Source organism: Synchiropus splendidus, chromosome 8 (assembly GCF_027744825.2).
Source record: "Synchiropus splendidus isolate RoL2022-P1 chromosome 8, RoL_Sspl_1.0, whole genome shotgun sequence".
In the NCBI taxonomy this organism is placed as follows: domain Eukaryota; kingdom Metazoa; phylum Chordata; class Actinopteri; order Syngnathiformes; family Callionymidae; genus Synchiropus; species Synchiropus splendidus.
Window position 1 is genome coordinate 10,372,475 of NC_071341.1, and position 269,618 is coordinate 10,642,092.

A 269,618-nucleotide genomic window follows, 5' to 3' on the forward strand; every position below is an offset into this window, starting at 1 on the left:
TCCCTTTTCCCAGGCCTGTCATGTGTTCCCTTCAAGTGTAGTACCATTTTCGGGAGACAACAGGGTGAAAGCAGAATATGTTTCAACAATGGTGTCCGAGTTATTAGTTGTGAGGTTTCACTGAAATGGTTGTTCAAAGTGAGAGATTTCAAAGCAGTGAGTGCCAACTAGTGGGCACTGAAAACTGGGACACTGTTTCATGAAGCCTCATCTCTTGTTAGCAGCTTTCATTTTCAATGATTATAAAGAAGTACAAGCCAGAACAATGGAAGTTTGTCCAAATACGAATTAACAGAGGCAGTAATTATGTTGGCTCAACATGAAGTACAGTGATTTCATAATGCCAATACTGGGTTTGGAAGCCAGACTTCTCGTTGCGACGTCTTGCTGAAGTCGTGGCTCCTACATCTGACCACAGCGCACCTCCTCATTCATCTGTGGCAATGCAAGACGCTAAACACTGAATGACAAAGAAGGGGCTTCATGAAACAGTGACCCACTAGATAGCACTTTATGCTTTTAAATTGTAAGATTTTTTTAAAACCAAGAGCGCCACCTCTTGGTGTAAAAATGGTGACACTGTTTCATGAAGCCTCATCTACCCAATAATTTATAAATAATAAAAGAGTATCTTCTAAAACACATAGGAAAAGAAGCTGTAAATATAATTAGAGTTACAGAATTTAATCTGAATTAATCTTTTATTGCAGCACTGTCTTTACATGTTGGAGGTGAAAGGAGCAGTCAAAAAGCCAAACAGAAAAAAACAAATGTCAACTTTAATAAGTACAAACTCACACAAGCCCTTTTATTTCTTTTCAGTCTCATTTTTAATGGAAAAAACTAAGTCAAGGGAAGAGAGGAAAGCAAGTGGACAAATTGAAGGAGCAGCATGGATTCACAGAATGACTGACAGAAGTGATGACAGTCCACGTTTCAAAGGAAGAAGGTGGAGGGCGGATAAAAACACAAAAGGAGGGTTAGAAAAATTCCAAGAAGATCTCATCTTCATTACAAGGTAAAAAATACAAACAATAAACCATCTTTATCCAGTGTTATTGACAAGAGACAATCACATTTTAAATCATTGGGAAGGAAAAAAAAAAAAGTGGCGTCACACGCTCGCACGCATCTTCGGGAAATCATTTTTTTAAAAAGTGCAAGCAAGATAAAATGACAATATACAACAGAGGCTGATAAAAGTCCTTTAAAGCCCCTGGACTGAGTGGGCAAGTCAAGGCTGCTGACCGCGGCTCGTGTCCGTCATGAAAACACCCTTGATAGCGAGGCTCCCTCCCCATGATAGTACAATCATCACTGACTCCACCATGCGCCAGCGAAGTCCTAAGGTCAAGGCTTTTCACTTCTGCTCCAAATACACACATTTCTGCTTTACGCATCGCCATTTAAACACCCCTTAAAACGACCTCTAGCTCCGATTGGAATGTTGTGACAACTAATAAATCAACATGTCTGGCACAACCGGGGTTATGAGTGTGGTGTTGCCGGGCCGACTTCAAATTTACAATCCTAAATCAGGGTGCTCACAGAAGAATGAGTGTTGGCTTTTGTTTTCACCGCACAGCAGCGCAAACTGCTCTCACCCTGACTCTGTGCAAAATCGGACGACAATGCAATTCAAAACAAATACCCAAAGCTTTTTAAAGCAACGGCACAAACACTGAAATTACAAAACTTGTCTCGGGTGTCATTCATGCTTCAGTGAACTAACGTCAGGTACATTCTCACAAGCCATCTGATCGTGCAAATATTCCCCACAAACACGATGCAGCATTTACTGTGTCCATCATTCGAACCGGAAGGAAACAGAAACTTCAAAACGATGCGCTTGGATTTCAACTTTTTCAGCCACATTTTATGATTAAAGCTCAAATGTTACTGCATCTTTTTGTTCACATGTGCAGGGTGTCAACGCCAGGGAAATGAAATCCTAGGCCTTTGGGTTAAAAAGAACAACATACAGTCAGTGCAAGTTCACAAAGCACATGCTGGTTCATCCGTCCAACGAAAACGTCTCCCTGTTTTTTGCTTGTTTGTTTTTTGCTGGATAAATATATAAATTAAGGTTTGCTGCACAGAAGCTTCACAGGAAAATTTTAAAAAAATGTTGATAATTTGAAGTGTTTGGGGATTTTCAAGAAGATTTAGATTTGAGCCAAATTGAACTGAGATGAAAGTGTAAACATAGGGAGCACAGTTCGGTATTGCATCCCATATTATGCTAAATCACAATAGCGTAGTCATTTTAACACTTAACATCACCTTTTAGGTTTCATTTTTGAAAAATAAGTGCTACATTCCTCGTAGCAGATCCTTACAAAACTTGAAAAAGCATTTTTTTTATAACTGAAAATCTGCTAACACAACAGGGGAAACGTTGAAAGCTGCTACATTCCTGTCAACACAACCAGCAAGAGTTCCGTCTAACACAATTTACACTTTGGCACCCAGTCCAATCAGATTTGTCTGAATCACAGTGGACGTATCTTTGTCATTCAAGAGTGCTAGTAAACATTATATATGAGGGACTTTGTGTTTTAGAAAACATGCTAAAAACGTTTTGGTTCAGCAAATAGTGAAGTCATTCATGTTAGAGCGGTGTGTAAACACACGATTTGGACGCATTTTAAAGCAAAGTATCAGAGATTTAAATCTGTCCATGACAATATCAGTTTTTATTTATTATAATCGCAAATTTGAATTAAAGCGCACACTCTCTAGATTAGCTTCATGCTAACACTGTGTACACAGTATGCAGCGTCTGCAGCTCCAGAATTGAAAGTACAACATTGTGTCCTTTATATAAAAAGAGTTGTGAAATATTGAAAGCTTTTTTGTAATTGTAATTTTTCAGGTTTGACCATGTCAATGTATGATTTATAATAAGATGTAGCATATTGAGCAGCAGTAAGTTTAATAATAAAGACTTTAATGTTGAAATTGTTTGAGGTTGATATCATTGGCTTTGACATTTGCTGTTCCAATATAGGCGTAATGTTATCTTCACCTAAACCTCCCGTCTGACCTGTCCATCCCAACACAAGTATTCTTCAGTAACACAACGTTCATACAACCACACAAGGAGCATCGAACGTAGTCTTAATGTCACCCCACCAACACATTATTGCGAATTAAGTGTGCTTTTTTTCAATATCAATTAAAGGTATTTAAAGCAAGTGAATATGCACGTGAAAAAAATCAAATGTTGGCGTATAAAAAAAGAAGGTTTTGGGCCTAGTCACCGGCCAAAACACACATCTGCATTCTTCTCACAGCACTCCTACATTCTTCACACACAAACTACACACACCAGCACCAGGAGCGTAACAGACCTGCATTGGCTTCACAGTCATTGTTTTGGAGAAGGGGCGGGGACGCTGAGAATTTTTTATTTTTTTAAATCTTAGATACATCAAGTTAGACTCACTTTGATCATGAGAGAACTTTCTCCTCATCAATTCCAAACTGTTATTGATGGAAAGCCCATGCAAGGAGAGAAGACATGTTGAGGTGGACGTTGGGAGTCACCCACTAGATTGGAGTAGCTTTTTCCAGCCAGTACATGGTGATCCGTCAGAAATTGTACAAGCAACGTCTTTTCAAAGCTGCTGTGGGCAAATGACAAGTTCAGCGTCTCAGCTCTGCAGCGCGAGGAGGTGCGATTCTGCCGCGTCGTCGCCGTCCATGCAATCAACCAGATCTTCAGTCTGCTTCATTTATTCTCATTCAGTTCTCCACTGAGTTGCAGCTGAAGATCATTAGGGCCTCGTCTGAGGACCCTTAAGTGGGCTCCCATAGAGTACTGCGCCCCTGAAGTGCCCTTGCTGAAGTGTGTGTCTTGCTTACACCATCACTGTCGACTGCTGATCTCCTGTAGAGCCAGCGAGCGACAGCGCGTGTGCAGTGGTAAAGGACAGGGCCGAAGAAGGACAGCAGGACGGGATCTGAAGAAATGTGGGAGGCCGGGTATGGGTTTTGGGGTGGTGTTTAACGTGTGCTCAGCTCAGGTCGAAGGTCGTCGGAGGGGTCGAGGAGGGGGGGGCGATGAAGTTTGAGGTACCGTGAGAGCAGCTCAGCAGGTTAAATCAGGGTGATGTAGGCAGAGGCCTTCTCCTTCAGCTGTCTCAGACACAGATGACAACTCCAGCTCCCTAAAAAAAACACACACAAATCTCAAGTTCAATCACAGCTATAGTTAATCTGGAATAATCCCTCATTTGGTGTTTGGTTGGCTGTAAATTAAAGCTCGGCATTATGAAGCCACGGGCTGTCTGGTCGGTGTGTAGCGGCAGGATTTGACTCTTCATGTTTCAGATTTAAATGCAGGCCACAGCTTCGCTTTGGAGGACCGTCCATCTCACTTCGACACCAGAGGAGCTTCTGCTTTGCTTAAGATTGTCATGGAGGTGTAACAATGTACAATTCAATTGTGCGTTGTTGTTGAGATAAAGCAAAGAAGCCTTGGTGTCCTCCTCCGGTTCCTCCAGAGTGTCCCTGCTTCTTCCCAGACCCCACAAAACCTGATCAGATGAGTGACTGATGGGTGAATGAAAACATGTATTACCATGTAGGTAACTCAACTGTAGTAGTATCCTCATAATAATAATAATAATCGGTGGACCTTCACAACAAGGTGCTTATCAGGAAAAGGATCTTATTCTGACACTGATCGTGACAATCCACTCTTTTTTGACTGAGAATTGTTGTGACAGACTTGGAGGTGCTGGTGATGGAGATGACAAAGGGCAGAGAAAGAAATGTTTTCCTTAACCAGCTCTGATTTAAGTGGAACTTGACACTGAAATACCTGACTCCAGATATCTCCAGGAAGCATTTGCAATGGCTCATATGCACTGAAAAGTAAACCAGTTTTTTATTGCTCTGCATATAATTAAGTTGACCTGAAGTTGAACCTTCATCGGGTCAATGGACAAATGGACGATATGGCGATAAATGATAACTAATTATTACGAAAAATACATTTTCATTCTATTCCATGTGTTGGACACTGCAGTCCCTCTTGAAACTGTTTTATGATGAAACTCATGCCTGCTGTATCTCGTGTCCCTTAACAGTTGACTTGAACTATGGACCAGTCTGGACACATATCCTTGGTACTATTGAGGAAATATGAGAAATAATGTGAATAAAGTCATATTCTATTCTCCAAATCATGATACAAACTGTCAGTCATTTGTCTTGTGTGATGAAAAACCTCTTTACAGTTCTCTCCCCTAAAATGGTTGTTCTTCATTGCCTTATTGAAGATTTCACTAATACTTTGACGGCTTTAGAATTTGTTGATGGTCCCTAAACTGCATTTGCGCTGCCTGAGAGAGTGTCAGAAAACCTATGAGGACCACTCCATCTAATAAAATAAACACAGATCCAGAGACTCAGAGTCGACCAGTGTCATTATGTCAAAGGCTCCCTGTATTAAAAATAAGTTTAAATTTAATATTTACCAAAGTCCACCACACTCTCCACAACTGTCACACGCCGCTGTCGGCTGGAGAAGGCGGCGCGCCATTGTGGTGTCGTCAAGTTCATATACGCACGTCCAATGAAGCAAGCGTGCCGCACGTTTATCACATTTATCGTGAAATGCAGAATTGTCATCCCTACTGTATATACATACAAATCTGCCCCGTAGTGCTCAATTTGCTCTGCGGTGGCAGCTTGAGTTAGTGATGGCCTGATGAGGCTTCATGAAACAATGTCCTTATTATTGTAAAACATTAAATGAGTGAACCAAAACCTCACCAAGAGAGACACCACAGAGATGCTGCTGCTTCTTTTTCTGCGACCTGGTTCGTGATTTAGACCATGTCTAACATTTTGGCTCCATGTCTGATAGAATGTGAACCCTCGGTCCAATAACATGTCCACGCTGAATCTTATGCCTAGCTGTAGTATGTCTACTCCAAACCCCCGGCAAATGACTGGGCGGAGGGAAGAACTGAGCAGCCTTTGATGTGAGATGTGAGAGTCAGAACCTGAACACCTGAACCCAAACCAGTGAGTTTCTTTGTCTTATAGGTTTGGAACACAAGTGAACCTCTGAGATCAGGAGTCAGGTTGTTGTTCATTTCCTGTTTACCATGTGAGATGAGTGGTTTGTGTTGGGCGCTGTGCGTTGCCTGCCCTGGAAATGAGCTGAATCCATAGCAAAATCCATCGAACATCCCACGGCAGGCGTTTAATGGAAAACGTCCCCACTTGATTTAAACAGATGTTCCGACTTGATGTCAGTGGTCAGCATCCCTCCAGTGATGAAATAAACCTGCTCATGTCCTCTGTAATCCAAACAGCCTCACTTCATTTCTTTGTTTTCCCTCTCTTCCTCAAGTTCTCTCTTTCCGCCTGACATTAAAACAGTTATATAACAACAACATTTTCAGATAGGTTTTCCGCGTCTATAAATAAAGTGGCACGTATAGCCGGAGAAGTAACTCACCCTCCGGAGGTTCAGACATGGGCGGGTTCAGGCAGTACATGTGGTAGCCCCGGTCACAGTCGTCACAGAACAACAGCTGGTCCTGCGGACGCAGAAACGCAGTCAGCAACCTGGATATGTGAAGTGAGCACAGTCATGCCAGCCTTCTGCAGGATTGAAAGTGCACTCACGCTCAGGTGAAAACTGCTTTTTAGATGAGTCATCTCAGAGTTACTGTGGGGTAAATTAGACGTACCTTGCGACAGTGCAACACACTTACCAAGCAACTTTTTTAGTGAATCAGCAAATTTCCCAACTGATGCCTCAGCTTGACACACACACACACAGGTCTATAGAATCTATCTATCTATCTATCTATCTATCTATATATATATATATATATATATATATATATATATATATATATATATATATATATATATATATATATATATATATATATATATATGTCAAAATCATGTTTGATTTTTTTCCCCTTTTGCATAAATGTACAGTACAAACTAAACGCATTTAGGCTTGTAAAAATTAACTTTTACAGGATTTTAAATTCAAGATGGAGGGCAACAACATATCAGATTAAGCAAGTGACTGAGGCTCCATGATCTCCCCATCTGGTGCTCACTCTCTTTTGACTTGTCTCAGCTGACACTCCTGAAAACTTGGAACAGTGTCTGGCATCATCATGATCAGACACGCCCCTTAGTGGGTCCACTCTGCGCCTCAGTTTTTCTGACCTGCTGTAGCACTCAAGACGGTGTGTGACGTGACAAAGACTCGCCATTGTAAAGCACAACTACTCTGGTGCCTCAGACTTCACCAGATCGGATCCTCACCAGTGACACAAGCAGCTCTTACTTTCTTATTCTATTGCATCTTCCTTAGGTCACACTGTATAAACCTTTGTGGATCTGCGACAATGAATCCGCGCTAACTAGGGGGCTGTTGCCTTGCTGTGCTACAGAGGTCAGGGTTCAAATTGCAGCACTATCATGAGAATTTACGAGAGTATAGAGGGCGCTCTTACGTCGTTCTCAGAGGTGCCGCACAGGCTGCAGGACTTGCATTCGATGCACTGCCAGCGATAAGTCCTCACCGCCGCCGTCATGTTTACTGTGAATTGCAGACAGGAGGGGTGGCCTGGGTGCGAACACACACACGCACACACGCACACGCACACGCACACACACACGCCCACACAGTTTTCACCATCTCTTTCTGGAATGTGACGACTATCATCCAGCATCTTCCGTCTATCATTTAATTCAATTTTTACATGCAGGTGGCGCATTCATGTGTGCGGATGTGATTACTTATGTGCTTTTTTTTTAGATGCATCATATTCACATTTCTATGAGTCTCTCTCGGAATAAATGGCCAAAACGTTACTCCGACATTCCCAGCGATGTCTGAGCAATTAACCAAACTATCAAAGGACCATACCAGTGTTTTGCATGCTTCTGTCCATTTACTAAAAATCACATTCAACTTCTTTTCGTTTTCTTTTTTTTATTTTATAGTTAGAAAGAAACATATTTACATCACACGGGATCAAATGATAAATACATTTTTATCAGTCTCATCATGTATACATACATCCACAATGTACAACCACAGGCACTGTTATCCATCCAAAAAATAAATAAATAAATAAAAATACAACAGAAACACGTTTTCAGCCATACACAGCCAAATTCCACCCCGTAGAGTTAGTCAGGAGCTAAATTAATATATACACACATGAGTCATGGAAATGCATGCAGCATACAAAAAACAAAGATCACATTTTTCGTAAAAATATAAATAAATAAATAAATAAAATCACAGTTTATTGCCAAGATTTTCTGAAACATGATCATCATAAGGATGATTTTAAATCTTGAGCTAGTCATCGTGTTTTAGACAGATGCGTGTGTTGCTTTTAAATGAAGAACAGCGACTTGAATTGTGTTTGAAATGTTAAATATTGTTTTTTCAAGGCAGTGTCAATTAATTGATTAGAGAAAAAAATAAAAATAATTAATTGGATTTTTTTCCACATTGCATCCTGTAAGTTTGAACATAAAATAAGCAGCACATTTGTCAACGCTGCAGTAAATTGCCATTGTTCGATCATTACAAAGTGTTTCCTTAAGAGAGTGAGCTTTCATTTTGGGTTTGATATGATGAGATAAAGTATTCATTCATTCATAGGTGGGCAGTGTTTGGAGAGGAGCATTTTGGGGGTTCCATATCTAACAGCTACATGTATTTATTAATTTATGTGATGCAATACACATTAATACATTTCAACTTGAGAGTGATTTTTTTTTTAGACAATTCAAAATTCTACCAGCACACGCATCTGACATTATGTCACTGTGTCAGAACTGCGGTTTTAAAGTTTTAAAGTCACATATTACATACATAATATTTGAGCTCTGTTCGTTCCAATTTATTTATTTATTTATGAGGTTTCAGTTTGTTATACAGGGAAGTTTTGCAACCAGAATACTCAACCCATGTAGTATTTTATCTTATTTTGGTTCCAAAAACGGGCCTGTTACAAATCATTTTATTTGGTCAGTATTTTTGTCAATGAAATGTAAAAACGTGAACATCTGTGAAGATTAAATGTCTGTTGCGACCACCTACATTCACAGGGATGTTTATTCAATACCTGCGTCGTCATATTTATTGATATTTTATTTATTTTATTGCTCTGCAGAAGTTAACTGATGTGTTTTACGATTCATCTCTGACACTTCTGGCTGCTTTCAGACACCTTGCTTTGACTGAATTAAATCGAACATTTTGACATTCCACAAAAAAAGCCCAGCATCTGAAAACAACAAACGTTCTACTGTACAGGACAGGTAGGTGGGAGGCTTGAACAGAACAACATTGGTATGGTCCTTCCATGTTTGAATTTCACATCAATTGACACAAGCATTCAAACGATATGGCGCGTTTTGGATTCTAGTCTCAAGAGTTTGACTTTGACCGTGCATCAACAGAGGACCGCCTTTCTCCGGCCCATCATCCCCTTCAGCTTTGCCCTACCTGAGCGTCCACAGTCCGCACAGGAGATGAGATCTTCTGGACATCCGGTCTTCTTGGAGCCTCCCAGGCAGAAATCACAGTAGCCGTTGGCGATCACTGAGCCGTCTGGTGCTTTCTTGGCTGTAGGAAATGAAAGACAAAGACATTTTTAAAGTCTGTTATGCTGCCAACGGGAGAACGATACAGATGGGATGTTGTCTAACAGCTCTCTCTGGCCGGAACATGGGAAGATTACTTTGCCTGTAGTGAGGTCTGAACCAGTCAACACAAAGAAAATCAACCAGTTCTCTCCAAATCTATTTACACGTAATGTCGGCTAAAACAGCAACTAAAAGGCTCACTGATGGAGTATAAGTGAGCGAGGCGAGCCTTAAATGTACTTGTTTTTTACTGACTTACTATATAGCTGTCTGTCAATCGCCTGATCTATGTGGATCGTTCATGCTGGTAGGAGAGCAGTTCAAAGGTTATCCCTCAGAATATATTCCTTCCAGCACTGTGAACAGTTATCATGGTAGAAACAAAGCCAGTTTCTCAACCTTGAGGAGATACTGTCTGGGTGGACACAGAGGTCAAACTCACACACACTAAGTTTGAAAGTAAAGTTTGAGCAAGATGTTTTTTGTTTTTTTTTCAGTTGACATGTTGCACTCGAAAAAAGAAACGCTCAAGGGCAATACAGTCTGTTTCATCCTGCTTGATTCACTGAATTTTAAAATCATATTGGAATTAGTTTATGAATCTCAAATTTGTGTGCATGAATACTGTGCCTCCCTCTTGACCAGAAGCCTCTTACTGTCCATGGCTACTCTCTTGTGATTGGTCAGCGGTCCAGGGTCAACTAAGACATTTCCACTTTATTTTTATTACATTTTTACGGATGCAATCAAATCCAAACAACAAAATTAAAATTCAATTCAACAAAATGTATACATACTGTACATGAATATACGAAGCAAGTAAATAACAGTACATTACCTTTGACTATAATAATGAATGAATAATAGTTATAAATAAAACACCATCAATGAGCCCTGCTGAGGAGTGTTTTCATTTTTAATTTAAGCGATAAATTCATTGCCATTTTCCCCACTCTTGTAGCTTCAACCTCAATTTGCACGTCAATCTCTCCACTCTCTCTATATGTTCAACAAACTATTTCAACCAGTCCTGAGCAATGGCTTTCTCAAAGGATTTTCACCCAGCTTTGGCCACTATCACGAACAAAACCCTTCAATTGTCAACTAGGATACAGCGACATTTCAGATTATTTACAATTTGTGTATTGCTCTAGAACGATTGTATTAGTGGGCAACTCCAAAAGCTGTGGGAACCTCTGTGACTCTGTCTAAGGCTGAGCGTGAAGTTTAGCATTCCTTCAAAGCCCAGTAATAGCTGAAGAAGCAAAATTGTTTCATCCATTTGCGACTTAAGATGGTGTCCAGTCTGAAGTTATCTCTATTATATACCTCAGTGATTCTGCCTCATGTAAACAAAACACACCATGCCTTCAGAATTATGAGATTTTTTAGATACTACAAATGTAAATTATATTGTAAGAATCATTCACAGACACAAGTTTCACTTCCTTTCCGCTTGTACAGCGTTTCACTTGAGATTGGCGGAAAATCGGGCATGGTGCGTCCTGTTAATCCAGTATACCACACACAAATATTCAGTGCCAAGCCAGAAAGGAGATGGACATGAAAGGTCACATGGTTTTAGGTGAGCTTTAAATGGAAAAATATGACAGGTAGCCTCAAAACACAAAGCTTGCTCATGGCCACCGCATAGTTGCAGGAACTATCCGGAGTCTTTTGCTTGCTTAGCTAACTCTCATCATGGGAATGGTGCTTCTTTGCAATGGAAAGCAGCTGCAGAACCCTGGATGTTGACTGGCTCAGCAAAGTAGCATCATGTCTCAGTATCATTCAGTTGGCATCCATGTGTGTTCACTGTCTCCACTGTTGTGTTACGGTGGAAAAATTTGCAATCTTCATCTTGACTCTCAAGAATACTGTTCTTGTGTAGTCTTTTTTTGCAATAAAGAACATAAAGAACCAGAAAATGTGCATTACTCAGCATGTCTCAATGTTTGCACATGCAGATTGTATATTGGAGACTATTTCTCGCCTGGAAATGCCCCTGTTTTCCATCCTGTTTTCGACACAACCTTGAATGAGTGGTGTAAGATGGACAGATAATTTTGCTGAATTAGTAAAGAAAATACATGAAAGAAAAGTTTGTCCTGGTGAGAAAATGTTGGATGGCATTTAAAAAAAAACACTGAATTCGGAGAGCGCAGAATGTTGTGACACACCAGGCATTTCAAAGTAGTTTTCTTCTAAAGTGACAAGATGAGTTTCAGGTATATTTCAAGGCTGTTCTTCAATTAGCAAGCATGAAACCTCTGACTTACATGTATAAAATAACTTCATTCATACCACCCCCTTATCGAGATCATCCAGCATGTGTCCCTGAGTAAAATCATTTGAATTTTCCGGCTTATCTCTCTGTTGATAGTTGACCCTTGGTGATGCCTCAGCGACCACCAGAGGGCTCCTCACCAGGATCTCACCTCAGCAGAGACTGGTGGGACTTGTGTGTGCTTGTGTTCACATCACAATTGTGCGCTCAAGTTTCAGCTACTTGGACTCGAGCTGCTTGCATAATCTCTGCCACTACAAGTGCGGACAAGTTTGTACGTGCACTTTTTTTTAATCTGAGATATAATGCACTGGACAGCTCCATAACAATGATTCACCAGGCAGGACACGGCAACAGAGGATCTAACGGAATGATACACACTCACACACGCACACTGCGCGCGCACACACACACTGGTTTGTCCTCAAGCAAAAACCAAAAATAAGCACACACAGGCATGCAGACAGACAATGCTGTAGGTGATACAGTATGTGAGTGCACGTGGGAGAGAGGTCATTAATCCACCAGGGTTGGGTTTTGTTTGGCCGGAAGGAGGAGGGGGAGGTGAGGAGAAGGGGGATGTAATGGAAAGGAGGGTGAGAAAGGAAGGAGAGAGAATGAGAGATTTGGTTTCTCCTCCATGGGGTCTGGTTTTAATCCTCGGGGAGGTAAAATAATGAAAAAAAAAAGGATCAGACAGACAGACGGATGGATGGATGGATGGATGGATACAGGAAGGAAGGGAGGGTGTGAGGGACAGTAGTAGACAAATACCTGCAAATTCTACAGAATCAAGGAAGAGTCGGAAAACATATATCAGTAAAAGAGCTAAATTTGGGATCTAAAATGAGTCTTCAAACTGGCCTGAATGAACTGACGGACGTCTCCATCCTGATAGTTTTTAATAATCCCTTTCACTGTGATAAGATTATGAGTTGGTGTCAGCTCTTTCATTAAGGAAAATGTCTTCACCTGCTGGTCGTCAGGAACGGTGCCAAAGGTGAACAGATACCGCTCCTTTTTTTTATTATTATTAAAAATCACCGAGCTGTCAAACTATTTATAGCTGCGTATTATTCATGAAGGCCTGGCTATGATTAAAAGATGGGTGTGAGAGTATCTGTGCAGGTAGATTTGAAAGAATGAGGGAAAAAAAATCTCCAGTTGAACATTTTGATGCTTAGGAAAATGAAGGTATCACAAAGCTAATTCATATTAGTAATCATATAAATCAAATAAATAAATGCTGCTGAACATACTGAACATTAAAAAAAAGTGGCCATAGACTTATGAAACAAACAAATATTCATGTATTATTCATGTCACCACTGTTTTATGCTCATAAAACAGAGATTTCAGATAAGCGAATCAAGGAATATTTTTTCACCTAGAGTTTAGTTTGCATAAAATACAGTGGTTATTCCATGTAATTACACTTGTCTGTCTAACATTAAAATAATACAAAAACAAAATGTATTATTTAAATATTTAAATGACATTTCCAGTTGATTTAGGTGGTGTACAGTGGAAGTACCCAGATGTACCGATCACTTGAAGATTCATCACTCTCCGGAACTGCAGTTCTTGTTCTCAATGAGTGAGTGACACTCGCAACCCGCGCCAGCTCACTGCTATTGATGATAGTTCTAATACTAACAAAAGTTTCCAACTTCGTAGGCAAAAACTTGAACCTACAAAAAGACAATATGAATGTAAATGAGCGACTTGGGAAGGGTCTGCATTTCCTGACAACCTTTCAAATACCAAGACTTGGAACCTGGATTGGACATTATGCTTATGTCCTGATTCAATCTCAGCCAGACACAGGGGTGCCGTTTTGATTCAGATATACAAGTAACATCCGACTTGTGACCTGCTCGACTTACGTCCACCCGTACTTACGACCAGCAGATGCTTTTTTAAATTTTTTTATTCAGTGTCTGGCACCGCAGCACGTAGCAGCCCGGCATCGCGTACGACAGTTACGGCAGCACAGTATCCCAGCATCTCACTCTCACACAGAATAGAATAGCCTTTATTGTCCTTGTACAGTGTACAACGAGATTTGAGCGCTACTCCCTTGGTGCAAACAACGTAAAAAAGAATATATCAAAACAATCTAAAACAATCAAGCATGCAGAAAACATCAAATAGGAACTAATAAATAATATATACACAAGTAGCAGCAGTAAAAGAGCGTAATAACACCACACTACAGTAGTACCTATCACCCTCGCGTTGGCCGTTTTGAATGGCATTCAACTTACGTCCAACCTGACTGGTTGGTCGGTACTGAAGTCGGATGTTACTTGTATACTGATTTATTATTGTCCTCCTTCTTTACATTAAAGTGACCGCAGTGTGCCAATATTTAATGTATTCAAAACATTGGTTTTGTTTTTGTTTTTAAATCACGGTGATGGTCCTAGTGTACATCTACATCAAGAAACCAAGCCAGCCAGATGTTTGGAGAGCGGAGCAGATTGTCGTACAGCGCTGCAGGAACATATGTGGCTCGCAGCCCCGCAGCCAGAGCAAACACATTCCTCGCTTCTCGTTCTGGTCAAACAAATTGCTTTTATCTCTGCTGCTTTTATTTGCTGCTGTTGATTGGGCGTCACGATCCCTGGTGGCAGCAGCCAGACATTCGCACACGTGGAGGGACACATATTTGAGCATTTTTTTTCCTCATCTGTTTGCGACAGCGAGTGTGTCTGAGCGTGACATTCGTGTCCGCTGCGCTGTTTACATGCGTGTGTGTGCTTTCAGACCCTGGAGAATGAATCAGCAGGCCGGGCGGCGTGAGTCTACGGTGGGGATACCCGCTGGCCTGCCAGCGAGAGGGGGAAAACTCCATCAATGATTAAACGCCTGTGGCCTCATTCGGGAGCCGCCTGCAACCACAGACACGCCACCCTCGGCCATGAGGGATGTCGGGACGGGAGGAAACCAGAAAATTGAAAAAGAAAACAAAACACACATCCTCCACTTCCTCTCCTCACCTGCCTCCCACAGCCTTCTTCTTCTTCTTGGGCCACTCTCCATGTGTCTCCAAAATCTATTCTGCCGTGCTTCTCTTTTGTACCTTACCTCCCCCCTCTCTACCTGACCCCCCCGCCCCCCTTCCACACGCTCCTCCTCCTCCTCCTCCTCTACAGCTCTTCCAATTACCAGGAGGAGTATGAGCAGAACCGCACACTTCACAGCTTTCAAGTGCTAGAGAGAGATCCTCCTGGGAATTATCCAGCAAGAGATGAATCCTCACATGCTCCCTCCCCTCTTCCACCCACTCACCTACCCCTTGTATTCCCTCATTTCTATATTTATGACCCCGCATGAATGTCTAGCTCTTAGTGCGCCCCAAAATAATCGGCAGCGCCGTCCTCTAGCCAAAATAAAACCTGCAAGCGCTTGACAGTTGCAGGAGCATCATAGACTTATGAAAGGCACTCGCTCTCAACAGTTTACATCCAAACAGTTATGATTTAAAAACAAGTCTATCTTTAGCTTTGGTTTGGACTGAAGCCTACATATCTATAAACGCAGGGGTGAGCAATTGAAATCCTTAAGGAGCCACGTATAAACTAAGACAAAGTATTAGTACTGGAAAAGAGAAAAGTGTAATCACACCATAACATTGTATGCTTAAAATTTGTTACCTGGATATGTATCTATATTAGTTTTTTTTAAAACATAAATATTGGAAAATATCTTCTAAGTGGTGAATATCATGGAAACTATGGAGAAAACAATATGATGTAAAGGTACTTTTTTTCACTATTTTGGTTTTAGGGACAAAAAAATCTGTTAAAATGAGCATCACCTGGTGGTTAAGTCCAATTTAAATTAATATTTGAAATAAATAAATAAATAAATAAATATTGGAAAATATGTTTTAAGTGGTGAATATCATGGGAACTATGGGGAAAACAATATGATATAAAGGCACAATCTGTCAAAATGAGCATCACCTGTTGGTTAAGTCCAATTTAAATTAATATTTAAAAAATAAATAAATATTGGAAAATATTTTTTAAGTGGTGAATATCATGGGAACTATAGGGAAAACAATATGATATAAAGGCACAATCTGTTAAAATGAGCATCACCTGTTGGTTAAGTCCAATTTAAATTAATATTTAAAAAATAAATAAATATTGGAAAATATTTTTTAAGTGGTGAATATCATGGGAACTATGGGGAAAACAATATGATATAAAGGCACAATCTGTTAAAATGAGCATCACCTGTTGGATAAGTCCAATATAAAATAATATTATGAATAATATTTAAATATTATATAATAATACGATGTTATATCATAATAACTAATTTGTTAACATATAATGTATTTTGTTGCTTTGCCATGAGCTGCACTCTGTGTGCTGTGCTTCATTTAGCAGACTTCTTTCTGCAAAAGTGAATCTCTGTCCTCAACTCATCTTGAATCGCTCCAGCGATTAAATAATTTTGCACTTCCTAATCATGTGATACAGAAGAGCCAACACAGTGTCTATTGCTGCTAAGCAGAAAAACTTAACCAGAAGAATCTGCCTTCTTATTTCCTGTCTCCAGGCAGAGCCAACAAGTCTGGACGGCAGAATAGGGATTAAAGATTTCACAGCCATCCTCTATCTTCTGCTCATTTCCAGGACTCCAGGGGCCCGTGCCAGCCGTAGCTTCAACGGGGACACACTATACTGGCCACTAGGAGCAGATTTTCATAAGATGCGCCAACTTAAATGAACAATCGCTTTGTTTCCGGTGGAGATGTTAGAAAATCCATCGATTCCTGGTTATGTCAAGAAATATAGCCGCTATATTTTGGCGGTCAATGACACTTTATAAATGAGACATTTAAGTCAGTGAAGTCAAAATAGAGCCGCTAAACTGTTACTATTTTAATACTTATCGTTTTTGTGAAATACATTTTTGAATAAATAAAAACTTTGTTGCCATGGTTACCTTCAATCGCCACAGTTCTCAGAACACTAAGGAAGTATTCTTAATCAGCAGTTGAGTTTGAAGGTTGCTGTGGTCAAGGAGCAAAAATTCTGGATGCCAGCGTAAGATGCAACCACGAAAAAAAAGGAAAAGGATGAGAAAAGGATGGAAAGCAGCAGGAAACAGACAAAAGAAGGAAGGTGAATTAAAAATGGTGCTCCAGTTGTGCCAGAGCAGCAAAGTGTGCAAACACTCCTGTCGCCTTCCTGCTTAATGAGAAGAACCTCTCTGTAGTACTACACACACTCCTCAATACACACACACACAGATATAGAAAACACAAAAAATGCACACTAGATTTACAACCAAGCCCTTGCATAATAACTTTTGCTGTCCAGTTTCAGCCCCATCCCCCACTTTCTTTTTAATGTGATGAATGAGGGTCCTTGTGGCTACTGCTCGCCCAACACACTCCCAAACACACACACACACACTCCAATTATTGCTGTATATATTTGCTGGCGTTCTGAAACACACACAAATGGAATCAGGCGTAATTCACACAGACACAAAGCCAAAGCGCTCAAGGAGAATTCTTCAGGTTTCTTGGCAGATATGCAGCAGAGATGCAGTCAGATGGAAAGCGTCAGTCACAGATGAAAAGTCACTGCGTTTCTCCCTCTCATCCGCTCTTCCTCCCCTCACTCTCTATCTACCATCCTCTTCCTCATTCTCATTATTGCTGCTGCTCTCCCAGCCTCTGATTTCATCTCTGCTGTGTGCTTCATTGTGCTGCTGTTTCTGCTTCCCTTTCACCGATTTCTGTTTTTTTCATCCCAAAGAGGAAATTGGAATTTTTTTCCTTTTTTTTTTTTTTTTACTGCAATCCATCTGTTGTCCCTGTAATTCCTGCACCATTCCTTCTGCTGCCTCTTCTCACTTTTTTTTCCTCTGGCACACACACAACATACCCCACCCTTCACGCACACATACATCCAGAAGTACTAGTGTTACTTCCACTGTCCAGTCAGCAGGTTGCGTAACTCCCAATGCATTGTGGGTCAAGATGCATGCATCGATGTGTGTGTACTAGGGTGTGTAAGTGCACAGGGATGACATTGCAAATAAGAATACAGGGGCAGGTTTGGTGCATAATAAAACTTGATATATGGCTGCTTTTGTAATCGCATTGACCAGCAACCACACACATGCCACGAAACAACCGCTGACTGGACACAAATGTAAGCAACTGCAAACTATGTCTGTGCAAAATGACTTCCAATAACATTTGCATAACATTTGACATCCTTATGAGTACACTGGTTAAAAAAAGGGGGTGGGTAAATGAACTGATAACACTTTTAGCTGCACATCCACCGCCAATCCCAGAGTTCGTGGTTCGACAGTGCACACAAAGTACAGGTCCTGCAGTCTGGAGATATGTTCACAGTAAGCCCCTCGATAAATCAGGCATGTAGAGAAGCCCCGCATGTGCACACAGCCACGTCGACTCACACTTGCACTCTCTTGAAAAGATCCACTTAGCCAGTTCGGGCTTGCGCCCCAGTCAACAAAGAGTTAATATGCAAATTATTAATCCTATTTAGTTCCAGGGAGAGCTGGCTGAGAATGTGAGTGTGAAATCCTGTTTGAATTTCGCCAATTCTCACATGCATGTGTGTATCTGGGTGTGCGTGTCTCCGCACTTGCAAGCGCAGATGACCAGTTCAACTATCACTGATGGAGGTTCAGTACTCATTGTGTTGTTGCTGGAAATAATATGTTTCAATCAAAAAAGCAGACAAGAAGTGCAGTTTTTGCACTATTTGTTAGCACTTGTGTCTACTTACTGTTTGACAGGAAGTATGCCATAATGTGGACTATTAGTCTTCGGTCCCCTTTAGGTTGACACTAGAGTGAAATGTCAGGTGCCTGAGACACACAGGAGGATGGGTGAAGGTCAGCGGTGAACAAACAACTTCACATTTAGTTTTGAGGATAATGTACCAGCGCAAAGAAAGATTGGCAGAGCAGCCACAGTGAAGGAAGCAAGGCGAGAGAGCCAGACTCAAACCCGAGGTTTGAGGGCTAAATTCAACCCGCTGGGGTAAAAAAAGAGCTTATCTTGCCTTAGAAAGCATATGAAAGCCAGAAAACCAAAGGTGGACTCTGTATTTTAACTACTGAGATTTTAGTTACAATTGAGGTTATTACCGTGAACAATTATTTCAATAATGTATTGGCAACATATAAGGCTGTAATGAATCATAAATAACTACTGATGAGCATTTTGTTAGGCCTCACTAAATTTGACCCTATACTATTCACTGAAAGTCAAAACAACACTGTAATTACCGATTATTAACTGTGAATAAGCAAGTAATTAGCGTATTAATAGTTAATATGTCTTCAGTTTTTTATATGCTTAAACATGCCTCATAAAAAAACGAATTGTTATTGTCTTCAAAAGCTATAAATGACTTTTGACTTTCAGCCACTAGACTGAGTTTGGCGCCCCTCAGTTGGAGGACTGTGTTGGAATGCCCTCCACTGCGTCAGGATCCAACTAAGGATGGGCCGATGAAGCTTCATGAAGCACCGTCCTTATTGTTGGAGCCCACTAGATGGCAGTAGCTTTCAACAACTTTTTTTTAATGAAACCAGATATCTTTAAACTGAGAGCGCCCCCTAGAGAGCTGAGAAAACGAGGGCACTGCTTCATCAGTGCATTACTAGATAAAGCCACATCCAGGACAGCGGTTCTGGCACAGTTGGGTGGGCTCTAGCGTGCACGCAACAATGAAACGCCCGCACTTTTGTGTGCTGGAGCAAGGTGCCGACTGAGGCGGGGTTGTTCGCCACAGCGGAGTTTGTCTCCTCACTGTTGTCACCCAGAAAACAACTCTCATATCTGTTCTTCTGCTCATAAAAGAGGGCTCGGCACCCCACTGACACCGAATCTCTCTGTCTTTTATTAAAAGAGATTTAGTTTTGCACCACCTTTCCAGCATTCTACCACGGTGTTTACCATAGATATCCCCAGGGCATAAAGTGAATGTGCAAAAGCTGCGAAGAGAACAAATTCCCCTCATCCAAACTGGAATGAACTATTATAGAAGCTGTCTAATCTTTGAGTCGATGTTGTGCTCTGATGTTTTCCCCCTGCTAACAACAAGGAACACACATAAAAGAGTTGATAATGAAATGCTCAAACAGGATTTTACTTTTTGTTTTCATGAGTCACCGAAACACTAACAGGTGACAGACAGTTGATGCTGGATAAAAGTGAATATTGGTGGGTGGTGGGTTTGGTGTCGGGGTTTGTACAAACACAGGGAAGACAACTGCGGAGCCACAAAACATCCAGGCAGAAAGCCACAGCACCACATCTTAAGACAGAATAGCAAATGAAGCAGACTCCAATATTACCCAGCCTTCACTGCTGCTACTGTCTGGGGGAATCTATATGATGAATCATGAAGAGATTCTTATTTTTTTTTCTCCTTCTGTATAACTCGCTGTTTCTCGCCCTGTGCCTTTCTTTATCTGTTACTTCTCTCTCTCTCTCTCTATTGCACTTCCCATTCTTTATGTTATTTTTAATGAACTCCTGTGCCCTCACCGCCCCACACAACCCTCCACCCGCTCCTCTCTCCACACTTCCTTCAACTTATTCCATTGTTCTCTCTTTCTTTCCCCTCACTTCTTTCCTCCTTTCATCCTTCCGTCTCCTGCTCTCCTCCTACCATACATCTTATCTCTACCTCCCCGTCTGGTCTCTTTTTTCAATGTACATAACGGTGTAGTCTTTAGGAGGGAGCCCTGGCGGTAACTATGGCAACCTCATTGCTAGGCAACAGACGTTTCCCTTCCTTCCTCGTGTCATGCAGCCGTTGCAACAGTCGGCCAATCAACAGTCAGGGAAGCAAAAGTTTAGGTGCACAGCAGCTGCATGTTTGTGAAATGACGTTGGATTTTGCAGTGAAAGTGAAGTGCCATTGAGGATTTAAGTCTATTTATTGCAGTATGGGAGAATAAACATAAGAAAACAGAGCGACTATTGAGAGTAGAAGCTTTATTGACATCTTGAATGAATAAAATGACACTGTAAATGCATCAACTTTTTGGGTGTGCATCTCAAATTTGGTGGACACACCTTTTTTTTGTTGCCAGATTGAAGCTTCCCATCTGGTCCTGGATCTGCCCACAGATCCTGTGCCATTTGGACACACATGCAAATATGCCAATCCACCCCAATCTGATCCTAAAGAGAAGCATCCAAATGACACACTGGTGGCATCGCTTAAATCCAAGTATTCACTCTAATCTGATTATCTGACTCCTAATTTCTCCTTTACTTTTTAATCTTGTTCTTTTGGTCCAGATCCAGAGCTCCTGAAGCACTTATTTGGGCCCAAAATCTCCCCGTCAGGCGCCAAAAAGGGTGGAAATCACAAAGAAAAGTAATGTTAGTCCGTGCTAGCCACAGACTCCAAGGTCAGTCATTGTTTTTTACTGAGTTTTATCCTTTTAATTGTTCTCTTAACACATGATACATTTGCTGAAAGACGTACCATGTTGTTGAGGACGTGCGAGAACACGGCGCAGGAGAGAAGTGCAATGCCAATCGTTTTTGGACAGAATCTACCTCATTAGACACAACACTTTATACTGGGTATCTCCCCACAGGATTCTGTTGTCTGTTCAAGATAATGGACCTTGACTGACCTTGGACTCCTGCAGAGATGAAGGTTGATTGCAATATTTTTTGGGGGAAAAAAGGAAAAAACATAGCTGGAGAACAAAAACGCAGATGAGTTTGAAGAGATATGTAATTTATATTTTAGAGTATTCACTTTTTTGTCCAGTTATGTTATTTTCTCTGTATTTCTTTAATCTGAAATGTTGAAAATTCTGCGTAGGATTATCATAAACTGCACCTGCGTGCGCCTCATGTCGTCAGTCGAACAATTCAAATATTCAACACAACAGCTCGATGATGACCTGGATTCTAATAGCTGCGTGTGTTGTTAAAATGAAGGCAACACCGGAGGCACATGTGGACCTAAGATACTGCTGAGCAGGGAGTGGCCATTTTAGGTTTTCAGCAGTTTTACATTGGCGTTGGTTATTCCTCCAGACGACAGGAGGCCATTTTGAGGCACAGGACAGAAAGAAAAAAAAAAGATGAGGGGGAAGAAGAAAACAATAGTGAGTAGGAACAGAGGAACGCCGACCTTCAAAGGGCTCAATTACATGACACACACACATTTGCACGCACACGCACACGATTGCCCACACAATGTCGTGGCACAGAAAGACACGAGCAGCATGTACACTTTCTTAACTACACAGTGATCCTGCTGCTGCACACTGTAGGACCGTCTGTCTGTCCAGATAAAGTGGCCTCTAAATCACAGCTCTGATTTGAGAAGGGGAATTTAATGGCATCCACCCCCCCCCCCCCCCCCCCCCCCCCCCCCCCCCCACCCCCTCCGCTTTTTTGTATTTCTATCTCAGCCTCTCGCAGTCATTCACAGACTCTGTTTGTTTTATCTACCTTTTGTCCTCTTCCTGGCCACCTCCATGAGAAAGACATGCTGCGACCTCTAAAGTCAACCTGGTCGCTCATTCACTGGTGCATCCTCCAGCACCTCAACATCTCACTGTATACATCATTGCTTAATCGTAAAAATGAAATATTAATGCTTCTTTCTTTCCAGCTCCGAGTGTTCTGAGGGCATGTGGTGCCTGTCTCAGCCACACCTGCTGTCATCACTGAGCTTCTGCTTTGGGAATGAAGGAGGAAACTCAGCAATTGCTGCCTGTACATGGACCACTTGAATTGGAATCAATGTCTGATCTGTACACAAATGCGAAATGAATGGATTTGGCTAGTTCCCAAATGAAATTTTGAATGAGCAGCGTGGCGTATGCCGGTCGTTGATCGGGTCTACGCGCACATTTCTATGTCATTGTGCATGTTTACCTCCGGTGGCAAGATCTGTGAATCATCGTATTATTCTGAGCGAACACGACTCCTGAGGCATCGTCCGTCTCTGCGCAGTAGAAGCTCCGCAGACTAAACCACTTGCTGCCACCGGAAAGCGGAGATTTCAAAATAAAGCGAAACAACATGAATTAGACAAAATAAAGAATGAATCAAAGGAATACTGTAGTTTTCTTTGAGAGGAGATTCACTTACAAAGGAACAGAGGAAGTGGTGCAGCGGAAGAGACTCTATTTCAACGCTTACACTTGGCTTTACAGGGCATGTCTGAGGAGTTCAGTATATGTGTGAAGGTAAATGGTGAAACTGGACTGTGTGGGGACAATACACACCAATGAAAGAATGTAGACCATTATTTCAAGTTTGTCTTTCAATACAGCCATTCAAATTCTTTCACTTGTTTGGAGAAATAAATATATATCTACAGAGACTGAAAGAGGCAGTTGACACCGTAATTTAAATATATTTTTAAGACCGACCATCTTAAGTTTTTGATAAATTTCACACGAATTACGTATTTCAGTCAGCTAAAGAGCAGTCAAACTGAAGGCCCGTGGGCCAAATCCAGCCGATAAGTCATTTCACTTAGCCCACAAGAGCTTTAAATACAGAGAGTGCGAGCTCAAAATGATATCAATCGCAATTTAAAGTGCACCAGGCAGTTTTCAAGGCATAAATTATCTGGTCAAGAAGAAGCAAATTTGGACATAAGAAGGTAAAGATCTAAGAATGAATGAGACGTTACCTACATGGGATAAAACTAGCAACCTCAATTTTCCCAGTCATAATGGATATTAGCAGATCCCACTGCTGTATTCTCCCTGTGGCTTATGTATAAGGGCAACAGTAGAATTCAAAAGCAGTCTGAGGATCCTCCACCATTTTGGTGACCTGACCAAGACACTGAACAAAGAAATACCTTAACAGGAAAGAAGAAAAAAAACAAAGCTGGATGATGGATGAAGCAACATAAGCAGAGAACGAGATTGGTGGGTGGAAGAGGGAAGGAAGGCGAGGGTTAAATGAGGATGCAGAGGACGAGAAGAGGAGGAGAGATGGAGAGAGAGAAAGAGAGGGACAGAACATTTCATCTCCTGGTGGAATAATCCGTCATTTGTCACACTGATGGAAAGAAGAACAGGAGAATGGGGTGAAAAAGAACACAGACTCTTATAGTTTTAAGATGAGTTTTCTGTGTGTTTCTCTCCAGAAGCATTAACGGCTAGACCATTTTTTTTAGTAGCAATATATGATGAATTATGCATGCGGGGCTGCTCTCATTTGGGGGAGCCATATTAATATTATTACATATGTGGCAATATAGCGGGGGCTGATGGAGTCTCCGCCATGACACTCAGCAGATTGGGTCAAATAATAAGCACCAACAGTCACACAAAACTGCACACGCCGAATTGCGAATGCATGTGCATCGACATCCAAACTAAGCTTCTTCTCTTTCAATTCAGGGGAGAAGATTGCATTTTTAGAGTTCCGTGTGAGAGTATGTGTGTGTGTCCGTGCACGAAGGCATGACACTCTGTGTATATGTGTGTGTGTGTGTGTGTGTGTGTGTGTGTGTGTGTGTGTGTGATTGCTGGCTGTTTGGGGGGGGAGTGACGGGGGATATTAAACGATTCAAATACTGCCTATTGGCTTGTCTCTTCACTAGAGAGACCCAGTGCTGCAGCACTGAGGCGCTCACACACACATGCACACAAGCCCGGTCTGTTCACTCAAACAAGCCAATTTAAAAAAAAAAAAAAAAACACTGCCAATTAAGAGAAATGCAGGATAGTTTCTGGGCGGACGTGGTGGCAATGCGGTATCCTGAATATATGCAGTTATTTCCAAGTCCGATTGAGAAGAAGAGCAGGATAGACCACATATGTCTTCTTTGACAAATGACATGAACTGACTGAGATGGTTTTACTGATTGTTGACAGGGAAGAAAATGCAATCATCCACACGGCAAAAGCATTCTATTGTCTTTACATGAAGCAAGACAACAAACAGAGGAACGGCGCTGACAGATAACTGGCTCTGGAGGGGGAATTGAAGTCCACAAAGAAGACAGAGAAGCACTTGATGGCAAGCTCGTCTCTGAACAGGTCTAAATCCTGACAGAACAGAGCACAAACGCTGCCTTCCATGTTGTTCCATTACATTTATGGCTGTATTCTGCGTCACTGGCATTGCCGTGCGGTTTAGAATACAGAAGGCTTAAATTGTGGAAACATTCATGTCGTGCAGCAAATAGATCCATGTGAAATAAGCAATAAAACATGCACATATGCAGGCAACAGTGGGATCACGCTGCTGGTGCACAGGTTGGAATTCACCACGCCAAGGTTAGTCACCCACTGCACGAGGGCGCCTCAGTGATGATACTCATATTAATACATTGTAGGTTTGTTAGTGTTTTCCCTTTTTCCTATTTTAACGTATTATTATTCGTTGTTTTGCTATTCTTTTCTTCTTTTTACGAGGAAAAAGTACTTAATATTGGTGTACATTTTGATGCATACTATGAAATTCAAACTTCATTTCAATCAAATTTTTACTTTTATTTTGGTGCAGAGCTCGTATATTAGTTTGTGAGATTTTATTACTGATGCAAAAAAAAAAGCACAATACGCCCCTTTAACATTTTCTTCATTCTTCATTATTATTCATTTTATTTATGCCATTATTCGCTCATTAATATTCATTAATGTGTTATTACTGCAGTTATATATATTACAGTGAATTAATTGAGATTAAAAAAACATCACGGACTTCGAACAAAAATTTCGAGATTTTTTTGCTTTGGATTTCAAACGAAAACCCAGAACTCGAACGCCCCAGAAAGAGGCCGGAAAAAACATAACGTGTGCGGTCCGATCAGCTGACCCTCGACGCGCTTTGTTATTGTGTATAACGCAGCCTCTGTATGCAGATGTGTTCCGTTAGCTACACTACAAACTGTTTTTTTTCATACTGAGGTGTAAAACCTTTGGTGTAAAACCTTCGAGTGCCACAGGGGAGGTGCTCGCTCTCTACACCTCAGAGGCTGGAGCGCGCACTCCAGGGTTTGATGTCCCGTTGTGGGCTGGAGCTGGGACAGGGATGAGGCGAGTCTGGGACAGAGCGTTACTTGGTTTATGACTTTGTCACAGCCAAACTGCACAGAAGCGCACATTCAGAGCTGGACACGCACCGGGCACCTCTTCACTTCTGGAGAGACGTCACTCACTCGGCAACCCCTCCCACATGCAGCGGCCACACACATAGAGGAACAGCGCACCTGCAGCAGACACTCTACATTCACTTCTACAAAAGACTATTTTAAGGCTTGGAACGCATTATTTCTTTTTCCAGCCATTGTAATGGGAAAAATCGATTCAGATCTCGAACAATTCGCTTCTCGAACGGCCGCCTGGAACGGATTGTGGCCGAGAACCAAGGTACCACTGTACATGTACAAACGTTGCCTTCCACTTTGTAACTCACAATTAATAGCAAATGAATCACACATTTTGTTTGTCACTTCAAGGAAGATTTTATCAACAAAAGAGGAGCCAATAATGGCTACAATGTTTTTCAACCTCTTCAGTGCCTCCGAGGTTATTCAAAAGAATGTTATTGACGGTATCTTTTATGTTGGCTTGTTGGAGTAAACAAATATTTGATTGGGGAAAGCATTATTGGCTCCTGGTGTGATGCTAAAACCTTCCTTTAGGTTACATTTAGACCAGATACAAAATGTGTGATTCATTTGCTATTCATCACGGTTCACTGAGCTATGGTGAGATTAATTGGGATTAAAATGTAATCTACTGACAACCCTAGTTTGTTTGTATCTTAGTGAGAGCAAATCTTCTTAAAACTTAAAACTTTTTTTCTTTTCAAATCTGTTTTTCAGTATTGCCTGCACTGATGCAGCTCATATAATTGTTCCTAATGACACACTTACGAGAAAGTGTTATTTTTGTCAAGTACTATGAGTCAAACCACGTCAAAGTGTTGAGTACAGCTCGGTTCCATTCCAGCTTTTCACATTCAGTTTTGTGGTCAGATATAGACTCAGTATAATAAGTACAAGAGAGTACCATAGAGTGAGTATCTAACACAGACACTTGCTCAGGTGATCTTGTCACTTGAAGGTTAACCCTCATCCTGTCAGTGGCTTGTTGACTCTGCCATGACAAGTGCGTCTGACAGAGCCACGGTTCATTTGCCATCATTACCAATCATTGTGATGAATGAAAAACACCCCACGTTATGAATGGCCATTGTAATCGTAGCCATTGCGCCATGATGTTGCCATCCTGTCGTCTCACTTCCCAGAAACATCAACTTCATGCACCACTAACTTTTATCTGGTGATCAGAGAGCTCCCATGAAAAGCAGGAAATAGACTGACATCCCAACTTCAGGAAGTCAAAATGACAATGACACAAACTTCCTTGTTAACAGTTAAATTCATGTGTTAATGACCCGACGAAATAATTCGCTTGTTTAATCTCCATCAATTCATTTACATTTAAAAGGTCACTGATACGTGAAACTGTATTTTTTTAATGAGCTGTCAATCCAGGTGATGACTGACTGTAAAGGCGTTTTCCAAATCATCATTCATTTTACTTCAATGTCTGCAGTTGTTTTTTTATTAATCCAATAACTTATTTGGGTCGCTTTTTGTTTTTGTTCCTGTCTTAAATTTGACCCAGAATGAACTCCATACTATGAACTCCAAAAATAGTCCATTTTCATTCTTCACATGGGAAATAAATTTGATATTCAGACTCACGCTTGTGGTTGTTCTTGCGCTGGAAGGGTAGTGTGTGTCTCTCCGAGTCTTCCTCACCCTCTTCATCCGCCAGGTGTGTGTGAGTGTAATGATAACTCAGTCCGGGACGGTTCTTATAGCGCTTGCCACAGACTGGAGAACGAGCATGTAAATATATATTTATCATGAAATACTTGCCTTGACTATTTGACAAATCCATGCTGATGGAAGATGAGAGAACTCACTGTCGCACACGTAAGGCTTGTCTCTGTCCTCTATGGTGGGAGGCTCTTGTCGCTTTCTCATTCCTCCTACCCCATAGGCCTGAAACAAAGGCATCAAATGTAGACCTTCAAAGACACAACCTTCACAGGTATACTTCCAACTTCTCGCCTCAACACATCACTTCATGCGTCGCACCTCTCACACACACACACACCCATGAACAGTCCCGCGCTTGAATTCTAATCATCCCTTCGCAGTGTAAAGCTTCACTTCCAGCAGGAGGGGGCTGATGACACCTAGCAGGGGACCAACAGCTCCAATTAACAGGCATGGCGTCTGCGTGATACCGCGCGACACCGGGAGTGTAAAATAACTTTCAAAATACATACTTGATTGTGATCCCATACGGGAGGACAAGTGTCTGATCTAATCAAGGTTGTAAAAGAAACTAAGTGTCGCAGCTTGACTTTAGTCTCAAATCAGACGGAGAATGTGAAAAACAGATAAATCAAACCTGGAAAATGAGAAGCCAACAGGAATTTACGCAGCTAAAATGGCGACAGCTGGTGGTGTCCTTTGATTTAAAAGTGGAAATATATTGACATGCAGCAGAAGTAGACTTTGTGTTACCATTTAACTCGACCTAATTTACTGATTTATGTGTCATTCAAAATAATATTAGACCCCTATGAAACATAGTGCGTTCACAACTGTCTTTGATTTTTAATACAGAGGTACCTCGGTTTTCGAACGTCCTGAAATTCGAACAAATAAGAGGTCGAACAAAAATTTCCCATTAATTGGAAAAATGGATTCAGATTTGGAACAAATCGCTTCTCGAACGGCCGTCTGGAATGGACTGTGGTCGAGAACCGAGGTACCACTGTATTTACATTCGAAGCGTAAGCCCCGCCCATTGATTGAACACTTTGTTTCATGGTAACTAAGATCTCGTTCGTACACTCTGCAGTGATTGGTCAGGAGGGAACCTTAAGCCCGCCTCTGCTGTCAGCTACTTTGAGGAACGCCTCCCACATGACACAGGAGCTTATCTCCCATGCTGCGTTCCAGCAGGAGTTGGCAGTTATCAAAGTCGGAAAACGAAGAGAGTGATGTCATCAAAAGTTATTCTCACATGTGCTTAGTTTGGAAACTTCTTGAAAAATATACTGCGTTTGCAACCAGAAAACACACATTTGTGGAATGAGTTTGTTTCTTACGCCGTATTTCATTGATTCAAAACTTCAGCTTCCTGTTTACATCTTGGATCGCATACTCAGGGTGGTGAGAATTCTCCCGTTTACCCACATGGAAATCCAACATCAGTTGGCGTCACAGAGGGCCAGTTCTGAGCACATCTGGAACACTCCAACGGCACACATCTCTAACAATAATCACTCCCAGCCAAAGCCCCACTTCCTCATCAGTCCAAACAAGCTGACCAGTAATGTCCTATCCCGGCGCTTTCTACACCACTGTTTGACAACTGGGGACTTGCCAAGAAGACAGCTGAGTCACTTTTTATGAACAGACGGGTTCATTTAAGCTACGTTGGTGATTGATATTTGTGATCACTTCAAAGCAGAACTGACTCACAGGCACGTCCCCCATTTTTTTCATTCAAGCAAGGATGCCATACCTTTGCAAACTTCAACTTGACACAACTGTGAAATTCAAACATTTCAATTTTGATGCCAAGCTAGGATATTAGTTTACGACTTATTATTGCAACACATAAATCATTATTCATCCATGTGAGTGAGGACACCATAGGTATAGAGTGCACACACAGAATGTGGCCTGGTCTTTTGCAAGCCTTGTGGAAAATGCATCGTGGGACCAAACACACCGATCAACACACACTTCTTCATGCTAACAGCCAGGTATGAAACTCCAGTGAAAAGGTGGGCGTACCCGTGCTTTGGTACGGTTCTTGCGTTTTGGGACATCTTCTTCCATCTCTTCTACTTCCAGCTCATGAGGAAAATCACCAACCAGCAATTTCTGCAATGAAAAACACATAAATTGTGGATCTTAAAGACATCGCTATACAAGTCTTTTAATCCTAGTTAAATATCAGATTAGATCACTTATCGCCACAGAGGCCTGGTCATCTGTGAACTGTCCCAAGCTATTTTCCCATACATATCATACTTTTGTCCTCACAAGTCTGTACTTGGAAATACATTTAAATTTCATTCAATTAAGTTTGTCGGTATAAAAACATAATCTTGATCCAAGACGTCAAGATGGGAACTCCAAGTGACTAATCCGTTCATGTGAGGCTCAGCTGAACTCTGTGGGCGGTGAGACGAGCAGCAAGTGGAGCGTCTCCATCCTCCTCTGGCTCTCCATTGAGAGGTCCAGCAACCCATTGATTCCCTCTCTGCTGGTAATCATTATTATTGTCTGTGTAAATACTCAACTTGATGGTCCACAGTAGTACTGTGGTGCAACAAATGCCAAGCCTTTTGTTACACAGAACCGCAAAGGTCGGTCTCTAAAGTACACAACAGGGGAGGATACAATCGACTAGAGGAATACAAGGTTCATGGAGATCACTGACGTTGAGGCAGTTTTATTTATTTATTTATTTTTGTAACATAAAGTGGGAAAAACCAGTCTCACCTGACACTCGCTCATTGGCTCTTCTTCCTTGGTTTCTACCTTCTTGTCCAGGGTTTCACCGGCGAGCAGAGACTCCAACACGGGACCGTCTGGAATACCACCTTCTTTTTTCAGGGAGGCTTCATAGTCTGCAGAGTGAGACAGTTCCAATAAGGAAGCACTCGGAGGATAACATTACATCTTGAGTTAGTTTAAGTAGGATACAGGACAAACATATAATAGTGGCAAAACTGAGACCACATATTTTAATATGAACAGGAAAATAAACAATGAGAGAATTGGTGATAGAAAATAGCTGTCTACTATTTAGTGAAAAACATAACATGCACCCTCCGCCTCACCAATCTTGAATTCAATGGGGACAAGACGAGGGTCCTCCAGGATGTTTAGCCGTCTTTTCTTACGCCAGCAGCGAGCGGGATATGTGTACAACTGACCCGGAGCGTGACCTGAAAGATAAAGAAAGAATTGAGATTTCTTTATACAACAACTGCATTCTTAAATGTACCAGGCAAAAGCTCCATTACTATGATCAAATCGCCTCTATGTATTAGGACTGTGGAAAGAAACTTGAGAGGAAACACATATGAACACGAGGAGACCATGTAAACAGCATGTTAAAAGGGTATTTTTGGCAGGTTGGCTCTGGACTCAAACCAGGAATATTGTTTTAGAAAGACATCTGAAGTGCTGACTGTCACTGCACAGTATGTGTGCACGATACAGTGTCATTAAATGGTGAAATGTCGATGATCTGCAAAGTGATGAGATCGTATCGAATGTCTTGGTCACATTCTATAAATAGCAGTTTGATGCTCTCACTTGACCACACACCTTCACAGCAGAATGATGGCGTGAACACCAGAGACTGTCTGCATCAAAGAGCTAACTGAGCCAATGGCTGACAGGAGTTTCATTTCACCTCATTGTTCAAAAGTCCCAAATAAATACACCCTAAAATGAAAACAAACAGAGCAAACTGACATAAAGAAAGTAAAAGACTTGTTGGGAAACTCCCAAAAACAAAAATAAAATTATAAAAATCAGGTAATTTATAAACTTCATGCAACCATTTGAGCATTTATTGTAATTTATTGCAAGTCTGATTCTGATCATGTCATATTGTTGTCGAGGTCTCACTGCTGTATTTTCTTGTGCAATGGCAATAAAGGCAGTCTAACAGTCTAAATTAAAATCTTGCATTGAAACTGTCTTTAAGGAGTGTTACATAGAGATGGTTTGGTTGCACTGAGAAGAAAAAATTAGAAATCGGGACTCAACAAAAGAATGTGTGTATGATATTTTTGCTATGTCGCCCACCCATACTTCACAGCAACAAGGAGAGTCAAATAATATATTTCAACATCAGCTAATATCACTGGGCTGAAATACAGTTACTTCTCCGGAGGCGTCCTGAGGTCATGACCACTGTGCTTGAACAACTAGAACCAAAGACTTTTGACAATCATTGTGCGTCTCATCTAAACAAATGCTCTGCTCAAACTGCCGGTTAGCTAAAGAATACCATATATTGGAAGAGGTGACACCCCACACAAGTCTTCGAGGTGTGTTTCTCAGGAGAAGTCAGTGCCAGAGGCGAATTGTTGCCTACAGGGGAGGCTGGATCTCTGCCAAAGCACACTCACGCTACAAAGGAAGACGAAGCGATGAGGAAACACCTTTGGGGACCTGTGATAAAAGTTTCTGTCTGAGTCTGAAAAACTTCTGGATACCCAGCAGGAGAGGCTGGTGACGTAGAGGGGAGCTTTTCAGGGAGCCATTACTGGACACGCACCTGGGCCACGGTGGTTCTTCTCCATCCAGATGTAGCAGTTGCTCTGAGCCACACCAGTCTGGGAGTCCAGGAAGGGGAGTCGCATGGATCGCTCCGCACACAGACGGGCATTGTAGCTGCGGCAGTGTTCAATGGCCTCCTTGTAGAACTCCTCACCGAGGCTGGGGGCGGAGAGAGAGGGGGGAGAGTGAGAGTTGAAGGACGAGAATGTAACATCTATACGCTGGAGCATGCGAACGGAGCTTTCTGGGGGAGTATCAGGGACAGGTGTAGGGCACCTTTTATGGGCCCCGGTCTGCGAGCGCCACACATTTTTGACACCCAGTGTGTGCGATAAGTGCTGTGCCCGTGTGTGTGTGTGTCCCATTAACAGGTCACAATGGACCTCTACAGTTGAGTCAAGTCACCTGTAGGATTGTGAGCTTTATTAAGATTCACTGCCATTTTCTCTCCACCACCCGCCTCTTTGTATTTCACTTCCTCCCTCTTACCTGTTCTTGATGACTGCACCTCCAGATTGCCTGCGGGCGAAACAAAAAAAAAAAGAAAATGAATGTAGTGAGTCACTCCTCCACCGCCGCCCTCCACTTCACTCCCTCGCTCCCCAACTCCCTCCACAGCATCTTCTTTTAAGTGCATCCTTATTAACTTTTGCTCCGCGTCCACATTGAAAGCACTTTTTTTTTTGCATATTTGCCTCATCTCTTTGTCTTCTCTCTTTTAATCGTTCTGCTTTGGTGTCTCAGCAGACATAAAGGTCACATGGCTGGAGACGGAAACATAACGCTCCAATTTAGAGGGATACACTGTTTCCCGGTCTACTCATCTCAACACAACTCTCGCCGGATCTGTCAGGACGACTGAAATATTTTAATATCTTTATCACATGAGTATCATCATAAACATGATGCAGCACTTTTTTTGTTTATTCTAACTTGCCAATAGTTGCACATGAGCTATCACTACAACAACCAGCTGACCTTTACATAGAGGCTCCCACTTTTTTTTTAACTCACTACCTCCAGGTTCAACTACCACTGAATCCTTTTTTTCCTGCAAATATTTACCAGTGGACCCGAAGGCATCGCACACCATCTGATCTTAAGGCCACATAGAAAATGACTGAATGAATGGTGATCATGGGACTAGGAACAGTTGAGGTAAAAGCTTAAACAACTTTTCTTATTTACTGCGTTTATGATACAAGTATGCGATTTTATTGCTAAAATAATGTGGATATACACGTAGCAGGGATCTCCCCAATGCTTTAAGGGTCCCCAACTCTAGGGTTTTCAGCCCCTCAGTTGACTTGGCTCACTTGATACAATCCCTAAACTTAAACTCTAGATTTTCTCTAGAAAGAATACAAAGAGTTGAGAGTCTATTGTGACCAAATACTGTTTTAATGTACTTGTTGTTTCAAGTTTTCTGTCCATTTCATACACCATCATAACCCATAACATGATGGTCCACTTCCTATTGTAGGGAACCTGTTATCGCCAGCATGTCCCATGTCATCAGACAAAAACATTCAAATTAACCTATTAAGTCATGGAAGTTCTTGACTATCAGAGCTTTGTATCCTATATGTTAGTTGTGCAGCAAACCTGTGAATTTGTTTCAAGCCCCACGACAGGTTGCCTCTTCTGAAGAGTCCGGCACTGATGTTAATCCCCAGAGTTAGATGTGTTAAAGAAGGTAGCATGACAAAAGTTCATAGAAGCATGGGCTCTTCCAAAAAAAATCCAACCCAAAGTCTTGGTTCTACTTCGCACATGTGCCAATGAAGAAGGTCATGTTGGAGGTGACGTAGAGCAGACCACTGCAGAGGCATGACAGCCTTCCATTTCTGCTTTTTTTCCCACCTTATCATAAAGTTTTGTGATTGTCTTTTTGAGTGACTTTTTGCAACTTTTTGTCTCAACATGGATAGCATATCAAGAAGTAAAGATGCAGCCAGGTAATTCATTTGAGTTAAAGTAGCCAAACCACAGTCGCAATAGAGCAAGACAGCGCTTTGCATTGTGTGTCGATGCTGAGCACTAAAGAAACCGTTGGAAGGTTTAGCTTCATCCAAACTGGACAAGGGTGGTGACTAGGGCTGGACAATTAATTGTTCACCATGAATTTATCGTAGAAAATTTCTGGTCAATGACAGCTATGCACCCTGTTTACAACTGGGCATGCCCCCCCCCCAACAGAGAGGTTCAGGTATTCTGAATCCAGCTCATGATGATGAAGACTATGTCAAAATATTGCATGTGAATACTGTGGTCGAAGGGGTGAGATCACATTTAGTCGAGAAAAATTCTCCAACAAAGCAGCAACAACGCTCAAAAGGTTCCATATCAGACATCTGAAGGAGCAAATCGTTGTTGCCGGCTGGAGTGAGTTTTCCGATTCATGGTTTAAAAATAATGTTTTAATTGCCATCACTTCAAAAAAGTCAAAACTCTCTTACTGGATTGGCTATAAAACCTTCAGGACTATGTCAGAGGGTAAGTGGGGGGGACCCCACCACAGTTTCAGAAAATTCTGGGGAGCACCCTGTTTAGACTTTGTTGGTGTTTTTGGCAACTTTCTCCAGGAATCACGGAGTGACTGTAGCATTAGCCACCTGTCAGTTGCTACACGGCACATGACGTTTCTCCCACTCGCTTTCAGTGCGCTGGAAGCGTAAATGATAACCAGAATGAGCTACGGCGGACACAAGAGCAGGACGGATGCAGCCAGTCAGATATAGTGGGGAAAAAGGCATCTCGTAAAATAAAAAAATACATATCATAATATTTTTTTATTCCATGTTGCAGTTCAAAACACTGTATTGCAGTATACTGTGTACTGTAGCATGACTCGCATCAACCTTTTCAATTACATGACTCATTGGCCCTTATCACTCCATGTGAATCACAGCGCAAGGGTCGCGCTGCTTCATCCACGCACAGAAAAAAAGTAATTACAATGAATCATAGTAAGATTGACCAGTGAAACATTTGTAAATCTAAAACACAAGTACATATGTACAGGTTTTATCAGATTACACAAACCGTATGGCTTTTGTCAGAGCTTCAACATTTCCCCACTGTGAGACAAATAAAGGACATCTAATCTAATCTAACTGTTGCAGTGCATTGTGAGACAGCAGGAAATATAAATGTCAGAGGCATATAAACCTTTCACTTGGCAAAATGGGGCAGGTAAATGCAATAGAAAAGGATAAAACTTATGCAATAAATGCAGGTTAAAGGGCTGTATTAATAGAAAAATACATATTGTAATGTTTTAGTAAGATGAGTTTTCAAAGAATGCTGATAAATTCAGACAACTCTCATTTAGTATGTTTATAAAAGGCGATAAATGTAATCCTTTTTGTTTTTTAAATCAAATGGATAAAAGTCAATTCTTATGTTGCAGCATCTTCTCAGAGGCCCACCTGTGACAAATGCTGCTTTTCCCAGTTATGATCCAGTGTTTTGGTGATGATGACAGTTGTTCACCGCTGTGTCTGACTCATTATACATCTTAGCAGTACTTGAACATTCAACAGACTGAGTGTGGAAAGCCCCAGTGACTATTATGACCCGAGATAAGACCAAACCAGCAGGGTGACCAAGGCACACGTCAAGTGGAATCTCCCGGTCTGGTCTCAAATGAGGACAAATCGGAAGAGTTTGGAATTTCTGACAGCTTGTCTCAAGCTCTTTGAGAACTTCTAAAATGAAGCTTTGCAGGCTGAAGACTCAGGTCACTTTTAAGGATGTGATCAGGGCAACAATGTTGGGGACATGCTGTACTCGAAGCTAATGCTGAGTACTCGACTTGATGGAAGAGAAAATAGTCGCTGAGTACTTTTAGGATATGTGGGGGAACAAAACGTGGTCAGGTCATGACACAAGCAGACAAGGTGCAGACCCAGAGTCCCCAGAACCCTCCTCCACCTGTTAGGGTGGAATACCCATGCATTCCAAGGTCAACCTAGAGAGATCCAGCATGTCTTCACTCTGGCCAAAGGTCAGCTCCCCTGTGGAGGAAACTCATTTGGCCACTTGTTCTTTCTATCTCTACCCGAATCTTGGAACATAGATCGATCCGTAAAATCAAGAGACTTCCAACAGAGCTTGTTCTATACTTGTTCTTCACTGACTCATGAACATGAATGGCAAATCCAACCTCAACAGGATGTTATATTATTCGACAACCATGGTCTCGGACTCATTATTTATCTGATGTTTGCCTGAACTGTTTGTCTTTAAGATTATATTATGGTCCACAAAAACCTTCAACCTTTTTCCAATATCCTATCAACAACTATTGAGTGCAGACCTCCGCCAAGCAGCTCATTTCAACCCATGTTGATATTGCTTTTTATCCGAGATTATGGTGCGCCATTTACTCTAATATCACGTCCTTCCCCTACTTCTCCGGTGCCTTTAGATGAGCCGGAATCAGTTGGAAGCCCAGGATCCAAAGTGATTGAGAGGCTATCATGACTGTATTTCATAGTAGCTGAAAATGTTAGAGCCAGAGAAAGGGAAATAAAGATGGAGCAGTCATGAAAAGACAGAAGCGCAAACAGGCACAAACTGTGGCGGAGCAGCAGAGAGCGACAGGCACGGTGGTGGGGGACCAGTGGAAAATGAATTTCCGTGCAAGGACACAACTCACTGAGAGAATTTGTCTTCTTTTGACTGACTGTCATGGTGAGAGGCCAGCAGACACTTGGAGGGCCGTGAAACCCCATTAGGTGCTAATAGATCTTTTCATTTAGCAAATTCACCACCCCATAAACAAACCACACACACAAAGGGCAATATATACAAGACTGCTGTGCTAATGAAAAGAGTAAAGGGTTGAAAAACATGCTCCTTTTATTAGCATTTCAAACATACAACAAAGTAACGGATGAGATTTTAGTTATATTACCGTTCCATATTTCAATTGAAAAAATAAAATAAAACAAAATAAATGATTAACAATTTCTATTGTGGCATACAGATCCTCAAAATAAATCACTGTCAGAAAGTCGAAATGTCTGAGGCCTGGTCAGTGAGAGACCAACTGAATGCTGTCAAAAGCGTTGTTTTCATGTCATTCATGCTTTCATTTCATCCACTCATCGGAGGCATAAAGCCCAAACAAGGGGTGCAGCAGTTCTTGATTCACCAAATATAGTCTCTTCATTGCTGGCACGTTTGCCAGCAACAACATTTGTCAACACCAATACCTGATTTTTTAAAAATAAATGTTGTGAACTTAAGTCCAGCTCTTTAGGAGAAGAGAGAAGCATTGCCATGATAACTGTGAGTCCATCCTTCTACCATGATTTGCCCTGGAGATACCCCAAAGAGAAGTCTAATACCCCTCAGCTCAACTATAACTGAGAAGATAATAATGGCCCTCTCTATACGCAGGGGCTGCTGTGAGCCTCTCATAGATGACTGACTCTATTATCTGCCTCCAACTTCAGCCTTCCCTCACCTGAGAACAAGATCACACGATACCTGAACTTCTCAATTTGGGAGAGGATTCCACTTCGAGGTAGCAGTGGGAATTCTCGGCCTGATGGATCCATGTTCTCTTGTCTTGAATAGGTCTCTGCATCTGTCAATGTGGATTTCCAACTTCATGTCACTTAATGGATTCAATATACCACTTTTTTCTCTCGCTAGCAATAGTGAATTCGCCCGACTGTTCAAGTTGTATTTAAAATTCAGTGACTGAGGTACTCGACATTCACTCGCCCAATTTTAAATGTTTACACAGAGCAAAATTGTCAACACCTGATTTGTTTTCTGAATCGAAGCTATGAGAGCGGCGGCGCTGTGGCCTGAAGCCAGCAGACTCCAACTGCCACGAGGCAGCTGGAAACCACAGAGAGAGAAACCACACTGCCCACCATCGCACCACGCAGCCGGCGTGTAAAAGCTGATACCTATTACAACGCATACAAAAAGAAAAAGATATGGGCTTCATTAAAAAAAAAAAAATCTCTTCTCGGCTGCTATTTTATCCTCTGAATGATTCCTGTTTAGGATTGTCTGAGCTGGCTTTGCATAATGGAACTCAACAGACTCACAAGTGTGGGGTATGTGTGGAATACGAACAGATTTAATAATCGCCTGGCACTGTGCCTACTTTTAAACAAACTGGGACTGGATTCCAATATTGTCCAGGCAGACATGATGGAACTGACAATCACACTGCTCCACTGTTGAAGGGCATAGCAGCACTGCAGCACACATGTGTTTGCACTCTCACACAAATCAAAAGAAATGGTGCAGATGTGGATGCTGCAAATGCAACAGCGCCTGGACTATCACTTGAAATGAAATGTCAGAGGCAGTGTTTGTAAGAGCACGGCTTCAAGAGAAGACTCACAAACGCCACACACACAAGGTCAACGTCCACTGCCAGTGGGTCATCAATGGCCCCACCCTCCATCAGCACTCATACTGTGTCATAACACAGTTACGTCAACACACTCTGTACAGTACACACAACACGCTGCAAACACAAACATCAATACTGGTCCACACTGTGATTAACCACAATTAACACCAACGAATAGGAAAGAGAGAGCCCCCCCTAGAGGTCAAATCCCATCAGTGGAGAGGCAGCCAAGGAGGGATGCTGAAAGATAACTTCACAGTCATTAAAATATTAACACCGAGGAAGAAAAAGCTCTGGATTTAAAAGGTGATTTCTCCTGAAATGAAATTAGGTAATTAAACTGCGCGGGAAATTAAGGAGTAAATGACTTAATGAGAGCTGAGGGCAGATTGTACTGAAACACTTTGTTTGAAAAAACCCACAGTGTAGATTACTGTATAGCTTCGTGCTGTGTGTCTTTATGTTTTTCCATGAGCTCCAAAAAGTCTTATGAAATCATTCTGTGCACCTGGTCCGTGCACCTGTCTCCTCCACCATTGTCCATCTGTGCAGTCACACTCACACACACACACACACTAGTGACAGAAACACAAACAGCTAGTGGGTGCATGTATATTGTGCTTTTTTAGCCCAAGGAGCTTTGTGTTTCGCTGTGTGTGTGTGTGTGTATTCGCATGTGTGTGTTTGGTAGAACTAATATCAGACGGCCTTTCTGTACAATACCACCCCTCCCCCAATCCAAGCCCTTCCATGACTGAACTCAACAGATTAAACTATGCAATATCACCCGAACCCAATTCACCCCTCCTCCTCTTCCTCCTCCACCCCGCCCCACCCCTCCTCTTATCCACACCGCTCTCAATTCAATTTCTTCCCCTCTCTCTTCACTCTCTCTCACAATTGAATTTTCCCCAAATATTTGCAATATATATATATATATATATATATATATATATATATATATATACATATATATATATATATATATATATATACCGTAGCTGGTAGATTGTCTTTCAGATTGAAAAATTAACCTGATCTGAAGAATTATTTCATTAATTGATGCATTTTGTTATTACGTAGTTCAGTATTTTTTCACTGATATATATTTTTCATTTTAATACTTTCATATTTTTCTGTTAAATTTCTCCCGAATTTTGAATGTACTCAAATATAATTTAGCGCTGAGGTTGTGTAGTATGTATTTCCACACAAAAAACGAAAGAAAAAAAAAAGAAAGAGGTTTTGAGTGAAACAAAGATGATCACAGAGCCGTGACAGACAGACAGATGGACAGAGGTCCCTGTGCAGTAGTGAACCTCTGGCGCCGCAGAGGCACCACAAAACCGTCAGTTTGTGATGACATGACATGAGATGTGACACACCAAAAGGCAGAGTGTGGAAGGTAGCACAACACTGCCATCTCTTTGTGTTGTGGTTTTAATGATGTGCAGTAGGAGGTTACCCGCCATGCCTGTGCTGGATTACTGACCAGCCTTTGGGCGGAGTTGTTTTATATTATTCTAAAATGGATTTGACCCTTTAAAAACACCATTGGGCTGTGTTTTTTCAGGTCGTATGCATGACTGGTCAGTTGCACCAGCCTTGGTATGCTCGTGCTTGTGCGTGCTTCCCTATCTGCTAGGTGCGTGTGGGTGTGTATAGCGCATAGCTAGCTGCAGTGGGTATTGAGGGCAGTACATCAGGGTAAAGCAATCTGCTTCAGAACAGCTCCTTCAGGTGAGATTTATCACCACTGCACTTGGCCTCTTATTATGGCGATGGATTCCCTTCCTCTGTGTCTTGGTTGTGCACATGCACCGGTGCATGTATTCCTAGTTTCTAAACCCCACCCTCAGCCCCGGCTCCGAGTCGGCATTAAAGTGTTGCAGAGGGCAGAAGACATTGGATTGTGTGGACCCCACCCTTGAGAGGACTCATGATAAGGATCACTGGCCATGCACTAGCACTTGGAATACTAAAACGCAGAGGAGATGTTCGGGATTGTTTCCTCTCACTTTCCTCCATCAAACCCAGTCCAAAGCGCACCGCAATCATTGGCCGAAAACCAGCCACAACTGGCAAAATTCTTGGCTGGGAATCAGGCAAAGTCCTGGTGAAGTAAAGCTGACTGACAGTCAGTTAGGTAGCACTGGAGAAATGGGTCATAGAGCTAAAAATACTTATCTATGTCGCTCTCTCTTAGTCCTTCTCTAACCAGTCGTCTGTAATGAAACAACACAAAGTAAAAGGGATGTACAATCTAAATAAGGGGATGATGAAAGCAGTGACTGAAAAAAAGACACCCTTAGAAACATCAGACCTAAGGCGTGCTTTAATATGAGAAAATGAAAATTAGGAGCGAGAAGAGGAATGATGTCGCAACAACACGTATGAATGAGAGGGTGTGTGTGTATACATATATATATATATATATATATACCACCGGTCCAGAAATGAGCTAGGGAGGAAATAAGAGGGAGATGTAGAAACGGGTGCTCAGTCTGAGATCCAGCCATCATGCCATGCTGTTTGCACACAGATCCAGTTATTGCATGAAACTCATTTAGCTCAGCTCAGTCAGGCAGGGCAGGAGTAATAATCTACATTGGCCCTGCAACAGTCACTGCCAGTGCCTCTGCACACCATCCTTTTCTAGACCACAGACAGCTACAGTGCACTGCAACATGAACTCAACAAATTCACTTCTTGAAATCGCTGTTACTCCTACTATAAGCAAATGTTATTCCAGTAATGCTGGACAAAATAAGGGAGATTTTAATGAACATGCAATCTATTATTCATGAAAATGCGTTCTATATTAAAAGCTTGAGGAACAGGAGAAACGCTTGCCGACATGCGATGGGAATATCCCTAAATGTAGTGGCATTTTGTGATGTAAAGACGTGTGGTGGGGGGTTGGGAATTAAGGGTAAAGCCACATCGGGGGCTCGTATGGTTGCAGACACACACAAAAAAAAACGGAAAAAGAGAGAGAGAGGGGGGTGAGAGAGAGTAATGGCTGTAGGAGAGAGAGAGTGACGGATGGAGAAAGTGATGAAGGAGGAGAAGGGGGGCAGAAGGGGTGATAGGAGGACAGGAGAGAGGCAGAGAGGAGAAACTGAGATTAAACGAGTCTCTAATCCAAAGGAGATAGAGAGAGCTGGTAGGGAAGTGCACACGAGATTGGAGCTCGCTCTCCTCACACACGCTGCAGTTGCACACGCAACATGCAAGTCAAGCTCACACTTGACTGGGCAACAGAGGAATCCAATTTACATACACAGAATTGGATTTCAAAAGGCTCCAGATAGACTCATGTTGGTTTCCTGTTTTCTGTCGCCAATACATAACACCTTCATTGAATATTGGAGAAGACAATGGAGGACGCGACGTTTACGTGATCATCACTTAAACCATGGAAAAATGGTTGGTTCAATTTGAAGTGGGTTATTGAGCTGTAACCTGGAGTGTAACGGATGGTATTCTCAAACATGAAGATCAGAAGCAAGTGTAAAGCCACCACCTCCTCACATACGCCCGAACAACCATGACAGCGAGGACATAAGAGCCAGCGACTTGCAGTTCACTCCAGGTAGAACATATGTGCTGTCATCTCCCATGTAGTATGAAATATAAGGCAGTATAATACACTTCAATGATAGGGAGTAGTACATGAGGCTCTTCCATGTGAGACAAACAATAGAAGCGAGACAAAAATTCATTGCTTCCATTCAATATGTGGCAGGAAAGTGAGTGTTGAAAGAGAATCAGCAGAGGAGCAAGTTGCTTCATCAGCCAGGTATCTGAGGACACCTTTAGAATGTTGAGCACCAGAGACTCACTGGTGCTATTTGTTGGGATGTTCGATCTTCACTCTGGTTTTTGGAGAAGCTTTGATCAGCTCTAGAGGTAAAGGAAATCTAGTTGCTGTTGCCTTCAGATCTGAAGTTCACGTCATGTTTGACTGGATGAAGCCATCAGGATGTTTCCATCGCAATGTTGCTTCTTTATTCACTCAAGTTTCCTGTGACCACCACTCAGGTCTTTTCATTAAGCAGAGTGCTCCACTAAAATGCCATCACAGTCAGAGGAGCACGCCTCCGTCCAAACACCAGCGCGCACGTCCAGCGCAGCCCTTCACGAAAATGTCGCCAGTCTCTGACAGGGCGCAGGTGAAGCCGCTCCAGAACGGCTCTTTTGTGCGCATCAACAGACTCCGGCGGTACATGACGTCTGCTCTATTGTGCCTTCTGTGGTTACATCTCTCCAAGTATCCGCCAACAGCCGTCTGCAGTCTGACAAAAACAGAAGGCAGACCCCGACATAAAATCCGCACAAAGGGGGTGAAAGTTCCCCGGTAAAAGCTACAGCGGTGACGGAGAACGTGTCATGATTGTGCGGTGAAAGCAAGTGTGGAAGTTAAACACCTCGCATGTCCCAAATCTGAGCACCGGTACAGTAAAGCCATCTAATCTCGCCGCCTCCAGGCCATGCCGACACTCCAGCCGGGCTCTGACCGAGCTCTCGGCAGGGACGCACCGGGTCACTCGGATCCACCTCCAGCATTCCTCCAGTCTCTCGCCGCGCGCGCCACCGAGCACGGACCTACCTTAATTTTTAACTTTTCCCCCATCCCTGTCCCTCCATCAACATCCATGCAGAGCATGTACCGACAACAAAGCTCAGCGCTGACAGCATGCACGGAGACGGTCTCCCGGGTGGGAGCAGTACTTACGATTTGAGAGGGTTCTGTACCGCTGTGGCCATTTTGATATAGTGTGATAGAGTGCAACACTGCAGAGCCCGGTATTGTACATGTAATGTAGCAGCTATTTCAATTTCATTCATTCTCAGGGGCTGCGGCTGCAGCCAGCAGCCAATAGGAGACGGGAGCGTCCGTGACTCCGGTGGGGAAGTGTAGTTTTTTACGCATGTCAACACCAGAGCAGCCGGAAAGGGGAGCACTACAAGTACCGGCGTGAGTAGCGTCGCTTGTGGTCACAGTCCCGCCTCGGACCTGAGAGGGCAAACGGCATCTCCAGCCTTAAAATCAGTGGAAAAATACATCTGGATTCCTGTAAGGGAACAGGCAAGATGGCAACCGGGTGATGGCTTATGTTATTTATAAACAAATTCTCAGATATTAAGTATATTTCGTGCATTCCTGAATACTATCTAATGAAATAAAAATCTCAGCATAGAATTGGCCTAATGATCATGAGTCAAACCCGAGGTGCGGGGGCCAAATTCGGCCGTTCAAGTCATTCTATGTGGCCCACCAGGGCTTTGGATTCACCATTTTAAATTCAATGTCAGTCCCACTTCAAACAAACTGTTTCATCTAATCTTGATTTTGGGGGGTGGGAGCAGAGAGAGTAAATAATTCTTATTATTTCTGCCCCCTTTTTAATGTATTTTCTTTACCCAGACAGAATGCTGAGTTTTCTAATGAAGTCCTGTAAGCAAACGTAAGTGAAGCTTGTTAGAGCACAAATGCCAATTGCTATAAGTAATAAATGTGAGTGATTCATGAATCTTGTTGACCATGTCTTTACATTTCTTTGTCCTTTGACAATTAAAGAACATTTTCCTTTAACTCTCTGTCACTACTTCTCATTCTTGATTGCTTTGTTTACGTGCCAGTTGGTGCCTGAAGTGCTGCTTCTTTGTTATGATAGGCTTCCTCTGTGTCATCTTGGAATTGAATTTCACAGGGGAGAGAATGTGTGTCTCTGCCTTCATTTCAAGGAATTTCTTTCTCATTGCCACTTGCTTCTTTCTGTCTCCAAAGCATTTCAATGTCAGGACTTACTAGCAGTTCTGCAGCAGACGGAGGGTATAAATGTCAACAATTTATCTTGACACTTCCAAAGGTGGAAGGGAGTTCAAACTATCAACTTGCGCTTCGATAAAAAATGCCTCTGTAGTTAAACTTGAGACAGATATCACGTTTGGTTTCTTTTTTCAGAAAGTCAGTTATAGGTTGCTGTATTAAAAATAATACTGTTTTGATCGACAGGGTAGTCAAAAGGAAGCTTCAGGTTAATCTTTTAATTTTAATTCTGTTGAAAACGTGAATGTGTTTTTAATAACAGGAAAGACTCTTGAAATGTAGGCCCATGTTGGTGACATGCATTTTTGTCAGCTTTTGATGCCAATAACATCGCCTAACATCTATGGTGGTGGCCATACCTCTGAAGGTATATTACTCACCTATTACAAAGAAATAATAACAAATGAAATAGTGATCTCTATTATCAGCCTGAACTGGTCTGAACACATAAACATATTTTATAAGCATGTTTGTGTGCAGTGTAGTACACAATGCAATACAGTACAATACGACTCCTACCTTTTTCATTATAGTTTTACTTGGAGTTTGTTAGACAATTCTCTTCCTAAGGTAGCTTTGTTTATGACCTAAGTTTTTTTTTCTCTATTACATGGCTGCTTCATAACACAGAGACTGTTATTACTGCAGGGATGTTGGATGGGAAACCAGAAAGTCACTAGTTTACCGCTGCTGCCAGAACCCAATGTACTAAACCCATACCAGTGGTGAGAGGAATACAGCACATAGGTCGGCATACTGCAGCCCCTAAGCACCTGGCCTTCATTTAACACATGTAAGTGGTGTAGAGATTTGTAACCCAACCCTCTGTTAGAAGTACTTGGATTATCTTGATGTGAGTTGTCTGTAAAAGCCTCCAGTAACTTGATTGGCTTGCCATGACATTTAATGAACCCTAAATTATTCATCAACCAGTGTAACTAGATAAGATTGGTAGTATAATTGATTCTGCCAGGCATTTGTCCTTGATGGTCTCAAAAAAATTCAGATCCTCTGTCAGACTCTTCCCTGTCTTCCTTTCTCCCTTCTTTTAGCCGATTCTATCTGTCCTTTATGCTTTATGTCACTTTTCACCCTTCATCTAGTTTGTACATTGTAGATTTTATATAGTTCATCTTTCATCCTGTTCTTTCTTCCATCCTTGTCCCTTGTTAGTTCCATTATATGTATTGATAAGGAAGGAAGGATGGAGGGAACTGAAGGAAGGAACGATCAATGCCAGAAACGATGGAGGGAAGCCAGCCAATATGGACCCTAAAGAATGAAGTATGTGCCCTTTTCTCCTTCAGATTACCCCCTCTTTCTTCTGGCTTTTACTCTCATTCACATTCCTCTTGTACCTTTTCCCCACCTTTAATTTTTTTCTTCCCATCCATTCTTATCCGTCTGTTTTCTTTCATTTTCCTTCATTATTTTCGTCCCAGCATGTATGCTTTCCACCTATATATATGTAATTGCCCTAAGCTGTTTGTAAAGACAAACATGAAGCTTCATCTTCCCCGGACTTTAATTCTCAATCATTTTAAGTGCAAATAAAAAGGAATTAGTATTGGAGGATGTGCTCAGGTGGAGCGGTGCCAGAACTGTCTAGGTGAAATGCAGAGATTCCTCTCTTCATGTCATGTAAGCAGCAGTGGCGCCGCCCTCAAGCCATTCAGTGACATGTGATATTTATAGATCTCTGCTAACAAATATTTAATGAACATTTGCAAGTCGCTCTGACAGAGCAGCGATGAGCCCGTATAGCACTTCAGTATAATTGGACAGTGGTTTATCATAAATCACTGTCATAATAAACAAGAATTTCTCAGTTGTTACAGGCTGAGTTGGGTCACATTAATTCAAATCATTCTTATTAACGTTTTGCTACAAGTGCCATGTAGCCGATAACAGATATTTTCGCACTAAATCGCCCTATAAAGTTTTCTCATCTGGTGTCTGTTATGATCTATTTAGCCACAAGATGGGGCTCGTGTGCACCCGCTGACGTATAGTCTTTGCGTCATGACGTCAGTCAAAGCGTCAGCCACACGCGCTGTTGTTATGTTTGGGTAAACAGGAGTCATGTTGAAGTTTCCTTTTCAACCTGTCGCCACTGAAATGTCCTCGAAATAATATAGCGATGTCGGACATACTTATGGTTGGGATGGAGAGCATATCGATCAGTTCCACTAAATCCACAAGTCCTCCTAAAGAAGCCGGAAGCTTCCTGCTGGTGGACGATCAGGAAAACCTACAGGTAAAGCTAGCTGGCTAATAGTTAGCTGCGTAGCTAAAAGGGAAGCTAAATCCGCGTTGTAAACTTTACATTTATTCACTTAAATGTCAATACACAGGGCGGTCTCTTGTATAAAGTCTTATGTGATGTGGACAAATGGTGACATTCCTTTAGGAAAACAGTTTAACCAAAGTAACTCACTTCGTATTTTCTATAAAGTGTTTTGTTACCGTGGTATGTCACTGACGTACATTGTGTAAAAATAAACAAAAAAATACGATAAAATACATTGTTAAAGCTCCTCGTGACTCATGAAGTCGAAAGGTAAGATGACGTCATTGCTGTCACTGTCAAATACAAATGGTGGACATGCTCAACCTGTCCAAGAATCCCGAGTACAGAACATAATTTTGTTTCTGATCTCCCTTCTCTGCAGGTCCGGGAGGAGTCGGAGTTCATAGAAAAACTTGGATGCGGAGATGTTGCTGGTGTCAAAGTCCTCTCCATCTTTGGGAACACTGGTGACGGCAAGTCGCACACTTTAAACCAGATGTTTTTTGACGGGGAGGAGGTCTTCCTGACTTCCAAGGCTCCCAGCTCCTGTACAGTGGGTGTGTGGGCCTCCTACTGTCCCTCCCTCAACCTGGTGGTCCTGGATACGGAAGGCCTTCTGGGTGCAACTGGTCATCACAGCCAGAGAAAAAGACTGTTGTTGAAGGTAATACTCAACACTGTGTTACTTTTGTAAATAGAAGCTGCTACCAACTGAAAGCTCATTGGCTCACTTTTTAAATTTATTGTAACATACTGTGAAGTATGTGAAGTATTTCAGTCAGTTTTGTTCACTATTGTAAACAAAATTATTTTTTATTTTTCTTCTGCTTAAAATGATACTGAGGTCACAACCTTTATGGATGTCAATTCGTATGTAACGTAAATCTATTGGTGAACATTCTAACCAAGTGTCACACCTAGAAGGACCTATGAAGTACCCAGTTTCTGTATTTGTTGTGGTGTTGCTGTTTTTTCAGTATCATGCTATGTCTTCAGGTGTTGGCCGTTTCGGATGTAGTGGTCTATCGCACACGAGCGGAGCGACTTCACAACGACATGTTCCAGTTCCTTAGTGCAGCCTCTGTGGCGTACCTGAAGTACTTCACCCCTGAGCTGAAAGCTTTGTCTACTCGATGTGGACTGGACGTGCCTCTTTCTTTCCTTGGGCCTGCTGTTATTGTCTTTCAGGAGACAACTCACACCCAGCTGCTGGGGCAGGGTAACGAAAATGGCTTTGTACGTCTTTGTCTTTACAGTGACTTTGTTGTCCTTTGCTGTAGATTCAAAGGTGCCGGGCAGCGCTGATACTCAGCTGCAGAAGCGATTCCATGACCTCAACTTGGGGACTGAAGCCTTTAGTTCAGTACAGTATGTTGGCACTCAGACCATCACACCTCCCACTGACTACAGCCGGCTCCTGGAGGCCGTCACACAGCAAGTGAGGAACACTCACACTCGCTCCCCCAGACAACCTGGCATAGTGTTTCGTGCTCTGGAAGTAAGTTCATGGAAAACATGCAGACTTGACTTGGTGGCTGCTTTGTTTATTTAATTATTTAAAATAACACTTTTGCCTTCCCCTCAGGCTCTGAGTGAGCGTTTTTGTGGAGAACTGTCAGACGAAAAGGCCATGTTGCGCTCCTGCTTCTTGGATGAGTATTTCACCTGTTCGGCTGTGTGCCTGAGCTGCAAGTATGTCACGAAACATCATTGAAACTTAGAGAAGACAAAGTGTTTCCAAACCTAATGAAAATGCTTCATATTGCCTGAGATTTCCTATCTTCATTTATATAGATAGGAGACATGACATGACTTTTGGAAGGATTTTCTGTTATTAGAAATTAAGTTTGTATTTTGTGTAACTTAAAATGATACTAATGTGGCACCTAATGAACTCACATGATGTCCTTAGTGAACTTTCTAGAATGGCCAAAATGCTATAATGCTTCAGGAAAATGTTTTTATTGCTGCTTACTGCTTAAAAAAGCCTTTTTTAAAGCTTAGTAATAAAATATATATATGAATAAAATGCGCTGAGGACGAACTGAACTGAGTGCAGTCGTGTGGTGCAGCTCAATGGAAACCATTGTGGGAAACGAAACAGAAAGTGACATTTTTCACGCAGTGTGGGAAATCAGTGAGTCACTGAGGAGAACTAACTGGGTGGGGGGTTTCTGATCATTTTTCTGAAGCCCTCGACACTTCTTCGGACAAAGGAAACATTACTTCAGGCGTTATTAGGAGGCGTGGCCATCACCTACTTAGCTGCCATGCTTCCATTACACAGTGCTGTCGGTGCCTGGTTAGGTTTGTTGAGGATCCTACTTTTCAATTGTAAACATCACAGACAATCTCTTTCTCGCTCCACCCCCTTGGATTAGTTGCTTGTAACTAATAAATGATTTTATTTTAAATTAAAATGGCTTTAAAGGACATTCTTTCCCAAATGAACTGTTATATCAGGATAAGGTTTAAACAGGAGCCGTTCTTGAGTTGACCTCTCTCCTATGCATGCTGCAGTGTGCGCTGCAAGAAGGGAATGAACCACCATAGAGACCGAGTCCCTCACATGGCAGACGGCCTGTGCCAGTACGCTCACCAGTATAATAACAAAGTCCTCGTCTGTAAGGTATTGTCGATCGCTTTACTTGCTTATTACAACGTTTGCATTGAATTTTTTAACGTGTTTCAGCGGTGTTATGAAGGAGGCAGGGAGGTTATTGTTGTGCCCAAAACATCAGCCTCATCCGACAACCAGTGGTTTGGTCTGGCTAAGTTTGCCTGGTCAGGGTAGGTACTGGAAATGTTGCTGTTATTTATTCATTTTTTGAAATTTAAACTTCTGATTTCTCCAGGTTTGTGCTGGAATGCTCGAGCTGTGGTGTCATCTACCGCAGCAGGCAGTACTGGATCGGAAACCAGGACCCTGAAAGCAGCGTTGTGCGCTCAGAGGTCAAACACGTCTGGGAAGGGGTCAGTAAACCAGGACTTCAGTACTGCCAAGTACGGTGAAGGAGGACCTTAATGGTTTGGGATTCTCGCCGTTTCAGTCGGATACTTTCCTGAGCAGCCACCAGAATGCGGCCCAGAGGGTCCTGGATGGTGTGAACTACGTGATCCAGTCGGTGTCAGAGTACAGCAGCGGGCCCACCAAGACTGTCACTGCCTGGCTCACTGACCAGGTGGCGCCATCCTACTGGAGACCCAATACTGAGATCACGGTGGGCGACCACTAGATTACTCCACACATCCTCTTGAGATCTTCCACCGAGACTTTTAAATGGTGTGTCGCAGGCATGTCACGACTGTCAGAAGGTGTTTGAGGAGGCAGAGAGGAAGCATCACTGTCGCTCCTGTGGGGAGGGCTTCTGTCATCCCTGCTCCAGCCTGAGAATGCCAGTGCCAGACAGGGGCTGGGGGCACAGTCCTGTGCGGGTGTGCAAGGCCTGCTACCACCAAGGAGGGCCGCCCCACAGCCAAGGTGAGACAAGAATGTTAAGGTGCTGCACAATTCAAAAGAACTGGAAGATCTTTCACTGAGATGCTAAAAGATTGACATCTAGTGGTTCTACTTTCTGTGGTGTGATAAATTAATAGATAAATCTGTAGTGAAAGTTGATTTTTTTTTTTTAAAGACAAACACTCAGTCGGCCTGTAGTTGTCTTCGCAGGTGTCTGTCTGACAGCAGCAGCAGTGGGTTACCTCTCTGTCTGTGTTACATGTCATCAACATCTGTGTCTTTGGAATATAACACAGATTATGTCTATACACTGTACTGGCTAGATGGTTCTTTTTTATTTCGCACAGAGTAGTATATATTATGTCATTATTATATTGAAATACACTGTAAATACTGTTAAGATGGTTCTTTTTGACTTTATTTTTATTTTTATCTAGCATGTCTGTTTGAGTAACTTTCCCATGTTACCCACTCTCTGTTTCTTCTCATTATTTTGAGCAGGAGTGGTGGTTGTAACAAAAAGCAATGTCCCTCCAGATCACTAAAGTGTTTCTGATTCTGATAAAACTAGACATGTGTACATGTCAATGTTTCAAGTGAATGTGGTGACTTTGGTTATCGCAATAAAGAGCAACATTGTGTTCCCGTCACTCCCACGAGGAGCAGGAGAAGAGAAGAGAATGTTTGTAAAGCTTTGTCGTGTTTTTTTTTAGTGTCTAACCTGGAGCCTCAAGGTCTTCTTGCTCGCAAAGTGACGGAGGTGGCTCAGACCACTCTGGACATGGTGAGCACGGCTGTCGACTATCCACTTTGTGAGTACTGCTTTTCTTAAACCCACTTCTATGTTCGATAAACTGGACCTGTTTACGCATGTCACTACAGCAATGACCAGCCAATTTTTTTGAGGATTATTGAATTTAATTCAATAATTATTGATGACAAAAGCAAAGCCAAAATTGTACTTTTTGAGATGCATAACTAAAACTGTGTTAACCACACAAAGGCATATGTTAATGTTGCTAAGCTCTTCCCCTTTTGGCACCATCAATTATTGAAGCGATGTTTTCCAGTTATTCTGACACTTCACTATGGCCTCGGATTTAGCTATGTTTAGACTCCAAATGCTGTTGATGTTAAGAAGTCAGCTTCCCCGGGGGCTTCCCATTACTGTGCACTAACAATGGCCCCTTTCAGGTTTTGTGAAGAACGTCGCACGGCCAGATTACTGGGTGCCGGACCAGGACATCACTCAGTGCCACCACTGCTCGACGACCTTCACAGCCCTCATGTCCAAGCATCACTGCAGGTCCTGTGGGCAAGGCGTCTGCGGCCCCTGCTCCAGCCGAACGAAGCCGGTTCCCTCCAGAGGATGGGATCACCCCGTGAGAGTGTGTGACGGATGCCATGACGCACTATAGCCTTCTCCCCTCAAGTGCACTTAGGTCTTTTTGGGTGATTCATGAAAACACTGAGAAGCTTTTCCTTTATCAGACGTTGATCAACAACCGACGTCCTCGTCTTCAGGGATCACGTTCTTCTCCCCCTCATGATCCCACAAGTGGGCTGCGAATCAGCTGATCCTAAACTCTGGGATTTTTATGATTCATAATCATCTCAAACTGTTAAAAACAGATTTGTCTTCAATCACAAGTCTTTCCAACCTTTGGAGATCATCTGTAATTTGGACAGGATGGTGTGGTCAAGGAGTGTGAAGGCATGAATTGTTCAAGGGATCCCTTCAGCCCAAGAGTGTTAAAGGACAGCTTCATATGAATTTCCAATTACTGTGTAATTTTAGCTTTTTATTTCCTGCAATCAGTTGCTACACTTTGTGGCATCTGGAATATTCTCATGTTTTCCACATTCCGATTAGAACATGCACTTCATTAAAAGTGAAATCCCACTTGAGTTTTCCTGATAGCATGACAGAGTTTAGCTAGCACCAAGTGAGTACTGAGCACCTCGAGTGCAACCACTTCAGTGACAAGATCAACGGACAATCCTGCTTTGTTTTTCTTACTAAAATTGTGCTCAATAAATACACTAATGTGTATGGAATAAACTAATTGATGTCTGTCATATCTTGTCCAAAACATTTTAAATGTCTGCCTTGTGCAAACATCAACTATATACTGATATTGTAGCCATGTTTCGGACAGCTTTTTTGTATTTTTTTTTTTACCAGTCCCCTCCCCCTTTTTTAATCTGTCCTTTTTGTGAGTCTAATACATTGAAAGAATATTTGGGAAAAAAATGTGCCTTTATATCAGTTTACCTACATGTGTTGTCCTTAGTTCTTTTATGATTTGTGTTAAAATGAAAATAAACAGTAACAACTTAATGTCGTTTTATGTTGGGGTTTTTTTTTGTTTTCCTTTTCGAGGATACTCTTTTTGTCGAATGAAACTGATTTATATTTAATTTCATGATTAGTTACTTCATAATTTTTATTGTTTTGGTTTTTTTTTCACTCATATAAGTGACTAGGGCTGATGTTTCCTCTCTCGTGACGCTTACTGGTCGTGTCACTAATGGATTACTGGCTAACTACACTCATTTTCCTCTTCAAGCAACAATTCAAACGCTCATGTCATTGATTTTGAGCCTCCATTTTATTTCGCTACAGACTTTTCACTGAAGAAACAGAAGGGGTCAGCCGCAAACTGCTTAAAGGAGAATCCTTCCGCTGTCATGCGGCCTTAAGAGAGTGTCTACGACTCACAGTACAGCACTTTACTGAATGACCTTTGGCAGCGTTTGATCGTTTCTCAGCTGCTCATCCAACAAATGCAGCCCATTTTAAGATGAAAATAAAGCAGGCTTTCTGGCTTCACGCTGAAGTAATAAATAAACCTCAGAGACCTCCGAGAGCCAGAGGTGGACTGCTACTGGATCATCTCCAAGGACTGTTGAAACTAACTCCTGATGGGGATGACAACAGAATAAGAGGGAACTTCGACCCAATCATATGCCAGAAACACCTTAAAAAGAAATTGACTGAACTTTATCCGATGTAACAATTACGAAGCCATGTTATTTAATGGGCATTACATGGGCCATATAATGTGTTATGTAAGGTATTTACAATGTGTTAGAAGCGATTAAAATAAACATTCATTCATTATCACCTCACCTGTGGTTCATTCTAAAATATACCATAATTTGTTCTTTATTTCTTTATTTATGATGTGCTATATTGCGTGTGGCGACTGAATGCAGTGGCTGTAACGCCACGTTTGGACAGCAGGTGGCGCTCGTTGAGCAGCAAAGGTCTCGCCTCGCTGCCATGAATAACATGGAGCCCCCTGCTGTGCGCTGTACCGGGTTATTCCCAGCAGGGGGTCGCACTACGCCACTGTCCGATCTGGGAAGCCAATTCTGAGCCTCCTCCTCGCATGTTTCTGATTCATAATTGAAATCAAAGCTCGAGAGGGAGAATAAAAGACTCAGCAGAGTTTTGAGTTTTCTAGTCACCTCCGACTCACCGTGAGTCATGTTCCCGGTAAGAGACTGTGACACACAAATGACTTTATCACGGTTCCTGTGTTGTATCATATTAGGGTCTGATTTTATCAAGACTAGACTCCTACATGTCAGAATAAGAGCCTTTTTTTTCTTATTTTGGCGTTCATCTGTCTCTGTATTTCTTTGCAAAATAGCTTGATAAGTTATGAACACATTTCATATACATTTTGAGGTAAGGTTGCACTGTAATATTAGGGTTAGTAAGGTTATGGTGCTCAGGCTCACCATCTGTGTCTCACAGGTCTCATAAAAGGTCCCCAGCCTTCTGTTGGTCACATGCTTGATGCTATTGTCTGACAATGTTGGGTTTCATTCGAATAACAACACTGTTATTACACAGTCATAGATTTGCCATCTGTATCAGAGACCGGAACCCTGCTCTTTAACAAGTGAAAAGCAAATTTTGGAAGTTGGTTCGGAAGTTAAATTGTTGACTCATCTAGAGAGCAATGACAGGGTTGGACCCTTCTGGTCGAAGGTTTGTTTATTCCTGCACTTTTAAACTGACACAAAGAACGACTCTTCCAAGCTGATATTACGCCAGAAAACAGGGCAGCACATTAACAACCAGTCAGTATGTGTCACTCGGACATGACGCTCACACGCACCCAGAGACACCTTCAGTGACGGACGGTTTGCTTGGACAGACAAGTTTTAATGCCTCGCCAACACTTGGACCAGAGCCGACGCTATGTTGAGGCAGCGGTAGCCAGCAAGTGAATTAGCTTCTGTGACGCGGATCAATAGCAAACACACGTAATTATTCAACGTAATTACACTTCACCAAAGCAGCGGAGACCACAAGGTCACCTGACGCGTCTTTGTATGTTGTAATTGGGCTGCCGCCTCGCACTGACCCGTGTTGGAGCCTCTTTGTCCTGACTGTGCAGTTTGACCCTGCTGTGGTTGTGTCTGACAAGACTGTCTCAGCCTGGACCTTCAGTTCTGGTCCACTTCACTCTCTAACTGGAAATTCAACGAGCAGGACTGAAGTTGTGAACGAGGACTTGTTCTTGAGTGACTGACCAATGTGTGTGTGTCTGTGTACTTGTGGGGACTAATTCTTGGAGACACACCTCACCCCAGTACTTGACATTGTGTACATTATGGGGATATTTTTGCCAGTCCCCAGAAGACCAAGCCTCATTTTGAGGATTAAAACTTAAAAATAACAGGGTCATTTTAATTGGGTTTAAGTTCGGTTCAGAGTGTTGGTGAAGGTTAGTCATTAGTTTTGGATGGTTAGGTTCAGGGTGAGAGGCTGGGGAAAAGGGTTATGGCCCAACAAGGACAGCAATACAAAGTGTGCACGTGTGACAAACAGTGCTGGCTGTAATGTGTGTCAAAGCTTTACTCAAATCAGATAGCATTTGTCAGAGGAGCTGTAGTATAATACATCCCCGTTCGTAGCCAGTTAAACTCAGCACCTTTACACACGTGCACCAATGTTCAGCTGGCTTCACGCGATACAAACAAACCGGCAAACCCAGAGATTCCATCAGGATGATGTCATCATTTGAGGGGTGGAAATTTGCCCACGGTTTTTCCAGGGGCCAGAAAGAGCTCTGCAAACTAAGAGTATAAGTCCATGTCTACTCTTTCGGAAGGGATTTTTTTGTTTGTTTACAGCATCAAGGTGTGATGTATTTTTGTTTAGCTTGTGGATCTATCTCAAAGTAGTGTCACAATTTATTAAAATAACCAATTATATGTATTGGATCATTTTGAATGACATTCACATTTACATTATCTGTTTCCCTTCCTCATAGCTAGTAATGGCTGAAATGTAATATGATTTCTTGTACCTCAAAATAAAGTGTGCACACACACACAGACACACACACATATATATATGTACAGTATACTCCCAAAAATAGGGAAACAGACCTGTGTGTGTGTGTGTGTGCATGACAGAGAGTGTCTATAGTTTACATACCAGGCGTGTGTGTATGTGTGTGTATGCGGGGGCCGTGCAACATGCACACAGATGTGAGTGCGTTGAATGTTTAACACATCTGTAAGTCTAGACGCGCATGTAGTAGTACCTCATGAGGGCGCATCGTGGTAGAAAAAAGTAGTGTGTGCTCATGTGCGCGTTGAAAACAGATACATTATCCCACAATGATCTGACAGTGGAGCCAAGGTTCATTACACCAACACCATTACTGTGTGCGCTCGCATCTATCAGACTGTTGGCATCTCTCACACACACACACCCCTCTCCCAAATACACACACGCCCGTCCCACTCCAACGCAACTCCTCTCCATCTGTAACCACACAAGCAGCCATTTAAAAGCCGTCAGCTGTCACTGGCAGTAATTGGAGTTCCAACAAAAAGTGAGACGTCGATGTGTTTTCCATCCACGCACTCTGGGAATGTTGCCCGCTTTGGTCTTTAAAGTCAAACCCCACATAAGTCGCAGACCTTCACACAGAGTTATGTTGTGCTAAAGGTTCGACTTCATGGCGAGTCAACGCACTCGTGTAATAAATGTAATAATCTCCAACATACACCAGTATTTTTTGACTCGCGCTCCGCCCAGACTCAAGTGTGTTTTGGACTGTTATGTCGACCTCAGCACTTTTCGTATTATAAACGAGTACGTCGCCTGTAGCCATGGCAACCCATCATCTCCTGTGGGTGTAAACTGTGTAACTCAGCAAACATCTCTCACTTCCAATAACCTCGAGGACGAATGTCTTCAATTAGTTATTAAGAGGCAATTACACTCCTACAGATAGAGATGCATATTTAACCCACGGTTAGTCATTTATGGCTTTTTTAACCAGCAAGAAATGCAAATGTTGATCTGTAGAATATCGATGAAGCTGTTTGTCAGCAGCTCGGCTGCACTCAAACTGATGGTTCGGGGGCCACTTCTGGCCGACTGAGTCATTGCATGGAGCCTGCTAGTGCTATACATGCACAAAGTTAAAATGAAATTCAAAGTTAAACTTGAAGCGCTTCAAAAACTAGATACCTGAAAAAGCATGTTGATGTACGACGTACACAGATTTGTGTTGCCCAACATGTCAGCAAGTGGAGATTATAATTCCTATAAATTAAATAGTAAAGGGAAACTAGATGAACGATATTGAGAAGATATTGAGGAGCAGATCACATGTCAATCTGCTGGATGGATCTTTCTCAGTTGCCTCTTCTTGAACCTGAGCATCAGGAGATGTATGGAAGCCCATTTCTGCCAGCTCATTCGTAAAACGTTCATTGCTGATTCTTGCTGATACTGCCGATACAAATCGGAGTTCGGACCAAAATTCTGAGATTTTTTTGCTTCAGATTTAGAACAAAAATCCAGAACTTGAGCGCCCCCCAAAAAATGCTGGAAAAAACATAACGTGCGCGGACTGATCAGCTGACCCACGACGCGCTTTGTTATTGTGTATAACGCAGCCTCTGTTTGCAGACGTGTCCCGTTAGCTACATTTACTGACTGTTTTTTCTTCATATTGAGGTGTAAAACCTTTCCTGTCTCCGCACTGGACCGTGGTAGAGTGTCACAGGGGAGGTGCTCGCTCTCCACACCTCCGAGGCTGGAGCGCTCACTCCAGGGTTTGATGTCCTGTTGTGGGCTGGAGCTGGGACAGGGATGAGGCGAGTCTGGGACAGAGCGTGACTTGGTTTATGACTTTGTCACAGCCAAACTGCACAGAAGCGCACATTCAGAGCTGGACACGCACCGGGCACCTCTTCACTTCTGGAGAGACGTCACTCACTCGGCAACCCCTCCCACATGCAGCGGCCACACACATAGAGGAACAGCGCACCTGCAGCAGACACTCTACATTCACTCCTACAAAAGACTATTTTAAGGCTTGGAACGCATTATATCTTTTGCCATTCATTGTAATGGGAAAAATCGATTCAGATTTGGAACAAATCGCTTCTCGAACGGCCGTCTGGAACGGATTGTGGTCGAGAACCGAGGTACCACTGCATATTGTTAATAGTGTCAAAGCACTCAAAACATCTATGTGATTAGTAATATATGAAACATGATATCAATTTCACCCAAAATCGTGAGAGTTGCCACCAGATAATTATACCAAAACTGCTGAAGCAAAAAAAATGTTCCCTGAATTTCCTTGAACGCATCTTGGGTGGAACGCTTGCTGCTCCCGGTTGCCTGGAGTAGAAACAGGGTGTTTCATTCCCTCAAACATGTTTACATGACGCATTTTTATTCACTTTAGGTAATTAATCACAAAAATGTTCGGAGTGATTTGACACTAATAACAATGTACAAGTGACAGCAATGAACGTTTTACTAATGGGGAGTTTTTTCACCAACAGCACCTTTTTTTAATCACCACTTTAAGCCCATTCTCGCCATGTGGGAGAAAAAAATCCCTGAAAAAATCAAGCCAAAATCTTTTTTGATTTCTCCCAGGTTTTTTTTTTTTAACATGGCGTAAATGGGCTTCCATAGAATTGTCACCATGAAAAAAAGTGTCCCTCTGTGTGCATAACAAACAGAGAGGAAAGTTCTGTTGGAACGGTAGATGAAGTACACCCACACACATATGTAATATTATATTACTTTATTATCTTTTGTACAATGTACTTACAATACAAATATGTAGGTTTAAATACAAAAAGAAATTCTGTAAATAAAGGTTAAAAATAAACTCCTCTGGTTGTCTTTGTTACCACGGCTAAACTATGTCTTTACAATCATGTGTATGAGGTCGTTTGGTTTGCTCAACACGAAACACAATTCATCGTGGGCAGAGAGGTGGACCACCAACGCAGGAGGGGAACTTAAGAAAGAATGAGCGAAAAATCAAATCAGCCAACTTCCTCAGCCGTAAAATGAGTCAAGAACTGGACGATCCGGGCGTGAATGGCTGTAGGCGCTTGCAGAGTGGGTTGTGGTCTGTGCATGACCAACGACAGTTTTCAATCCAGAGTGACAAGATCAGAGCGTCAGTTTCTGTTATTTCATAACAAAGTAAAACTTACGTTTAATGGCTTAAATGAAGTAAATAGCAGTGAATATTTTTAACTTTAACATTTTTTGGACAGTTTTAATGTAAACAACCCAATGTCATGTCTTTGCCTCTGTACGTTTTTTATGCTCGTGTGAAGCAAAAAGATGAATTGATTCTAAGAAAAGGAAAATGCTCTGGCTTCTCATGTTTGTTTGACAGCAGCACTGACACAAAGACAAGGAGCAGAGTGTCAGAGTTGGAGATGCTTAGGTTTTTAATTGGGAGTGACTGTGAAGGACAAGATTAGAAACAAGCATAAGAGATGGACAGCTCATGTAGAAAGGTTTGGAGATAAAATTAGTGAAGTGAAGGGGAGAGACAGGTTAAATGGACGATTGGGAGATAGCAAAAATGCGGGAGGACAGCAATAGAAACATAAAGTTCATGTGACAAAGGAGGACAATGGAAACATCAGGCGCGACTAGGAAGGATGTGCAAGATAAGTTAAGGAGGACAAAGCTGCGGCAACCACTGGAGGAAAAGAAGAAAAAGGCATGTAACTGTGTCATATGGCCGTCATCTTGAACTGATGTATCTTCGTGAAGTACTCGCATAACACTCCGGAGCAACCCCTATGTGATGACCTTGTTCAACAATGAATGCATAGCGCTGAGTCAAGGTCCAGAAATAAAGAAAATAAGTCCATATAAATTCTAAACTGTGTTGTTTAAATGAATGCATCCTCTTAAAGAGTAGGTCTGAATCAAGGTCTTGAGAACTGTGTGCTGTCTTGCAGTTGAAACGTCGCCATAGTGATGCTTTACGCGCCTCACCTTTTCCTATCCACTTTCTTCTTAGCGATCTGTAAAGGTATCACATACTGCAATCCACTCCCTCTTTTGTCCACTTACTTCACATCCTTTTCGCGACACTTTCTCTCTTAATATTCTGGAACGTTTCTGTTGTCGTGGTTTGCTAAATGTCATGTTCGCCGTCTGATAAGAAACCCTGTTTGGAATTGTAAAGAAGTGGTGTTGGAGCTGAGACCGGTTTGTGAATGCTGCTCGGGTCGGAGGAGGACTTGTGGTGCTGTCTTCCTGGGTGGCGCAGCATATTGTATAAACAGACTTTTGTGTATATACGTCAGAGCTGATGGTAAAAAGTAACATGCTGCTATATACACTGAAATATCGCTTCGCTGTCAGACCAGTTAGTTTCACATGAATCCACTGTTTTTGCACGTGTGTCTATACCGCTCGGTCGTTCCTGCTCCACTGCATAACAAAATAAATATATCCCAAAAACACTTATGAAACACTGTCGATTTTTAACTATATATAGATATTTATAACGTGTTAACGTAAAATATAACAAAAATAAAATATAATAAATAAAATCATTTTGGCCATAATCTCTACTTTTGGATGGTGAGTCCTTTGTTTTGGTCACTGGGGTCTCGCAACTCTTATCCTCATCTGTTCATCAGACCTGTCAAACACATCCTGAAGAAATCAACAGCAGAATCCCTACTTTATAAAAAAGTAAAAACCACTCGGCCCAGTTCCATCCTCCAGGGGGCAGATGTGGTACATTCACGGACTCGGAGCAGGTACAATAAAGCTGAGTGAAAAAGAGAGGCAGATCAAGTCAAGCAATACGTCCAGTCCTTCAGAAGCCCAGTCGCGTCCTCACCCCCTGCAGCTCTGGCGGAGCTCAAAGGAATCGCTAAAGATCAGATTCAAGAGCTCCACGGGGAAGCAGCTGATCGACATTCAAAACCAGCATCTGATTCTCATAGAAGATGCTTCAGTTGGCCGAACGTCTTCTCAGTCTGTCAACTGTTCTGGAGTGGTTGACTGAGTTAGAGCTCAATCTCAAACGTCTTCTGCAAGTTGTTGGAGAAAGGGTTGGCAGCTGCAGGTGGTGACTTGTTCCCCGGCTGTAGAGGTGCAGGTTTGCTCTCCAAAGCAGCCCATTTGGCCTCAAAACGGTCATCATCTTGGGAATCTCCGGCGACAGGTGCAGTTAGCTGGCTCCCCTCAGGTGGCCAGTTACCGCTCATGCAAGCGCTGTTGGTCCCATTCTGAAGGTTCATGATGTTGCTGCTCTGTGGTGGGATGCCATTGATCGAAGCGATGGAAGTGAACGGTTGCGAGGGGAACCCCCCTGTGTGCCCAACTGAACCTTGTGCCCCAGGGTAACCATGAACACCAAGGGATCCTCCTTTAGGAGCTGCACTGGAAGAGCCAATGGAGGCTGCGCCGCCTGATGAGCCGGTGGCTGTGCAAAAGGCATTCGCAACCATTTGTGACGGAGTTATTCCAACCACGGGAACACTTGCGTTGGGGTAGGTCATGCTGCTCGCCAAACCTGGCATGTAGGTCTGCATGGGCACGAAGGCGGGTTGCACAGGCTGGGTGCCGAACATTCCAACGGCGGCAGGAGTACCATCAAACACTAAGGGAAAGGGTTGCATTGAGCTGGGTAGGGACCCTGGAGGCCCAGGTAGTGAGGGCTGTATCATAGGGGCCCCTGACATGCTCGGACCAGACATAGTGGGGATAGACATGGAAGGTAGCGACATAGGGGGGCCTGACACTGGAGGCCCGGGTATTAAAGGAACAGATGATATGGACATTGGTGGAAGTGTCGGGGGCCCAGAGATGAGCGGTTTTGTCATGGTGCCAAGCGGCCTTGAGATGGTCGACACTGGCGGGACAGACGCTAAACTGGATATCTGCTGACTGGACGCGGCTGGGGGACCAGGGATGGTGGGGATAGTTGGACCAGGGGGTGGCGTCTGTTGGGACATGACAACTTTAGAGACCTCCTCCAACCACCGCTCTGCCTCAGAGGGAGTCCGCTTGTGTCCGCTCTGCATCTGCACGGCCACCGACGCTGGTGGTGGCGAGTGCAGCGGAGGCTCCGGCTGCATCCAGGAGGAGGCACCTAGAGGTGTGAATGGAAGCGATTAAAACACTCTCTTTATCACCATGAAGTTCATACTGTGGTCTTTGACCGGACTCACCCTGCATTGGGGCAGGTGGTGGGGGTAGGATGGGTGGCACAGAGCAGGGTGGGGCAGCGCCAGCCAGGGAGCAAGGGTTGGCGTATAACTCTTCGGATGGTCTGGTAAAGGAAGTGTTGATCTGGCTGCACAGGGCATTTATACTGCTGTCTCCACACGCCAGCCCCATGTCCATCTCTAGTACTGGCAAGACACAGAGCCAGAGGAGCAAACAAGGAAAAGGGGAGAGAGGAACAAACAGATATTAAAGATGTTGACTAAGCTGTCATGACATGGTACTCAAGGGCTCTTGTGACCTAGAAACAAGATTCTGTGCGTCTGTGTTGCGATGTGACACAGTAGAGATTTGTCCTTTTTTGCACTTCCTCAACACATATTTGTGGGTCTCTTCTGTGGGGCCTCACAGTAACAATTCTGGAGGGCAGAATAGAGTTGGTTCTGAACCTTACCATGCCACACAAACACAAGAGGTGGTGTGAGAATGAGGTTTACAGTTCAAGCAATATTATAAAAATGCTTCAGGAAAACCCTACCTTTAACTTAACCCTAACTCTAACCTCACTTGCAGTACTTATTGGTGGCAAAGTCAGTGTGCATACTCAACCTGGGGACAGTTGTGTCCTCCCTCTATCATCAGAGCAGCAACTAGATTTGTAAGCTACACCAGGTCATAAAAAGCGGGCGTTTCTCAGACAGAAACAAACAGAAAGGCCGGCGACCAGAACATACTTCCACAACCACAGCAACAGTGTTCAATAACTTTCAATTAGGGGCTGAAGAAACAAAACAAAGACACATGTCGCAAGAATGTAAACAAGCTAAGCAGTGCCCAGGCGCCGAGCCCGGCTATCACTTCAGCCGACTTTATCCCCGTTTCCAGTCCAAAAGTAATGGATCCAGTCAGCGCGGATTAGGTGGTGTAATGTTCAGGTCTGACTTCAGCCAGGACGGCAGCATCAAAGCTCTCCTGCACCCAGCCCAGATATAAATAGAAACACAATCCCCATTGTGGTTCTTTTGTCCCATGATCGTTCTCATCATTTGGACTTTTGTACCATTAAGTGGTGACACAAAATGACATTTTCATTTTTAATCCATACTCTATTCTGTGTATTGTGAGTCCGCACGTTTCACTAGAGGGTGGAGGGATCATCTGAGACCCTCTGAATCCCCCACTCAGGAGCATCCCACCGAGTTCAGAGGCTCCTCCACGTTGCTGAGGGCCAGTGCTCATGCAGTGGACGGCTTCACAGCTCACATCATCCGGACAGCACAGATCAATGCACATGCAATTCCCGGGGTCACCACCGGGGAGACGCTGGCTTGTGATGAACTTGTGTTTTGATGTGTCAAAAGGAAATCACAGGGAAAAAAAGAGACTAATGCATGTGTAAAGAGAGCAGCGGTTGATTTTTCCTCTCTCTCATCTGCTAATGACTGTAATCAGACCTGCATGTTTGCGTCGCAGATACGCTCTCACTGTTGTTACCAGCAGAAATAATCACAGCACTTCAGAGAGCGGCTTTTATTTATTATACTTTACGTGCCTTTGAATCTAACGCCGCTTCATCTGGGAGGGAAAAAATGGCGGCAGTGTTTAAATACGTTTTTTTGTTTGACAGATGATGCTTTTACGGACGTGAATCGCAGTGAAGGAAGAAAGTGAAGGCAAATCTGTTGATGTGTGGGTTTGTTTTCTAGCCGTAGACCAATGACCTTCCTGTTCTCCTTTTGGGTTATTTCATCTCTAAGTTGCAGCCAGGAAAATAATGAAAATGGATCTGTTTACAACAAAAAGTCACCAACTCCTGGATGACTGACAGAAGCAGCGCCGCAGTACCATCCCTCTGGAGTCTTCACCTCTCAGCCGCTGTGAACTCACCAGGGTTCTTGGCCTGGAAGTCGGTCTTGCGTTGCAGAGTGGATGGCAGGTCGTTGAGGCGGAGCGACAGCTGCCTCTTAAAGGGAGAGTTCTTCTGGCTGAGCGCTGGGAATCCCCGGAATGAGCCCTGACGCACCAGCTGCTCGATGGGAGCGTGGCGACGGGGGATGGCATGCGGCCCGCCAGGTTCCGGGCGCTCCATCGGGGACGCCGCACCCTCGGGTGGGGAGGCATTGCCTGGTGGCATAGCTGGAATAGAGGGCGGGTCTAGAGGAATAGGACAGGCGAAAAGTCAAAATATAGAACTGTAGATTTATAACATCTCTCATGGCTATAAATAGAATGAATAGAGTAATGAAGCTATTACATACATTGTCGTTTCCCACCTTTCTTTTTGTCCAGTTTGTCATCTCGTTCGCTGCCGCTGCCCGGCTGGCTGCTGGAGGAGTTGGCGCGGAAGGAGCCCTCGCGTACGAATGAGGTGCGACTGGCATCGAAGGACGCGGTCACGCCACACTCCTTTTCTCTGCGCTGCTTCCTCTCCAGGCAGGCGGCAAACGCGCAGCCGACAGCATGACTCAGTCTCTCCCCCTGGTGGAAGGCACGAAAAGAAACAATTGACATTGAACCCTGCTTTATAACACCACAAAAATATCCACTTTACTCCCATGCTACTGTTCATATTACACAGCAGTTTTGCCCTTGCAGACAGCGATGTGAGTGTGTGTGGGATGGGGCGACACTGTGGTGGAATTAGAAACAGACAGAGATGGGCAGATAACTCTACAGGCTTCTGTCTAATCCCCTCTCCTAATCCCGCAGGTCTGTGCCTCGCTCTCCTCCATCCACATGAATAATCCAACCCTCTGTCTGAGCTGATGAAACCGTGGCAGGTTCTGAAAGCACAATGGCCCGTGACAGCATGGGCTCCGATCAGTGTCAACCTTCCATCTCTCAGGTTTAGTCAAGTCGGAATCAGCAGCAAAGAGACAAAGAGATTACATCCTTTTTTATATCCAGTCATCTGACCACAGGAGGGGAGCACAAACAGTCCACTCACCGAATCCTTCAGAGCCATAAAGCAGTGGCACATCCACCGTCGGGTGGTTCCGTCTCTGCAGATGTAGGAGAAGGCCTTGTCATAGTTGCGGTCGGGAGCACAGAAGGAGACCTTTTCGATGGTTTGGTCCACAATCAGATCCTGTCAGAGAAGCAGCACACAGTCAGTCACAGTTTCAATCCTGAAGAAAACTCTTATCAGTGACAATATGAGTCAGTCTGATGTTGTCGGTTGTTGTTGTTCAGGTGCAAACAAACAGCTTGTGCTGCTGCTATGGGACGCCGTTCTAGAAGAATGACACAAGTCAAGTGACTGGTTCACACGATAGCTCCGTCAGAACCGTAGTCAGATTTTGCTTCAACAACAGCACAACTTTCACACTTCAGAGTGCCCACGCAATTTAGCACTTCTTGGACCAACCATGAGGGTATTGAAAATGAAATGACATTTTTTTGACTCGGTCATAAAAAGGATCTCGCACCACATCAAACTTTCCCAGACAAAGCACTTTTTTAAACATTTTACCGAGCCCAGGTTACAATCAGGTCACGGGTCCACCTCTCCATTACGCATTAGCCAACTGGCTTGCTGCCCTGTCACTGCTGCTGCAGGGCCCTGTAGTACTTTGACTGCGTATGAGTTTGCGCCTTCCAAAAATTGAATCTATAGTAAGTGAACATTAAGTCGCAGGTAAAGAGTTGTGCTATCACGAAGAAGGGCGTTTAAGAAAACTATTGAGGACTATATAGAATATTTTTAGCTGAACAATTATTTTTTAAAAAGTAAACGACAAAAGGAATCACCTGTAAAAGGGAAAAACTGTATTCTTGTGTAAAATTCTAATGTGACATTCCAGTTAATAAAATTGAGACAATTATCATGATGTAATGACGGTAATTTAGGCTGGCAAAAATTTAAAAATGAGAATTTGACAAATGCATTAAAAAGCAAATTACTTATTTTTAGTGGAACAGAATATTAATATAAAATGAACATGTAAAAGCACGATGACAAAAATGACCAAGTTCTTCAAAGAGTCTCGACCTCAGTTAACCTGCCTCTCTCAAAAGAAAAAAAAGGGAACTAAGTCATAAAAGTGAGCCGTCTTTTTAGTAGATGTTTTCCACCACTTGCCCTTCTTTCAGTCATGAGGCTTATTCAGCCAGACTTGGTGTCTATAGCGGCGACTGAGGGGCCCTGCTCTTTCTTCATGTATATTAAGGGGCCCGGGGCTCACCTCTCTGACTCTCCAAAAAGTAAGAGCTGAGTGGGAGAAGAAAGACGGCAAAGGGCTCACACACTCATCCACTCACATGCTTCCTCTCTTTTAGTGCCGCGGAACACAAAGAGAGGGGGAGAGGATGAGTGCGGGGAGGGGAAGGACAGCGGGATGCTAAAGACCCAAGTCTTAGCGGCCCCCTGACAGCAGGAGGGCGTGGAGACTCAAACTATCATCACTGACGCTCAGCTTTTCCTCATCGCAGAAAAACCTTGAAGCAACTTGTGTCTCCACTGAAGGCAGATGAAGGTTGAGCGGCGACGCGTCTCGGATGAATGTGCGCTCTGTGCATTCAGACTCACATTAATTGCTGTGTGGGTGTTTTACAGAGGCTTTCTGATTCACCCGTCAAAGGAAGATTCAACACTTGTAGTGGGACTTTATTGAAGTTTGCGGAGGCAGAGACAAAGAAATTACATATGAGACCTCAGATTTTTGATCGGGATAATTAAGGCTAAGTACGGCCCAGGGGCCACATGTAACCGCTTGGCCCTCGAGAGGTCAGTGAGAAGCTATAACTTATAAAGGTCAAGTTAAAAGTTGCATTCCGTTTTTGTTTCCTGATTTTTATTTTCAGTTTTTATTCATATTTTATTCTAACAATGATCATCTCATGTCTTTTTGTTAGTTTTTCCCTCTCAGTTTGTTTCATTTCATTTCATCTACAGATTTCTTCAGTATAATTCCCATCCACGTCATGCTACTTTTTTCATCCTTTCTACTGCTCCTTTCCAAATACTACATACTACACAACATATTCCATACAATTAGGTGGAAAACAATCCCAGCAGTGCGGGTTCAAGTGAGTTTCATGTGATAATCATGTGTATTTTACATGTTTGTTTTGAATTCTCTCCTCATATGTTATCATTTGTAATAGAAAATATATAGTTGAAAATAGATCGCAAAACTTTGCTTTAAAAATGTCTTCATGATTTTGATACCCAAAAAAGGGGAGAAATGAAAGTACTCAAGCAGTGTCTGATTTTCTGACTCAGACTCTTCATCTGGTGCGCGGCCCCGAACACAGCAAAGCTCATAACAGCCATAGCAGCAGAGCTCTGAGATGGACTCAGCGGGCCAAAGTTCTCATAACTGTAGCTCAGTAGTGCGGCTCACACATGTCTTTTGTTGGCTGAATATGAAAAGCCCAATCCTTTCATATATTCAGATTCAATCATTGCTGAGAAAGACAAACAGAGGAAGGAGACTGGGGTGGAAGTGGGGGGGTGAGGTCATGTGGGTGGGCTCCAAACAACAGAAAACTGAAGTATAACAAAGGAGGGGCAGCTATACTGGATGCTTTCCTCAATCTCTGTCCTGTTCCACACCACCTCAAGTGTTACTTCATTTCCTTCCCTCTAAGCTAAACATCTACGGTGAGACACACAGAACGAACTGTCCAAGAAAATGAAAACTCTCATGCTGATTATATAGACCAGGGGAACCCAAACACAAATATGAGAGATGTATTTTATCAAGTCATTGAGGTCAGGCGGCATGCCAGACTGCAACACTTCAAACAACAACAAAAATAGAAAGCAGGAATGCCGTCATAGCTATAAAGAGTTCTAGCTATACATGCTAGTTTTTTCACTCCACTCTTCTCAGACTTGATGATAAAGCTGGAAGGTGAGTACATTTTCAACACGTGCTATATATTCAACATCACTAGCTTTTGACTATTTCTTTGTTTAAATGGAAACACCCCTGGAATTTTCAATTGTAAACATGCTAAGATCCCTAGAAGGACATGAATGAACAAATTAGAAATATAAGTTGAGATAAATCTGAACAATGAACTAACAAATGTTCACTCTGGGCCATTAAGAGTGTTTTTCGCAGGACTGAGCAGCCTGGTGGTCTCTCTCCCTCATCCCCAGTTCTGAGTCGCAGACTTGTTTTGGGAGAGTCTCACGCTAAAAAAACTAGCCGTCTAGCTAAAATAAAATAGTTTTCCAACTAATTTTGTAACGTAATAACACAGTCTAGCTCTTTTTTCGTAAACTCTGCGCTAAAGATGCGTGCATTTGGTGACTTCCTGGATGTGCATACATCACATGAAAGCTCATGTTTCTAGCTTGCATGAACCATTTTAGTCGCACTTGTCTGTTCAGTTCATGACTCTTGTTAAACTACGATGGGCAGCAGTAAACACCAGTAAATCTGCTCCGTGGTTTGGGCGGTCCTCCTGGAGATACACTGGGGACTACCGTAATGACAGTCCAAGGTCTCTCTTCCTGCTTGAAGAAGATTGAAATGTGTACATCAATCCATGTCAGGCTCTTAATAGAGGATTAAGGAACATTTCAGGGGCCACAAACAAGTGGCTAGTGGGCGAGAAGTAGCGCAGAGACCATGTATTGAGGTATAGAGTGAAACTCATAAATGAAGAGAGTCCTGAAGAGAGTCCTTCAGGATCTGGTCCTGTGCAGTGAGATTTACAGTGTCAAGATGAGAAGCTGCAGACCGAAACACACAACCACCGCAACATAACTCCATGTCTATTATTGATGGTCCGCTCACCCACATCAGCACCATACGACCCAACCAGGATGAAGAGAAGGCTTGTTTACCTACCTTGGTCTTATCATCCACCACCCTGAGTCCGTCCGCTGACACCCACAGAACCGCTTTGACTGTCTTCTTCCCACTCTGAAGGGACAGAGCAACAATGCTTTTGAACACTTCATCATTTGAACACAGTCTTCTCCAGATCAGGTTGCTCCCGCTGAAGTGTTCCACATAACAATGAGGTAATAGAGGGCAGCAGTGGAAACCGTGCCAGCTGGCATCGGCTCAGTAGACGAGGGCACCAGGCACAGCTAATAACACACTCAGCATGGACCTGCCTAAAAATACCGGCACTAAAAAAGACTCCACATGTGAGAGCTAGTGAGCCAGCAGAGATGTTTTTGCATGTGTAAGAGAGGGAGACAAAGTCGGCACAATAGAGCGACGCTTTGAAACACACTGTGACTCGACAAGGAGCCTCGATTGTTGTATAATCCCACTGAGGGGAATAGACAGCTGGCAATGACAGTAAGTAAAACTTTTTGAGACAGTTGAAGAAAGAGGAAGCGAAAATTATATGAATTCTGACAATATCTGACAATATATATCGTTGCAATATCGTAGTATATTTTGGACATCGCCGCTCTACACGTGAGTGTGCAGTGGACTAGCACCGGCCCGTGCTCCCAGCTCCAATCCTGCATCCCAGGGGGGACGCTGCGAGAGTGAGTCCCAAATCGTATTTTCTGCTCTGCTGGGCGTCCTAGAGGCAGATTGGCAGGAGACGCGATGGGGAATCAAACCCTCCACGCCGGACAGTATGTGGCAGGATATGGGTGAAGGTGAGAAACTAACAGGAGTGAGAGCGAGAACAGTGGAGGATTTTTTTTTTTAACAACCGAGTCTTTGGTCGATACTTCCAGCCGACTCTGTAATGAGCTCAGGGAAACCTGCCGTGTGTTAATGGTACTCACAACTTTGAGCTTCTTCACAGCTTCCTCACACACGTGCATTCCTCTCGACTCCTCCACCTCCACCAAGCCCAGGTACTGCAGAGAGCACACACAGATGATTACAACCTGAAAACATTATTACCATCTGCACACACACAAAAGCAGCTGTTGTGGTTTCAGAATGACTCAAATGTGAAGGAAAATGATGCCTTTTGTTTAAAAGTAAGTACGGACCATTAAATCTCATGCATGAAAAAATTTAGAAAGTTATTTTAGTGTTTCATTAGTTGTGGCTGCATTACACAGACAAAATACAGATAGAAATAAGAAGAGATGGACTGCATGGGTTGGAGAGAGATGAATCACAAACACATTGTTTTTCCTGAGAAGTAATGTAAAGTAACCAATTCAGTAAACATAAAAAAATGAAAAAATTCCTGGCAGAATCCCTGCAGTATATCAGCTCTTAACATTGTGGGTATCGACAAACAGAATGAAGAAACCATCCCATCATCAAGTTCAGCACACAGTAGCAGAACACAACTTTTTTTTCCACTACTGTACTTTATTGATCTGTAACACAACAAGATTCAATCTGCAGCAGCCACCTGCTACAAAGTTCAAGGTTATTTTGAAGGGTCTGTGAGTCAAGTGGAGGATGGGTGCTTTTCAATGATCTGCTCTGAACCATCAGTGATGGTGAATAAACCTGACAGATGCCTCAGCAAGCTATATTATACACAAAACACGCTGCAAGATTACCCCTCAACTTGACTTTACAGCAGTGTGTTGGGTGGTAATAATGAAGACGCGAAGCAGCAGAGCACCAAAGTCATTTACAGCCTGGTATCCTTTTGTGTTTGAGGCACCACAATGTGCGCCAAACCCACCGGGACACAATTAAAACCAGCGCGGCTGCTCCAGTCAGGAGTCGAGCGGAGAGAGCTAAGTGATTTCACACGATGTCAGGGACGTCCCTGAACTCACGTTCCTGTAAATAGAAATACATTAAAAAGTGCATGCAGTGGTTGTCTATTGTCTCAACCAATTTCTGTAAGTAGTGTTGTATTCCTCTCTAACTCCATCTCATCTCCCCACCAGTGTCTCTCCATCTGCTCCCAGCATCCTTCACACTGCCATTTCCTCCCGCCCGTCTAATCCATAACAGCATCTCATCATCCATGCCCCTGTGGACTCCATCTTGTCATAGTCCCTCTGGATCTGCAGCGAATCACTTGGACTCTGAGAGGCACATGTGCACGCTCCAGCTGCGTATCAACAAATGAGACCATCAATAACAAGAAAGCTTGGGCAAAGATCTGTGTGTTTCTCTGTGAGCGGTGGCCTTTATATTCCCACACTGATGCTGCATCATTTTTCTTTTGCAAGATGCCACAATGACTCCAGTCCCCTTGTTGGTAGACAAACCGATTCACAGAGCAGAAATAGCAGGGTCTTTTAATAACACTGTCTTCACACATCCAGCACACGCAGTTGAACCTCAGCAAATGTGACACTGAACCATCATTTTCTGGCCAGAGATGAGACGGATTCAAGACATGACTTCAATGTGACAATCATAGTAGTTTACCATGCAGAATTATCTTGCACATTATCACGCATTTTTTCATTGTTTTTCTATTATTATTTTCTAATACTCTGTTGCCAAGAGTTCTATCATAACCTCAGTGCTGAAAAAGGATGGTCAGATGTTCACAAACAAAAAACAACCTTCAAAGAAAAAAAAGGCCACGTACTGTACAGGACACCTGAAATTCCTACTCTACAATTTTAACACTACAAAATCCATCACAAACCATATCCAAAGCTACAGCACGGTAGACTTACATTTATTGAGTATTTCATTCTTCCATGCCTCTTCTATCACTTGAAACTATTGTTTAATGTGCATAAATATTTTAATCTTTTGAAAAATAAAAATAAAATAAAAATAATAATAATAATAATAAAAAAATAAAAATAAAAATAAAAAACTTGACCATTATTACAGACTTCCAAATTGTGGGCAGGCAGATTTAAGAGAATGAAATCTAATATAATCTTGTGTAGTTTAGTCCATAATATTTGCAGCGCTTGTTTTTCCTTTGGTCCTCTTTAGTTTGAGTCCTTGTACTTCTGACTCCACACATTTTATCACGGAAAATTATTCAGTGAGCTAAATCACATGCCAAACTCGAGTTCTGGGGGCCAAATCCAGTCATTCTGTGAGGCCCACAAGACTTTTCTATTCATATAGCGGGCCCAGCATGAGTCACCATTTCAAGTGCACCTGAAGCCTTCAATGCAATTTTGGCCTTCAGCAGGAAGTTTTTTTTTTTGCCTGACAAAACTTTCGATAAAAAAAAAGAAGAGACACCAGAGTTTTTCTCATAGCTGTGAAAGAGACATCACTATCTGTGTGGACTTTTCCCTCCCATTAAATCACCAGTTACGGACTAGGAGTCCACTAGTTGGTGACTAGACCATGGAAAGATCTCTCAAACCCTTAGAGAATATTTCCCTGGTGATCTGATCATTTGCCTCCTGCCACATTGTTCCTCTAGTAACAAGAGTCTAGTGGAAGAGGTTTGATAAGTCCCACATCTTAAAAACATGTGTCGCGCCTGAGGCGCTCGACGTGGCAATAAGGATTCTTCAGGCCACTTCCTGCTTCGTCTTATCTGATCTCTGATCATGAGAATATCAAAGAAGGAATTCATAAATGAGTAACTGTTGCTGCTTGTTAATGAGATGCCATTCTGCAGGGAGCGTACATCAGTCAGGTGGGAGATGAGCTGAAATCTTCGGTTTTCCCTCTTGGATTTTACCATGCAATTACTAGACAGAGCAGTTGAGGGATTATTGTCTCGCCCAAGGCCACCTTGACTGTTGCTGGATCCGCTCCATCTACCAGCCCCTGGTGAGTGGGCGTGTCCGTCACAGGGACATTTTGCCAAGTTTCTTACCCTGAAATGTATTTCACTGGGTAGATTTAAACAAAGCTACACACTGTAATCTGCATCAACCATGCCTTGCATATTCAGATGCTGTATCGCTTTAGTGCAGTGGCGGCTCCAAAACAAGCCTGATGGGGGGAGGCATTCAGTCAATGTAATGTATTATTATTATTTTTATTTTCAATATAATTTGCATAAGGATGAAAATGTCATGTTTCTTGAAAGATGACGTTATTCATTTTGGGTCACGAGTCACAGCAGAACAATAAGAAGCAGCGGCAGCGTAAACAATCATAAACATGATTCAACATTTTTTTTTATTTGTCATTTAATCGTGAAAGTATTTGCATTATTAAATATAAACTATATTAAACAAGCTGCCTTCCGAGGGGCATAACCTGTCACTAGAGGGGGCAATGCCCGTGAATGCAAGGTGCCCACTGTGGTGCCATGCTGTTACTTCCTCCAGACAGTAAATTCCCAATAATTGAAAGCAAAGACCGGATCAGCTTCTGCCCAGACTCTGATCCTCTGTCACACGGCAGGAGACGTCAGCCTTTGGTGCAATTTTCAGATCCAAAAATAATGACTTCATGTTGCAACTGTAATCCCTCACTTCTCGCCACCGTTTCACACCAAAACGGAAAGGTCAGTGACCTCCTGAAGCCACTGATCATCTGTCTCCTCCGCTGGCCTTGCGACACTCACCCTGACCGAGAAGTTGCATTTGCCCTTCCGAACCGCCTCCTCGTCCGCCTGCCACTGATGCGGTCTGCTGGCCTCTGGCACGTAGGTGGGCTTCTTCCTCCGCAGACTTTGGCGAAGCTTGTTCATCTCCGGGGTCACGTGCTCCCTGCTGCTGCGGACGAGAGCAACACTGTTATCGCATAATCACGACTTTTTCTTTTCTTAACCAGGCTCAGTTCTGACTACTGAAGCAAGGCAGAGCTGTATTAACATGAAATTCAGAATGTTTGGCATCATGGTCACATGTTTAATGAGGGAACTATTCACTTTATTAGCAGCTTTAGCAGCAATCGCGGGTAACAACATCGAGATTGACATTAGTGCCACAATGTTGCTGTCCACAAAATAACAGAGGTGAAAACCACTTCCCATGTTCAATATACACTGACTCACTCAGTCTGTGAATAAACACACTCCCCCTTGATAAGCACGTCCGCTGTCTTGCTCCTCACTGCTAATTCTCCAGCATATTGAAACGCATAAAAGCATGACCTGTTTTAAAATGGTAATCAGCGCACCATTCCGCCGCACTCACGTCCTCCCCTCACTCAGGCTCTTTTCCCTTTACAGCATGTATCTACAGCAGCGACGTCCATCATCTGCCTTCAGACAGGTGCATTTGTTTAAGGTTTCCTCATCATGGAGCTTTGGTCTTTATTTCTCTTTTCGTCTTTGTTGTGGTTCCGTCTTTATTGTCCGCCCCCAAAGGTGTGCGGACTTTATTCTCATATGAACGAGTTCATAACTTGCACAACTCAAAATAGTACACAGAGACACTGAATGAACTATTAACCTACTGCATCTAGGCCAGCAATGAAACCTCATTGATGGCCCATCATGCAACAGTTAGCTGAAAGAAACATGTATAATCCACCATCATTCTCAGGCCTGTATTCCTGGATTAACAAATTTGGATTTTAAGATTTCTTCTTCTTTCTCTTTGGGCTTCTCCCTTCAGTGGTGGCCACAGCGGATCATCCTCCTCCATCTCACCCTGTCCTCTGCTTCCTCTTCTCTCAAACCTACAAACCTCATGTCCTCCTTCACCACCTCCATAACTCTCCTCTTTGGCCTTCCTCTCCACCTTCTGCCTGGCAGTTCCAACCTCAACATCTTCTTACCAATGTACTGGCTCTCTCTCCTCTGTACATGTCCAAACCATCTCCATCTAGCCTCTCTGACTTTGTCTCCTAAACACCTGACATGTGCAGTCCCTCTGATCTACTGCTTCCTGATCCTATCCATCCTGCTCACTCCCAGAGAGAAGCTCAGCATCTTCATCTCTGCTACCTCCAGCTCCGCCTCCTGTCTTGTCCTCAGTGCCACTTTCCAAACCATACAACATTGCTGACCTGACCACTGTTTTGTACACTTTCCCTTTCATCCTTGCTGACACCCTTTTGTCACACATCACACCTGACACTTTTCTCCAATGATTTCATCCTGCCTGCACCCACTTCTTCACCTCTTTCTCACACTCTCCATTGCCCTGGACAGTAGAGCCTAAGTACTAAAAATCCTCCACCTTCTTTATCTTTACATCCTGTAACTTCACCCGTCCACTTGGCTCCCTCTCATTCACACACACGTTTTTGGATTTTAAGATTATAACACAATAAAAAATGTAAACAAAGAGCAATCTTTTGAGACGTGTGACTCGCTGTGTACGCCCAGACAGACAAAGCATTTTCAGCTTTCACTATGACATCCTTGGCGCTCCTCCGTCAATCTCTTCCTCCACATTCTACTGCGTGAGAAACAAGTTGGCTGCTTCACAAAACAAATCTGGAGGCAACAGTCTGATATGCAAATCTCCCAAGAAAAAAAAGGATGAAATTGTGTTAAAAAAAAAAAAGTGTGATCCTCTTGGCATCGACTCCTCCTTAACCTGATTTCAAATGCATGGAAATGTAATTTCAAGTATTTTCTCACCGCCTGGTCGTGGTAGAAATCGGCATCCTCGGTGTTACAGCCTGGGAAATTTAAACTAATCCTACAATGAAGACGTGAAGTCAATGAAAATCATTGACATGTGTCCTGAGGAGGAGTAAAGCGCTGTGATTCTGTACACACTCATATATACCCACACATTCAGCCATCATATCTGGGAAGCAGTTGTCTGGTCTAACATGCCGGAAGAGCTGGCAATTCTAGGTTCTTGTCTCACACACATTCATTGTGTGTCATGCCGAGCATTCAAACTGCAACTGCTGCGGAGCAGCTCCACTGCTTACTGACATGCACTGGATGCCAGGGACAGTCACACACACACGCACACACACCGCTCAATGTATACACATGTCCCGGATTGTGCCAGTCGTTTCTGGGCACAGCACCAAGTGACACATGGCACCCGAAGGTGAATGAGAGAGCGAACGACTGCTGGTCGGTGCGTTGTTTCCGACAAAAGGAGACAGCCGGGAGCAGTAGTGAGCGGCGGGTGGGGTAGAGGAGGTGCTAGCTGGGAAACACAGACTGGCCTCTCACTGCCCTCATATTTAGCACAGCGGGGGAAGAGATTTGAGCCTGAGCTTCTGGGACAAGTGACAAATGACTGGCCAGTGAAGAAGGACAGCTCAGAGGAGAGAAGTTTGAGGATGAGGCGAGAAAGTCTGTTCATCAACTGTTAGTCAGCAGTGAACGACATTTAGGCTGAGCGATGAATAAATAAATAAATGATGAGGATGCATATTTCAAACACATTTTTAAAACTAAGAGAATGTGTTTTCTTTCTTTTTTCTTCAATGTAAATATACATCCTAAATTATTTCTCTAACAGGATAGCAAAAATTCAGTTCACTTATGTCATTATATTGAATTATTATTGTGTATTTATTAAAAAAAAGAACACAAAATAAGTTTCTGTTCTTTTTTTTATCTGGAAAATACTGCGCTCATAACACCTGCAGACTTGAAGCAAAAATAATCCCCATGCCAAGTGCCATGGTGTGAAGGAATTAAAAGGTGCTTATATAAATACTTTGATGGAGTCGCTTGAGAGACACCAGGGTGGAGTTGTTGACCTGCATGCGATCTGACACTGTTCGACAGAAAACATCTGAGAGGAAAAACACAGAGCTGGCAGGAGACGTTAAATCTATAAATCAGAGTTGAGAATGGACTTCCATGTAGACTACACAGACATCAGGCCGGGAGCCAGAACACGGTTTGTGCTCGGTCCAGTCTTTTGAGGAAGCATCAATCTGGATGGTGTTTGTGTTGCGGAGCTAAGTTTACAAGCAGATGAACACACAACAGTCGACTTTCAAGCTGCTTCCTTCCTGATCCCCAGGACAACTATGCAGCTCGTTTCTTCTTTATTCCTGAAAGCAGTTTAAACTGAAAGGTTCCAGATCTCCCGGAATACACACCAGGAACTGGGCCGCAGTTCAAAGATCGTCTACAAGGACTAATGAAAGGCGAAAGAAAATGTCCTACATTTGCATCCGCCTCATAAACTGCTAAATTCTGAGTGGCAGGGCTGGATAAAGTGGACAAGCAGTCACTCGGCAACATGTCGGTCACCTCTGTGTTGCCTCTTAAATAGTCTGTGTGAAGACTGAATGAAGTCATGTGGGCCCAGCTGTGGCGGCCAGATGTGAGTCGGATTGATATCGTTGGCGGCTTGACTCGCACACTCCACAGACAGAACATTTCTCCCCGATCCAGATGTTCGGCATTCAACAGCAGCTCAGATATTTTGGCAACCAGGACTCACTCCTCCCTCACACCTCTTCCCCACCAGATGTTTTCTAAACACACTCCATCCGAGGGGGAGGAGTCGACACAATGGTGCATATTTCAGGCCAAAGGTGTGAGATAACGCAGAGTTGGAGGAGATTGGGGTTTTCGTGATGAGAGATCATGAACTGCTGCGTCACACAACACAGATCTATGAAAATTGAGGACATTCACAGAGCGTTAAATCTGCCCCAAATGAATTGGACTGCAAAGATCCAGGAAAACATTCCTTTAAACAAAAACAGTTTTTCCTTTTTGTTTGCTTTATTTTTTTAAAAATTCCAAATACCAGGCAGACTGCTGACCCGGGGGTAAATACATGGGCGCAATAAACCAGATGCCTCGCTCTTTGTGAATTCACACAAACACATCCAAAAGTGTACGTAAAGAGGTGTAGATCTTCAACTGAAGCTACATGTATTTGACGCAGTCATAGTGTAAAGACTGCTGAGACCAGAAAAGAGAAATGGGCTCTGTTCAAAGCATTAAAAAGTAACCTTCATAGTTTCTTCATAAGACATCAAAAGCATCAATAACACTTAATAAAATATGTTATGAATGTTTACAGTCATGCCTGATGGAACTTATACCAAGGTTTCTGAAGTACGATATGGTGCAGAATTTGACAGAGTAGTGCTATTAGCAATAACTGTGTAATAACTTTTTTAAGGTTCAGGGGCTCTTGACTCATTACAACTAGATTTAGTCCACAACTTATTATACTTTACAAACCTTGTCATGAGTTACCATACATGATTATGAACATGCACAACATGTTATATAAAACCATACGAATGCATTATGATGATAGATATGAGAAGAGGAAGCAGAGGACAGGGTGAGATGGAGGAAGATGATACGCTGGAAGAAGAAGAGGTGAGAGCTGAAAGTAAAGTGCTAAGAAAAAAGGCACATAAGACTGTGCTGAATGAGGAAAACTGCAGTCTTGGTAACCAACAGACAATAATAAGCATAGTGAACATAGTCTTCGATGACTGGTCCGTTTCGAAACAGCACAACAAAACACAAATGAAATTTGCTGTGAGTGTTTCTCATCATCCGAGCCACGGTGCAAAACAAGCCCTTTCAGTAGAAACGGAAGTGAATCATATTTTGTAAAGTTTTTCAGGAAAGGAGGGGCGTCTGTTTGAAGGAAGGTCAGTGAGGGAATATGTGTGAGGAACACCATCCATACCTATGAGCTGTAAAATGTTTTACTACTGTATATTATTATTGTTATGGTGTGTTACAGGCTTGTGAACTGACCCTGTTCCTCGGGGCAGATAGTGTGCAAGACTGTCACAAACAGACAAACATACCCACTGTCACCATTCAAAACAACAGTGGACAGCAAATGGCTATAAACGGAATGTATCACAGTGAAGAAGTAGACTGGTGTTGATGCTGCCTTGATGTTGCGTTTTGGCCATCAAATAAGAAATGCCCAGTTCATAGCCAGGGGGCCATTTGCCATCGTCAATGAGAGTTCATATGGCTCGGTCAATACACAACAGTTGTGGCCTTGAGTAAAAAACAAGGTCAGTAAAATGACCTTGAACAAAATGATGAGCCACCTATTGGTTATTCTTCTGATGATGGAAGCATTGCTCTGTTTTGGGTTGGTCCACACCAGTTTAAGATACATATGCACATGGTGCTGTGTTTTAGACATGTTATGACTTGTCATGTTTACAATTAACCAGAAATACACTTTATATTCAGCCTTCTTTTCCAGATATAAAAGCTAGTTTTGTGTCTCTTTTAGTTTGAATGTAGCATGACTGTGTTGCATTTGATTTATATGGTTAAAAAACAGGTGGCAGGTAGTCACTGAGATTTAGTTTCTGGCTAAATTCATGCAGCCATATTGTCTAGTTAAGTGTTTGTGAGTCGGCTAAAATGGACTTCCATTCCAAGGTCGGCTTCAAAAACAACTCATTTATGTAACAACAAACATGTTTCGGCATGAAGCCAAATGTCCAACAACAGTTACGTAAAAACCACGAGAGAAAAGTTATTTTGAAAGAACCCTCAAGATGCCTTTAAACATCCAAAAACATTTCTGGTGCTATAAAGCCAGTTTGTCTCAGTTCACAACAGAAGTTCTACAGTGATATGTTCCATTTCTGACTGGGAGGGAAGGAAGACAACACACTAGCAAGGACGCTTGTGTGTCCACACTGCAGCCACCTTGACCTCAGGAAAGCAACACAAACTTATTATCCTGCTCCTGTCTTATCAGCGAGCAACGTCGCGGCGCCTCCTGCTTCATTTCCACCCCTCAGAGTGTGCGAGAGAGTGTTCACGCACAAACGCCTGTTGCAGGGTTTTTTTCCCCCCAGTTTTTTCCTTTTTTGGTGAGAAAAACAATTTGTGTCCTTCAACATGTGCGTATCCAAATACTGAATAGAGAGACAGATTAACGCAACAATATCCAAATCCCTCTTTGTCCTTGGAACAGCAGGCGCGGCGGCTGCAGCCAGATTTACACACGACAGAGCTGTGCGTTCGTGGTGATGTATGTGGTCTACCTGCACCCATGATGGTGAGGCTGAGGCTTTGTTTGTGAGAAGATAATCACAGCAGGGCAGTGATGCGTGAAGTGGAGCAGCGAGGTCAATATGTTTCACTATCATACTGTCTATGTTCCCAATAGGCTCTGATCAGCTCAGAGCCCTGGGTCACCGTTTGTCTTGGAAACAGGTCACTGTGAATGAACTAGAAAGCTCATGGTCAGAATCAAAGGTTTATATTTGCGCTTTCAGGATGCATTTTAGCTGAACTCTTACTTCATGGAGGAAGTCAATGCTGGGGCTGCGATAGCTCAACTTCTTGTCAACCCCACCCTCGATTTGAATTTCCCTGGTCGTACGTCAGACAAGTGACCTCATGGGGCTGAGACTCGCACGCTTGTGGAAAGATGGGACTCTTTATATAAATCGCTGCTCAGGTTAGACCAGAGGATACGCTGGTTTCTGATCAGTCACACAGACTTGCATGAACAGTTCATTTATAGAAAGCCTCTCAGCAGTGACTCTAAAGTCTGATTCTTTTTTCTACCACGGACTTCTCCTCACATCAGCCGCTTCAGAGTCAAACTCTGAGAGGTCTGACCAGAAATAGCTTTGACAAGTGTCCTGACTGTGCTCATTCAGCCGCTGTGGGAATAGATGTGCTAACTTGGCTGATACAAATGTAAAACGCCGGTTTGGCTTATTAGGTGTTAAGGGCTTTTAAACACAGGTTTGGTTACTGGGATGAAGACAAAGTACGTGATTTCAGCCTGCTTTTAATTCCTATTGGTTGAATTTAGCTTCCTTATCTCTGTGATTAGCTGGTAACAATTCTCCTCCTTCTACACCTGCTACCCACATAACACTCAGATTTGTTCCCTCTAAATAGATTGCCATCTACTGTCTGTCAAAAAACAAGCTGTTAAATTGTAGATCGCATTTGCGGCGATATACATATCAAGCTCCTGTGGGCCAAATAAAATGACCAGCAGGGCCAGAGCAGGCCCCTGAACCCGGAGTTTGGTACCCACTCTTCATTATCCAGTACTCATCTCTTCAACAATCGAAACATCATGACATTTTATCGCAGTTTTAGTGTCCTATATCTGAGCGAAGACTCACTCAAATGTCAACAAAACCAAAGTCACAATATTTTTCAAATGACTTTGCTCAAGTTTATGTCAGTGTGAAGAGAACAAATAGCTCACCTTCGAATACCGAGTTTTAATTTAATAAGCATCTCCCTTTATAGGTTTATAGGAAATGAAAGCAACACATAAAAGCCTGAAAAGTGAGGTTCAGTGCATGTAAAAAAAAAAACTCCTCAGCTTGGGAACACAATACCTGAAAGCTTTTCCCATCCCTTAACATAACATAAACAACATCTGGCTACGTGGGTGTGCTTATATTATGTGCGGTTTCAATTTCAGGCTAATAACGGATTCAGTCTCCACCAGCTCTCCTCTTATGAACTTCACATATCTTCTCCCTCAGAAATTCTTAATCTGCCCTCATTTCAGTCTCCAACACTCACGGCTTCATTCGTTTTCACTTAACACAAGGGAGCTGGTCCTTTCGTCACGGCAGAGGGAGCGAAAAAACCCAGAAATATTTAATTTGGGAAGAAATGTAAGCTGCAGACTGACATGACGATACTGCACAGTAGAAGTTGGATGTTTGTATCAATTTAGCAGATTTAATCTCTTCCATATTGGCACGGGGCGAATGCATCTGCTAAGGCTATTAGCCGTGATGAGCCGTTTGTGGTCGGACCTGGCAGAACGTGTCACTGTGGACAACTAAGACAACAACAATTGCTGCCACGCAAACCAGAGGTGGTGTGTCGGCCTGGCAGATATCAGCCGGGCAGAAATAAGGTCAATGTGATGGACTGAAAAATAGCCGGGCAGTCCTCCAGCACAGGGACTGATCCCCGACTGGATACATAAACTATGGTCAAGAAGCACACTTGGACTCACCTGAGCTCGATGGCCTCCCCCATCTCACCACAGGAACTCATCAAAGACCGGACGGACGGATGCAGATGAAGAAATGACAGGCAGAACTCGCTCAGACTCTCGGCTACAGCGACAGCAGAAGATGGAGCGAGAGTGTGTGATGATATTGCAGGCAGAGAGAGGAGAGGCAGCTCCGAGCGAACCACACCTCTTCTTAAGGGATTAACTTGGAAAAGGAGCCTTCGCGCACTCGCATGCACGGAGCGGGACGCAGCCAAACAATCCAAACTGCCCACGACGCGACGGCAGAGGAGTCACTGGCACTCACATGCTTAATACCGGACACGCAGGGATGCCGGCAGCTGCGCTAAAAATAAGGACAAATCAATGTTTGATGCTCTAAATCCTAGGAGGAACGAAGGGAGTGGGAGAAAGAGAGAGAAATGAAAAGGGGAGGGGTTGCTGAGCTAGTCAATGCGGGTGGTGACATAGTTTTCTTTGCACTCCATCTGCCTTGGACGCGCTGGTCAAGAGTGCACTAGAGGAGAGGGCGAGGAGTCTGCCACTGCAGGGAGGTTGTTTACACTGTGAATATGGATTCATCATGACACCTTTGAGCGTGTCACCAGGCTGAGCTGGGGATAAGTAGGGTGGAGGTGCCGCCGCGTGGGTTGCAGAGTTCTTGGGGGAACTTCATTTGTGTAGAAGAGGGAAGGGTAGGAGTGGATGTGAGGGCAGGGACTTCTTCTCTAATGTATTCTCTGAAGGCAAGTTTCTGCTGTTCAAGCACGGCCTCTTCAGACCACAGCAAGTGGACCTCAACCTTTCACACAGGCAGTTGTTCAGTTGACTTCTGCAGCCTATACTGACGCTGAAGTTCACCGCTGCATGTTGCCGCATAGATGTTTCAATGGAGAGAAGCATCCGGTCAGGACACTCAACCAAAAGTCCACTTATAAATAGCCGCTATTTAGCACACTGGGAATAAAAATATCTTTTTAATAAATCAATTAATATGTATTCATTGGTTGATAGGTAGGGATTCTGATTTTACATGATAAAGACCTCAAATTTCTTATAACCTGGACAGGAGAAGTGAGTCAAACTCAACCGCACAAGAGGCTAAACTTCTGAACACAACCCAGTGGAGCAAAAATTATTGAATCAAATCACATAGTTGGTTTCATTTGATTTCTCAGAAGTATTTAGATTGATGCTATCTCCATAAATATGTACTGTAGTACTACAAACGTCAGTGATTTGTATAAAATTTTGAAGCATTTACAGCTCTTGCAGGCCATACAAGAATCACTTTGTGGCTAGGATTTGGCCCCTCAGCCGTGAGTTTGACAAACACCCACTAAAGCACCTCAATGAAGCCCACTCTTTTCTGTAACCCAAAGATAGTGTTTTAAGTAGTAAGAAAATGAATCATGATAAAGTTGCACCTGAGAAAAGGAGCAACAGCCGACACAGTGCCGGAGCAGAGCATCTTGAAGTGTCACTTGAGGTTTGCATTATGTCTAAATCTGTCTTGTCATGGTCTCCACCTCCTGAGCTGTTTAACCTCCAACCCCAAAGATCAACAAGAGGATCAGGATGAGTTGTGTCAGAAGGTCACACAAATGTTTGGTACTGACACAGCCCACATGTCCACCTGTGGACATCAGCTGAAGAGATCTGATGCCACTGACAACACTGATGTCTGACGCACCTATAACTAATCCTTTAGAGAAGCTCATGGAGGACACAAGAAAACAGCATTGCAGTTACAAAGACTGAAAAGGAGTCAACTCGTGATGTTATCTGACTGTCATGACGTCAATGTAGACGCCAGATATAAATGTGTTTTGTTGTTTGCATCACTGCCATCAATTCAATCTGTATTTTTCAGCTTTTATTATCCTAATGGTTACCAAGGTTACCATAAAGTCACTTTGTGTAGGCCATTCTCTTTTGCTGTTTTTGTGATTTAAGGATTATAATTTATTCATAAATAGTAAGACCCGTTTCATAGTTCTTCCATGTGCATTTGGCATCCTTATTAATTTTACATTTTTTTTATTTACTTTAACTTTTGTTTTTGTTTTTTCCCCCCTGAAAATTCAAAGTGATATAACTCCATTTCTTTGCTGCATTCATTTTGGACTGAATTGTCAGTGATCGATCGATGCTTCTTCAAACACAGCAAACAGATTGGAAGTTTTATCATTTGCACTGGCACACACACAACCTCTGCTCGACTCAGGTCTAATGCCTCCACCAAAAACCCTTAAATCGTTCTCTTTTGTCTCCCTGCCGTCTTTGCAAGTTCTTTCTTCTTAAGCACTGTTAATGTGTCCTCCTCTTCTTCTGCCCTCCTACAGGAGGAAGAGGAGGGTGAGAAAGAGACAGATCTAAAAATAAGCTCAGAGGGAGGACAAGGCTGCATCAGAAGACAAAAGACTGAGTCGTGTACAAGTCAGAGGGATGTCAGTGCTGCAGGGAGCCTTCACGTCTGTGTGCACGACACTCTACGGCTGTCCATCTTAATGCTGTGCTGCAATACATCTCTCTTTAGTGGCTGTGATTATGGATGTTAGTACTGGCACATGCTGGCACATCAACATTTATGTCTTCATTAAACCCTGTTACAGGTAGTAATGAAACATGATGATATCAGGTGCGAGCAGACTCCGTCACTGCAGCTTTATCACGAGGAGCTCGGCGCTTCCCACTGAGCTCCTCTGACTGAAACAAAAGCAAGTCTGATCAGCAGCTGCCTTTTTTTAAATTCCACAACTCGACCTGAAATAAGGTCAGAAAGAACTTGTCTCAGCAGAAACATGATGTTGACAGCTCCTCTGGTCAGCGTAAAAACTGGAGAGCAGTGCAAGAAAGAAATGTTGTGTTTATCAAGCAACTGAGGTAAGAAGCTCGGCAGACCACCGTGATGGATGCTGAGATCACAACTTACATGAGCCGGGCATATTGATACTCCATATTTAAGTGAGTCAGCTGTTTACCTTTTTCTCATTTGCAAGACACTGTAGTAATGTGTGTGTGTGATATCCCGCTCTGGTTTAAAAGAAAGAAGAGTTGCAGCCAGTGTGGAAGAGAAACTCCGTTGGTCAGCAGTGGTAGTGAGCCAATGAAGATAGGTGTGACAAGTAATGAGTGTATCAGAGGGACTGCTCATGAGGAGAAGGTTGGAGAGGAAGTTAGGGCGCTTTCACACTACGGGTTCTGTCTCAAGACAAGGCTGTTTCGGCTCAGAAGTCAGAGATGTGAACACAAGCGAGTTGGGTTTTGGCCGTGGACTTGATCCCAGCTGTAGAGCTGCATCTAATCTCTGGAAACTCTCAGCGGGTGGTGAGCGACTCGCCTCAGGCGACTCGGCCCTCGATGCCGGAAACTACGTGTAAAGCGCGACTCCACACAAACCTGATAAATGCCCGGCAGTAAAGGGTCTGATCGCTGTCTGGGCGGACAACATCTTTCAAAAACAACTTCTCAAACACCCAAAACACTGAGGTGTGCAGCTGGGAGCTGCAGGAAAACTGTGCTTGGGAACGGGAGCGCAGCGCAGCGGTTTCCTTATTTAATAAACATGACAACACTGTTTCATGCTCCGTCATCAGTTCATATATGAGGTGAGGATGACTCATATTCTGAAGAAGTGACAGAGAAATAAGGAGGTCAAGCCGGTGGTGGTAAATAGGTTGTCGCGCGGCTGATGACGACTTCCTTGAGACGTGCTTCATCGTGGGTCACAAACCGGCTATTTTGCACAGAGCACCACCAGCTGAGGAAGAAAAAAGGGACATGGCCTGAGACGCAGAGGTGCGAGGCTGCACAGCAGGGGGCGAATCGGACTCAGGCCACCCGAGACAGAACCCACAGTGTAAGAAGCCTCTTGGTGTGAACATGCTAGAAAGAGGATGTCACAAATGCAAGGGGCAGGGGAAAGAGGAAGAGGAAGACAACCAGTAAAGTACATGGATGAGATGAAGGAGGACATGAAGAGAATCGGTGTGATAGGGAGGATGATTAAGATAGGCTTATATGGAGGAGGTATTGCCACACTACATTATCCACTGTCGTCTCTAAGTCTTAGTTACAGTTACAAGTTACAGTTAACTGCCAACTGCCATCCAGATTTCATGAACCAATACAGGACAGCTGTCTCTCCATTTTGATTCTGGCACGATTCCGTAAGATGGGCTTTCTCTTGACTCTGTGTTAGACATGATTCCATTCTTGCCCCCCGAAACTCCCAATTTGTCTTCTCCTTTGTAAATTGATCAGAGATATACACACTGATCCGGCTCATCATCATGTTGTCTCAGCAGTCAATAAAGCACTGCCCCTCCAGAGCTACACTCAGAGACGCACCGTCCAACAGTCAAGTGTAACACTCAAATGTACCGTCTTAACCTGACAGGCTGAGTATTGACTTCTGTCAGCGGTCAATACCACTCTCTGTTGTCTCTCTGCTCCTGTATCCAGCACCTTCTGGCTTCTTCCTTCGCTTCAAATGAACTGGTTTTGAAGAAAGTCACATTAGACGAAGGTGCAATTCATCGGCATGAACCATTGTGAACCATTCAAAAGGTTGGTGAAAGAAAATAAACTATATGTGTGTATGTGCGCGTGTGCATGCTTTGCCATACTTGGAAGTCTTGACAAGCCACCTTCTTGTTAGGACATTTTACTTTGTGGCCTGTCCTCACAAGGTTTGGCGGGTTAAAACCTCAGTAACAGTAGTTAAATATAAATATAGTTAAATGTAATTGGGTTTAAGTTTGGTTCAGAGTCCTGGTTAAGGTTAGTAGTATTGTTTTGGATGGTTAAGTTAAGGGTGAGAGTCTGGGGAAAGCATTGTGTCAATGAGAGGTCCTCACAAATGTTGTGTGTGTGTTTCAATCCAACTGGCAGCCCTGGTTTTCAGGCCTACTAACTCAGCACCTCTCCATCCTAATCAACACGGCATCCCGACTCCGTCACGCCCCGGCAGACACACGAGGATCATATGAAACCCCGGCTGCTGCATGGTAACCATGTCCCATAGCAACCACCCGGGTAGGGGGGGGCAGAAGAATGGAAAGGGAAGGGGCACAGGAAGGACATTTAGGGGGAGAAAAGTGGAAAACTACAGTGGGAAGAAAGACAAAGCAGTTCTTTCTCGAAACATGCTCCTTGTTGTTTCCCATGAATCAAACACTGCTGAGGCCGTATGAGATGTACTGCTACATTTGACTAGAAATATACATTTTCATTCACCCACTTCTTCAGTAGCTTTTTCATGTCTCAAAATCTACATCCAGATTGTTAAAAAGAATATTATTCAAATGTCATACTGAAATCAAGTCAAGTATTTTCAAGTCCATGAAAGCATGGACAGCGTTTCTTGTGTCAAAGGGTCAGATGTTTTTTTCCTATGCAACAGCACCCTTGGTGGACAGTAGTAGAATTACACCCAGTCTGTCTCCCTGTGATAAAAGTCTCCAAGTCTCCAGACGTCTGACCAGAGTCTCTGATCAATGTATGGTGTCATCTTAACCTCCATGTCTTTAAAAAAACAAAAGAAAAATACAAAAAAACACGTTTCCTCACATTCCAACAGCATCCTGTCAATAGTACACAGTCGTGCATAATGGATGTTTATGCATGTAAAGCAGCAACAAGGACAGAACTCTAAAATCAATAAGGCTTTTAAGGGCTTTTATCTGCACTTGTGGTCTGCTGACCTTCATTTATCTGACTACTCTGTTTTTAGTGAAGACAAAAACGGCTAGAGGATGTTGATTTCTTTCATCACATATTCCGATGTAAAAGAGTGTGTCTTCTCGCTCTGCTCATCACTCTTCTTTTTCTGGGGTCTGCAGCCCATCTGCCTGTCAGTCAATGCATTTGCCTCAGTGACAGCAACCATCTGTCTGTTCACCCTGAAGTCTGTCCGGGGGGTTTGCAGCAGTTTGTGGAGCAGGTCATTCTAGGCAGGAAGGTGAGGGGAGAATGATTGACAGTTTACATCTGCTTCAGACGTTCACATCCAATGAATGAAATTACAACTTCAAATCTTTTTTTGAAGGGCCGCAGGTGCAAGGTGAGATAGCGTTTGTTGGAGGGTGTAGCTGGGCGGTCAGGTCTACTCTGGGCCCCTACAGTTCCACAGTGACTATTGACAAATACACTCCAAAGAATTTCACATGTTAAACTGTGAGGAAGTTCTGCAGTGTATTAGCCTATGATGCATAAACAAGATTCATTGAGATGTATGTCTTCTAAAAAAACAAATGTGTTTTAGTATTGTGTTTATCACCAACTACTATTACCATAAATGTATTTCCTTTTTTTCTGAATACTTTGTTACCTGTTTTAGCATTTGAAATGTCATTGATAGCGGTGAGCTCATTGGGACAGCAGGTGGCAGTGGCATGACAGAAGTCGCTCGCACAGCACACACAATCGGAAGAGTTATTTGAGCTCAGTCTGGAGACCTGACAGAGCACAACAACGTTCAAGTGTCTAAAAGTCAGATGGGCAATTGAATTTCCTAAGGGGCCACATTATGTATTTTGAGTCTTTTGAGGGGCCATCAAGCCAAAAGGCAGAAGGACAGAAGATAGTGTGATCTAGAGGGCTCTGAACAGGAGACACTGTTTCATGAAGCCTCATCAGAGCACCACTCGCAATTGGACAGACAGCAGACATACTGCACAAGAGGGGAACGAAAATAAAGACCAATATATTGCCAATTAAAAAAAGTACTTTAGTGTGACAAAGAAGACTATTTTTTTTTGTTTACAGTTTCACTCTGACATCATGTGTGAATACAGGTAAAGGGCCGTATTTGGCCGTCGGGCAGTGCTTTGCCCCTGTCTGGTTTGAAGCAACCTGGACAAATGTGGATATCAGTCGTAAGGTTCTCCAACAAAAAAAAAATCTTTGAGAAGAACCAAATTCAAGCCACAAAAAAAGTTTTTATGGAGTTAAAAGATAGTCTGCCACTGTCTGCCACATACCAACTTACAACCAATTGCGAAAACAAGCTGCTGGTTATAAAATAAAGTGAAATGAATCCTAACAAAGTGGGGCAAAAGTGAAGTTGAAAATCTCCCCACAGTGATTGAGCCAAACATCCAACACAGACATTCATGGTCACCTCCGATTCTCAGAAACGGCTTCCTTAATAGGAAGTTGTGTATTAGTTGGACGGAATGAAGTAAACAGCTCAGAGGTAGAAACCCTTGAGCCAGCGGGGTCAGGGAGACAAGAAGGAGACAACAGGACCAGTGTTTCCTCCTGTCCTCAGGAAACTTGTTTACATCCAGCAAAGATAGGAGATGAATGGAACTTCAAATGAGAAAACTTATCAGCGTTCCAGCTTCTGCATCCCTCTAAGGCAAAACAAAGGGCCCCCCAAGAGTAAAGGGGATCCACTTCAATTGGCATCATGCCCTTAGAAAAGCACAGCCAGACAATGAGTGAAATTCTTTTGGAAAGTAAGAAGTGTGTGTGCGGTGGCCCATCAGTGGCGACAGATTATGGACAAGGCACCACAGATGGCCAGCGCGTCTCGTCTTTTCACCGCCACCACCGACCAGAAGAATGGCCAGCGGTGCCCCTCCTCCGCCAGCGCACCCTTTTTTTCCTTTGTCAGCACGTGTGCCCGTCAAATGGAAGCGTGTGTCGGGGACAATGGCGGCCAGACAAAGAGGCCGGCTGCCCCCCCACCAGGAAGCTGAATGGGGGGGGGCACGTGGGGCTTGTCATCGAGGGAACAATGGCGGGGAGGAGAAGCGGACAGAGGGCGTGGCATGCCATGGCGACTAGTGAGGATGAGGAGCAGCATGGGTGGCCCAGAGTTCACATTTCAACGTGCAGTCCTTTAGGCGTTTCCTTTGATGACTAATGAGTCGCATAAAAGGACGGCTCGTCGTCACCACCAAGGTCAAGTGGGTTTACCTTAAATATAAACATAAAAATAAACTATTTTAAAGTCAACTGCTGTTATTTAACTTGTGAGGTGTTCTACGTTAAAAGTTCACTAACTAAAGTGACACACAGCTCATAACAGTGGTGTCCATTTTTGTTTGGTAACTAAAAATGAAAAATCGTGTTACTGTGCGTCTTAGAAAGAATCTCATGAAGACAGCTTCAAACATATACCGCCAAAGATGTATGTTTATTAAACTGAACTGCTTTAGGGACCCACGTATCTCTGTGAGTTACTAAGAAACAGATTGTATAATTGATATCTCATTTTAAGCTGTAAATCAAGTTCATATCCGAAAGGATGTGTGACAATTCTCTGATGATGTCAACATCCCCCAAGAAGAATGGCATGACCCCTCACTCTCTGAAACCCATGATGCTCTTTAGTTTGTATCTCTGTTGCAACATCCCGTGTCAACACATGCGTCAGTTTGTGGTGAAGCAATTATTCATAACTCCCAGCGAGGGGCGTCATAATGTGAATTTCATTTCCCATCCTTGTCTTGGCATGTTTGTATCACATTACTGTGAAAACTCCGGTAATATATGAGCGGGTTGTTCAGGCGGCAGAGAAACGGGCGCGGCCTTCGATACACCACATCTCCGGAGACACTTTTTGATGAGCCTCACTGGATTACTGCCGACCCAACATTAGATGCTGATGCAGCTCAGGAGCGCACACACACACACTTGTTCCTGACTCTCCCTCCAGCAGCCTGCGTGGAGACCAGAACAGCTGGAGCGAGTCCACTGGAGGACCTGACTGAGGGAGTGCTGGGGGGCAGACAGATAGAAAGAGGGAAGACAGGCATCAGGGGGATGGCCCACGGCTGCTGACGCTCTCTTTTTCAGGCAGCAGCTGGTTGGGATGGGGGTCTCACCAGCTGTGGCTCCTCTGACCTCTCCCCACACTTCTCCACCTCCTCTTCCTCACAGGACTCCCCTCCCCCCTCTCACCAGAATTTAGGCAAACATGCATATGGCCATCTGTCTGGAGGAGGAGGAGACGTGTGTGTGTCATGATTTGGCCATAAAGGCGTGGAGAAAGTCAAATTCAGCCCCGGAGACCCCAAACTAATGGCTCCCCTGATGGATGACGACACCTCAGGAAGTGGACTCAGCAGCGAGCTTCAACATTTTTCAAAGTCAGGCAGGTAAATTGAACCTCATCTGAATCACTCGGTGGTTTCCATTGTTTACAGTCTTTAAATACAGAAACAGATTGTGATGTTTAGTCACATTATTAGGCAGTATTGGAATTAATATTGCATCAAAACACCTGCCAGTGATCAAAAGTAGCTTCTTAGAATAGTGATAAAAATGAAAAATGTAAAATGCCATGACAAACCTGATCCCATACTAAAGCTACTTTTCAAATAAAACACTCTTCCATCGCTGTGATGTATTCGTTCTCTTTTATTGACATTTCCCGACTGCTAAATTTCCAGGTTTTACACAGGCTTCCATCCATCTGTGTGTGGTTAAAGTGTTCATAAGTTTATGTGAAAGTGCTTCATGAAACTCAACATCCAAAGTACTGGGGAGATAAAACTATTTTGGAGATCTACTAACCGGGACCTCTCAATAGAGTGAAGTAGTAGAGTAAAACGTACTCCAAACTCTGATCTATTTAATGCTGTCACCACAAAGTCGTTTTGAAAGAGAGCAGGGCAGAGAGACAAACCTTTCCTTTCCCTTTTTATTCCTCAGTGAGCCATCTGAATCCAGAGCTCACTCATCTGCAAGACACTCAGAGTAAGTTGCATCAAAAAGCTAGGTGGTCGAACACTACACGCAATTGCAACAATTTTCATTTAGAAATGAATCCAGAGAAAATCCAGACCCTGGTCATGGGGTCCTGCCATTGCCAGTGAGGCGACCAGGTGACACTTGTGTGAGAAGGTTGAACTAGTTCAGCTGAGGCCCCCTCACCAATGAAAGAACTGCTTCCTGACAGTATCCCGACTGCATGTATCCTTGAGCCCGCGTCATGAGCCGACAGAAACTACAGATAAAGGGAGAGCTCTAACACGCGTTTAAAGATCATTGACGGATCCCAGATCAGAGGGAGGAGTTGTTAGAGCGGTCCCAACCACTCTGCTACTTCAGTTCAATCAATTAGGCGCACAATCTGATCCCTCAGATCATAATTCTCACACATTAAAGGAAAAACGCTGACTCATCAGTCGACAGAAGATCAACTCAGATTTGCTAAGAAATGACAAAGCTGTCTCCACATGGAGAGTGTGTCTCTGAAAACGCTTCTATAGTTACCAACAAACCAGCGCTATTATCGGCATGATGTTTCTTACCCTTCTGTTCATCGGATGTTGGAAAACATGAACAAAAGGAAACAGGCGGAGAAGAGATTCTCCAGGCCAGAGTTATCGATCGCGGCAAAGGAGTCGTGCAAAACATTCGAAAAAAAAGTCACATCAGAGACAAACAAGATTCCACTTTCTCGTTGTTGTTAAAAACAGCCTTCAAACCACACACTGAATCATTTAGGAATACAAGCCCGGTGTATTGTCGGCTCTCCCAACAATACACCTGCACATGAAATCTGATCGACTATTGATCTCCTGCAGCGCGGCCCGGGGGCCACATGCAGCCCTCCGGCTGAGTGCACTGGCCCTGATGAGGAGAAACTGCAATGTTCCTTTGATATGTTGTGTGAGAATTTCAAGTCCTTTGATGTTCTTTTGTTTTCCATTGAAATGTTTTACTTTTCTGTCAGAAAAATAAAACATTTCTATATATATATATATATATATATATATATATATATATATATATATATACTTTTTTTCTTCTCCTTCTAATATTAATCCCATTTAACCTCTGTATTTCAAGTTAATATTAAGACTTTATTTAACTTCACACTTCATGATATATTATTATTATTACTGTTATTATTATTATTATTATTATTATTATTATTAGTAGTAGTAGTAAAGGTTTACACTAAAATTACTGCACAATGCCTATTTATTTCATTTTTAGATTAATATTCCTATCATGTGTATTACTCTATATTGGCAATTTTGACAAAGAAAATGTATTTCCTCCTTGACAATGATTTAAAAATGGTCCTGAACTGTAAGTAATAGCTGAAGTAGTCCACTTTAAGAATAAACTATTTAAAAATATTCTTTCTGATCCTGTCAATCTGTTTTCTTGTTCCAGAGATAAGAATGCTTTAATTTGTTCTTGTTTCTGTATTTGTTTTATATATATTAAGATAATATTTCACTATATTAAGAACAAAAATCTCGTTTCTCAAATAATTTATCTTATAATATTTATATATGAATATATTTTCCTCAAAAACAAAATCATTGGCAGTAGCATAATCACTAACCGCAACAGCATTTTTATTTGGTCTTCTCTCCCTATCGATTTTCTTCTTTATATTTTAAACATTTTTAAGCGCCTCATTCGTGCTTCTTTTCTCCGTGTTAAAAACTCAAATGGCATTTTGACGGCCACACAGCACAGTCCGCCTTTATAACCTCGCCCCCAGTGAAGTTTATGTGCCCACCCCTGTACTAGTAAACGCTCCAGTCTTGGCTCTGGAAAAGTAGTCTTGAAGCTCCTGATCAATAATAATGATTGTAAATTCACACAAAATCCAATTGTTGACTTACATAAGCAGCAAAATTGCATGAGCTATTGCTCCAATGCGGCCGTTACAGCTCAGAAAGTGTGTGTCTCGTGCGTCTCTGTGTACGTGTGTGTGCTAAATGCGCTGTGAGCAGGACTCGCTATTAAATTCAGGAGACTTCCAGGAAGAGTTCTGTTTATTGGCAAGCTCTCTCCTCTGCCCTCTTTTCCATTCTCTCCTCCATCCTGTGTTCTCCTTCCAATCAGCCACCCTCCTCTCCTCCCTTGCTGCTCCCTCCGGCTTTGTCAGCGTGAATATTGGATGGTGACAGATTGCACAAGATAATACAGACCTACATACAAAGAAGTCTTGGTCACACATGAACAATACAGAGACACGATATGGCAAGCAGGTGTAAGTGGAAGTAGATTTCTCAGCCCAAGGAAACATGCGCCCTTCATTGAAAACTCATATCTGGCCAGTCAAAGCTAAACATTCCAGTTGTCGGGCTGAAACCACTTTGAATTATTCTATCATTATTTACATTACAACACGCTCATACTACGCAAATGCTGCTCTTTGGTTGACATCCAACCTCACAGAGCTGGTAAATTAATCCCAGGCAAAAAGACAGATTCATTGCTTATAAACTTTCTCACACATTTTTCAGTCACCAAATCCAGGTGCAGCAAATGATAGAATGTGATGTCATCACCAAAACATCCACGATGAAGGGGAGTAAAAGAGATTGTGCTGAAGGATGGAATATTTAAGTTTTAAAAAAAAACCTTCAGAAGAGAAGAACAGAATATTAAATAAATAATACAAATATTGTTAGCACATAATAATAATCATCATGATCGAATCTCACCCCGAGTTAAAACATACAGTACTAAAGTGAAAGTTTACCACTTGATACAATAAAATTAACAACACCATAAATTAAACTGCTCATGATATAATCTCAGATTAAAATTGTTCAATGACAGATTGTAGAGCTCAGAGAAACAAGTCCATGCTGCCTTCACAAGAGGAGTCGGAGCAGCTCCCGTGGGAGGGACAAGCTCACACAGCGAAAACCGGGAAGTCTCTTGAAATCTCTAACTTGACTTCAAAAAGCAGGAACCTCAGGCGAACACTAGGACTGTAAAGGATTCATTAGGAGAAAATTACTGATGTCAGTCTTTTAAAAAAGTGGCTAGAAGATGCCATTAGAGTGCAGGAATTCCAAATATGTGATATTCTCCAACACACTAGTGGTGTCCAGAATTTGTCTGCTTGCGTCAGTTATTCAGAACATCGACCCTCGAACAAATTTGGACGTGCACATTGATCTGGAATTATGGGACCTCGGCATAATGGGATGAAAATCCAATGACAGCCAGCTCACTAAAATACGTTGGTGATGTCGAAGTGAGGCAGCAGACGCCACACTCGCATCCATGAACTGTTTTTGTTGAGAGAGCCTGCCGTCATATATATTTACCGAGTTGCATCAGAGAAAATTTGCCTTGACTAAATCTTCCTTTCGCTGTAGTCGACAAAGTTGGACAAAGCTGCAGCTCAGCCAAGAATATCCCACAAAACTAAAACATTATGACCAGAGGAAGGGGATTTCTGCTAGGTTGAACTTTCAAACACTCCAAATGCTTCTGGCATATTTGGCATCACTTTAAACACCACAGCACATCGGATGGAGTCAACTACTCCGCTCAACTTCGACCCTCTGGAGCATGTGGTCACTACAGTGGTCACTTTCAGAGATTTTCTTTGTAAGTGTAATTTTGAAACATGCATTTCCTCAACTATTTTAAGTACATTTTACATGAAAATACCATACAGTGTCTGACAACAGATGGTGTCAGAAGTGGGATGCAATACACATGATGGACCAGCAGGATGATGGGACCTCTGCGTGAAGGATCCTAGAGGAGCTGAGGCAGACACTGCTACAAATGGTGTTGGGTAAAGGATGGCTGACTGAGTGAATCACATGCTTACGCAGTTTTTCCAGAGGTAAACAAAGGCTGGTTCAATAGGGACATTTCTAATGTGAAGATACGCGTGTTCCCACTCACAGCGGAGAGAGAGTTTGGGAACTGGTCTGCAGCTGAGATGGGGTTAAAGAGGTTGAAGTTTTCCTCAGGAATGCAGCACTAGAGCAAAAACACATTCCCCATACGGAGAAGAGCGTGCAACAGAGTGCGTAAACACATATGGACACAGAGATCGTGACTCGGCTCTGCAGCTCCTCCTGCTCTTACACCTATCACGGAGCCATCTGGTCAAGTGATGATGGAGTCTGAATGCTGTCCAACCATTCCTCTCTCACCGTCGCCAGCTCAAAGAGAATAGCTGATGCGAGCTAACCGTCCCTGATGTAGCGACTTCACAGAGAGAAAAGTGTCAGTACAGGAGGGGAGATGAAGCTCCACTCGCTGAGCTGTGGCGTTCGCAGCGAATGAAATGAGAGTCGCTCATCTCTGCGGTATTAATACAGTGTCAGAGGTCAGAGCAGAACTATGGAGCTTTACTCTTTCTGTTCATCTCATTGTCTTCATCCAGCAAAAGAATGCAGCACACTGGTTTCCACCTGGATTTCATCACACTTGCCGTCGAAGCTGCAGCTCCTGTCATCCATTATAACATGCTGTGCTGTTAAAGGCCAAATAATTAAGGCATTTTTTCTCAGCCTCTTCAGACCAACTCAATTTCCTCAGCGAGCTAATGTGATCAGACACAGCATGATGACGAAGGTTCTTGAAGCAGCGACTGACATGTCCCACTGGGTAATAAAGGATGAAGATCTCACCACAATAAGGTGCCGCCGATCGGAAAAAATCATCACAAATGGTACGTTGTTGGAGCCGCAGCAACAAAGGTAGAAAAGTGAAGACATGTTTAAAGGATTCCTCAGTTTTGCTGGCTCTCAAGCAACTATTTGTCTTGTCATATTGGCTGAAGGCAAAATTCCCTGAGATCCAGTCGCCACAGCTTGTCAGGGTTTTACTGAGTGCAATTCAATAGACTGTGTCCGTTCACAATTAAACCCACCGAGCTGAGTTCCTGTTGACATTTTATGTCTCTGAAATACACAGCTTCCTCTCGGTTTCCATGAAACACTAAGATCAAAAGCACAGTAGACGATAAAGGAAAGGAACCCACTCAATCTTATATGGATATTTTTCAGCTTAGAACACTGAGCCAAATGAAGCCAGGCAATTCTTGAACAACGACGAAACTCTGGTCCATGTTTTGCTTGTTTCTCACTGCTGCTGTCTCTCCATCCATCACAAAAAAAAAAGAAATCTGGTCTTGTTATCTGCGGCCGTTACAGTCTGCAAACCAACACAATCGGGCCTGTTGTCTGACATCTCCATCCGTCACGTCCAAATTACAAACCTTTATCTGCTGTTTATCCTGCGTCCCCCGGACCACCTACACAATTAAGTCAATGCACAATTCATTTCCGCTCAGGCAACATGACAGTAATGTCTGCAGGCTCGGTCACTGCCTGCCAATCCGCTGCTCTTAAGACCCTGGAGAGACCATATTACCTGACTGGCCGGCTCTACACAGCCGAGAGGTTTTGGCTTGAGTGGTCGGCTGATTTACAATCTTTATGGGTGGCTGGCTCTCAAGTGAAAAACTCTGACTCCTTGGCTGGGCCGGCTACTCATCCTCCTACAGTGGAGCCAAACAAAGGGAGGTTTGTTCCTTTGAGAGCCGGCGGGCAGCGACTGCCACTTCCTCTGACTGGGAGAAAAGGCAAAACCAGAGAGAGATGGAGAAAATGTATTTTGAAAAGAAGGAGAGAGTTGAAGGGAACAGGGGCAGAAGTTGAGAAATGAAGGGTTCAGGCAAAGTCGGAGGAAAAGAAATGAAAGTGTAGAAAAGGTCTGGGTGCTGCAGGACACCACAATCTTTATCTCTGTGACCTTTTCACCAAGTGATGGTCTCACAAGCCTGGAGCAGTTCTGGGAGGAACAATCCTCTTTCGGTGACAAAAACAAAATGCAGCCCTCACTGAATTTAAGCTTTGGTGCACCTTGAGAGCCATTCCGCTCTGTTTCGCCGGCTCCACGCCGCGCTCCACTCATCACAGCCATCTGCACAAATAAACGGCTGCGGCCGTGGGAAAGCCTTTGGAGATGATGTGGATTTCTCCTCGCACAATCTCATTTGCTTGCACTTCTGTTTCCAGTTGCATTATAATTGATTTTCTGCACAAACTGTCTAATTTCAGGCAAATAAACATCAGTTCCCCGGGACTGTTCGACAAGACAGAGGAGAAACCGGTAGGGAACAACAGATATTTGAATAAATTATTTGGTTTTGACATCTTCAGTGCCTTTTTTAAAAGCACACATTTTCTTTTCATATTTGTTCATGCAGATCTGAATTTCATGCCTTTACCAGGGTTCGAATCCACAACCTTCTGTGTCAGTAAGATGAAGAAAAGGTAAGTGTCTTGTTCACTAGTCTTGTTTGAAGATTTGGAACATTACGGTTCAGTTACAAGTTACAAAGGCCTCCCATATATCTCTCTCATGAGTTCACCTGCACTAAGTCTATGATACTAGGAATTTCCCCTCCATCTGCTCCATTCAGCAGAGAAGCAGGGGCACAACCTCTCACCAAAGGCACAACTCTTAGCTACTGTGGCTTGTAGTTTCAGGTGGCACCCTCCTACACTGGGAAAACACATTTGAGCTTCTTCTTCAAAGGCAAAACGCAAGGTCCACGGGCCAAACGTGGCCCACCACCCACCACCAAGTAGCCTCTTCAACACATCAGGTTGAGTCAAATAACCATAAATCTCAGCATTATGACCCATGAAGGTGGCGGTGTTCAAGCCTTTCCTGACAAGCCGACACAATAAAAAGGGATTCAAGGAAAGATCATTGACATCATATCCACTAGACTCTTTCCTGTGACCGGTAGTTCAAAGGCCTCAAACAGTGACTATATTCTAGTGGACTGTGACACAGAAGTGAGCCGTTAGAGTTGCATGTTGTGAGTACGCTTTCAATTGAGACACGTTCCACCTTTCGTGGCAAATCCTGACGTGTCACATAGAAACAAGACGGGTTGGGTTAAGGCAGAGGTGGGCAATTAAATTAAAAAAAAACAAAAATACAGGCATCGGGACGCATTTTGCCCAGGTCTGGGTTAAGGCATGGGATGGCGCTTAGTTGGTGACTTTTAGGGCACCATCAGTGATGCATAGAGCCACATGAGCCACAAGCAAGACTGCACTCCCCACAAGCCCCTACCAATCCCCCCACTTTTGGGAACGTCACACAGTAGGAGAAACGTTTCACTGAAACACCTATGCACCAGCACACAATGCAGAAGGCTGACTTCAGAGTTGAAAGTGCACTTGCTGTGATTTGAGGCCTTGGGAGTGAGAATGTGTTGTTCGGATTGTTTGACAAACATATGTTTAGCCGGGACAGCGACGTGTGACTGAGGTAGACACCATTGTTTAAAGGCAGTTGCTAGCCACATGTGTCGCCAGGAAGAAAATCACCTGCTTAACTACTGTATGTGTTTATGGCAGTATGAAACGGCTTGTCGTTGCTTGTTCTGGATCTGAATATGGAAAACAGTTGCAGAGTAACGGCAACAAATTGCCGACCAACATTCTGATTTCTTCTCTCTCTACTGGTCTTTTCTCTTCCTTGTCACAAGGGAGCATCCCACAATGAGCTGCAGACATCCTAAAATCCTTGGTCCCGCTTCTTCAGAGAAGTATAAAATTTGCATGAACAGCTCTGCTTTCCGATCTTATTATATAATTATACGTCTCCTCGCGCAACTCAGAAGCCTCCAGTGAGTCCCGGCGCGCGGGTCTGACATTCAACAACAACTTCCACAAAGAGAAGAAGAACACTTTGTTATGGAGCGAGATCATTCCATTACATTCTTAACTTTTCCATTAAAACACTGCCAACAGCTGGAAGAGGGAGACACATCTGGCGCACAGCTGGATGACAGAAGAGAATGTGCGATGAGAAGACGTGAGGCTCGGAGGATGGAGGTGCTGCAGCACAGGAGGATGAATCTGAACACGAAGGAGGCGAGAGGTGAAACGGAGAGGTTGCCAGAGACTCCATGAAAGCAAAGACACCCGCTGCCTGAGAGCGAGCCGGGAACAGTCATGTGGAGTCAAATGCTCCTCATCAGCTACTCTGCTGTCAGAGCCTCTCGCCATAGCAACCATGAGTCACAGTACCAGTAAACACAGCGTTTTATAATACAGCGATGATGACATCGCTTCACCGGAATAGCAGAGCGGCAGATGTTTTCAGCCAGGTTGCTGTTTTTATAAATGGATTAGCGCTTATTACATGTTACGCCGCTGCTTTAAAATAGACACTTGGAAGCACAGGGAAAACTCCACAGAGAGAAACACCCCGGGTGGGATTTGAGCGCAGGGCGGATGACATCACTAACCACTTCTTGACCACACTAATAGCAGGACAGATGTGGAGCTTATCTAACAACCACAACACAAGTCACTGCATTCACAGCATCCAGCAATAAAAGAAACCGACATATGACTGCGGTCGTCACCACTTTCTTATTTACACAGCAAGACTTCACCCACTGCAGAGGCAAAACTATTTTAGCAACAAAGGAAAGGGCTGTTTGAAAAAGTACACAGTCGTAGCAGTGTTAGGGTCCTTCTATAAAATCCACTTTCCACTACAAATCATCCAGGACAGGCCATGACTGACAAGATTCATTCTGAGTCATAAAATGTCCTCAGTTGGATTTCAAATTATAGGCATAGAATCCCAATACTTTATGCTATTTATAATGCGTGAAGAGGCGGTAAGGTTAAGATCTCATCGAGTGGGAACCTGCCTGGATGAGACCTTGACTCATGCGAATGTTTCTGTGATGTCATCTACCATCAACAAACTGCCTTTTTAGCCAAAGAATATAAGCATTACTGGTGGTATATCCACCTGTAAGATGTGTATATATCAGGATTTATATATGAGAAATACTCGTATACTTAGATTAGATTAGATAGCATATAATATAGCACCAAGTGTGTTTAATGTGAAATGTGAATGTGAAAAAAATGTGAATTTTGAATTAATATGGGTTGTAAACCTTTGTGTAACTTTCTGTACATGAGGAATTGTAATTTTGCTGTTTAGCTGAAGCAGCCTCCTTTAAATAACTGTCTTAGCTTCAATATATATATATATATATATATATATATATATATATATATATATATCATATGAATGATATCGGTATCGGCAGATTCATGTATCAGGCTAGAATTGGAAGCTTAAAATGTGGATCAATGCATCCCTAAGTTTGATCCTGGTTTCGTGGAATGACAGCATTGTATAGCAATGAGCAGTAGTAGATGTAACAGGCAGTGCAGGTAGAATGAGAAGTAATAGCAGAATGCTTTGCTCTGGCTTCATGGGATTTCCCTCTGAGTTGTTGAGGCAGACTGACAGCTAAATCTTTCCCACGTGTCTCTGTTCTTGCCAGACATGGTTGAACTTCACATTAGTTCCTTGATCTATTTGAGTTTGAGCTTCTTCTTTTAGTCACCAATACACCAGTGAGCCGCGAACAACGTGGATGCAGAGTGACAAGAGCCATGTTTCCTGCAATGACTCACACTTTGTTCAACTTGTAGCTGCTTCCCCATAGATGCACTCACACACACACACACCTCCACACACACACACATTTTATTCCCGCGCTTGTCCATCTGCGCCCATCAAGCTAAATGGCTCCCCAACACAGACGTATGCCATCAACCCTTGGAAAAAAAAAGCCAAAGTGTCGTCACCCTCATTGCCCCCACCTCAGTCCCAGCCACCCCCCTCTGCTCTTCAGCTCTTCTCTGAATGGGTCCCTGTGTGCTCTGGAACATTTAACTCAGGCTCTGTCTGTCGTGAGCGATCCCTCTCCTCCTGCATCACTGTGAAGCTGTGCAGCAGGAAGCAAATGTCATGTTCAATAGTGCGATTTTTCTCCCAGACTCTGAGTTGCGATCACATGGGGTGGGGAGGGACTGTGAATTAAAATCGTACGTGAGCTGTCACGTCTGTAAATGAGGCAGGATTAGACGGCGACGCCTCTCTGACGCTCTGATCCCGACCATCTATCCCAGCTAACGCACCTCCCTGTAGAGATCAAATCTCAACACAAACATGATTACATTTTAATCGGGACAGCAGTCGCGTGCTGTTGTTGCGCCGAATAAACAGTGTTCCTTTAGCTAATCTGAAGGAGAATACAAATAAGACAGGCGCGTGACAAATACCAGGCTAAACAGGAGCAGATGAAGCGCGCAGTAAACAGGATTTACATTTCCTGAACTATGTGAAATCTCCTAGCTTCATCAGGAATACAAATGTGATCTAAATATTTGGCCTTCGTAATGTAAATTATTGTGATAGTTGCATCTGTTGCAGTGCATTATGGGATGTGCTGACTTACCAAATGGCCACTATGTATTTGCTGTTTGAATGACATCAACTGACTTCATTTATGTACAGTCCACTTGTACTTATAAAATATTTTTACCACCATCTTCCAATTGCTTTACTGCTGTTGATGTTTCCTACATGACCATGCTGCGGCCCCCATCCCACTTGTGACCTGCCTTTGCCCGAAACCCTGGACCATGGTGTAGAGTTACTCATTGTCTTTCCAGGCGTAGACATCTTCCTGTCGCGCGTCGCTTCAGTGCCAGAACCTTTAGAACAAGGGTCTGAAACTGATCCACAGAAGGGCTGCAGCGGGTGCAGGTTTTTATTCCAACCACTCAAAAGAACACCTTTTCTCCAGTCAGGTGTCTGCAGAGTTCATTGTCAGGCTGGTGCTGCCTGTTTCATCGGTTGAAACTTAGATGTTTTTGTTTGGTTGGAACAAAAAGCTGCTTCCACCGCGGCGCTTCGTGGGCTGGTTTGAGACTCCTGGCTTAGAAGAAACGCTCATAAACACACAACACAGCGGAGTGAGGCTCTGTGCAGTGATCACACACGGGTCAGATCTGAATAAGGCGGGACGCTCATCAAGACACACGATTCAAAGATGCCAGTCAAACAGCCTGTTTCAATTGTTGCATCTCATTCATAAAAAAAATAAAAAACCTTCACATACCAAAGAGAAAAATGATGTTAAACATGAAAAACAAGTCTTCAATATTTTATAACTGTTGTAATGTTTTCAGGATGCCGTTTTATCAAGTGGCATTTTCGCGACACTACTAAACCGCTGTATTGAAATGGGTGCAGAAGGGAGAGTGGTCATGTGACCGACGGTGCCAACGGGTGACCTTGACCTTGACGACAGAAGTTAATTGCAAAAGGAGTCCCAGAGTAATTTCACTCTAGGCACCTGCGTCACGCACTGTAGCTGAAGGCAGCACGGTCTCTCAAATCCAAAACCCAGAGACAGGTCTGATGAAATCACTTTTGCTGAAGTTTCATTTGAGAAAATTCCTCTCATGAAGTCAAATACATTTTTAAAATAATGCTTTATTTACTTCATTAACAGACTGACATCCTTTTCTAGATCCAGCCGCAGCGCGCACCACTACTCCCCCGTGCTGACTACAATGTAAGAAAACCATTTCAGTGGCAGGGATGGAATCAAAACCACAGCAGTGGGAGTTGCAGCTTGTAGGAATCATTTTCTCTCCGCCTGTGTTGCAATGAAACAGGGTTAAAGCTCGACTTCATCAGGCGTTCGTAGTAGGTGTTGGGTCTAATTCGGGACGAACCATGTGAAACCAATCACCGAACAGGCAGAGCGGCTGCTCCGGGCCAAAGAGTTTCAGATTGAACCGGCGCAATGAGGAGTCAACTGGGAGCTTCACATGGTTTGAAGTGTTTGTTCATCCTGCTACACTCCTGTCAGATGCCGCGATCGGCTAAAATGGGTCACCGCAATAAATAAAGAGGAGTTCAAGTGAACGGAAAAAGGAAGATGGCGTGGCGTTTTTTTATACAGTGACAGTTATTAGCTGTGATGAGCACTCTGGATGTTGTCGGTTGATTTACTCATAAAAAGTAGTTTTACTACGAGAAGAAAAGAGGCAAGAGCGAAGCCGTCAATGAGTGACGTACTCACATTTGAACTCACACCAATGACCATCACTCTTCATCGCATCCTCACACTCCAGACAGCCCACATCGCTATGTTCACATTTTCATATCCATAAAATGCTGCTTAATTCAACACGCATTCAACAGCAAACATGTGGAGAAGTGAGTCCATTTAACTGGCCTGCAGAAATCGGATAACGCCACTCAGCACATATAGCATGCACTCAGACACCAGACAGCACTAATGGTGTGTTTTTTTCAGTGCGTCCAGAAGATGGACAGCAGCATTTTAGGCTCGTATATAACTGCATTTATTTCTATGTTCTACAGTCAAATGAAGCCCTCTTCATCACGATGCTCCGTCTCTTCTGAAGTTCATCTAAAATCATCACAAAAAAGTTGGCTTACAGCAAAAGTTGCAACACAAGACATGAAAGCCAGGGACGTCCACGGCTTGTCACCTTACACTTAGAATCAGCTCCGCCACGATTCAGAACTACATCCCTCCTTTATCTCGTCTCCTCAGAAGCCTCACTCCTTCGATCGTCCTTGTTCCACCTTCACCTCTATTACCCAGCCTGTCACTTCCCTCTTTGTAATTCGCGGCCATCGCTGAGCCCGCCCGCCTGTCATCGTCTTATCTTTCCCCAGATGTGTTGAGCATGAATTAAAAGCTCCCAGGTAGAGCTCAGCCTGAACACCAGTTTCCTCAGGTGCGCGTTCCTCAGCAGCAGTCCAATTCACAAATGGTCCATTTAAGTCCGGACATCATTGACAAACAGGCTGGTGTGAATGACTTTGAAATTTCATCAGCGACCTGCAGACGTCCACCATCACTCAGCAGACTTCTCTGAATGCAAAACACACTCCTCTATGAACACTCTTCCAATAAAAAGCTACATGACCAGCACCCTCTTATCTCACCAGCGGATCTCTCTCCTGTCACAAGGCCATGACTATCATCTAATAGCTGATCCTCATTATTGACCAAACAGACTTGTAGTCGCCGGCCATCATTACTAACACGTGGGCATATATTACTAAAGCAGACAGCTGTGATCAATACGCCTCGGTCACTAGCAAACAGATCTCCCTTGGTGCCCAGCAAAGGTCTGGTGCTAACCAACAAATGACACCAGTGTCTGGGACCAACAAACCACTGAACAAGCGGGCCTCACCTAACACCCCACGGACTTTGAATTCCATCCAACAGACCGGTGGCTCTCCACAGGTGGGAAGGGAGCTGGAAGTGGGGCCTAAAGCTGTTTTTAGTGGGTCTATTATTCTTTAATTCATCTGTTATATTGCTTTATAAGTGAGTTTCAAACTGATGAACAGAATGAAATGAATTCATGACAACTATAGGTCAGGCTTTTAGCTAGGAGGGCGTCCGATTCTCGACCATATCTTGACCACGAGATGCTGCCATATACCAGCATTTTGCAGACACCCTCCTAGCTGAAACCCTGCTATGATTCAAGGCCACTAACATAAACTAGACCATCAGACAACAGGCCATTTTACGTAGTAGCCCAGCATTACTCACCAGCAGACCTCTGTCACTAACACGACGGCAACTATCAGGCAGAAAACCTCTATTTCCAGCAGGTTTCAGTTTGTCCTAAAAAGCGGAGAACTTTCAGTTGTTGACCATAAAGCATCTCTCGCCGAGGTTAGTAACCTCCACCGTGTGCACGGAGGAGACTAACCTTTTGACTTCAGTCTCTACCCTGAGGTCATCACCAACCTCAAGGCCTCGCATGTGAAGCTGCAGACACTAACCCACAGTCCTGTGAGGAAGCTCTGAATGGAAGCGGAGTTGCATGTTTAGCAGACCCACCCAGACCAACACAAAGGGGGACTACACCCTCACTTGCTACCGGTCACCCCAGACTGCACTCTGATTGGCCGACTGGATGACCTTTGATCCCCCCCCTGCTCTCAGCTGGAAAAAACCCTCCCCCTAATGTGGGTCTGTGTGTGTGTGTGCGCACAACAAAAGACAGCGGTGTACTAATGCAGCAACGAGAGCTGTGGAAGACGGAAATGGTCTGAGGGGACATGAAAAGTGCGAGTGTGTCGCTGAAAGGGCAATGTGATGATGCTGTGCGTGTCATAACCGACTTATAGGCGAGACTTCATGCCAACAAATGTACGGGCCACACTTGTTCAGGCCGGCCAACATCTTGATCGTGTGGAGGAAGTTTCAAAGAACAAAGCTTCCGTTCTGATCCTCGAGTCTGGAGCGTCTCCAGTGGATCTAATAGGGTCCAAACTAGCCAACTACTTTGTCGTGTTTATCAGTCGGACAGAAAAGGGCATCAACCACGCATCAAAAGCGAGGCCATCAGGATGTTGCATCCATCACTAAGCCAGATCTGATCCACGCTCCTTCTTCAGCCACATGCTCAGAGGCACGTCCAGTAGCCGACGACACAGGAGGTCCTGGATCTCACCCTAAGCTGTGCATCTCTTGGCTTAATGCGCTCCATGTGACCGAGGGAAGCGGTGGGTCAGGGCAGACCACCCCCTAACAGCTTTACTGCCTGTCTGAGGAATGCAATGTCATGGAACAGATGGAGCTCCAGACAATAGAGGTGCACACATTACTCGGCCTCTGCAGGAAGGCATGTGCCCAGTGAGGAAGTGAGGAGCCTCCAGATCTGTGTGGAACTTCTACTCAGCCAGACCTTGACGGAAGACTTTCCTTGGAAGCAGATGGAGATGGCTATAATTATACAGTCATTGTGTCACAACCAACTTCATTCTTTTCAACCATGAATGTGCCACAATATTCTCAGTTAAAAAAATGTTTACAAGCGCAGGGGGTTCTTCAGTGAGTGACTGATTTTAAAGCCACAAAGATGTAGCCGTCTTCCTGAGAGGATGTTGCACTTGTTATCTGATACATCCGTGATTCAGTGAAAAAGCCTGGAAGTAGAAGGAAGGAAGCCGGAGAGGGCAACTCACCCAAGAGAAGAAGGAGGTCTGGTGCTCTGATCCCCACCGCTCTCCTCTGTAAATCCACTCAAAATAAGGAAGAAATAAAGGTGGGAATTCTCAGAATCCTGCTCATGCGGACGATCGACGTGAAGTCACGAAATCGCGCAGAACATCGAGCGCAGCGCCGGTCCGGTCCCACTCAAGCCCAAACAAAAAGGTGGTTTCAATGGAGATGTCGCAGAAATCAGAGGATCTATAGTAATCTCGGATGCTTCGGTTGTTGACTGTGCACTTACTGGACTGCTTCCTCCGGCTCCACCCGCTAACCCAGCCTTCCCAGTGATCCCATTGGCACAGACGGCCGGACATGCAAATCCACGCTTCCCATTGATGTTTTCCATTCGGGGGAAAAAAAGAGAAAGAGTCGTGTCGCTCAACTGCGGCATCTGTTGGTCAATGCGAGTACTGCTCCAGTGAGTGGGACCAGCGAAACTGTATTTTATTTGTATTTAAATATTGACGTTTTGATTTAAAAAAAAAATGCAAAAAAAAGTTTTATGATGGCTAAAATGTGAAAATATATTTCACTTTCATTGTTAATCTAATAACATGTTTTTTGTTTAAAAAAAAAGCAACATAAAAAGAAGCATTTGTGTGATGAGAACACGTTCATAATGACAGTGTAAGACAAACTTCAGTACGCCAAAAGCTTGGTAAAAGAGCCTATAAAACGATGGAAATTGTATTTATGTAACCAAATACAACCATGTTCTGAAGTGATATCAAGTGCTGGGCCAAGAACTATGAATGATTGACACAAGGATGTTTTTTTTCACAAACAAATAAATACATTAGAAGGACTACAAACATTCCCCAAAATAATGTTGTTGTGAAAATTATTAGAAAGAATTCAATACATTAAATAAAAAAAAAACTGTTAGGGAAAAAGTAAATGGGAAATAGGTATATAAAAAAGCCCATTCATGGAAATTTGGAGAAAAAAAGAGTATTGTAAGAAGATAAAACAATGCAACTCAATTGGTCCAGGCAAGGCTGCACATAGCTGCATTTGTAAAAAAAAAAAAAAAGCACTCACTAAAAACTGACGCTGTGACACAAATGTGGTTTCTCATTTATATTTACCCTTCAGATTTGCCAATTTTGTTTTAGTGTATTGCTTTGAATCATCAAAATAATCACATATTTCTGATACCAGAATTTCCAAGCCGAATATAGAAAACAATTGTGTTTTGATCGGCTCAAGGATGTGACCTTTGTACAGAGAAGGATTTTTTTATACAACTTAGCTTCCTTGAAACTTAAATAGGCGTCTCAAAAAATATAACCATTTGCTTTGTTTTGACCTCATGTGGGATAAATCTAGTGGACCTGATGCGTCTCTGTCAATAGAAAAGAGTGCTGGGAAAGTCAAATACGACCTCAAGCTCAGGGGCCAGCCTGAAGTGGTCTGTGAGTGTAATGGACATGGATCAATAGAGAGCTGAAGACATGATGGTCCGAGGTCCTCGTCTCACAGGCACAAGCAAAAACTAATTTGGGATACAACAGGAGATATAGAAGTGAAATGTTTTAATAAAAAGACAACGTCACATTTTAACTTAAACCAAGCAGTCAGCAGCAGAAGGCAAATCGTTGAAAGCTGTCACTTAAACCACGTATTCTGATCTGGGGTGACCATTGACTTAACTGTACTCGAAAAATTCATAAAAATAACAGGGCTGCAGGTAACAGCGTTCTTATTACAGTCCCTGTCCAGATGACTTCTCGCTTCAGAGTCTTCTAACGTGGGCAGCAGCTCTGAGGATTTAATTTTAGAAACCCACATGAATTCCTTATCTTATCCAAAAGCTTCATACAAAGTGCCTGTGTGATCTGACAACAAATGAAAAAAGGCAAATATATATTCTGTTCAGACTCTTATTTCAACAGTATCATTAACTTTGAGCCTTTATTTATTTACAGTTTGTTGATGAATGAGAAAAACAGTCAGGCTCATGCAGACTGCAGCCGTGGAAAGGCAAATAAACATACATCTTCATGGTCAGTTATATACTTGAATTGCATCATCTCTTTGTCCAATTTTTTTTGAGAGTCTTCTGGTAAATGGCGATCAACTCCCTACACTGCGGCCCGAGCCGCCTGCTGCGCCCGCTTCCTTTGGTTGTAGGCATTATAGACGTCCAAAAACATGTCCCTGCATGCGATTTTGGCATTGAGTTTAGAGCAGATGAGGAAGGAGCCAGCCATCTTGCGGTGGAGAGAGTATGACTCCTCAGGCGGAGGTGTTAGCCGGTGGCGGAGCATGACAGGGATCAGACTCTGGATGCGCTGCGTGGTGCTCTGGGTGCCGAAGTCAAAGGGCTCGGAGGATGCGAACGCTTCACCCAGAATCATCACCGCCTCCACATGAGCGTCTGCGAAGGCCTGGACAAACACACGGGAGAGACTTTGTCAGTGGATACTGTGAGTGTACGGACACGTTTCTCATCAGATCTCAGAGCTCCGTGAATAAATCATGAGCTCAACATTTAAGCGTGAAAACTAGTGTCTTCTCGTAAAACTTTGCAAGAACAAACAAGACAGGTTGCTGTAGCTTTTGCAACACAAAGCTCTGCTAGTCTGTTTGTAAACTCATCACACAGATGTTGCATTTTTTGTGTTCACAGATTCAGCACTGCATGCAGTTACATGTATTGATCCCCTACACGTAAACAATAGTATTGATTGTGATTCTGATATGACATGTATTAGCTAAGCTCCAGATGGAGTGACACATCTTTCAACGCTTGTCCTTTGGGGAATGAAATGGAAAGACGCCATCGTCTCAGCAAACTCCACTTCTCAACATATGTTTAACAAGAAAACAAGGGGCAAATCGTAATTCCACTCGAAAAGTCCTACAAATAAATGGAGGAATGAGTGTGGCGCTGTGGTGAGATCATGTATGCAGACACGGATGAGTGGACACAAGCTCACAAATTGCCAGTTTTCACTGAGAACCTCAGGATCAGGGAGCACATCTGTCTCATCATTAAAAAGTCATGCATGCATTTTGTGGAACGAAAGGAGAAGCACCAACATCTGAACGCCACACCTTGTCTTGCTAAGGATGCTATCACTTGAGAGATCAATTTAAAGAGAATTTGAAGCTGCAGATATTACATTCACAGAATACTAATATAGGTGGAAAAACACAGGCATAATCCAAGGATTTGGTCATTCACTGTACGCAGCAATGAGACTGCTCCATCATTAATTCATGAGGACTGAAGTCTAAACATTTGACACGTTCCAATAGTCAAGACTGCAGCAGACATGTACGGAATACACAGCAAAAAGGGAACCTGCCGGTGAGATTCAGCATCAAAGACTGGAAGCAGAAAAAGTCAGAGCAGGTACAAAACCATATGAAAAATGAATAAGAGCAACGGCCTTAAAATTTCATACCTTCGCTTCGAAGCCTGTGAGGAATTTGAGGTCTTTAGATTTGGAGAGAACGGTGGCTCGATCCCCCACGGAGGCGGCATGTACCACCTGACATACATACAGAATGGAGGTTTTGTTGTTTAACCAGCACAAGGAAATCACAGACTGTAGTTCATCTTTTCATCATTTCAGCGACTCTCACCCCCAAGTAGTCGTCCGTGAAGGACTCTGGGTATTCCCTGCACGCTCCGAAATCCAGCAACACCACCTGCAGGCAAGTGTTTATGAATAACTGTTTCGGTACTGTTTAACACATTTGCTCCTTTACCTTGTTTGTTTCTGAGTTGTAGAAGAAGTTGGCCCAGTTCGGATCGGTCTGCATGAATCTGAATTCGAAGAGCTCCCGGAGACACAACTGGAGGATTTTGTAACAGATCTGGAGGGAATTTCATAGCGTTAACTTCAGGTGCAGTACAAGGCAGTACAAGACAGATGGCAGGAGAAATAATACAAAATAGTTCAACCACAGAATTTCATCTCTGCTATTTGCGGACGATGTTGTGCTGCTGGCATCATCGGACCAGGACCTTCAGCATGCACTGGGGCGGTTTGCAGCCGAGTGTGAAGCGGCCGGGATGAGGATCAGCACCTCCAAGTCTGAGGCCATGGTTCTCGGCCGGAATAAGGTGGTTTGCTCTCTCCGGGTCGGTGGAGAGTTCTTGCCCCAAGTGGTGGAGTTTAAGTATCTCGGGGTCTTGTTCTCGAGTGAGGGAAAAGGGGAGCGTGAGATTGATAGATGGGTTGGTGCAGCGGCAGCAGTGATGCGGTCGCTCGTGGTGAAGAGGGAGCTGAGTCACAAGATGAGATCGCGGATACAAGCGGCTGAGATGAGTTTTACTCCGCAGGGTGGCTGGGCGCACCCTTAGAGATAGGGAGGGGGGGCTCGGTCATCCGGGAGGAGCTCGGGGTGGAGCCGCTGCTCCTCCACATCTAGAAGAACCAGCTGAGGTGGCTCGGGCATCTGATTCGGATGCCCCCTGGACGCCTCCCTGGGGAGGTGTTCCGGGCATGTCCTACCGGGAGGAGACCCCGGGGAAGACCCAGGACTCGCTGGAGAGATTATGTCTCTGGTCTGGCCTGGGAACGCCTTGTGATCCCCCGAGAAGACCTGAAGGAGGTTTGTGCGGATCGGGAAGTTTGGGCTTCCATGCTCCGAATGCTGCCTCCACGACCCGACCCCGGATAAGCGGCAGAAGAAGGTGAAGTTCAACATTTTTGAGACAAAACATACATTATTCCTGGTCTCCTGGTCCAGGTCGACACAGCGATCCAGTGGAACTCCTTGTATCAGGTCCATGGCCAGGACCCTGCGCCCTGACAACTCATCCATGATCTCAGGAACCTGGAAGAACTCATCTCCTTCCAGAAGTGCCCTGAAAGCCAGTGAGAAAGTGAATATTATTTGTTGTGATGTAAAGTGCTGGGCTTTATACTGCATTATCCTGGAATCTATCTGCTCAAGGATCATGATGACTATTTATACTCTCGATCAGAGCGTCCCTGCAGGCAGTAGGAGGCAGGAAAACATCTGGCACCCAAGGATTTTTTATTTGGCAACACCACCCAAACTATATCAATTATTCAGACTAGTTGCTGATGCGTGTTGTAGTTCTTCCACTACAACTGCAGGGGCAACAGTTAATAAGGTCCTGATGTCAGCATTAAGTAGAAGAAGTAGAAGAAGACTTGTATAGAAGACTTATATTTTTCCACTGAAAAAGCAGGTGGAAGCCTGTGTATTGGCTTAGTAAGGGAACACGTGCAAGAACGTAAAACAGTGGAGACATCACAACTTTGATGCATCTCAGTTTGGGTACAAACACATTTTATTTGAGGAACTTAAAGATTTACTTGATTGTTTAGAGAATTTATTTCACAGTGAAATGTAATTCTGAGTTTATATTCAATTCTGTAGTGCAACTAAAATAACCAAAAGGCCAAATTAAATCAGGAGGTCACTAAAAGCTTCATTGTACCTGAACTTTTTGGCGCACTCTGCTTCCCTCTTGTAGTTACACTCCCATTCCAGTTCTCTCTGAAGGACCTCAAGGCTGCTCTCGGCAAAGAGTCCTGGAGATGATGGACAGACAGCATTTAAAAAAAAAAAAGAATTGAACAATAGCACCCGTTTCACATACATTTTTCAGTAAAGATGAAGTTGTTGAGCATTTGTTTTTAAATGAAGCCATAGCACCACCTTGTGGTGAAAAAGGGAATAATATAGACTATATAACATTACGCTATATATAAAAATATACATATACATATACATATATATATACATATACATATATACATATATATATACATATATATATACATATACATATATACATATATATATACATATATATATACATATATATATACATATATATATACATATATATATATATATATATATATATATACATATATATATACATATATATATACATATATATATACATATATATATACATATATATATATATATATATATATATATATATATATATATAATATACATATATACACACACACATATATATATATATCTCAAGAATATATAGCAAGAAAACACTCTGGGAATGATGTCAATGAAAACTTGAAAATCTGTGTCGTGTTACCTTCGGGCAGGACGACACTCATTTTCAATACAGACATCAGGTTGTTGATGTCACTGTGGATGCTCTCCGCCACTCCTGGGTACTGGAGTGAAAACATGAACAACACAACGTTATGCACAGGTCAATTACGTCTTGAGCATGAGCATGAAAATGTTATGATAAATGTACCCTTCAAAGATCTGTAAGTTTATTTTCTTAGGACATAAAATGTTACAGCACAGCTCACAAAAAAAATCATACGTGTACCTGGATCTTCATGGCGATTTCCCTCCCATCTTTCAAAACCCCATGATGTACTTGGCCAATAGAAGCAGCAGCGAATGGTTTTTCTTCAAAGGATGCCAGCTTGTCCCTCCAGTTTGGTCCAAGGTCCTGCTCTAAGACTTTCTATAGAACAGAAAAATGCGTTTTTTTAGTCTTGAAGCAGAATACAGGTGCTTTCCTGAAAGAAAACATGTGAAATGAGCAATTTCTGTTTCACAACTTTCAACACATTTGCGGCCTTTAATGAAATATGATGGGACATAAGCTTCCATCATACCATTTTCACTTGTTACACTCAACAACAACAGCTAGAAAGGCACATGAATTCATACTACATAGCCTTTTGATGATGTTAGACATATTTTGCAAAAGCAAGCTTCTTACAGTCATCTGCCAGGATGGCATGAAGTCTGCGCTCTGTCGGACTCGCTCAAAGATCTTCTGCAGTTGGGGGTTGATGAAAGCATTGTCTGTGGAAAATAGGTTCTGTTAATACGTTGCTGTTTACCATGCAGAAGCCTTTTGTAACAGTATGTTACGTGCAGCCAGCACAGACTGACAGTGACGGGTTTGTAACCTTGAATACTGAGCATCTGTCCAATCTTGAGGGCAGCTCCGCGGACTTTACACAGCGTATTGACGATTCTCTCAGCGTTGGCCTCTGACAGGAGAGGAGAGTCTAGCAGGGCGCTCATGTCTGCCAACAGGATAACAGTAGATTGAGCCAATGTAGTCAATCAAATAAACAAAAAAAAGCCCACGACTCGCCATAATTAAATCCAGCCAATTTCTGCTCAGAAACACAGCTGAATGTCAAAAATGTTGGCACATTCCCTTCTTCCTGATGTTTTTATAACCAATATATCTTGTACATTTAGTTTTAGAAACGTAAACGTGGAAAAATAGATGAGGTCAAAGAGGAAACATTCCCACCTCCTTTCTGTTTTCCTCCTATTGACTGTTTTGCAACCTCTGCAATGGCCCCGATCCCAAGTCCAACTGCCAGTCCTGCAGCACAAAGTTGGTTCTTTTAGTGGAAACACAAAATCATACTCCAAAAGCTTTGTTGAGATTGGATGGCGATGAAGCTTCACCTCATGATTTCACTACTTGGAAAATATAATCCCTTCATCCCTACACAACTGAATTGCCACTTCTTGGTTATACAAAACAGCCTCTCCAACATAGGAACATCTTGCAGTTTGACTGAGGAACCTCTCAGACAAAGATTATTTTTGTGACTCAAACAGCAGTGTTGTTACATTTGAAACATTCCCGGCCTAAATACACAAGAAACAAGAATCCAGTGTGTTGTGATGAAGAAAAAACTGTTATGGCTTTGTTCTAACATTAGCCGTACGTCTCGTTCTTACCTCCAAAATTGACCAGTCTGCTGATTCTTGTGGCAGGTACCTTCCGCTCTTTAGCCCGTTCACTCAGCTGAAAGTAGACCCGTTCATTTTCAAATCAGAATCCATGTGTATTTAAGAGAAACAAAATGGCATTTGACATATTTGATTGATTTTCCTCAGAATTGAAGCCCAATAATTGTGTGTTAATGAAGGCAATATTACCAAAGTGTATTTTGCATTACAGAAGAAGTGATTCTCAGACCAGGGACAACTGGTTGTAAGACATAAAATTCATACCTTCTGTCTAACAGGTTTAGCCGCAGATTGCTTGGCCTCCCGTGCCTTCTTCATGTCTTCTGGGGTGAGCCTGGCCACCACAGTGTCATGAAGTGATCTTGTTTGCTGGTAGTACCGATGGAAGCAGGCTGAGTGAAGGAATCGTGTGCTCTGGCCTGGCCATCCAGCTGAACCAGGAGGTACCCCTGAACTGGGACTCATTCCTTTGTCCGGAAAGAAAAAAATAAATTCATAAAAGTGGGCAAAAAAAAAAAAATGAACATAGGAGGCATGGAAAACTTCTTTCCTTTGACATATACACAATAGAGTATATTACAAATATGAGGTTATAGTTTTATTTATATATATATATATATATATATATATATGTGTGTGTACAGTGGTACCTCTGTTATCGAACGTCCCGGAGTTCGAACAAAAATTTCGAGATTTTTTTGCTTCAGATTTCTAACAAAAATCCAGAACTCGAACGCTCCCGAAAAAAGCCGGCAAAAACATAACGTGCGCGGACCGAACAGCTGACCCATGACACGCTTTGTTATGTGTTATGTGTATAACAATAGCACATTCAGAGCTGGACACGCACCGGGCACCTCTTCACTTCTGGAGAGACGTCACTCACTCGGCAACCCCTCCCACATGCAGCGGCCACACACAGCACGCAGCAGACACTCTACATTCACTCCTACAAAAGCCTATTTTAAGGCTTGGAACGCATTATTTCTTTTTCCATTCATTGTAATGGGAAAAATGGATTCAGATTTCGAACAAATTGCTTCTCGAAAAGCCATCTGGAATGGATTGTAGTCGAGAACCGAGGTACCACTGTATATGCTTTATATATATATTTTATTAACCAATCTTAGTTTTCTACAACTCTGACAATGGCCACATATTGAATATCATTTAAAAGCAGTGTACATACGTGTAGCTCCTGCATCTGGCTGGATTTGCTCTGGGGGAAAGTCTGACTCAACTGCCCATTTGGCAGCCTCTTCTGGGTCAATACTGTCCCAACCCTCAGCATCTGGAAACACGCTCTCATTCACAGACTTTAAAACAAAACAAAGAAAACATTAAGTTCTTCATGCTATTGATTCGTATATATTGAGACATTCTCAAGGTTTTCCAATGGGGAACTGAAAGACACTTTATTGTCTGTAAATAACAGTTCTCACCTTATTGCCACCCATAAAGGTGCTGGCCAATCCTTGCACCATGTCCTGAGCAGCTGTAACTCCCGCACACATTGAGGAGTTACATGCCATCAACCGAAGCTGCTCTCCCTGGGTGTTGATGAAGGCGGAGCCCACTTTTCCTGCCCCGCGAAGAACCTGCATAACCTCTGACATCATCACTGCAAAACAGAAGGAACAACTTCCGTTACTTGATAACCAACCCCCTTACGCACACAATCAAATCAGGTATTCATAGACAACCAATGTCTTCTTTCCATTAATATTACGATAGCATTACTGCATCACAGACAGAAACGACATGTGGAATGAAAAGAAAAGCACACGGACAGTCTAACCTTGAACAGTTCAAGCGCACCAAGACGTGACTTCAAGTGAACACTTTTCTCACATAACAATCTAGAATTCATTAGAGCTTCAGAGCTCGGAAACAGCAGAATTTACAGATTTTTTTCATGCTTACTAATATAAATCTCGCGTTGTGTAACGATAGCTGCTAGCATGAGGGAGGGTACACTGTACACATGTTCTGACCTAACAGTTTCAGTTAAGTTCAAATTTCACGCGTGCACCACCGACGTTTTATATAACTATAAGACTGTAGGATACTTACTTTTTGAAGCGGTACAGGACGCTCTTTCAATTCCTTTCTGTCACCAACACCTCCAACAGCAAGGAGATGGCTCGTCCAGTGTTTTGCAACGAGTCCACAAGCGGAAGTCGGAAACGCTCAGAGAAGATCCTCAGCCAATCAGTATTTAGACGCGTGAACGTATTGGCAGATGTTTTTCCTTCAACCAATGGAAGTGGTGCTAATCTAATGATTGGCGTTTCAAGCTGCCCAATAGTTATTTTCCGATCAAATGACGATAACTAGTAGGCGGGACTAGTTTATAACACGTCCAATAAAAATGTAAAGGGCGTGGTTATACCAACGCGCACGTGCAGCTGGTACGGTTACTATGCAAGGCATAAGCGACAATGTCAAACACATTTAGACAAATAAATGTTATTATTCTTGCATATCTAAAGTGGAAAAAATGAGGACCACATTAGACCCAAACACACGAGTTTGTTCTACGTCAAATGCGAAATGTGTAATTCACCCGCAAGTGGTGTGAAACTAAAACACTCAATAAATAAAATCAAATTTGTTAGGTATGTCTCATGGGGCATTTTCTATAATGCAACAATGTCAAGGACAACATAAAGTGACTTTGAAGCTTCAGCCCACAGACGACAGTCAGTAGAAAAAAAGTCCAGTTTAATATAAGCCTGCATTTATTTCACATTATTCATAATTGACAAACATTATCAAATAGAAAACAATATTGGATGAAAATAAATCTTAAATCTGTATTGGTGTATGCATGCAATTTCCACATCGGAGGATGCATCTCTCCTATTTATTTGATTGATATTTTATTAATCCACTAGGTGAATATGTAAAGGTGAATTTTATATATTTAATGTGATTTTCTAAAACAATATCAACAAATATTTAAACCAAGAGCATCTTCAGTGTCGATTACAGCACAATAACTGATCTACTTTTTTTACATTCATATTATTAGCAAAGACTGCTATAGTTTTAGTTGTCAATAATAAATCAAGGTTTGGGAGAGTGTCTGATCCTGCGTCAGTAAATGCCATATAATTTCATGCATAGCAACCGATAGATAAGAGCGCAACAGTGAGACCAGTTGTCACCTGTCAGCCACACAGTGACCTTGTGCGTGGTGGACCGGTGGAGGTAGAGTGGGCGGTGTCACGCAGCTTCCATATATGGGCATAGCATCGACTCCGTTCTACCATTGGCTGCGGCTTTGATGCAGCTGCTTGTCAACAAGGTTGCCCCTCCCCCCTGTCGTTCTGACACCGATTATTTTGGTCTCCCCGAGAACATACCGTAAAAGCTGGTGTCACTTCCAAATAGATAGCGGGCGAGGGGCCGCGACGAGCCCAAACAAGGCGCACAGTCCAGCAGACCGACTCCAGAGAGGTGACAAACCTGGACAGCGGCCGCCTCTGCTCAGGCTTCATAATAGAGAGAGTCTCCTGGCCTGCGAGCAAGTTAGCTTAGCTACGTGGACGCGGCTAGTTAACGCGTGCTACCTGCTATTCACCGTTAAGGGGTTTATTTCGAGCCAACTAAGGCGGAGGAACTATTGTCACCGACAGTTAACAGGTCCAAGGAGCCACTTGCAGAGAGAAACACCACCGCGGTAAGACAGTCCGAGCGTTTGCTCCGTTTTTCTTCTGAGTTAGCCTCCTAGCCATCACTGTTTTGTTTACCTTCTGCTCAATAGCGATCAGATAAAAGAACAAAGAATACAGAGGTCCATTAATAGCATCACTTTGAACTAAGAAAATATCTTATATTGACATGAAAAGAGCCAAAGCCCTTCAGATTCAAAACGATCGACAGGGAATTGAACATTTACTCCGGCGCAGTGTGAGCTAATTCGAGCTTCTCCCGACGTATGGCTTCGGATTTTAAGTGCTACGGTAACTTTAAATAACATTTACTTCAGCGTGAGCACAGTTTTGTTTGTCAATTTGAAGTTCTTGAAGGTTGTCACGTAGCAGATTTTATGTGTTGTTTTAAACGGCCTGACTGTTGAAGTAAGGCTCGAAAGTACGGCGAGTAAAATAATTTGGTTGACGGTGGTTAAAAGCTCTTTTCAACCACTGATTCTTACTAGAAATGAAATTAATCTCGCGTGTGATCGCCGCAAAATGTATTCTAGTCACGTCATTGATTTTGAAATGTTATTTCCTGGTAGTTCCCAAAGGTGTGTAGTATTGATTTCTATGAGCGCATCATGAGATGACATCTGAATGCAGAAAGGGGGTCGTGGGTTCCAAGGCACGTTCAGGTAGCTTAATGTTGCGTGGTGTCCCGGTTTAAGTACTGAATTGGCTCGGTTTGTCCGATCGGCTCCGACGTCCTGTGATGATGACGTCAAACCACGATGACGCAAACCACGACATGTTTATAGTGTAGATTTTAATAAACTATCCAAAAAAACAATTAAAATCTTGTGAAGTTTGTACATAGCCGGTAGGGCTTCCATTGACGTTGGTCACAGTGGACGGAGAGGAATTCGGAAATACTGTTACTCCACTGGTTAGTGATCACGTTACAGATGTATGGCCAATAATGTAATCCAATGTCATCATTAGTGGTCGCCTTGCGCCAGCTGAACCCATCGGGTCCTTTGACTGGTATGTTTTCAAGTTATAGGTTCATCATATGAAGAATAAGAAAGTAATCATTGCTACTGTGTACAAATAAAATTATTTAAAAGACAAAGTAAATCACTTGATAGCTACAAGATCTCATTGCCTAATATCAACTAGATCTCCTTATAAATACACCAGAAGCCCAGTCCACTTTTTAATTTGTGATATTTGTTATATCTTTGTTGGATATTATGTTTCTTTGTTTTCATTTGGTATATTTATTAACTGTTTTGTCGTTGAGGACCAAAGTCTTTTTGACAACGGACTTTGATATTTTCCAGGACACACTGAGTCACTCGGATCCTTTGTAACATTGGTTGCTGGCCACATAGTTGCTCTGCTGGAGGTCTGGCCACTCGTATTATCTAGTGGAGTTTGAAAAGATGAATAATCCTTTTTAAATGGTTTTCAGAAAATGTTGTTCTTCGACCTAGTTTGCAAATATTCCATTTACCTGTTGGAATAATTTATTGGCAGAGCCTCTCTCGTGATGACCAAATCAAACCTTTAAGTTGCAAGTTCAGTCATCAAAATGCAATAAAACATGTCTTGTTATGAAGATTGAAAGTTATATTGTACATTGTGTAAAAAAAAAAATCTTTGTGGGGTGTCTTGGTTTACACTTGTTCGTGCTTGTCTTTGTTTGAGACGTAATCGAACATGGGACATTGGTGCCTGTTGTTACGCAACACCATCAAATGTATCATAAAAATTAAACACTTATTTTTAGCCACATTCTACCGGGCTAAACATTTATCACTGTATCATTGCACTGAGCGGCTGTTTGGGTTTTGGGTTATTATTTTTAAACAAAAAGGGAAATGGCAAGTACAATGTAGATGAGGCAATGAATAGGTTCATCAAACAGCAGTGTGGCCTGTTGAAACCTGTTCTTCTAAATTTGGTGTTCATCATGTTTTGTGATGGAGCACTTCATTTTGTAGACCTAGCTGGGTGTCAGGTCATCATTTTTTAAGGGGTGAATAAGTCTGACGTATACACTTTGTTTTGCCTATATTGACTTAATTATATTCACACAGAGTTATGAAGTCCACCATCCTCTGGCAACCATTGTGGGTAGACATTGTTCAAACCCTCCAGTTTGAAGGGAAGGCTAGACTTGGGCTTCATGTTGGGGAAAATGCAAAAGGGTCACGTTGAAAACAGTTGGTGGTTGCTTTCTGTGTGGAAGGTTTTTCGTCCTCTCACTTCCAGGTACTGTGTGCGAGTCTTTACCATGGTGTAAATCGGTGTAAGACCACTATTTTTCTCATACTTGTATCATATTTTAACTGGATTGGATGATTGAGACTATTGAGGCATGTGAAATGAGGTTGTGGCGTTGATCAGGTTTAGATCGCATGGAGAAAGGCTAAGAATCTTAAAGGTTCTGAAGTTAACACCAGCTTTCTTGCCAACCCTTTGGATAAACATTATCTAGAGTCTTTAAAAATGTTTTGTGCTTTATAGCGGCTCTGCACGCTGCCCTTTACACCAAGGAAGTAAAGTACAGTGATATATTGCTTGGTGACTCTTCAGTTTATAATTCCCTTCTTAACCTTTTGACAGTGTGTCATACCTAAGGTTTGCAGATTGCTGTGCTGTGCTGGTGTAGCTGGCTGGCGCGGTTCTTGGGTGGGATTTAATGGATTAGATTTATGTAGAAAGCTTACAACCAAAGTGTAGCCTTACTTTGCAGGATTCGTTTCAAACGAAGAGTGGTAGAAGTTGCTTTAGGCTAAAAACAAACGGCTATGTGGTGCAATAAAAAGGGAAGATTCCGCCCCTGTGAAATACCTGACAAGATGCTACTCGCTGTGTCTTAATAAATGCCTTGCGGGAATTTATATCCCTCATACAATGCAGTTTTACATGATTTCGGGATTTTTGGCTGACAAAAACTTTAAATGTTATTTAAATCTCATTGTTTTAAAGGTATCTGCACCATCAAGCTTCAGGAGCCTGTTTTATCATCTTAATATGCAGATATGTTGCCAAACTATTTGCATTATCTGAACGGCAACCCAATAACAATTTACACAAGTCTACCCCTGAAGTCTAGCTTACTTGGCATGTACAAGTAAAACGCTAACATCATCATCAGTGTCATCCGGAGCATGCACAAATATGAAAGAACTCTCAGAAGAGCCACAACCAATACTGTTCATGACCACAGACCACATTTGCCATTGAGATACCATTAGTATGCTGCATTTGATGCTAGCAGTCAAGCTAAGAAAGAAATAAAGCTAATGCTAGTGTGCGCTGTTCGCTCTTATGAGTACTGAGAGCGAGTGTCCGTTTAGCTTGACTGGACATGTAGTAGGTGACAAAGGAAGTTACCCATCTAGGGAATGGCTTTTGTTCACAAAAACTATCATTGATTGACAAGTGACTTCATCTTGTTTCTACCTGTTGACGTTTGACATGCTGCTATTTTGTTGAATTTTTTACATTTATAGTAAGAATAACTTTGGTTATTTATAAATTGATGTTTTAATATTTAAAAGCTACGTAGGAGCTGCAATTGGGTAGGTTTTTCTATTTGCATTACAATGAAACAAGCAACTCTGGACACTTTATTGGTGGTTGAAAAGGTTTTGACAGTTTGTCCTCTAAATTGTACTATAGGTAACCATCCTGCTGTCCTCCTCCTTAGTTACATTTCTCACTCCTCGAAACTGCATAATGAGACGTGTCGCTTCTAGTCAAGTTCCAGTAGTCACGCTACTTCATTTTTTCAAGTGCCTTGCTGCACTGTTGACATGTTTTGCTGTAAACTATGTGACGGAAGTGGTAGACTAACAAGTTAGTACACGTTTGTTCAGGGTTTATGACAGTGTAACTGTACCAAAACCACCAAAGGACCACCAAACATGCTGCGCAACTGTTTGTGGTCCTCATGTCGGAGTAATACAGTAAATAATTGAGTTGTGTAACTTTTAATATATTTTTAATAAGGTCAACTCGGGTGTGATGGATGTACTAGTGGAAATTGGTTACAGCCATAAAGGTGATAGTTGCTTGAGCGTGAACAGTAAATGAAATGTCACCAGTTGGAAAGTGGTCTGTTGATGGGTTTTAATTTTGCCTCTGGTTACTTTTGTCTGTGTTATTACAAAGTGAGTAGATGGTGTATTGAACTTCACACTGAAGGTCCTACAAGCATTTTAGAATTAACTTCATCTTAATGAATATTTCCATGCTGCCTCGAAAAAACCGGTAAATAACATGATGTTCTGGAAGGGAGTGTATTTTTGCAGAAAGTCTGGTGGGGTTGTACTGAGAGTCTGAAGCAGATTTGCTTCCCTCTTTGCTATAGTTTAATCTTCCTGCTCCGAGTTCAGCTGCTACTGTGTGATTAAGCAGAAAGCATTTGAACCGGCCAACAACACTTGAGTCATTCCATTAGTCCAAATGAACAAAGCCCCACCCATTAAGACAGACAGAAGAAAAGCAGTGACCTGTTTTTAAACTCTGGAATGGAGGAGTTCGAAACTGTGTCTGCAAAATTCAAACAGCAAAACAAATATTGATGCCCTGAAAGTCAATGTTGTCCTGTTTGGTTTTGTATCCTATGCACCCAGGAGTTGACACTGCAATACAGGGAGCCTTTCATACGTAAACTATTCCCAGTTTCGCAGTAACAGCTGGATATTTCTTTATTCATTTTTTTCCTCACTGCTCATATGTTTCTCATGCCAAACTCATTACACATCTTTTCAGCGTCTATCTCATTCAAAATGTAACCAGGCTTGGTCAGTTGAGATAGTGTCAATATTGGGTAGATATGGGGTCACATGCTTTAGGTTTTAAGTGTGTTTTTTGTAGGTTTGTTATTTTCCATTCTTCCAAGTCCATTTCCCTGTAGAAGCCAGTATTTCTGCAGTTTATGGAGAAAGGTTTGGAGGCAAAGTTAGGGAGGCTACACGCCAATGGTTTGGAGCATGCTGTTTGAAGAAAGCTAGAAATGAAAGCACGGGGCATTTTGCCCTATTTCCCAGCCCTAGGTCAAGGGGGAGAAGGCAGATTTACTGGGGCAACCCCTGACGGGACATGCTGACAGACCAAGAGCATATTTATTGACGGATATGATGGATAGATAAAGGCCAAATTCCAGAAGCTAGTTATCATAAATGAATGTGAATTGCACTGAGAGCAGGCTAAATAAAAGTAAGCATTGCATGGTGTTGGGGTTATGGGTGTTAGATGGGTAGTCTAAAGATAACCACTGACATTACACATGACATTAAAGGAACTGTGTAGTTCAATGTTAAGTGATTTTAGTCTCAGCATTTTTGTCATTTGTTGTTGCCCCTGTTGTTCACTTTTAAATGTGCTCACAACCATAAAAGCATGGTTCCCGACGGATTTTGTACTTGTGCGTTGTTTTAAAAAGATATGACTTGTGGTTCAGAGTATGCTCTAAATATGTTTCTCGTGACTAAGAGAAGCTTTGTTGTCCAAATTGTGCTTTTTCATTAGTAGATGTGTGAGAAGATTGATTTTGTGCTCGATTAAATTGTTTTCTATTGATATTTATTTTGAAGAAGAAGCTGTTGTTGAGCAACTCAGTCAAATAAAAATGCCCTTTTTTGACAGCAGGTATTTAGTTTGAGTCGAGTCAAAAATGATTGTCTTGCTCTCATGTCCCAGTCTTGTGTCTTGTCTCTTAAGATGAGCACCTCATCACACCCTGAACTGTTTGTGCTTTTGGTGACTGTGGGTAAATTAAATACTCTTGTCATTGCTTTTTGTTCTCTGTCTGTCAGTTGTTCAATAATAGTAATGATAAATAATGAATAATGAAGTAAATTCAAGAGATATTCATATGTGTAATTCAACACAGCCCACAGGTCTGACCTGGGTGCACACGTGCTCTTTTGTCTGTAGTGTGTTGTTGAGGAAGCACTTGTGCGCTATGGGCATCAGGTTACCTTTCAAATCATTGTAAATAATTCAGATATTTTTCCCTTGTTTGTTGCTTGAACATGCAGAGTTACGTTGCTCGTTTCAAATGAACCAGGTGCAGGTGACTTCCCACGTCTCTGAGTGACTCTTGAATTCTGACGCTTGGATTAGAAAAGTCACATCTTCACACTGGTGTGGGATCATCAGCACATGTTACATTTTGTTTTTGGCTTCATAGAAGCAATAAATGTTCAAGATCAGACCTTTGCAACTGTCTTATAAAACTGATAAGACTGGCTGGTCAGTGAATTTGGTTTTTTTTTTCTCTGAGCCATCCACAGTGCTCCGAAACATTTTTCAGTCCAATATTTTGTGTAAACAAAGACAAAAAATTGTCTTCTTGCTTCAGAAATATTCTTGAGATTCTTGGACAAAATACATGAATTTACCTTCACTGTCCCAGAAACCCGTGCTTCAAGCATTGTGAATAAGAGGTCAGTCTGTGTATATGAGCAAGTGGTAGTCAATGATGCTTCGCAGGTCAAACGTGGCGTGAGCCCAAGCGGTTGTTGTCCCGATCAGACTCCTGAGTCATATTCATGATGACAGCTGTTGGCGTTACCCTGTCCGTCGATCAGAGGAGGCGAATCAAAGAGACAGGTGCTCGGTCATGAGATTCTCGCTGTGTAGGAAAGTTTGGGACTTAAAGTTTGCACAGCAATAATATGCAGTCGTGCATTGCCAACCAAATGATGACCAAACATGTTGCAGTCACTTTCATAATTGTTTTTTTTAACTAATTTCTTTGGGGGCTTTAAGCTGCACTTGAAGCCTGGTGTGCCTTCTTCTCCTTCCGACCAGATAGGCATTCTCTCAAAAGCAAACACACACGTGCTAGGGCTTCCCTCTCCAGCCTTTCTATTTGGCGTGTGGAAAGGGGCGAGGAAGGGTTGGACTACGACAAATCTGACTGCCACCCCACCCCCCCTGCTGCTTTCTAAAAATAGGTCCAGCATATGTCTCCATGCTCCTGCTTGTGTTGCCTCCTATTAACCAAGTCGTCTTTGAAGCATCAAGATGCAGGAGAGTCCATTTGGAGCCATTCTCTCCTCCCTTTCATTAGCCCGCCACGTTCACTGTCCTTAAATGGATCCCCTCCCCCTAATTTCATCGAAGGAGTCTGAGCCTTCCAGGGTGGGATCAAAGCAGTGTGCTAGTTGCGTTGAGCAAGACAGAAGCAGCCCCGTTCTCATGAGGCTTTTTGATAGTAAGTGGGGACAAGGGATCGGATAGCTTTGAGTCTGAAGTTGAAATCATTGAAGACCTAGTGGAGAACTGGGAAAAGATAAAGCTATTACTGCGTGCTCACTTGTATGAGCCTCCTTTAATGCGGGATGACCTGATGCCACTTTTGTTTGCTGATATTTGAGTACTTCCTCATACAAGTCATTAATAATACCATAACAACCATTCTGCATCGTTTTTTGTTTGTTTTTTTTAAGCACACATTCCTTAGGCCACTGCTACAGATTTGTCCAGTTTTGCCTGGCAATCTATACATATGCTGATGTATAATATCTAAGATCCTTGTGCCGCTGGTTTATGTGTACTGAGTTCCCTCGTGTATTGCAGGTGTTATGTTCCAGGACCACACATGATAGTTGAAGCACTATGATCTGAATCTAGTGCATAGTGAGGGTGAAACGCAATATAGCCCTGATACACTGAAGTGTATATTAATATATGCCATGTAGTCATTTCCTTATACGCTACCCATTGTGAAACACTCCCAGTTGTTTATGTTGAACAGACGTTCATTGTGATATCAATTGATTATAGATTGTTTGGATTGATTCTGACACTGATGACCTCTGTTTCTATGGAGATAAGGACTCTGTTTTATCTCTCTCTCTCTCTCTCTCTTCTCACCACCCTCCCCCGTCTTCTGTCTGCACTCTGGCCCTCCACATTTTTCTAAATGCAGGTTTTATGACTGGTGTTGCTGCAGAGGTGGGTGGTGGTCAGTGCCCATCAAGTCGGCACTGGGGCGCAGAGCCAGCAATGGCAGTTCTGGTTCTTGGTACTCGCTGGCCTGCATAGGTGCCGGGATGTTCCGGCAGTCTCCATCCTGATGGACCGAGACACTTTCTCCCACATCCGCCTGTGGTGCCCACGCCCCTTTGGCACCTTTTCTCAGAACAAAGCTCGGAGCCCAGGCTCGGGGGGCAGTGGAGCTGGGGATGGAAGTGGTGGGGGTGTGGGCTCACCCTCCCTCTGCAAAGGTGAACCTTCTCCAAGCACCAGGAGGACGATCGATGGAACCGAAGATGGAGGGGTCTTAGTAGGAGTTCAGGAGGTGATCGGAGAAAAGGATGACGTGGGCTCGGAAAACACTCCACCTGAGCCAGAGCATGTTTCGAGCTCCATCACCCAGCCTCCTGCCAACTCCGCTGCCCCTGCTTCGCCGCAAATGGAAGATGGCCGTGTCATGCTGGACACCTGGTATGTCATCAAACCTGGGAACACCAAGGAGAAGATTGCCTTTTTCGTGGCACACCAGTTTAGTGGTGCAGGACAACCCAGGCCAAGCGCCATGAAGGTCAGCAGGGATTACGCTGCAGTCTTTCTATTCTATGACTTGTCCATAAACATGTTCCTTTTCTCTACAGGTTAAAGGCAATTGGGCTACTGACTGCAGTAAAGCGAAAAGACGGAGACGATGCTCTTCTTATGACCCTCCGCCTCGTTCTCAGTCTGCTGCCTTGCACCTACGTCGAGATTCTCCTCTGGCCAATGCACCGCCTGGCCCTGATGATTCGGCACAGGCAGGAGTGAATGAAACAGACCTTCTGTCAGTGGCAGAGATGGTTGCCTTGGTCGAGCAAAGGACCGCCATGGCCCTCCAGGGCATTGTGGCAGTTCATGGGAACCAGCCCCTCCAACAGACCCCAAGTACCACTCATGACCCGAGCCTTACCCCACACCAGCACACTCGACTCCAGGAAACGGTGTCAGACCCCTCGCCTATGGTGTTTGCGACGGACAGTTTAAATAGCAAGTCCTCCAAAGAATCTTCATCTCCCATCCAGACAGACCAGGAGCTGGAGGAACAGTCTTGCAGAGTAGCCGAGGCTATTGCACACTTTGAATCCCAGAACCTGGAGAATCGGCTCCATTTAGATGCTGGTTCTGGAATGGACGTGAAACATCGAGCTCGGGAAAGAGATAACAGGATGGGAGGGGAGTCCGGCAGTGTAACCCCTCCGCCTGCACCGAGCCACAGTCACGGTGAGGTAAGAATAGCTTTCAGAGTGTCTAATCTGGACCCACGGTCTCAACTGGAGCCAGCTGGCAGGTCCCGCTGTATGTTTATGAGCTGTGGAGGAGGGGCCAATCAAGCGTCGGCAAGGTCCAAAGAGAAAATCACCTGTGACCTGTATCAGCTAGTCAGCCCTTCCTCCAGAGACCCCAACAGTCTCCTGCTTGCTGCTACTACTGCTGCCCCCAAACCAGATGGGGACCATCACCACGACAAGCAAGCTACCAATAACCTAGACCAGGCCCAGGACCTGCCATCTGCAGAGAAGAAGGCTGCAGGTGTCGGGAGAGAGCGGGTCACTGGCTTTCACGTCGAGGTTGTGGTGACGGGCGCTGTGGACCAATGTGTGTTTTTCGGGAAAGATAGTACTGAGAATGTGCAAGAGGAGACTGTATGTTTTGCGTTGCCTAGTGGAGCTGGCGGGGCAGTTAACAGTTCCACTGACTCTACTTCAGATGATCCTCCACCTGGACAGTTGTTTTTCCTTCAGCCTCCTCGGCGGGTAGAAGAAGAGGCAAAGGAATCAAGTGCTAGTCGGGGGCTGGGAATATGCTCTTTGGACTGTGCCAACAACAACAACAACAGTTCGGGCTCCGGGATGGGAGTGGGCTCTGGTGAGCGGGTGACACGGCCAGATTCTCCTCTAGGCAACATGGGGGATGACTGCTCAGACCCATCGCTGTGTCGCCTCTACCGCCACGTATCTCACGATTTTCTTGAGATCCGCTTTCAGATTCAGCGGTTGCTCGAACCCCGGCAGTACATGCTGCAGCTCCCCGACCACATCATGGTAAACATCTTCAGTTACCTGCCCACGCGTTCCCTTGCCGCCCTTAAGTGCACCTGCCACTATTTCAAGGTGCTTATCGAGACGTTTGGAGTGCGAGCGATTGACTCGCGATGGAACCAAGACCCTCTCTACAGGGACGACCCCTGCAAGCAGTGCAAGCGGCAGTACGAGCGCGGAGATGTTTCACTGTGCCGTTGGCACCCTAAACCTTACCACCATGACCTGCCTTATGGACGTTCCTATTGGATGTGCTGCCGGTGTACAGACAAGGACACACCTGGCTGTCGTGTTGGGCTCCATGACAACAACTGGGTCCAGCAACCTGCTGATGGCTCTCAGCCAATCCGCACCAAGCGGGAGGACAGAAGGGAGGAGCCCAGGTAGATGAGTGTACACCTCCGTTTTACCAACTATCATCTCCTCTCGCTGTCATCCTCCGAAGGACACAAGGAAAGAGAATGTGCTCTCTAGGTCGTGTTTTCTGTCGCGGCACTCCTTTCCTGTAGGTGACCTCTTTGGAGGGAAGTTGAGTTCTCAAGAAAAAAAAAAAAAGAGTCACACTCCTTGCCTTTTTCAGCCCTCCAGAATCCCTTTCTGTTCACTCCAAAGTGGCACCTTTCAAATGTACCATACCAGGGTTGGGGTCCTCTCCTCCTGCTGCTGCCTCTGACTGATCCTGGGTTCAGTACAACTCATCTTGGGCAATTCATGTCAAACCTTTGCAGTGTATTTCAATGAGATTAGCATTGATTCAGTGAAGCATAGAAATGTAACGCCCCGGAGCAGCCTGCTAACTGATCCCACACTTCTGTTCCATTTTCTATCACTCTGGATGTTTGTCGGACTCGGCACGGCTGCCGTCGGGAGGGAGCTGCTCCGAGTTCTGACAACAGATGTACAACTTACTTTGGTGGAATGTTCCGTGTCTGCTATAGAACTGTGATTGTATGAAGCAAACTTGATTTTACCGTCGTACAGATGCCATGAGTCGCCGTCCTGCGTTTCTATCTCTCTGAATGTGCTGTAACTGTCAGTCCCCTGATGATGCTGCTGCTGCTGTCATTGCCTGTCTCACTCATGTTCATAGCCAAACCATCGGTGAACGGCGGACACTCCGCCAGAGATCGGACCCTGACCTTGTTGACTAGCCATGAAAAGGAGCCACTGAGAGGGGTGTGGATTACTGATGACTTTATATATATATATATATATATATTAAGATTGGGATGAATAAGAGAAACTTGATGTCACTTTGAAAAGGCCTGATGTCACTTTGTATGGTTTGACTGCTTGTTTGCCCGTTTTTTTTTTTTTTTTTTTTTTTTTTTAGGGGGGGCTTCTGATTTATTGGGATGTGTGTGTGTGCGCGTGTATCAGAGAATGTTTGCTGTTCTATTTACTTTTATCCTCGGATTGTGCTCCATGTATTGGTCTGTCCACCGATTCCACTCACAAAGATGACTTTCTTTTTTTTCCTTTCAATTCATCTTTGTCCGGGCGCCCTGGTCCTCCTCCCTCCTCTCATTCCGCAGAGGGCAGAGTTTGCCAAAGCCGCCGTTCATGCTTGAAAGTTCGGACCTTCAGAGGGGGAAATAAATCAACACCAGCTTCCAGCCTTAAAGCCCCTACCTCTTAACCCCTGGCGGGAGAACGAGGCTCCAGAAGCCGCGCAGATGGTCGAGAGTATTGGGAGAAGCACAGGACCCCGGCAGGAGCTATGTTTAAACATGACAGACACCACCAAGCTCTGCTGGATCCACCCATGGCTCTCGTGTGGGAGAAGGTGAACAGTGCCCCTGCTTTTAAACTCCCTCAGCCCCCATGACCTGACAGACTGGACTGAAAAGTCTCTGCAGTGGAGGTGGGGAGGAGGTCTGGGTCGTCATGGGAGAAGGTCGTAGGTTTGCGGACACGTACAATGCTAATGGGAAATATCTGCTTCAATAAAAAAGTGATGATTAAAACTGGTATTATGAATGAAACCCCGGCCTGAGTGACGCCTGATCTTTGAACTGCCACGACTGTGACTCCGGAAGCTGCATGGCTCACGCTGCTGAAGGTGCTGTCGCAAGATGTAGCCGGGCCAGAAACTGGAGCCGCTGTATGTGAGACAGACAAATATTTGACTCTCAGTTCGACAAAGTTTGTGAAGAACTTGAAATGAACAGTGTCAGTGGGAGTGTCTCAGCATCGCTGGTTAAGTAAGCCATATTAAAGCATGGTTGTGAAATGCCCCTGAGCTGCACAGCAACTTCAGGTTGCCATCCAGTCCAATACGATCCTAAAGTATGATACAACTGCCTCAGGTTTGTGCTGGTGCTCGAATGAGGAAGTGATGGGCCATTTTCAGCAGGGTGTACGAACATGAAACACTGTGGGCCAAAAGAGTCTCTTGCGCATCAGCGTTGATGTCTTGCATTTTATCTAAATTAAACCACTCTCCTCGCATGTCTGCAGGAGAACAGCTTGCAATGTACTGAATATATAGTTGTATGCAATTTGGTTAAAAAAAAAGCCTTTTTAAATTATTTGTTTACATTTCTTTAATAGTAATTTAATTTACAACAAATTTTGCTTATGACACCAGCAACAGGCAAAAATCTTTTGCCTTGTTTGACAGCGTTTACTTTATAAATTAGAGAAGATTGAGAGAAGACATAGGATAATAGTACAAATAAATAGAGCTCATATTTGCGTGGAATATGCAGTGACATACCCTCGCCGACAGGTGGCAGCACTCGCCTTCTGATACGTTCCAGCAAAACACCGTCGTTTGTCCCGCGTGCAGACAGTCAACTCTGTTGTCCGTCACCTGCTCCACGTTCTTTCTTCCTGTCTGCCGCAACCCAAACGCTTAATAATCTGTCGCTGTGAGAAGACTCAACTATTTGTATGAGCAGGTTCACTTCCTATAACAAACCATCACACAGGCGACTGTCTAGGGCGCCGTCTGCTGGAGGTTTGTGTCACTAGAAAAGATGTCCGCCCCAGTCCTCAGGTGAGCACTTCCGGGGGGCGGGGTGTCACGTGATAATAACCTGGATGCCTTTCCTCCGAGGAAGCACGAGAAACAAAGCTGTTATTTACGTTATTTATGACACCTGTGGCACCTCCGCACCAAATGACAGCGTTGCTTCGATGATGTCCTCAACCTGTTGTTTGGATCGCAACTGCGATTGAAGTCAAATGTGTCTTGTGGAGGCATAATATTTTATTACAATATTAGAATTTATACACGTCATCATTTTCTCATTCTGGGTTTGTATTAACAAAAATATTACATAAATATATTCCATGAATAAAACAATTGTAATATACAACTCAAATAAAGACATTATTAAGATCGGTGTGACCAACAGACATTTTAGGAATGTAAAAAAGAAAAAAAAAGCTCATTAAAAAATAAGTCACAATGTTATTCTTGACAGGGCTGAACAAAACCCTCTGTAATTCCTGCTCTGTTTAGCTGATGGGACACACTATAATCTGCATTGTTCCTCGTCCTAAACCAAGTTTGATGTGATACAACACCCGGAGATTAATTCTCAAAAATGCGGCGCTAACAGATGAAAACTAGATTCTGAAAGTAAGAAAAATAAGCATAACGGGTGCAACCCACAGAAGACGTCACACACTTCCTTCATCCAAACGCATGCACACACACACACACCCCAGAACATAAAAACATGAGTGTGAAATAGAAACTTTCAATATATTTGTTCATTAGTTCCAGAGTGTAAAAATAACTTGTCAGTTTTAACAAAAACATTTCAATGTAAACTCATGTGACGCCCCCACCGAGCACGTGGTGAAGTCAAGAGACCATGTGATCCGTGATAGAACCCGCAACCTTCTTTTCAAAGTGTTCTGAGAAACCGCGAGTGCGAACCGACTCGCAGCAGAAGTCGAAGACATTTGCTCCGTCTCCGGCCCTTTTCTTGTGAAGTCGTCCCAGTGAGTCGGGGGTCGTGTGTTAAAAAGAGTCTTTCTGGCTGTCCATGTGGTCCTGCATCCTCTGCAGCATTTCCTGCATCCGCCGCAGCTGTGACGACACAGAGACAGAGTCAGAGGCACGAACAGCGGCGACACAGCGCAATACATCAATAGCACTCTGGTCATGTGACGTCGACTGCGTGAGCAGCCAAGCAAATCAATCTTCAGTTTGTCACTGAAATATGATTAAACAGTGAAGTAGGTTAATATTTATTATCATTCCAGGGCAATAACAAAGAATATATATATGTATATATTTATTTATAAATCTGCATCAGGAGGTAGATGAATGTGAAACAGTATCAGTTACAAATGTCACACGTTTGACACGTTAAACGGGACGGGACTACGAGTGTTAGCTCTCTGATGCCAAGGTGGTGCCAGTTAGCTCGGGGCTTGTGAGATCAAAACACAGTGAAATCCTCACACAAACACTCTGAAATGAGTTTATTCTGACTGGTTGTAGGAAGGAGGTTGGAGTGGACGGGTGGCTAACTCTCGCCGTGACTGCTCATGTTTTCGGGGTTACTCATTGTCAACCTCAGAAACATGGGCGCACCACGATCCCAATGATCAGGGGAAGGTCAAATCAAAGCGCTTCATCTTTCAGGTACATGAGCTTCTCTGGTTTGTAATTGGGGCCCGAAGGCACGTGACGTTCACAATTGAGTTCTGGTTCAATCTCTTGGTGCTGCTGGAGTTCCGGGTCAAAGTCGTGCTGCCGTACCTCCTCGTCTTTCTCTCGGATCAGCTTCTCTGTCTCGCTGTCCTTCACGTCGGCGACGGCCGGGATGGGGAAGTCAGTGCCACTTTCGCGGGTCAGTTTGCTGAAAAGATGATGGAGCATTGAATTGTTTGCAATGAGGGGCGAACGGAAACATCTCACACTGGCTCACAGAGAGTCTGACCCGCTGCTGACCCTGGAAGTCAAGGAGCACGACTGAACTTCATGATGCGGAAACTCACACAGTGGTGCCACGGGGCCACAGTGGGCACAAAGGTCCAACACAGAAAGGATGGATGGATTGAGAGACAGGGAGGTGGATGGATGGATGGATGATAGATGGATAGATGAATGGACGGACAGGCAGATGGTTGGGATGGATGGATGATGGACAGACATAAAAGTGGATGGAAGAACGGACAGACAGTTGTATGTATGGAAGGATGGACGGAGAGTTGGATGGATGGACAGAAGGATGCATCGTGTTGTCATGAGCTATTTCTATGAAGCTAGGGAGAAGCTCTACACCAAGCCTCTGCTTGATGACACAGCTCTGCAGTACATCTCTCATTTAACAGAAAAATAAACCTGTCTGCTGTTTACTTGTTCCCCACCTCATCATACAAATTCACTCACACTCCTACAGTCATCAATAACTTTGTCGCTGCTCTATCAACACCAGCAGAAGCTCATGACTACTGCTCAGGACAGGAGCGTGTCCTACTTGCGGTTGCGTTCCTTGACCACCATGCGGGTCATGCTCTGGATACACTGGGCTCTGTAGTTCTCGTAGTGAGTCTCGCGGGTCACATCCTTCAGGTCCTGCATGTGAGTGCGAACCAGCATGTTCCTCAACTTCACGAAGTCACAGTGCGCCGAGTTTTCAACTGCAGAGGAGAGAGAACCGATGAAGACCAGACTACCTCAAGATGATGCCGCCTTCGATCAGACATGAGAGGAGCCCCAACCTTCCACGATCCCCCAGGGGTACAGTCGCCCTCGCACCCTCTTTCCCTTGGCCTCCACCACCGTGTTACTGCCGATGACTGCAAATGGAATACTCTCCTGGAGATGGACGCAGACATGAGAACTCTTCTCTCAATGGCTGACAGATCCCACACGTTACCTTCAGCTCGTGGTCCTGCTGCTTAAAGTCCTCATCCTCATCTGAATCACAGTCGGGAAACTGATAGATCTTGATGCCGTACTGCTCGATCTCCTCTCTGATCTGTGGCGGAACAAAGGCCGTACTTTACATTCGCTGGACCTCGGCCTTGTGATGGAGAAGAACTGGCTCATAACTCGCCTTGATTTTCTTTTTCTTGACCTCACTGGGCGTCAGGGTGTCGGCTTTGGCCAGGACCGGGACGATGTTGACCTTCTCGTGCAGGGCTTTCATGAACTCCACATCCAGAGGCCGGAGCCTGCGCCAACACAACACCTTCTTCAGATGAGAACTCAAAAGCAGATTGACCTGGTTCAGTGGAGGTCAACGATGGTTCTTCTGTAACACCTGGTGGAAGTATGTTTTGAGAAAGGTCGACTCAGCGATCTCTCCGGGCGTTCTGTGTTTACTGGAGCCAAACTACCAACTGGATTGACCTGGATGTTCCTCATGTCCCACAGAAGTGCCTCTCAGATCTGGTAACTTCGAAGGTAAAGTCAACACCATTGAACCGGTGATTCAGCGTGTCCTGAAGAGGACTCTTAGCAGCGGGGCATGACTCTTACTCTGCCTACCGATGCCACACGCTGTAGATTGGCAACACCTTTCCACCATGTGCAGAAATGCACCAGTAAGAAGCTGAACATGATGAGCAGCTCCACCTTCCAGAGGTGCCATTACTGACTCATGATAATCCATAAACAGTGGTCCGACTTCTGTGACAAAATCTGGGTGTCATTCATATTTACTTGAAATGAAAAGTAATGTCGAGCATTGGCCAACAGGGGGCGACACTTGTACATTAGAGCACCATCTGGGGATTAACGGTAAGCACCCACAAATATTTTGAGCAAGGCATTAGAGTCACCTGCCGACATCTGAGAGCGTGTTCCAGTGCCGCACGAGCAATTCATGAGGCGGCACGTGCCGCACAGCCAGATCATTATAATCCATGTCAATTATTTAGTGGGGCTCGGGACAGAGGCTGCAGAAGTTCTCTGCCCCCAGGAGCTGCAGCTTCCACTCTGAGGAAACGCTAACACCAGCAAGGGCTTCACTGCAGAGCCATCCGTCTTTGTCATACCCGTGTCCGAAGGGCGAGATGAAATAGAGGCAGCAGTGGACGCGGTTGTCCTGGATGTTCTTCCGATTCAGTCCGCTCTCATCTCTGAAGTACTGCTCGAACTGCTGGTCGATGTAGTCGGCTACGGACTTCCAGCTGGAACAGATGTGTGGAGGTGTAAGTGTGAAGGACGCGATCGGGGTGTCAAGTTGGTCTCCTACCACTCAGTGTTGTTGACGGCGTCCCCAAAGCCTGGCGTGTCCACGATCGTGAGCTTCAGCTTGACTCCCTTTTCTTCAATATCCACAGTGTGCTTGGTGATTTCGACGGTCTGTGTGATTCGCTCTGGAGGACACAAGGCTCAGTCCCATCAAAATGGCTCGGTTTAACTTGCTATCATGCAGGAGAAATCCAATTGGAAACACAGATGAAGGAAACCTAAAGTACAAACCTTCAACTACAGGGAACATAATACAAACACCAAAAAGATGGCTTCAATGACCCTTCTCTGACAGTCCGAAACCAACATTCAGCTTGTTAAACACACACAGACACCTCTAGCCAAGTAAAAGCTAGAGGGTGAGCCAGTCAAGAGTCACTCAATGTTTTGGTTGAGGACACACACAGCCAGTAGTAGAATAAACAAAAACAGTTTAAGGCAGTAACGGGGCGATGAGGTTTCATGAAACGGAGGCCACCGGATGGCGCTGTCTGCTGTAAAATGTTTGGTCTAGCACAACGAATTCAATGAAACCTCATGCCAGTGGTTCCCAACCTTTTTATTGCTGCAGACCGGTCAACACTTGACCACTTGTACGGGGCATGGGGGGTATGAAGTTGCCACTTTGAACCGTCATATAAGGCCTGTTTGTGTGCCCGCTGAGACTCACAATCTCTCCTCCTCTCAATCACTCATTTTGCGAGCATGTGGGTTGGGGACCACTGCCTTACACCATTTCTCAACCAAGAGCATCATCTGGTGGCCTCTGAAAATTAATAAATTCATGATACCTCATCACTAGTTCAAGGTCCTCACCTTCGGCATTGAGTAGCTTGCGATCCTTGTAGAGGTCCGTGAGGAAGAGACTGTTGACCAGGGTAGACTTTCCCAAGCCGGACTCACCTGTGGACCACAACATTTAAATGAATTCCAGAACCCAAGCAAGCGACGGAAAACTGTGGACAGCAGTGTGGAACAAGAGGGGCATGTGAAGACACAGAAGAGAAGCATACGAGTGATGAACTGGCAGCACTGCTGAGTCCTACCTGCCACCATCAGGGTGAAGTCGAATCCTTTCTTGACAGATTTGCGGTGAACTTGGTTTGGCAGAGTCGCAAAACCCACGTATTCCTTGTCCTGGTCCTACAATCCCAGAATTCAAACATAAAAATGAATGCTCATGTGGAAAATGAATCACATTTTTTCAAACTTGCAGAAGAAAATACCTATTTGGTCAGAAGAATTCACCACAAACAAAAACAAACTGCATTTTTATTGAGGAGCTGAACCAGACTGCAGCATCAAAAACAGCACCAACAAAACGTCCCAGTCCAGACACTATCTTATCCCCACGTCATTACCTCATTGTTGTCGTAAGGGTCAAACCTGCCCCAAGGGCTTTTTGGTCTGGACGACCCGATGGAGGACAAATCAAACTCCACACTCCTGCTCTGCGGCAAACTGATGTCCGAACCTGAATCGGACAGAGCGCTCCCTGCAACAGGGGGTCTCAAATGTGAAGGAGTGTGGGGTGGCCCTTCACTCTCTGCCTCCCTGTCTGCTGCCTGAGCGTCGGGGTGATGCTGGTGGTGCAGCGTGAGCTGGTGGTGGTGGTGCCCTCCGTGGTGAGGGTCTTGCATTATGTTCTCCACCTCTGAGTCGTCTGAGTGGCTCGAGAGCTAGGGATGAGGCGGGAGGAACACCAGGAGTGACAAGGGGGGAAGGATGAGATGAACCTGAGCACGTGAGATACAAAATTCTCCAGCAAGTGGAGCCACGGTGGAAAAGTTATATGATGACCGCGCCAAGAAAAATCATTGCATGAAGAATGAGAAGGAGCAAATTGACACAATTCTGGGCTCCAGTGACCACAACACTCCAACTTGCATGTACATCAGAGCTCTGCTGCCCATGATAAATCATGTAGCAGTGCAGAGATGGCACTGAAGACCTGAATTAACTTGCAGATACAAACTCTGAAGTCAAGAGGTTGTTGGACAGCAATATGCAATGGTCGCACCAGTACCTGCTCCGTACTATGGCCTCTGTGTAGAGGAGGAGGAGGGGTAGGAGGACAGGAGTCCTGCTCCTCTGATGAAGAGTGGACCTCATGGTCGCTGTCTTCCATTGCCACTGGAGCTATGCTGCACTCTGCAATCTCCAACCAGGATAGAGCATGTATGGGAAACGGTCAGGTACAAAGGGGGGCCACATAAAAAGCAGGATAAAAATAAGGCCGGGTCACGTGACACAATGGGAGGGGAAAAAAACAAAAGTTAAATAACGCAAAATGACAAACAAAAATTGAAACAAACAAACAAAAACCTTTTCTTTTGCACTCTAATGTTGCCAGTACCAACCCCAAATATCTGTCAATCACCCGCAGCGGTTCATGGTTCCGCCACGTAGCTACGACGCTCTCGGGGGACATTGATATTTACACAGTGAATAAGCAGTGACCTGCTTTTCTGTTCTACAACCATCTGATCAATGTGGTTCATAGTTTGTCCTCTGACCCACATAGACAAATGAGGTTGATCTAAATCCAGAGTTCTTGGTGACTAACTCGTCTAAATTTGCAGTCCATGCTTAGTCTGAACAACAGAATGTCTTCAATACATTTGACAACGCAACAACATAAAATCACAGACGCCTCTCTCCAACTCCCAGGACCTCATGCAGATAAAGGGTGCCGCGATGGAGCGAGCTTTCACCTGAGGTGAACCTCACCTGTGGTACCCTGGATCAGAGTGTAAAAGCTTGTCTTCCTCTCAGAGCGCGGACTCCTCCACATGCCCACAGTAGCAGACGACAGGAGGCAGAGAACACGACCGGGTACTTATATACGCTCCCTCAACAGGACACAACGCCCTTCATCGCAATTGAGCCGCACAACCCCTCAGGAAACTGATCAGTAGCATTGACAACTCGCCCCATCAGGACACACACACACATACACACACACAATGGTGGGCGAGAGCACTCTTGGTTTGAATGGCAGCAAGTGTGATGAGTAAAATATAGACTCCGTCAAATGTTACTATCTTTAAAGAATTAAAAATATAGCAAAGAATGAGGATAAAAATCTAAATCAGACAACGCCACGTTTCCCTTCGTTGAACCATGAAACATCTGCAATGAAACACACAGAGCTGTTAAACACTACTTTTTCAAGGACTGATGACCTCCAAAACCTCTTCTTCCTAGTCTAAGTTATTTGCATTAAACACAGCAGAATGTGAGAACAGAGGTCTGAAAAAGCACGGATAGTGCCGTACAAACAGTAGCAACAGTTCAGTGCCTGTTTTGGCAACTGAAGAGGTGCACATACTGTATATTACTGATAATGGAAACATGGCTTTGACACAGAGAGAGAGGCACCATTCTTCACTTCAGCACAGACTAGTTAAACTACCTGGATCTGTAAATTCACAAGTTCTCAGAGGACAGCAACAGCTCAGATTAGCACAGTGCGTGGTTTTTGTGTCAGTCGGTTGTGTGTCACTCCTATCGATCAATACAGTTACTCGGCATGTGACTGATTGGTCAAAGAGAAATCCATTTCTCTATGCAGGGCCACAGCAGATCCACAGTTCGGTGCTTTCCAACACTATCCATTTTATTAAAATACTTCTAGAGCATTTGATTTGCCAGGGATCCAAACTATCCTGTGTTTTCCACTTAAAATGGCAGTACCTCATCAACCACTGACACAGATTTCCTCTCAGAGGATCCATCTCAGATGAACTGTTTTAATATTTAATTGCCTGAAGTGACCTCTCAGTTCCTCCAGAGGGTGGTTTCCTAACAGGGACCCAGCGGGCCACAAATGAAGGCTATAATTCCACACAGAGCTGAACTGGATAAAGTCAGAAATGAGGTCCGACCAAGCTACGGTTTGTACTGCACGACGCCAGAGGGATCCCCAGGAAGAGCTCTGGGTTTGAATGAACTGGCGAAGGGAACATGATGGACAGAACATTATACTATTTGTATTGAATCACACACATTTTCAGCAGGGGGAGGAGGCAAGAATGGATTGTTGTTCATTTTGCCATATTTGATGGTTTCATAGTGTCGACACTAGGGGCAAGCATTGACAAGATCCTTAAGATACGATACGCATTATGATACGTGGATCACGATATAATAGTATCAGAAAATCAAGATATTCTACACTCACATTCTACACAATACCAGTAAAAACTGAAAAGATGAATAACATCTGACAACATTTGATTGAAAACTTTTGTTTTGATTTTATTTTGTTATTTTTCTTTTGGCGTACTGAGAGCATCCTCTTATATCAGAGGTCATGGTGTTGTGATATGTTGCTGCATCAACACACCTACGGTCAAACTGGACCCACATTGTTTTCAGTATTGACTCTTCAAAAAGTCAAAGAGTCAGTGATATTGTAACAGACAGGCCAAAACAAATTTCTAAAATACACTATGAAGAAAAAAATGTGTCATTATGTAATACAACAGCAAAAGTCGGAACAACTTCATAGATCTTTGGACCCTCTGTTTAATATTAAGGCTTGATATTTGTTCCTCGGAACCTCAGAAATCACAGTGTATTCCTTTACGAAACATCTGAAAACTCACTAACATAAATGCCCACATTATTTATTTATTTATTTTTACACATTTTGTCATATAATTCTAGTGAACAATGGAAGATAGCACTGAACAAGAACCGGTCTCCTTGACTACACCCATTTATTGTGTGGTGCTGCCAGGGTTCAGTGCAGTGACAGCTGATGACTTATTGCTTCCAGGGACCCTGCGCCCCTCAAAAGCCATTTGTATATCATGGGAACTGAAATCCAAACTGACATAAGTCATGATGTCGCTATACAGTAACTGCTTCTCATCCTCTAGTGAATGTTTCAGTTCATAAAAGCTAAATCTACTTGTGTCCCGGTTCACCCAGTGGCACAATGTTTTTGTTTTCCACACGTGTCAGTGTGAGTGCATCTATTTCCAGGCCCAGCATCCCCAACAATGTTTGTTTATTCCTCCTTCAAATGTGACGCCACTGGCTGAATATCAGTGAGGCTTTCCCTTGTGGCGCGGCCAGTAGCAGGTGGTGATGAGAGACATGTGCGCTCTCTGTGTCAATGCTGCGCTTGTTTGGATTGTTTTAGCAAGTCTCTGTGTGAAGCTGGCTCAGAACTGAGAGGGAACAGACAGAAATAGCCCTTCTCACCACACAGCCGACAGCCGCGCAGCTCAGACAAATTCACCCGTGACCAGAACTCTGCACATGGAGGCGAAGGAAAACAGCACTTATCGTACAGTTCCTGCTTCCTATGCCAACGTGACATAAAGAAATGACAGTCTACATTAGCGGCAGCGCCAAGACAAACATGTACGAATATCCATGGTTCCATGCAAAACAATCATTTAATTCAAGATGTAAGCTTTCAATGCTAAACACTACCTGCTTATCTTGTATGCTGCATATTCCCTCATGTGAAAGTCATTTCAACTGGTCACCAATGTTCCATCGCCTTCAGCAATGAGTGTATAAACTCACCATTTCCTAATATTAACGGTGCCCAATACACGCGCATGTTTCTTACAACCAGTTGAACTTACCCATTTTAAATGGGGTTAAAGTCACATAGTGAGATTCCAGAGCTCAACTTTGAAATCTCTATGATCAAAATTGTGGTTTTCACTATTTTACCATGTTTCAAGAACAACAAAGGCACCGCTCCTCCAGTTACCGAATCCACTTAAGGACACAGAAACAATGAGCCATAATTCCGAGATTTAATCTCAAAAGATCTTTGTGCTCGATACTTCTCATGCTATGAGGATTTAGTGATTATCCAATAACCTTGGAGCGGCGCTGCTATGCGTGACTCCTGTGTTTTCCCTTGCTGTAAAAAGAACAATTTGGGTCTGATGCAGAAGAACAACAACCACCGTGAAAACATTTTGTCTTCAATGGCAGCGGCAGAAGTTTGTAAGCTTGTATTACTCGATGAGGTCGCACTCCAGTTCCATGTTTTACTGGACTGAGATCTGGCCAGTTGCGGTGGTTAAATAGTTTACTCCGTTCATGATCCACATTCATCACACGGACCTCAACTTTTAACTATTTCATCCTTTCAAGTGTCTCAACATTAAGATAGACTTGAGGTACATTCCTAACCGTGTGCATTTCAGTAGCCTCTAGTTCTGAAGGGTTCAAGTCTAGTCTTAATAAAAAGCATATCATTATAAATGTCACACTCCAACCACATGAGAAGGTAGAAGGGAACATATAACGGATAAAATGCAATCTTGCGCATATTATTTTTGCTGTCTGAAAAGTTGAGTCATAATCTCAAAGGCTTCAGTTTCTCCTGGACCAACTGGCAGGGGTTTCATCTACCATTACATTGCTGGTGCTGTAAAACCTGTAGCCAGCAAATCTCTAAATCCTCCCTGTGTGCGACAGTTGTGCAGTAGCACATCACGTTATTTCCTGTAAGTAAAGACCAAAGCATCTGGGAGGCGACTCCAGATCGGCTCTAATCTCTTCTGGCTGCTGTTCATCTACAGGGTGATAATTCCTCAGCCACCAAGACCAACAGAATTAAGACAATAATGATTTGCTCGACATGCATGTAAGAAAGACGCTACAAGATCTGTGAAGATATGACAAACTTCATGATGCTGCATTGTCACATGCAAAGAAAAAGAGATCAGAAACAGAGATCGCTCCACTGCCCCCTGCTGCCTATCAACGGATCCCACGATGGCAATAAACTGATATGTTTACTAAATCACTAAATAGTGTAAGTAATAAAGTAGAAGATAAGTAATAAAGAGAAAAACTGTAGTGAATATAATAGACATTAAATATTGAAAAATATAATAAACAAACTTTGAAATACTATTAAAGCTAAAGACTAAAAGAAACAAATACACTGCCGACTGTTGAAAGATGCAAGGTAGAATAGCACAAAATATTTTAAAACAAAATGAGTTCAGCACCAGAATCACCAAATATTATTCAGACGTGAAACTTTTACGGATTGATGACCATTCTAAAGACATAAGATGACGGAAAGTATTTGAAATACCAATCAAAAGGCAGAATGTGACGCTGCTACCGCACTATGACCACTTCATTCTCCTGATGTTACTGCACTCCACAACAATAGATGACCAAACATTTGAGAAAGTACAAAGAGATACAGAAGAATGAGAGTGAAAACGGACCACTGCACTCCATAAATTTAATTTAATTACTGGCTAAACGGAATGTTACAAAAATGACCAGCAACAGTGACATTTTCAGACAGAGACGCCCAAAGCTGCTGCAGGAACATAAATATTATTGCACAGCAGCAGGTAGACTTTGAATGACTTGGAATTACACTTCCGACACTTCCTGTCCTATACAATTAAATCCCCTTATCGGACGAGGAGAAATTCCTGTTGGAACAGAACTTAAGGATTTTCTCACTTTGTTTTCCACCTTAAAATACACAGCAACAATGGCTGCGGTGATTCGTGTGAATGAGAAGGCGTCCACAGCTTTTCTCTGGTATGACTTATTTGACTGAATTTTCATATTAATAATTTACAGGGCGCATATGATGACAAAACACATGACACCCCACAATGACGGAAAATCAATATTAAGACAAAAAGAAGTGCCACCAAGGAGCTGCTATTCAAACAAAAATGAATAAAGCTTGAAAACTCAACACATTGGATAAAGCAGAAATTTTTAGTTAAAGCTGCTTACTGTACAGTATATCAACAGATTTGTGAGTCAAAACATGAAAACCTCCTCCTTTTGTTGTCCATTTAAATGACAGGTAAAATAGGAGGCAGAATGTTTCATGAACTGGCTAAGACGTCCCAAAGTACTTTTCCTCTTGTGCGTGAATATTGTCTAAATTATGGATGATGCCCAGATAGCCAGTGGAGGCCCACCTGTTCAGGCTGCATAGAACGTTACCTCAGACCAGGCCACCGTCTGTTATTTGAGTACAGAAGTAAAGCAACGATATTGAATTTCTACAAAGAGCAATGTCAATATTATTCTTCTCAGAGCCCCGCGTGAGATTGACTTCAGTTCAAATTGCTTTCCTAGGTAATTCATGTTTGAATCATAATTTAAAAAAACAATATTTCATTAAGAAGGTCATTATTTGTGTGAAAAAATTACTTTGAAAACCATAAAATGCAAAATGCAATTCACTAAATAATGTGACACCAGACACTAGGAACCAGCAGCAGGGAAACCAACCTTTTCCCACAGTCACAGTGGGTTGTTGTGTGGTCTCCAGTCCACCTCTCCAGATTTCAAACCCGATGTGATGTTTGGCTGCTGTTCTGTCTTATCACAACAGGTCTGAGGTCAAACCTGAGACGGGGATCTGCTGAAACAGTGTTTGCATTGTGTCCCCAGCAGATTGAATAAAAGAAATTACATTATCGTCTGGACTGAGCTTCCTGTTTGGTAAAAGGTGCCAACTGAGTGAAAACAAACTCTAAGGAGGTAAATTACCCTCTGATTCATTATCAGGAGACTATGAAACCGCACTGCGGTGAGATGCAATCTCACACTTTACTCACATTGAGCAACGTTCAATTGTTGACTGGATTTATTTTATCGTCTTAACACGGGTTCATGGGTGCGATTACTGGCAGGCTGGCTAATATTCCAGCACAACCCGCTCAACACGTGTGTGAATATGGTCAGATCTTTAACTTAATAGAGTAAATGTAAATTACATAAGAAGAATGAAGATGAAAACACGAAAATAACTGGGTCATTACAACTAGGTTTAAGTTTGGTTAAGGTTAGCCATGTGTGGTTAGGTTTAGGGGGGGAGGCTGGGGAAAGCAGCAAACATGTATGTGTGTGTGTGTGTGTGCTTCTTCCAATATACCAAAGGACAACTCATCCATCAGACTACACTGCCCATACTCCAATGGTTCCTCACAAGCATGCGTCATGCACTTGCATGAAAATAAATGGGTGAACTTTTGACAATCTTGCCTTACTATCCCAATTCTGGCACCATATGTAACAGACAAAACTCTGAAAGTGGCAGTTTTTATGATGTTTCTGAAAGTGAAACATCATAAAAACAGAAGTCTGTTGCTCACAGAACTTAAGTTGTGCATTCCGGATGGACATACGAAGAGAAGGACGGCTGCTGGCTGGTGAGAGACTTACTTCTCCGGGTTAAAACATTTAACAACACATAACAACATTTGTCTGGTCACCAATTCAGTAAAAGTCAAAACTTTCCCATCTGCCTCCTTGTTTCTCTATCACTTCCTCATTAGCTGCCTTCCGTTTCCTGATTTTTTTTTTAACCCTGAAGCCACTTTCATGTGGTCAGGTGCTTAAATAGAATCATATTTAAAAGAGATCTTTATGAAGGATGATCCCGGAGCACATTTTCATTCCAAGAGGTTCCAGATGATTGTGCTGAGGATATTTCATTGAACAGTGCTGCTTCCATCTTACAACAATGAAACGAATAAGCAACAAAACTAAACACTGCTGCATTAAACACGACACAACTCACACTCCGCCTTATAGGAATAGCAGCGCGATTAGCTTATAATGGTTTGTGCATGCTCTAGGCTTTGGTCTTCACCTCAAACTGACCCTTGAACTTGATTTATTGAGCAGGTTTTCCAGGTGTAACCTTCAAAAAAGGCCCCCAGCACGCACATCTGGACTACACCTGTGCACTCCACATCATGTGCGGCTGACCATTCTACATGTGGCTGCTGTGTCCAAGTGATTCTGAAATTATTAACTTTTTCATTTCTTAATACCGTGAAATAAAAAAAGAACTAGTTTTATCCAGCTTCTAGGCATTTGCCAAATAGTGACGTCATGAGATCATTGTCAGACTGGATTAGTCTCAACACACATGTCCAATTCCTTTGCGTCTGAGGGTTCTAATCCACTAAAGCCCAAAGACCCATTAAGCCAAATATTACACATACACCGCTGAGACATATGGCAGTTGAAGCAAACACAATTAAAACCCCACTGTAAGTTGCAGCTGCTTCATAGTATTCACAGCTGGCAATTTTGCTACTGGCACTTATACCGTCTCTTTGACCTTCAGCTCCAACAACACCAAAAAAATGACCACGCTCCAACATTTATGCGGCATTAGAGCACAAGCTGGTTTTGAGGATGACAGGCTTGAAGGAACAGCTATTTTCACAGCGATCTTCCCTGTTCAGTTGAGCTAATCTGATGTCTCACGCACCACTCACCATAGCGCCGACAGACTCGCGTCCCGTAGAGGATGACTGCCAGCTGCTCCAGGTTTCTGATGTCAAGCCTTTTACACCTCTGGCACCGTCTCACAGACAGACATTAATAGCCTCGCAGCACACAGAGTCATGCTGCATCCTGAGCTTGCTGGTGAGACTGCAAAAAGTGGAGCAACTGTGCAAGAGGGGAGGGAGGTTCCTCTACTACAGAGAGAGAGTCATGGTGTTGTGGGATTGAGGTGTTTGCAGGACAAGAAAAAGTGCCACAAGACAAGATGTAGATTGATTTCAAACAACTAAAGAGACACTAGAGAAGTATCTCCACTGTTATAGCCAACGATTATACCACAGACAGTGCCATCTAGTGGGCTTTGAAAGCAAGTCACTGCTTCATGAAACCTCATTCATTCTCATCACTACAATTTACTCTCACACGCGCCCATAAAATTTGGGTCTGGATCAGAGGACAATGTGGGAAATACTTCAGTAAAAAGGTCAAATTATGGGAACAACGTTCAAATTATGTAAGGAAGAGAGCAATTATAAGACAAAAAATAAAGTTATTTGAATATGTGTTTTTCATTTTAAGTATAAATTAAATTTAAATGATGACAATGCATTTATCATTTAAGTGGCAGATGTTTTGTTAAAGAAATATATATTAAAAATATAAAACAACGATTTCTTTAACATTTAATAAAAAAAAAAATACAACCCAACACTACAACTGTGACCCCCAGGCCAGACCAGAAAAAGGATACAAGCAGCTGAACGTGCTACTTCAATTTCTTTGTTTGTGCTCAGTCAGTTACGATCCTTTCTTTTTATTGAATGGGGCAAAGAATCACTGAGATCTGAGTGTTTGTCAGAGCCACATTGTAGCTACATCCCAAAATGTGAATAGCATTTTTTTCGCATTTGAAGTCCCACTATGACAGTACAGACTTCGAACAAGTCTACTCATGTTTCAATGCCGAAGGTAAGTGCAGCGTCACGGCAAGAATATAAAAAAAAACTTCGATGTCACTGAAAAATACACTAGTATAGTGACATAGAATATATACTCAAAAAATGAGATGTGGAATGGGGGACATATGCAGCATCACTGAATATGAATCAAAACACATATTTTGTTCCTGACAAGTCAAGATTAAATGAAGGCCATAGTTGGAAGGCTGGAAACCAAACTCACGTTGAACTGGTCAATAAAGCACCTCTTGACTATTGGGAATATGGAGCCACTACGTGATGTTTGATTACCAACATTGAGACAGCTTGCTAGACACCACACCCTGAATGACTGACTCACTAGAATTTGGCTGTCTACAGCAAATCATTCCTTTGGAAACAGTCAATCAAACCAAGTTATTTAAATTCACCTCTAGTCATGAACAATGCACCAAGTAGTTTTCTAAATTGTGTTAATGAGCTAAAGTTAATCTGCATACTGCTTTCCATGCAAAACATTAGTTTAAGGTATAGTTTATTTAGCTTTACAGAGGGATGTATTTGAAAATACGCCTTTGGCTGGAAACAAATACTTTTGTGCTGTCAGAATCTCATCAGGAGTACTTTATAAACGCACAAACTGAAGAAATCTCTGTTCTGAGCTCAAATGGCTTGCAACTTTCCTCCTAGTTTTCAGCCATCATTCATTCTCATGTGCCCTCAGCATGTCTTCTTACAGCTGTGGCTCCGGCCACCGAAGGAAATTTAGAAACCCTCTATGTTTTACATGGCTTGAAATATAGTACTCATAATCGCTAATTTTAACTTTTCGTGTTTAAGCGTCAGGTAAAATAAACACAATTAACAAGCAGGGCCCTTAAAGGAGACACCTTAAAAAGGTAACCCATAAACGCCCAACTAAAATTGTGCTGTATGACACTCAATTAACCAATCGATAATGTTGCTTACGTGACCAGTGACTGTGCTTAGCAAAGCCTGCCGCTCACACTACCAGACAAACTGGCACTCAGTGTTTGAGCTGGACGACCGTAGAGACTCACACACATGCAGCACTCCTGCTCTATACAGACGTGAGTGAACATATTGCTGACAGAGCAGTCACCATCCCGCCAGCAGCTGTGCACAACACAATAATCCTGGCAGCCACAACGCTACTGTAAAGAAACCGCTGCTTGTTAAATGAATGAAATGAATGGAATATCATCGGGGCAGCAGCTCCACATGTGGCCAGCAGACTTGTTAGACTGTGGCAGCCTGTAAACCAAAATTAGCTTCTTAAAATGCTCAGGCAACAGTGGCTCACGCGGTTATAATGACAGAAACAGTGAGTTTAATACTGCCTAGATGTGAATGCATTATCTGTGCAGCGTAAAAGCCCAGTTAACACCCTGTAATAATAAAAAACCTAATTGGGCAATAACCCATTTTTATTTTATTAGACCGTTGAATAGATCAAGGCCACAAACAGGCGTTATAAACCCTACCCTAAACTTCCAATGTGGCACGGAGCACATCCAAGTATAAACTAGTTTTCATCAACAATACACTCAGCTCATGTTATTATGACAGACATGATCATTTGAATTTCACATTAAGGAGATCCACAAATACAAGCCTGTGAATTATGACACTCCTGTGCGACCCATGAGAACCTATGGCTAAATCAACAACAAACAGCCAACACTGAAACGTATGTTTTAGCGAGAGAAGTATAATTTAAGATTCTATTCTGCTTCTCCCCTAGCTCCAAAATAACATGCATGAATAGTAAAAGCATTACAATGCAAATAATGTAGATCTAGAGGACAAATATAGTCACTGGTTTACGCAATGCAACTCAATCAACACCTGTAGTTCAGTCCACGTGATACACAAAAATAGAATGCTGTTTTCACAAGACTGGTCCGTCTCACTAGTAAGGAGTCGGAGAATGAGAATGGTGACTATAAAATGTAATTCTCAGGCTGTCTCTATTAATAACACCAGCACCAGCAGGCGCAGTGAGCCTCCAGACCTTGTCTTACTTCAGCTCTCCATTAACTTGAGTGCTTATTAGGAAGAATAAAGGAAGCATTCAAGTCTCCCTTTGCTGCAGTTATCCTCAAATTCAGCCGATCTTTAAACATAAGGGTCAACATTTGGGATACCTGCCACATATTAGTCTCCGTTCTTGTGCCGCATGAGGAAACGCATCAGATCTTCACCCTCCAAGATGATCCTGTGATGCTGCAGATGGGAGGGGACAAGTTCTGGTTTGGCTCTGTCCCCAGGGCAGCAGAGCGCTGGATTCAGTTATGCAATGCTAAAGCTATTCATCCAACGAGGTAAAACTGCGCTTTTGTTTTCAATGACAAAAACTATGTTGAACGTCCGCAGAAGAATTTTGTTTACAACCAACACCACTTTGTTTAACCAACATGTGTTATTTATAGAGCTATGTTTCTGCCACATGCCATGAGAACTGGAGCTGCTTATATTTTGCTGTTTTCATGTTAAAGAATGATTGTTCTCAACTAAATAAATGGAATATGCCACTCACAGTTAAAGAACTCCCCTTGTTTGTTCCCAATTATAAATAATTTAATAGGTAGCACAAGTAAGCAGCTGTTGGTCCATGGTGAACAGGAGAAGAGCAATAGCTTCTGAGAAGTTATAGAATGTCCTTATTGTAGTGGGAGACTACCAGGTGGGACAAAGGTGGGAGTTAAATTCCTGGCATTCACTTCACACATTCTCTAAACACTTCATCAAAAAAATAACAGAATAAATTATAGAAGATACATTTGAGAATTATAGAAAATAAATGCATAATAAATCAACAACGTTGCGTTCAGGATGGACAAGGAAACACCAAATGTGAATGAATCATAAACTAACTTTAAATCAGAATCAGTGACAAATATAGGCAACAAAGCTGCTGGACACTTGCTAGAAGTGGCATTTGATGGACCAGTTTGAAAGCAGTCTTCTTCTCTAAACACTGAGACTCTGCCACGGTAACAGCTTTTATTAGCGGCCACAAAAAAACTGCCAATGCCACCAGCGTAAGCCTCCTTTGAAAGGTTTCTCTTAGCAACCTCGAACTCAGCTAGTAACTACCGGATATTTTTTGGTTCTGCTCACTGACCAGGAATTTTAAACTTTTAAAATTGTGAAAATGAGGAAGTCATTAGGTGCTTAAACAGTAGAGCTGGCACCGTAAACCAGGCAGTAATGTGTGACCTCACAAAGCTTTGAAGATTCAGTAAGCACTGGAAGACAAACCGTAGATACCTGTAATTACAACCACAAGGAGCAACAGTAAACAAGCATGTTATTTCTTACCTTATAAAATCAACAAGACCTTGAAGTCATACCACACTAACTGACATGAGGCAGAAGGATATGAGGAACCGAAGCCAGTTGGACTGTCATTCACCAACAGTCCATCCACAGCAGGCCGCAGACAGACAAGGTTCACACCTTTGGGCAATTTATAGTCACCAATTACACTCATTCCTTGTTATTTGTGTTGTGGGAGGAAAAGGAGTGGTCGCGGAAACCCATGCGGGCAGCACCCAAGTGAGAAACTGAAACCAGGTTTGTCATGGATGGATTTGGTTCTCGCCAATAAATCCACTGTGTTGGCTGAAAAAAGTAAAATTTGTCATGAGAGCAAGGATGACAAAACATCTCAAGGAAGTCTACGTCCAGATGAAGTTGAAGGTTTTGTTGATGAAGGCTGGAAATACGAGACGCTTTAACCTCCAACAGAGTGAGGTCAACATGCCATAAGCACTGTCCAAGAGTTTATGTGGATATCAAAGACACAAACCCTGAGGCCGGAGGGAAGAGATTTGCCACTGGCAGGGTGTATTTTGGACTAAGCCAAGAGCTCCTGTTGCTCCCTTAGAGACAGGAAGAGCCAGAAGAGAAAAAAATAAAACTCGAGGAAGGGGGCACATAAAAGTACAGAGATATGAGGGGCAAAAGAGAAACAAGCTCAGGGGATCACAGGACGCTTGGGCAACATATCTGCTCTTTGATCCCTGAATGAGACACACATGTTGCGGTGTTTGCAGGACCCCATTTCCTACATTTTACAGGGTTGTGTTTGAGAACTCAGCACACACCTTCTTTGTTCAGAGATGCGCGAATAAATTGTTTGTGTTCATCTCTCACCAAGGCAGTGATATTTCTGAGTCTCGTCTACAGTTAGCTTCATCGTCAATCCAAACCTGTCTTTGCTTATGCGTCGCTGATTTATTTGACTAGTTGATTATTTGATGCAAACAGAGCCATCAACTGATCTCAAATACAGAGGGTTTTGATGTTCAATGCTACCTGTCTTATGTATGCAATAGAACCTCACATTTAACCTAAAGAATTGATTTTAAAGTTCTTGTCTCTCAGTACCTAGTAGAGCCTTTAACCCCTTATGTTGCCCTCCCTCCCCATGTTAGACAGGCACCATCACTGTCCACTTTCAAAACACTTCTTTGAACATACAATTGACCCAGAGGTGATGATAGTCCGTGCGTGTGTGATTGGGTTTTGTGTGTCAAGATTTCAAATGAATTCATCAGTTTTCTGCTGTTCATGTTTAGAGTATCTACAGATATTTTTTCTATAAACCACTTCCTGAAAAACCCAACAGTAAAAACCCTTATGCTGCCTCCACACTCTCAAACCTTCTGTTAGCGTTCATCCATGCTAACCCAAATCGGTTTTACTCACACACTAGATCCCTAAATCTGATACCACATCTGTTATAACAAATGCTACACCATGAGTGACTGTTTTATCTGAGCTGCTCGCTTTGATGGTGGAAAGAGAAAAAAGGTACCGTGTGAGTTGTGAGACAGTTACAGCGCCTTACGATTGTGTCTGTTAACTGTAATACAGTTTTATATGAGAAAAGCGTATGTCTGAAAACTTGAAAGCTACAGTGTGAAAGATACCACCCCATTTTCCCTTAGATTCCTGAGTATAGTAGACAAAATCACATTCTTCCACCTTGTAAAAGGGATTTAATCTTGGCTACAGAAATTGAAACAAACCAGTACAAGAGGCATTTTCAACTCCGGCTTTCCTTCAGAAGAGAGGCTTTGTTTGCAAATAAGAACAGAGGGATGCAAAATTAATGAGTGCAGACGAAGGGGTTCCTTTTTACTCTACAAAGTGATTCCACTTACTGATGTATGTACTTCTGGCTCTTGACCAGAGAAATTACAAAACACGCTCCCCTCCTCTCTGGTGTTCATTTAAAGAAAACAAGCTTCCACACAATAAATCGATTTACAAGCGACTGCTCAACAGACCCTCAAAAGGTAAGAAACCTCAATACAAAATACTTTCAAACCACGTTCCTAAGCTATAAAGTGCAGAGACAAGCAGGATTTAGACCAATGCTTTTAGATAACTTTTTCCTTTTAAGGAACTGCTGACTATACCATATCTTTGAGCAGCCACATATTACACCCACTTATCCACTGCTTCTCCCTATTTATACTTAACACCCTGATCGTCCAGATACAGAAGCATTTGGCTTTCATTTTGTCTCTGCCAGAAAACGGAAGTCAGGCATTTCACATCTCCAGGGACTGTAAGCATCCTTTAACATATCAAGTATCCTCCAGCAGATCTCTAACATCTCTGCTGCTCTTCCTTTAGAGTTGTCTGGCATTTCCCTCCAGCACAGTGGGAGCATCTGGACATACTTTTGAAAGGAGCTGGACAGAAAGCTCATGTGAGACGCTGGCCCAAATACTGACACACAGAGACATGGCATGACACAAAAAGAGAATGAAGAGAGGTCGTACACTTCAATAATCTGGTGAGCAGCATAAACACTAGCTGAACATGAGCTGTTAGCATAAATGCAATAATTATTTACAGGATCAGACAATGTCAACAGAAACAGCTCTTTACAGATGCACACTTAAACTAGCTCAAATAAACACCTCTCCCATTGTCTTTTAAAATGACACTTGAAATCTCGGTTTTGTCTCCAGACAGAGCTCCTAACTTCTACGTAGGAATGACTGAATTATTGCTTGCATGACTTGTTCAGAGTTTTAAAAGCAGGATCGTCTCCACCCAGAGTGCTCAGGCAGACATGTTTAATACATAGTGTTCCTTGCAAGGCCTGAAGTGAACTACTCCCTGCATGCACATCACATACCTGCTACTTTTATCAGATCTGGCAAACCTATTTATACCAAGTAATAATGCTGGAATTCTTGACTTGAAACGAGTATGGCTCAACTAAAACCTGTGTATATTTTGAGAAGCTTAAATATCCACTGCTTGAAAACAGACAAATACAGATGGTGAGTTTTTCCTGGTTATTTATTGCAAATAATGTACCACCCCAAAGCAATGTGTTCTCACCATTACGCAGAAATATTCCCTTCCAATTGAGCATAAAATGTGGAATCATTGAGAGAGTCACACTCATGACTGAGATGTACGTATCCTGACCACACTCATAACGTCACTGTGCACATCTTTACACGTGTTCTTTGAGTTGGTATTGCTGTTCACCAATATATCCACCAAGGACAGAAGCCCAGAGTCAAAAGTTAATGACAACATCAAACTCCTAAACAAACATGGCGACTGTGGAAGAAGCAGTTATTAATGTACCTCTTGCACAAAAGACGAAACAGAGGCAGAATTGTAGGAACCAGTAGTCAGTGAACCGGTTAAATATATCACGACTGGAGGACAGAGAATTTCCGCTATTGTTATGTTTTCACCGTGTCTCATTAGAGCTACGTATCGTGTAATAACAGAAACACTGCCCCCATGGTTTCTAGTGGTACTGCTCCATTTGGTATATTTATATACAAATAAGGACGACATGAAACCAGAGCACGGATCCAACGTAACGTAGAGTATAAATGCGCCTTAACTCTATACCACCTCTATAATTTGTTTTGTCTTTTGGCCTGGTCCTCTGCTGACAATGCTGATGACTGATTTATGGAGGCAAAAATGTCCATTAAACGGCAGAAATGCCTCCAAGCCTCAGATAGAAATACTCCAGGAATGTGAAAGTTATCCCATGGAGGTTGGAGGTTAGGAATGTACACTGCAAAAACTATGACTATGTGAACATAAAATCGGAGCGTGCTAAAAAAGGAACCAACCACAGCAAAGCTGTGAATAAAGACCCATTACATGCTGCAGGGCCAGTTCCACTCTCCACAGACGATGACTGAAGTCTCCCCATGTTGCTCTCAACACCTTAACAGTTTTTACAGTTTTCCATGGAAGTGGGGGTGAAGTTTTGTTATTTCTGAGGAGCTTGTTGGGGGCATGGGAACTGAGCCGAGCCTATTTTTAGCAGAGATTGTGAGGGAGTATTTTAATTAGACTATAGTGGAATGCATTTGGTCACAGAGGAAGACGTCTGTGTCAAATAGGGAAGTCGGTGAAACAGACTGAGAAAGAGTGTTAGATATTAGTGGAGTCAAAGAAGTTGACAATAATTTGAGATTTTGGACAGACAGATTCCATTGTTGCCAGCTTCCATCAAGGAATAATGTAATCGACGGGAGGTCATGAACAAAAAGATTGGCATGTCATCTAGCAAACGTTCAGACAGCTCACGCCCTTTAAATGACATTTCCTGGTCAGAATTACTGCTGTTGTAGTCTCAACATTAACTCAGTTGCACTTCTCTACAATAACAGAATAGTAGCAGGGAGTGGTGTCACATATCTACCATTCCAGCGTGCAATAGAATACAATGCACAATGCAGCACACACTGGCACTGATACCGAAGGAGAAAAACAGACTGGCTGCTTCAGAAAAGAGCCACCGAAAACCGACAGCAACTTCAGCCACTGGCAAGCTAATGGGCTAATAAAGTCCAATTATAGAGTCGGTGTAGTTTTGCTGCAAAGGCAAGCAGCAATTGAAGGCACAGGAAGCTAATGGATGGTTGAGTAAAAGCCACAATGAAACCTATCACTTTAAATTTGCGCCCAAGGGAGACAACTTCTATGGTTCTTGGACCGTAGCTGCCACTGTCGTCATCACGTGTCTGCATATGCATATGTGTAAGCTTGTGTCGCATTTTACGGCTAACAAAAGGAAACCCAAGCCACTCTCTCGCCCTGCCACACCCCACAGCCCAGTGTGGTTTGCAGCCGCGGGGTGTAGGCACTGGGAAGGGCACCAGTTCTGTCAGATCCAACTGAGTGGAAGACTTCAGACAAGAGACAGTTTTTGTAATCAGAATCACTGACTACCATTGGTGAGAGCTTGAACTTTGCTGTAAACATCAGCTTTGATAGCGTTAATAAGGTATTACGCGGGATTCATTCCTGCAGCGCAGACGGGGGGGGGGGGAAAATGCCCCGGCACATGCTGCAGCTTTGTCACATAGTCTTGGAATGTTGCTGAGGAAGGAACCAGGTTATGTCACACCCACACAAATCCAGCCCTTCTACCGGACTGCAAACTGCTACTCAGGATAGAAAACAAACATTCACACTCCAGCGGGGCAAACACAGCTGCTGAGCTGATACAAACAGAGTGGAGGGCCCCGTATGCGGTTCAAGACGGAGGTGAAAGGCTGCTGTCGAACAATTTATGACGACTATTTTAGAACAGGATCACATGAGCCTCATAAAAAAGCTCCTTCACCTGATGTTAAAGCTGACATTGAAGCAACTTTTTGGTCTTTCTCTTTGCAAAGCATAGTCTAGCACGTCACTCAAGCCCACACACATCATCACCCAGTCACATGCCTCGCATGTTTAATGCCTCACCATCTGCTGGCCCCTCCACTCAGGGATTCAATTATACATGCGGGCACTTCATGAAAAGGCTAGGTGCCTCCTGTGGCCATCCCACTTCCGGCACCATTCGTCACAGAGAGCAGAGAAAACCTACAAGAAGAGTTTGCTGTGGTGCTTGGGACAAGACCAAGCGGAGAGACCACATCTCCAGACTTGATTCAGAATTCCTTCATTCAAAGCAGGCAAGTGAGGCAAGAGAAAATAAACCCACTATATCACAATATTTTTGTCAAACCAAGGCGTCTAACCTGACACCGATCATCTTATTGGGCGGGAAACAGCAGTATATTACAACCACCCACATGCTGAGCTTCTTAATGAACCTATGAGAGTGGGGATTTAAAACTCAGCCTTCTGAAGAGGGAATGCATGTAACAGAAACAATGCTAACTTTCAGCATGCAGAAGATAAACAAACAAAGAAGGCAAACCTGAAGGCAACTGTCATTTCGTGACAAGTGAAACAAGAAAATCTGGGCTTGTAGAACACACCTGTCGAACACACCTATGCTGCGGCTTCCATTAAAACACAGGAATGGAATTAAATAACCTCTTTCTGAAGACACTTTCAATGTGTCACTTCTTCAGTTCTTCACTGAGGTCACAGTCTCATTGTTCTGTGACCTCAGTGATCTGTTCAACATAAAACCATGAAAAATACATTTATTAATAACATTCAGTTTTACATGACAGTGAGAAATGAGATCATGCAGTACACTGTGATGTACATATATATATTTTAAACGCAGATGATAGAACTACTTGAAAGTTTTCGAGTTTTAACAATGGATGACTCAGTCTTAAACAGCTCCACAATGTCAACTGAGCATCACCAGCAGATCAAGGAGAAAGAGTTTCTTACCTCATCCTCTGTAGATGTGAGCAGGAAGATGCAACAGTGATGATTAAATAATCCGCGGTGGAACATGAAAGAGAATAAATAATCCTTGTTAAGTTCATTACAGCAAGCAGCGCACATGTGCTTCAGATACATAAATAACAGTGCTATGGTTTATTCTACTTTAAGATTAATGGCAACATTAGTGTCAGTTGTAGTTAGGTGTTTCAAGGGAAGAACTTCCAGCTCAGCATTTATTTAGACCACATATCAACCTTCATCTTTTTCCAGAAAAGGTTTGCCCCAGGAGGAAGGGAAGAACTTCCAGTTCAGCATTTATTTAGACCACATATGATCCTTCATCTTTTTCCAGAAAAAGTTTGCCCCAGGAGGAGGAGTTCAAGTTTCTCAGACCTTGTTTATGAGGGATGGAAGTGTGAGAGACTGACAAGTTATTGGTGCAGACTAAATAACGGAGATGCTTTGGAAGGAAAAAGCTGAGCCAAAAGCCAGGCGTTGTCAATGTCCTCATCACTGGACCCCAGCTATAGATAGTGACCTGAACATCAAGATCGCAGATATAAGAGGCCATAAAACGCTTCTAAGCTCTCACAGACAGTTCGCGAGGTTGTCCCAGAGATGCTCGCAGTAGAACCACTGCGGATAAAAACCACATACTAATGCAGATTGAGTTTATGAATTTAACTTGCCAAAACAAACATGGCAGGCAGACAAATGTGTATATTGAATGACATACTGGGATGAATCTATAATAGGAATATAAATAGAGACAACCTTGTAATAAAACGAGAGAATAAGAAAACAGTCCAAGATCATGTAGATAATGAAAGTCTGTTTTGTTGGGTAGCATTTGCGTGTCAATTATTGAAATGATCAGAAGCCAGGACCTTGTAACTCTGAGATAAAGCCAGTCCGCGCTTCAGTAACTAGTGCATGTTCGCAATATATAATGTATGAACTGCACATTGCTAGTGCTGCTCTTGACAACAGCTGGTATCAGTTTGCCTTAGTCCACATGTGCAAAAGGAAGAGGCTTCAGAGGAAGGGTCACAGCCAAATACAACTCCTGTCCTCTGTTTAGTGAACAAACAAACAGACCCATGAATAAACATCCACAAACGTGACGATCCATAATAACAGCCCGAAGACAAAGGCATCGTATTGCAGCAGTCACAGGTTGATGTCCTGAGGTGCGATGATTGACACGCGCTGCAAGTCACTCCTGGAGGTCCACTGAGGTCCAACGCTGGAGATGCCTTCAGCAGTGGCCAGGGTGGGACCGTTTCTCCACAAGGCATTCACTGGGGAATGTAAGATGTTGCTGACTGTGCCACCCATCCACATCTCCCGGGTTCTAACCAGGATCCACTTACAGCCCTGTCTCACTTTTGTTGTTCCCAGTTTTGAACCTGTTTCATGTGACTTTTTCTGTGATTTAGGGATCTGGGTCACCTACACAAAGCAAGGATGAGGGACGCCAATTTCCTATTACTGGTACTGGAACAACAACACTCTCCCGAATTTATTACTAGGTGTTCTTCAGCCGTTGTTCATGCTTCTTCATAGGAGTAGAAAGTCCCACTCACTCCAAACCCTTAGCTTCAAACTTTCACTGACATGCATTTTAACCAATACAGAATGAAGATTCTCTTTTTTACCCCAGTGTTTGTATTATTGTATGAATTTTCAGAGCAGAGAGACTGACACGTTCTGAGATCAAGTAACACTGAAGTCATCAACCCCAGCATTACACATGAGATGCCCACTGATAGTTGTAGTCCAAGGGTGATAAGGACTACATGATCTCCCAAGCACATATCAACCTCTGGTCCTTACAATCCCTCCTCTCAGCACCAAGCTATTAACGCCCCTTCTTGCAGACTTTTTAATGGACTCTGAAAACTTCTGGTCCATGAAGTATTGATAATAAAGCAGTTGGGAAAAAAGTTATCGGAAGAAATGGACTTCTTCACTTTCGCTCCCTAATGTCACTTGACGTTCAAATGGGGAAAAGGGTATTTTTAGCAACAATCCTCCAGCATTTGAGTTTTCATTTATTAACCATTAGATTTCAGGACTTCACGTCAGATAAAAGGCTCCTGATGTGACACAGGTTGAGCGCTACAAGTTTTTCCTCCTGTCTAAACTCTCACAAGGACGTTCTAAGCCAGAGTGAACATACAATCTCAGTCTCAGGTAGATGACTCTCACTTTGTGAGATAACACGGTTTTCTAACTATATTACAACTTTTATTCTACATAGCACAACTTGTAAATTATCGCTATCTTATTAATGCAACGTAAGTGTTCTGACAGAGATGTGTAGATGTACAACCACCAATACAGGCAAAGCAAAAGAGTACGTTGGAGTCTTCCGTCAGTGGTGCTTTTATCAGTTCAATGCAGTTGAATGAGCCAGTGTGGATTCAGCCTCCAGTCCTTCTCATCATGAGACTGAAAAGTTCTGAATGAAGCCCCTCTGTACTCTGTACTTGTGGACTGCCAGCTCACAAAGTTCCCATGGATGATCAAATGCAGGTGACCTCTGTCCAATACCAGTGACAGGAACCTCTGAAACGGTCCCTAGATTGTGATAACTGAAAGCGACGACACATGCTATATGAATTATGTTTGTCGACTCAGTTCAGCATATTTTATTGTGATGATTCTACGCTTCACATTATTAGGATCCAGTACACACACTCAGGTGAGGTGACATTCACGGATAAATGTGTTTAGTGTTTTATTTCTTGAACAATTGTTTTTAAAAAAACAGAAGTTGATCAAGTATTTTGCAGGGAACTACTGCAAAGATGCGTCATTACAACTGTCTTTGTGATATAGCTACGAGTCGTGTCTGGTCCTGAAAGAGTTAAATCAATGCTCATAGTTTCTACTAACTGGCTCAACTTTAAACACGGTTTCAGGCCGCCAATAGTCGGAGCAGGCTGAGTCAGAGCAAGTCTTCCCGCAGCAGCAGCAGCAGCAGCAGCAGCAGCAGGGTAAATACTCACAGTGAGATTATCTCCTTCACACAGCATCCCGGAGCAGCACTCGCTTCCAGTCCAACTGGACCTGACGATTTATCCGTCGCTTCTTACATAACTGAAGCTTGAATGTTTTCAGCGTCCATGTATACATGTAATAGTATGTGTCTTAGACTCACAGAAAAGAATTCCTGACGCATGAACTTTGATAACCTCCGAGGGCACAGATGTAAAATACCTTAAGAAGGAAATGTTTCTGGGTCTATAATGGAAAAGACACCAGCATCTTAAGAGCCGGGACAAGTCGGTACTCACCGTGGTTGAACATTTGTGACCGCAGTCGGTTGTTGCTGTTGGAAAAATGCTCCATCTTCGAAGTTAGTGTTAGCTTCAAGCTTCTGCGGCGTCTCCTTCACTCCCCAGTATTTCCGAGGTCGGGTCGAGCTTCGCGGCGGTGTACAAATGCCTCTGTGTGCAGCGCTTGACCGGACAAACCAGTCCTCAGCCTCGCTGGCTCCGTCTCCGCGTCTTTCGGGAGAATGTGAGCTGCTGAGGAGCAGCAGCCTCCTGCCAGCCCGGTGACGTCACGACGAACCAGCAGCTGCAGCGTCGGAATGAAAACAATCGCACGTGGTTGTGACGATGAGGAGGTCACGTGCACCTGCGACCAAATGCGGATGAAAAGACCGCTTTTTGTTTATTTATTTACCTATTTATAGCAGAATAGTGACTGTAACGTTTAGGGACACCAACCAAACATATATAGTCCTGGTAAATATTATGCTTCTTCATCATTTTGTTATTGAAAAATAATATACTTCTCAAACTAAACTAAACAAAACGAGTCTTAGAGGTCAGCAAACAAGACAACAGACTTATTGTTTACGGAGAAACAGTTTTATTTTATAGCTGACAAAATAGAACAAAATATCATCTCCTCAGAATCTACATGTTTAAAAGATTAAAGTGCAGAATTGTTTTCACAGCTCGTGTAAAAAAAAAAAGTTAAACATGGAAACAAAAAGCTTAAAAAAAAAACAAAACTAGACAATAAAAATATGATACAGGACAGGTATCAGCAGTGATATTTAATACACTTGAATCAGGCTAGCGATCAGGGAAACATTTTAAAAAGGAAACTGGATTGAGTCGTTGGCAAGGCTAGCTTACAACAAAGGCACAGCATTGATCAGAGGTATTGATCCTTTGCAAAGAAGTGCTGCGGCAACATTCTCATCCACCATCCAGACATCCTCACTATCATGCTCAACATGGCTCAGGTGAGGGCGGAGACAGACAAAAAGCCACACAGTAACAGAGAAGCTCACAGACATCAAGACCCAGAGCTACCAAGAATATTGGCTATTGGTTAGTCAGTCACATGCTTTTTTTTAAAGATTCTTTTTTTTTTCAAATAGCCAAAGATCACAGACCTGAGCCAAGGGTGTGATGAAACGGTGAGACAGGCCATTTTAAGTGCTGTATTTTGAGGTAAGACCATCTTTCAGTCAGGTAAAATTGAATACAGAGGACCAACCAAAAGGCAGCGACATCAAATCATCTTTATAACTGAAGTTTTGATCGTGTTTTATTACAAACAAAATGATCTGATTAAAGCCAAACTTCATAAAAAGGCTCTTTCAGTGTCTAGCATTCAAATATCATCCTGATCCAAATAAAAAAACATCCGTATCACAAGTAGCCCAAGAGTGAAAAACGAACACGGCATAAAACAGCCATATAGTGCAAATAAAAGCACATACATCTTTACAAAAAGATTTCACTAGTTTCATACCAAAGAAAACTGACGCTTCTCTAGCCTCATTTTCTTTCTCTGCATTCTCAATTTTGTAAAAATCACAATATTACAAAGGTGGCTGAGTTCAGAAGCTGAAAACCAGACCTAGCTTGTATATCATGCAGCTTGTGGAAGCAAAAACAATTTCAGACAAGAAATTGGAAGGTGCTAGAGCGGAAGAGAGTATTTCTGAGGAGTGCTATATCTATGCAATACACAAAGACAAAATGCCAGAGTCGACAGTTATATATATACTGTATATATAGATATGTTTACACACATATTTACAATGACAATTCCAGCAAACATTAACATGTAAACAAACAGTGGTGGACAGATGGTGAAAACATTGAAGGTGACGCCACACTTAGAACCATTCATTCAGAGTTCAAACCCAGAATAGTATTTGCAAATAAATAGAATTAGGATTTCTGAAAATTTGATCAACAGACATACAACTTATGAAAACAGTCCAAATGAATGCAAAGATGGGCCAATGGACTTGTAGATGAGTGAGTGGCATCACACCAGGAGGCAGACTCAAGACGATGAAGACGCAACACAGGACCAAGTAGACACAGCAAACACCTTCCAAATCTGAATACCTGAATCCTTCTGCAATTTAGAAGTGGAATAAATCAAACTATGAATAATCTATGATCAGATAACCAGCCATCAATCTGTCTCAGACAAACTCCAGTTACACTCACCTGACCGCCAATAAAAATATGGCAATGTCGTATAGAAAATATGTCTGTACAATATTTAAACATTTACAACGTCACAAGCTATTTACACGAGACAGAATGTGAAGGACAATAGTTCCATCAGTGAGTACCAGAAGGGGCTTAGTCTGTCTAATACGTACAGAGGGGATGTGAGGAACCGGCATTTGACCTGACAGTATTATTTATAGCCGTGCGCTCTTCATGATGCGGGCTGAAGCTGGAAACACAGGGGAAGCGATGGGCCTGTCATGACCATTGAGCCAGGTTTGTGACATGGGTGGGGCCGTTAAAAACGTTGGGGGATCAGGAAGATAAAGTGTCCTTTTTTATGTGAGTTTCCCCACAAAGTCCTCAGTAGACTATTATCAAGAAGGTGGAATATGACGATAGAAGAGTGTGGTATCAATCTGATTGCATAAGTCATATATTCCCTCTCATCTCCGTGGGCAGCATCAGGCATAGTTTTTGTCCTTCAATTTCACCAACTCTAAACTCGCGCTTCGCACTTGTGGCTTCTGAAATCCTCATGTTCCACCTGAGTTTCTTCCACTGCGTCCGCTTGAGCAACAGACGAGCACCAACATGAATCGTCCTCTTCAAATCAGCACGGTCCTCAAACACTGTTGACACTATGGAGGACTGTCGAGAGGTGATGTTCCGGTTCTTATGTGCTCATTCCGGCTGCTCCGGGTGGACGTGCAGGCCATTTTCAGAGGGTTTCATGCTGTTGTTTTTCCAGAAGTCCTTGTGGAGCTGATCCACCTCTGACATGAGAGGCAGCCCCGTGTCTAAGTGCATCTTCAGATTCTCCAGCCACTCCTCTAGTTTAGTGAAAGCAGGGCTGCAGAATTAAGATGAAAATAGGTATTAGATAAACATTACTGCACAACAAACGTGCAGCAAAACCATTGTTACCGTTTGTCAGCGTCAAGGTCACAGCAAACAGCAGCAAGGGGGAAGAAGGCCGGCGGACAATCGGTGGGACAGTAGTGCTCCAGGAAGCCAGACACGTTTAGTCCGAAGTCCAGAGCTCTGGGCAGGTAATCAGGGTCTGCGTTGACTCTGCCGATGATCTGAGGAGAGAAATTAAATTACAGAGTGTGAAACCAAGATCACATCAGACCCTCAATCCTCCAACCCCACAGAGGTTTAGCTTCTGGAGGAAAGCTCGGTCTTCTCTCTAATCAGAGGACCATTTTCACTCTAACAAGTTCCATGTGACAGAATGTTGAGGCCCAAACTGTTTTACACTCCTTTAATCTTTATTAGTGTATAGAACTCACAGCATTTATGAATTGAATATAAAAAAAAGTCACTTTTAACTATCAACTCAAAACTTGGAATGAAGACGAAGAAGCTGTCTCACCTCACAAAGCATGATACCGAAGGAGAAGATGTCCACTCTCTCATCATAACTCTTCCCTGCATCATTCAAAAAAATCAGAATTGGACTTATAGACTTCATATATTAAGAGAAAATCTCTGTTCAAGTCATACCATGGATCATCTCGGGTGCCATCCAGTAGGGGTTCCCCACCACAGTGTATCTCTTCCTGCGGTCAGGCTTCTTCAGACCGGGCAACTTGGCGTGAGACAGTTTTTCCTGTTTGTCATCGATCATGAGACGAGCCAGGCCGAAGTCTGCCACAACCACGGTGTTGTTCTACAAACACGAGGAATTAAACGGTTAGTTTCCTTCAAAACTAAAGATGGGAATCTATTCTGAAATCATCAAATTAATAAGATGTTCCATAAATCCATTCCACAAAGAATTGTAAATCTGTGATAAGCAAACTCTTCAAGTGTACAGAACAACATTTTTTCTTTTTATTCTGATGTCCTTTTAACATAAATTCCTCGTATCATCTCACTATTCTTTATCACAGATATTTTTGGTTATGACATCACATTGCATAATACTTTGCACCTGGAATTGGTGCACAGAGAATGTGTGAAAGAAATTTTATACGTGATTATTCTGTGAGCGTTGGATTGGCAGTCCTAGTCTCAACACTTTTTCTTTATGTGTGAATTCTCCTTCGAAAAACACCCCATTATTGATGAGTATGAAATGTATGTTTATGTGTGCAGTGTTTAATTGGAACAAAGCTGGTATTGTTCTTGCGTCTGAACCGATCTCTCAGCCGAGTGACAGGCAGCTGAGTCCACAAACAAAACCTACTTCATCCATCCGTAGTTCTTACCTCTCGTACGAGACAGTTGTGAGAGTTCAGGTCCCGGTGGATAATGTTCATGGAATGTAGATATGACTGGATGATAGGCAGGCAGGAAGACACAGGATCATGAAAATAAACAAAAGAAACAGAATGTTTTAGAGGCAATCTAAACCCCCTCAGGTCAAACAATCGTGCTTTGTCTTAAACTCGAGTAGCTGGTGTTGTAATCCAGTCACACATGACATCCGTCATTGTGCTTCTATCAAAGGAAAAACAGTGGAAGTCTTGGTCTAATCCTGCAGGAATTCGTGCTCTTGCTTCCAAAGTTGGCAAGGAAAATATGTGGATGTTTTAAGCACGACCACTAGAGGGAGACATCTTCACACGGCGCTATAAAAAAATAATATCAGTCTTTGAACTCACCATTCCGGCAGCGATGTCCTTGGCAAAACTGACCCGCTGGTTCCAGGGATAGCTGCAGTCCTGCACGACGAAGAGCAGCTGTTATCTCAACTGCGATTTCACCTCAATGACGATGAAACTAAGCATAGTGTGAGTGTTGTCACTACGGATGGAGACAAGTCACTCACCATTTTCTTAATGATCTCCCTCAAAGTTCCTCCTTTGATGTATTCAGTGATGAAGTTGAGTCTTTTGTCTTTGTAGAGGACCCCGATGAACTTCAAGACATTGGGGTGATCAAGGCAACGCATGACCTTCACCTGAGGATAAAATGTCAAGCACAGTTGGAGTATTAAAACCACCTCATTATGTTACATCTGACCTTGGTGAAGCTTATTAAATTGAAGTCTTTAAGACAAGACGACCAAGTCTTTTGCCTTCAGAGACACAGCCAATAGCTCTGTACCTCGAGTGTCCAGGCTGGTCTCAAGTTGAAAAACCAGCACACGCAAGACAAAATCAGACTCTTCACTTCAATTCAAGTTCAAATTTACAATAAAATATTGTAAATTTGAATTACAATATGTTTTACAATAACATAGAACTTCACAAAAACACATATGAAAAAGAAAATCTGATATGTTTTAGGAAAATTTGTGGGAAAAAGTGCACACGATTTAAAGAAGGAAAAAAAGTCACAGAATGACTTTCTGTTTCTGTTCTGGCATGTTGCTCATGGAGGCCAGATAGGGGCCCAAAGGGCCACACACACAGGTTTTCAAGTGACCCATCAAAGGTTGATCATATTTCATTTAGCATCTTCACTAAACATTGTACCTCAAAGCACATATAACCAACACTGACAGTGAACTTAGTTATTTGTTTGGTTTCAGTTCTGTTCATTAATATCAATTGAAATATGCATTCTGTATATCAGAAGCACAGCGATGCTGACTACAGACCAGACATGAAAACAAGCTGAAGAATGTTGATGCTTCCAGTGCACTCCGGTGCAAATGGCTAAAACCTCCTCCCAGAATCATCACGCGAGTGAGGGACGACAAACAGGGAGCCAACGGTCTGATTATGGTTAGGATTTTGTCCCAATCCCTCTCTCTCCACACAAAATTACAAAGTGATTTACTTCTGAGATTATAATAAACCGAGCCTCACGAACACCGTTCAAACGCAGAGCCACGTGGCAATGATTCCAAATGCTCTAATTACAAGTCAGCAGCCAACTTCAAACACTTGCTGGGGACTAATGAGGGCCTCAAGTGCTCAACTGTGAGCGAGAAAACAGAGTCTCACTTAAGTTCCTCGTGTAATCATGCCAGGAAACTTGGAACAGCTTATGATATCCCAGGATTTAGCGCTTCCTGGGAGTCGCACATAGGCGTCCATGACCGCCTGTTTCTGGATGTGCCCATGACTTAATGTCAAGTTAATCCTTTTTTATCGTCACAGCACCTATTGATCTGAAATAAATGATGGCACTTGACTGCTCAATGAGTGAGACGCAGACAGGAGGACCAGACAGTTCAGGGAAGGAGACGCACCTCTTTCAGGAAGGTTCTCTGAGTGTCATCATCAAAGCGAATGAGCTCTTTCATCACCATCACCTCCCCCGTCTCCCGGTGGGTCACCTGTACCAGACGCATGGGGCCCAAGAGGTCAATAAAAAGTCCATGAAAGATTGAATAATGTGTGCAGTTCAAAGCTGAGATCAGGGCTGCACGGACACAGTAAGATAGCAAGTTTGGAAAAAGTGTGAGTTCAAGGTTTATAATAACATAGCTAGCTAAAGTCGCCATCTAGTGGTCATCGTAGGTATGACCTCACTACAAAGCTCAAAGCCAGTAACACAAATTGAAGAGTGAAAGCTGTCGATCAAAAGTACCTTGATAGCCTGTCCGAAGCAGCCCTTCCCCAGAACCTCCCCATGGATTAGGTCGGACGGACGAAAGATTCTATGCACCCGATTTGAGGCCACACGGAGCGACCCGGATAAACTCATGTCTTTTCTTTGAGACACCGGGGACACAGCCGTGCTGGAACCTGGAGACTTGTCAGTGCTGCAACTGCGCCTGGATTGAGAATGGAACATTATCACTACCAATGACTCGAGGGGTCTTAAACTGAACCAAAAGACAAAACCAAGTACCACAGTCAGCTTTGACATACAAAACTGCTGATAACAATAGAGCTTTTTTATAGTAAGATAATATATGGAATAATTTCCTTACGTGATGATGTGCGACCGCAGACTACTGAGATCAGTGATAGGGGGCTGGGTGATGGGAAGGATGGGGCCGTCTGACAGAGGGGAAAACACCGGGGCGTCCCCCAGCTCCTCTGCCTCTGTGCAGTGTCCCTCATGCTGCAGACTGTGAGGGTCGTGTTCGATCGTCAGCTGAAGCCGTCGACTTGTTTCCTGAATCATAAGGTCGATCTGTAGAGACAGTGCGTGTTAAAACACAAGGGACGAGTCATAGGTTGTAAAAACGTCTCAGAACAGGCCTAGAGTATCTCATTGGGAACGTGAGTGTTCAAGAAGAGTGGGGTAAACAAAGATTTTATTTGCAATTGTTTCAGCGAGGTACAAATGAGGTCAGAATTTTGAAGTAGTTCTGCGGTTGAACCTCAACAACAAAAACGCCAACGGGAAGTCAACCGCGTTTGCACTTATTATTACTCTCCACAAGGGGGCGCTTTGGAACTACAAAAACTAATAAAAACTTCACAGAACTATCTTGCTTTGTTCCACTGTCACATTGTTTTGGCATTAAATACATTTACACGGTTATGTTTCCTACCATATCATCACAATGCATGATGTTTTGGTTAAAGTTAAAGCTGAGTTGTTGCCTCAAACGGGGAGTCGACAGTTTAGTGAGTGTACCTCGTCCAAAGGAACATTATGAATTGGGGTCCCATTTATTTCTAGGATCCTGTCTCCAACATGAATAGAATTTTTCACATCTGGACTGATGCAGTCTGCATCCACCCTGGAAGCAGAAAGACCAATAATCAGTCTCAGAGTGACAGTGACAATGAGAATAATCCATGAGTCTGTGACGGCGACACTCACTGCGAGACTCTGACGGTGCGTCCGTGATCAGGATTGAGTCCGTTAGTCGGGCTGAGCGGCTGGTCGACAGCCACAGAGAACCCCCTCCCTCTTCGCCCGTTGTTTCCCTCGGCAGAGGCAGGAATCGACACTAATGTCACCGTGTGAGGGATTTTGGAGCACGGGGAGTCCGGCAGTGACACCGGAGACACAACAGTCTGGTAGTAGCAGTGACCACTGAAGAAGAGGAGACAGCATGGAAAGAAAACAATGAGACAGGGTTTAAAAAGTTCCAGAGGAGAGTGGTTCTGATTAAAGCTGTTTATATGACATCACATGATGTCACTAAGGCCTTCCTTTGGCTCTGTGATATATTTTGCCTTACAATAACTTCAAAGCGCTTGCAACACAAAAGCAACCCACAATGTAACCCAAGACGAAAGATTGAAGTTCTTGACCACACAAGGAGCAAAACCAACAAACCACACAGCATTTATCATAAACCAGAAACCAGTGGTTTTTAAACTACATGATTGTGACAAAAGTATAAACATCGATGCAAAGTGGCACAATTTTTCACATGGAAATACCTCACCTGTGATAACCCAGATTAAGAGTAATTACTCAAATGTGTTATCATTGTCTTGAAAGAATATTTAAAATAAGGTTCAGTAACCAGCCAGAAAAGCCTTCCCAGAAACAAATGAATAATAAATAATATGGTTATATTAAAATATAAGAAACTCATTCGATTGAATTCAAATACATCTAAGTCAATTTAGAACGCAAGACACAACATTGTAAAACAAATAAATGTGGACAACAACAAACACGCATGTACATAAAGTTAAGTTAAAATAATTGTACAACCCAAACTGAAATGCACTGAACATGACCCGGAGTTGAATTTCAGACCCACCAGTACAGTTTGGATCTCTCCACAAGAGCATACGTGTCTCCATCGCCGATGAACGTCCTGCAGTTTAAACACGTGAAGCACTCCGGGTGATACTTTTGTTCCCCTGCGACCTGCCAAGGAGAAAAGAGAGCAATGTCAAACCAACATTACACAGCATTGCACTGGAGAAGGATAAACATATTCTTAATAACATCATGTCAGCATACATATTTTGCCATTCGGGTTTGATACGAACAGAACAGTAAGAAACACCAGGCAGCAGTAACTGGTCAGAGAAGTAGGGCGAGGTCTGAGGCTAACGCCGCCAGATTGAGTTAACTGGTGCCAGAGCTCTTGAGGAGCTTAAGGCTGTTTTGCAAACAAGAGGGGAAATTGAGTTGAGGCCAAAAACAGAGCCAGCAATGACCAAATTAATCAAAGTGGAAGGCAGATGTGTTGATGGAGTTCCTGCTCTGGGCCCTCAGGGTCTTATCGGGCAGAGAGCCGACTGCAGCGTGAGCCGCGTAAACATCACACTCATCATCACCCATGCAGAGCTGCTGTGAAATCAATGAAGAGGCTAGACTCTCACGTGCTGACCCTCTAACATTAACCCCAGCACCCTGAATACCATCACTGTTAAACATAAGCCAGACTCAGCACTTTAGTGGAAATCCAGCACATCTCCAGAGACCACACCGGTGCTCTCACTGTCTGTCTGGAGCGGCAGAATATATTGTCGGCAGCGGGCCCCCGGAATGATCTGCAATTCTAATTCACATGAATGAGTGGAAGGTCTGCATAAAGAAGTGCCGAACAAAAGATGGTCAGCTAAAGAGGCCAGAGTATAATGACTGAAAAATTCATTCTCAGGCCAGAATGTGGTGGGAAAATAGATTTATAAGAGCAAATGTAATAGTACTAAGTGATCAGATATACAGTATATTTGCCACATTAAGGACCCTTACGTCTATTCAGACATAGACATAGAGCAGATGCACAATGTAAATATTTTCAGGATCTGTCAAGATGGAGCTCAGGCTTCATCTTGACAGATCCTACAAGGAAAATATGTTCGATTAAATAATCGATAAAAGACAATTAGTTCCAAATGTGAACATTAATGAGTCAAAATAAAATATTTTTATTTTCACTTTTGTTTATATTCCATCCAAATTGTATTCTACTGTCCAATTCAGTTACCAGCAAAGAATGAAAAATACACGATGTAGGAACCATGTAGTTCTGCATCAAAAAGGCTTACTAGCTAAACTTATTCTCTGGCGTCGGCAATGAGCACACAAAACTGGATCAGCCACAAATGTGTTTAAAAATAAACCTCATTGAAAATTAAAGTGGACTAGCACTTCCCCTGGAACAAGGACAGAATGCACACTGGTGTAGAGGGAGGACAGCAGAGCGTGCTGATAAATGGATCAATCAATTGGTCTTCACAGCAATATGGCTGCTCAGCTCCGCCCACACAGGAGGGCAGCGCCAAAATACATGACAAGGAGGACCCTACGGTTGCAGGAGCAAAGTGGGGAGCAGCCTCCAGTCACAGCTGAGAAAACACCGACACTTAAAGACAAGAGATATCTGGAAAAACATGGCGACCTGGACACCATTTTTCAAATCCGTCAATTTGAAGTAAGGTGACACAAAAAGGAGACTGCAATGAAAGAGAATTTAAAGAGAATGGGCAGCTGAACTAATGAATTCTGAAAAATCAGTCCACGTTGGGCAAAAAAAAAAAAAAATCACTCAGAACACTGAGTGTCCTGAGAAATTCCTCATAAGTAAAACTGAGGAGAGAATAAAAATTGAAAAGCACCTCTTCCACACATGCTTACTATTTTAGTATTTAATTTAATAAGTGAAGTCAGCGTCAGCTTTATTAATGCACACGCCGTGCGTAAATATGTTACGAGCGTATGGACAAAGAGTTGGAACAGGAAGAGTGGACAGCTGGCAGAGATGAAAAGGGTGTGCGACTTGGGAGAACCTGACACTCGAGCTGCCATTTGCCTGCCAGGGAGGATTCTCAATACACAAATGTGCAAGCAAAGAAACACACACACTAAAGCCACATCCGACAGGCTGCAGCTGTCGTCCTTGTGTTGACAAAAAAAACACCCATAAGTGTGATTCTGGAGGTAAACAAGGAAACAGGAGAGAAAGACACAGTGGTAAAGCTGCAAATCAGAATCATGATCAAGTCTGGCATTAAATCACAAGACACCAGCACTTCCACATTTTATCGCCCCTTGACCCAGAGGCTGCACGCCTGCCTGTGTTGAATTATTGTGCATTAGCTCATTCCTGTCTTGAGGTTGTGACTTTTGTCTTATCCGGTTACGAAGACTCGTGGCTTTTTCTAATCACAATAAACCACAGGCACATGTGGATGACGAGGGGTCAGCTGCGGTAAAAGAAAACATAGAAATATAGAGCATTTTTAAGTGACATTTAAATGTGTGCAAGTCATTCACAAGATTTTAACGGATCCTACTGGATAATGGCGATCATTATCATTTGACTGCTTCAGTTTCTATAGGTTACAACAAAGTTGAACATCTCCCCAAAGGTTTTTGAGGATCACTAAACCAAAGCATAATTGACGAACATTCTTTGCTGTGATGTTTAAAAGCTAAAAAAAAAACAAATAGCAAACCCATGAAAGCATTTGCGAAGCTGCCCTCAACACCACGTTGTATATAATAATACTTTTTTTTAATAGAAAATGGCCACAATTACAACCAGGAATTGAACCTTATTCCTTTTTTCTGACTTAAACGCCCGTCATCTATTTATATTTTGAGGATGACTACAATGTGACTTGCTTGAGGTTATGAAAAATAAAAGTCCGCTCACACTAAATGATTTAAGTCACCGAGGGCCTGAGCTCACTTCTGCTGATCCTTCCTGACATTTGTATCCCTCAGTTCAGCCACCATCCACTAAAACCAGCCAGCACAACGTCAGCTGCAGTTTCACTGCTCAGATTTAGATGTACTTGACTTTATGTATAACAGCATCGAGTGTTTCCTTCCATACTGGCTTGTGTGTTTATCTGAAACACAGCGGCTCATGCTTGTAATGACATTATCAGTGGTTTCACACGAGCACGCTTTTTTTAAACTCTGAATAAATGTATGACTATGAGCTCATCTCTTCGCTCACCAGGCTAGAACATCTAGTTCTGCTCAGCCTTTTACTGTCTCAGTCCCTAATGTGAGACATGATTCGGACCAGAAACAGGACTAAAAGTTGAATTACAATTCATTAAAAATGAGTGACGATCTGATGCTGTGGTTCCGTTGCCATTATTCTTGTCATTTTTCACCACCACGGCTTGGGAAATTAAAGTCACATGCGGTCATCATCATGACGACTTCACCTGGTTGCTCACGTGGGCTTTTTAAAAAAATACAAAACACGTTTTCTAAATTCAAATGATTCAGCTCTTTATAATCATGTTCATATTTTAAGGTTTAATGATCCACATACAGACACATTTTTAAACACTCACGGGTTATGTATTTGTTTATGTGAAACTTTAATATTAATGTCAGTTTAAGAGGGAAACGTGTTAAAAGCCTCTAAGGTCGCTGAAGTTTTGCTACGTACAACAGAACCAGATGCAGTGCTTCTATTTTCATATGCTACACATGCATGTTGGTGAATGCACATTTAATTTTTAGTTTAAGAATGTGTTTTTTTTTGGGGGGGGGGGGTGAAACATTTTCAAAATATTATTCAAGTTGCGCTGCTGATTTTGTTTTGTTGTATGAGGAGAAACTGGGTCAAATTTTAAAATTGTGTCAGCAAGACGACCTTTAACAGTACTCCATCAACTCTCATACAAGTCCATATTAAATACATTTATTAAATACTCGTATGTTGATGCCCACAAAGTACACAACATGTGTGACCTATTAACATAGGTGAGCATGTGGCACGTGTACTGGCCCATCAAATGTACCAAATGACTGGGAGAAAAGAGAGACAGCCACTGCAGACATGATGCTGGAGCAGAGATCATTTAGGGAAATACAATTAGAGAAGCAGGGGACAGAAGGCCACATTGATGCTGCAGATGGAAACCCCCTTCTGTCACTGTAGCACAGTAAACACAGGCCTCACTCTTCTCACTGACAAATGAAGGAAGTGTCCATCTACTTGGAAGCAAATATTAAAAAACCCTCCGGTTTGAAGCGGATGGAGCCAAGTATCTTATCATAGCTTGCTATAAATACCTGCGCCCAACACCTCAGTCAGTCTTTCACCAACACTGAACATGAAAAAACAGAGTCACTCTCTTTCAGAATGCGCATTATGAAGCAATAATTTGACCCAGTTCGGTTGAAACTCATCTGAGCAGCGCTGCAGTGTGAATCAGATTAAAGATGCAGCAGCAGCAGCCGGTGAACATGTCGGCCGGCCGGCTTCTTGCCTCAGCATCACCGCTTCCTTCACTCACCTTCTTATCTCGCTTCCACAGCCTGAGACAGCAAAAGCTCCAGAAAAACAAGTCACCGACCATGTCAGCGGGAGCCGGCATCTCCGATCATACTCCCGACGGGGACGCTTCTCCTCCGCGGGTGACAACAAGCTCTCTAGCTGCGGTCAGCGACGGCCAGGGAGGAGAGAAGCCCACGCCTTTGCAGCTGAGCTCATCTCTGAATCCGTGTCAGCGCTCTCTTCTACCCCCCCGCCCCCTCCTCTCCACTCACTTCAGCTATGACCTCATCGCTTCCTGCTTAGCCCCGCCCACTTGTACGCACGTGCCGACTGGCTATTCCCCTCAACTCCGCCACCTCCCCCTCCTCCAGCTATATCCGCCTGTTTCCGACTACACACATCGCCTTTGTTTATTTATCAACCTCTTTAATGATTTCATGTCATATTCTAACGCAGTTTAATTTCATCGGGATTAGTCAGTCACGTCGCTGTCGCAGATGATCGTTCATATTTTGATTAATAACATAAACTTTTAAAGGTAAAATAGAAGTTAAATAGAAGGCACCAACTATCTCATCCACAGATTACACTGTATTTAAGTTTTAAACAGTTCATGACGTATTAACCCTGGGAATCCCTCAGTAGTCACATCTTGAAATTTGATGTAAACAAGGGAAAATTTGAAAAATACGACAGGGGGCTTCCTTTTTTTAAAAAACACTTTCGCAACATTTAACTCATGACAAATATTGTCTGTGGTTTCCACTTTTGGATGTATTTTGTGTATGAAACAGAATACATCTTATTGCATTATAATAGACAGAAAACACATTCGTACAAGGAACTTAGTTGATTTGTTTTTCATCTGGTTTCCATGTCTACGTGGGATGTGTTGCAGTTGCATCACAACTTAAGTAAACTAAGGATTGTAACACTGCAGTGAAACATCGATGTTAATCTCCACTCCTTTCTTATCACCCTGTCACACAGTCTTTGCTGCTGCGTCACTCCTCTGTCAGCTCCACTCGTCCTTGCTGTTCCACATGCCTCAGAACCCCTCCCCTGGTTACAAGCCTCCTGCTGAAGGTCATCTGAGTGGGCAGATATTAATAGACAGTCAGACGACTGACAGTTCTCCAGTTAGAGACAGAGCAAGGGCTGGTAGGGAATCTAATCATTGAACACTTAGATCTGCCTCTACAAACACAAGAATAACTCTCTTCAAAGGAGTGAAAATATGACACACAAAGTAATTGGGTCAGTCGACTGTGGGGAAATACACTACTTTAATGGTTCAGAATAGATTTGATTGTAAACTGCTCTTCACCGTGTTTTGGTATTATATTATGTCGAACGTGACTAAAAAACCATCACTATGTCCAATATGATGTCTGACCCACATTTGCATTCAGGTCACAGTTAGTCCACAACTTAAAGAAACGCTCCAAAATCTTAATGTTAACATGCCCTTATTTTAATACCAGCAGGATAGAGGTCTTTAAACTTATGTCATTTTTTTTATGAACCAACACTCACATAGATAAATTCTGGAATGTTTGGTGCTCTAAACAAGGGCACACTAGAAAAAGTTTGATGCAAAACTAGAGCTAAAAACTGAATTAAATAAAACTTTTGTGGAAGTTAGACAACTTCACTTATTTGTAAATGAAACTAAACCACCTTTAGACAGAAGTGAGATTCAACACGGCATGTGACTAGGCAAGTATTCTTGACAGTGTTACACATTTCTTTATTTTTAATTTCGTCGAATTCTAAAAGGGTCGAGATAATACACACACAAGCTTTCACTCATATGATCCTCTGTCCCTTCCAACAGCTTGAAATGATTACACATTAATGAAACAACTATGGCAGATCTTGTTGCTTTACCTACGGCAGTCTCACTGTCAAAACATCATTATCAACACCTCCCCACACAAACAGTGTGACACATTCACCACAGCGACAAAAATAATATTCATCTGAAAAAGATTCCACTGAGACACAGTTGTTCCTCTTCACTGTGGGAGTCACTTTGGTAAGACATAGGAGACGGGTTTTTCCTTTAGTTAAAGAAGAACAAGATCTCAGCCAGAAACCAAGTGTCGGAAAGTACCGGGCGTGTCGTAATCAATAATGCAGCTTTTACTTTCAAATTCATTTTATAAGAGCTACAAACATTTTCTGATCATGATATGAGAGCATGTGTAAATAAATATAGAATATTTGTTTGAGCTAATGTGGTTGGTTTCCAACTGTTCTTCACACAGAGAGTGTATTCACTGCATTTTGTTTGCTGTCTGGGAAAATATTCATGTAATCAATCAATTCGCCTAATTCAAGTGTAACACAAACATCATGACCCATGTAGGCACCAGTTAGCACACACACACACAAAAAACAAGTTTGCAGAGGTACTAAAACTAACAACAACCAGACTACAAATAGAAAAAGGAAGCTCACAGAAAGTACTCTGTACTTTGTATGAGATAGTGTGATCACTCCAGTGAGATATGTAGCTAACTGTCTCACACAGACAAAATACTAGTATAGTAAAGATTTAATCCATAACAATTTTCAAGATGAATGTTGGTCAGTTACTTAGTAATGTCAGTGAAAGCAATACTGAATGTCCCACCTACAAAAGCACATAAATTACCATTTAAAATACATTTTGACTATTTCCCACAGTTATTAAATCAATGAGTCAATAAATAGCAAGGGCAGTCAATACATCTTTTCCAAGAAGCAATTTCCTCCATCCTGTTTTGTGAGTTGAAATACAATACCAATCTGATATTTAAAAAAAACGAAAGCAAAGAAGCAAAGCACAGTAGGTTAAGCACCAGAATATTATGAGACGAGAAAAATAATCAATTGTTTAAGTCAAAAATGACATGAAAAATGAAAATGTATAACAGCAATCTCAAGATGCTCGATAGCTATGATGTGCAACAATGGCAGAATGCATTCATATGGAAAGATATGGGGGTTCTCAGTCACAGAGACACACACCACTAACCTAAAATAGTGAGCAGTGATATGGTTCTCTGCATTACAGTCAGCAAAGGCCAGCAAAACAAATAAAGAGGTTTCAATACAGACTAAATAAACGTCAAGTCAGAGAGATGGCTGTTTGTGATTCGCCCGTCGCACTGCGGACAGACTGCTCTGGAGTAAATCAGTGCTAAGTCAGTCCACATCAGGGTTCTCTCCAGGATTTGTCTAAGCGTAGCGTGTGTCAGGTGAAGGAGAGCATTTCATGTTGATGGAAAACCACACTATTTCGAAATCCTTGTAAATGGCTGCTGGTAACAACAGCAGGGACTTTGTTGCTGCAGAACCTGGGATCTATAAGTTCGAGGGTTAAGGAGATCACATCAGCCTCAGGATTACATGCTCAGCTCACTGGAGTAATTCAGCAGGTAACAAAAAAGTAAAATGTAATAACTGAGGTAAAATGATCATAAAAATATATTGGTTATACTTGATTAAATTCATGTTTATGGTCAAGTGATTCTCTGAACTTTATCCGTAACATACATTCTGACACTGCACTGGTCCACACAGTGATACACTTCACTGAGGCCAGATCAGCTGATCAAGTGAAGTGCTCTTACGTGTGACGATGGAGTTGGCAGGTGCGTATTTGCTGAGTAAGATGAGCAATAAACCAAGAGAAGAAGATGTGAGGGAGAAGATGCTCCATCAATCCACTTCAGACATTTGTTAATGTTTCATTACTTAGACTCCAGCGTATAGGGCGAGCAGTCTCAGTGCAGGATGATGAAATGCTAACACACACAAACATGCCTATGCAAACTGGGAGCAGTATCTGACCAGGAGGATGCTTTATGTGCTACGAAAGCACTCGGAATTCCAGTTAACCAGGTTTCAGCTTGAAAGATCCTTGAGAAGTGATGATTAAAAAAAAACAATTCCCACCCTTCAACAGATGACGCTCTACCTCGATTCATCACCTGACCTGTGGGCTGCTTTTTCATTATTGAACAGCGCACAAAAACAAAACCATTTACCCCGACTGTCAGCGAAACAAAAGCCACTCTAATTTCCCTCACAACAAAACCCCCAGCTTTCACTGTTGGTCTGAAAATACAGACGTTGCACATCCTGGGTTACACGACTGGATACGATACTACATGCAACTAGGATTGTTTGAACATGCGCAATGTGTTTGTTGTGTGAGTGACATTTCTCTAAACTGTAGAGAGATGTTTGAGTTCTAGCACAGAACCAAAGAGGGAAAGGCTTACCATGATGAGGCCGGTGGTGATGGGATCATTGCAGCCGTGGCACAGCTCCCCATATTTAGCCCAGTAGTCTTCCTTGCAAAAAAGGTGTCCATCTTTCTCATAGTACCAGTGTGACAGTGATGTGCTGCACTCACAACACCTGAGAGAAGAAAGCATGAGACATTAGTATTTTAGTAAGAACCAAAAACACCATTTGACTTCATCCACTTCTTTTCCATCTTGTTTCCAAATGGAAAAAGAACCACACATCTGTATTTGCAATACATGGGTGTTCAATAAAGACAGAACATGCTGTACTGGGTTCTGTAAATGCTTCTGTCAAGCGTATAATAACGGCCTGTGAGGTCTTAAATTACAGTTTTCACAATGCTAGAAAACTCTCAGCAGTAAGATCACACAGAAGAAAAAAAGAGTGAGATCAGTGGACGCACACCATGATTACAGTGTTCTTAAAAAACAACGCTACTGAAACACTCATCAAAATATTTGTGGCAAAGTTAAACAGTCATACAAAAACAGCTTTGCATGTGGATTCACGTGTTTAGTTCATAGTGAAGGAGGAGAAGAGTCACAATTCATGAAAAACAGATTGAGCTAGAAATATAAGCGCTTATTACTGCATATTACATGGACTAATAAGCATTAATATACGCTTATAACTAATTACTTACTAAACATCTCACCAAAGAACATTCAAATGGTGACCTATTTAGTTGACAGTTTTCACCAAATTCCACGGAAATCTATAAAACATTATCAAATGTAAGACTTCGCTTTACCCTCAGTTGAATCCATAGCGACCATTCTGAATACAAATTGCAGGCGCAACTTATTTACTTTTAAGACATAAAAAGTATAGTAAATAACATGTTATTACAATTGTGTAATAGTTTGAGTGAAAAAGGTATTTTTTGGAGACAAGCTGTGAAACTTCACTTGGAATAAAAAAGTCACACGAGCAGAACTGTTTTCAGCGCGTTTATTCACAAGCTGTCAGATGTAACAATGCGAATGTAAGTATTACATTTATGATCACATGGCCATCCTGTATATCTGCTGGTGGATTAAAATCTACTGGTAGTGGCATTAAACATGCATTTTGGACTCTTTGAACACTTCATGTCCATGTGAATGTTCGGATGCACTCTGCGTGTGTCTGACAAAATATGTGTTAATCCCCACTTTATCAGGAGAGAGTGTGATTATAAGCATTTGCAGGCAGGAGTGTGCTTTTTTTGTAATCTGCCTAAATCTCAGTCCCACAGCCGTCTAAGTGCATGACTCCCCCGCCGAGTTTCCCTGTCATCAGCGCAAACGTCTCACGTCGTCCCGACTCCAGGGCCAGTAAAAATCTGTTCCTGACACCTCTGTTGTGTCTGTTGTTGTGTTAGTGGCAGTGTGAAGCGCATCTCTTTCTGTTTGGATCCAAGTTTAAGACAGTTAAAGACATGCAAAATAAAAGCAAAAAATATATATTCTGAAAACGTCAATGTTTAGTTGGGAACCCAACGTTCAGCTCAAGTTGTTGCATTGCATTATGGGGCTTGTAGAATCTGGCAGGTGTCATTTTCACATATGATAATGACAGATTATACAGTATGAAACTATGTTACACAGTATATATCCTTGTTCGTAGGCCATGTGTTGTCCACAGGCCTTTCTTTTAACATGAAATGTTTTAGACATTTACGAAGCAAAAAGTGGAATGGCTGTCTGATTTGTGACCTACACATTAAACATGTCTACACCACACTAAGGAGCTCATCAAGTAAATCTTGTGGCAGCCTGCTATTGAGTCTTATACTTGTTGGCACAAAGAGGCATCGGACCCATTCACCCCAGGAGACCCAGAGGTCAGTCTCTGCCTGAAACATTGTCTATTTCAGTGCATCAGTTCAAGAAGCTGTCAATTTTGGTCCTTCTCTCCATCATCTCCTGCACACAAGTTATCCTTCCCAGCTTCTTCAGTCTGCCAGCAAACCAGTCCAATAATATGGCAACTGAAGTGTGACTGAACATTTCAAGTGGTCGTCATTCCCTTGGTGGCCAGGGATCACCAAGTCCAGCAGCTTTCCCGCAGAAAAGGCAGTGGCGATCGACTTGGGGGAAGGAGGTGGTGTCGAGTGTGATTAAGGGGGTCAAGAGGGTCACAGACACTGTTCTGTCCGTTTTATTTTGGGGATAGTTAGTGGTGGTGTGAGAAAGTGGGTGAGATCGAGAGAGTGATTCAGTGTGCCCTGACGGGACGTCAACAGTTAGGGAGAACACAGTGAAGACGGGGGCAGCTGTCAAGGCAGTCGCCTTAACCACAGCCCTGGGTGAAGCCCTACCCCACCCCACGGTCCCACTGATGTGTAGTCAGTACACCCTCACATGAACTTTTCCACACCTCGACTGTCATCCACCTTATCTTCATCACCTATGCAGCTTGTGATGGTGTCGCAGACAGAGATGTTTTCTGAAGATGACACATTCCACACGTAGGCAACCTTTTGTATATTTGCCAAATTACAAAAACAAATTGTGAATTAGTCGGCACATATTAGATGATATTATTTGTTCTTCATTTATTTATATTTTAATATTCCCATGCAGTGGACACACAGACACGCACTAAAGCTACTTGCACATCATACGTGCATTTTTCGTGCATAATTTTTTCACAATTTCATGCCGTTTATTAGCGTCGCCGTCGGTGTGCAAGGACCTTAAAACACCCAGCCTCCTTCATATCCACAGTATGTCAGCAGAAGAGCTGCTTCAGTATTCAGCGTGTTTGGGGGCGCAAAGCGACGGGAGGGGGAGCTGGAAGTGGGTCAAGGCTTTTTAGAAGACGCCTGCATCATCAGACTAGAAGCTACTCAGCTGTCCTGCCGCTGCCGCTCAATACCCAGCTTTCAGAGAACACACATGCACACAACCTTCAGACCCCTGCTGGGACAGAGTCATACCTGGGGAGCATGCATGTGCACACACCATCACTGCTCTAACTGAGTGAAAAAGGGAGTGGTGTCGCAGTAGCAAAAATGAAAGTGAATACATTACAGAATCCCAGATGAAAAACTTCCAGCTCCAGGACAAAAACATAAAAGAAAACATCATGTGCAAAATCATGTGCACATTTGTATAGTGTTTGGATGCAGGAGTGTGCATTTGCATAGAAGCATAAGAGGATTATGACAGTCCAAGTCTCAGAGAGGCTCTGTTTTGTAGCCTAAATTTGACTAGATGAAAGGCTTAGTCTCTCACTGTCACATGCATTAAGTAAAGAAAGGCTTAAATTCAACAGTTTTGTTAATTACACACATTGATAATGCAAAACAGGATCATACAGATGTTTGAACAATGAAAGAGAGATTCCAGACAGCAGCTGGAGTTGCTGCAGGCCTAAAGATCAGAGCTGGTAATTCACTACAGCATCCTAGAAACCTTTAGGGAATGACCTTAAAAATGTGTGCCAGACTCATGAATTTGTTTTCGAGGTCAAGAGAAAGCCAGAGTACTCCCCGGACGCCCCTTTTTTTCATTTGAGTGCACATAAAACTGAAGTTAAAAAAGGCCAGACAAGCTTCTTCCAGTAACATATCAGGAGGCAGTATAACTTGAGGATTAAAAGGGGGCATGTTCAATGACCTACATGCACGTGTGAAGAGTGACGTTCAAAATGTTTGATTTCATGACTCGCCACAGTTCAATAATAAGTGGTAGGTTTTTCTGTAAAGAGAGGCTTTTCTAACAGCGGGGATGAATGAAAGTGTTGTTAGTACAAGAGTTTGTTATTTCTTTTGCAGTACAGAAACAACCTCAGGGAATCACATCGCTGTCAGACTCATTGACTTTAGATCATTTCGACTGCTGTGTCTTTTATACATCAATTCCACAGCAATTAAATCCTCATAACTAGTTGCACTAGCAATTCACGGATTGATGCAAGACACTTTACAAAGGAAGTAGGTGCAAAGGAGACTGCTGACAGAGGAAAGATTAATGAGCCACGTGTCTTTCACACGTTTTAAAAGCTTTTACATTGATTTATATTTATTCTTCACTCTTGTGATCTTGACCTTCAAGTCATCACCTTTATCCATTCCATTATGTGATTAATATTGGCCTTTCCTGAACGTATGTTCACACTCAGAGGCTATGAGACTCATTCAATATTAACAGCATGTGTGTGTGTGTGTGTGTGTGTGTGTGTGTGTGTGTGTGTGTACTTCTGATCAATACCTCAATACACGTCGACACACGACTCGCTCCAGTGACATCCTGTGGGCCATAGGGAGATTGCAGCCACAACAAAAGCCACTTCCGACACAACATCACTATTTCCCCTATCTGAAACTGAATTTGCTTGAATGAATAAACAACAATATTTTAACAAGATTCAACTGACTCAACACCCAGAGGCCCCATTCAAAGGCATGTAAATGAAATTCATGTAAAGCAAATCGGGGAGCATTTGGGGAAGACCCCCTTGGCCAGAAAACAAAAACAGACACATGCTGTATGAGAGATATCAGGAATCCCCAAATCAAGTTTGAGAAACCTTGCATTTTAAAATACATAATCACAGTAGATATAACATCAACCAGAACCCAAATTCCAAACCAGATGCCCCCTGTGTGCCCCTCTTTTAACAAAGCAACCCCCCCTTCTGCTTCACCATGGCAACAGTGAATGCCACAGCAGTGATGTCACCCATCACATAAAAAGGCATTACCTCATTTTGCTGACCCCCACTTTCTCACTATTGGGTGGGCCTCAACCAGGAAGTCTCACACCCAATGAGAGTTCGTTCCTGTGACACCGTCCAAATCAAACATACCTTTGTTAACCCCTTCAGCTAATGAATTAAGATTGCAGGGTGAAAGAGACTCATATATTTTAGATACCGCGTGAAGGTTTCGGTAGATCTTTCCACGGCAGATCTTCCACACAGCTGGTGAGCAGGCTCAGACTAGATGATGGGCACCACAGCACAGCAGTTTCCTTTGTCACTGTTAAGCTGTTAGTTAGACGGTCTGGAACGTTCTCACTTGTTCCACTGCAGGGGGGGTGATAACCGTCTCTGGGAAACACGATGAGTTCAGCTCAGTGTTATCCAAAGAACTGTGCAGCTCCTGTTCAGCAATTTAGATAAGAGTCTGACTGTAAAACACACTGACATTAGAACCGGAAGAGAGTTGTGGTAAAAGCTGAGGAGTTAAAGGAAGTATTTAGACGCTGCATGGTGAGTATCAAGCATGGCTGAAGCAAATGTTTTTCAGTTCAAACAGAAGCTGTTCCTTAACGTCCAAAAACATGTTGACAGTCCTATCACCACTAGTATACTAAAACATTAAGAGGTCATTCTGGGCCAATTGAAGTATTTCAGTGTTCCCAGAACACTGGGAGAGATCCGGAAGAGGATTAGGGCCAGTGAAAAAAAAGAAAAAGGCAGATTTCTGACTTTAAAGTAAGACTTTAATCTCAGAATGCTGACTTTAAAGTGAGAATTCTCACTTTAAAGTCAGCATTCTGAGAAAAAAAATGAGAATTCTGAATTCTCACTTTAATTCTCACTTTAAAGTCAGAATTCACACTTTCTTCTGCAAATCTATTTCCATAATATGGTCACGTCAACTTAAACTAAACTTAATTCTGCAGCACACTATTTACACCAGGGGCGGCGACTTCAACGACTTCAAGGACAAACACGAACAAGACGAGTGTCAAGCAGAGTTTTATCCTTCCCTAGGTAATCGACGTCAGGCTTTGAGTCACGATCTGTGAACCAGAAGAAGGAAAAAATGAAAAGTGGCAGTGAGTAGATGATGGCTTGACACAAGGAAGATTAATTTAATAGGCGGAGGGTCAGAGAGACTCCCGTCTGCCCTCTGCAGGTCTTATCAGCTGCAGTTCTTCCAGGCAGTTCTAGAACCTCAAGCAGTAGAAATTAGAATGGGAAAGAAAATGAGATACACTTGAACTGATTCTCCGCCAATGACAGAGTGGTGAATCAGGTTCGTATTGAGCCAGAAACGGCTTAACTTTGAAGAGATTTGAATTTGATGGTGTTCTATACATTCATTTTGATTTATAAAATGTCAGTAAACTGTGCAGTACTTCCAGTCACGCAACCATCTCAGAGGCTGAAAAACGACATTTGCTATTCTTAAACACAACACGCTCATGTAACTTTGGCTAAAATGTGGTTTATACAATGTTAGGATGGTTTTCTCTTTCATTCCTTGCAGAATGCACTCTTCTTCACGAACATCGAATTGGAACTCCGTAGCGCTACCGCCATTTGTTGTCTGTTCAAGCTCATTGCACTAGGAATATTTAACACATATTATAGTGTATTGATAGAATACATACATTATAGAGACAACAAGATTCCATAATCATCAGACACACTGTGAATGCAAATCAGAGGATTGGTGTAGGTATGTGCTGAGTCAGTACTTTTCTAGTTCATGAATGTTTGTTGAAAGAAAAATACCAGAACTCATCACAACCCTGCAGTTTTTCAGGTAATATTATCACAAAAGTCATTACGACTATTGCTTCACAGATTCACCCAACTAATGAGCTAGTACAGCTACGCAACACATGAAAATACTGCTGTCAATTCTAATAATTGCAATCCTTTTTTATGTTACCTAAATAGTTATTTAGTACTTATGTTTACATAAATATTGAATGACGTGAGCCACCTTATTTCAGGAACAAGAGACTATGACTATAAAGGAAATTCTCATTCTAACTCTGCCACCATCACATGCTATAATGTCCACCATTGCCACAATGGCCAAGTAAGTATCAACAATCCATCATTATTTGCATCTCCATTAGCAATGCAGCCGCAACTTGTGATGTGTGACAGTGACACCGCATTATCACAAAAGCCACCTTGACTACTTGTACTTTCTTTTAGCTTCCATCCCTCCACAGAGACCAATAGACCCATAGTATTAATGTGTTACTCCAAAAATTGTATTACCATACTTGCATACACATAATGCACCACGACCATCATCACTGCTACAATATTAGCACGTTAATTTATCTAACTAGATGAAATTAAAGGGGTGAATTACAAGTAATAATAAAGCCGGTTGTATTTTTATTCAAATAGCAAGCATGGTTTAAAAGAGTCACCACTTAAAAGTATCAGTTTTATTATTATCATTCAAAATTCAGCAACTGAACACAAACAATAGAAGCCCTTGATGAGCCCACTTACTTTGTGTCCTTCATCTTGCTGCTTTGGTTGTTAAATGACATGTCCCCAGAATCCCCTGGCGGACCCTGGCTCCTGCTTTGACAGTCATACAGACTCATGTCAGCAGATCTGATGGTACCAGCCTCCACGCCCAGTTGTCACAGCCATCAATGTTTCTGGCTCTCGGCACTCGACGCTCCCTTCCTCCACTTCCGCCCTCAGAGCAGCAGCCTCTTTATTTCCTGTCATCCTAGTGTCTTCTGGGAATAGAGGTCAACTCGTGACATCACACGCTTGACCTCAGCAAGCATCTCTTGCTTCAGAGCAGCACTTTTACAGCACAAATCAATATGTATGAACATAACACTCTTCACTCACATAAACATTATTATGACCATTTCAAGTAATACAACAAGCGTCGCGATCGGCAGCTCAAAACTGTGTCCTGCCATCAGACCTGCTAATACGTCCACCACCAAAGTGAATATCACCAACACTACAAGGTAGACCACTGTTAGAGACCACAACTGTACAGAACAAGACACTCTTCAGAACAACTTCAAGCACCACTACAACTTCTCCCAGTGGTGTAATAAAACATGTCTGCTGTATTACTACTGTTACCACAAGTTAAGACAATAGCTGCAGTATGGCGCTGCTGAATTTCTTCTTCATCAGGTGTGTTTAGCTCAAGAAAGTTCTGTAAAGCTACTGCCACCTGCTGCTCCAAATCAGCTCACTTGAATTTCTCTTTTATTATGGATATTTCAAGTGTAAACGAATGTGAACAAAACTTTAAAGCCAATATCTTGACCTCAGCACTGCAACTCACAACTCCTCACCGCCAGGAAAACTCAATTTAAAAGTTCATCTTTAAACCCTCCTCTCTTCCTGATGCTGCAGTCTCCAACAATCCGGTTCTGACTCCACAAATCCAGCTAGCTTCCCGGCCCTCACTGACAGATAGCTCATGCCGCTCCACAGTCTGGCTTCAGATACACGTTCACTATCATCGCAGAAACCAGAACAGATCACCTCCATGACAGCATGTTTGAGATCTCCCACGTAGTTTTGGCTTCTTCGAAACTCTCCTATTTACATGACGATTCAGTGAAGCATGTTGCTATGGAAACTGTATGTAAAAAAAAAAAAAATATTAAAAAGCAGGCTTGATAGAATCGGCAAGCTAAATAGACTTCACTTGATGAATTATGTTGTTTAATGCAGCTATTTGAGGCCCATTTCATATATGGAATTTATCATTATAGATAACAGATAATAAACGATATATTCTTCACATCTTCTTGTATCTTCTCGAGCTTTTTCGTGGATGTCTTAACCGTCTCTTCTTTATGACTGCTGAATATTAATATTTCCATTGATTTCTGGTTGTCATTTTGAGGGATACACCACGAAAACATTTTATCCCGTCATTCAGATTTGTGTCCTGCGGCTTGTGTTGCCAGGCAGAGTTCATCTGCCAGTCGAAAGCCGCTGAGTCACTGCAGACTTTTATATTCCAACTTCACCGCATGGATCAGCGTGATGCAGGGCTTTTTTTTTCAGATTCATACACTTTTGTTTGCCCAATTGTAATTCAGTGTTTTCATATCAGATGTTTTCATTTGCATCATCACTGTTGCAGCCTCCTGTGACTCTGCAGGTGAAGCAGCAGCTTCATGTTGTGTCATGGTCATGCTCACTTGCATTTCATGCAAAAAAAAAAAAAAAAAAAAAAAGGAGAAATGATTTATTCTGCATTGTCAGCCAGCACACATTTCAGCTGAAGTGCTAACAAAGCATGGCTCTAATCAGTCCTGCGGGAGGTCTGTGCACAGCAACTGTCCTGCTGAAGTTATTTCATTCGGGGCAGATTCTCACTGCATTCCACTGCAGAGAGACTGCAGCAGGTTTAGCACAGGAGGGGATTACAAAATTGCAACAATCACCGCGTTGGATTCCAGGACTTAAAGTGCACAAGAGTAAACACGAGTAAACGCCGTCGAACAAATGGCTCGTACAGTTAACAAACAACTTCATGGGGTCAGACCTTTCAGCTACTAAAATGCTAATAGCTTCTTCATCCACCTCTTCCTCCTGCTGACAAACAACGGGAGTGCTGTTAATAAACTAGAGTACCTTATCTCAAAAAACCTTTGAATAAACGATCATTAATAATGAAACACATTTTTGTAGCCGTGAATATTTTATGAGATTAAAACAAAAGCTCTTATCTTTGTTTTTGCATTGTATTTGGAGCTACGTGTTCTTATGTAATTGTAGTTTGTGCAATGTTGTTGCGTTGAATCAAAACGCCAAAAGGACGCTGCACTATATCTTTTCATGTCAGATATAGTTTGAATATTTGTGTCAAAAAAATGTTAAGAAAATAAATAAATATAAATACATTGCAACAATGTACAAAAAACAAGATGAACAACTGCAACTGTGCACCAAATTTCCCGTGTATGGGAAAAAATGTAATGTTAAATCAAAATATCCAATTGTTTACAAGGTAAGTTAGTTAGTTAAGAAGTAAAGAAGCAAAAAGGACAAAGCACTGGGACAGCGAATACTTCCGCGGCGCCACTCATTTGTAGCCAAACCCTTTGGAACATTTTGGAAAAATCACCAAAACAATATTGTTCCTCATCCAATTTCCTGTCCATTCCATCTAAATCTGTCAATATTTATGACAGTTTTTGTACACAAACAAACCAACACCTTAGAAAACATTCAGTGTAGTATGTGTAACTTTCAAAAGTCAATAGGCAGCAATAATTTACATGGCACCTGTTGCAGTCACATGTATATTAATGGATGGGTATTTTTATGAGCAAAAGATAGACCTGTTCTCTCATTTGCATGTTCAGCCAAGCAAAACACGCGCTCGCTGTCAGTCCTCATGAGAGTGAACAGTGGGCCACAGGCTGGCTCTTAACTCTCACTAGCTTTAGCCTTAGATTGATTGCAAGCTTCAAGCACAGCGCGCACTCAGCGTCGTGGTGGTTTCTTCAATGGTGAATGAATTTTGCTTTATTGACTGATGTGATTGTGGCTCCTCCACAACTTAGGAAGTAAACTTTGCGATCGACAAGCTTGCTTGAACTTGTGCCAGTGTTTCAGAAAACACAATGTCTGCATTTTTGGGGACTGAATTTGAATCTGTTATTATATTTTTTCTAAGTAAATTACACATGAAACTCAAAATCTTGAAATCTAAGTGCACGTGCCAGAGCCCGAAACCCAATAGGATTGGAAGCAGCCAATAAAACAACCTCAAAAAGATTCTGTTCCTGGATGGACAGATGTACAATAGATGTCTCGTTCACACTGAAACACATAAACCAGGAAGGACAAAATGAAGCTCCCTGCTGAGATTGATACAACACACACACACACTTATCCCCTCCTCACATTACACGCTAAGACTTCCTGCTGGGGGAAATCATTAATGAACACTGATAGTTCTGCCCTCAGCAACAGGCTCGGGTGGACACTCTGAATGGAGACATGACACTGATGAAGCTCGGGACCAGGAGGTGATGAGACGGTGGGAGGGCCACAAAGATGGAGCCACATCGGCGCTGAGCCCTTCAGAGCATCTGCAGAGGCTCCTAAGCAAATGTGGGATCTGGGACTGTATTAACATATACTTTAGGATGCCCAATGGTGCCGGATGATCGACAATGTTAAAACAACCTGGTGCATTTGTAGCATCTTTACAGCAGTGAACAGTACAAAGGACGTCACTGGAGCTAGTCATTTGACGTTGAAATCTCACCTGAAACAGATGGTGTGCCAGTCGGTGTTGAGGGCCTGTAGGTACTGCTCGTCGTAGATCCTTAGTCTGCATCCCGCACAGACAGGCAAACTGCCTCCTGCTTTCAGGAAAGAACAGTCACAACAACAACACAACAACAGTCAAACCATGGGAATAAAAGACAATTAAGAACAGGCTAAAACACAATCACTGCTTCTAATAATGCCACGATGATAGTCATAAATCATAGCACTACATGTGAACAAGGGAATACAAGAGATGCTGAGATTGTTGAAACCAGTTGCAGTATTCTGGATAATTCTTTAATAAAATAACTTGCTACATGCTGATAAAAAAAACACAATTAAAAGTGACACCATGCCTAATATTGTGTGGGTCCCACTTTGGTAGGCAAAACTGCAGCTGTCCTCAGTAGTGTGGATCAAAGAGAGTACAAGGAGGCTGTGCGGGAGCAAAACGGTAATGAATGCACAAGGCGAGTGAATGCCGACCCTTGTCTCTTCTCACTGGTAATCCCTTTTCCTCCATTGGATTTGTTTTGATCACAGCAGACAAGAGTCAGTCACAAGTCAAAAGTTGGTAGGATCAATATATGAGGTTGGTGGTCATAAGTCAGTTTATTTATTTAATCCTTTGAATGGCTACAAAATAAATGAAAGTTAAAAAATGAGCTGACCAAAGTGAGTTTCTCCTGATGACTTTAAAAGCATCATTAGAAAAAAGTTTAATCAGAGAAAAGCTCTACGATAGCAGCCAGAATGGAAGACAGACATCCATCCAGTCAGAACATTTAGAAGATGCTGATGTAAATCTTCATCAGCAGGGACGAAGAAGCTACCAGCGGACTTAATACGGCAGTGACTTACTAATTGGTTTTAGAAGATTGTGTCTCCGGACTGTTGACGGAGTTGAAAAATGAATGAGTCATGAGATACTGAAGAATAGCTCTGTCCTTGTTGGTTTAAATAATGGGCCATTTTGTTGACAGAATATATATGACGTCGAGGTAAACATAAGAGAAGGGGGCAGAAAAGGTGGCTCACAGGTTTCAAACTGTACCATGCTAGTATATTTTTTAACAAGTTTCTTGGTCTGTAACTCATTTCCATAATAATAACCGTATTATTATGCTGTTAAAATGTCGCATCAATTGACATGAATTCGAATTTTGAATGCTTATTTCTTTCATTTAATCAAACCCAGAGAAATATCAAAGAGTATTGAGCTATAGAAGTATAATGTTTAGTTAGAAACACAGCAAGACTTGAAACGATGATCATGCTCAGTGTGCAATGATAACGGAACAAAATAATTGTTGGAATTATTCATGAATTGATCACATTGACCTTAAACTATCAGCGGGCCTGAGGGGAGCTATTCCAGGTGGGGCAGGGGGCAGTCTGGATGGGACACAGGGAATAAACCGGAGTGTCCCGGGAAATCCTGCAGGCACAGTATCAGCATAAAACCCCCATTGAAATAGACCCTGGTTCATTTCAACCCCTGGAATTGTTGCCACTGGAGGGATTCCAAATATATAACCTTATTTAATTTCCCCAAATAATTCCCTTCATCAGATCAAAACATTGAATCACAAAAATGTCATATTTTGAATGGAAAATAAAGAGGAATGAGGAAGTTAAACCCAACGTGTTTACATTCAGCCACTAAGTCACTTGGATGAATTGACAGTGCACTTGACTGTTAACTGGCTCAAGTGAAACACCATTGCTTTATTTTAAGACTAAATTTAAAGGAATGGCCAAGAAAAAAAAGCCAAATCAATGACAGCATTGCACTATTCAAACACTAGTTTCACAGCACCCCTCGCTGTCTCCGGGGCTCCTCCTCACCTTCCTCCTCACCCATGCGTTCCTCCTTCCAGTAGCAGCAGAGCAGCATCAACCTCATCCACACCGCCGAGCTCCGGGACAGAGCCGGTCGCCTCTGTTCGACAGATGACCGCTGTCCAGTTTCCTCCAACCGGGCTGAGAAAGTGCTGCGGCAGCGGACACTCCTGAGGCGGATGTTTGCTCTTGCAGGAGGTCGCTGCGTTCAAGTCAGCCGCGAGCCAATTAGATTGCAGGAGCGCACGAGGTATTGGCTGGAGAACCAATCAGAAGGCGGTTGGTGTTGGGAGGCGGGAAAGGGGGCGAGGAATAGCTGACTGTTTATTTTATTTTATTTTAGGAGACTGGAACTCAGTCATCGTCTGACATTCAGTTTAGAACTTGAAAATCATATAGAATTCTGTTCACACGACCCCTTTACAGTTGAATGATTTATGAATAAATTAAAATCGGGAGTTATGTTGGGAAAATAAGTTAAATACAGTTCCGAAATAAATATTTTGTTTATTAATAATGGCTATGATTAGCCTGATGAAGTGTTGAGTGGAAGCAGCTTTTTGAAAGTTTAAAGAAAGTTTTGGAAAGTCAACCAATTTCTCTGTCGGTGGGTTGGTATAAAACCAGACACTGAAGTCTGCAGTTCTTTGCAGTTTTTGGTGAACAGAAGACTGATGATGGTGCTACAGTAGGTCTCAGGGGATGCAACATTATTACTACCACCTGGAACAACAGAGTAGAATCTGGGGCCACTAAACCCTCTTGCTATGGAATGCAGAATGCAGACAGAAAACGTTTTCAGGACAGCTTTTCCAGCCTTGTGTTGTTTAACATATTTTATTTAGTAATTTAATGAAGCAAAATAAAATGCCAGGTTATAGCAAGTCACATGTTTGCCATGGAAGTATATCAAAAGTGCAAAACCACACTGTTCCTCCATATAAACAGTTTTAAATAAAGATTAAGAGCATCCCACGGCACATTAAGACAAAGTTTGACCCGGCAAGGCTTCTGTAGTTCTTACACAGCACCAAGTGGAGCCGGCGACACCATCAAATTAGTACAAAATACAGTACAGGTTTACAGGAGGAGTTGGGGTCATTTAGCAACACCGCTCATGGACCTTTGGTCGATAAAGCTTTTTGAAAAGCAGCTCAAGTAAATGAAGAACAACGCAGGCCTCCACATGATCAACAAAAGGTCGAATTTTCGTTTCAGTTTTGTCAGTGAATAAATGTTTTACCTAGTTATGTTCACACATTACTGATAACATTAGAGCTATGAGTCGATGTATGGTGCAAAAGAAGCTGGAATAATCTTGTAATGACACGTTACATTAATGCCAATAACTACTAAAGTAGGAAGACACTTTCACTCATTGGCAACCAGCTTGCCAGAGGAGGACTGAAAACACTATACAAGAGATTTAACATCTGTGTTCTGAGCCTCAGAGCAGATCCTGCTCTTCATAAATGATATTTGGCTAAATTAAAAATGCTGAGGAAGCTGAACTGCATAGCAACTACTGAGCTCACGGCGTTTGGCAGGAGTCCCACTCTGCTGCTTCACACAGACTCACGAGAGCATGCAGAGATATCACTGTCAACAACTCTTCCTGCATTAGATCGGTGTCAATTCCGTGCTTTCAGGATGAGACTGGAGGAATTCAAAGGTCCCACTGGCTGGTCGCACACTACACATCACGCAGAACAGTACAGACGCACACATAGAGCACACACACAGATTTCACTCGGTGACACACGCGGAGTAGAATCTGGTGCGTTCAGAGGAGATGGAACGAATTAAACATGTTTGAAAACAATCACATTGGAAAGTCTACCAATTTCTCTGTCGGTGGGTTGGTATGAAACCAGACACTGAAGTCAAGTAAGACAAACAAAACTTTACAAGTTGTCAGATGGGGATTATAAAATGTACATTCTAGATCATGCAGTAGCACCATGGTTACTTGAGGTCACTCCAGAGCTCAAGAGATTCTCTATTTCCTTCTTCCACAGGCTTTTCCCAGGCAGGCCCCGGCTCCACCTGCAGACACACAACATGTCACCATTGGGCACTGCATTGCAATGCATTGGTGATTTTCTTCTTACCTCTGTAGACATTATCGCCCAGGAAGCCCTGCAAATGGCCGTACTTGGCTGCTTTGGCTACAAAACAGCAAAACAAATAATTCAGAGGGTTGTTTTTTACATTTTCCTGTTGAGGTTGGTTCATTTTGTTTTCATATTTCTCCCTCCAACAGCTTGGCTTTTTAGAATCTTCCCTCAATGACCAAAACAAAATAAAATGTTTTACACACGTGTCTGCGCATCTATATCTCACACAGAACATTGCTACAGTTTTTAGGCTCAGTACTGAATTTAAAAAGTGTCTTTTCTCATATGTTAAATACAAATAGTACTTGTGTCGAATTAAATGCATGTTAATAAATAATAAAAAGCACCCATTCCAAGTCCATCCAATCCTCCCATTGTAATAGAGCTATAACTACCTGGTTCAGATTCATGTTGCCCTAAACATCTACAGTACAGCTCAGGAAGTTTATTGTCCTGCTAGCAAACAATAACCCCTCCACTCAGTAAGAAGAAACCACATGACCTTTCAGACCCGTACACAGCCTGACGTTATCTAAACAGACTGAGTTCATGCACATATTTTTCTTATGTCTTTTTGACAATGACGTGAGTGTATAGTACAAGTTTGGTACCTTGTTGAGGTGTCAGTGGGGCAGGCACATATCCACCCGCACCTCAAAGAGAGTAAAGGTAGATTAGTAAACATGAGTGATTTATTGCACCACCAAATGATATCAAAGATTTTGGGCAACAGCGTATGAAGTCATCAGGTGCCCAGTGAGCATTAGGAAATGTGCATTAAATTTGAAATGCTGTTAAGTGAAACAGATTCACCAGAGATAATTTGGAAATCCATTTCAAAGTTCAATTGAATTATCAGCTTTTCAAATTTAACCATGAAGCTACTTTTGGTGTTTCGCGTTAGTTTTGAATCTGCTTTGCTGGAGGAGTCTGCAAGGGTCAGAAACTGGGGTTAAGGGTTCTGTACATAAATACAACAAATCTGGAGGAACCGTTCGGCATCACAAATTCCAGTAATTCGCCCCCTTTATCCTCGAGCCGTGAGCAAGACTGGTAAAGCGGTGCAGGGTTAAGTAGCCGCCGTCATGGGGAAGCTTTACCTGGCTGTCTGCAGAGCGGTAATAATCCTGCTGATTTGAAAAAAGCATGAGATATAGAAAGATCATCTGCTGCAAAATTAAAATTCATCACCCCAGCCAGCAGCAGCTGCACTATAAATATCCCACCATGTATTCGATTATAAACTGCCACCATCTAGAGCCCTCTTTTTCATGGGTGCCAAACCTCTGCTTTGTCCACAGGACAAAGCAAAATTTGTGAGATACAGCGGCGATGATCATTAACCAAAGATACAGTTGCACTGAGGCTCCCATATCAACAGCTACGCTTTGACTTCTCCCACATCTTTCGGCTCAAATTCCTACCTGGATAAGCCTGCCATGGGGAACCGCCTCCATAGCCAGGTGCTACACCTGCACAAAAAGAAAAGGACACTTAAATTATGAAAACAAATTACGCTGAAGTGAATCAACAGAATGCTCAGAATCAGTTGTTGCAGTAAACTTTAGCCACTTACATGTTAAAACACACGCATATCGCTTCCAGAATGCCCACAAAGTTTCCTCATTCGCAAACAAGATCCCAGGTCTCAACCTTGCTGACTGATAACCATGGGTTTATGCTGCTAGAACCTGAGCCTCATCTCAACCATTTCCCACAGTTTCATGCCAAACTCTATTCACTTTTCTATGGTTGGACAGAAACAAATGAAATACACCTCCACGGTCAGCATCAGCTGCCAAATCACGCCACAAGACAATTTAGGACCACTTCTACTACTTGTGGAAGGATTAGGGTCATGAGGTTCTGGATGATCGAGGTCTTGATGCTGGGTGGGTGGGGGAGCTGCGGCTGTGTGATTAAACTCATTCATCACACAGAAATAAGGAGGGAGAGGGCAGAGACTGAGAGTGGGAGAAGGGCAGAGCTGCAATGTAGAGAGGAAGCCATGCCACGATTCTCACCTTGTGGATACCCCCAGCCTGCTCCCAGGTTACCATAGCCTGTCAGTGGATAATACAACAGAAGACATGAAAAAACAAACAAACATAGAATAGCATAAACAGAGCTTTGGACTAAAAAATGTCTTGTGGCTCTGGAACGTGACTCTCTGCTTTGTTTACCAAGTCAGGGGGTTAGTGTTATCTCCCAGAGTCACACTTTGATCTTAATCACGTTCCACTGGGAACATGAGCTGGGAGACTACAGAACTGCTTAGAATCTTCCACATCAGTTGGAGAATATTTTCAAGTCAATGGCTTCAGGGGAATAAATAAGGCTGCTACAAACATCAAATTCAGTGTGTGAGCATGTTGATGTCGGGAAGCAGGGACGGGAAGATGAGTCCAACGCGATACTTATAGCGCATAAATAATATATTTCTAAACGCAACAATATGCACTTTTTTCATTCATGTTCTTTAATAATCCTATACATTTGAATAAGTTGGAAAAATGAGTCTTCTTGAGCTCAGCATTTTAGTGACTAAGTCCAGTTATCATGTCATACCATAGCAACTTTATTTATATAGCAAAAACAACATATGTTCTCGAGAAAGTGTGGTACGTAAATAAATAAAAAGAAACAAACTAGTATGACACAAAAGAAGCAAAGAACCAAAAGACACTAAACCAAAAATAATTTCCAAGCCTTTGTCGCCCCTTAAGTTGTCGACATCATAGTTTGTGTCAATAGTGTTGAACTGTAGTTTTTTGGGTCATTGACATTTTACTTTAATTGCAGATGTGAGAAAATGGCCATGCTATTTTCTATGTGTAGGTCGGTCTTGGAGGTGAAGGTAAATATTAAATGCAGTTAAATCACTGTACTTCAGTCAATATGTGCAACATATTAACATAAACATATTAACTAGAAAAAAAATAACTAGATTATCTATGTGAAGCTCAAAACTGTGACGAAAGTTGATTTTTAAGACAACGTATTATATGAAATTTAAAACCTTTTTTTGCCTCACTACCTGGTTTGGGTCCCTTCGCTGCGCCTCCAGCACCACCAAGTCCAGCACCAGCAGGATATGCGCCACCTGATTCCACAAAGATAGATTATACAGAGCAGAAAATGACATTTTCATGTCATAAAATTATGGATTAGGTGAGTCATCACCAGTGAGCTGGCTGGTGATGACTGAGCTTTTCATACTTGACAAGACAGAGACTTTCAACATTGCACTGCATCTGTTAACCAAGTACTGGGAACACAGGTCTCTCATTCATTGCCACCTTGTGTTGGGACAGTTTTACTATTTTGGAATCTTGAGTTCAGTGCTTCAGCTCACCACTGAGGAAAATAAATGTATCAGTGCGTGGACAAGTTTCCTGCACAGGAAGAGCAAAGTGATGGCATCTCAAAGGCAACGGCTGCTTTGTGCACTGGGCGGAACAAGTGGTATTTTCTTCAACTGTTGCAGCCTGCATGTCCTTGATATATTGTGTTACTAACAGTAGCAGGACTGCAACTTCTGTAAATTATAGAGTTAACTACAATACTGTTTTTATGAATGAGTAGCTTGATTGATTCTTTCATGGAGTCATGAAGAGAGCGCTGACCTTGATAACCTCCTGCTGCAAGGGGGATTCCTGCTCCTCCTCCAGTTCCAGTTGGAGCTGCAAAATATATAAAAAATATAACATTTATAATATGCGACAACTACAAGCCTGTTAGTTCAACAGTTGTGACATTGAAAGGGTAAACTCACCACCATAATAGGGGTACACTCTTCCACCTGGACCAAAATAAGTTCATTCAACGTTATTTGATTGCAATACTTTGTTTTTTAATAAATTATAGAAGCAATTTAATCCGATTGAATAATACAGTAATTCTAAAACCTGTTGTTTGTGGGTCTTTACCTGGTAACACTGGCTTAGGAGCCTTTCCTGGTTTAACAACGTCACCTGATGGAACTAAAAATAATATTAAACGTCATTGCGCACACTCCAACTTATGTTTGCCTTTGTCTCCCTCATGTGGAAGACTTGACAACTCAGTCAGTACAGGAAACACTCAACTCACCTCCAGGTTGTGGACCTCCAGTCGGCACATATATGAAAGAACAAATTCATGAAAATGGTTGAAGACGTGTCATATTTTACAGACTCTTTACACCAACCTGCGACACCAGGAGCAGGTCCAGTTGCTGAAACACATAGACAGCATACATCAGATTGAATTTGTCCACGATATTATCATTTAATTTTTTATTAATCTAAAAATAAATAACTAAATAGAAATTACATTTAAAAAAAATCCACCACTATGGTGGGTTTCCTTATCTCCACCAGACCGTCATAGTGCGCAACTGTGTTTTTGGCTGAAGTATGTGCTTTAAATCCTGATAAATTTTCTATAAAATTATAAGAAACTGTTTGCTTTTTACTATATGTTTAACTACATATGCCCCTTAATTGTGCATCATGAAATGAAATAAAAACTTTCCACACTTTATCAGTAGAAGAGCAGTGACCACAACACAAGAGCACTGCAACAGACTGCAGGAACCGCACACATTTAGCTCACACACTTACGGACTGAAAGAACATGATCTTATCAACACACCATGAGACAGATGCTGAAAAGGACTTGGACAGTACGAATTGATGGTCTTTGCAAACAACAACTTGAATTTATTATTATCATAAATAAAATACAAATACAAAAGTAGAAATTGCCTTGGATTTCCAGAGAAAATATATGGACATTCTGATCAAGGGGGGTCAAAAGAGGAAGACCGAAATGAGAACGTGAGGAGGACTGGTGTATGAAACTTACTTGCTGCAGTCAACTTCGATAGGAAATGTTGAAAAGAGACAAAAAATGTGTTTGAACAGCATTACGTTGAGTGTAGTAATTAATTACAAGGCAAAGACAGAATGAAAAGTGCCATCAGGTAGCACATAGTGACCAATGGAATAGGCCATGTGCAGTTGAAAACCAGAAATAAATAATAATAAAATTTAAATTTTCATGTGATAACCATCTTATTATGTCAGATTTTTTTGTGTTACACCATTGTTCATTATTGTGAAAACTCAATGACACAAGTATTTGAGAGGAATATCGTGGCTTCAGAAGTGTGTACTGAGCCGGTTCACACAGTACTATGGCAGTAGCTCGCGGTTGCTAAAAGGTTGGTGACCCCTGGTCTAGATATTAACTATAATCAGTTTTGACTGCTGCAAAAACAATAACATGGGTGACGTGATCGGAGACATGCAAAGTAGTGGGATGTCACTGTACCTGTACCAGCGGTTGCATCAGGACCAACTTCCTTTGCTGTTTACACAACAAAAAGATGATAAACAAGAATTTCAAGGTGTTTTAAACAGGAAAACGATGTAGTGTTGTCACCTGGCTTTCCATCTCCAGGAACACCAGTGCCACTGGGCAACGCTACAGCAGCACCACCGGGCACATTGGGCAATGGACGCGGTGTGGCCCCGGGCCCCGGCAGCCCTACCCCCGTCACGCCCCCTGTTATTCATGAGTGCAGTAGTAATTACTTCTATTGAGTAACCCAAGCCATAATAAATGAAAACGCATTTTTTATTTTAAAAAATGATTCCCTTAAATGAATTCTCTCTATCTTAAATACACTCACGCCTGCTTTCCAAACAAAAACAAACAAACAAACAAAAAACAATGCACGCAGCTAACTAAGCGGCCGCTCAACTCGGCCCTCCGTGTTCCCCTCCTTATGACCTCTTATCAGTTACGGCCAAAAATGCTTGTTTTTGCATCAGATTAAAAAAATAACAATTGCAGTGAAAGTTGCGATCATTTATGGTTGTGGAACAACGTGACGTGAAATAAGAATCTTGGTAAATTAGCTTTAAAAAAAGAAAACTAATGTAGTGTTACTTTACAACCTAAAAAGCTCAAGGCAAAGAACACACACACGTTTGTATTTGTTCCTTTGAGAGGTTTCTCATTGCCATAATGCCTTCCCCAGCCTCTCATCCTTAACTTCACCAACCAAAACAAAAGGCTAACATTAACCAGCACCCCGAACCAAACTAGTTATCCTTAACCTTCATCCTCAAATTGAGGCCTGGGTATGTGGGGTCCAGTCAAACGGTCCCCACAATGGCATAAGATCCCCTCAAGGACAGTGCTTTGTTAAGAATTCGTCCCCACAAGTGAGGAGCAGCCAGACAGATGCGCAACAGCACACACAATAAATGTACATGCCAAATATAAAAAAATTAGGATAACATATCTCTTTTATTACAATGTTCCATGAGTAGTTTCCGTGTTGACAGTGTTGTTTTGTTACGGCGCTCTTCACACAGGTGGAGTCTGAGAGGTAAAGGTGGCGAATGTTTGACACTTGGAAGTGAATCCGGTGTCATTTAATAATAAAATATTAAATGCACTTAAGTCACTGGACTTCAGTAAATACATGATTGCATTTATAGAGTTCCGCTTTTCAGTTCTGTCTGTTATACATTTAAATAATCTGTAGACTTCATCTCAACAAAGTGGGGTCGCTGTTAATGATGCGTACATGTCCGTACTTTCATAACCGCACATGTGATGGAAGGATCCACTATTTCCATCTGAATTGTTGTGTGGAATTATAGTAAGAATATTTAGATATATGACGGAGGAGAAGTAGTGAGCATGTGACCTCCCATGACTGTTGACATTCACACACCTTGAGGAGCATAATATATAAATATACTGTATAAATATATGTAAATAATATATAAATAAATATATATAAATATGTAATGACAACATGATTTCTTTCTCTCATTCACAGTACCTTGAGGTGGTCCACCAGCAGGGACTTGTTGACCCCCTCCTGCGACAGCCCCACCAGCAACTGCTCCACCTGCAACAGGTCCACCACCTGCTGCGGTTCCTGTGGTCCCGATGCTGGCTCCTGTGGGTCCTGGGATTCCTGGTTGACAAAACAACATGATGCTAAACCAAGAATTTATGTAAATCTATAACAGATTTATTTACTGCACCATATTTAGCAGCCTTTGAACCTCCAGCATACTGTCCAGGACCGACCCTTTGTCCCCCGAAAACCTGCATTCCTGTCCCTGCACCCAAAGTGGATAAAGCACATTAAAAACCAAAATGTAAAATAGGCACTTAAAAATGAGGGCACAGGCCTTACTGCAGCAGCTAATGCAATATTTGAACACACATATTTTTTACCAGGTCCATATCCCCCTGCTCCTGCTTGAGACCTCGCTCACCTGATGCGAGTGCAGGGACCGGTACGTCTGAGTATCACTGATAATTACGCACTTGAAGGGGCAGAGCACTATAGGCTTATGTTATTATCATCCTTGCTTTTAAGGAAGGTGGTTCTTATCCAAACACTGTCCAATTTGAGGCAAGTATTTTCAAAGTAATCCACGTTACGGGTGTTTCTCACCGACACCACAAATGATAATGAAATTACATTCAATAAATGGAAGCAAAACCGCTGCCACATGTTGCTTGTGTTACTGTATCAGTGTGATTTGGTGTATTGAAGGTGAGCATTTTTGGGTGTAAATGATGTTTGACACATGTCTAATGGCTGTCCAGGTTAAAATCAGTCTACCACTGGTGTAAAAATGAGTTGTTTTTTTTAGCTGTCCAAGTTTAGACTGACTGTCTACGAATCTGTTCACTGATCATTGAGTGTTCAAAATCTTTTAATGTAATATTTGGCCCTCACTTATACAATTTATAGTCGTTTTCTTTTCATCTAATCTTCAATAATGAGCTGATTAAATTCTATAGTCTCGAGTTAGGCTAAAATATAGGCCGATTATCCACAGGTGCAGCCACTAAACTAACTACTACTAGACACCGAATGTACATCTAAGGCTCAGGGGGGTTATTCCTTTGTGTCACTAGGAAACGTACCACAAAAGGGTTCAGCTCCTGCTGATGACCATTTAACTGTTGAGAGAACCAGCCATTTGACTTCATATGAGGCTTCATGAATCAGTGTCCTCATTTTCAGAGCCCACTAGATGGCAGTGTCTGCGCTAACAACCATTTCAGTGGCCATTTTCATCAGTCCACCACGAGTTTAAAATAGTAACTGGAAATCAGTTTTTCTTTATTCTTAAACTTTCTGCCAAACAGTATGTGTCTCACCCTGGTGTCATGTACTCTCCACCTCCAGGGACGAATGAAAATGAGCAACAAACTCACCATATGGATAGCCACCTGCTGCCAAAGCTGCAACAGAGAGTCAAAAATGAAAGGCAGACTTTTTTTTTTTCTTCTCGATAGGGACTTGTTTTGTTGTAAGTTAAGTGCCTACATCCGTATCCAGGAAAAAACTGCGTTCTTCCGGGGTACACTGCGCCACCTCCACCTGGAATGGTCGCTGCACCTCCTGGACCTGCAACAGTTTCAGTCGCAGAATAAAAACGTGTGCGCAGCAAAAAACATTTTTACTTTTTATTTATTTATTTGGACCATTTTGGTACTTTACTATTGATGGGTGAGGATGAGGTGTCATGAAACCGTGCTTTGACTTTCAGAAGCCACTCGATGGCACTGTCTGCTGTATAATCCTTGACGTTGAACAACTCATTGAAACCTGACAGAATTTTGAAAACACCTACTGAGCTCTCTCTAGCACACTGTTTCATGAAGCCTCATCAACCCACCATTAGTAATTGTAGCCGCAAACGTTTCTGTATTTGAATCCCATTTCCTTAAGACGGTTTCTCTCAGTTATGTTACAGACGTTGTTTCATCCAGTTTCAGCCCAGTTGTTCTTCATTTATTTGACTTTGGTTGAAATTTTCTTTTTGCTTTGATGTCTTCCTTGGACGTTTCACAAGCAATCATGTTGCTTGAACATTGTCCAGATTTTTGATAGAACTTATCTCAACATCCAATATCTTTCGCAACACAGAGTGATGATAAGTGGTTTGGTCATCCCTTCCTGACATCACTCTTGAGTCTGAGATGTGACTCATGTCATTCGGCTAAGTAAGTAGGTGAGAACTGCAGACTAGTGAGTAGATTTGATCTGATACAGGTGTTGGTTTTGGAAATTAAAATTGATATGATGATTACCTCATTTATCTGTCAGAACTGAATGATTCCGTGACTTTCATCTGAAACTCTTTTTAAAAATTATTAAATCAGTTTGTTTTAGAGATTTTTTTTAAGCCACAAAGTGGCCATTTAAAAAGACTTGTATGTATATGTATGACTGAATGAACATTATCCAAAACAAGCTGGTCAACATGTCATTGTACCGTATTTGGCGGCTTTTGCAGCAGCAGCAGATGATGGGTATCCTCCGGTCCCTCGTCCACCACCACCAAGTCCGCCACCTCCAAGTCCGCCACCTCCAAGTCCGCCACCTCCAAGTCCGCCACCTCCAAGTCCGCCACCTCCAAGTCCACCACCTCCAAGTCCACCACCTCCAAGTCCTCCACCTCCAAGTCCGCCACCTCCAAGTCCGCCACCTCCAAGTCCGCCACCTCCAAGTCCACCACCGCCTGCAGTTTATGTATCCAGCAAAATATTAGTGCATGTATGCTGACATAATACATTTATTTACCCCAATTCCAGTAAAACAAGTGTGCATTGATCATCTTTCAAAAATATGTCTTAGCCCCAAATTCTAAGCGGACAATACCAGAGAACCATACCATATTTAGCCGCTTTTGAAGTTGCTCCTCCACGGCCAACTGCAGCCCCAAGGCCTCCTCCTCCAAGTGCACCAGCACCTCCAAGGCCAGCCCCTCCAAGGCCAGCCCCTCCAAGGCCAGCCCCTCCAAGTCCAGCCCCTCCAAGTCCAGCCCCTCCAAGTCCAGTGACTCCTGTTCAAAACAGTTTTCAGCTTTTTTTTTCTTGCTCTCACCCATTCCTCTTAATTTCATTGTATTTGAATATTTTCTCGGGTCAAATGGGTATATGTAGTTACTTGTAAGTATTTCCTGGGCCTTCTATATGAGCATAATAATGCATATTGCTCTAATATTAAATGCAAGAATTTTAAAAGAATATATTTCAAATTATTTCATCATCTATTTTATGATCAATATTGAAGAGGGGACAAGGTAAGTATGGCCTCCTGAGAAGAAGAATTGTTATAGAAATAGCTGTATGACAATTAAAAAAATGCAGTTTCAATATAGATTAGTACTGGGTATACCGTATTTAGCAGCTTTGGCTGATGGTGAATAGCCACCAGGAACTCCAGTTCTCGGATATCCACCAGGCACACCGCCCGGAACTCCTCCTACACCGATAGACACGTTAAGTACTTCAGTTAGGTCAGATGAAGTAATCATTCAGTCAATATGAAGATCAAAGGTAATGCAGGTGTAAACTTTTTTAAAGTTTTTGGATGAGTATATCATGATTTTGCTTTGACCCTGACGTACCTCCTGGAACCTGTCCTCCAACTCCTCCGACTCCTCCCACACTACCTACTCCACCAGCACCGCTCAAACCTGCATCAGAAAGCAACAAGAATCTCACCACATATTTCACAGAGTTGTATAACAAAATGGATGCTTTTATTACGATATTTGGCAGCTTTAGCCTGAGCAAGAGAGATGCCTCCAGGTCCAACTCCTGCAGAACCACAAAACATTTTTTTTTTGTTTAACTCTTCTGTCCACAAAACTATAAGAACAATACAAAATGAAACAGACTGGAGTGTATTAGGGCTACAAGGCAGATGCTTTTTATACTTTTATATATATCTTTTGCTCTCTACTTCTACGCTGAACACTTGGACATATAGTCGAACATGTTTAATCAAAAACACTGCTGACACAGGTTTGGTCTCAAACATGCTCACACATACCAGTCCCAACAGGATATCCCGGCTTTGAGCCCGGTCCACCTTTTCCTCCGGGAAGCCCAGCTCCTCCTTGACCAAAGCCTCCAAAGCCTGAGGCGTGTGATACGTAAATGAAGCAAGGTTTACACCCTCCACAGCATTGTCTCACTACACTTGTAAAGTCGTACCAAAGGGAGTTTTGCCACCAGCAATCTTAGATCCATAGGCACCTGAAAATGAAAAAAAGAAAAACTTAAATACTGAAAAATAAATACTAAAATATGTAATCTAGATTTTACAGTCATATGTATAATAATGATGCATGGTGCAAGAAAACAAAAGAGGTTCAAATGCTGTTAAATACGGAACAAAACAAGGTCCAGCTGACCAGGCACTTTAGGTGATTTAAGTGGGTATCCATGAAAGACTCCTGGCTGCATCTGCCCATTAAAACCTCGACCTCCTGTTGGGAATAACATTACATTTGGTTGGTAAATAGGAGGAAGAAAAAGGCCCAGATCCAAAGATATACCAAGATATACCTTGTCCTGGACCCCCTTGTCCTCCACCCCCTTCTGCATAAAGAAGGAAACATGTTTGTTATAGGATGCTTTGACTCAATTATATACATAACATACAGGGCCATGCCATCATACTTTACTCATTTATTTTCACCATTTGTGGTCATACAGTTGTGGGAGTAGTACAACTCACCTATCAGGGCACCAGTGGGTCAGTACATTACTATCAAGGTGTGAATGCCTGCACACCACTGTGATCTCAGGTGAGTGTGAGCACAGCTACTAGGGCTGTCAATAGTTTGAATACTTTGCTGAGTTACTTTAAAATTAATCACACATTTCGTATCTGTTCTAAAAGTAACGTGAAGGAAGATTTGAACACAAGAGTGGCCAATAATGCTTTATGCTTTTAGCATGTTTTTGAATTTCGCCAGTGTCTCTGTCTCTGCTTCCAACTGATCCAATAATGTGGTCTAATAAAATAAACTCTGAATCTGTTTCTATGTACACGCCAGAAAACATCGGTGACAGTGAGATGAGCTGTCATGCCACGGAGGGCACCTAATACTTGAGGGTATTTATCGCCACGATACAGTGCAGTATAGCAGGGTTGTTTGACCCAGACTCAAATACCAGGATGACTCAATAGTGCTACACAGAATTACTAGGTTAACCTACTTATATTGGTAATCCATGTGTTTAGTACAGATTGAATGCACCAGAGTCCGAGCTGTAGGAGTCTTAACTGAGCAACAACTTATATCCTCAACAGACAGACACACTCACCCAAAACAATTTGGCAAACTGTCACACAAGGTCAATAACATTTTCAGGTGGTGGTATTTATACCATGAATGAGGTAAAAAAAAAAAAAAAAAACACCTCGAATTCATGTGTATTTGGTATCCATCTTTCGTTGCTACGACACACTTGAAGCATTTCCTCCCAATGTTGCACATCTTAACACTAAACGCAGCAGATATAAAAAAAAAACATAATTGATTTATGAATGAAAGAAATTTGATTTTCTAATCTCATACCCGAAAGCCCTGACAGTTAATCTTCACGCTCTCTTATCAAACATACAGCGATGCTCCAAAAAAATGTTTCCACTGGATACGAGACGTTTTCTGTAGGACGATTTAGGAAAACAGTCCATCTGTCTTGTAGATAAAGTAAATGATGTAGCACTTTGACAACCGAGACAAATATCATGTCAAACTGTATGACGTTAAAGCAACACAAGTCACGAACATGCTCCAGGTGTCGGCTAGGTTTTGCAGAATTGAAAGCACATTGGTAATGGACGCTGAGATAAGTGTCGGCGTGAATAAGTTCGGTTCAGTCTTACATATTGGCGATGATGAAAAGCATGATGTGGTGCGAAAAGGAAAGGAAAAGCATTAACATTACAGCCAACTCTTGACTTTGCATCCCAAGTGTGGACGACTTTATCTTCAATCTGTTTGGGTTACATGGAAATAGCTTCTTCTCCACTCATCACACTTTTTCTTGAAACATTTAAGCACAAAACCAAACCTAACAATTTCCTGGCGTCTTGAAAAAAAAATGATCTAAACTTACGTGATTTCTGACTGAGTCCAGTGCCCGTGGCTACGCCAGGAAGAACTCCTCGTCCTCCAAATCCTGAAAACATAATCAGAAATCACTTGTTCATGTTGGAAACGCTGATTCATCCAGACATTTCAGGAACACAGAGGTGACCCACCAAGCCCTGGAACTATTCCACCTTGATAAAGTCCTGGCACACCAACACCTTTCAGAGCAACAACAAAAAAAATCACGTGTCTCCATCGATTTGCAGAGTATATAAAAGTTAATGTTGTCATTGTGAGTTATGTCTGAGACAAAGGACAACTCCAAGATAAGATTGGAGGTTTACTGAACCTGGCACTTTGGCTGCTTTCTTTGCTGCTCCTACACCAGGGCCTCCTCCAAAACCAGTCTGGGGAAGAGAAGCTGGGAAAGAGATTGGAAATAATGGAATCTCAGATGTTGGTTACGGAGCAGATATGTTTTGAATTCATTTCCAACCTCCAGTCCCTGCTCCCCTGGGTACGTATCCAGCACCTGCATTAAAGATTGGTTTAAAATCAGGAAACAATGACCATTAAACATGAAGTAAGGCCGAATGAGGAGTAGATAGAGAGTACAGTGGTACCTCGGTTTTCGAACGTCCCGGACTTTGAACAAATCAGAGTTCGAACAAAAATTTCGAGATTTTTTTACTTCTGATTTCGAACGAAAATCCAGAACTCGGACGCCCCCCAAAAAAGTCGGAAAAAACATAACGTGCGCGAACCGATCAGCTGACCCACAACGCGTTTTGTTAGTGTTTGTATATAACGCAGCCTCTGTATGCAGACGTGTCCCGTTAGCTACATTTACTGACTGTTTTTTCTTCATATTGAGGTGTAAAACCTTTCCTGTCTCCACACTGGACCGTGGTAGAGTGTCACAGGGGAGGTGCTCGCTCTCCACACCTCAGAGCCTGGAGCACTCACTCCAGGGTTTGATGTCCTGTTGTGGGCTGGAGCTGGGACAGGGATGAGGCGAGTCTGGGACAGAGCTAAGTTACTTGGTTTATGACTTTGTCACAGCCAAACTGCACAGAAGCGCACATTCAGAGCTGGACACGCACCGGGCACCTCTTCACTTCTGGAGAGACGTCACTCACTCGGCAACCCCTCCCACATGCAGCGGCCACACACATAGAGGAACAGCGCACCTGCAGCAGACACTCTACATTCACTCCTACAAAAGACTATTTTAAGGCTTGGAACGCATTATTTCTTTTTCCATTCATTGTAATGTGAAAAATCGATTCAGATTTTTTCTTCTCGAACTGCCGTCTGGAACGGATTGTGGTCGAGAACCGAGATACCACTGTATATTGACTGCTTCCAAAACTCTCCCGCTCTCCTTTTCAAAATCTGAAAAACAACTTAAATCAGTTGAAGCAGGGATGGCAGTGCCACAGAGTACACAACACCCTGGCTGCACTACAAAAACACAAAATCTTAATTTTTTTTAGTCTGATTTTTATCAAAATATCTCATCCCACTTGAGTAAAGTTATGATGTTTCAGCAAGATGGATAAACTTCTTTTAAGACAATGCAGTCTTGGCTGTGTTGTTTTTTTTTTAAAAAAACAACCTTATTCCACGGTACTTGTTATCTGTAGCAGTACTCACATGTCGACAAATGTTTCACAGTAATGTTCATCATTGAAGAATAAAGCTGATGTTAATGTTGATAAATAACGAATTATTCAGTGGTGTAGTGGGTGTAAAGAGGTAGGGATGACCTTAACCAGTCAAGATCATTCTGCTCTGCCTTGTTTGTTAGTGACACAGCCATCCCTACTTCATACACTTTTCTAAGTGCATCTAATGCTTTCCACATGTGGATTTCTTTTCCCGTTTCAATGATTTCAAAAGTAAGTTTTGCTACAAATGTTCATCCCCCTTAAACATATCAGGCTTGTCACTTTTTGTTCACGTCACACTAAGCATGGTTCATGGTGGTCAATATAGTGCAGTCGACAAGGAGTAACATGACCTTTGCCTGTATTTCTGTGGCCCTCAGGAGGTCAGAGCTAAACTACAAAAGAAATTGATATATAATGAAAGGTTATTTAGGGATTTAAAAAGTGATGAAGTCATGATAAAGTCCCTTTGTGCCTTATGTTTTACCCACAGTTATGTTACCATGATACTCATCACTTAAAAGATATAATATTTTGGATTTCTATTGACAATATTTCAGTAAAACATATATAAAATAAGTATTAGAAAATAAATTCTTGCAAGACTGTAATGTCATGGTGCAATTTGACCTTTTCCAATTTTGTCCATGTTTTAAAACTATGAGAGTAATACAATGTATATCAAACTGACTGTCCATCTGACGATTATTGTGTTGACAGATGAATGGAGATGGCCGCGGTCATGATCCCAAATTGAATTGATCAGAAGGCAGAAGATGAGACAGATGACTGGCGGTGGCATCACGCTGCTATGAAATCACTACCAGCTTTGCGACGCTGTCATGTGTTGGCACTAACGCATGATTTAGGTAGCTCGAGTAACAAAGGCTTGGAAAGTTACGAGGCCAGTGTGTTTCAACTTATTTATGGCGGTCATTAAAGGACATTTCTGTGCTGCAAAAATATGCAACCGTTCTACCAGACTGTGCGGTGTGTATTGACACCCACTAGAGGTCAGTGTTGCACTGAAATGGCTTGACCGTTACAGACTGTCCGGAGACTGACCGCAGGTAGTCAGAGAAGCTAATGAAGTCTTCTCACTATGTCATGCAGCATCAGCATCAAAAGGAACATTGAATTTAATGACAAGTGAAGTCCAGTATGCATGGCATCCACTCTCCCTCATCTAATGCCTCATTTCTTTGGCAATGCTCTCCACAGGAAATCAACTGTCAGCCTCACTTGTAAAGGATTCTGGCATCTGGATGAAACACAATCATTTAAGTGTTTTTTTTTTCTTTCTTTCTTTCTTTTTCTTCTTACATTTCTGACTTCTCCTTGTGCTTAGCTGGAACAGACGTTGCGCACACTTGTAAGTATGCGGCCTGGGAGATTTGGTGAGGAGAAGTTTGGCTGCGGATTGTTTTGTTCTAAGCGGAACAAGTTGTTATTTTGAGTGTCATGAATACGGCGCAGATGGATTCTTGGGACTCACGGAGTCCATCTGCCAACTCATACCTAACAGGCCGCCCCCTGCCAACATTCCGTCCTCATGCTGATTGGAAGACTCCTCTTAATCAGAGAGCCCTATTACGGGTGAATCGTCTACTGCCATTCCAATAGTTTAGATTCGACTAATACCTGATGAAAGCATCGTCTATTTGCCAGCCATTAATATAAAACATTCACAGGCTCCTTGAAGATTCTGATTGAAATCCATGTGTACCTTGTCCTACGACCCCTTGTCCTCCAACTCCTGCTGTATAAAGAAGGAAACATGGCTGTTAGCAGATGATCAGATTCAGTTCTCAGTTCAATATAATGCGCAGAGAATCTTCTGCACATGTTTGTCTCACACACCCATGAAGTTTGTACAGCCGTCTGTCCTCAGGCTAAGATACATAAGAGAAAAGAGTTTTCCGACCGCCATAGGAACCGCAAAGGACTGAAGCAACTACAGGCAGGAATGTGTAACTGTACTGACGTGATGGACGGACAGGCATAAAAAACATCCGGTTATACCTCATTTCTGAATCAAACCTGGGGTTTTAAGTTCATTTGATCTTTGAGGATTTTCAACAGTTCCATATTTTCATTGACATGTTTCATGACTGTTCTTTAGTGTTTCAAAATCTTCATCAAACTGTAATCCTCAAATATTCACACATGATCTTTTGGCCATGGGCATGTGCGCGTCCTGCATATAAAAATCACATTTATGATACCTGGAAGACTCAAAAGCCAAGCAGCACACAGTCCCAATGAGCTTCTCATTACTATAAAAAGTGATGCAGCATCATGCTCTGAGTTCTTTGTCTGGATGTTTTACTTCATCATTACAGTACAAATATTCACAGTTTGTGACTAGATATGATATTCAGTGGCTCAGTAGTGCAGCAGGAGGTTTACGAGATACAAGACCTTGCTGTCAAGAGAAAAATATTCCACGACATTTGACTTCTAACTTGGCTGAACTCAGTCAAGAAATCATGTGTTGATCGACCGACCTTTTTTCATTGTAGCTCAGTTATTGGCTCTTTTCATTTTGAGGTAAAATGACAAGGAATTGTATTGTGCAAATCACATTGTTAGGTGATTATGTATTATCTTTATTCATTTACAACATATTCTTTAGGGATAATTATATATTTGTGCTCTTCAGATGTCGAAATATTGTAATAACACAGTTTCTTCTTTTTCACTTTTGCTGCCAACTTGTTTTCAAATGATGCGATAAATGGTTTGATCTGACTGAGTTGTGAAATAACTCAAGCTCACTTTGTAAAGCAGCTGAGCCAGAAACAACTCCCTGAAGGAATTTTAGTTATAACCAGAAGAACAAGAGAAGCACCAGACACAAGGTGATTCAGGATCAAGTTCAGCAGGTTGTCTGGTGTTTGGCCACTGGTTGGAGACCATGGAGCAGATTTGAAAGCAGATGTGGAGGCTACATTAGCACTCTGGCCCCGCACCCTGGGATGCATGAGTCAGAGCTGGCTGGTTTACACAGGGAAATGGAGGTTTAAAAAAAAATCCGGATGAATCACAATGATCAAGAACATTTGAATTCTATAAATAAACATCATTAACGAAAGGACCCGATTTAGCAATGACTCGCACAGTCTCGCTCTCTTAAACCCAGATCAGTTTCACCTTCGTATTTGACTGGAATGTGGAGTGAAATTCTGAAATATCACGTGTAAAAATAAAGCGAGAAAATATCTGAAAGACCAAATGCGAAAGATCTAATCTTGATTTACTAATCAAAAGTTAAGACGCGGGGCCACTGGGGATGGCTGGGTGCGGTGGGATGGATGGATGGATGGAGGAATGGGGTTGAAATGCGGCTTTGGAAAGCTGAGTTGAGTCCAGGAATCAGGTTTGATTTAACATGGATGTCCCAGGCTACTCTTAAACATTCATTTATTCTGAGCAGCCACGTACATAACTGGGGGAATTCTTATCAGGGCTGCCAGAGGACGGTGCCAGCAGCAATTATGGGATCACAGTCAACCCCAGGACAAGAAGGAACATATCAGTCAAGGAACGGGAATCAAACCTGAGACTTCGGAATTCAACTCAACCTGGATAGTACAATATAATACACCTGGTGAAGCCAAAGATTATGCAGACTGATCGGTAAAGGGAAACCTGATCCGATTATGCTTTTAGCAACTTTGTGTGCATGTCCCGGGAGTCCTGCAGGGCGCACGCCATAACCCCCGTAACCTTCAAGAGAAAGAGAAGAAGAATAAACTTCACTCCAGCCATCCAACCTTTACAGGACAACTGTGAAACAACATGGCCTGAGTCTCATCCCTGGATTCTCCTTCCATTTGGCCTCCTCACCAGTGAGACCTGCATTAGGCGTCCACATTTATATAGAACAAGCAGGCTGCTCTCCTTGTTGGTAGTGAGATATGAGGCTTCATGAAACACTGTTCTCATTCTCTTAGAAGGTCTCCAACATCTGGACCATTTCAGTGGAACCTCACATCATTTTAAAACAAAGAGCGCCACCTACTGAGCTCTGAATAGGAGGACACTGTTTTATGAAGCTTCATCAGCCCATCACAGCCTGGACAGAACTCTGAATTTGAGCGGTGAGAGAAGGAGAGAGGGTTGACTGTCTAATGCACCACAGTCAGTCAATATACCTGAAATTCTCCACCTGTCGAGGGATGTCATTTCCATTATCTTCCATCTTACAGCCTTCATTCAGACTAATATTAATAATATTATATATTTATAATATTACAACTCACCGCCTCCAAGTCCGCCGCCTCCACCAGCTCCAAGGTTACCATAACCTGCGATTAAAAGGAGGCAGAGTAATCCATGACTAAAGCCAAGCTGGACAAACAAGTCTCTCTGTACATTCCTCTGTATGTCAATGATAAAATGATTTGTAATTCAAAAGCTGTAAGTGATACATCTTGTGATTATAAACACACAACAACGTCAGACACCAAATCATCTGTTGACTTTAAAACCACCTGGCTTTTTGTTTCCACAAAGTTAAGTCTGCTCTAAACATCTCAGGCGTCGATCTCTTTCCTGGGCGAAACACACAGTGGGTGGCAGAGGTTTTTGGCTTTACTTGCGGAATGAGTAAAGTCGCATTCCGTTTTGGATTTGTGCTCGCTGAGAAGACGATAAAATGAGAAGAGACGGAAATAGGGAAAAGGTGTCGGGGAGGAAATGGATTAAACTCAATATTAGCACTTGCACATGGACGAAGAGAGGCAGAACAAAGACGGTGAACAAACACGGCGCCTGGCGTTCTCAGATAGAAATCACAAACATGAAACAGGCTTCAAACTGGTGGAGGATTTGAGAAGAGGAAAGAAGACTTTAAGACTGAGCTTTAATGTTTTTTTTTCTTCCTCCTTCTGCCCGGCACTGACTTGTCTTGTGGTATTTATGCCGCATGTTTAGGTTTTCACAGCAGAAGTGTGATTCTAATGAGGATCAGATCCTTTGTTTCAACTTCTTCCCTCCTTTGTTCTTGAGCCATTTTACATACTGCACTCCAACTGGTTAATGCCTGCCATGAGTGTAGTCCTCTCATGCTTTCTGTGTCAAATGGAACGGTAGAGGTGAGAGAAAGAAGCTGGGCTGAACTGTTGGGTTGTTCAACCCGAGAATGTGAATTTGGGGTGGTGGTCAGCCATTTGTCATCACATGGTTTTTGTTGTGTTGCTGCTGTAAGTGACTCCATTTGCTTGCTCCACAGCAAGGTGATGGTTTCTGTTACTCGGAACAGAATAATGTCAGATACTCACATAATGTCTACTATGAAACACAATATATATTCATGTTCATAATGAATTCAAATAAAATAAAATAATTCATGTGGAAACACACATAAATACGAAATATAGAATATTAATTTACTACAAAAAAACTTTAAAAGGCAAAATTTTGCTTTTAATGCGCCTAAATGTTTAGTCAGTAACATACGGATAATCATTATTCAGGTTAAAAAAATGTGCTTAGATCAGCCTCATTGTTACTTATTTATTAATGTTATTTCTATTTAGAAAACGCGTTTAGCATTTAGTCAAGATCTAAATAGGAAAGCTGGTGGCAGTAGCACACTGTATGTAGTTCACTGTCCTGACACCACAGTAAACTAATGTAGTGGAGCCTTCAAGGCAGCGTGACCAACCCTTCAAAGGATTTGGGGATCCGGATGGTGGTTCGGAACACCGCCAAATTGTAGACAGACAAACGATCACATAATCTCTGCTCAGGTTTCATGTGTCAAACTTAGATTATTCCTTTAATGATTGAATATTGCAGACTAAAACTAGCATTTGCTGCTGGGAACAAAGGTGCCATCTGGCAAACGCATTCTTAACTGTAAATGTCAGGGAAAAGCCAGCGGGATGGATCATTTCATCAGGAAAAGATAGATTGAGTTAAGTGAGAATCCCCCCTAATAAGAGCTTCCAAACACAGCTTAAAGCTTTGTTAACAAAAATGTGAAAGTTTGTTAATGAAGGGGAGGAGAAGAAATTGTATTTGTTACTGGCAAGAGCTTGTTTTTTAGCAAACCCTGAAGGCCAAAAAGTCTGCAAGATCTAAGCATGGGAAACAGGCTGAGAGAGGGGGGGTCGCACTGGAGGGTGCAGGGGGGCTGGACCGGGCCCAGCCGCGCCGAGAGTGCAGGTGATGATACTGATGCGGTGGAATGCGCGAGAACAGACCAAGAGACAAGGATGGAAGTGTAGGGTTTCATGACCCAATCAAAACAAATGTGGGCACTGACTTTGCCAAGAGCTCCACAAACACACCAAGAATGCAACACGAGCTCAGACGCTAACATAAGCATATTTGTAAAGACCACTCTCACTCTCCAAAGCTTTCATGTCTGCTCCCCTAAATTGTTTAAACCTTCCCGGGACAAAAGATTATAATAAAAACAGCCATCAATACTAATAAATTAACCCGATACGAGGCTCTCCTTCCAGCATCTCCTAAGCTCATGTGAAGTATCGGCCTCATTCGTCTGCTCTTTTATCGACACGCTCCAGATAGGGCCGGAGCCTTTGCCAGCAAATATTTTCTAAGATTAAATAAATTTGGAATATTATTAATGCCTTTAACTCTGCAAGGCTATTTGGATTTCTATTGCAATTCTACTTTTAGTCTCCCCCGTAAAATCCCAGAGTCAGAGACGCCTTTCTTAATCGGGGTGTGGGTTCGGAAAAATGCAGCACGGGGTGCACCGCAAGTCATTGGAGATCCTGAAGAGTTGAATCCATCATCTGGCTTAACTGTGCTCACATGTGCACGACCGAGAAGACGCCTGGCAGTCAGAGTCAGGGTCCACCGGCACCTGCCATGTTGAGCTCGGCTCTTACTGTCTGAGCAAAGGAGCCAAGTCGCAGACATGCCGAATTCCACCTGAGAGGATGTGCCGCCCGAGTGGCCGTGAGAGCAGGCGCCCCTCGTGTTCTGTTTCATAAATAGACAAATAACTCAATAATAACAATATTACAACAATAATAAAAATATAATAACAAAATTGGAAGTAACAATCTGCTCTACTGTTGTGACTATAAAATGAAGGCTAGCTCAGCTTCAGTTCACTTTTTTAAATTATCTCTCAGTGTTCTCTGGATGTTTTTGTTTTAGGTTTCAGCACCTAGTTTTGACGGCCTGATGAGGCTTCATGAAACATTTTCAGAGCTCAGTAGGTGGTGCTCTTGGTTTAAAAATAATGTAAAGGTTGCCATCTAGAGGGCATTGAAAATAGGACACTTTATTATTTATATTTCTGTGCAGGCCGTGGGCCACATGTGGCCCTCAGGCAGCCCCTGCTTGGACCCCAAGAAGCACACAAATAGAAGTCATTTTCATTTTCCATTGAGTCCTATTTTATGATTCCCTAGCTCCCAGGCCACAGATGTTCAGCTCTGTGGCCTGAAGGGAAAATGAATTTGGCCAGGTGGTTTTCAGCGACATGGTTCAGCTATCACTAGTCACACACAGCATTTAATTAAGAATGAAAATCGGCACATTTGGGGTCATTAATGGTCTGTTTATTCTAAACCGTGCATTCATCACATTGTTGGACTGTAACAGAAGTGAGATTTCAGCACTGCGTTCTGCGCTATTGATACTGCTGCTGCCAGAATCCGATTGATTGCTCAAAATCGTGTAAACCCTGGTTTTGACCTTCATCCCGGAATGCTCCGGAGAACACTTGAGACCCCAACTGCATTTGGAGCAGGCACTGTAACTCAACAAAAGTCCAGGAAATCCAATACTACACAGGAGAGTGAGATGGAGGCCAGAGAAATTGGAGGTTAAGTGAAGCATTACTACATCACATCACAGTTTTCCTACTTAAACCCCCCCCCCAACACACACACACCCGCCAGAAACAGCTTTCCATTCAAAAATATCACTTATTTTTACAGCTTAGCCGTGACATGCATAATTGCGTGTGGTCGAGATGCATTTAAGGGAACTTAATTGTTGACCAAGAAGCATGAGTTGGTATTTTGAGCTCATAGTAATGGCACTGGAGTCTTGTCGGAGCAGGTTATTTTCAGATATGGAGAAATGAAATATGCGCGAGACTGGCCTGAGTGAACAAGAATGTCATCTCACTTAATTTAAAGCGACTCTTAAAAAGTTGGCCAGACAGTCCGGTTAGTTCATACACATTCACAAGCCATGTTCCTGAACTTAGGTCTAGTTAAAATAGTGGAACTGATCCACAGGGAACAGAATGATCTGGTTTCAATCACTCTACTTTTGGGTTAGCTAAGGTAACTCCTCTCTTTTCAACCCCCCCAAAAAAACCATCAGTCAAAGAGTGTCGTGGGCCCTGAAGGTTTTTCTCACAACTATCACTTTCTCCTTTTTTTTTTTTCATTTCCAGATGTTCTGTTCCGGCTAGATACGAGGTGTTAATAGGAGCAACAGAGGGAACCCAGGCTGTGATGGATTTCCATCCTCATGGAAGCAAGCTATTTCACAGGGGATCCATCTTAGATCAGAGTAGATGTTGACAGAATGTCATCTGACTGAATCGCTGGAATTGAGATGGGATCCAAAACGCATTGTCTAATTCCTGGGATAAACTGGATTACCGCTTATTGAATTTCCCGGACCTCCCCATCGGGAAAAGTGAAATTCAGTTTACTCTACTTCAACTGCTGCAGTGCATTATGGGAGTGCTTTTTAACGTAGGATTTCATTTTACAACAATTTTTGTATTTCATAACCTATTCTGGGATTCTAACCCCATTTTTCAACACTTTTTTTTGTAAAAATTTGGGCAATGTCGGCGCTCCGTCGCTGCCAGAGAGGAAGGAATCTTATTTTTAAGGAATACTTTTTCAGAAGACAGATAAGAATGTGTAATGTGGTTTGCCATTCTAATGATATCCAAAATGCCATGAAAAAAAAACCCTCGGTAAAAACGGTATAGCAGAAGAAGTTGAAGTAAGTAGTAGAATTCACCAGAAAGGAAGAATGCTGTGCTAGAATCTATGAGGGTGAGGGTAAGTTGAGGAATGATGAATCCGTTTTAACAAAATTTTAGAATATGTTTGTGCATGTTTATAGCGTTATAGCGTTTATATAGAGTTTTCACCTCATGTGGCCTGAGAGCTTTAAGTTTGATGCCTGAATAGATGTTTCCGATGAATAATTTTCTCCCAATACAACTTCCGAAAAGCTAGTTTTATGAGGAAAATGTCAGTGCCATACAGTACAGTACAGTACAGTACCATATCAGCACTCCATTCTGAAACACCCACTTGATCTGGCAGAATTAGTGTCCAGGGCGTGTGTCTTGAACATAGACAAAATACATCGCTCTATTCCAAGCCCAATATGCACAAAGCTGGATGGAATCTAGTGAGGAGCTGCGGGACTCAAGAGCAATCCCAGTCAAAGCCCATTTTATAGCATCATCTTCGAAAACTCCGAGGGGTCTCAACAGGATCAACCCTTCGCCGTGACGGACAGTCCGACTCTGTTCTTCGGCTGTGGTCCCATATAACATTTCACTTTGAAAGCTAAGCCCGTCATTATGTCCGTCAGCGTCATGACACCAGATTTTTATCGGTATCAAATTATCACACTGCTCCCCGTCCAAGATGGTGGAATGATTGCATTCTTTCAGTGTGATGCAGGAGATGTTGGATGAAAGCGTAATGACACAAGTCAATTCCAGATTGCGTGAGACATGAGGACACGCCGAGGCCCCCCTCACACGTACTCATCTCCCTCTGCGTGGACCTTCGCTGGTGCTTATCTCTCTACAGGTTCTCTGTGATGTCGGTTACCAAGCAGCCCTTTTTTCACATGCTGGAATGATTACGCGTTCACGTCGTCGCAGAAGTACTTTTAAATTCTGCTGGCTGTTCAAACTGTGGCAACAGACTTTGGCTGGAGATCTTGGTGTCGTGCTTCGCTTTTCCATCGAGTCATGACACTCGGGGAGGATTTTCAAAGCCTCCGCCTCATCACACGATGACCTGACGTGCACCTTTCTCAACTTACACGAGCCGCCGCGCTCACAGGGTGCAGCCCGCGGAACACACACAGCTCTTTGACTCCAAATATTCAGCCTCCATGAAGTCAGTGCAAAACTATGGACTTGAAGATGCAGAAACGTTCCTCTGTTTAGTGCTAGTAAGAGTTTCTGGTGTGTCATTCAAATAGTCCAGCAGTTATCCTAAATGTACATGTTCTGTTTTGCTGTTTTGTATTCTTCACTAGTATCCTAGTATTGTAATCTGTCTTTAAATACAAGTTATGGCAGTTTTATGATCCTCAATTTTAAGTTATTTTTAAATGAGGCTTTATTACATCTTTACTTCCTTTCGCATTTTGTTGCTGTTTTTATCTTAAAAATTTCAAGAGATACAGTTCATATGCTCAATGAATACTGTACTTCTCAGTATTTTTCACTCCTGTCCGACATTCATATTGAATATCACAAAAAAGACACGTACATTTTTAAAACAGCTCTTAACTTGTATCTACATCAGCAGCCTGGAACCTCTGGTGGGTGGGTTTTGGTTATTACTCATATATGCTCCCAAAAAAGCAAGCGCTTTGCTTGAAGACCCTGTGGACACCAGATGGGGCGGAGCTTAATTGTCATACCTTTTTCTTACTTTGGTAATGTGCTACCTTGCACTGTGTTACGCATCATTGGTTATGTTTTGTTACATTTAGGCAGGGTTAGTTCATCTAACTTTTTGTTGTCTTGTTGGCTTCCTGTTTTATTTTGGTGAGGTTCTGTCATCCTGTTTGCGTCTTCGCTGCGTCTACCCCTACTTCCTTCATCGATAGTACCTTGGTATCTTGCTTTGTTTCCTGTATCTGTCCCGCTGCTTCCGTGTTCTTTGTCCGCGAGTACTGTCTTGTTGTCAAGCTTGTGTCATGTCGAGTCAAATCCTGTCAAGTTTGTTATCTTCCTTCTGAGTGAAGCGCCATTTGTTAGAGGTATTGTGGATTTAAGATGGACTGAGTTCCTCTTGCCAAGCTCCTTTTGGTATCGTTCCTGGAATAAACCTTGCTACGTCTCCTGTGTTTGGATCCACATATAGACAGTTCCATAACACAATGGCTAAATGGGCAATATGTTGAGCCGAAAAATATTGTCCTCTGTGCCAACATTGGCTCAATGTTGATGCCATTGCATCATCAGCCAAGTTCACAATGATCTGAGAACCTAAAAAAAAGGTCTATTTAAGGGTAAAATGTTTTTAATTTACAGTAATTTCACAATTCCAGTTTCAATCCCTTATTCTTTCATCTTTTCTTAAAACTGAAAATACTGTGTTTGACCAACAATGATGGACATGTTATGGATATATTATTGCCCCACCCTGGTGATGAGGGTCAGTAGTGCAAAAGGTGGTCAACTTTTATGGGCCTATTACGTCATAGTGAATAAAAACGTAGTGTTCCATTATATACGAGGCCCATAACTGGCATTGCTGGTCTCACCAGCCCACACACTTGGGCAAAAAACACCCGACACCGTCTCCATGACGTACAGGGTTTCTTACAAATGAGTCCAAATCAACACTCACCAGCGAGCGTATTACAACATGACTGCCTTTGCCCACTGACGTCTGTCTCTGTTTGAAGTACAAGTCGTACAATCGTGTTTCGCCCCGACAAAATTCTCTGCAGACGTTCCCCAACACAAACAATCCCAAAATCCAAACTGTGTTAATCCCTACACCGAGGGTCACACTTCATACACTGAGCTTTTGATGTCATTGTTTATTGTGTCATTTGGAGACGAAACTCGTGTTAAAATAACAATCTAAACAATCATTATTGTGCGAGTGCAACGTTGATCTGTTCTACTTCGAAAAGAATGTTGCTGGATTTTACTCGTTCCACGCAGCCATTATGTTGTAGTGAGAAAAGTCAAGTGGAAACACACAACACGTTTGAAAGTATGCGCAGAACTCCACGTTTCTGAGCTCCGACCAGAGAAGATCAAACTGAAGATTATGCGTGGAAGGAGATATCCAGTCAACAAACACAGCCTGTGGCCCTGGTATGTGAAGTTGGCCAAGTGTGTTTCCTCTCGCAGATGGTCCGCATATGCATCTCAGTGCATTTTCACTGAATAGTTTTCTGACAAGTCAGGGTTGAGGAGAGAGACCAAGGTTCGACAGGTTGGCTCCACACACAGCTTGTACACCGAACCGATACTTTGGGTCAACCTCAGAGGTTTTGTTTCATTGCACTCCTCAGCTATGTGGCGCACGATGGAGCCTTTGCAACTATTTAAAAATTGAAATTTTCAAGGTTTTTACAGTCTCTTTTTTAAGACAGGCAAGGTGACATTGATGGCAAAGCGAAGTAAAAAAACTGTACTTTTAACAAAATAGAGCTTGAATAACTGTGTCTGAAGTGTGAAAAAATGTACATAGAGATCATGTAAAAATGATATAACCAGCTGCTGATAAAGTGATGGAAAAACTAAATCACTACCTCCTCAGTTCATTGCTCCTCTTGACATATTGTTACATTATTAATTATCAACAAAATATAGACACTTCTGCTGATATCACCTGGGTCCAAGTCCTGGTGATATTTTACTTATTCATTTTTAACCTGGTGGCAATGTTCTGCCAATACACTTTTCAGGCCCAAGCATTAAAAAAAAAAAAACATAAACATATTCAACAAATAACTATGATAGTTTTTGGAAAAACTGTAAAATAATATTTTTAAGAGTCAGTACGAGGTTGGACACATTGTGACTCACGCGTATTTCACCGTTCCTCTAACTTTGCCTCTTCGTCACTCCACTCCACTTCTTCTTTTCCTTCCGGCTTCTCCCTTCAGGGGTCGCCACAAAGCAACATAGCAAAGGTTTCATAAAGTTTTTTAGCTTTTGTGCGATAACATTGGTATCCAGCGGAATGTTCTTTTTCCTGCTGTCGTTTATCCGCAAAGCTAAAGCAGACTCCATCCTTACAATGGTCTTGTTGCAGACAGTTTTTTGCATCCTTGTTAAAACATATTGCTGCTGTCCTCCTTATGTTATTTTCCTCCTTCTTTATGGTATGCACCGGAAATTAATTTATTCCGTAATGGCGCCCGACGGCCGCATAGCTTCTACCTTCCTTCAGCGTTTCCAGAAGTTTCACTTTTTCTGCGATATTTAGCCTCTTTCACTTCCTTTTGGGCGCATCCTCAGGTGCCTTTGCCAGTGCAGAACGTTTTGTTGACATTGTGGGTTTTATCTTGGAGTAAATTTGCATACGTAAATTTGGCAAGCTGTGCAGAGAGGAGGCGCGGAGACTGTTCACGTTGGCGAGTCCCTCAGCCAATCAGGATGCAGAACACAATGCACTGTTTAAAAAAGGCTGATAAATAATGAAACCAAATGATCAGAAATGCAATCCAAAATCCTTGTTCTCCTTTTCAAACTATCATTTATTCATTCATTCACATATTCCATCGAAGTTCTAGTTACAATCCTGTTGCCATCAATCTGCTCTGAAAGTTTATGACCAGGAAACAGGCAACGGGGGCTCTGCACTCATATAACTGTCAACATGGTGGAACCCAGGACTTCCACAGCAACATTGCCCAAACAAAGACAGGCTTGACCAGCACACGCTCCAAGCTCAGTACATAACACCAAATGTGTCAGATGGTAAATGACTGTTTTGCCAATATATATATATATATAAATATGTTAATTAGTATATATATATATATATATATATATATATATATATATATATATATATATATATATATATATATATATATATATATATATATATATATATATATATACAAATTAACATATTTTTTACGCTTGTCATTCACTGTGACAAGAGAAAATATTTTCATTACTGCGCCCAAGGACATCAAAATAGTCAGACGAAGGTCACAACAACATTGTGCTGGTCATTGTTCCGTGTCAGCGTTATTTTTGTAGGCTGATTTTTCATTCCATTCTAATAAAACACAGGTGGACACGAAACAGCGCTTGTGCGTTGCACCAGATGCATTCTGGATTTGTTCAGGGAGGATAAAAACATGCAAAAGTTTTATACGTCGATGTGTTTAAACTGACTTTTGCGATGACAGGCGTATGACCGCGCCAGACACATTCACAGGTCCTACACTCGTGGCCTGGCGTTTGCAGACGCTTCCAGTCCCTGACAGCTGAAATGACGGATCCAAAATGAAGTAATAAAAAGCACTGGCCTCTGTTTCATTTTTTTTTTTATAACAACTCCACAATATTTTGGCTAAAAACCTTTCATCCTCATCCCAATCAATCTGTCTCTTCTGGTTGAGCTGCGTCTCTTGGCGACAGCGCTGTTTTTTTGGTTTTATTTTATGTGCCTGTGCTTTCGTTGATGGTGAACTTGTAAAAATAACACATTGTAATTTTTTTTAAACAGAGTTAATGTGATTTTGCTGCCAGAATGTATTTCAATATGGACAGCTGGGTGAAAAAGCCAAACAAAACCAGTTCAACCATCGCTGATGTATCACCAGGCACAGTATTAAAACTCACCTGTTGCACTGAATATTTTCCTGCATCATCTAAACCAGTGATTCTTAACCATAGGGCTGGAGCCCATGGTTGAGCTGTGAGTTTTCTTGTTTTACACTTTTGGGCCACGAGACGCTCAGTTTTAATACATTAGCCACTTATGGTGGCAGTAGTGTGTCACTGAACTGACTTGACAGCTGCAAATCTGTGAGAGTTAACAACTATGGAGAAATCCTTGAAAAGAAAAAAATGATAAAGAAAGTAAAAACTGTTAGAAGCAATTTTGAAAATTAATTGGAACATTTTGTGACCATACTTTCATTGACTCTTCACTTAAATCTTCTTTGGAGAATAAAATATATTGTTTTTATTTTATGACATTTAGACATGGTTTTATATTTATTTTATTCAGAATTTTATTCAGTTTTTCCACTTTTCTCAACAGTTTGAATCCAAGTACGCATGTATGCAGTTTGTGCTTTTTTTTTTTCTTTAGCAAATTTGATGAATATGTCTTACACCTGGTACACAAACTTCAATTTTCCGTCCATCAATGCAATCTCATTTAGTCTCCTTCATCATGAACATTAAGGTTAGGACATCACAATGTAGAGTTAGAGCACCGAAAAAAATGTTCCCTGTGAGGGAAACTAGATAATCTGCGTAGTTCGGATCCATTCATTATTTTTGTCTGTAATTAATTAATTCATCAAAATTAGTCTCTATATCCTTTTGTCATAAGTTTTTTGTGCATGCGCATGTTTTCAAATGCATGCAGTATATTCAGCTACTCTTTTTAAAACCAATGCTTGTCTGTTATTAAAACAGAAATTACATTGCATTACGTTATTATATTTTATATTATTATATATTATATATTATATATTATTATTAGTGGTGGGACTTTAATGAGTTAAATATGATTCATTAATTAATCATAACAAAACATTAAAATATTCAATAGTTTTCATTTAATTTAACAGTTTGCTCTCCAGACAACAGGGAACCTTTGTAAGTGCAGGAGTTCCTGATCCACTGATCACACTGATGCACAAGACACGTGGCAGCTAGGATGATAACAACAACAACAAACATGGAGGAATCCCTGAACAAAAGCATCTGTTTGCTTTTGTTCAGGGAGGTTTTTCACTACACAATGGCCAGGGTTTCCACTACTCAGAATGGACTTGAAATTCTTATAACATTGAAATTCTTATACAAATATTTTCACGATATTAAAAGAGCTATTGTCAAACCGATGCAAAATAAACAATATTTTGTTGTTTAAATGTATGGATGGGTCCATCATTTGATTCAGTAAAATACCAAATTCATTCCAATTGAAAAATGTGGCTTCTTGTGGCAAATATTCTTGTACCATTAAACTGCGATTAATTGAGATTAATACACAAATTCTCAAATTAATTGGATTATTTTTTTTTATTGAATCCCACCCCTAATTATTATATTGTATTTCACTATGTATTTTGTTTTTTCACTTCAACACTCTTTCAACTACATTTAATGTTCAATATCTAGTTGTGCGTTGAAATATAAAGGAAAGCAGATGCAGTTTTCGGCAGCAATATTTGAAGTGAAAAGTAACAGCATCTGGAAAGTCGGTCGACGAAAACTGTCTTCAGTTCGTATTAGAGCCCAAGCGTGCTTACTTGCTGAACATAGCAGACACATGCCGCTTCAGCTTAGCAAAAAGCGCAAATACAGTCCTTGTAATGTTTCGTCTTAGCTGCCTAAAAGCTGCCACAAAGTGACAAGAGGTGAAAGAGTAAGTGCAGGAGTTTGGCAACCTTGAGCTGAGGTGCACATCCACCTTTTGCTTGAGGGGAAACTGGAAGGAAGAAAGTGTCTTACTGCTGTTTGTAAAGCGCAAGTTCCACTGTCCAGGTCTCGGTGCGATGTCAGAGTTGGATGCTGACAGGCCGCACAATTAGTGTAACATTTACAAGGTCTTGCATGAACTACGCTGCAATTCGCTGCAGTCACGCCACTCTCTCTGCCAGCTGCTGTTCTCCATTACTGTCCAGGCAAGGTGCTTGTCTGTGGATTCCAATGACACTGCTCAACCTCAACATGCAAATGAATGGCAGTGCGCCCGCCGAGGCCCATTATACATGGAGCTGTGGTTTATAATATGGATAACAGAAGGCGAGGAGAAACCCAGTCAACTCTGGAACTGGATGATATCGTCTGACACGAGGATTAGGCCGAGCCCAGACTAATGGCTGCAGTGACAACCACCATTGTTTAAAGTAACGCAATATATGGATAAAGGATGTATCAAGTATTTAAAACTATTTGGTCCCGGGGAATGAAAACCCCACTGTGGAAAATCTGAGCTGATCTTGACTCTCCAGTCGGTGAAGTGATGTGATTTGTCATGACTAAAATTCTGATTGAATTTGATGCTAAACGTAGCATCATCTACTGGCAGCTCGGCATGTATTGAGAGGAGGTGCTCTTTTCTTTCTTGACTGTTGTGTTAAGGAAGAAGGGCATTGAACTGGGCAGCTCACGTGTCACTCTCCGTATGATGAGACCCCAGTCACTAGCATCTGATCCCTGTGAGGATGGGGCTGCCTTGTTCACTGGATCACAACAGGATCGTGAGACCTCCAATGGCCAAAAGAATTGTTCTAAAATAAGTGTAGCGGTGTAACTAAGTGTAACTAACACTTGTTTTTGGCCTTAACACTGGGTTTTGCACGTTCACATGTGTGAGTGTAGTGTGTCCCAATGCTCCTAAGACCGAGGGCACTGAGCCCTGGGCCACACCCAATTCACACGACACATTACAACCTGGTAACACCGTCCTCCAGAAGAGCTGGAGGGAGAGTCCACTGTGGACGACACACGATATTTACCAACCGATGAAGGATTCTCAAGGCCTTCCTGCACTTCAGGCATGTTTTCATGATGCCATCAGGCGGATGGCACAACATTTCCGACAGCTGAACCATTTAAAAACAGACCTCACTAAGCTATCCTAGCATCCCTGATAGCGGCCTCCGCCTAGAAGTCATGTAACCCAAAATCGCTGCGTCCCATTTGAGTTTCATGTGATCTCCACCATGGAAGGGTTTTCCATGTGGACACCCCTTCCATGGTGGAAGACATCACACGCACAAACTTATTTTGTGTTTTCAGATCAATCGCTGTGAAGTTGATGAAGTTTTTGTCACAACACAAACACAGCCCATGTTCTTAGGTTTTTATGGGGACATGTCATTGCCATAATGCTTCTCCCTAAACCTAACCATCCAAAACAAATAGCTCACCTCAAATGGAACTCTGAACCAAACAAACTTCTGAAAAAAAAAAATGAAATTCGGGCTTAACCCCCACAAGTAAGTGTGTTTCCATGAATTGGTCCCCACTGGAATAGCAAGACAAGTTTGCACACACACACACACACACACACACACACACACTCATGTTTGTATCTTTATCCTTGTGGGGATCCCCATAATGCTTTCCTCTCACCCTCAAGCTATCAATCCTAAACAAATGGTTAAACTAACCAGGTCTGTAAAGCAAACTTAGCAAGATCATCCTCTTTTTTAGGGTCTTCTGTGGCTGTTCCACTCCTCTCCCACTCCTATTATTATTATTGTTATTATTATTATCATTACCAATAATAATAATAATAATAATAATAATAGTTTATCATTATTAGGAGCAGTAGTAGTATAAGTATGGGCCTATTTGTTTTTGTGGCTGCCCCCACAATCCCTCCTTCGATGAGTAGAGAAAACGGAATGGATGGATGGACGAACAATAATACACAAGATGAAATCAGAAATAAAACAAATATTTATATAAGACAGCTTTGCATTTATATATATGAAGATTTATTTGAGGCAGAAATGTAGCTTAAATAATACAGTAGACCAAGACACATCTCATGAAAGAACTTGAGAGATGTGTTGAAGTATGCCTTTTTGTGCAAATGTGAGACCTTGTTTACAGAGTAAGCCAGAGCTGGTATGTGTGAAAAGCTTTGGCATTACTTCCCACGTAATCTGCTGTTCGCTGCCAAAGTCAACTTCCATCAAATTTGGGCTGTTAGGTCATCTATACAGAACGACTCTCCAGCAGTTTCTTGTAGAGGCGGCAGGGTGTGGCCCTCCAGAGGGACCCGTTTGTAACCCATTCCATGTGTTATCAGGACTTCACAACGTGTGCTCAGCTCTTTATCTCTCCAAACACATAGAGGTAGGCTGAGATTGTATCGCCGCTGCTCAGAAAATTTATTGACTACTCAACGCAAATGTAGTGCAGACAAAAATACGGCAAATGAAAATATTTACCGTACACTATCTGAGAAAGGGGCCGTGGAAACATTCAACAAGGACACTGCCAGATATTGTAAAAGGCCAACATTAAGAAAACATTAATCAGTCCGCTGGCAGTGGTGTTTGGCCAGCAGTGATGTTGGTTTATACCCCGTCAATCAACCCGTCCTACTCAGACCAAGTCAGCCTTGAATGTCGCGACACCGACGACATTGGTGAGAAAGAATTGGGTCTCAAAAAGTTAAAGGAGAACTGCCTCAGATGACTGGTGCTTCACAGACACATAGGCTTCTTAGGGCACTAGTCTGACGTCTCTCACTGTAGTACAGTACGTAAGGAACTCTGTCACTCCTGAAAGACTCAGAGACCAGAACACGTAAAGATGAGTCTTATAAGGACTCATGCTGCTCACTTCATTGAGAATTCCTGAAGGACATTCCGACACCAGCTGGAGAGAGACAGTCATTGCTTTAGTTACAGAGCAGCTTGTGAAGAAGAGCATGACCATGTTAGGTTGCGGGAGTGGAGAGAGAAAAATGATGCACTGCCATCATTTTCCTTGTTTAGCCACATTTCAGTCTGCCAGGGGTTAAAATAGTGCTGGGCTTCTGAGGCTTCATGAAACAGTGTCCTCCTATTCAGAGCCTACTAGATGGTATTGTCTATCTTTGGATTTGCACAACCATCTCAATGAAATCTGCCACAATTTTTGAACGCAGTGTGCCATCTACTGGTCTCTGAAAATAAGGACACTGTTTCATGAAGGCTCATTGGCCCATCACTAGGTTAAAACATCATGCAGGTGTGTGTAAATCTGAGATATGTTTGAATCCAAGTAGGTAACGTATCAGAACCTGTGATTCACTGCATTTGACCACAACATCCCATTGCGCTACAGGTGTAGTAAAGGTACACATTTATAATTTACTTAACCAAATAATAATATTAAAAAATGTAAAAATTCAAACTGATAATAAAAAAAGAAGGACTAGCTTGCCATCCTTTTCCAAGACAGGTGAGTGACATAGCTAACAGCTAATAAAGAAACGCGACATGAATCGAGGAGAATAGACGTCTTTGAGAGATTCCTGGAGCCCCTCTCCAGCTGGTTGAACCATCCAAAGGGACATACATCAGCCATTCGTATTCCTTAGAAACAGTGCCACCACTAAATCATCCAGGATTCGTCAATCTGAACTGGTTGAGATGGAGTTTTGACAAAAAAAAACTTGTGCAGTTGCAGAAAAGAAACACTTTAATGTGAATACTATGAGAAAATGGGGTTTGTTACACTGTGTGAGATAGATAGTGTGATAGATCAGAATTGTAGGGAAAATGTTCTCAGTGCTCGCCTTTAGAAACATAAATAGTCCAACTACTAACATGAGTTTCATAAGCTCTCCATGATTTTATCATGTGTCACGAAATATAATAGTTCATATATTCCTGCTCAAGTATTTTCTCTCTGTCATTTTGTGATGCAAATTTGTTTCAATTCAATTTTGGAACTTTCCGGAACAAGTGTCCTGGGCATGATTTTATTATTTATACATTATTTGCAAAGCTAACAAAGACAAAACAAAAAACAAACAAAAAAAAAACCCCACTAGCAGCTGTTTTCTGAGTAGCACATAGCTGATGAGTCTCAAGTTTTATAAGAATCATAACAACACAAGCTCTACACTCACCTGGCTTTGGCGCTTTGCCTCCTTGACCTGTTAAAAAAACAAATAATGCTTAATAAATGCTTAAATAAACAAACAAATAAAGTTGCTTATGCTGGTTGGTCACCATAAGAAAAAGCCTAAAGGTCAAAGGTAAAGATAAGGTAGTGGCAATATATGATTTTCTGTAACAAACCCTCGTGGTTCATGTGTTAAACAGGATAAAGCTCTAAAACAAAAATATCACGTGGGAAGAGGTAAATGAGTAAATAATGGACAAAATAGTTCCATTAAAGGTCAACTGTTTTTAGGTGCATCAGCCATCACACTTATGTTTGTACATTTTCATACCTGTTCCTACGACACCAGTTCCGAAGCCACCTGGCCTGACTCCTCCCGTGCCGGCACCTCCAGGTACGAAACCACCCGTCGCGCCAACTCCAGGTACGAAATCACCTCTCCAGTCAGTTCCAGGTACCAATCCATCTGGTCTTGGTAGGTACCCACCGCCATAATATGCAGCAGCTGGTGTGAAGATAAAGCCATTGAAGTTTTTGTCTTTCATGAAACAACAAACTTTACAACACCATCATACCCACAGCTCACCTGGTACATCGTACCCTAAATATTCTTACACAAAAGTTAAGTGGCTCGATTATGCTGCCGATAACAAATACTGTTTATTGGCTTTGAAATATCCAGGACTTAATCACTGCGCGAGTGGTGATGTGTCAAGGAAATCTTGCCATGTGTTTCCTGCTGATTCGACCACACCAAATGTCAACATAAAACAAAAAAAAAAGAAGAAAAAATCACTTAAGAAATCAGGATTTAAGGAGAAGCATAGAAGTTGTATCTGTTTTCCTTTTTTCACTTTCCACATATTAGAGCGAAGCATATTTATATATGTAATATTCTCCACTAATATGAAGCAACATATTAAAAGAGGGGCAGATTTTTTTTTTTTTTTTCACATAAATTGAGGTCAACTCAAACGTGATCGAAGGAGTGAAACATTTCTCCGACCATCACATTTAGGTACCTCTGCCATTGTGTAGTTCATATTTTAAACCAGGACAAGGTGACATACAGTGTGGTTTCAGGCCTCACCTGGAGTTTTGGCGGGTTTGTAGCCTGCTGGGACGCCTCCAGTGGACCCTGACAGAGAAAACAAAAAGGCTTGTTCTTGCTGGCTTCCATTAAAAAAAAGATCGCACGACTGATCATTTCAATTATAGCCAACTGTAACTGACTACTACTGTCTGAGACTTAGACTTAGACTTAGACTTAGACTTAGACTTTCTTTATTGTCATTGCACAAAACATATTACTATATGATGGCAACGAAATTTCGGTCCGAGGCCTCCAGTTTCCAAAAACAAAACGAAATGTCCAAAAATAAATAGATAGATAAATAATAATAAAATAATAACAGATAAGTGCAGAGAAAAGAGATAAGAGACAGGCTTTAAGAGAAAAAAAGTGAGTGGAACTAAGTTGTTCAACTAACAGGTTCTTCCATCTATAACCATTAAAAACTCTTCAGACCGGGTAATTACACTTTATATCTCCAACACAGAACCGATGAAGTGCAATGCTTTTCATGATTTGGACGTCGACTTCGTGTCTTCACAATGCCAAGTGAGATCATCCAGGTCGACGCAATATGTTCTAATCATAACTAATGGGAAGGTTTTTTCTGGCCAGCTTATTGTTTCACATTCTGTAAATCATTTGCTGCATTGACTGAACCAAAAAAAAGGAGGAAACCAAAGTTCAGCTCGAAGGTTTTGTTCATAAATAACTGTTTCCGAAGAGCTAAAATCCATGAGGTACGTAACACAAGTGGGTCAAAGCATGTCATTTCCTTGGTCATTTGTCATTTCTGACACTTCTATAAATAAAATAATTTACAAGGCGTCATGAGTCAAACCCCTGGTAAACCTGACCAAACCTTCCATGAGTAGGTCATTCAAGTGCAGAGGTTGTTGTTGTTCCAGATTAAATTTGAACCTGTTGATGAAGACAACAAGGACTTTATTACCTGGAAGGAATCCAGTTCCAGGTCCCGCAGCCCCTGGTCCTACCCCTGTAACAGGTGGCACATAAACCCCTGGACAAAAAACAGGAAAAACAGATTACTCCCTAAGACCGACACAGGTTTTTACCTCATCCCGGCAACTTCAAGGAGCATTTCCAAACAGTGACACCATTCATTAGACAGACGCGTTCAGGATGCATGACCCAGACAGAGAGGTCTGTCCTTGATGTGCTCGCAGCACTGATGGTCATGACACAACGTGTTGCAAAGAGCTGCAGAAATAAAAAATAAAAGCCTTGCAGATTAGTAGAATATTCCAGTTGTTTTCATTCTGATGAGGTATTGCATTTGGAACCCTTCAGTCACAAATTGCTTCGGAACTGTGGACAACACCGAAAAACCCCCAGCTTCATCCCCCCAGTCACTGTTTGTGTCTAATTTTTGGCTGGAGCTCACTGTACCCCTGAGATAGCTTTCTGGATCCAAAACGCCGCGGCCTCCAGTGAACAACAGCAATGAAAAAGTGAAGACACAAATGACTTTTCTAGGACGACCAACAGATTTGGAACTGATAAACTGTAGTGTTTAACGCGGTAAAAAACGCAGAGTGAAGTTTGAGGGTGAAACAAGTTTTTAGTTGAACCACTTGTGTGAGTTACAGAGCCTATTAACTTAAACCACATGGACTAGCCGTCCATTTGCTGATTAGAAAAGCACTTGGACGACACTTTACTTTCCGAACTTCGGTTGCTAGAGCGTTACGAACGATTAGTGTCCACTCTTGTTTAGAAAATATCCTGACACTCTCAAGCGCCTTTTTCCCGACAGCAATTTTGCATGTCTCTCTTCAAGCTAGGTTTAATTGCGCATGTAAATGTCCTGCTTTGTTCAGCTGCGAGGAACTGACTCAAAACACCTTTGAAAGTTTGCAGTTACTTTGCTCCTGCCACGTCACAGATGAGCAAAGTTCTTGTATGTCAGAGTTGAATTGACTAACTGTAATTCAGTTGACAGTAATTTGTAAAATAGATATTGGTAAAATAACACTGTCATTTTGTATGTGGCAGGCTTCTGAAGGGTTGGGCGATGGTCGTAACTTCTCACTTCATTTCACAATCAAAAGGAGGATTTCCTGTCTGCCATGCAGGCCGCAGTGGGAAGAGGGTGTTAGAGGGTCTAGTCTTTTGCCAGGTTTCCTTCACTCAGGAATTTGTATTGCAGACCTGGACGGCTGTGAGTTCACTGAGGTCGCATCTGATTGGAGGTCAACCGGTTGGTACACTAGAAATATATATTTATTTTTTCCTCGAGAAAGAACAAGAACAAACCAAAAACAAAATCAAATAAAATTCATGAGCATTTTAAGCTTGATTTTTATTAATAATAATCCTATGTTACAGAGAAAGGAACGTCCACAGTGTTATATTTCAGTGTTGTATTACAACTTGTGGCGGGTCAAGAAGCAGTGTTCTCATTTTCAGAGCCCACTAGATGACACTTTTATCACTAAAATCTTTGGATTTCAATAACCAGTCCAATGAAACCCTATTTAAACTTTGAGCGCCACCTGCCGATCTCTGAATATGACACTGATCCGCCCACCAGTAGTTGCAGCACCACAAACAGCTCACGACTTAATCCTGAACATGTCCATTTTTTATTGCATTATACAGAGGTGGGCAACTTAATTTCCTCAAGGGCCACATTAGAAACTGTAACGGTTGTGGGGGGCCATCATCAAAAGAAAGACAGCAATGACTGCAAAACATGACGGAAAAATACCCAAATATATACTGATGTTACAAGGACAAAATGAAGCTAAGAAGATAGAACCTATTGAAATATTTCATTGTATATGCACATAATTTGAATATAAATCATCTAGGGATAAAAGATAAAAAGGCAATTTATTTCAAAATATATTTTCAGTATTACGTCAATGTATTTTGAGGAACAAGAAAAATAACAAAAAAAAAATGGCCAATGAAAGGAAGAAAATTTTAGTCTTTAAACAAGAACATGTTGCATTTACTGCTGAAGTGGGCCGCACTTTGCTCAAGTCTGGCACGATATTGCCTTTTTCCTCGACTTTTTTTAATAAAGTTGACCAACCCAAGAAACCGAGGGCCTCTTGTCCACGATGTGAGAAAACATGATCTCTTGAAATTTCCACTTGCTATCATCCTTTGACAGCACAAGACCACGGAGACATTACATCATATGAACAGGGCGTCCAACAGATAAGATAATGTTCATGTGTGGTATAAACTGACTCTTGTTTGGAATTTTCATGAATTGAAGCATCCCGACACAATCTGACAGGCGGATTAGTTGGTATCTAGTATCTTGGAAGTTTAGTTTGGTCTCATGTTTTGTCCTGGATCAAGGTATTAAGTGGTGAAATATTTCATGGGTGACTTTGATGATTGGAGGATCCGCGCTGAATGAAAATGTATCATCAGATCGGTCTTTGCAGAGAGGCTTTATTGGCTCTTATGGTCTGGTTTAGTCCACTCAAGTGTGTCTTTATTACAAACAGAAAAGGTTAAGAATTGTAAATCCTTAGTTGATATGCTGTTGCCAAGAGCGTTTCCCTGAAATCGCTCTCTTCCTAATTGCAGTTGCGATTGTTTAGTTGACTTCATGTACCGAAGCCAGTGAGTCATGTGACATTTCTACAACCCCTCCAACTGGATTTGCTCATTCGCTCATTAATAAACACTGTTGGGTGGTGAAACAACCCGCTTGGCACACGAGGCGCGCGCCGCTGTTTGCACTCGCGAAGCATGCGGTTCCACATGGTTTCTCCAAGGGTTTCTGCTACATTAAAAATCATGACTGCTGCTTTTCATTCCTCAAATAGAACAGGTTATGGAGTAATAAGGTGTTTATTCCACATAAACCGCCCCGACACGTGATTAAGTCTCCACTTTCAACGGCAGATTTAAGACAAACTCTTTACCTCTGTCATGTCCAACCTTTCCAGAAAACTCCTGGAAAAGCAGCAGCTATGTTTTTTCGTATTATTTTGCTCTCTGTCACCGACACCCCAGTCCCGGAGAAAATGATTTAAATGTGGCTATTGTCACAGAACTCATAAATCAAAGCGGAACACACTCAAAGAGCTGGAAAACAGATACGATGAATCTGAAAAACTGCAGACACTTTACATAATGACCACACTCACAGATGTAGACGGGACTTGGACTTATTTTGCGTGTCAACTTTTGTTGACTTTGGATAATTCAGCGACTTATCTCTGGAAGAGTTATTGACTTCATCAAAACACAAACAAGATTCCAGATGCTTGACTGATCATGGATCGCTCATCTGCGCCAATCTTGTTTTCAATTTCATTTTTTTCTTGAACTTTTCAAATTCAAACACACAGATTGAAGCCAAAATATCCACCAAACTATACAAGAAAAAGAGGAAAGAAGGCAGTTGCAGCATTGGACCACCTATACTAGGAAGCAGATGCATGAGGTGAATGCTTTAGGTCCATTGGCTTGGGTGGTAGGAGACCAACAGTCTACAGTCCTGACCCCACCACCAGACCTAAAACACCCAGTGTAGCACACGTGCACAACCCACAATTGTGCACGAGCGTTGGCGGCCCCTTGTGAGTACACAGTCGAAACATTAAAGGACTAGAATTAATGAGTTGCCTGACATCAAAGGAGGCTTGTTTGTCTGTGTTCAAAATGACTTGAAAAGTTATGGACAGATTTGGATGAAACTTTCAGTGTAATATTAGGAAATAGGAACAAATAATTCAATTTGGAGCCGCCTGGATCCAGGATTTTATTTTAAAGGATTCTTTAGTAGCCAGTAGGTGCTATCTGAGTGCTTTTCTGTTGTGTGTGTATATATATATATATATATATATATATATATATATATATATATATATATATATATATATATATACACTATATAGTATATAGCAATTGAAGTATTCCAAAGTGATGCTTTGGAGTCAAACTTTCCAGGATAAAGCTTGGTGCAATTTGCAGGAAAATTATTATTTTTTTAAAAAAGACGGCCTGATAATTGGCTACAGCACACCTGGGCATCTCTCTGAAAAAGCACAGATCATTAAAATGGATTTGTTGTTCAATTTTTATTATTATGATTAATAAATCTAATCATTAAAATGTACACTTTAAAAGCACCTGAATGTCACGTCATATGTTAATGTTACATTAGCAGCACATATTTACAGAGGCAGCAGACAATACCAACTTGCGGTTGAAACTGTTCTGCTCCCACAATGTTTCAGATCTGGAATATGATTTGGGATAAACCCCTGGAAGAGAGACAAAAAAAAAAAAAAGATGGCAACGATGGCGCAATCTCTACATCATCATTCCGATCAGCATGTGTTTCGTGGAACACAACATGTTCTGCAATCATTGTGTAGCTGAAACACACGATTTGTTTTAGGCATACTCCCTGTTGCCAGGGGCTAGCGGGCGCCATGTTTACACCACCTTTACCCTGCCGAAACAAACAGCAGCATGAACCGTTCTCACCGCAGTCGTCTCAAATTAAAACCTCAATTAATGACCATTTTGCCTCATCAGCATGTTACATTTTTGGTGTTGAATATAAAACAAAATGGAGAAATATTTACATTGGATTTGCATGTTGCTTGTGAGCAAGGGCATGGCTGACAGGAGCCATTTCAGATTGTCAGGCCACAGGGAAACGTCTGAGAGTCTGTTGAGAGCAGTTTGCAGAGGCTGGAAAATTTCAACTCTCTTAATGTGCTTCTTTGTTTAAAACTTGGCAACAGTTGACCACAGACCAAACATCTGATTGGGAGATGTGAGCTCGACATTCATCCGCAACCTGAGCAAAAGTCAAACAAGTTTGTAGCTCAACATCCACCGCTAGGTATTTATAGAAACCCTGATAAGAAGGATGATTTGGTACCTGAGAATTTACACAACCTCTTTTTGATGGCTCCAAATGTTGAGGAAAGAAATGTTTCTGTTGATCCAAGGTTTGCAACACTGTTTGTCTTTTCCTTCCTCAGAAGTGAGCAGTCATCTGTCATGATCAGAGCAATGTTATATACTGTATGTGGAGTCAAATGAGATAGTTAGCATTAGCCACTCTACTGCTTTTGGCTGATCCACAGTTACAAATGCACAAAGTGCATCAGGCTGCTATGTCAAATGCCAACTTGAAGTCCACTTCATCCATCACAGGTATGTCCCACTAACATCAGCCAGTGAGAACATCTGGCCAGCAACATCATTTGATGCTTTAAAGTAAAGGCTCTCGAGTCAAAAGTCCCTCAGGATTTCCAAACCAATGTGCTACGATTAAGTTCAGTTCGAAAAACTCAGATCAACTCTAGTCCACTTACATTTACCTCTATATGATCATATTGTTTAGATCATCAACTTCAATTTTATAAAATACCATTCTGTTTTCTTTTTAAACAGTGAAATATTTGTTGCATATAAGTACCAAACAAATTGCTGAAATAACTTAAGTAAGTTCTATAAATTATACCTTAAAGGTCAGTTAGTGCAAAGGGAGTAAAGAGATTTATGCAAGGCTAAAGGAGGCCCCACACATATACATTTTTTCCTAGGATTTTTGAGAGCATTTTTGTTTCCGTCAAGGACCCCATTAAAAAAAAAGTCAGGCGTTGATCGTTGAGTCTGTGGTGCGCTCTGATAATCTCAATGCAGCGCAGCACACAAGCCAGAAATCTCTCTTGATCACTCATGACAGAATGAAGGGGAAGCATCACAACAGGGCGACAGATCACATACATTTATCTGGGTTTGGAGGCGTGGTGGCTTTTGTTTTAAAGGATAAATACAGAAAGAAACTTCAGAAAAACTCAGTGGCATGAACCAGACCGCTGCTCACAGAACTATAGTTCCTGAAGGAACGGACCAGGTGAGGGCGGCAGCAAACTCGACTCTCTTTCCTGATTGGCTAGATTCCATTCCAGTTCGAGTTGGGAACGATCGGCCAAGTTTTCGGTCATATATATTGAACATTTGGATTCACTGCAAACACCCCCCACACCTAAGAATCGTCTTGTGAATTTGAAATATTATGAAGATGATCATAATCGTTGGTCAGCAATGGGCGAAATTGGAACAGAAACCGCCTTTTCTGAGACCAGGACGCCAGGCTGCAACATTTACGTAGAATGTAATATGTTTCTGAACAGGTAGGATCAAAATCAGCAAGCTTTTTTATGATATTCATAATCCTGGATCATCCTTAGCTCCTCAGCAAATACCTTATGGACCCTCCAAGACATGTTTACTCACTGAAATCTGATCTGTTTTGCTTGAACTTGACTCTCTTTTGGTGTAAAAAACTGGAATCAATCAAGGAATCAAGACAGTTTTGCGACAATTTCATGAAGAAATCTTCATTTTCTGCTGTTTTAACTCTGTCCATAGAGAAAGCATCGACTTAGGCCCCCTGTCCCTGGGTGGCTGGTGAGGCTGCGCATATCAATAAAACGTGATAGTTTCAATAGCAGAGTGGGGTTCTACACGTCTCCCTGACATTTACTAGCGCAGTGATGAATACGCCTAATGTCTCAGATGACTGAGTCTCATCTTTGCTGACCCTTAATGGCTCCCATGTCATTGATTGATAGAAGAGATTCAGTTATTTATATAAAAAGAGTCTTCTCCTTCCTGTGTGGTGAAATCTGCTAACACAGGGAACCAAAACAAGACGACAAATACTTTCCAGAGCCGTCCCCTAGGACCATTACTGAATTGCTCCTGTCAGCATGGACTTGCACAACGTAGCTCATGTGCTGTGAGTCTGGTCAACATAACCATCATGTTTGGTGATTCTCAGATGATGAAGTTTGTAATACATACAAATAATTGACCCTTTGACCAGAGCGCTTTTTTTAAAAGTTGGAAAGCATCGAGACAGATTTGGATGTAACAGCCCGAAACCATTACAGATGTATTCCAGATTGACTTCAAGTTGGCTCCTTAGATACTTTTTGACTCAACCTCTGGAGAGGTATACCTGCTATTATATAGACAAATGAAGAGAAACAAAACAGTTATTATAGATTATGAAGGATCCGAGGTGCACCTCTGCATGACCTCAGACGTCAGTAAGATGGAAGCCAACAAAACATCTTGGAAGAGTCAAGTTTATTAAGGACGAACTGTTCCAACCATCCAGAAGTGAAGCATCTAAAGAGCACACCAGAAGATAAGCCACTGAAACAGCTGTAACCGTTATTTTCGCAAAAAATTAAAAGGAGGAAAATGAAGCTGGGTCCGGCATGCCTCGTCCCAGATGTGTAACATGTTTCACAGTTAAGGACTAAAGAGATCAGGGACTCTCAGCCAGCCACACAGTGAAGAATTCAAAGCTTCTCGGACAGAAGAAAAGAAAAACTGACAGGGTAAATGATTTTGGCGAGGTGGCCACCTTTTCTACTTGAGTCTGCGTCAGATTATCAGCTTCAACTCAGATGGATGCAAGTTGTTCCTTTATATTGAGCAGATCACTGGACAGGCAGAAGCAATTGAAGGTGCATTCTTATGTTGTCGCATTTCTGAAATTATTGCTTATGACTGGACAATGCTGTTTCTTTGCTACATGTAGAGGGAAGAATTGTGTTTTTGCAAGAGGCAATGAAATTAAACAATTGCAGGTTTAATGTTGAATATTTTCTCTATTTTATGAAATGTTTTCTCCCATTCAAATTTGATTTTTTTTCACTCATTCACATTCACAACACAAGAAAGAGGGTTTAGCTGCAAGAAATGTTGCAGAATATTGTCTAACAGATACAAATAAACCACCAGTATAGTATTTTTTTCTCGCTTTAAACTGGCTTATTCAGGCTGAAATAGAAGCAACAAGGTTGCACCTGTTCCGGGTCATTGCCAGACGGAGCACCGTACCTTCTACTGTACTCACCTCCTTGTTGAGAGGGATGAATCAGAGCTATGAAGAAGAGTCCACAGACGAGCAACAGAAAGTTTCTGTTAGCCATCTCGCTCCAGAAAGCACCACCCCACTCCAGATCAGCTGGTTTTATTCCCTCCAAAAACAAAATGTCTATGGGTTTTGGAGGGAAAAATCAGAGAGAGAGTGTGAGAAAAAAAGGAAAATATATTTGATGTAGTTAAGAGGGGAGCAACTCTGCTTCAACGCATCACTTTGCTCTTTCCCCTCTCTCTCGGTCTGGTGTTGCTGTTTTTATTCTGGTCACTCCTGCCAACAGTATCCACACTGTTGCCAGCAGAGAGAGAGAAGGAGACAAAGAGCGAGAGACAGTGGGAGGGAGGAAAGAGAGAGACGTCCCCCCACACTCGCCATGCTCATCCAAAAAGGATTGAACTGTCTGCCAAACATTTGTATGGACATAGCGCATACTTATCTGCAGCAGTCAAGACTGGAACTGAGGAAGAGCATTCCTCGCCGCCATGCCATAGCGTGATCTTTCTCATCCTCAGCCTTTCACAAGGCCAGTTTGCACTGGCTTTCCAGGGACATTGTTGCAACTGTTAGCACTGCAACCTGAGCTCTTGTGGGAGAGCATTGGTCGTGTCCCTAAAGCAGCACCTCATACACATTAATGAGGAATTAATATCGAGCAGGAATGTTCACAGTACTTCGACAACTACATTGAGCAATGAAAAGTAACACAAAACAGGAACAGGGTTGAAAACAGTGACACACATTCCGGGATTTTCCTGTTGATTTCTTTTGGATAATTCTTTTGAAGCGGACTTTTTCGTGCCTTAGCGTCGCCTTCCTTATGGCTGATGCCAAGAGCTGCTGGATTTGAGTCTGACAACCATAGACACCAAAGAATCCAACTGTCCTGAGCCATGTATTTACAAAATCTAAATTCTAAAATGAAAAAAAAAAACAATGTTATTGCGCTGTACTAACACACACATCATCATCAAACGCAAACCTCCATATAACACTGAAAAGTACCTTTATACAATACACCATAAATTTTGATCTGCTCCAACTGGGCCTTCTGCTCTTCTGGGACACACCTCCTTTGTTACGATTGGTCAGGTGCTTGTGAGATGTGAGCTTTAATAAAAATGAATATCACCATATTGAATAAGCTATAAAGTTTGTGAGAGTCATCATGCAGCACAGGTTTTGAATCAGGTCAACCGGACTAGTAATAATGATTCAAACCTGTACTGAATAAGCTATAAACTTGGCATCCGTCTTCACCATTAGTCTGGTCCAGTTTTTACCGATAGCCAACCTAATGCCAAGCCTATCACGATGGTGAGGTATTGGAAGCTAACATTGTTTTTACGGGAATGACTGAACTCGATCAGACTGGATCAGAACATCAGTGGAATGTAAGACAGAGCGAGAGACAGACACGAGTACAGCGACACACCCACATCACAGCAGGCCATAAAGTGAATGAATATAAACCTAAACTACCTCTATTAAACATCAATTACAAACACATTGAAAGTGAATACAAAACACCATATGGTCACAGCACAGGCTGTCAGACTGAAGTGTTGGTGTGTGGCTGGGTGTTGGACTCACTGCAGGACTGGATCCTTTCAGACATCCGTTCCAACCCCAAGAGGTTGAGGAGTGGTTTAAGGCACTGGCGAACCAGGCAACAACCCAGGACAACATTTTTGGAGGGCAGCTTGATCGAAAAAGACAGGGATGACATTGGTTTTTTTTAGTGCTATTCATAAAAATCATCCAAATAACTGCCTTCTGAGCAATATTAATGACATGTGCATCTACTTACTGCTTGCAATAGGAAGTCTTGCTAGCTGGAGCTCATGTCTCACCGATGTTGTAATAGGTTAGGTTTTTGTGTTGGCCAGTTAAAGCTAAACTGTCCTGTTGGGTAAAAATAATAGTTCTTGTTTTAGGTGACATCATTTGACTGCAATGTGGATGAGGTAGGCTAAACAAGCACATGTGAATACCGAGTTTGTACTTTCAAAGGTTAAGATATTAGTGCTTTTTATTCAATAATTCGTGTCTTCCATTTATGCCTAAGGTGAAGTTGTGTGAGTATGTCTCCCAAATGGCAGCACACTTTGACAAATAATGGGGAAATGGGTCATGATATAGAGTTATCACTCACACACTCAAAAGAAAAAACACATTTGACTGATGCTAGAACTGTTCAGAATGAGACGCTTAATCACAAGATGCATGCTTCCAACAATATTGGGCCCAATGTTGGCTTTCACTTCGAAACACTTTTGCCCTGGTATGTCCTGCATTTGTGAGGGAACAAGGTCGAAGTGGAGCGATACATTTTTAAGCTCATTTTCAAGCCAAATCCATAACTCTGTCAGACAGAAACGTGACAGACCCGCCGCTCGCACCACTTCAAATAGAGTTTGCCTTCCAAGACACACAAATCACACTGCTTCTTCATGGTGACGGTGAAAGTCATTCGTGTTTTTTGCTTCTCTCTTGCTGGTTTATGTCTCATTAGTGTTTGCCATTCCTCACACAGGCATCAACACAACTTTAGCTGTTTAATTCAGGCAGTTTTCACCTGATTATAAAACATTGTAAACATGAATCTGACTTGTCTCACTGGGAAATAAAGTCAAATCATGGAGGCCAACATGCTTATGCTCAGTCTATTTTTGAACCATTCATCACAAGTGCATTGTGCACACGTATGAAACTTTTTAAAAACAATCCTTTCAATGAAACCTCACATTATGTCAATCGTTTATGGCGCTACCTACGGAGCACCGACAATTAGGACACTGTTTCATGAAGCCTCAGCAGCCCACCACTATATGGACACTGATGGGTTGATAAGGCTTCATGAAGGAGTGACTTATTTTTCAGAGGACACGAGATGGCACTGCAATCTTAAACTATTTCAATGAAACCTCGCAATATTTTTGAACCAGGCACACCAACACTGCTTCATGAAACTTCATTAGTAGTGATGGGCTAATAAGGCTTCATGGAACAGTGTCCACATTTTCAGCACCACTAGATGTCACTTTCTGACCTAAAATCTTTGGATTTGAACAAGCATTTCAGTAAAACCTCACATCATTGTTAAACCCACAGCACAGTTTCATGAAGCCTCATCAGCACATCACTGCATGCAGTATCACTATTATTCACTGTTGCAATTTAGGAAGTCAGCAGAATCAAACTGAAAACCTGAGCACAGTCACCACCGAAAACTAAGCTCACTAATGCTCTGGACTAGTTTTTCGATCTACTTCACTACGTTACCTAACTGATCTTCAAGATGCAAAAGTAGTGCAACTCTGACTTCTCATTCCGAGCTTCAATAACTAGATCTTGGGATCATGGGTGAGTGTAGTGACTAGTATTAATAACTCTAATAATAATAACAGCATCATAATTTGAGGTGACTGAAGGCATCACAAGCAGATCCTCTGCAGACCAACAGAGATGATCCTGTGGTAAATTTTGCTCCGGACCAATGTGCATGATGTCACATCTGAGACTTCCAGCATCCGTTCCCTCAGATGAACCACATTATTTAAACTAGTGGCATCATGGTGAACTGATTAAGCCGACTATGACCACTGACACAGCTGTTGTTGGTTTCTGGCGTATTTGGTGCATCATGATGGGAAATTACACTTCACATGTGGGCTGCTATTGCTACAATGGATCTTTGTTCAGCGGGAAAGTGTTTACATCTCACCCTGGGCTGCTGCACTGGATCAGCTCTGAGATTGTTATCGTGCAGCTAGAGAAGAGTAAACTTGGCCAGCGCTGTTGGGTGGTTCAGGCAAAATATGCATCATGTAATACAGAAGATCCTCGGGTTTTCTTTTGATCTGGATGGGACAATTCTCATATTAGTTTCAGGGATTGTTTGAGCCGTATTTGCTTTCACAAATATTAAATAAGCGATGATGAATCCAAAAAAAAGCTGTCAGTATAGATTATCTTTACCCAACAAATAAAAATGCTCATCACAAATTTACATTTTTAAGGTTTCTTTTCATGGGGTTCAGGGCTCAAGATTAAAAATGATGGAAGATAGGAAGATACTGTGGAAAAGTATAAACTCAGATTGTTTTTATTTACTTGAATTTCTTAACTCAATAAGCTGCACTGTAGAGTGAAAGGTGACCCGACATTCAAAGGCTGCACCGCAGGTGCGTGCAGTCATTGCAGCAAATGCAGTCATCATTGAAGAACAGTGACATGAGGCGTTTTGTTGTTCAACCTGCTGCAAAATGATGATTAACATTTACGAACCACTGCGATTGGCTCGCGCTCGTGAAAGCTCTCTGGCTGACATCTGTGCCAAACATTTCAATGTTCTGACCGTACGCCTCGACAATATAAATGTGTCAATTAGAGCGAAGAACCTCAGGGAAATCGCAGAATCCAGAAGGAAACTAGCAGAAGAAGCTTTGCAACAATGAAGAGATTCAGTTCCCAATCATTTGGTTAATCACGCTCTCTGTTTTGGGCAATTGTTTGATGACTTGCTTAGTTCAGTCACAATGGTAATGGACTGCAACCAGACAATGGCTCAGCATCATGGTTGTTCTCTAGCACTTCGCTTGAACTTGTAAAAGTTTACGTAACACAAGCGCTTGTCTGACTACAGAGTGCCAACAGTGATCACTAACATTGGCATTCAGACGGTGCTCTTCAACCTGTTTTGTTTAACAATGAATAAAATAAGTATTTCTACATACTCTACTGAGTAACTGGGGTACTTCTTTTTCTTCTTTCTCTTTGGACTTCTCCCTTCAGGGGTGGCCACAGTGGATCATCTTCCTCCATCTCACCCTGTCCTCTGCTTCCTCTTCTCTCAAACCTACAAACCTCATGTCCTCCTTCACCACCTCCATAAACCTCCTCTTTGGCCTTCCTCTCCACCTTCTGCCTGGCAGTTCCAACCTCAACATCTTCCTACCAATGTACTGGCTCTCTCTCCTCTGTACATGTCCACACCATCTCCATCTAGCCTCTCTGACTTTGTCTCCTAAACACCTGACCACATGTGCTGTGCCTCTGATATACTGCTTCCTGATCCTATCCATCCTGCTCACTCCCAGAGAGAAGCTCAGCATCTTCATCTCTGCCTCCTGTCTTTTCCTCAGTGCCACTGTTTCCAAACCATACAACATTGCTGGCCTGACCACCGTTTTGTACACTTTCCCTTTCATCCTTGGCGACACCCTTTTGTCGCACATCACACCTGACACTTTTCTCCAATGACTCCATCCTGCCTGCACCCACTTCTTCCCCTCTTTCTCACACCCTGGACAGTTGAGCCTTCATTTTTTATTTTCTTTATTTTTACCCGACTTTCTCATTCATACACATGTATTCTGTTAACTGGAGCATGATTTTGTGGGGAAAAAAGAAATAATTCCAACATTTTATTTTCAAACATTTTGCACACCACTGACAGAAATGACCTTGTACACACACCCTTCCTTTAATGGCCCGTGGTGTCACCAAACCACATACAGACTGACCAAGCTGAACAGTGTTGTTGTTCTCAGCCAGACCTCTCTCCAGATGTGGTTTCACAGCTGCAAGCATCACACCAAACATAAAGCAGATTCCACGAAACTTTTGAAAGAAGCCAAGACACCACCCGGGTAAAATCTGATGTGTTTTGGTAATGGCCAGACCAGCCTGCAGGCTGACTCATGTTTGGCAGCCAAGTTTAAGACACAGCTTCAAGAGCAAGTTGAATTAATTCAAGTGAAACAGCCAAGTGTCAATGAAGCCCCTTTTCATCTTTTATAATCATCAAATTTGGACTCACTTCAGCACATTTTATGAGACCAGAGACGACAATTTCTGTGATTGTTATTGGAGAAAATGACTGAATATTCTAAGGAATTAGAAAACAAATTGCCGTTCAATGTATGATTTAAGTAAATGGACTGGGGGAATGTGATAATAGCTTGAACACTCTCTCGTTCGACGATCATTTATCAGCCACGACAGAAACGTTATAACCCTAATGCTCATGTTTGCCTCTATGCCGACAAACAGATTTATCATTGCGACTCAAAAAGGGATAATATAAATATTTGCAGACTGTTTTGGCTTATCTCACTGGGTTCTATGTTTTTAATGGAACTTTTAGCCAGAAGAAAGACATTTTTTTCTGGAATCTGGGAACAGGGTAATCAGATCAGCTAAATATGTTCAAAGATGTCAAAAATTCCCACGAAATTCAGGTGCCATTAAGGCATCTTGACTGCTGAGGAAAGAGTTACTCTCAGTCAGCTGGCAAATGGTCACTACAGATGTTAAAACCAAGCAACGCTGACGTCACTATAGGAAGCCAAAGTCCACTTTCCCAACATCAATACATTACAACATGGGAGTGAAGACGGTTGGTTCTCAACAAACATTCAAGCCTGAAGAGAAGGGTAAGTGAAAAAAGATTAATTAAACTAAAGTAAATAGCCAATGGAATTAAAACATTCATATAAATATCAAATGACAACACTGCAACATGTCAAATTCCACTGGACCTGACTGGTCCCTGAGCTTTTATTTCGAGATCTGACTTAAATTGTACACAAATATAACACAAACACACACACATATATATATATATATATATATATATATATATATATATATATATATATATATATATATATATATATATATATATATATATATATATATATATATATATATATATATAATCCTTTGTTGTTTTTCAGAAGAGATTTGAATTTAATCCCTGAAAGAAACAACCTCCAATGGAACGGGAACAGCCCTTGTTTAGCACACAGTCCTCTGCTGTTTGAGAAATATGGTCATGTCTTGGTCTAATACAATAATCCTAAATCAATGTTAAGTGGAGTGACTCAACATACTTCCTTGACATTGTTATAACTTCCTAAATTCTTTTGTAACGGCACCCTTGCGTGTCAACAAGAGGGCGTTCCCCACATTGTATTTGACCTGAAAGACAACTCTTATACTGTGTTCCTTATTGGGATCAGTTAAATCAATATTCATGAAGCAAGGAATGAGATAGACTGACCTGACTGTCACACCATCTTTGACAATATGTTCGTGATAGCGCTTGTTCTTGAATGACACCATCAGATTTCCAGAGTAAGAGCCAGTATTGAGCAAGCCACTTAGCTCTCGACCACCACACACAATAAAAGGCATCTAAAAACGTTTTGAAAAGATAATAGCAGCTGGAAAACAACAGTATGAATCGGACTGCTGTGGTCTCACAGAGATGGAGCCTCCCAGCTGGAACACAGTCCCTGCATCCTGTTGGAGGGATGTCAAACCATCTACAGACAATTCACAATAACCCTATTCACAAGCTCAAATCACACTTGAGCTGAACTGCAGATGATGGATAGTGACTTTCTGTGCAAAGATGTAGCATTTATCACCTTTAGTGCTGATTTAAGATAGAGCCATAGTTCATGCTCCAACAGGACCATTGTTTCTGACCCTCCCGCAGCCACGGCACATCCGACCGTTCACCTCACACTGTATTTGAGAAGAAAAGAAAAATTATATTTTTCACATTGTCAGATTTGCACCTTGCACAGTTTAGCATTGTTGCACGTCTCCAAAAACCTTCTCTGCAGACGTGTTATTAAATATGACCCCTGTTCCTGAAATCCCCAAAGAGGTGCTGAGAATAATTTACACCACGCTGAAAAGGAGTCTGGGATGATTCATCCAGAGTGTTGAGTTTTTGAATGATTACATACTTCAAATACAACCAGCTGAGCATAACAGTTGTCTATAGAAAAATCTTTTGATTACTTCCCACTTAACGGGAGAAAATACCTCGAGGATCGGAGGAGTTGTAAATAACAGTTTTATTACACTCACCAAAGGAGTTATGATCTCATTAAAGTTCTATGGATGTTTGTAGTAGAACTGTGCGCACAACTGCGACGCCAAAATCGATAAATCCCTGTGGCCGGAGAAACACGCTAAATATCGCATAACAGTTGAAATAGTATATCATGAACATGATATATTCATTAATTCAGCCCGTATAAACAAAATACTGTGTGTGAACACAAGAAAGTTTGATTGATAGAAAAATTAGAAGAAAAATAAGAATATAATAAAAATTTCCTGTGGGGCCACATTAGAAACTATTGTGAGGAGCCATCAAGAAAAGAAAGACAGCGATGACTGAAAAACATCCAAAGTATATACTTAAGTAACAAGGACAAAATGAACGTAAAATGATTAAATGCAAGTAAGGATAGTGAAAATATGCCATGAAAATGATGTTATTTTATATGCATTTAATTTGAACATAAATCAACATAATGATGGACCAGACTTTCAAGATAAAAAGGCGATTCATTTCAAAATATATTTTCAATATTCCTTCTATGTATTTTGAGGAACAAGAAAAACACAAAAATGGCCAATGAAAAGAAGAAAATTCAAGTCTTAAAACAAGAACACGCTATCAGTGGTGGTGATGACGAAAAGAGAAAGAACAAAAAAAAAAGACAGAAAAATGTTCAGTAATAGTTTTAGTCTGAGGTCAAAAGGGCCACAAAAATACAGGCATTGGGCCACACATGGCCCCCGGTCACACTTTTCCCAGGTCTGGTCTAATTCAAATGCTCCTAAAAATATACTTTTTTTTACATGTACAAAACATGAGCTTTACTGAGCTTATTTATCTCTGGTAACTCCTCTCTAAGGCAACTGTCTTGGCAGCCACAGGATTCAGTTCTACTCTGAGTCTTGTCTGAATGACCAAGATCATTATTCTCTTCCCAAGCAAGAGTCCAGCCACCCTGAGGAGAAAACCTGTTTTAGTTGCGTGTTTCCACAATCTCGTTTGTCCCTTCACTAGCCAAAGCTCAGTTACATGTGAGAGCTCGAGAGTGACCACAACTCAAGGCACCTCGGGTGCATCATCGTAACAGGACATTTCACCCTTTCGGAAAATGAGAGTTGCATTAATTTCTTCATGCTTTATTCACCCAATAAAGGGGGCCTTGCATGTTTTTTTCACTGATCAAATCTCTCTAATATAGTGGGTGTTCATATGTGTTTCAAAGTTGTACAAGTGTTCAAAAAGGCCGCCTTCCGCGTAAGTCACTGTTAATATAGAGTGAGTAAATACACGTTACGACCAGCTGCTGCATTTTAACACATAAGTTATTGTAACGGTGGAGCCGCATGGCGTTACACATACTCCTGACTGAGACACTGATCTGAAGAGCGCTCTCACTGTTAATGTATGGAAATGTTCTCAGACTCCATCACTTCATGTTTGTCCCCATAGTTCTTTCACACTTCAGTGTGTTTGATCTTGCCAACACTGTTGATAGCTCATTGTATAATAGCCGTGTCATGAAAAGCATCCAAAAAAGCAAATACTGTGGGTCACAAAATGCACTGCAACAGTTTTAAGAGGCAGATGTTAAAACCATGGTCAGTTACAGACCATTCGAAAAATGCAAATATGTTCTGGCTCACAACTTCGACTGTGAGGGCTTTCTGTGATTGTGTTTGAAGGTACGGGTGACTATGAAAGTGAAGACTTAAATACTTTTACAATGACGCAACCTGCAGTTAAGGCAACCTTTAATAATATTATAAAACAATGAACGACAAGGAATGAGCGAATTTGGATTGCCAAGAAATGTGTTGTGGAAAAATAAGAGCAGACCAAAAATGACACTGTGGACACGAATAATGCTCTCATGCATTTCCCTTGGCACAAATAAGTCATTGACTCGAGCGAAGGAAAATGCATTTTCAAAAACTTTGGAGACCATTTATCTTGTATGTGAGAGACCAGGGTTAGCTTGAAGTGGAAAATGGAAGTGGACAATATTCTTCCACTGTAAACAGCGCCAAAGGCCACTTCAAAATTGTCATTACTGCAGAAGCGGTTTTCTTTCTTTCTTTTTTTTTTAATATGTTTGAAATGGAGCAATGGAATACAATTGTTTTAAAGAATTGGATGCGTCATGCTTTTAATTGTGGAAATACCTGTGAACACGTGTATCTTTTATGTTCCAGATTATGTCTTTTTCAGGATTTTCAGCTCTTGAGTAAACAACGTCCGGGTGGCTGATCTCATTCCTCCACTAAGTTTGCCAATTGCTAGCTCCCTAAAATGCTTGTAGAATACTTTACAAGGAACAAATTATTTCCACTTAGCTTCAATATAATAAATGAGTATTTGTGAGTCTGTCCTATAAATAGTGCAGACAATTACAAAACTACACCTGCCTGTGGTTCATAGTTGATTTTGTTTCGTTCTGTGTCTTTTGTACCTTCTGCACGGACAAACCGTAGTTGTTTTTGGATAGTAACGTTTGAGGTGATTTGTTTTCCAAGCACATGATTCATCCATTGCTCAGTAGTTCTGCTCTGACACATATTTGTTTTGCTCCACAACAGGGGCAAGCGAAGGAAAGGCCGAAGGATAAACATTTTCTCATGAAACACACAACTTTCCGAACATCCTGTGCTATATTGTTACCGTTCACGGCTGAAATAGACATCAGTTGGCCAGCTAATTTGTGGATGTGGTTCTTGGCATGAGACTATGGATTCTTAACAGGGTAACATCCTTCGTCATGCCTGTGAAATGTCCACTGAACATGCTCAGGAAGGGTTTGGCATTGTTGTTCTGTGCGGGAGCCAACAAAGTAAGCACTACCAGCTTCAGCCGGCTGGCAGTGGGAGCCATGTAGAAACAAAAACATCCCCCTGAACGTTACTTCAGGGCTCCTATAGTGCCTCTTCGTATGGAGCGTCTGAGCTGTCTTGGGAGGAGAACACTCATTTAAATTTGCAGATTATTCGCTAGTTATTGTTGTGGGAGCAAACGTTCTTTGTGCCATGTATTCTTCAGGAGAATAGCAGCCAATGTCAAATTGACAGATGCCATCTATGAAATAAACTTTTCAACCTTACGATAAACTAAAAAGTTTAACTAAACTTGCTAACATACACGCACCACCCGTGCTCTAAAGCTTTACCAGGGATGCCTCAATACCCCTCTTTCATATGGAGTACTGATTCCAATACTGCAGCCAAGAGGATCCAATACCTTCTATTTGTCACTAAAAAAGTTAAGGTACTCTTTTAACAGCACTGGCAAACAGAATTGGCCTGGCTTGATTCAAATTGTAAAACTGCAACTTGGGGCATATATTAAACTAATAAAACAAAACAAAAATACAGGGCTGTAGGCCTGGTTTGACGCACAAATATAAACCAAAAAGAAATTTCTGCATACAGGAAGTTTAAAACTATGGATGTGACTGGTGGGCCATCCATCGGACCTGGTACCAACCAAGTTGTTCAACTCATTTTCACTCACATGGTGTAATATATTGACGTTGGGAAAGTGGCCTTTTGCATCCTATACTGGGAACAAACGCAGCCTCCTGCATTGCTTGTTCACGCTGGGGGGGGAGTTGGATTGTGCGAGGCGCATGGAGACGTTCGGAAGCTCCTTACGGACGGTGTAAGTACCAAATCTGTCCACTTACCGAATGTGTCCTACCTCCTTCTGTTATCCCTGGCAAATGAATTATATTATCTTCAGATGTGTATAACTGTCCAGTAAGGTGTCCATTCTGATTTTGGTGCGATATCAAATAAAAACAGTACCCCGTACATGAACACCAATCAGGACGTATGTTTCGGCAAACCCGGAAGTGGTAGGACCTTGGTAAAGGTTAAAACTCCTTCATGGATGCGCATTTTCCCCTAGCATTTGAATTTTAAATTTTCAGCGCTACACAACCGACTTACACCCGAGATCGGTTCCAACCGGTTGTAAGTCAGATTGGACATAAATTGAATGCCATTCAAAATGGCCGACGCAAGGGTCGCCTGCTGTGGTACGGGTAGAGCAGGTCGTAAGTCGGATGTTACCTGTATTGCATCTGACGCTTGTGACTGCAGGTAGGACACATTCAGTAAGCAGATTTGGTACCTACACCGGTGTTATCAGAGAGTCATGTGACTAAAATGCACATTCGTTTCAGGGGCTATAAATTGAAGTGTTGTTTCATGGACAATGACCCCAACCTAACACCAACCTCTGTCTTTCTTACGGGACGTGTTGCCCCAGCATGAAGACATGCCATGAAAGGTGGAATATGTGCTTCGATTGAAAGCCTACTTCCTTTGTAGTCAGTATTGAACGCAACGTGCAACTTTCCCAACGTCAATATATTATACCACTGGAGTGAGGACGGGTTGTGTGGATCGGATCGGACCATCCCTGTTCTGTACTAGTTGTTAGAAAAATAAACACGCCACATAGAGAACTCACTGTTTTTTGATTTGTGCTACTAATATTAAATACTCGCAGCATGTAGAGATGACTAGCTCATATTGAATCAATCAACCCTCATGTATCATTGCAGACATGTTTGTCTATTTGGGCCAATTTCACTCGTCATCTGGCCAACACTTTGTCTGCTTTCATGACTGTCAAAATTCAATCATTTGGAGTGCAAGTATGTATCGGCAATCAATCATAAGATTTGCTCTTGTGGCCAAACATGCCTCTGTAGCAGCAGCGACGCTAGCATTCATTCTGATTCAGAACTGAAAAATGTGGACTTAGTCCCTCAAGAAGAATGGAGACAGGTCCCTAAACCTTCACAAGAGCCTCAGAGTGGGAACCACACTTCCCTCACACTTTCAGGAGAACATCTGTGGCCCAGTGACAAAAGGAAGACGGGAGGCATTTGAGTAAAGCAAGCCTCCTTGTGAGACACATAAGGGCAAGAATGTCCTTCACAGAGGCAGACAACCCCCAGTTTCTGAACAACCTTTTCACCATTAGATGGAGTTATAAAAGCATGTAGTGCCAGCAGGGACCCAAGGCCAGACAGAATCAAAGCACATGACTATGCAATGAGAGACTGATGGCACAGAGAGGAGACAGAATTCTAGAACAAACCGTGCCTTGGTGTAATAGGCTCAGAGTAAAAGCATGCAGTAAGCAATGTTCCCTCAAATTTTTCATGCGTCTGAGCAAACACACACACTCACTAAGCAGTCACATGGACCAAGTTGAGCGATATATATACATATATATGTGTGTGTGTGTGTGTGTGTGTGTGGCGATGTCAGAAGCATTTAGAATTTAGAATTTATATTCAATTCAGGATGTTTTGTTGCGCAGCGTAGATATTTTTGTGTGCAGAGATTGTATCAGCCTTGCGCAATTGCGCGCACGCAGCTTAGAGGGAACATTGGCAGTAAGTAAGAATGTTTCGTGCAAATGGATGATTTATGGACATAGCTCTGGAAGTATTTTTCTCAAGTCAACATCAGTCCAAATTAATCTATTATTGCCTCTATTAATTATGAAATGAGGCAGTAATGACGTATAATTAAAAGGAAGATATCGACAGAGGTAAGAGACTTAGCCACTTGCTGCTTGTGTCATTCTACATTTACACTGCTTTGAAAAGTCACAGCGTAAATCCAGCTTCACACAGTCCTGTTCCCACACCCATGTCTGCCCCTTCTTACTGTTTCATACTGATACAATGGGTGGAGTTGGACACAGGGATGAAGTTACATGTTCAGTGGGACCACGGCCAAGAATGTTCTCGTGGCATCACGCTAACTGATATCATTTACGGAAATCAGTCACATGCATGGAGTCAGTAGTCTCAACGTTACTTTAAAATGTGTCCTTGTATTATTATTATTATCTGTTGTAATAATAATAATAATATGCAAATAGACCAAATTTTGATCCATTCATTCTATATCCCCCACTACTTCGGTGAGACAGTCAGGTGAGGGTTTGATGGACACTGTATGTCTACTGCCAGATTCAAGATTCAACATGCGTCGCATGGATGTTCAACACAGGGTCTGAGATTCAATGAAATGTTTGAGATGAGGAGAAACGTTGACTCACAGAGAACACAAAGTACTAGTAACATGCAATGTTAGTGCAGGGTAGATTAAAAAGGTACGGAAGAGATAAAAATACAAGAAAAATAAAATAAAATAAACTTGTACAGTGAGTGTGATAAGTATTGCTCAGGTAGGTGAGGTAATGCAGGTATTGCTCAGTCAGTGAGACATTGCACAGGAACACACCAGCGGTGCTAGCTCTATGGCAGAGTCGGTTTTAGAGCGAGGCGGAACATCTGTCTGTATCAACCGAAACTGAGCAGCGTTCCGCCTGGCTGCGACGCTAACTCCGATACGACCATTACCTCACAGAGCGTAGGGATCAAGGCACCACAGAGAACAAGGCACAGTAGGTAAAGTACTCTGGGAGCACTGTGTTAGGATAGATGAGAATGATATCTCTTGCAGTTTACAGTGATCACTCGCTGGTGGCCTGGCACACGCTCAGTTTTGAGCAAGTTTGACGACACGCCAGTTTGCGAAACATGCTGAGCTCCCACCTTCACATTCATGTCCCTGAAGAGTTTGTAACAGCAGAGACCCCAACACTGAGTTGCATGAGTAGGGAAAGTAACTGCTCCAGTCAGGTCTTGGTTATGTTGGAATTAGAGTTTACACTTGAGTGAAAACACACAACGTGAATAAAGTTGAAGGTGATTTTGAATCATTGCCATTATTTCCTTTTTTGAGGTGGCAGAAAAATTTGATGTCGTGACTGCACTAGGAGAGTCGTAAGAAGCTGATTTAAAAAGTTTAGGAAAAGTAAAAATCCCCACAATCCATAATTCATCCTGGATTTGTCGCAGTTCTTGGTTTGTCTCCTGATAGACTCAGGAATTCACATTTAAATTCTCAAGCAGGCACACAGACCACTGTGAAATCTGTGTACTTGAGCCATTAGGGACTGTTAGCAAAAAAGATATCCTGCTTTCAGACCTCATACATTTTTACTGTAAGTCGACCTGGACGCCGTTTTGACAGACGGGACAAACTGTAACTGAAAGAAAGCAGCCAGGACCTGCCATAGACTTTTCCACAGTCGCGGACTGGAAAAGTAACGTGAAGAATAAATAACCCACCAACCCCTTGTTAGATAAAATGTTTGTGTAGAGGCGAAAGGGAGGAATAAACTGAAGGTTTCTGGCTGAATGTCATGCGAGTATGGTTTGTAATGAGCGCCTTCTCGAGGTTGGGACACACTATTACTCATGAACGTCATCAAAAGGAGTTTATTTTAACTCTGGTTTGAAAAAACAAAATGAAGGCAAAAGCAGACAACTGGATGAAATTCAAAAATAACACTTGTATTAGCTAATTAGGCATCACATGACAAATTGATGGAAATAAGCAGAATATGTAACTATAAAAACACAACCAGCCGTGAGTCAAAATGACGGCATCAATATTCCGGTGGGTGGGTACAAAATAAATTGAATATATCGAAGACGTCGCCAATGTGTCGTTCAGGGTCGTCTGCCAAAGCAAAACACTGCATCTGCAACACGATGTTGAGAACAAGCTTGTCGCAGCTGTACGTTTGGAATTCCTTTCCAAGTGTGGTGCGTATTGTTATCTGAATATGACTTCACTTGTGATGAGGTAACTACCAGGTGATCTTGTTATGATGTCTTAGCTATTATTTTCTTCTGATACGTTCCATGTATGCTCAAGCAGCTTTCTTCCTATGCTGCACATATGAGCAGTCTGGTTTGAATAAGCTTCTTTCAAATAAGTTTCCATTAAAAAAACAGGAAAAGAAAAAAAAAACAATGGCTGACACACCTCTTGTAGTGCTATATTTGTGGGGTCATCTAAAGCAAATGGCTAACTTTAACCAGGACTCTGCACCCAACTTAAACTTAGTTATAATGACATAGCTATTTTGGTATCTTCATCCTCAAATTGAGACTTAACAATGTAAGGATGGGAAAAACTGTCCCCATGAGGCAAAAGATCCCATAGTAGGTGTGTTTACAAGAATGAGTCCCCACAAGCATAGCTGTGCAAATAAAAGACATGAGGAGTTCATGATTCAGAACATTGCAGAGTTTGTTTCATGAGTCAGTCTTGATGCTGGACTCCGTTTTCAAAACTAGTTTAGAAGCGCTCCTCATGCATGTTTAAGCCGGGTGCACCACTGGCCTTTCTATGGCGCAGACAGCACCACTGCACCCAGGACTTATAGGCCAGTGCGGCTTATGGATGAACAAGATCTGTTTTCTTTCTTAAATTTAGTCTCTATAGTCTGGAATTTACTGTAGTTATTTTGACATTCATCCCCCACACAACGACAGAAGGGCACAAATCAGTCCTCACTAGGATAAAAATGCTTCAACACACACACACACACACGATGTGATTGTTAATATTTTACCTTATTTATATCAATTTTATTGGGAAAGTTGAGTCTTATCTACACAAGCAAACATTCAGTCTTGATGTCGATTTAATGATACTGTAATGATACATGTGATACTAATAAATGGTTTTATTGTTTTCATTGTTCTCTTATAATTTTGCGCTGAAAATACCAGTGTGACTACTCAATGCTGATATTTTTAAATGGAAACTATTTACAGGCTAATGTTTTTGCAGACATGTCTTGGACATGAAAATAAAGCAAAAATGATTTATATATGTTTATCATATTTGTCAGTTCTGTTTTTTTCTGTTTTCAAAGATCATTAAGGATAAAACTGTCACTTCCAAATGACAAATGCATTTTTCACTCACGTTTTCGCTCACTTCTTGTGTCTCCCTCAGACTAATCCCACCTGCTCTGAAGTTAAAATATTTTGAGGATTGCAACCCTTGCATGTCTGTTTGACCCCATAAAGCATGCAAAAGACTGGGTCACCTACAGTGCATTGTCCCTGTCTAAGGTCAGTGTTTAGCCTTCACCAGGCTTTTTTAACACAGAGGTTTATGGAGGTCAACAATTCATCTGAAAACTTGACAAAAATTCACATAAAAGAAAGAGAGATTAAAAGAAAACCTTTATTTTTAAGATTCTAGCACCTTGTAAATACTCATATTAATAAAAATTATTTCAATAGAAATAATTGCGTTATTATACTATAAGATTATCATCTGGATGTTATTGGTCCATGGTACAATCAACCTAAAATATACAGCAAGCTTGTGCAAAAATTTACCAAAGTGAAATGACGCTCATTCATAGATCATTTTTTCAGTGCTGATAATTAGGGTTAAAAAATAAAATCGCATTTTGTTTAAGATCTTGTTTTCTGTTCTGTTCTGTTATATAATAGAAATTAAAAAACAAATAAAGAAAGTCAGCCTGTTGTAAAGGGAATAAGTGGAAGAAAATGAACACATTTATGATTATTGATACATTTATTATACATTTAGCTATAATTTCTGCAACAATGAACAGACAAACTATGTTACAATAAGCCCCAGATTTTCACAAATAGTACAGAAAAATCAATACAGAGTTCGGGTACTAAAACACAGTTACTGAATAAACTGTTTCCAATTACGACTAATGTTTTTCGTGGGATCCCGAAGACAAAATCCAAACAAAGATATTCATCTCTGAACTGTATTTTGAGACCATTTTAAATAGCCCCACGGGTGCCTTCAAACAAAGTTGCCTGTTTCTCTCTTTGTCTGGGTTGGCAACCAGCAATCATCTACTTCTGACGATAAACACAAACCAAATGTCTGAGGGGCTTATTTACATTAATAACTGCAGCAAAGTGCCTCGACATCCAAGATGTCATTTTCTAAAAGTTATTGCCATAATCAGCCACAACAATAATAGAGTGGATAAAACCATCCAGTCAAATTTAGTGGTAAGCCGTAAATATTTTGACAAGCTCGGTCAAGTTACAAAAGCATGGAGAATGATGGCAAAGTCTACCACCGATATCCTCTTTCAAACAGAATCGGCCTCCTGAAGCACAGTGTGGAGAAATAAATGTGAAGGACGGCGCAATATCATTTCACATGACCTCTTGTGAGGAAGTTGATCAATCATTCTCACGAGTCCAGCAGCCCTGGGAAGTCGAAACACAGAGAAAACAATGAGCGATAAGCTGAGCTGATCTGGTTTGCATCGTGCCTGTCACCACACTGGCAAAGTAGCATAATCTCTATCCTTGCATTTATCTTTTCACACTAAGGCAGACACATGGTTACAGCATCCCTGGAAATGTTTACACATGAATGTACATGCTGCCAGGTGGATCAAGTAACAGCCGATAAACAGCTTCTAACTTGACTATTTGAAGACGTATTGTTTGATGCATGTTTCTTTCTGAACGACAAATATGCAGAGCACATTTAGAAATTCTCTTAAGATCTGTGAAAAAGCTGGTATTCAGAGTGGTTTGGAAAATGTGTGCCCAGAATGGCAGCCATGGATCAACTGGAGAATTGTTTAATAAAAACATGTTTGTTCAATTATACTTCAAACAACGCTGGCAATACAAAACCAATATGTTCTGGTTTTTGTAAAAAAAAAAAAAAAGCTTCCATCCAATGACAACTTGTCTTGTATTTGTAAAAGATTTTTCAATAGTGGTATGATGACAAAAGCAGTTAAAATAATGCTGAGTCAAGCAGCAGAATCTGAATCTGGCAGGTTAAAACTAGGCAGCATCTCATTCCATGGCTTTGTGTTCAGTAATATATGGCAGGGGTTCTTAACCTTTTTGATCTCGGAGCCCACCTTTCCCCAAAACAATGGGACCAGGGCCCATTCAAGTAATAGTACTGATTCATCACTACTTGATTTCAATTGTGATCAATAACCATATTTTATCTACTTACACGTAAACAAACCAAAACCTTGTGTAATGACATGAAACCATGTGATTTATTTGTCATCGCAAAGTCCGACCAGCAGCAGATCCAGGTGCAAGTCATATTCATCAAATTCACTCAAGAAAAAAAAGGAAAAAAATTACCCTTGATGCAAACTGTTGAGAAAATTGGAAAAACTGAATACAATTCAGAATAAAATAAATACAATAAAACCATTTCGAAATATCGTCAAATAAAAATAAAGTATTTTATTTAAACTCCAAAGAAGTAAAAGTGTCGCCATTTCAAAAGTGTATGAACAGTTTTTACTGTTGGGGGCACCATCATTTTCTTTATCATTTTTTTCTTTTCAAGAACTTCTCCATGGTTGGTAACTAGGACAGATTAGTCAGTTCAGTGACTCACTACTGCCACTGTACGTGGCTGATATATTAAAGCTGAGCATCTCGCTGCCCTCACAGCCCAAAGGTGTAAAACAAAAAAACTTTTAGCGGCTCTCTAGGAGGCGCTCACAGCCCAACCATGGGCCCTGTGGTCAAGAATCACTGATATGTATAGTATAGTTTTCATGCTGCCAAGATAGTTTAAGAATATTTGGAGCATAAGAGTCAGCCCACTTGATCTAACCGAAGACAATGACTGACATGTTGGCTTGTCTAGGTCCAAAGCCAATTGTGAAACAGAGTGACTGCTGTGATTAGGTGGAAAACTTGATTTTAAATTCCGACCTATATTTACATCATCTAAGGAAGCGCCGCATGTTCCAGAAAATGTAATGCAAGTGGAACTAAACACACAATTACGCTCAGCCGGGGACGCGGCACAGCACTCAACAGGCGGCATGATGGATGGAATACAAGTTTAAAAAGATGTAAAATAATTGTTTGAAGTCTAACATGGCATGTAAAGGAAGGCTGAACTCACATCCACGGACTTTGTGAATATTCACTTTGAAGTATGAAGCATTGAATTGACGTCCAACTAACAGTGAGTCTGAGGATAAAACCCTCCTGATTGGAAAGACTGTGTGTTTGAGGCAATAGTCTGATCTTCTGTCCTACAGCTAATCCTGAAGAGGATTTAAGACTGGCTTCGGGCTTGTGGGCTGTTGTATCCAACTCCTGCTAACTTTGATCAGGGTGAAGAAACTGCACGTCAAAACGCAACAATGTGTTATTAAAGGAGAAATGTGCCCATGTCTGACTCAAAATCTACAAATGTGTGACGGCAGCCCAAACTGTGCGAATGTTGAAGTCGATCTCTCCTTCAGTCGTTCTGAACGTAAGCAACAAATACATGGGCCTGTGATGAAGAAAGATGCTGTTTAACTAAAGGTCACATAACATGCAAACAATGATTATGATTATTACCAGATCGGCCCAAACATTGATGCGATCCAGAGTATTAACTTTTCCCAGCTGAAAATCCAATTTCAAGATTGTGAAAAGTGTGCTCGGCGGATGGATCTGCAAGTTATTAATGGTGAGAGACCGTTGGAGGGAAGAAAGACGGTTTTAATTACATTTCGAACGGGAAACGTGCAGAGAGTGCAGACGTCCGCCAAGCAGCTCATTTCCGAACATAGTTTTTTCCATACAATTTTCCGAACAAATTTATTATGGACAGTCTAGATAATGGTGTTGGTGTCAGTTGGTGCTGTGAGTTGCTCAGTTGGCAAACCTCTTGTCCACATAATGTCCGACCTTGACAGAGAGTTGAGCAGAATTCCTCTGGAATTTTACTGGATTCAGTTGGCAACCCGATCGCCGCCAAAATGTGCTCAAATGCAACTGTACTTCCTGGTCTCGTCGTCAATGTTTTCTTAAAATGAAAACACTTTTCAGGCTATTTTGCTGACATACCAATAAACACAGGCAAAAACATGGTGGCGTGCAAAAAATCGATTCACAAAAGAATTGCAATTCAATTTATATTAAAAAATCCGCTGGCTGTCTGCCATTTTGTAACTACTTTTGTAACCACATCAGCCGCACACGACACAATGTACCAAAACAAAGATGGCAGAAAAGGAGGATCCAACCACCTGTGTCTTCACTTCAGGTTAGAGTTTGGCGTCATTTGGGGTTTCACCGAACACACGGAAACACCAAGCCAAAACCAAACCAAATAAATGTGGCGGCTCACATTGCAAGACTGCATCTGGAGCGTCAGTCTTGCACTGCCGTGCTTCACAGACAGTGGAGAAAACACTTTACCAAGAGACTGAAAGAACAGTCGCCAGTAAAGGCGCTTTCCTCAGAAACATATTTAAGTCAACTTTATTTATTTATTTCTATTTATATTATTTTTTAAATAAAGAGGCACTTTTATTTTTGTTACTGAAGCAGTATGTAATATTGCTTTTATGTAACAACAATTCTATCTAAGCATGAATACATTTTTTTGTTTTTTTAGTTTAAAACTCAATAAATGTGGAAAAGACATCGATGTATCTGTCATTCTGTCTTGCAAAAAATATTAGACTATGATCAGAAATCAGATCAGATATTATTACGAAGAAATTGCTTTCAATCTGAAAATCGATTTTAAATAGAATCATGGCCCTGAAAATCGGAAAGTAACTGAAAATGGGAATGGAACTGAATCATGAGATCAGAATCAGAATCAAATTTATTGCCATGGTCAGTGGTCAGTGGGGATCCCACCAACTAAGAAAGTGCTTCGGAATAAAATAAAATAAAATAAAATAAAAGAACCTGGCCTCCTGCCAGAGGGAAGAGGAACAAACAGTCCATACCAGAATGAGAAGGGTCGGCTCTGATCCGACCTGCACATCTCTGGGTCCTGGAGACATACAGGTCCTGAAGAGGTGGCAGGCTGCAACCGATCACCTTCTCAGCAGAACGTATGATGCGCTGCAGTCTGCCCTTGTCCCTGGAGGTGGCGCTGCTGTACCAGACGGTAAGGATGGACTGGGTGATGGCCATATAGATGGATATAGTATAAGATTCCCACCTCAACAAAAACAACATTGGCAGGTTAGATAAATGGAATGGCAGAGATAGTTACCAGTGGACAGTCAGTATAAATGCAGCATCGGCCAACTTGCAATGTTTGGGCCTTGAAGCGAGCATTTGGGCGAAGAAAAACAAACGCTGCTGCCGAGACTGGAAGTGAAGCGACGCATGTAAAATGATTTACTGTTGAACTTTAAAAGAAGTAAACTACGGTGAATGACGTCCCAAACTGTATTTCACTTTCAAACGAGATAATAAAATGACCTCCGTTTCTGGCGCTTCATCGTGGCCCCCTGCCTCCGTCACCGCTCAGAAGGAATTCCTCATCACGGCAGTGCTACTTTGGAAATTCCTTTGCGGTGTTCCCATGACTTTGTGAGCAGGGTAAATCCACTCCTTGTGAGCGCCAACTTTAGGATGGGCTGTGATTTCTAAAGTAAAACAGGTGTTTATAAATCTGACGGGTTTAGTGCACAAGTCCGTCCAAGGTTTTCCACATGCACCAACCGTATTGTACTTTCTTACATGCGTACAAAGGGGGTAGAAAGCAACTGTTGTGCTGCAAAATAGTCTTTGAAATAGGCAAAGGCAGGGTACAATTCTTCCAACTTCCCTCTAAATGTCATTCCTAAGGCACATTCCCAGGTCATGGAGTGCATTATTAACAATCCAGACCTAAATGAAATCTCCAACTGCTTGATGGATCATGATTGGAGAAGGATAATCTCTTACACATTTCAATCGAACATTATCATCGGATGTTAGCAATAATTTTCCATGTGACACCAGCCTCTAAAAGAGACTAAATGTTTCCAAAGCGAGGAGAAAGATCCTACCGCTCTCATTTTTTCTTTCTGACGTTGTTCACTGGAAGGAAATTGCTCTCATATGGACGCGATGTTTGCCACACTTGTCAGAATATCTCTTCATGATATTGAGGGAATCATCTTTTTGGTGGGACTTGAAATCTCACTGGAACACCCTCTCGCGCTGGAAATGCGTGTATCTGCATAATAAACACCTTCCACCATCAGAGTTTTATTGAACTTGCAAAGGCCATAGAAAAATAAACTCAACATGATTTCCACTTCGATTAGAACCATCTGCTGTTGTCGTCAGCAATGAAGGGAAATACTGACAACGTCCCTATATCTCTGGTACAAATAATGTGTTTTGACCTGTAAAACAATGATTGAAAAAGTCAGCAACATCAACCACATGCGCAGCTGAAAAGGGATATACTTGTGTTCTTCAGGCTGCTACGCCTTTTACGAATTATTCAACTTAACACATCACTTTATCCCGTGGCATCTTCATTTCATTTGTGGAGAACGGTTTCTCGATAATTGAATTCAGATGACTACATCTCGCTCTATGGCTACGAAGGATTTCCTGCATGTGACCTATCACTGAAAGCATTTGGCCGAATGCACGGCAACACTCAATTACCAAATATTTAGAACTCATACCTTTCTTGTTTTTTTTCTTTCCTTTAATGGGGTCACAGGAGGCTGGAGTTTATTCAAGCTAGAGGAGACACCTCATATGGGTCGCCGGTGCGCTGCAGCCATGGCATGTGGATGATTGATTTTACAGTATGTTAGTGGACTGAAAGTCAGGGAAGCACCAGACAAACATAGCAACTCAAGTTCACTCTGACCCCAGCATCAAGCGGGAATCAAACCTGGGACCTTCTCTCAGCGAGACCACAGGAACACCATGAAGTCAATAGGCATGAATATAGCTCACTGAAAACTGTACCTGTGTTTTTCCCTGGTTTGAGTTTGAACAAACTATAAAATCAATCTCTGTCATTTTGGTATATGATACTATTTAGAATAAAAGACACTTAAGGTATTTAAACAATTATTGTGTACCTTTAATAACTTGGAACGCACATGCACAACTGAGAAAACAACACATAACACTGCAGCTAACCAAATACTGTTTTCATATACAGCTTTTTTCAAACCCAAATATTCTTTAAGGTGTACTGATCTTGTCCGTGTTGTGAAGTGCCGATCATGTCAATTGACAAAGAAGTATTCCGTCTTCATCTTGCTTTTCTGCCTGTTTTTTTGTTGCATCAGATAAATTTATAAAAGCTTGTGGTTGCTGCTGCAGCCTCACTGCAAGGAAGTTGTCCGTTTTGCTCCAGCCTGAGGTAACTCACAGGATGAAACTGTGTCTTTCTGCATTAAGTTTGTACGGTGGTTTCCTCCCACAGACTGACAACAACCATAAGTGAGTTGTCCAGTTGTGTGAGTTTGAATCTGCCCTTGACCTTTGCGATGATCTCCATGTTTGGCTGCCTCTCACCCAAAGTGAAAAAAAAGTTAGGACATGTTGCGCAAGATGCTGGCAAAATAATCGGTGTCCCATTGCCAAATGTGTCCACAACCATTGGTACATGGATAATAGGTTACGGCTCATGACATCTCACCATGTCCAGACTATCTCCAGCAATATCAGTTTGAGCTCCTGCCTAGGCAGACTTACGTTGCCAAAGGCTTGAACATTAGAAGTCGAGATATCATGCAGCCCAGTCATAATACAAACCTGATCAAAATCTTAAGACCAGCTGAAAAATAGCTAGAATTTACCTTTTGCACAGTTGGATCACAATGAGATTTTAAGTAGAGCTACAATAAGCCCAAGCAAGAAGGGAGACTGAGACCAGAAGCACTTTGAAAAAGCAATTCATTGAAAACAACAAGTAAAATATGTAAACGAAAAAAAAGGAAAAAATGTACAATTCATCTCTGAAAAAATTACAATGTAGGATTCTTCTTGAACTGCATTTTCTTGCACACTGTTCACATTGTTTCTAAGATTGGGATTAAAAAGGTTTTTCTGATTCTGATTCTAAACTGGTCAAAAGTTTAAAGACCATCGCTCAAAAAATTACAAAAAAAAAACTGAAGCAGAACAAAAAAAGTCCTCTTTTGGACTCAGTAATGAGTAGCTCCACCATGCTTGTTATCAGGTCAAAAATTTGTTTGGGCGTGCTTGATGCGAGTGTTTCCGGGAGGCTATTGGGAACATTGCTCTAAGTCAGGGGTGGCCAACCAGTCAGAGGCTAAGAGCCACATTGTTTTACTTTGTTGCTGAGAAGAGCCGCATCCTACAAATATGTAAGGACAATGAATAACAGGTGAAACACATGCCATACGTTTAGCTTAGGGAATGACAAAGTTTGGTGAAGAGCCGCATGAAACTGGGAAAAGAGCCGCATGTGGCTCGGGAGCCAGCATCCAGGCCAGCTCTAAGTGGTGAAGATGGCTTCACGAAGGGTATCAACTGTCTGGAACTGATGGCCATTTTTATAAACTTCCCTTGCCATCCACCCCCAAATGTTCTCTGTTGGTTTTAAATCATGCAGGATGGTCCAAAAGAGTGATGTTTCCTCCCTGAAGAAGTCCTTGGTCAAGCGAGCATAGTGAACTACAGCGTTGTCCTGTTGAAAAACCCAGCTGTTACCACACAGACGAGGGCCCTCAGTCATGAGTGGTGCCCGCTGCAACAGCTGCACGTAACCCTCCTCCACCTGAAGCTCCTGTGTTCCCCTCCACTGTGCTGGGTTGGAAACATCTCAGGTGGGATCTCCTTGTCATGCCAGTAACGTTGGAAGCCATCTGGACTGTCAAGGTTACATTTTTTCCACCTTTCAGCGTCCAATGTTTAATTCTCCCTGTCTAAACTTGTCTAAACAGGCAGTTTAGACAATATCTTTGAATTCGTTTCTGTTTTTGTAACCCTTTTCCCGCAGATGCCGTCTGTTGGTTGTAGCGCTGCAGTCGGCACCAGTAAGGGCCTTAATTTGGGTCGAGAACCGCCCTGTGTCTCGAGCCGATCGGATCCTCCAACTCAACGCAGGTGTCTTTTCTTTTGAGTCTACCACATGATGTTTTTGTTCCATAAAGCTCAGGATCTTTCAGAAAAATTCGAATGTCTGTGTTGCTGCATCCAACCTCAGCAGCAATGAGAGGCCTTGCTTATGCAGCTCGACGGTCGACCACGTTCAAGAAGACAAAGCCTCTTAGATTTAGCCATCAGGAGGACATGACTGTGTGAATGTGACAGAAAATGAGAAATTTTAGCAGATTTTTGCCTTTTATAGCCTGTGGTCTTAAACTTTTGATCTGGTGATAAACAACCTAGTTTCAGTGCGTGTATTTATTTTTTTAATTATAAAAAAAAAAATGTAAAAGTTACTTTAAATACGGTTCAAATATTTTTGTCTCACTCCCCGTTCTTGCTTTTGCATTAAAGTCCAAATGTGTAAAATGCATATTCTAGCCATTTTTCAACTAGTCTTAAGATTTTAATCAGGTCTGAATTTAGATGGAATTTTGAAGCATCATTTGTTTATTCTGCACTGCAATGCAGTGATGGCTCCACCCCCAGTTATCCACCCTTCCAGTGTTAAATCATAGCATCTGTCCTTTTGAGAGTTCATGTTTCAAATCAGTGTGAGTCGTACTTCCCAAGTTTCTTATCTCCACCTGCCTGCAAAGACAATAAACAGAAGTTGATGAGCGTGTGTGTTTGTTTGTCTCTATATGACCTACAACAGTCTGGCGGCCTGTTCTGGGCGTCGCCCGCCTCTCGCCCAAGCAGCTGGGACAGGCTCCAGCCCCCCACCACTGAGATGAGTGATGGGCCGGTTTGCAACAAAGGTCTGCAGTGACTTAAACAGGGAGCGGCAAAAGAAGGTTGGAACGCAATGCAGACGTCATTTTCTGACTCGCCAGTTGACTCTCACTCTCCAGAAGTGTCTTATCACCAGCCTATTGCAATTGTGTCTGCTCTTAGTTATGGGTATCAGACGAGGTGCAGCTGCACGTTTTCTATCTCTCTATCATCTTCACGAGTGGACGGTGACGTCCCTTTTCTGATCGCTCACAGCGCCACCTGCCATCATCGGCAGTGGCCAGATGCAGTACAAAGGTTAAACGTGTTTACTCACACTGATTTCAGGCTGCGGTTATTTGCACGAATATAATTGATCACAAAATTTACGATATTGGTTTGCCGTGCTCAGCAGAACACACGTTCCGAGGTGGAACGCTCCAACTCAAGTCAGTGAAAGTAAAATTTATGTCCCGCTGTGGACTCACAAAGTCATAATTTACGACGTTTCAGTTCTTCTTTCCTAACTCTGTAAACTCAGTATAACATAACAAGACAAAATAGACTGTAATAAAGTCAAGAAATACATTGGGAAAAAAATAAAAAATTGGTTTATCACAGTTTGGTATGATACAATGGACTGGATAAATTTATCTGTGCTGAATATCAGCATCTTATTTCAGAACTGTGAATTGAACTTAACTCAACATAATACAGCTGTTGACAGGCACTGAGAGCACTTGCTGCAACTGACTAATTGTGGATGTAAAAAAGAAAATGTCATCTCAGCCCTGAACAAGTCGGGTCTGAAAACAACATTACAGAATTGTTTTCCTACTGCAGTCGAAGAGGCTGATATTGGAGTCTGAGATTATCATGACTCATGGCTCACTGACTCCACATACCAAAGACTCCATAAAACACAAAAGCCCAAATAAATGATTTTGAAATTAATACGCAGCTTGGTGAGGTCACAGCTGCGTGCTTAAGTCATCATCATTCACATGCCATCTACGCTGCACCTGCCCACAATAAAATTGTCATCAGCCTTTGAGGTTTAATTTGCGTTTTAAACAAGGCATTTTGAATGAATCGCACCCTTCCTCCTGACATCACACGCTGGCCAAACACAGTGTTTTTTCTGGATGCAGATAAAACCGAGTGTTTTTCTTCTGTTGACAATGCATCAACAGGTTTATCAAAGTGCTTGAATTAGATGAAGAGTAAAATAGCACTCACTACCGGGTGATGGAGGGTGAAGCATGCGACTCAGGATAAGGATCTGTGAATGAATGTCAAAAGTGTTCTTTTGTGCTCGGAGCCCAAGACAACGACTGGTTGTCAATTGAATGCAACAACAAATAGTGTGCGCTGCTTTAAATTCTGTGAGCAAAGACGCTATCGACTTGAATTTGCTTCAAATCAACAACGCGATAACGTTGTGTTCTTCTGAAGTGAGTTCTATAAGGGCGCTGTGGAAAGTCTGCCAACCCACTCCACCATTCATAGAGACCTGGCAACTCTATCCACCACTTCAGCAGTGACAATGCTGAACATTTATGGACTGTACGACCCATGATTGCGCTTCATCTGATCACTTTCCTCGTGTCATACCGTGTCACTTGACGGCGTGACAAGCTCCGTCGCAAAGGTGACACTTCAATGTGAAGCGTTCTTATTCTAATTCTGATAACAGTGTTGAGCTTTAAAAGTTTTAAAAGTGTTGGGGAGCTAGACTAGAATTGCAGTTTGCTAGAAGTGTTCAACAAAACTATCTAGAACAGGGGTCTCAAACTCAATTGGCTGGGGGTCACCGGAGGCAAAAGGCCAGCAGAGTGAGGGGTCTTGTGGTTTTGCACGGTCTCATTTTAGACTTAGACTTAGACTTAGACTTTCTTTATTGTCATTGCACAAAACATATTACTATATGATGGCAACGAAATTTCGGTCCGAGGCCTCCAGTTTCCAAAAACAAAACGAAATGTCCAAAAATAAATAGATAGATAAATAATAATAAAATAATAACAGATAAGTGCCAGTCCAGAGGATGTACAATTGAACAAATAAACAGTATTGCAGCTATTGTCCAATGTTCAGCAACCTGACAGCACCAGGAACAAAACTGTTCCTGAATCTGGTGGTTCTGCATCGGATGCTACGGAACCGTCTGCCAGATGGCAGGAGGGAGAACAGTGCATAGTTTGGATGAGTAGAGTCCGCGATGATCCTTTGTGCCCTGGATAAGCAGCGAACATCTGCTATATCCTTGATGGCAGGGAGCGGGGTCCCGGTGATTTTCTCCGCTGTCCTCACCACCCTCTGCAGAGACTTCCAGTCTGATGCACTGCAGCTCCCAGACCAGACGGAGATGCAGCTGGTCAGCAGGCTCTCGATTGTCCCTCTGTAGAAGGTGGTCAGGATGGGGGGCGGCAGGGAAGCTCTTCTCATCCGCCTCAGGAAGTGCAGACGCTGCTGTGCCTTCTTTGCCAGGGAGGAGGTGTGGAGTGACCAGCTAAGATCGTCTGTGATGTGCACACCCAGGTATTTGGTTGTGCTCACCACTTCCACAGCCCTGTCGTTGATGTAAAGAGGGGCATGGCTGTGTCTTGATCTCCCGAAGTCCACGACAATCTCCTTCGTCTTGTCGAGATTCAGGGCCAGATTGTTCGTCTCACACCAGTCCACCAGATGTTGCACCTCCTCCCTGTAGGCCAGTTCATCATTGTCCTGCCCTTTGTTATCTCATATAATGTCATTTATTTGTAATAAAAAGAAGGCTCCTTCAAAAGACCACAAGTCATACCACAAATCCCAGGCTAAAATTGGGCACCCAGTGGCAGGCCACAAAACAGCATCTGATGGCCGCAAGTTTCAGATCTCGAGCCATTCCAGTGGCTATGCAGACTTCTGCCCAAGGGGCAAGAATTCATCTGTCGTCTATTTTAATACACTTAAGTTTTAGCTTAGTTTGAAGGCTTGATAAAAATGAAAAATTAACCCTTGTAAATTGAAGGCTACTGGATAGTATTCATATAGCAATATTAAATACATTTTTTAAATATAGAATCATTTTTTTAAAGTAGTGGATAGTGATAAAGCTACATGTTTTCATTCCAGTGCATCAGTGATGTTTTATTAACAGAATTGAGAAAACGCAGATGTGTTTCGGACTCACCTTTTATCGCATTAATAACATGACGTTGCAGAAGCCACACATCATTTTGTTTTGATGGAGGTAGCGTAGGCTGTCTGCTATGCTAGCTATTGTATTTTGCCCCCAAATTCCTTGAAACGGTTCTGCTCTCGTGACCAGGGACAAAATGTACCCACTTTTGAAGTGTTTTTTTGTTGTTGTTGTTTTAGCACTTTAACGCCTAGTTCACCGGTACCAAATGATTTTGTTGCTTAACTTCTGAAATGAAATAAAAACACATTAAAAAAGGTTCAACATTACATAATTACAAGGAACATGACTGCTAATTCATTCATAAATTCAATTATTTAATGAACAATAATTATGAAAGAGGATTCTGATATTAATTGGTTTTATATTATGTCAGTTGTAAATTATAAAACGTTCAAGTCCACTCCATTGTGTCCTCTGCATTTTTTTATAGGTAGTGGAGGCGAATTGATAAAAACTTCTTTTTCTCCACTGGATCCTCAACTAACTAAGGACACCCAACACATTCCTACAACTCATACCTGGAAAACCATGAGTGGATGGTCACAGCTGCTCCAGTATGAGTCTCATATAGTTGACTGAGGTTCTTTGAAATTTAAAATTATGAACTCTGAAGCAGAGGTTCACAGATAATATGGAAGGAATTATTGTTATCATCCACCCATTCAGGGAAAGAATGGTTTGCTTAAGGTTCCTCAGGTTTTACATTCGAATTAAACTGACTGGTATCAGTGACTGAATACATCGAGCATGTGACAGCAGCTATCGAACACATTTGTCTCATTTAAGCCATTCAATCCCTTCAGATAACCACTGATCCTGATGGATGAGGGGACTTTAATCCATGAAGTGTAGAACACAGTGGCCTGCAGCATAATAAAAAGTGGGCTCTTGTGGCAGTAAATAACTAGCCATTGTTAGTCACTCAATAATGTCAACTGGCTTTGGCCGCCTGGTCGGTGCATGTGCAACAGGCTTCGAACAAGTTGGATCAAACCAGAACACGCCGGTTCTCTTTCCCAAGAAAATCCTGAGAAAGCAAGTGAAATACCAATAATTTTTTGATCAGAGCGAAGGGAGAAGCATTGGGAGCCAACCACTCATCCATCAACTCTGCAGCTTGTTCTCACACAGATGCCCATCGGTGCACACACAAACTGCACTCTCAGCCCTCAGCCGGGATTTTTATTTAAACATGGAACTCTGCAGAGCACCGTGGCTCTTTCTGATGTTTGAGAGAAAACACAACTGCAGATACATGTCCTGCGCCTTTAGACATGATGTAAAGTACAAATTGCTTCCAGACAAACATCTCCATGGTGAAAGAAGACCTGGCTTGAGAAGGCTGTTCCCACCCTCACGGAATCTTATTTTTGGCAAGAGTCAAATCCTGTTAATTTTTCATCGACTACTCCGAGCTCGCATGTGAGACACAAAGGATGAGCTGTGTTCAACGTCACAAAATACCGCAGTGAGTGCAAGGGATTCCTCTGGACACCATTCTGTCCAGACCTGAGAGGGAAATAATTCCTGATAAAAATGACCACATGAGCCGGAGACAACTCGACCTTTTGAACACGAAGAAGAAGTCTCTCCTCTCTTGACTTGACTCTCAGTTGTTGCCTCAAATGCCCCAGTGTTGGGGCCATGATGAACAGATTATCGATAAATAATTTACGCAGTTTATGTTTGTGCTTTTCGGCTGGATGTGCAGCGCCAGAAGAGATAAGTTCATGGAAAACAAACTGTCGGCGACAGTAATATGAGCAACACTTGTTTGGACAGACTTTCTGGAATGTTCTCTGTCATGATGAACCTGTGGCTGCCCTGACTCCTCCACATAGAATGTTTCTGACCAGGACTGAGGTTTGCCAGCAGTAGATCCAACCATGGCTTTAGGTTGGTGATCAGACAAGAGCAGTGTTGGCAAAGCTACTTTAAACAAGGCCTTTTTGTCCCTGGAATGAAGTAGTTTGTAAAGCTCCAGTTTAAAAAGTATGAAACAAAATATGATAACTAACAACAAATACACATGTATATTGAGTCAATGTCAAGTATGTGCTCAAATATTACTATGGTTACACTTATTTTGTCCGTGGGTGGTGGCCGGAGTGTTGCCCATGATGTGCCAGAGCTATGTGAGCACTGAAGTGCTTTCCTTGGAACAAATTTATATTATATTGCTTGTGAGATTTGCCTTCTGTCCTACTGGGGCCACTGTAGTTGGGAGAGCTACCACTAGAGGGGCATTTAGAAGTGCAAATCATTACAGAATGTCCACTGGTGCAAATTAAAATCTTTAATAAACGTGGTTTAAGGAACATATTCCATGACATGAGTCATTTCAGAAGTGGGATGTGGAACATATTATTTTTATTTTGAGGATATTTTCCCCAATTATTTCTACTACCAAGAGAAAAAATGTGCACAATACTGACTTCAAGCCAACGCAATGTACAATTGAATCACTGAGATTAATCTATTAAGTTATGTCTATCGAAACAAAATTCGGATTTGCAACGGTTTTCTCATTGCTGCTTCTGGCAGTGTGTGTTGAGGCGGCTGCTTAACACGACTGCCCCCTGATACTGTACGTGAGGTAATAATGTTAATATTGTTGTTTGGATGAACATGAGTATCTTGGTGAAGTTGTGGTCTGTTTTTTTTTTATTAAAAAAAAATAAATTTACTGAACAAAAGCTGTAGTTTTACAACAAAAAAAACGACTCAACTTGTAGTCCATCTTTAAAAAGTTATGGCTAATTGTAGTTAAACTACATGCAGTTTAACAAACAAACTCCGGATCGGAGCAACACTCTTCTGTAGTGTGCCAAGTAAGTTTTGCGATGGATCCTGATGCCGGGACATGAGCATGGGAGGACCCAGCTATGATCAAGTCTGTGTTTTGTGATGGGTCACCAGCCTCTTATCCATTTCCATTGCAAAGACAAAACAGCAGTAAACAGAGACGAACCTCTCACGCTTGACACCGTCTGGTTCTTCTCTTGCCGAGCTTCAGCAGAATAGAGTCATCAAGCAAAGGTCGAAAGCTAATGTGGCACACAACGATCAGTGTCCAAAATGATTCTCCAGAAGAACTAAAGTATTTAAACAGCTTTATCTACGAGACTAAGTGCACGGGATTCACCCATCACTAAACACTACAGCCAAACACAGATGAATGCCATGGAGATAATCTGAGAGCAGGTGAGTTGGCGCCACTGTCTGTTTCAGCTCAGGTACGTCTGTGCCCGGGCCACATTTGGAGGGCGAGGACATTTTTCAACAATGTGTTTCAAGTTCTCTCAGAATGTCAACGGCTTTTGGCAAAGTCTTAACAGCAAGCATGTTCACAGTTAAGCCAAAGATAATAGGAGGCAGGAGAGGGGAACTGCAAAGACAGCCGTTAGATAATTTGGCTGAAATATTTGAAATAAATGCCGAAGATCAACCGGGACATGCAGCCTCTCCGGGGATCAGGTTTGGGGATTTAACAGACTTGAACTGAGACCAAACAGTTCTTTTTACATTTCTGATAAATGGCATCCTTTATTTTCAAGTCCATTAGTGGAGGGCTCGTATCATCTGTTTTCACAGCTGTTCCCCTCGGAGTCTGGGGTAAGAACAATGTATCGTATCCTAAAAGGGAATTATAGAACATTT

At 42.3% G+C, this 269,618-nt stretch overlaps 8 protein-coding genes across 39 annotated transcripts; 2 read left to right on the forward strand and 6 right to left on the reverse strand.

Moving 5' to 3' along the window:
* Nucleotides 1-829: 829 nt before the first annotated feature.
* Nucleotides 830-43,570, reverse strand: dpf1 (double PHD fingers 1). 2 transcript variants are annotated; one of them, XM_053872828.1, is made up of 12 exons: nt 43,443-43,570; nt 32,806-32,835; nt 32,315-32,475; nt 30,861-30,968; nt 30,520-30,647; nt 29,806-29,895; nt 27,912-27,990; nt 27,688-27,819; nt 9,518-9,637; nt 7,503-7,615; nt 6,479-6,560; nt 830-4,172 (listed from the first exon to the last, which is right to left on the reverse strand). In XM_053872828.1, the coding sequence occupies exons 1-12, from the start codon at nt 43,553-43,555 to the stop codon at nt 4,102-4,104; spliced, it is 1,227 nt and encodes a 408-aa protein (XP_053728803.1). In that variant the 5' UTR covers nt 43,556-43,570; the 3' UTR covers nt 830-4,101. The 2 variants fall into 2 exon arrangements, with proteins under 2 accessions (XP_053728803.1, XP_053728802.1); XM_053872827.1 differs by lacking the exon at nt 43,443-43,570 and adding an exon at nt 33,922-39,478.
* A 3,019-nt stretch (nt 43,571-46,589) lies between these two features.
* On the forward strand, nt 46,590-52,645 carry si:ch211-11n16.2 (zinc finger FYVE domain-containing protein 1). The gene is made up of 12 exons (XM_053873696.1): nt 46,590-46,797; nt 47,213-47,494; nt 47,827-48,049; nt 48,111-48,328; nt 48,416-48,522; nt 49,351-49,459; nt 49,523-49,620; nt 49,686-49,803; nt 49,881-50,051; nt 50,125-50,311; nt 51,004-51,102; nt 51,485-52,645. The coding sequence occupies exons 1-12, from the start codon at nt 46,681-46,683 to the stop codon at nt 51,706-51,708; spliced, it is 1,953 nt and encodes a 650-aa protein (XP_053729671.1). The 5' UTR covers nt 46,590-46,680; the 3' UTR covers nt 51,709-52,645.
* Nucleotides 52,646-58,420: 5,775 nt separating this feature from the next.
* Nucleotides 58,421-106,353, reverse strand: numbl (NUMB like endocytic adaptor protein). Of its 14 annotated transcripts, none has more exons than XM_053872851.1 (9): nt 106,051-106,353; nt 73,149-73,296; nt 69,505-69,579; nt 68,597-68,671; nt 64,738-64,878; nt 64,049-64,268; nt 63,678-63,944; nt 61,796-61,978; nt 58,421-61,716 (listed from the first exon to the last, which is right to left on the reverse strand). In XM_053872851.1, the coding sequence occupies exons 2-9, from the start codon at nt 73,272-73,274 to the stop codon at nt 60,629-60,631; spliced, it is 2,175 nt and encodes a 724-aa protein (XP_053728826.1). In that variant the 5' UTR covers nt 73,275-73,296; nt 106,051-106,353; the 3' UTR covers nt 58,421-60,628. The 14 variants fall into 14 exon arrangements, with proteins under 14 accessions (XP_053728826.1, XP_053728825.1, XP_053728820.1 ...); XM_053872850.1 differs by having other exon boundaries at nt 73,149-73,299; XM_053872845.1 differs by lacking the exon at nt 106,051-106,353 and adding an exon at nt 81,421-81,940 and having other exon boundaries at nt 61,796-61,972; nt 73,149-73,299.
* Nucleotides 106,354-107,635: 1,282 nt separating this feature from the next.
* coq8b (coenzyme Q8B) lies at nt 107,636-116,010 on the reverse strand. The gene is made up of 16 exons (XM_053872881.1): nt 115,862-116,010; nt 115,231-115,409; nt 114,978-115,104; nt 114,053-114,255; nt 113,777-113,843; nt 113,337-113,411; nt 112,981-113,100; nt 112,788-112,873; nt 112,386-112,526; nt 112,140-112,221; nt 111,507-111,600; nt 110,762-110,903; nt 109,799-109,906; nt 109,673-109,738; nt 109,492-109,578; nt 107,636-108,468 (listed from the first exon to the last, which is right to left on the reverse strand). Coding segments are annotated over exons 1-16 (1,884 nt in total). The 5' UTR covers nt 115,863-116,010; the 3' UTR covers nt 107,636-108,162.
* A 1,100-nt stretch (nt 116,011-117,110) lies between these two features.
* On the forward strand, nt 117,111-129,517 carry fbxo46 (F-box protein 46). Of its 2 annotated transcripts, none has more exons than XM_053873434.1 (3): nt 117,111-117,473; nt 125,390-126,004; nt 126,075-129,517. In XM_053873434.1, the coding sequence occupies exons 2-3, from the start codon at nt 125,537-125,539 to the stop codon at nt 127,896-127,898; spliced, it is 2,292 nt and encodes a 763-aa protein (XP_053729409.1). In that variant the 5' UTR covers nt 117,111-117,473; nt 125,390-125,536; the 3' UTR covers nt 127,899-129,517. The 2 variants fall into 2 exon arrangements, with proteins under 2 accessions (XP_053729409.1, XP_053729410.1); XM_053873435.1 differs by lacking the exon at nt 117,111-117,473 and adding an exon at nt 117,482-117,756.
* Nucleotides 129,518-130,691: 1,174 nt separating this feature from the next.
* On the reverse strand, nt 130,692-146,308 carry septin4b (septin 4b). Of its 4 annotated transcripts, XM_053872405.1 has the most exons (13): nt 137,410-139,192; nt 136,706-136,830; nt 136,041-136,358; nt 135,726-135,822; nt 135,496-135,582; nt 134,681-134,804; nt 134,481-134,615; nt 133,538-133,655; nt 133,358-133,459; nt 133,200-133,296; nt 132,956-133,118; nt 132,235-132,334; nt 130,692-131,556 (listed from the first exon to the last, which is right to left on the reverse strand). In XM_053872405.1, exons 1-13 carry the CDS (start codon nt 137,471-137,473, stop codon nt 131,488-131,490), a joined length of 1,599 nt encoding a protein of 532 aa, XP_053728380.1. In that variant the 5' UTR covers nt 137,474-139,192; the 3' UTR covers nt 130,692-131,487. The 4 variants fall into 4 exon arrangements, with proteins under 4 accessions (XP_053728380.1, XP_053728379.1, XP_053728381.1 ...); XM_053872404.1 differs by lacking the exon at nt 130,692-131,556 and having other exon boundaries at nt 131,735-132,334; nt 137,410-139,197; XM_053872406.1 differs by lacking the exon at nt 130,692-131,556 and having other exon boundaries at nt 131,742-132,334; nt 136,706-136,837; nt 137,410-139,182.
* A 13,134-nt stretch (nt 146,309-159,442) lies between these two features.
* On the reverse strand, nt 159,443-189,366 carry limk1a (LIM domain kinase 1a). Of its 6 annotated transcripts, none has more exons than XM_053873144.1 (16): nt 189,207-189,366; nt 187,354-187,450; nt 176,363-176,501; nt 167,646-167,755; nt 166,748-166,963; nt 166,559-166,664; nt 165,903-166,108; nt 165,557-165,743; nt 165,216-165,302; nt 163,845-163,976; nt 163,678-163,737; nt 163,282-163,347; nt 162,575-162,740; nt 162,444-162,499; nt 161,993-162,150; nt 159,443-161,918 (listed from the first exon to the last, which is right to left on the reverse strand). In XM_053873144.1, exons 1-16 carry the CDS (start codon nt 189,262-189,264, stop codon nt 161,750-161,752), a joined length of 2,013 nt encoding a protein of 670 aa, XP_053729119.1. In that variant the 5' UTR covers nt 189,265-189,366; the 3' UTR covers nt 159,443-161,749. The 6 variants fall into 6 exon arrangements, with proteins under 6 accessions (XP_053729119.1, XP_053729118.1, XP_053729120.1 ...); XM_053873143.1 differs by having other exon boundaries at nt 187,354-187,453; nt 189,207-189,351; XM_053873145.1 differs by having other exon boundaries at nt 187,354-187,453; nt 189,219-189,268.
* A 657-nt stretch (nt 189,367-190,023) lies between these two features.
* On the reverse strand, nt 190,024-236,700 carry elna (elastin a). 9 transcript variants are annotated; one of them, XM_053872448.1, is made up of 39 exons: nt 236,400-236,700; nt 228,462-228,530; nt 227,528-227,575; nt 226,769-226,942; nt 226,442-226,468; nt 210,182-210,226; nt 209,568-209,645; nt 207,643-207,672; nt 204,743-204,778; nt 204,596-204,667; nt 204,417-204,464; nt 204,272-204,334; nt 202,709-202,741; nt 202,555-202,629; nt 202,355-202,396; nt 202,191-202,277; nt 201,905-201,955; nt 201,763-201,831; nt 201,531-201,617; nt 201,025-201,195; nt 200,626-200,871; nt 199,674-199,754; nt 199,562-199,588; nt 198,370-198,447; nt 198,162-198,299; nt 196,745-196,867; nt 196,634-196,669; nt 195,507-195,533; nt 195,410-195,424; nt 195,247-195,300; nt 195,093-195,119; nt 194,944-195,000; nt 194,355-194,420; nt 193,342-193,380; nt 192,742-192,789; nt 192,418-192,447; nt 191,929-191,970; nt 191,312-191,368; nt 190,024-191,246 (listed from the first exon to the last, which is right to left on the reverse strand). In XM_053872448.1, exons 1-39 carry the CDS (start codon nt 236,473-236,475, stop codon nt 191,200-191,202), a joined length of 2,619 nt encoding a protein of 872 aa, XP_053728423.1. In that variant the 5' UTR covers nt 236,476-236,700; the 3' UTR covers nt 190,024-191,199. The 9 variants fall into 9 exon arrangements, with proteins under 9 accessions (XP_053728423.1, XP_053728424.1, XP_053728422.1 ...); XM_053872449.1 differs by having other exon boundaries at nt 196,745-196,849; nt 207,643-207,675; XM_053872447.1 differs by having other exon boundaries at nt 192,418-192,444; nt 207,643-207,675.
* Nucleotides 236,701-269,618: the final 32,918 nt, after the last annotated feature.

Excerpts from the sequence above, each read along its gene's own strand:
- dpf1 (XM_053872828.1), bottom strand. The coding sequence starts at position 43,555 with ATGAATGAAATTGAAATAGCTGCTACATTACATGTACAATACCGGGCT. Across the intron at positions 30,648-30,860 it reads CCCCATTGAATTCAAGATTG|ACTATGAAGCCTCCCTGAAA; the intron begins GTGAGGCGGAGG and ends CTCACTCTGCAG. Across the intron at positions 27,820-27,911 it reads CAAGCCTTACGTGTGCGACA|TCTGTGGCAAGCGCTATAAG; the intron begins GTGAGTTCTCTC and ends CTCGTTCTCCAG.
- si:ch211-11n16.2 (XM_053873696.1), top strand. The coding sequence starts at position 46,681 with ATGTCGGACATACTTATGGTTGGGATGGAGAGCATATCGATCAGTTCC. Across the intron at positions 47,495-47,826 it reads GAAAAAGACTGTTGTTGAAG|GTGTTGGCCGTTTCGGATGT; the intron begins GTAATACTCAAC and ends CTATGTCTTCAG. Across the intron at positions 48,050-48,110 it reads CACCCAGCTGCTGGGGCAGG|ATTCAAAGGTGCCGGGCAGC; the intron begins GTAACGAAAATG and ends CCTTTGCTGTAG.
- numbl (XM_053872843.1), bottom strand. The coding sequence starts at position 81,461 with ATGAGTTCCTGTGGTGAGATGGGGGAGGCCATCGAGCTCAG. Across the intron at positions 61,979-63,677 it reads CTTCCAGGCCAAGAACCCTG|TACTAGAGATGGACATGGGG; the intron begins GTGAGTTCACAG and ends GTGTCTTGCCAG. Across the intron at positions 61,717-61,795 it reads ACCACCTGCCCCAATGCAGG|GTGCCTCCTCCTGGATGCAG; the intron begins GTGAGTCCGGTC and ends TCACACCTCTAG.
- coq8b (XM_053872881.1), bottom strand. Across the intron at positions 113,844-114,052 it reads CTAAACCTGTTAGACAGAAG|CTGAGTGAACGGGCTAAAGA; the intron begins GTATGAATTTTA and ends GTCTACTTTCAG. Across the intron at positions 112,874-112,980 it reads ACAGATGCTCAGTATTCAAG|ACAATGCTTTCATCAACCCC; the intron begins GTTACAAACCCG and ends TATTTTCCACAG.
- fbxo46 (XM_053873434.1), top strand. The coding sequence starts at position 125,537 with ATGGACCGAGACACTTTCTCCCACATCCGCCTGTGGTGCCCACGCCCC. Across the intron at positions 126,005-126,074 it reads CCAGGCCAAGCGCCATGAAG|GTTAAAGGCAATTGGGCTAC; the intron begins GTCAGCAGGGAT and ends TTTTCTCTACAG.
- septin4b (XM_053872404.1), bottom strand. The coding sequence starts at position 137,473 with ATGTGGAGGAGTCCGCGCTCTGAGAGGAAGACAAGCTTTTACACTCTG. Across the intron at positions 136,831-137,409 it reads TCTGATCCAGGGTACCACAG|AGTGCAGCATAGCTCCAGTG; the intron begins GTGAGGTTCACC and ends TGGAGATTGCAG. Across the intron at positions 133,119-133,199 it reads CCCCTGGGGGATCGTGGAAG|TTGAAAACTCGGCGCACTGT; the intron begins GTTGGGGCTCCT and ends TCTCCTCTGCAG.
- limk1a (XM_053873143.1), bottom strand. The coding sequence starts at position 189,264 with ATGAGGTTGATGCTGCTCTGCTGCTACTGGAAGGAGGAACGCATGGGT. Across the intron at positions 187,454-189,206 it reads ACGCATGGGTGAGGAGGAAG|CAGGAGGCAGTTTGCCTGTC; the intron begins GTGAGGAGGAGC and ends CTTTCCTGAAAG. Across the intron at positions 166,109-166,558 it reads ATAATGTTCCTTTGGACGAG|ATCGACCTTATGATTCAGGA; the intron begins GTACACTCACTA and ends CTGTCTCTACAG.
- elna (XM_053872446.1), bottom strand. The coding sequence starts at position 236,475 with ATGGCTAACAGAAACTTTCTGTTGCTCGTCTGTGGACTCTTCTTCATA. Across the intron at positions 226,469-226,768 it reads AACTGGTGTCGTAGGAACAG|GTCAAGGAGGCAAAGCGCCA; the intron begins GTATGAAAATGT and ends TTTTTTTAACAG. Across the intron at positions 204,465-204,595 it reads GAAAGCAGCCAAAGTGCCAG|GTGTTGGTGTGCCAGGACTT; the intron begins GTTCAGTAAACC and ends TTGCTCTGAAAG.